Source organism: Callospermophilus lateralis, chromosome X (genome assembly GCF_048772815.1).
Source record: "Callospermophilus lateralis isolate mCalLat2 chromosome X, mCalLat2.hap1, whole genome shotgun sequence".
In the NCBI taxonomy this organism is placed as follows: Eukaryota; Metazoa; Chordata; class Mammalia; order Rodentia; family Sciuridae; genus Callospermophilus; species Callospermophilus lateralis.
In genome coordinates, this window is record NC_135325.1 from 122,913,913 (window position 1) to 123,202,270 (window position 288,358).

Sequence of the window (288,358 nt, forward strand, 5' to 3'; positions counted from 1 at the left end):
GCACTTCATATGTCATCACAGAAATTCAAATTAAAACAATAAGATACCACTGCACACCTATTAGAGTGGCTAAATGCAGATCACCAGCAACACCAAACTCTGGTGAGAATGGGGAACAACAGGAACTCTCATTCATTGCTGGTGGGAATGCAAAATGGTACAGCCACTTTGGAAGGCAGTTTGGCAGTTTTTTACAAAGCTAAATATAGCCTTTACATATGATCAGTAATCACATACCTTGGTATTTTCCCAAATAAATTTAAAAGTTACACCCAGGCAAAAACCATCACACAAATGTTTGACAGTTGGCACATATTTATAGCATAGTTGGCATAATTTGGTAGCAATCAAGATACTCTTCAGTAGGTACGGATAAACAAAACCATGGTCTATCCTGATAATGAAATATTATTAGGCACTAAAAAGAAATGCTCTGTTTTTCTGAAACTTAAAGTTGCTTTTAAAAAGGAATATTAATTTTCAAAAAGGCACCTGAGTTAATTTTGTGCACTTAGTCCAACACCAAGTGTTTAGAGATGACTGTTTTAGACAGTACCTACATATTGGTCAAATTTTATCCTTAGGAAGATGTCATCGAAATTGTCAGTGATCCTGAGTCACATTTGTTTAAAAAGCCTTGTTATATTATTGAGACTTTGGAAAGAAATATGGTTAAAATGTAGAGTTTTCTTTCTTTATGTCTACACCTGTAGAAGCAGTGCTTGAATAGGATCTTACACAGGACATTCAATCATCAAGTGGAATGTGGATTGGAAACACAAAAACACCTTGATTACCTCCATGTGTCTTCCAGTCCTGGAAGTCTATAAGACTCTGTACCAGTTATCAATGTATTGCATTTTTCCAGCACTTGGCTTCTGCAGAGTGTGATTTCTCCAGCTCTCAGTTTCTACAGCATGTAGCAGCCAGCAGTGCATCCTGGCCAGCAGATTCCCCTGACATCTCCTCTGACAGTCTCCAATGGTATGCCACCAGTAAGGCAACTCTCTGTGAATATCCTTCCTCGCCATCCCCAAGGTCAACTTTATTATGAGTTTCAAGAAGAGCACCTCCCTGTGGTTGGCTCTGTTCAGCACATCAGAGGGCAGATTTCCTACGATTCCATCATACAGGTACCTAAGCAACTCACCTTCTAGCAAGCCACAGAATTCCAGCACTTGGGCTTGGGCTGGGAGAAAACTTCTCCTTACTCACTCTATCTCAGCCCCAGGGGTAGCAGCTTCTCCCTATATCTGCTATTGCTCTATTCTTTTGAGTTTTCTTTACTTCTAGTATTCAAACTCTTGTTACTCTAATCTTCTGTTAATACTTCTGATTAAAATGCTGTTCACATGACTATGTAGTTTCTATACCTTTTCTAAAAAATAAGCTGGCATGTACTATTAATACTTATTTATGGAGTACATTATTATCATTCAAAGCATGTATATAATGTGTAATGATCCAATCAGATTAATTAGCATTTCCATCTCCTCAAATATAATTTTTCTGTGTTGCTAGCTTCACTCTCATGTCCACTGGACTCACTGTTCACAATAGCCAAGACATAGAATCAACCAAGATTTCCATCAACAGATGAATGAATAAAAAATGTGGTAAACCTGTACAAAGGTCACCTCAAAATGCATCAAGAAATCACAAACTTAACAACTGTTAGAAGAAAACATAGGGGAAACACTTCAAGATGTAGGTGCAGGAAATGACTTTCTGAATAGGACTCCAAACCACAGGAAATAATAGTAAGAATCAACAAATTGGATTGCATTAAATTAAGAAGCTCTGCACAGCAAAAGTAACAGTGAACAGAGTAAAGAGAGAGCCTGCAGAATGGAGAAATTTTTTTGCCAGCTGCTCTTCTAACAGGATTAACATCCAGAATATATCAAGAACTCAAAAACTTAACGAGAAAAAATAAACAAATATCCCAATCTGTAAATGGGCAAATAATCTGATCAGACACTTCTCAAAAGAAGTACAATTGGCCAATAATTATGTGAAAAAAATGTTCAACATCTTTAGCCAGCAGGAAAATTAAAATTATAAACTACATTATGATTCCATCTCACCCCAGTCGAAATGACAATCGTCATGAATACAAATAACAATTAATGCTGGTGAGGATGAGGGGGGAAAGGAACACTGTTGGTAGGAATGTAAATCAGTACTTTCCCTAAACTTTTGGAAGTCATTTTTTAACTGTCTCTATAGTTTGCATTTTCCAGCATGTCATGTAGTTGGAATTATATAGTATGTATCCTTTTCAGACTGGCTTCTTTCACTTACCAATATGCATGTAAGATTTATCCCTGTGCTTTCATGATAGACAGCTCATTTCATTTTAGTGCCTAATAATATTTCAGTATCAGGATAGACCACAGTTTTGTTTATCCATACCTCCTGAAGAGTATCTTGATTGCTACCAAATTATGCCAACTATGCTATAAACATATGCCAACTGTGGAAATCAGTATGGCGGTTCCTCAAAAACCACAAACAGAATTACCATATGAACTAGCTATACCACTCCTTGGTATTTATCCAAAGGAATTATAGATATATGCATACCTATGTTTATCACACCACAATTCACAATAGCCAAGTTATGAAACCAGCCCAGTTGCCTATCAACAGATGAATGGGTAAAGAAAATATGGTATACATACATGATGGAGTTTTATTCAGCCATAAAAAAACAAAGTTATGTCATTTACAGGACAATAGACAGAACTAGAGAACATCAGGCCAAGCAAAGTGAGCCAGACTCAGAAAGGGAAATATTGTATGTTTCCTCTCATATGTGAAAGCTAGTGGGTAAAAAGGACATCTTGAAAGTAGAAGGGAGACCAGTAAGGTAGAAAAAGAAGACCAGGGAGATGGGGGAGGGGTAGGGAAGGGGAGGCCTTGGGGAATGAAATCAATCAAATTATGTTATATGCATGTACCAAGATGCCACAATAAAACTCAGCATTCTGCATAATAAATATTCACCAACAAAAATGTGGTATATATACATAGTGGGATATTATAGTTCCACAAAATGGATAGAATAGCAATGTCATCTGTGGCGACATGGATGGTACTAGAGGCTATTAAGTGAGATAAGCCAAGCACAGAAAGGATGCATGTTCTCACTCCTCTTTCCCATGATTGAGCCCTGCCTGACAGTCTACTAGGTTTCATAATCATTTTAATCATCTTTTCTTTGTGGAATGTTTGAGAGGAGGAAGTTGTGGTTTGCAGTAGAAACCAATTATCTATTATAGTACCCCATAAAGCACAAAAGAATCAAAGAAAGCTGTGGAACTTGATGAGCATCCATCTCCTGAATTTAAAACATTCCAAAACTGATCATAAATTTTTATAAGATGATTTGTATCTTTGGCACACATGATTAACTGAAAGCTGAATAATAGCATGCTCTCTGTAGAGTCTATATATTAGTTCAGTATCCTGTATCTTAGAACAGGGTTTTTCTTGATTTTGGAAACAAAAGAAACTCTGTAGCTGTGACTTTTACTTCTTTATATATAATCTTCAAAATAATTAAAGAGAAAAATTCTAGGCAACTTACAAACTACAAACAAGATAGCAATAAATGAGTTAATCAGGAAAATGAAAGTAGGAAAGTAAATGAGGTAATCAGCTAGAATCCAGGCTTCAAGATTCTGCAGACTTTACAGCAGTGTGCCATACATTTGTCTCTGAAGCTTTCAGCAAAGCACAGATGATAATGGTTACATAATTCAGTGTTCTCCAAGATACAAATTAAATTGGTGGTTATAAGAAAAACATCTATTCCTGATACCAAAACCAGAGTGGTTTTCTATCATTGATAAGGGTCTTGGTGGGTCTCAAACCAAATCTTCTGGATTTCCTGAAGTTCAATTTCTGTCCAGTTGAAAGCAAGTAATCTGTGTACATCCACTGAATCTAATAAAGTGTCTGGCATATAGTATTTCTTAAATAATATTTAAGTGAATGAATGCATAAGTTTCTATTTCTATTAAATTAAAAATGCTACAGTACTAAAGTTCTCATAAAATAATACTATGTTAATGGCAAGAAATTCAGGGGCTGGGAATGTATCCAAATGGTAGAGCACTTGCTTGAAGCCCTAGGTATGATCCCCAGAACCAGAAAGAGGAGGAGAGAGAGAAAAGAAGGACAAGATGGAAGGAAGAAATTGAAAGAGATAAGAGATCCTGAATTTTGAATTCATTTTTGCAGTTTTATTTCCTTGAATTAGAACTTCCTTAGGACTTCATATTTTTATATTGATATTAGTATTTTCTAGCACTGTATTCAAAATGAGGCCTCTTAATATATGGTAGAAAGAACAAGGAACAAGCTGAGACCTTGGTCGTTGTCCTACTGCCTGACTATAGGTATTTCTCCAATATGTACCTTTCCTTCCTGAGGTGCAGTTCAGCGTTTGAGCCAGATGGTTTTCCAGTTTCATCCAGCTCCAAAAGCCACTGACAACTAATGTCTGTTTTTGATCAAGTTCCCTAGGTACAGAGACTCAGGGACTGAGGACGTGAGATGCACTAAAGGGCTCTCAGGAGAGAAGGAATGAGACAACAGAGGAGCAGAAGAAGGAACTGGCCCAGGACATGGTGGCAGCAGGAGTCCTACTTCAACCTGCTCCTATGAAGAGCTATGGAACTGGAATCTGCCACATGATTGGTTTTGTTTTGAACAGGGTTTTGTTGTTCCTTGTCAGTCACTGGTTGCAAGCTGCCCAAGGTGGAAGAGAGTGGCGGGTATGTGTAACCCTCTAGCAAAATGACTCCCATTTCACAGAGGGCAGTCCTCTAAAGAAGGATTAACAGACAAGACTCACAGCAGCTGGAGGATGGGGAAGAGCTGATACAGTGAATCTACTCAAGGATCCAACATTGTCCACATTCACTTTGGCAAAAGAGGAATCTGAGGCACAGAGAAATCACTTTCCTAAGTACCTTGGGCCTGGAAAGTGGAGCATAATGGAAGTTCTAAAGGAACTACTGTGGCTTAGATTCAGTGCTCTTTGGTGATCTGAAAATGACATATGCTTTTTCCTTGTCTTGCACAGTAATCATCTCCTGGACTTCCATGAGTTTCTGAATGTTCTCACTCCTTTGTAGATGAGTTTTCCTCAGCCCCTCGCTTAAATAATATAGCTACTTAAAGAAGTTTATCTTCAGGGAATTTAGGGAAGTGTTTACTGAGTAAGGCAAGTATATCCTCTGGAGTCTGAGGTTCCTGCACAGCAATTTCTGTGTGCAAGACAGCTTGATGCTGCCTTTGAAGAACACCTGACAGAAGACTGAGGATATGGTTATTTCAGTGTCAAAACAAGATAGCTAGTGGAGATGATGGGTAATGATGGCAATAGCCTCCCAAGCCATCCTTCAACCTTGAAAGTAATTGAACCTCTAGCCAAGAACCTTCCAGAGAACTTCTGAAGGCAAATTTAAGTCATCTATGTTGTTTTCTATGGAGATGATGGAGGCAACATTTTAATAATTCTACTTAATTAGATGTACTTATTTGAAGTATCATTGAGAATTTCAATTCACCAAAGGACCCTCGTATACTGTGATTAGTTAATTTCATATGTCAGTTTGGCTAGGCCATTAGTGCCCAGGTATTTAGCCAAACACCATTCTAGATATTTTTTTGAAGGTATTTTAGATGAGTGTCTTAGTTCACTTGTGCCACTATAATAAAATGCCACAAACTGGGTAATTTATAAAAATTAACAGAAATATATTAGATCATGAGTCTAGAGACCAGAAAATCCAAGATTGAGGGGCCTACATTTGGCAAGAGCCCTTATATTGTGTCATACCATGTCAGAAAGTAGAAGAGAGAGAGAGAGAGAGAGAGAGAGAGAGAGAGAGAGAGAACAAACAAGAGAAAGACAAAAGGGAGATAAACTCACCTTTTTATAAATTTCCACTCATAATAATGACATTAATTTATTTATGAGGGTGGAGCCCTCATAACCTAAGTGTCTCCCATTAGGAATCCATTAAAAGAAAACACAGGTCTGGGGATGTAACTCAGTGGTAGAGCACTTCTCTACCACACCAGAAGCCCTGGGTTCAATCTGTAACACCTTGAAACAAAACAAAACAGAAAAAGAGAAAAGACTAAGGTGTTCAGGAAAAAAAGGAATTCTCCATACTGTGTTCAAACTCACAACTGCAAAATCAACTGCTGCAGATTCCACACAATCAAATGACCCAGTTCTTTAAAAATCCCTCAGTCAATCTCTCTCTCTCTCTCTCTCTCTCTCTCTCTCTCTCTCTCGACTGATCTTAGACTTCCCAGCCTGCAGAACTGTAACAAATAAAGTTATATTACTTATAAATTACCCTTTCTGTGGTATTTTATTACAACAGCACAAACAGACTAAGACAAGGGCCATTCTCAGTGACATCCTCATAAATTTCTAGATCTTTTATGGCAATTTCTTGACATTCAAGGGTTGAGCTCTAACAAAATAGATATATTATGACAATTTTATGACAAAAAGAAGTGAAGTGCTATCTTTTTCTAATGCACACAATGGTTCTATATGGGCTGAGACTTGGGATGGTTTAAACTCAACATGCTTAAAATTAATTCATCTTTTACCCACTTATTTCACTTGCTTACCATCCTGGATTCCTTATATCAGGGACTAATATCTCTCCCTTTTCCCTGTTATCTAAGTCTAAAACCTCAGTGAAAACTTTAACCCATTTTGCCATCTCTCTCCCTCTCCTCTTCATACCTAAAGCCCATTACTTACTGAGGACTGTGCAAAGTCTAGCCTTCTCACATCAGCTCTTCTTTGGATTATAAAAACTTTGTAATGTCAGGCAGGGTGGCATACGCCTGTAATCCCAGCAGCTTGGGAGGCTGAGTCTGGAAGATTGCAAGTTCAAAACCAACATCAGCAAAAGTGAGGCGCTAAACAACTCAGTGAGACCCTGTCTCTAAATAAAATACAAAACAGGGGTGGGGATGTGGCTCAGTGGTGGAGTGCCCTTGAGTTCAATACCTGGTACCACCCCCCCCCAAAAAAGAAAAAGAAAACCAACTTTGTAAGAAGTAACTTCCTACATTTGTCCCTTCCAATTCCTCTTCATCACGCCACCCCAGTTATCTTTCCAAAGTGTATATATGATCAGTTCATCCTCTCCAAGATCTTCTGCAGCTCCTTGTCACCTTCAATAACATTTCTCAAAGTGTGATTCTCAGATTATCCATATCAAAATCACCTGAGTTACTTTATAAAATGTGTATTCTCAGCACCTGCCTCACCAAGCTATTAAATCCTCAGATTCTCTGCAGTGAAACTCATTAATCTGCATATTATTGAGTACCCAACATCATTTTTATGCATTTACTTTTGAAAATGACTGCATTCTACTGTTCATTGCTTAAGCATTCACAAACATGCAATGTGCACTCATAAACATTTCCTGCTTCCCTAGTAGGAACTGCAGAGTGAAAATGGGAGCACAAAGGAGACCTTGACTAGGGCCTCGTGAGCACCAGTGTAAGAATTAATTCCTCACCTTGCCTCCCACCCTACAACTCCAGTTCCAGGTGGACATCTGGGAACCATGTGCCAGTTCCTTTACAGTGACTCCTGGGAATGCAGGGTGATCAACCCAACAACTATGGGTAATCCTCATGTGGACCTTGAAAGGCAGAAGGGAGAGGTGTGGCCCATGTGTGCTGGGAGACAACTCTTCATAAATATCTGACTTCTGCATGGTCGGGTTACTCTGAGTGAATGCATTAAGCAGTCAAGTTAAGAAAGCCAAATTAAGAATCACTAGAGAGAGTGATCCAAGAGGGCAGGCTAGATGGAGGCTGCATTCTGTGTTGCCCCAGGACCTGGCATTCAATTAGTGATAATACTGTTTCTCTGTGATCAGAGGACCCCCAACAGCTGCTCCCTCGCAGGAATCACAGCCTCCATGCTGCACACATCTCCAGGCCCAGCATCATCGCAGGACTCCCAGCCACTCATTTACACAGGTCCTCCAGGTGCCAGAGTAGGACCACCCACATTAGCACCCACGTAAGACTCCTGGCTGCCCACCTGCGCAGGAACTCTGGCTGCCAGTGCCGTGTGGGTCCCCATCTACCAACGTGGGGCTCCTCTGGTTGCCTCCACCTTGGGGCAGTGCAGCCATTGCATCAATCCCCTACACATGGTAGCCTGCACCTGGAGACACTGCACTGGGTCTGGAGACAGCCACCAGCCACAATACTGCACGCCACAGAGCTGCATCTCTGAACATGCCCCTCAATACTACCAACCGGTCCTGCCCAACCTGACCAATCAATCATGTCTCAATAGTAACCCTGAATGTAAATGGCCTAAACTCACCAATCAAAAGACATAGACTGGCAGATTGGATTTTTTAAAAAGACCCAACAATATGCTTCCCTCAAAAGACTCATCTCATAAGAAAAGATTTCCACAGACAGAAGGTGAAAGGTTGGGGAAATAATCCCAATCACATAGACTGCAGAAACAAGCAGGGGTCTCCATCTTCATATCAAATAAAGTAGACTTCAAGCCAAACTTAATCAAAAGGGATAAGGAAGGATATTTCATACTGTTTAAGAGAACCATATATCAAAAAGACATAACAATCATAAATGGGTATGCCCCAAACAATGGGGCATCTATCAAACAAACTCTTCTCATGTTCAAGAGTCAAATAGACCACAACACAATAATTTTAAAAGACCTCTTTCACCACTGGATAGATCTTCCAAACAAAAGCTAAACAAAGAAACTATAGAACTCAATAATACAATCAATAACTTAAACTTAACAGACATATATAGAATATTTCATCCATCAATGAGTGAATACACTTTCTTCTCAGCAGTACATGGATCCTTCTCTAAAATAGACCATATATTATGCCAAAAAGCAATTCTTAGCAAATACAAAAATATAGAGATACTACCCTGCATTCTATCATATCAAAATGTAATGAAATTAGAAATCAATGATAAGATAAAAAACAGAAGCTACTCCAACATCTGGAGACTAAATAATATGCTATTGAATGAACAATGGGTTGCAAAAAGACATCAAAGAGGAGATTAAAAAATCCTTAGAGGTGAATGAGAACACTGATAAAACATATCAAAATCTCTGGGACACTATGAAGGCAGCACTAAGAGTAAAGTTCATTGCATGGAGTTCATTCCTTAAAAGAAGAAAAAGTCAACAAATAAATGATTTAACATCACATCTCAAAGCCCTAGAAAAAGAACAAATCAACACCAAAAGCAGTAGAAGAGAGGAAATAATTGAAATCAGATCTGAAATACAAGGAAACAGTTTAAAAAACTGACAAAACAAAAATTTGGTTCTTCAAAAAATAAAATCGATAATCCCTTAGCCATACTAACAAAGAGAAGGAGAGAGAAAACTCAAATTACTAACATCCATGATGAAAAAGGAAATATCACAACAGACACTACAGAAATACAGAAGATAATTAGAAACTATTTTGAAAATTTATACTCAAATAAAATATAAAATATCAAAGGCATCAACAAATTTCTAGAGTCATATGATTTGCCCAAACTGAATCAGGATGATGTACACAATTTAGACAGACCATTTTTAAGCAATGAAATAGAAGATGCTCTCAGAAGCCTACCAACCAAGAAAAGCCTAGAACCAGATAGATACACAGCTGAGTCCTACAAGACCTTCAAAGAAGAACTAATACCAATACTCCTTAAATTATTTCATGAAATAGAAAAAGAGGGAGCAGGTTCAAAACTCATTCTATAAGGCCAATATCACCCTGAATCCAAAACCAGACAAAGACACATAAAAGAAAGAAAACTTCAGACCAATATCTCTAATGAGCCTAGGTGCAAAAATTCTCAATAAAATTCTGGCAAATAGAATACAAAAACATACCAAAAATATCGTGCACCATGATCTAATGGGGTTCATCCCAGGGATGCAAGGTTGTTTCAACATATGGAAATAAATAAATGTAATTCATCATATCAATAGACTTAAAGACAATAATCATATGATCATCTCAATAGATGCAGAAACACTATTTGACAAAATATAGCATCCCTTCATATTTAAAACACTAGAAAAACAGGAACATACCTCAACATTGTAAAAACTATCTATGCTAAGCCCCAGGCCAACATCATTCTACATGGAGAAAAATTGAAAGCCTTCCCTTTAAAAACTGGAACAAGACAGGGATGCCCTCTTTCACCACTTGTAGTTAACATAGTTCTTGAAACTCTAGCCAGAGCAATTAGACAGATGAAAGAAATTAAAGGGATACAGACAAGAAAACAAGAACACAAATCATTATCATTATTTGCCAACGATATGATTCTATATAAAGAAGATCCAAAAATTTCCACAAGAAAACTTCTAGAACTAATAAATGAATTCAGCAAAGTAGCAGGATATAAAATCATAAATCAAAGTTATTTCTCTACATCAGTGACATCCTCTGAAAGAGAAACTAGGAAAAATACCTCATTTACAAAAGCCTCAAGGAAAAAAAAGTGGGAATCAACTTAATGAAAGAGGTGAAAAACCTTTACAATGAAAATTACAGAAAACAAAAGAAAGAAATTAAAGAAGACCTTAGAAGATGGAAAGATATACCTTGCTCTTGGATAGGCAGAATTAATATTATCAAAATGACCATACTGGGCTGGGGATGTGGCTCAAGTGGTAGCGCGCTCACCTGGCATGCGTGCGGCCCAGGTTCGATCCTCAGCACCACATACAAACAAAGATGTTGTGCCCGCCGAAAACTAAAAAATAAATATTAAAAAAATTCTCTCTAACTCTCTCTCTGTCTCTCACTCTCTCTTTAAAAAAAATGACCATACTACCAAAAGCACTATTCAATGACCATACTACCAAAAGCACAGATTCAATGCAATTCCAATCAAAATCCCATTGAAATTCCTCATAGAAATAGAAAAAAGTCATAAAATTCATCTGGAAAAAAAGAGACCCAGAATAGCCAAAGCAATCCTTATAAAGAAGACTGAAGTAAGTGGCATCACTCTACTAGACCTTAAACTATAGTACAGAGCAATAGTAACAAAAACAGCATGGTATCGGCACCAAAATAGACTGGTAGACCAATGGTACAGAAGAGAGGACACAGAGACAAACCCACATAAAACAATTAGCTTATATTAGACAAAGGTGCCAAAAACATACATTGGAGAAAAGATAGCCTCTTCAACAAATGGTGCTGGGAAAAGTGGAAATCCATATGCAGCAAAATGAAATTAAAATTCTCTCACCATGAACAAAACTCAATTCAAAGTGGATCAAGGACCTCAGAATTACACCAGAGACCCTGCACCTCATAGAGGATAAAGTAGGTCCAAATCTTCATCATGTCAGATTAGGCCCCAACTTCCTTAATAAGACTCCTATAGCATAAGAATTAAAACCAAGAATCAATAAATGGGATGGATTCAAACTAAAAAGCTTCTTCTCAGCAAAAGAAACAATCTTTGAGGTAAATAGAGAGCCTACAGAATGGGAGCAAATTTTTATCACACACACATCAGATACAGCACTAATATCTAGGATATATAAAGCACTCAAAAATCTTAACACACACACACACAAAAACCCACAATAAATGGGCCAAGGAACTGAATAGACACTTCTCAGAAGATGATATACAGTCAATCAACAAATATATGAAAAAATGTTCAATATCTTCAGCAACTAAAGAAATGCAAATCAAAACTACTCTTAAGATTTCATCTCACTCTAGTTAGAATGGCAGCTATTATGCATACAAACAACAAAAAGTGTTGGCGAGGATGTGGAGGAAAAGGCACACTCATATGTTGCCGGTGGGACTGCAAATCGGTGCAACCACTCTAGAAAGCAGTATGGAGATTCCTTGGAAATCTGGGAATGGAACTACCATTTGACCCAGCTATCCCACTCTCATGTTTATACACAAAGGACTTAAAAACAGCATAGTATAGTAACATAGCTACATCAATGTTTATAGCAGCACAATGTACAATAGCTAAATTGTGGAACCAACCTAGATGCCCTTCAATAGATGAATGGGTAAAGAAAATGTGATATAAATTCACAATGGAATATTACTCATTAAAAGAGAATACAATAATAATGACTTGCAGATGAATGGATGGAGTTGGAGAATGTTATGCTAAGTGAAGTAAGCCAATCACAAAAAAATGATGAATGTTTTCTCTGATATGAGGATGCTGATCCATAATGGGGGTGGGGGGAGCATGGGAGGAATGAGGAATTTTGGATAGGGGAAAGGAGAGGGAGGGGAAGGGAGGGGACATGGGGGTAGGAAAGATGGTGGAATGAGATGGACATTACTACCCCAAGTACATGCATGAAGACACAAATGGTGTGACTCTACTTTGTGTTCAACCAGAGACATGAAATATTGTGCTCTGTATGTGTACTATAAATTGAAATGCATTCTGCTGTCATATATAACAAATTATAATAAATAAAATTTTAAAAAAAGAAAGCCAAATTAAGCTGGGCGAGGTGACACATGCCTGTAATCCCAGTGTCTCAGGAGGCTGAGGCAGGATTACAAATTCAAACCCAGCCTCAGCAATTTAGTGAGGCCCTAAGCGATTCAGTGAGACCCTGTTTCTAATAAAATATAAAAAAGTGTTGGGGATGTGGCTCGGTGGGTAAGCACCCCTGGATTCAATCCTCAGTACACACACACACACACACACACACACAAAGCTATTTTAAGAAAGTTCAGGAGGGTTTGGGCTGTAGCTCAGTGGTAAAGCGCTTGCTTTGCATGCATGAGGGGCCTGCTTTCGATCCTCAGCACCACTTAAAAATAAATAAATAAAATAAAGGCATTGTGTCCAGCTACAACTGAAAAATAAATATAAAAAAAAAAAGTTCAAGAGACATTACAAGACAGTAGACTTTATAGCTGTCTCCCTCCCTGAAGTCAGTGCAGGGCAGTAAAGGTAAAGATCTCTTCTTTTCCTCTTCAGAGATTTGGTTACAGTCCAAATTAATGAAAGTATTTGCTGTCTCTGGAAAGGAGAATGGACATCTCACTAACAACACAATACAAGATCACAGTTTCCTAAATCTGTGGTTCCTCTTCTGTGGTGCAGGTATAGATACCATTTGGTTCACTATTAAACAAAAGAGGTTATGGGGCCAGCCTCCATTCAAGAGGATAGAAAATAGATAACACCTCTTGATGTGGGAGTGGCAAAGTTGCATTACAAAAGAGCATGTTACCCTGTGGAAACTGGGGCCTGGAGTGCAGATTCAAGATATTTTCCTGGCTGCATCTTTTCCTGTGAATAATGAACCATCTTTGTTTCTGATTCAGAGATCCTGTGTTTTCTGTCAGAGCATAATGATCAATTACAATTTTAGCTTGCTAGTAGGATAAATCTTGACCCATAAGAGCTTCTGACCTAATAGTGCAGAGCACCTTCTTAGAGAGTGGCTGTGATTTGTGCCTGGATCCCCAGCTGAGTGGGGAAGAGATCTCAGCAAGTGGAAGTTTACTTCTCTGGGCTACAATGTATGTTGCTGCAGAAAACATCCCCCAAATCTAGTAATTGGCTTACAAAACAACTTATATCTCAAAATCTTTGGACTAATTGAATGATTGTCCATCTTCACATAGTGTTGGAAAAGCCACTGGTATAGCTGGAAGCCATGAAATGGCTCCACTCACATGACTGACAGTGTTGGCTGTTAGACATGCTGGAATTCCAGATGAGTTATGGCCTAGTCTTGGAAACTGTACATCATTACCTCTACTCCATTCTCTCCACATTGGAGGAGAAATAGACTCCATCTATTGATGTATCTGAGTGGCAAGGTCACCTTGCAAAAGAGCATGAGGTAATGGGAAGTATTATTGCAGCTAGCTTTGAAAACACAATCTACTCTAGTAGTATTTCTCCAAGTGCAGTGAGCCCTGCATCAGAATCCCTATAACACCTGCTGGAAATGCAGATTGGAGGCGATTCTTGCACAGTAGCATTTGAGAAACCTTCTGCTGAGCTACAGAACAATGCCCAGACTTTTTAGCCTAAAATCTTCCATGGCTTGGCCCTGATGACCTCTCATTGACCACCTCACTTCTCTGAATTTATGCTCCAGCAACAGTAAAGTTCTTGAAGTTCCCTTTCACATAAGGTAATTAACCTACTCCATACTTGTGTCCATAACTGTTCCATCTGCCTGGAATGACTTAACATCACCTGACAAGGACATACTACTCATCTTTTAAGATTCAGCATATGTCACCTTTTCTAGGAAGCCTTCATAATTTCTTCTTTTTTTTTTTTTTTTGAGAGAGAGAGAGAGAGAGAGAGAGAGAGAGAGTTTTTTTGATATTTATTTTTTAGTTTTTTTTTTCTCGGCAGACACAACATCTTTGTTTGTATGTGGTGCTGAGGATCGAACTCCGGGCCGCACGCATGTCAGGAGAGTGCTACCGCTTGAGCCACATCCCCAGCCCCCTAATTTCCTCTTGTTCCATGGATTGGGGTAGGTGTTCCTACAACCCATGTGATTGCCCCCGGCAGAGCACTTACAACTTGAAATACCAGTGTTACTTTATCTCCTTCACTTAACTTAAACTTCATAGTCAGGTATATGTCAGATTCATCTCTGTCCTCTAAATCCAACATGTGGTTAACTAATTTTAAAGGTTGATAGTATCACAGAGAATTCCCCTCTCTGGCCTAACCCTCTTTGTAGTATCTAGTATTTTAAATATCCTTCAAATTTCATTGCATTATTTTTGTTCTGACAAATCTTAGAGAAGCTAGGATATTTGCAACAATTTGTTTAAAAAAACTGTTTTGAAAGTGGGTGTCTTAGTCTGCTCAGGCTGCCACCACAAAATACTGTAGAGCAGGGGGTGGGGAGCTTTAATAATAGACATTTATTTTCTCACAGATCCTGGATCTGAAAAGTCAAAGATCCAGCAGTTTGACTGCTGGTAAGAGCTCTCTTTCTGGCTTGCAGATGGCTGTCTTCCTGCCATGTCCTCACATGACCTTCCCTCACTGTCCTTCCCTATCTTTCTCTTTCTTTCTTTCTTCTGCTGAGGATTGAACCCAGGGCCTTGCAAGCACTGAGCACACACTCTTACCACTGAACTACACCCCAGGCCCTACATGGGTTTCTTGGTGCATATATGTAAAAGCATACTATCAAGCTCTCTAGTGGCCCTTTTACAGTAGCACAAATTCAGTCAGGCCGAGGCAGGGCCCTCAGAATCTAATTACCTTATGAAGACGTCATCTTCACATACCATGATGTTTGTAGTTGTCCCCTCTCAGCACATTCCTGATTTGGGGTGTGAACTTGGGTGGGGGGGCACAAACATTCAATCCCTAACACTAGGTTAAACATTTTGTTTAATGATTTTGGAAAACAAGAATCTTGCAGGACGTGATTTTCCAGTGTGCCAAGATATTTCCCTTATTTCCTCCCAGCCATCCTCAGTCTGTCAACCTTTTACCATAGGTTCACCTGCGCTTTGGTATAAGATGGTTGCTGGGGCTCCAGGCATCACATTCTCAAGACTTAGTTTGAAGTTATTAAGCCAGTGGAACAGAATGAGTCTGGGGTGGGTGTGGGTTACTGTCTGCAGGTCTACCTTTAACAGTAAGGGAAGTGTTCCCTTTATGTGTCCTTGGGCAAATCTAAGGCAGAGGTCTACTCCATACCCAGAGCAATCACAGACAAAAAAGCTCTGGATTCCCATATCTACTACCAACAAAATCAGGGATGTGATGAAAGGGGATAAGCCACTACATATTTGAACCCAAGCAGAATGAGGGTAATAAATGTAGCTAAGAAGCATGCCTAAATCCCTTTATCATCATGATTTTCATAGTGGCGCATTTAAATCAACAGAGCTTAAATGTTACTCTTAACATAAACCATAAACCAAAGGCGGAAGTTCTGAGGGCGGCATTGGAATCACTTGGTTGCCCTACAGATGGCAGGGAGGTGGATTTGTGTGTGGGGGTGGAGTGGGGTGCGGGTAGAGGGAAGAAGGGAGTGGGGAAGAATTGCTAAAATGCATGCAATTACTTATGCTTCAAGACGGCAAAACCAGGTACGGCTCAAGGAGCCTGGACTGTCCCGACCCAAAAACTTCTTTGAGCACCATAAAATTGAGGGAGAAAAGAGTTTTTAACCCTTGAATTTCCCCAAACCTGTTTTTTTTTTTAATATATACCCCGCATCTTGATAGTCAACCGGTTTGATTATTGAGCAAAGCACGTTATACTTAATGCGTTTGAAGATCCCGAATCCCCGCGGATGTGCTCAAGCGGGACGTCCCAGTCTACAGATCTCGGGTTCCTGGGGGCGGGTGCCAGGTGGGGCCTGGGCGGGGTCGGGAACCAGACGCCCGCCCTGCGCACCGCCCTTCCGCCTCGACCCCGCCCCCTCCCCAGCCCCCGCGCGCGCGGCCTTATGGGTAAAGTGGGGCTGCCAGGTGACAGTTAATGGCGACGGCCGCCTGAGGCGGGCGGTAGAGTAGGGCTGCAGGACACGCGTGGCGGAACATTCCGGCCCGCCACTCCTGTCCGACTGCGGCTTCCCGGCGGTTGCAGGGCTCCGCAGGGGCTTGGCTCACTATGGACAGGCCAGTGGCGGCGGCAGCGGCCGCCGCGGCGGTCTGTGAGGGCGCTGGGGGCCCGGGCCCGGGACTGGCGAGCGGCAGGAGGCCCCCTCGGGCCGCTGGGGGCGCCGCTGCCGGCTCCCGGCAACCCAGCGTGGAGACCCTGGACAGGTAAGCGGGACTCGGGCCGCCCTGATTCACTGGGCCCCCTCAGCCTCTCCCGCTCACCGCTCGCCGCCGAGGCGGGGACGGAGGGCCCCTCCACAGTCCCCTCCCTGCCCCGGAAGACCCCTACGCCCCAACCTGGGCCGCACCCTCGGACCTGTCCCAGGCTGTGCACCTGGCCCACTTCCGCCTCGCTAGTCGAGCTCTCCCCTGGTCCTCTGATGGCCTTCGGAGCTGTCACACCGCTTCCCTAGATACCTACTAAGATTCCCTTGACGACCCGTGGTCTGTACCTGCTGGAGCCACGAATCTTCTGGGGCAATTTCACCCGGGCGGGCTGTTCTCTTTTGAGTCACCTTGCCTCCTTTTAAGCCAAATTCTCCTCCTGCTGCTGCTCCTTGGAGTCTTTGATGTTGGAGTTGGGGACTGTGGGACATGATCCCATATGCGTGGGAGCTGGTGCAGATGAAGGCAAAGATACCCTGATTTGAAAAACTGGGATGGAAAACTTCCAAACTGTTCATGCGACAAAAACACAGAATCTTCTTTCAGTTCTTCACACTTCAGAGGGACCCACTCATTGTTTTCTTGAACGCATGAGCTTACTGCTTCTGAGGCAGTTGCAGAACTAAGAGAAATCTGTTACAGGCACACAAAGCCACCCACCATGTCCAACTGGGAAGGGCCATCCCATACTCTGAGGACAAGTGATGGATTATCCTGTGGCCCAGAACATCCAGTTTGCCCACCTTGTAGCCATTTCCCCGATGCTGGAGTGACTTAGGCAACAGACACTGTTGTGATGTAGCTGAGTTTCAGATGTTCATTCCTGCCTGTCTTAGTCATACCAGTATACTGAAGTTTTGGGAGTTTGCAAAGGCACAGGAACAACAGGAAACACTCCCTCACTTTGCTGCTAGCTCAGTGTAATTACAGTGTACTTCAATAAATTAATCACCCAAGAGATCAGCTTCACTGAAAACTAATCACAGCTAACACAGACAGCATTTGGAATGGTGAGGACTTCACTTATCTGCAAATATTCAACAATGTTTGAGGTATCAGCAATTCAGACAATAATACAAGATGTCTTTTGCTCTCTGGCTTACCATTTTGCTGGGAATACAAACAAAGCAACAATTGAAATCAAATGTGATTGAGAGCTCTGCTAGAAGTGAACACACAAGTATACTCAGCATGGGGCCTGTGTCTGAATCATCTAAGAAGCTGAAGGAGCCAGAATGTGTTACCCTAAGATATAATTTATATTCTTGTCCTTCAGGGCTCCCCCCCCCCACCTTTTCCTTTTTGAACCATGGATTAAACCCCAGGGATTTTAACCACTGAGGCACATTCCTAGCCCTTTTTATTTTGAGACAGGATCTTCTGAAGTTACTTAGGGCCTCACTAAGTTTTGGGGGCTAGCCCTGAACTTACAATTCTCTTGCCTCAGCTTCCCAAGTCACTGGGATTACAGGCATATGCCACCACATCTGGCTCCTACAGAGCTTTTTAAGTATTACAATGAACCAGGCCCCATACCTCTCTGAATACTCCTTCAGGATATTTCTGGAAGGCCCAGTAATTAGTATTTTCCAAAAGCTCTATAGACTCAGTAGTGATCCCACTGTACTAAGGGTACATTTTGACAGGTACTTTGGGCTATAAGTGAGGATCTTCCAAGGAAAACTGACACTGGAACTGAATAGTGAAAACTGAGTAGAAGTTAGCTTGGGCACAGAACAGGGAGGGCTTTTTTGGCCATGAGAGCAGAATGTGTAGTCTTGTAGGTAATACTGGGATATGGAGAACTGATAAGCGAGAAGGCCTGCTTCTTGTGGGAAAACAGCCTTCCTAAGGAATTGAGTCATTATCCTGCTATAGGAATCGCTGCGTCAGAATCATCTCAAGTGTAAACACAGATTTTTTGGCCTCATCCTAAATCTAGTCCATTCACTTCTGACTTTGAGCCTGTGTGAGTCACACCGGATATTTTGCTCACAATGGTTCTGGTTTACTAGGTGGGCCAGTATAATTATTAACATCCTTCTTTAACACTCAGTTTTTTCTTGGTTTGAATGAGAAATTATATGGTCATCCTAGCTTTGGGGACCACAAAAGGACTTCCATCAGGTGAGCTATGCAGTGGTGTGGCAGATGGACTGGTGAACTGGTCAGTGGATTATCAAAATGCTTAATCACTCATGCATTTATTCTGCAAATATGAATGCCTACTCTGCATCCAGTAATGCGTTGAGTCTGGCGATAAAGCAAGGAACTAACACAAATCTCTCCTCCCATAGAGTGTATGTTTGTTGGGAGACAAAGACAAAAAGCAAGTAAAATGTGTTCTAGGTTAGATGGTGATAGGTGCTAGGGAAACTAAGTTGAGAAGGGATTAAGAAGTGTTGGGATCTGTGCTTTTGGAAGTGGTTGTAATTTTAGTAGCATGATTAGAAAAGTCCAACTGAGAAAGGTGACATCTGAGCAGTGTCCTGAAACAGGTGGGAGATTCAGCCTTACAAATATCTGGGGAGGTAGCTTTCTAGGCAAAAGCCTGTGCAAAGGAACTGGGGTAGGAGCGTGAGGGAAGTATTTGAGGACTAGCAAGGAGACAGGGAGTCAGTAGTGAGGAGGGGACTCTGGAGGGAACTAAGGGATGAGGTCAGAGAGGCCTCAGGAGTAGCTGGTGGAGAGTCTTAGAGGCCATAGGGAGCTACTGGGGACTTCAGAACAAAGGAGTGACATAATTTATTATGTATTTCAGTAGGCTTTCATGGTGCTATGTGGACAATAGGAAGAGGAGGGAAGGAGCTGAAACAGAGAGGCCAGCAGGTAGGCGACTGTTGTACTAGGCCACATGAGAGGATGACAGCTTAGCCTACGGTGATGGAGTAGAGGAGGGTAGAAGTGGTCTGATTATAGATGTGGTATGAAGAAGACCTGCAGTGTAGAGCCAATAAGGTTTGCTGAAGATTGATTGTTGAGTATTAAAGAAGAATCATGGAGGATTCTAGTGTATTTTGCTGTGGGAAAATGGTATTGCTGAGACAGAGAAGTCTCTAAGCAGACCGGGATTAGGAAAGAGCAGGCTCTCATCTTTGGACATATCAATTAGGAAATGCCAATTATATCCCTGAGAAGATGTCAGAAAGACAATTGGTTTACATGAGCTTGGAATTCAGGGGTGGCACCTGGGCTGGAGACCTAAATTGGTGAGTCATTGGCATCTAGATAGGGCTTCGATTCATGAGGCAGGATGAGAATACAGAATGATGGGGCTCCTGAAAAGGAATAAAGTAGGAATAGGACAGGGTCAATTTTTAAGATACTAACCAGGGAACAGGGACATGACCTGCTGAGCATTCAGCTATGTGAGATTGCTCAGTGAGACCAGGAAAGACCAGGTTGGAGAACCAGAGCCTGCAGCCTACAAGTGGTTGTTGAAGCCAAGAATGTGGAAGACAGTTGCAGACTCAAGGGATGAGAGAGAGGAAGAGGAAACGTGGCCTTTAATCTCAGGTCTGTCATTTCCACAAGCTCCCATTCATGGTTTTCTTTGAAGAGTGACTCCTAGAGTGGAACCTGGCTATATGGGCTTGGCTTGGCCAAACTTCCTGGAACATGGGACCTTCACCCCTCTTCCCAATACTGTACTTGATAACGAAGCTGTGGTCTTGTGAGAGGATGTGGCTTGTTGAAGGTCACAGACTAGCTGGTGACAGAGCATGGCTAGAATCCATGCCTTCTGTCTGCTAGCCCACTATACCACTTTGTGTGTGACTGCACTGGCCAGGACACTTCCTGTTGTAGGTGACAACACAACTCATTACCACAAAGGAGGTATGTTGGCTCACGTAACTGCTCCAGATGGAGAGATAATGCCAATGCATGTAAGTGGGACCAGGGTTGCAACTGTGTTGTCAGGACTGCCCATCTCTTGTTTCTTACTTTTTATCTCTATGTGTTCTTTTAAGGGGTAGAGGTGGGGATTGGCTTCTAGCAGCTTTGGGGCAGATCACAGAGCTCAGAATCCAAGAACAAACTTGGGACTGGCAGGGCCAGAGTAACTCCCCTATAAGCTATAAGTGGGAGCAGGAGGAAGAAGGGATTGGCCCATCCCTTTCCTCTCCCCCATAGAATCCTCTGAAGTGGGAGGCAGGGGTTATAGTTCCTCAAAATAAAGGGAAGTTTCTAATGAGAAGAACTGGGAAAGGGATACTGCGCAAATGGTAGCACCAGGCCACTCATGGTCAATAGTTGGGTTTCTACAGTTTTTTCCCTATACTTGCAATCAGGAATGGGTGCTGATAGAGCAAAAGGCAAAAATGAGAAGAAAAATTGAGTACAAGCAGGCAATAAAGATGGCAGCTTTTAAAGAGGAAACAAAAATCCTTGCTTTCCCCTCACCCCCCCTTAGGAATATGATAAATTCCTGGAATATCATCAGAATTTCTGCCCAATGAGCAAGTATTTTACTTATATTTTCAACCACACAGCTAACCATTGGGCTGTCTTAATCAGAAACTGGAGTTTAGATCACTAGGACAGAACATCATCTTTATTATTTAGCTTATTTTACATATTTTCTGATGATTTCGTGTGTTTCTTTTTTTTAATACATGAGAGTGGATTTAATTAGTCATGCGTTTTTTTAAAGATCTGGAATAGTCAGTGAAAGCTACCTGCACAGTAAACTTTTATAAGCATCTTTTATTCTCTTGCTTAATTTCTTCAGTTTTGACAAATCAGGAGAGGAACCCAATTTTGAGGGGCCATTTGTAATTCTACCACTGCCTAGTCTGTTTTTTGTGGTCCTTTAGAACTTAGCAGTCATATGAGCTTGGACCAAACTAGAGACTAGATTTTTTCATCTATAAAATGGGTCACTTTGAGGCTGGGTAAGAATACATGTGTGGAAATGGCTTTGAACACTGTAGAGCACTGTGAAATTGGAAGATACCATTTTTTCACATTGTTGTATTTTCATATGAGGCAGATGGTTAGCATCTGTGGTACTGGATTTAGCTCATTAAGCTGGTCACTATTGTACCATGTTCTGTAAGGTTGGCTGCTTCCTAACAAAGCATGACACCTCTGTGCCTCCATTTTCTCATCTCAAAAACCAGTTGTGTAGTCCCTGTTCTGCCTTTTCATCATACCATGGTTATGAGGCTCTGGCATAACAACTGGAAGAACATTTTGTAAACTAGCAGAACACTTACAGAAATGTAAGGTATCATTATTACTGTATATAAAATGCTATTTTTCTACTCTGTTTTCTTTAAAATCACAATCAGCTTTCCTCCATTAAGAGTTTCTTTGGTTTACTCAAGATTACACTAGTTTTTAGGTTAAAACTGCCAACATGAAATTAAATTTTTGAAAAATATATGCTAGAAGATAAATATTTTACTTAACAATTAGTTTTCTATAAATGTTACATTAAGAATCATGTTTCCATACAATTGTAATAGGATAAAATTCCATTTAATGTTGGAGAACAGTATGCTTATCACCTAGAATCTTAAAATTTTGAAAAAAAGTTGGTTGATTCATTTAAAACTATCCAAGATTGTAATCTTACTTCCTAGATTTCAGCCAGTATTTATTTATTTATTTATTTGTTTATTTATTTATTGGTACTAGGGATTGAATTCAGGGGCATTTAACCACTGAGCCACATCCCACATCCCCAGCCCTTTTTTTTGTATTTTATTTAGAGACAGGGTCTCATTGAGTTGCCCAGGGCCTCACTAAGTTGCTGAGGCTGGCTTTGAACTTGCGATCTTCCTGCCTTAGCCTCCCAAGCTGCTGGGATTACAGGTGTGCGCCATGGTGCTCGGCCAGTATTTCATTTCTTACAGTAAATGTAGAGGTAACCAAATATTTTAACAAAAATTTATTCCTCTAAATTTGTGTATATATCCCTATTCAGTGCTCTATTACAGAGCCTTTGTTTTAAAATTTTTTAATCATGCTGCTTTTTTTTATTTTTTTAAGTCCTACAGGGTCACATGTTGAATGGTGTAAACAGCTTATAGCTGCTACAATTTCTAGTCAGATTTCAGGTTCAGTGACATCAGAAAATGTATCCAGAGATTATAAGGTAAGCAACATTGAGTGTTTAATTCATTTTCAGTAAACTAAGCAGCAAAGAAGCTTTGTAGTTTTATTTCAAGTGAGCCTTTGACCCCTTGATGATTAACTGTCATTTGCTTGGGAATGGGGACAAAAGTTCTCTATTGTTCAATTGGAAATTTAGAAGAGAAGTTTTACCAGTAGCCAGTATATGTGGTCATATATTTATAACTGAAAGGAAAAACTGTCTTTAGATTATGATCATTCTTTTAAAACTCAAGTTCCATTTTATTATAAGACATGCATATACTTTCTTTGTTAATATTCTTTATTTCAGAAAATGTATATGTACATTATCTCCTTAAGCTGACAATTCATTTTTGTATTTAGGTATTATCTGTGAGTATGCAGCATTAACATGTGTAACTAGAATGTAAAAGCAATTGCAAAATTCAAAAGAATATATGAGCAGCCTCATTTTTTAGTCCTTACTGAAGTGAAAAATTGAATTTATTTTAAATTCTCTTGTTTATTTTAATCTCTTCTGCTTATTCTAGAGTTAAGAGTGATAAGTTCCTTATTAGCAGACACCAGGGCTCCTTTACTCACCACTGGTTTCCCAGCATAATCCTGGAGCATAATAGGTACTGAGTAAATACTTAATGAATCAATTAACAAGCCCCAAATTACTTGCTCCATCTTTGTTCATGATGATCATTATGATCTTGCCCCATCATTTTAATGTCAATAAACTATTAACAGGTACAGTAAGTGAAACCATGTTTACATTTCAATTGTGGTATTTATTTGAATTGAAGTTTCAGTTTACCATGATCATTTTTGTCTGCTAGGAAGATATGATTGATTTTTTATAAGCATGTATAAAGTATATTTAGTATCCTGGACTTGTATTAGTTACAGGCTCTCAAAATCATGATCCTTGCCAGACAGCAAATCTTACAAATAGTTTAAGAACTACAATAAAGATGCTAATTAATTCTTAATTGCCTCAGTTCCTCTTTAGCTCATAACATAACAAGTACAGAAACTAACTCAAAAGGCCATCTAATTGAGATTCAGCTATGTTGCTGTCTCTTGCCTCATCCAAGCCAGCAGATGTTGTTGAGTATGCCTATCAGGGGAAGGCATAGCAGTGGATTGGAGGAAATTGGGTAATCTTCCCACCAGAAGAATGACAGTATATCCCTTAATAGTGTCCCCTGTTACCTGGTTTTTATATTTTCCCAGAAAAGTGTAGTTGGAGCTCCTGATCTTCAAAACTTGACTGGACAAACACAGTGTCCAGTTGGGAGAAGCATTTGCTGTGTCACCAATGCCTGGGTGGCTGGCCACTGAGCAGCTATAGATCAGTTGTCCAATTGCCCCCACTTTACCTGAGAAACTGTCCACTGAAGGAGATGCTCAAGGACCCATATTGGCAGAGGAAAACTCTCTGACTTTGGTGTGATTTTCTTTATGTGCAATTATGAGTTAATTGTAAATTTTTCATTATGGTTGAATAGTTATGTTGTGTGGCTTCTATAAAAGACTGAATGTTGACTGTGTGCATAGTTTTCTAAACTATATATTAGTAGGTCAAACTGAATCTGTACTTTATCATGAAGTAACTTAAGTTTTATTATGTTTAGCCTGTTTACAAATTTTCTGTAACAGAATTAGCTCATGTTATGATGGTTTAACAGATGGTGTTCAAAAAAATAAGACTTAAAAAAATTTCATCCCTGCATCCTACAGTTAAATTCTTTGATGAGTTATTGTAAGAGAGCATGTTTTAAAACTATCTCTGTTATATTTGCCCTGTAGCCAAATCTACAAATTGACATTAAATTTATAATTTGTGAGTTGTTATGCTTCTTCAAGGAAGTTTAGTTTTGTTTTTTGTACCAGGGAATTAACCCAGGGGCACTTGACCACTGAGCCACATCCCCAGCCCTATTTGTATTTTATTTAGAGAGAGGGTCTCACTGAGTTGCTTAGCCTCACTTTGCTAAGGCTGTTTAGGTCGGTGATGGGACAAAGCATTCCTAGTACATTCATACAAACATGAATAATTAACAACTCATGTTAGATGTTGAGAACAGTTACTTATTCTTTACTCATATCTTAAGTTGTTGGTCAGCCCAGGGTCAGATCACCCAAAGTGGTAAGAATATCACTGGTGTCATATGAGATGAGTTTGGATGGTATGTCTTGAACATATTTTAATAGTTTTATAATTATTTTATTATATATTAGAAAAATGAGCACATCAAGCTTATGATTTAATGGATATTATTGCTTAAAGCAAACAAAATATACAAAGGAGTGGATTTTAAATCAATATATGGACAAATATTAATATCAGTGCAAGTGATAAACAGACATAACAAGCCAAACTGGTAGAGTTGGTATTGTGAGTTGACACAGAAATTTGGCAAACATTGTCCCAGCTGAAAGAGTAGACAGCTGTTAGGTCGAACTGTAGGTTAACTAAATTAATAAATGCATGCTTTAATACCAAGTTATCCTGAAGATTAGTCCAATAATTAAGAATATCAGAAGAAATGTAATAAAATATTTTGCTCCCCCCTACTACCAACTCAGTTATTTTTATTTTTATTAAGTTAACAAAGTAAAAAAATGTCTTCCTTGAATTTGTTAAACAATATAAGAATAAGATCTGAATGTAATCTTCCATAGATCAGGTGAAATAATACAGTCAAAGATTGTAATGAAACATTTCTAGGAACTATTAGTAGAAAGGATGCAGTTGATCAAAGCTTCCATTGTTTGGAAAGTAGAACCAGACCAAGAAGAGGGAGCCTAATGGAGGAGTACAAACAGTACTGGTTAGCTTTGTGACTTGCATAATCTCTGAGGATAGTTTCTTTTTTTTTCTTAATTTATTTACTTATTTTAATTAGGTATATATGACAGCAGAATGCATTTTGATTCATTGTACACAATTGCAGCACAACTTTATATTTCTTTGGTTATACATGATGTAGCATCACACCATATGTGCACTCATACATGTACCTAAGGTAATGATGACCATCTCATTCCACCATCTTTCCTGCTGAGGATAGCTTCTTTATCTGTGAGGATTAACAGGTTTAAGTTAGATTATAAGCCTCTAAGTTTCTCTGTTTCTAGAGCATTCTTCAGTTATGCTTTGTCCAGAAAGATTTGATTCTGGTCAGCCTTATGGAAATTAGGACTCTGTAGGTTTAATGTAATTATCTTCTGACTCTATCACTCTCATAACTATTCTTTGGTCCTTTGCCTCTCTCTTTCTCTCCTCCTCACCCATACACACCCAGAAGCTAGGTGTCTTCTCTATAGACATTCTGAAGAAAAAGGAGAAAATGGAAAAGGTGTCCAATACAAAGTTTAATCAGTGAACAAGATAGAACAGTAATTAAATTTTGGATCTTCAACAAAAATTTCCAGAAGGAATTTAGAGGGAAGGGAAAGCAATATATGGGAAATACTTCATTAATCTGATTAATCTGGAGGAAGATCTTGGTTAATATTTCTTTTCTTTTCTTTCTTTCTTTCTTTCTTTCTTTCTTTCTTTCTTTCTTTCTTTCTTTCTTTCTTTCTTCCTTTCTTCCTTTCTTCCTTTCTTCCTTTCTTTCCTTTCTTTCCTTTCTTTCCTTTCTTTCTTTCACTGGGGATTGAACCCAGGGTGCTTAACCATTGAGCCACATCCCATGTCCTTTTTTTTTTTTTTTTTTTTTTTTTTTGATTTTTAAAAAATTTTGAAACAGGGTCTTGCTTAGGTCCTCATTAAGTTGCTGAAGCTGGCTTTGAACTTAGGATCCTCCTGCCTCAGCCTTCTGAGTTGCTGGTATTACAGATGTGCATCACCATGCCCAGCAATATTTCTTAAATTGAGTACTAGTCTCTAAAAAGGGAAGCTTAAACATGATTTTCATAATCTATAACTGTAATCCATTGTCTATAGTCTGGCCTTGTTACATATTAAATCAGAGGTTGCCAACTCAGGTGCCTACATATGACAGTTAACAAGCTGGTCAGACACAGGGGAATATTACAGAGAACTGGATAGTGATCATGCCCCTCTAAAAGAAATTTTTTTTAAATCCTGCTATCGTTTGTCTGAGCAATAGATCTCAAGTTTATGACCACTGTAATAGATGGAAAAGTTTAACTTTTTAAACTTTTAAAACTTTTTAAACTTTTTAACTCCCAGGGTCCTTAGGAGATAGATTTCTTAAAAATGATGACTTGGACTTCTGCTTCTAGAAAGATGGAGCAATGAACTTTCTCTTGTTCTTCATACTAAGTACAACTAAAAGCCCCAGACATTATCTATAAAGTAAACATAAGAACAGTCTGAAAGTCAAAGACATGAAAGCAAACTTGTTAAGGACCTCAGGACTCAAGTCATGATCTTGAATGCCTTGACTTTTGTTTTTGCCACACATAGTCCAAAGGCATTGTGGAAGCAGCCATTGACTCAAAAGTTTATAGGTGCAGACAAGAAAAAACAACTCTGATTAACTAAAGGACCAGGAAAAGTTCAGTTTTGCAAAAAGAAAACTTTATACACTAACCACTGTATTCCAGCCAAACAAAAAATATTGTAACCCCATGCTCACCCCACCAGCAAAGCCAGTTGGGGAGACTTGCCAGGCTGTCAGGATGCACACCACCCTGCAGGAGTAATGTCACAGGAGAGTCAGAATTTTCAATACTGCCCATTGATAAGAAGGTTACCTGCTCCTCTGTGGTATCAGTGAAGGCCACCTGCAGTTCAATAATGAGGCATCCCTTCCTTTCTCAACCAGAAAGTTTTCTATGCAAATCTAGCTGGGAGCTAGAACTATTGCTCCTGTTCAGCAGCAACAAGGAACATTTGTACACTCTGATGATGTCAGTGGAGGTCTGAGTAAGGAACCTGGACTTCTCCCATACTTGGGAATAATAAAACAGTGCACTCCTTCTGCTGGAGTACTGGCAGAGAAAGACAGCTAAAACAGAAGGTTTAAATAAGACTGAGTCTCATGCATAGTACACCAAAATATCCCAATTCCAATTGATAATTGCTTGTCATACCAAGAATGAGGAAGATCACAAATGTAATGAAAAAAAGAGAATCATTGTGGGCTAAGGATGTAACTCAATGGTACACTGCTTGCCTAGCATGCCTAAGGCCCTCGGTTCCATCTCTGGCACCATTAAAAAAAAAAAAAGCTAGAATTAACAGATGTTAAAATGGAAATGACCAAAGTTTTAGAATTATGTGCAAAAGATTTTAAAGAAACCCTAAAATTTCTTCAATTATAAATATGCTCAAAATAATAAAAAATAGAAAGAGGGAAGAAATAGAAACGTTTCAGCAAAAAAACACAAGAGATAAAGAAGAACCAAATAGAAATTTAAAATGGGAAGATACAATAACTAAAATAAACTAAGCAGATGGATTCAACAGCAGAATAAAGAAGACAAAGAATCTGTGAACTTGAAAACAGAATAATAGGAATTAACTAGTCTGAATGAAAGGGAGAAATGAATAGTTCAGGGATCTGTGGGTCTATAACAAAAGATTTACCATTTGTGTCATCAAGGTCCCAAAGGCGAGAAAGGGGTAGGGCTAAAAATTCCTTGAAGAAATAATAACTAAAAATTTACCCAAATGTGGCACTAAGTGAGTATACTCCAAAGAAAACTCCCCCTCAAAAAAAAAATATTCGCACCAAGATATAACATACTCCAACTATTATTGGACAATTAAACATAGTAAAGATGTCACTTTTTCCCAAAGTAATACATAGGTCAGTTCAATTCTTACCAAAATCTTAGAAAGATTTTATTTTAGATGCAGACAGGATTATTCTACAATTTATATGGAAAGTCAAAGTAACTAGAATAGCTACAACAATTTTGAAAAAGAATAAAGCAGAAAAAATAAGTGTACGTGAACTCATGCTGAATGATTCTACACTACGTGTAAAATTTTGATTAGTATTTTAACAACTCAATATATTGGAAGTATTGTTTAAATGAAAAATATAATTATGCTAATAAGATGCTAGAATTAATGGAAAATATGTCAACAGTTATACTTCTACTAGTTGAATTATAAATATGTTTATTTCTTTTGTAAGTGGAAATTGGGATGTCACAGGATGCCTAGTGGAGAGTCAGGATGGAATTGGACAACTCCTTTGCCATGTTTCCAGAAGGGTTTTACGTAGTCTTGTTTTAGTCAGGGTTTGAACAAGGCTATCAGGCAAGGTTCAGGTCAGCTTCTCCCAGAGACTGGGGTTTATTTTGTTGATGATGTTGAAAAGTGCATGGGGAAGATTATTCAGCTAGTTGAGATTTGTTTTGACCATTCCATGGCCTCTGACTCAGGTCAGCTGGTGAACACTCACTTCTGATGGTTGAGGCTTTAACAAATGTGTTCAGTTTTACTCTAGCAAAAAACATCTCCTGACCTAACAGTTCAAACTACGTAACAGGGCAAACCTCTTTTTAAAAATTTCGTTTTGTAGCAATCTGATTGCTAAAGGAATATTATTTTATTCCTGGTATTAAACTGATATTTTTAAGCCAGCTGTGGTGGCAGACACCTATCTATGATCCTAGTGACTTGAGAGGTGAAGGCAGGATGATTGCAAGATTGAGGCCAGCCTCAGCAACTTAGCCAGACTCTGTCTCAAAATGAAAAAATAAAAATGACTGAGGATGTAGCTCAGTGGTAAAGCACCCTTGGGTTCAATCACCACTACAAAAAATGGATTTTTTTGGTCTTAGAAAATTATATGTGGTTAATGCAACAGATGTTAAATTTGGAATCAGAGCACTTTTACCTTGAATCCCAGTCCTGTAACTGACTAGCTGCTTATGAAGTTGCTTAACCTTGTTGAGCCTCAGTGTCCTCATCTGCATAATGGTATTGTAGCAGAAGCTGAGTGTGTTAAATAGTGCAACATACGAATGTTATAATAGTGCAACACATACAAATGCTCATTTACTACATACTACCACTAAAAATTTCTATGTGTAAAAACAAATACAAGAAGAGTATTTTGTCCTTACTGAACATAATCTATTTTAAGAAACATGATGTGAGCATCTGTTCTGGGTTGGGCTACATGGAATTCAGTCAGGCAGAGATGAAGAAAATCATGGTACAAGTTGGACCCATGGTGAGTGTTAAAATAGACATGTAAACAGGTGTGGTGGAAGGAAGGAGGGGGAAAGAGCAGGGCATTCTGGGAGTTAAGACTTGAGGGTCTTTGTCAGCACTCTGCAGAAGGGGAACAGATGTAGGTAAGGGCATGTTGAGGTCAGGAGCATGAGCACTAAAGCCAACTAGCTTGGGTTTGAATCCCTGCTCTGCTGTTGCTGGCTGTATGGCTAGGGACAAGTTGCCTCACCACTCACTGCCTTGGTTTTTGCATTTGTCACATAGGTTGGTGGGAGGATTGACAGAATATATGTAAAGCACTCAGTAGCATAGCTTAAGCTTTCAACAACTGCTCATTACTATTTGTAGTACTAGTACTGGCTGTGTTGAAAGCTTTCTGAGATCCTTTCACGCTCTTGGGGGTCTAAGGGTATCAGCTGTCACTTTATCAAGAATTAAGACAGGAGCCAGATTTAGACCAAAATATCAGCTTTAGTAATTGATGAAAACTGGCTTGGGGGGCCTGGCTTAGGTATGTTGCAGAGTAGGCTGCCTCATTCACCCACCTAAGGTTAAATTAGCTTACCCAAATGCAGTTGTGTCCTCTCTTGGGGCAAGGCCCATACAAGTGAACACCTTGGCCTGGGGGAGAGCGGGCTGTGCCTTCAGGTCTCCCTAGCAGACAGATACTGTAGGGCCAATGTGAAACATGCCAGCTCCACTCCAAAAGCTGTCAAAAATGGATGGTCAATGGAAGTTCTTGTCCATCTGCTGGGAAGTGCCTGGAAGGATGACAAAGGGAACCCAAGGAGAGGAAGGGAGGTTTACCCCTAACAGAAACTTGAATTTGAATTTTGTTACTATTTGAATTTTGTTACTATTTCTTCATTTGCTGGAAGCCATTTAGAGTTGGTATGGGCAGGTAAAACTTAGTTAACCTTTGGATAGTAGGCTAGCTTTATTGAATAGATCGAAATCACTTACTTTTTTATGCCTTCTTAGAGGTTCTTGGCATGTGAGGGAGGGATGTTGGCCACATTGATATAGTTGTGGTCCAGATTAGAGGAGCTGAGACCCATCAACTTAAAGTTACTTATCCTGCCCCATGTACAGTTACCTTAACTGATTTAACCTTCCCAATAATCGTGAGGGAGATGGAGTTAGCGTCATCAATTTAAAGAAGAAACTAAGACTCTGAGGGGTTTATGGCTCATCCAAGGTCTTATAGCCAGTAAGTAAGTGGTGGATTCAGGATTTGACTTGAGTTCACTCTTGTAACCTGAGCCAGTTTGCCTCCCTAAGCCTCAGTTTAGGAGATGTTTTCTGAAAGCTTCTAAGGAGGTTTAGATAATCCCACTCCTGGGATTTTAAACTGGTCAGGACTTTGCAGTCATCCCACAACCTCTTCTCATTTTCTTTGTGTAGAAACTGAGGCCCAGAAGGCAGACATTGGGAGCTTCCCTGGCCTTGATTCAAAAGCACTGCTCTCTCCTCTGACTTCCATCAGAATTGGATTCAAGAAGAAAATGAACTTCTGTGTGTGCCTGAAATGGCTTATTTCAGGCAGAATGAACTAGAGAGAAACACAACTAGTTCAGTCAGATTTTCTGATGCTGTGACCAAAAGACCTAACAAGAACAACATAGAGGATGGAAAAATTATTTGGGGCTCACGATGTCAAGGTCTCAGTCATAGACATCCAACTCCGTTGCTCTAGGTCTAAGGTGAGCCTAAACATCAAGGTGGAAGAGCATGACAACAAGGAATCAGAGAGCTCCACTTGCCAAGAACAAAATATATACCCGAAAGGCATGCCCGTAGTGATCCCTCTGCCCCAGCCACACCATACCTGCTTGTAGTTACTGTCCAGTTAATCCATTCAAGTGGATTAAAACACTAATTAGGTTAAAGCTCTCATAACACAATCATTTCACTCTAAATTTTCTTGAGTTGTTTCACACATGAGATTTTGTAGTAAGCCTTCATTGACCTCCTTCTCATACCAAGAACATTGAGGATTTCACTATAGTAGGTAATGAATGTGAGTTTAAAGCCCAATTATTCTACATCTTTGCAAACTTTCAAGTTAGTGTCTCAAACTAATAGTGAAGGCTTTATTGACAAGGAGCTAGCTGTGTCTTCCATATATGAGGCTCAATTGCACTCCCTGGTTCTGCAGTAGATATTATTTCCATAAAATAATTGTGGATGCTTCTTTTTATTTTTCAACTTTTGCTGTCAATTTACATATGAAATATCAAAAGTTGTAGTTACATAACAAATGGGAAAATAATATATCATGTGGGAGTAGAGGATTGGAGATTGAGAGGGGAAGAGAGGTGGAGAAAAGGATGGTGGTGTTGGTTTCTTCAGCAAACTTAAAGGGAGTTAAGAGCTATCATGTGTACTTTTGAGGGGTCAAAGCAGGGTTTCAGGGCTAATTTTAGAGACTACACCAAGGCAGAAGAACAGTGTTGTTAGGGATACAAATATGGAATTAGACTACCATGATTTAAATAGTAGCTGTGCTAACTTGAACTTGGGCAAATTACTTAACTGTGCCTTGATTTTCTCATTGAAAGAAAGAAAGAGAGAGAGAAAGAAAGAAATTGGTCCAATAATAACTTGTCTTTTGTGTGTGTGTGTGTGTGTGTTTTGACAATGATAGTTTTTATCTCACAAGGTTGTTTTAAGAATACAATAAGTTTATATGTATAAAGTACTTCAAGGAGTGGCTGGAACATAAAAGTCCTGAATGTATTTTTATGATGCAACTGCTGCTGAAGGAAAATGTCAGAAGAAATAAAAATTAAACTTTGAATCAGCAAAGACTAGGAAGAAAAAAGTAGTAGTTTGAGAAAGATTATGTTCTTAATGTTTAAAATGGGAGGTCAATGAATACTGTTTAAAGGTGACAAATTAAGAAACAGAAGTAGAACCATTTTTCGTAGTAATGGAGGAAATAGAAGAATTAAAAATAGGTCGAGTTGAGTGTGGTTGTCTATGGAGAATGAAGCTCTGGGAGGGGAGATTTTCTATTTCAAAGTTTTTATTACCATAAACATGTTATTTTTATTTTTTTTTTTTGCTAGCTTTCTTGAGGTGTAGTTAAGTGATAAACCTCATGTATTTAAAGTATACAGCTTGATGAGTTTTGACATATATACACATTCATGAAACAAACCATCATCACAGTTAAGATAAAGATCTATAACCCTATTTCTCCCCGCCCTAAAAAAGTGCCACATTTAAGCTTCTTTTTTTTTTCTTTCTAATTTGTAGATGGACACAATGCCTTTATTTTATCCATTTATTTTTATGTGGTGTTGTGGATCGAACCCAGTGCCCCACATATGCCAGGCAAGCGCTGTAACACTGAGCTACAACCCCAGCCCACATTTAAGCCTCTTATTCTAAATAGTCTTTATAGGAACTTACGGGTTTTAATACTTTCTAGATACAGTGTCACTTAGCTCAGAATGCCTTTTTGACTTCAATGAGTATTTTAATGATAATATACTGATGTTTTTGAAGTAGTATATTTGTATTCAATTATTTTCTTATCACTTTTGAGTTAAACCATAAAGCTAATAACCAAAATGGTGATTGTCTTTTTTGATGATATGTTTTTAATAGAACACTCACTGTTTAGATGCTAGGATTGCAGCCTTTGGAATGAGATACAGATATAAAGTCTGCCTCAGACTATTACAACTATTTGCTTTTCAAAACTTACATCCATGTGTGGGCCATTTCTTCTGACCAGGGCTTTCCAGATGTGTGTGTTGCATGTTCAATTAAGATACACAGGCCACAGGCAAAGGAATAATGTTGCTGAAATAAGTCTCAGTTGAATAGTGTGGCTTCCCTTCTAAGGTTAGCCACCACCCCTTCCTGCCTGGAAGTTCCCCTTAGCTATCCATGTCTATCAGTGCTGGGGTACAGAGCAGGCACCCTATTCTCAATGGGGTGGCCACATTGAGGAGTTTAATTCCATAGTCCAAAGTATGAATTGGAAATATAATTTCAATAGAAGTCAGGCTAAGCTTTGTGATTACCTCAGTTTTATGGTACTGTTAGTTAATACTATAGCTGAACTGTGCTCTAGGTCCAATGTGGGAGTTTCTGTGGTTTTGTTTTGTTTTGTGGGCTGCTTTGAGAGCATAACTGCCTTTTTATATCATTGCCTCTATGTAGAAAATGCATTCAGTATTCCAAACAGAAACACAAATGGACTTTTCAAACACAGCCTGTTCCCGATAACTTATAATAGCACTTGATAGAAGAGGTTTGTATTTAAGATAATGTAGTTTGTCTTAGCCTAAGTGTGATACATTTCTCCAAATTATACACTTCCTTGGAAATTATAGGACAAATATATTAGTATTGATTTGATATTGAATGAAAATTGGAGGGCAAATGTGTTAGGATTGATTTCACTAGTTTTATCCAGAGGATTATGATGTCTGTCTAGGGAGTGGGCTGTTGAACTTAACCACATCTTTCACAGGTCAATAGTAAGATGTCCATGATGATGATGTTCTGTATTTTAACTAACAGGTTTTCAGGAGGCCTGATATAAGGGTAAGGATACCTGGCTTTCTGCAGATGGGCCTCTTCCTTGTGTGTCTATTTAGTGTTCTTTACCTTCTCACTGGTTTTTATGAGTCACTCAGATCAATTTGCTCTGCTGTGTTATAGCTTTAAGTGTTCACTAGAAACGCTTTATTTGTTACAATGTTTTTATGTGCAGTAAAAGCCACTGTGTGTGAGGGCAGGATGCTAAAATTGTTACCAGTGTGTACTACTGACTTTCCTTGTGCTACATGAATTCTGACCAGATGGATGCTCAGGGCAGGGATTATAAATTTAGGCCTACAGAGACCTCTTTTAACTTTGCTTGCCATATGATTCATGCTAAGGAGTTTAGCACCACCCTCTCCCCAAAAATAAAATGGGTCAGATGTTGTCCATCCAGTCTAAGTAAGGTTTTGAGTCATGTTTGTGTTTGCATGTTGAGTTCAAAAATCAGGAGTGCTAATCTTTAAAAAAAAAAAAAAAGTACTAAAATCAGTCCCAGTTAGTTTTTAAAATAGAGATACAGCAGATTATAGCTTATATTTTCCTCATGATTTTCTTTCCCTTTATTTCAGAATATTCATAAAGCAAGACAAAGATTGGTAATGTGCATGCAATTAACTCAGCATCAGACATTTTAAATTAACCTGTTTCCATTCAATGAAAACAATGTGGATTTGACAGTATATTTAATGACTTTAGCCTAAAATTTTTAATCTTATTGAAGCCAATGAAGTAGTACAAAAGTAATCAGTTGAGTCAAATTCTTCTATTTTGATTGGTTTACCTTTTTAATCTTGTTTTCATCATGTTTTCTTTTGCTTGTGGTAATCATTTCTTTCATTGATTCACATTGTTAAATATTAGTGTTTGCCTTTACACTTGCATGGATTTTGAAATGCAATGGGTTTTTTTGTTTATTCATTTTCTTTTTTTTAATCTAATCAAAGAATAATTCCATTTCTTTGTATTTCAAAAATAGGAATTTCAAAAACCTGGCCACATTTAAATATTACACTGCCTTGAAGTGTAGTTGTACCAACTGTGTACTGAATTCAATCTGATGATAAATTATAAAATGTGATAAGTTTATTGACCAAACTGAAGGTGGGAAATATTGAATTCTTTTAAAGCTTTGCTACTTCTTTACTTTTAAAGAAATATAATCACTGGAACAAAAATTTTATTAAATAAAAATATCTATGCTAAATTTTAATATTTTTAGTCTCTGGAATTTGATACCATTCTTAAAAGGTTTTATAATCTTTTGTCATTTTCAGTATTCACATTCTTTACACTTAACCAACTGAATTAAAAGTTAGGTTTTTAAAGCTTCAAAAATAATTGATTTTGTGAAGAAATTAAACTAAAAACAATGTACCTTTACAGGTATTGGTAAAAAATTGGAGGATATGTGACCTTTTCATTTCTTGAAAGCATGTTGTTGATACTGCAATTAGAAATATCTAATAAGATGTTGATTCATGTGTCATAGTATTTAGCAATAAGAAACAGACACATATATGTACATATGTATATATAAAAATCTCCAGCATGTGATATGTGCATGTGTGCAGTGGAACTGACCCTTGGGCAAAATAATAGTTCTTTTGAGTATACAAGTAAGTATACTCTAAATTGAATACGCACTTAGATGTCTATGAACTGCCTTTGTATTTTGGCCTGACTTTGCCCCTTTACCTGGTTTCTGTGGTTTGCTTTATTTTCTATGAGCACATGATGTGCCTGTTGTTTAGTTTCTTTGCTACATGCTATAGTGTTGCTTGATTTTAAAAAGAGAGTGCGTTCTTTGAAATCCATGTTTGTTTGCTTTACATTTTCTACTCCAATACAAGCAGAATAGATACTCCCATTTTAAGCTGAGGATGCTATATAGATAACCTACATGTTATTTTCTTAACTCCAAGGGGGCAAATGTTGTGATTTGCAAAGTCATGAAAGTTGTGTCAACTTTTACATGCTTACTGTCTCTTCAAAAAAGAAATTCTGTCCTTTCACCTGTCTGTTTGCACGTGTTTCTCTTTCTCTTCTCTGCCTTTTCTTGTCCATGCACCTGGTGCTGTGCAGGAGATACAGGAAGAACACAATGGCTACCCTTCTGAAGCTGAAGCTGATCAGGTGGCAAGTTCTACGTGTTCATCTGTTTGGATCATGTATCTAGAAGCCATTTCATACTAGATTTCTAGACAATAAGCAAAGCTTTCCAAATGTTCTTACCACTATATTAGCATTCTCCTGTCCAAATTTGGTAGATTCCATTATGACATTATTTGCAAAAATTGGTTTATCCAACATTTTGTCAACTAGAAATTTGTTCCTCTGTGCTTCTTGGTTCCTCCAGATAGGGGTTATTGATGAGGTTAGTGACTTCTCCATCATTGTACGATTCTAAAGTATATTTCCAGAAACCTAGAGGGGACAGACACATAATGCTAAGGGGCTCCTTGAGTATGTGGACTTTATTTTATTCAAATTTGCATGGTCTGTGCCCTTTGTGAGTGTTTATGGAATGAGTACTTAATTTTTATATTTACTAATCAGTCTACAAAATCATTCCTATTGGAGTACTTCCTCTTTGCTCAGTGCCTCTAGACCTTCTCTGGAGTCTCAAGGCAGCAGTCCTTTCCTTGTTGCCTTAATGTATGAGACCCATAGGCAAGCAAGCCCCAGGTGCTCAGTTGTTTTTTGTCCTCCACCGCCTAGCCCCACCTTCCATTGGAGACCCTGGGAAAGAGCTCAATTTGAAAACCACTGCTTTGGGCATGCAGCAGCTGCATAAACTGTCCACCTGGAAGCTTAGATTCAGGCTGAGAAGAATAATAGTGGAGAGGCCAGGGTCACCCCTGTGGGCTAGAGCCCTCAAGGGCAAAGTCAGGGAGCTGCAGACCTCATCTGGACCTTCAGGGTCATAAGAAGAGAGTTGAGATGAGATCATCAGAGGGGGTTCCTTATTTGGTGAACACTTTGTGCAAAAGGCACCAAGAGGAATGGGTGTAATTGTGAGGTCAAATTTACTCCATCCTTTGATTGTACAATACATGGGTTGGATAAATCAAGGGTCAAATCATGTCCTGTGCAACCTGGTAGTTGCCGCAAAAGCTTAATATAGCACAAGTGTGAGTCCATTCTCCTAACACCAGCTTCATAAAGGGAATCTACTGTACTTTAAAAAAACAAGCCTTAAAAACTGTTCTCCTCTTGAGTTCCCATGCTAAAGCTTAATGTGTTCCTTTTACAAACAAACTTCCTATGGTGAAATCTGATACAGTGGGGTCATTCCTTTGTTTTATTCTGATAGTTGATTTTTCATCATTTAAAAAGCATGTCCCAGATTTAATTATCACAAGTGAGGATATTATCTGTTTTACTAAAACATCTATGCCTTGTGTAAATGCACAGGTGTTTCCAGCCACACTTGACATGACTATGGGAAAAGAAGAGAAAGGTTTGCTCCTTAGTCTCTATCTTGACAGCATTGTGCATTCCCCAAATAGTCAATCACCACTGTCTCCCACCTGCAATTTTTCATTAGCTAGTCCTGAATTGAGAACTTTACAGTATTCCATGTGGCTTGCTGGAAAGTTTAGCAGGAATCTTATCTTCTCTAATCCCCTTCAGATTCTATTGATCAGAATAGCTTGTTTTTATAAATATATTTCAAATAATCTATCCCCATTTATTTTTAAGTATAAGTTAAGGGATTTACATCTGTATAATATATATTATAATAAGCCTTACCAATTTATTATTTGAAGTAATTGAAAACTATGAAATTGATTAAAGTAGCTTTCTTACTTTGTAACTATTCTATAAAATTAGTCACTGGTTCACATAATAAATTAAGGCAAATTTTCAAATTAAGGTTTCTGTTAAGATATTTTAATATTTCTAAAACCAGGCATTTAAAAGTATACATATTGGCTTATGTTTTGTTGCATAAAAGGTATAGTCCAAATCAGATAGATATGAGCATTAAATCTAAAATGATTCTCCATGTTCCCTTTAATGTGTTAATGCCTTAAAATTTTTTGGCTGAAAATATCTTAACTAATCTGTACTAAAAATTAAACAGAATAAATTGTTTAGAAGTAATTATTGGTCCTAATATATATTATATTAACCATATATCTTTAGATAAGGAGAAAAATGGACCATGTATTTTGTTCCCTTTCAGAAAAAAAGACATACCTCAACCAACTTTTTAGCATCGAATTTGCTATTTATATTTAAACATTTTTCTTTGTTTAAAAAAAAATGAAACTACTCTTTATAGTGTTTCTAACTTGACCTTTAAGTCCCTTTAATGAAAGATTGAAATATTCTTGTAACTATGAAAAATCATTAGTCATTTTTAATTTTCAGTAATTTAGATTAGAATTATAAAGTACATCCATTTTGCTTTACAAAATTATTGCCGAAAACTTGGTGTTGTTCAACCTGTTTTCCACTGAACACTAGTGGCTTCCCGGTGTTGACAGGTATTCCTTGGAAATGCAGCCCCTGTTCAAATAGGTATGAGACATGCATTATTATACTTTAGCGCCCTCTTGCTGCCTTGGTGTACATTAACACACTAAAGACTGTCTCACTAAACAAATAGCTTAACTTGTTTTGTTTAACCCAGCATTTCCCAAACTTTTCTTTTTTTAAAGATCTATTCACATTTCTTGGGAAATTAATGCTCTGTGAAGCACAACTTGGGAATTGCTGGGGTTTTGATCACCTTATTTTTATTTATGACACATTTTGTCATACATGCCAGGGTGAAAATGAGTGGTTTCCTTGGCAACATCTCAGAGAGATGGTGGTGATTTTGAATAGGCCCCAGATTCAGGCTCCAGTTCCTAACACTGTACTCCAAGAGCACTGCTTTCTGACCTCCCCTGAATTATCTGGCACCATCTAACCAAGCTTATAATAAACTGGCTACTGGACTGTAATGCCGGTCTGGTCATTTAAAAATGTGGGCATGAAATGTGCCGGCATGAAATGTACAAGGCATCGTTCTAGTATCTTTGTCACCATACAGGAAACTAGTAAGACATTAGCAGTTTTCTTGGTGTGCTTGAAATTAGCACAAAACTGAATTGGTTTGAGAAATGCCTGATGAGCATATCCTGCTCCACAGTACAGACTAGAATATTGGTTGAGTATCTCTTATCCAAAATGCTTGGAAGCAAAAATGTTTCAGATTTGGGATTTTTTTATTTTGGAATATTTTAATGTACATAACAAAGTATCTTGGGGATAAGACCCAAGTCTAAAATTTATGTTTCATGTATACTTTATACACATAACCTGAAATTTTATACAATATACAATATTTTTAGTTCCCGTGTTTTAACTGTGACCCATCACATGAGATCAAGTGTAGAATTTTCCACTTGTGGCATCATGAAGGTGCTCAAAATATTTTAGACTTTGGAGCATTTCAGATTTCGATTTTTTAATTAGAGATGCTCAACCTGTATTCTTTTCTACTAAATGAGAACGTACTCTCTTGTGGCCTGGATTGGGTAAACTGAAAAATTCCACCCTCCATGTCCCCTGTTAAATACTTGGTGTATATGTGTGTGCACACACACGTGTGGCTGGGTTGCAATACCAGAGCCTAGAACTTTCCTTGGTTATATTCTGAGACCATTCTTTGATTATTTGATTAGGGTTTGGGGTTTCCTAAACTGTCTCATAGGCTGGGTCATTTCTATGGCAAGTCAAGCACCTACATCTAATGTTTTTATTTGTGTTAGTTTCATGCTCAGAAGGTGACCTTTTTTTCTGACCTTATTTCCAAATTCTGGAGGCATCTTATATATTAGCTATATGTGTAGTGATTACAGTATCTATCTGTCATGTCAAGGCCCTTCTGTATTAATGCCTTCTAACTGTGAAATGTAAATATGTTGTAATAATTTGCTAGAATATGCAGCATGATGTCCTGTGATGCTGAGCTTTGAAACTGTCTTTTAAAGGGAGGGGGCATACATTGTGCACGCTTACATAGCCTTGTAGAGAGCACAGAACACCACATTTTTCTCAGGTGTACAGATGTAAAGTAAGATTTACTCCTGTTTGGTTTTTTTTTTTTTTTTTTTGCCAGGCTCTAAGGGATGGAAATAAGTTGGCACAGATGGAAGAAGCACCGCTTTTTCCAGGAGAATCAATTAAGGCTATTGGTAAGTTTAATGCATACATTTTGCTTATAGAGATCCCGAAGATGAAATGGCACTTCATTTGTGAGTACAGGTTTTATATAAGCTGGATATCAGCCAGACCAATTTGGGGACAAATGGACTAGGTCTATTCATTCTTATTACTGTCATCCTGACCTTAAGAGATAGAAAACTGTAGAGGATCCCATTAAGCTGTAATTGAGTATTAGTTGGCATTACCAAGAGAAGAAGGTCCCAGCTTTTCCTGATGAACTGAGAGGTAATTAAACACTTAGTGTAGTGTCAGTTCACTACTTTATTGAAATCTTTCACCATATAGAAAACGTATTGGTAAACAGTCCATATCATATTTTAATAACAGTTTTGAGGACTTTGCAAAGAAATTTTAGTGGCTTATAAGATTCCAAAAAGTATAATTTTAGTGCAAGAAAAGGGCATCATGTGTTACCATCCTGGATTGTAAAGATAATGGCACGAGTGCTCCCATATCCCTCCATGGGTGGCATGTCGTCAGGCATTTTAGGAGGTAGTTGATTGTGCCATGGGTGGATGGGAGGGGCAGCTGAGTGCCAACTTTTCTTTCTTTTTTTATTTGTTCTAATTAGTTATACATGACAATAGAATGTATTTTAACATATCATACATAAATGGAGTATAACTTCTCATTCATCTGGTTGTACATGATGTAGGTTCACACCTACATGTAATGTAATCCTATATGCACAATTCATTTTTCTATCATTCTTACTCTTATTTCCCCTCCCCTCCCTTCACTCCCCTCTGTCTAATCCAAAGTACCTATATTCCCTAGCCATTCCTTATTGTGAGCTAGCATCTGCATATCAGAGAGAACATTTGGCCTTTGGATTTTGGGGATTAGCTGATGTCACTTAGCATGATAGTCTCCAGTTCCATCCATTTACTGGCAGATGCCAAAATTTCATTCTTTCATATGGCTGAGTAATATTGCATCACGTATATCTAGCACATTTTCTTTATCAATTCATCAATAGTAGGGCACCTAGGTTGGTTCCATAGCTTAGCTATCAACAATAAATGTTGGTGAGGATGTGGGGAAAAAGGTACACTTATACATTGCTGGTGGGTGCCACGTTTTTATATCATCAGTTTGTTGGGTTGAACAATCTGCTTTGCGAGGCTGAGCATTTTCTTCTTCCTTCATGGCTGTCTCTCAAAGGTATGTGCTCAGTTTCATAGTATGGTCATCTTATATTAAGAACATTTGAGTAGCTGGGTTCTTCTACCTAACTCTTCAAATAACTCTTCCTGCTGAATATTCCAGTCTGGGCTCTTGGCTTATCCATTTTGGTTTTCCTTGGCTTCTGCAACTTGATTCTTTCTTGGTCTCTGACTGTTTCTTCTTCCAGTCCTGCTCCATGCTGCCTTCTGAATGATCTGTTTAAAACTTGAGCTAAATATGTCTTGCCCTTGCTTTTTCTCCAGACCTTATTAACTATACAGATTGAAAGTGTACAATGTGTAGAGGGGTTTATTTATTTTATCACTGTTCCAAAGTCCACTTAGAAAAGATTAGAACTGATCTAGATGATTGATCACATTGTATGTATAACAGATACACTTTGAATTAGCAAGGAGTGTTATGAAAGCTTGGATTGCAAGTTTATAGTTGTCTTTTTAAGAAGAGAAGACTTCAGTGGATCCAGCTGTAGTTCTTTCTCTCCTGTTGGTTTCTTGTTTCACTCTGGAAATGGAACTCTGGGAGAAGTATGCTCCCTCCTGGCTCCATTCCTCTCCCAACTGTTGGAATATATATGTTAAAGATATCTGCACATCCTTAAGTGATTTAAATATACTTTAATGCCTCCAGTGGCTTTCAGAGGGTAAGTAAATTAACCCCTACTTTTAAATAAAATATATTCCTGGAGGCAAAGTATTAAAATAGATCATTGTAAAGTAAAGTACTCTCCATGGATTATTATTTCAGTTTGTCACTGTCAGAATATGAAGAGTTTTGACACAGTATATGCCCGGGAAGTCATTAACATAGTCAATGTAGTGAATGTATCCATCATTACCATCCAAACCAGAGGTTTCTTTATGTCCCTTTGTTATTCCCTACTTCTGGTATATTCCTCCCTATCTTCAAGTGCTATAAACTAGATTATATTTTCTGGTATGTTTAGAAATTAAATCATTGTATATATTCTTTATTGTCTAGCTTCTTTCAATTTGTACTCATTTTGGTATCCATACTGTGATGTGAGTCGACAGTCATTCCTTGACTGAATTCACTGTTGCTGAATAGTATTTCATTATATGGACACATGACAGCTTGCTTATGTGTTCATCTATTGGTGAATATTTGGGTTGTTTGCTACAAATGTCTGCTACAAATAAAGCTGCTATGAACATTTATATACAAGTCTTTGTATGAGCATATATTTCCTTTTCTCTTCGGTAAATATCCCTAAGGTATGGAGTATCTGGGTCATATGATAGGTGTACAATTAACCATTTACGAAACTACTAAATTATTTTCCAAAGTGATTGAACCAGTATATATTCTCACCAGCAATATATGAGCATTTCAGTTTTTCTTTCCAATCTGAGTGTCTTTTAATTATTTTCCTTCCTTTATTTTTCTTGCTTGAACCTCCAGTATAATGTTAAAGAAAAGAGGTGAGAGCAGACATTCTTGTCTTGTTGCTGGTCTTGGGAAAGTGTTCATACTTTCACTATTAAACATGATATTAGCTGTGTGGGTTTTTTGTTTGTTTGTTTGTTTGTTCTTGTGGATACCTTTTGTCATGTTGAGGAGGTTCCTTTCTATTCCTAGTTTGCTGAGAGTTTTTATCAGTAATGAATGTTAGATGGTGAGGTGCTAAGCAACTCAGTGAGACCCTGTCTCTAAATAAAACAAAATAGGGCAGGGGATATGGCTCAGTGGTTGAGTGCCCCTGAGTTCAACATTCTATCTGTCATATTCTAACAAAGAATATGAATGTTAGATTTTGTCAAGTGCATTTTCTGTATTGATTAATATAATCATTGATTTTTCTTTAGTTTATAATATGGTGGATTATATTACTTAATTTCTGAATGTTTAATCAACCTTGCATTCCCTGGATAAACTCTATTTTCTTATAATGTATTTTGTTGGTTTGATTCATTTAAAATTGCAGAAACTTCACATCAATTTTTATGACATATTGCTCTGTACTTTTCTTGTAATGACTTTGTTGGTTTTTGCATCATAATGCTATTCTTGTAGAGTGAATTAGAAATCATTCTCTTTTCCTCAGTCTTCTGGAAGAGTTTATTTCTTCCTCAAATATTTTGGTACCTGAATCTTTAGTCTTATTTAAAAAAAAAAAAAAAATATATATATATATATATATATATATATATATATATATATATACACACACACACACACACACACACACACACACACACACACACTTTTATTTTATTTGTTTATTTTTATGTGGTGCTGAGGATCAAACCCAGTGCCTCAGGTGTGCTAGGCAAGCACTCTACCAATAAGCCACAACCCCAGTCCTCTTTAGTCTTCTTTATGGGAAGGTTTTAAGTAAAAATTTAATGTCTTTAGTAGTTGTAGGATTACTTGGTTGTATTTTTAAAATTTCCATTCTCTTTTTAAAAACTAATTAATCAATTTATTTTAATTAGTTATATATGACAGCAGAATGCATTTTGATTCATTGTACACAATTGCAGCACAACTTTTTGTTTCCCTTATTGTACACGATATAGAATCGCACCACTTATACAGCCATACACGTAGGGTAATGATGGCCATCTCATTCCACCATCCTTCCTGCCCCCATGCCCCCTCCCCTTCCCTACCCCCCTCCCCTTCCCTATCCCCCTTTGCCCAATCAAAGTTCTTCCAGTTTTCCCATATGCCCCCCCCCACCCCGTATGGATCAACATCCATTTATCAGAGAGAACATTCAGCCTTTGGCTTTTTGGGATTGGCTTACTTCTCTTAGCATGATATTCTCCAGCTCCATTCATTTGTTATGTATGACAGCGAAATGCATTTCAATTCATAGCACACATATAGAACACAGTTTTTCATGTCTCTGGGTGTACACTAGAGTCACACCATTTGTGTCTTCATACATGTACTTGGGATAATGATGTCCATCTCATTCTACCATCTTTCCTACCTCTATGTCTCCTCCCTTCCCCTCCCTCCCCTTTCCCCTATCCAGATTTCCTCCATTCCTCACATGCTCCCCTCAACCCCCATTATGGATCAGCCTCCACATATTAGAGAAAACATTTGGTATATGGCTTGAGATTGGTTTACTTCACTTAGTATAATATTCTCCAACTCCATCTATTTACCTGCAAATGCTGTGATTTTATTCTCTTTTAATGCTGAGTAATATTCTATTGTGTATATATACCACAGTTTCTTTATCCATTCATCTATTGAAGGGCATCTAGGTTGGTTCCACAATTTAGCTATTGTAAATTGTGCTGCTACAAACATTGATGTGGCTGTGTTACTATACTATGCTGTTTTTAAGTCCTTTGTGTATAAACGGGGGTGGGATAGCTGGGTTAAATGGTGGTTCCATTCCCAGTTTTCCAAGGAATCTCCATACTGCTTTCCAGAGTGGTTTCACCAATTTGCAGTCCCACCAGCACTGTATGAGTGTGCCTTTCTCCGCACATCCTTGCCAACACTTATTGTTGTTTATATTCTTGATAACTGCCATTCTGACTGGAGTGAGATGAAATCTTAGAGTAGTTTTGATTTGCATTTCTCTAGTAATTAGACATGTTGAACATTTTTTTCATATATTTTTTGATTGAGTGTATATCTTCTTCTGAGAATTGTCTGTTCAGCTCCTTGGCCCATTTATTGATTGGATTATTTGTTTTTTTGGTGTTAGGTTTTTTGATTTCTTTATATATCCTGGAGATTAGTGCTTTATGTGACGTGCATGTGGCAAAAATTTGCTCCCAAAATGTAGGTTTTCTCTTCACCTCACTGATTGTTTATTTTGCTGAGAAGAAGCTTTTTAGTTTGAGTCCATCCCATTTATTGATTCTTGATTTTATTTCTTGCAATTTAGGAGTCTTTTTAAGGAAGTTGGGGCCTAATCTGACGTGATGAAGATTTGGGCCTACTTTTTCCTCTGTTAGGCATAGGGTCTCTGGTCTAATTCCTAGGTCCTTGATCCACTTTAAGTTGAGTTTTGTGCAGGGTGAGAGAGAGGGGTTTTAGTTTCATTTTGCTGCATATGAATTTCCAGTTCTCCTAGCACCATTTGTTGAAGAGGCTGTCTTTTCTCCAATGTATGTTTTTGATGCCTTTATCTAGTATGAGATACCTGTATTTATGTGGGTTTGTCTCTGTGTCTTCTATTCTGTACCATTGGTCTACAGGTCTATTTTGGTGCCAATACCTTGCCATTTTTGTTACTCTAGCTTTATAATATAATTTAAGGTCTAGTATTGTGATACCTCCTGCTTCTCTCTTCTTGCTAAGGATTGCTTTGGCTATTCTGGACCTCTTATTTTTCCAAATGAATTTCATGATTGCTTTTTCTATTTCTATAAGGAATGACATTGGGATTTTAATTGGAATTGCATTACATCTTTATAGCGTTTTGGGTAGTATGGCCATTTTGACAATATTCATTTTGCTTCTCCAAGAGCATGGGAGATCTTTCCATCTTCTAAGGTCTTCTTCATTTCTTTTTTTAGTGTTCTGTAGTTTTCATTGTAGAGGTCTTTCACCAGTTTTGTTAAGTTGATTCCCAAGTATTTTATTTTTTTGGAAGCTATTGTGAATGGAGTAGTTTTCCTAATATTTCTTTCAGAGGATTCATCACTGATGTTTAGAAATGCAGTTGAACTTGGTTGTATTTTTCCTTCCAAGTAAGCTTTAGTAGTTTATATCTTTCTAGAAATTTGCCCATTTAATCTGAGTTGTCAAATTATTGTCCAGTTGTTTATCACATCCTCTTATTATTCATTTAATATCAATAGGATATGTGGGGACATCACTTTTCTCATTTTTATATTGTATTATGCAGGCTTTCCTTTTTACCACCATTTTCTTTACCTTTTAACAAACAGATACTTTTTTAGAAGTTTCTTAAAAAGTTAAATGTACACCTACTATATGACCTAGACACTCCATTCTTTAGGTATTTGCCACCCCCCCCCCAAAAAAAAAGGAAATACACATCCAAAGACTTGTACGTAAATGTTTTTAGCAGCTTTATTTGTAGAAACAACCCAAATATCTACCAATAGATGAATGGATAAGCAAGCTATCATGTATCTTTACAGGAAAGACTTTTCAGCAATAAAAAGAAGTATGAAAACATGATGGCCATTGCAAGAATACTACAGAGTATATATGTCATACATATAGATGTAAAACTTCTAAAAATTTTAATAAGTCAAATCCAACAATATATAAAAATGATACTACATAATAAGCAAGTAGATTTTATCCTGGGAATTCAAGGTAAATTTAATATTCAGAGATTAATTAATCCCCTAGTTAGAGGTTTATCAATTTTATTGATCTTCTCAAAGAATCAGCTTTTAATTTCATTATTTTGTTTTCTATTTCATTTAGTTCCACTCTGATCCTTAGTGTTTCCTGGATTTAATTCTCTCTTCTTTTCTAGTTTCTTGAGGTAGGAGCTATGGTCATTGATTTGAGGCCTGTCTTCTTTTCTAGTCTAGGTGTTCAGATTTTCTTTCAAGTGCTTCTTTAGAAGTGGTATCTCACCAATTATGATGTTGTGCTTTCACTTTCATTCAATTGAAAATGCTTAAGTTTTCGTTTTGATTTCATTTTTGAACCTTGGGTTATTCTGGAATGTGTTGGTCAATTCCCACATATTTGTGAATTTTTTCCAATTTTGTTTCTTCCATTTGTGTACAGAAAACATCCTTTTAATGCCTTGAATATTTTTATATTAATTAAACCAGAGATTCTGCGTCTAATAGAAGAAAAAGTAGGCCCTAATCTTCATCATGTGGGATTAGGCCCCAACTTCCTTAATAAGACTCCTATAGCACAAGAATTAAAACCAAGAATCAATAAATGGGATGGAATCAAACTAAAAAGTTTCTTCAGCAAAAGAAATAATCTGTGAGGTGAACAGAGAGCCTACATCCTGGGAGCAAATTTTTACCCCACACATATCAGATAGAGTACTAATCTCTAGGATCTATAAAGAACTCAGAAAGCTAAGTACCCCCCAAAAATAACCCAATCAACAAATGGACCAAGGACCTGAACAGACACTTCTCAGAAGACGATGTACAATCAATCAACAAATATATGAAAAAATACTTATCATCTCTAGCAATCAGAGAAATGCAAATCAAAACTACTCTGATATCATCTCACTCCAGTCAGAATGGCAGCTATTATGAAGACAAACAACAATAAGTGTTTGAGAGATGTGGGAAAATGATACACTCATACATTGTTTGTGGGACTGCAAATTGATACATCCAATATGGAAAGCAGTATGGAGATTCCTTGGAAATCCGGGAATGGAACCACCATTTGACCCAGCTATTCCTCTCCTTGGACTATACCCAAAGGACTTAAAAACTGCATACTACACGGACACAGCCACATCAGTGTTATAGCAGCACAATTCACAATAGCTAAACCATGGAGCCAAACTAGATGCCCTTCAGTGGGTGAATGGATAAAAAAAAAATGTGGCATATATATACACAATGGAATTTTACTCAGGAATAAAAGAGAATAAAATCATGGCATTTTCAGGTAAATGGATGGTGTTGGAGAAGATAATGCTAAATGAAGTTAGCCAATCCCAAAAAAACAAATGCCGAATGTATTCTCTGATATAAGGAGACTGACTCATAGTCGGGTAGGGAGGGGGACCATGGGAGGATTAGATGAATTCTAGATAGGGAAGAGGGGTGGGAGGGGAAGGGAGGGGGCAGGGGATTAGCAAGGGTGGTGGAATGTGATGAGCATCATTATCCACAGTACATGTATGAAGACTCAAATTGGGTGTCAACATACTTTATATATAAACAGAGATACAAAAAATTGTGGTATATATGTGTAATAAGAATTGTAATGCAAAAAAGTTCATGTATAAAGGCACGAATTGGCATGAACATACTCTACATACTCTATCTACAAAGATATGAAAAATTGTACTCTGTGTATAATAAGAATTGTAATGAATTCCATTGTCGTGTATTTAAAAAAATAAAATCAATATAACTAAAAAAAAAGACATTTATTATGGTCTTCATAAACAGTTTATATATACTTGAAAAGAATTTGTGTTTTGATGTTTTTTTACTATTTATTTTTTAGTTGTAGATGGACACAATACCTGTATTTTTATTTATTTATATGTGGTGCTGAGGATCAAACCCAGGGCCTCGCACATACTAGGCGAGCACTCTACCACTGAGCCACAACCCCAGCCCTGTTTTAATGTTATTGATTAGTGTTCTATAAATGTTAGGTTAAGTTTGTTGATAGCATTGTTCAAGTCTTCTGTGCCCTTACTCATTTTTCATCTACTTCTCTCAATTATTGAGAGAGGGGTTTTGAAATCTCACTATAATTGTGCATGTGTCTGTTTCTTGTGGCAGTTCTATCAGTTTTGCTGCATCCATTTTTAAGTTCTGTTAATAGGTGCATAAGTGTTTTGTAAGTATGTCCTTCTGATGCATTGACCCTATTATTAATATGACATTACCTTCCTTATTCCTAGTAATAGCTTTTGCTCTGAAATTTACTTTGTCTGATATTTTTATACCCATGGTAGCTTTCTTTTAATTAGTATTATCATGATGTACCTATTTTCATCTGAATTTCAAACTATTTGTATTTTTATATTTCAAGTGATTTTCTTTTCAGTCACATGTAGTTGGGTCTTGCTTTTGTCTTCAGTCTGATAATCTTTGCCTTTTTTAATATTTATTTTTTAGGTGTAGATGGACACAACACAATGCCTTTATTTTTATGTGGTGCTGAGAATCGAACCCGGGTCTCACCTGTGCTAGGTGACTGAGCCACAATCCCAGCCCCAATCTTTGCCTTTTAATTGAGGTGTTTAGGCTACTTATACATTATATAACTATTAATATAAGGTTATTTACGTATTGTATAATTATTAATATAATTAGCTTTAAATGCACAGTCTTGATGTTTGTTTTCTTTTGGTCCCATTTGTTCTGATTCCTTTTCCTTCTTTTATCATCTTTTAATTTAGTTGCGTACTTTTTAAGGTTCTATTTTATCTCATTTGTTTGCATAGTAGCTATAACCCTTTTTGTTATTTTACTGGTTGCTTCACATCTTTAACTTACTATGGATGACTTCAAGTGATTTTAAATACCTCTTCATGGATAAGAACGTTTCATTTGTCCCTTCCCCATCTTTATGCCATGATTGTCCTTTATTTTATTCTTACTTATGTTATAAACACCTCAATACATTGTTTTATTTTTGTTTACCAGGAATTGAACCCAGGGATGCTTTAACACTAGGTGACATCCCTAGCCCTTTTTGTTTTGAGACAGGGTCTTACTTGTTAGATGCAGGACAGGCTGAACTATGTTATCTGAAGGGCAGGCTGAACAAACATCAGCTGCAGGATAGCCCACGCACTCAAACCCCCCTCTGTCTGGTCCTTTATCACCTGTTTGCATCAAAGCTGAACACTAAACCACCCCCCCCTTCAAGGTTGAATACTCAACTCCCACTCAAGGCTGAACATTTAACCCCGCCTGTGCCAACAAGGCAGCTTGCAGAACCAGAGGCCCCATTAGATTTGGGCTATAAAAACCCTCCTGCCGGGCCCCTCTCTCTCTTGCTCTCTTGCTCTCTCTCTCTCTCTCTCTCTCTCTCTCTCTCTCTTGCTCTCTCTTTCTTCTCTTTCTCTCTCTCTCTTTCTGTTTCTTTCTCTTCTCCTTTGTTGCACTGCTGCAGTAAAGATCTCTTGGTTGCTCCTAGTGTTATGGTCACTTTCCTTTCATCACTAAGTTGCTTAGGGCCTTGCTAAATTGATGGAGCTGGATTTGAACTTTTGATCCTCCTGCCTCAACTTCCCTTGTCACCAAGATTAGAGGCATATACCACAGTGCTAGGCTAACTTTAGTACTTTCAATTGTTCCACTCAGTACATGTGTAGATATGTATATTCTTGTCAATCCGTTGGAATGATACTTTTGGTTAAATAATGATATAGGATCTTTATGGTAGATATAGGCTTCTTAACACTCAAAGGAATTAAATAATGTTTTATACTTGATTGATAATAAAAAGAAAATTAAAATTGATAAGGAAGTTGATAAGGATTTTGAAACAGGATTTTTTTTTCTAGCGTCAAGACAGAACAGAACAGGGCCGCATGCATGCTAAGCAAGTGCTGTACCACTGAGCTACACCCCCAGCCCTGAAACAAGTCTTTTTCTACTTCATTGAAGTGGCTGTAGTTTTGTAATTTGTAAAGTAGTTTGCCTTGGAATAGCATTAGGAGTTAGTATTTAACTTCCATTAGTTTTAAGTAGCAATAATTCATGAAAGGAAAGCCAGTGTCTTCAGAGTTTAATATTTTGAATGTGATTAATTTATATCCCAGGAAAAATGTTGACTACCCGGAAAAAATGACAAAATGTAACTTATTGTGAGGCCTTTACTTAAAATGTCATTAATTTACAAATCAGAGTTTTGTTTTAAACAATTGAACTTTATTAGAAGACTCTCCATCTATGACTTTATTTAAATTAATAATTGATATAATTCTAGGAATTTAAAATTCCTAGAAAATTAGAATAATATACCATACATATTTTGGAAACTCATGCTAAGATTTATTGAAGCACAAGTCTATAGTAGTAGTTGCTACTTTCAGCTTTTTCTTTCAGTGAAAGACGTCATGTATATCTGCCCATTTATGGGAGCAGTGACTGGAACCCTGACAGTGACGGACTTTAAGATGTACTTCAAAAATGTAGAGAGGGTGAGTTTTGAATGTTTGTTTGTTTGTTTGTTTACTTATTTATTTTTTGTTGTACTGGGGATTGAACACTGGGCCTCAAACATGGCTAGGCAAGTGCTATACCATTGAGCTCCATCCCTAGTCCAAGAGGGTGAGTTTTTAAAGTGTGTTTTATTTTTAAAAAATAATTCAGAACAATAAAAGAAGAAAATAAGCAGTCTTCTGAAATCCCATCACCCGTAGATAACCAGAGGGTGAGGTACATTTTTTATTTTTTTTTTCATTTCAGAGGGGGAGTTTTAAGATATCACATTTGCAAAAAGACTTTGTATTTTGACCAAAAGGCTGTTAAAATATCACTTAAACCTGGAGGGGAAGTTTCACTGTAGTCTCAGTGGAAACCTCAGAAGGTGTGCTATAAATCAGACTTCAATTTCTTAGCTGGAACAAAGAGTAAATGCAGGATAAACAAACTTGTTTTATAACCCTGCAAAGACTTAAGACATGAAAACTCAGGTGGCTGACCTTGACAGGTATTCATCTTAATTTTTAAATGTAGGATCCACATTTTATCCTTGATGTTCCCCTTGGAGTGATCAGCAGAGTTGAGAAGATTGGTGTGCAGAGTCATGGGGACAATTCTTGTGGTATAGAGATCGTATGCAAGGTAAATTGCAAACACAAGTGAAAACTAAAAGGGGGCAGTTGGCTCACAACTTTTTTCTGACTCAGCCTTTGTGATCTTTGGTTAGTAAGAGTAATTTGCACTGTTAGTTTCCCAGATTTTCAGGGCAGTGATCTCTTCAAATCTTATATCAACAGATTTAAACTATTGTGTAACTCATCAAATTAATCTTTTTCTCTTAAAATATTTGTCTTCCTTTTTATTTTGGTACTGGGCATCAAACGGGTGCTCTATCATCAAGCTACATCACCACCCCTTTTTATTTATTTTGGGACAGGATCTCACTAAGTTGCCTAGGCTAGCCTCCAACTTGAGTCTTCCTGCCTCATCCTCCTGAGTCTCTGGTGTGCACCAGCAAACCAGCCCTGTTGAAGTATTTATAGTTAATGTGACATATAACCTAAGTGCTGACATTATTTGTTACATCTTAGAGAAAGCAAGTGGAAAGCAGAGATCAATACTTTTTTTCCTTATGTTTCTTTCTTTTCTTTCTTTTTTTTTTTTTTTTTTTTGGTACCAAGGACTGAACTGTAAGCTGTTCTCTCTCATTTGTCCTTCAGCCAGGAAAGCCAGGGGTTCAGGACAAGAGGTTCTATTTTTTTTTTTCATAGCATTTTATTTAGAGACAGGGTCTCACTAAGTTACTTAGAACCTCATTAAGTTGCTGAGGCTGGCTTTGAACTCGTGATTCTACTGCCTCTGCCTCCGTAGCCAATGGGATTATAAGCATGCACCACCATGCCTGGCTTGTTCATTGTTTTAAGACTACTCTTCAGAACATTGGATGGACAAAGACTTCCTAAAGAGTCAAAAGTGTTATGTAAATCATCTGATAAAAGTTTTTTTTGGTGATGCTGGAATTTTCACCTTAAATTGTTTATTTTTTATTTATACCCTTCTTCCAATGAATTAAGTAGAATTGTGTGCCCTTAATGAATATGTTTTATTTCTAATGAGTTTACCTCATATAATACTAAAAACCTACCTAACGTACCAAGTGCCTGTAGAATTGTCAAGTTCCCTTCCAAATTATGTGTTTGGATTCCTGTCAATCTCTTTGCTTTGATCAAATTTCTGAGGACAGCTACCCCTGGTTGGCCTTAGACTGCAGTTAAATACGGTTATTCAAAGAGCCTTTTACTTTTCCAAATTGTGGATCTGCTGGCTTACTAGATACACATTAGTGACTACATGGCACATTGCACTTGTCCTTCTTAGACAGGGTTCCACATGTGAACAGTGACAAGCAGCTGCAGAACTTAAGTCAGAGGACTGAACTGGTTCTGCGATTTTGAAACCTGCCATTCCCCTTCTCATAACTCTAGAGTAGCTTCCCATTGTTCACAGGCTAGGGGAAACACCCCTTCTCAAGTCCCCACATGTCTGAATCTGATTCAGTTTCTTCTGCAGCTTCCTCTGGAGCCACCCTCCCTTCATCCTTGCCTCTCAGTCCTCTTGGCTTTCCTTTAGATGCTCATACTTGCCTTGTGCCCATGCGCTTACATATACACCAAGATTGTTTTTGTTTTTTATGGTGCTGAGGACCGATCCCAGGGCTTCACACTTGGTAACATGCACTCTATCACTGAGATACACCCCCAGCCCCACACCAGGAGCATTGCACATGCTCTTTTATAGCTTGGGATACTTTTCTTTCTGAGAACTCCGCAACAGCAAGTCAGCTCAGGTAGCTACCAAGGTGTGTGTGTGTGTGTGTGTGTGTGTGTGGCGCCTCTCCAGTACCTCAGAAATAGGGTGTGTCAGGAAATTATGCTGCTCTGGAAGGTGTCTTGTGACTATTTTACTAAGATATTTTTATGGCTGGGTGGACATTGGCTAACAGCTGATTTAAATGTTTTCTAACCTAAAAGCACTAAGGCCAGGCTCCTAGCCCTCTCAGCTCACATGTAAGGGCCATATAGTGTGGGATTTATTTTTAATACATGGTACTAAATTTAAAAGTACAAAAACTATATAGCAAAAGTAAATCTTTCTCTCCCCAATATCCCTGTTCCACTCCCTGCCAGCACCCAATTTACCAATTCCTAAAGTAATTTTCTTCATAGATACCCTATGCAGCTAAGCATGTATGTCTAGTCTTATTCTTTGAAAATACAAATTGTACTCTATTATATACAGTGTTCTCCTTTCTTTTACCCCTTACCAGTATACGTTGGAACTTCTTTCTATTAGTATATACAGAGTTACTTCTTGATTTTCACAACTCTTTAGTGTCCGGTTAGCTGTTTATAGTTTATTTAACTACAGCCCCTGCTGATGGGTTATTCCCATGCTTTTGGTGTTATAAATAATATTACATAACTTCTTCATTTCCCAAATTGTGATTCCTTTGTTTGTGGTTACATTTATTTTCAAATATAATCTTCGAGAATGAGATTTTTGTGTTTGACATAGTCATAGTTTTAAAAATATTGTGAGGAAATGCCTAAAACATTGTCATGAGAAAAATGACAGCATCAGAGCTGGGCTTGGTAGGATTGTTCCCATTGACTTGTGCTTGGCCTTTGGCCATCAACTGGCATTGTGGGGAGGCATTTCAAGAAACTGTGAGTTGGAGAAATAGCATCATGTTGCTCTAAGTATGTCACTGTCTCTACATGATATTTTTAAAACTTTCTGTAAGTTCATAGGGGAAGCATCTGAGGCATTATTGTTTTATAGATGGTATGAATTCTATAGATTTTTTTTCAGTGGCTTATAATGCACAACTAATTCCATGGCACACCTTATTCAGTAACTTCACAGTACTTGATGGCACAGCTTTTGTATACAAACCTTATTCTGTTACATCTGATGATTCCCTATATAGTACATCCCCTGTGTTATTGTTTCCCTACTTAATTATTTTATCTCATTGGAAGTGCTTTTGTTAAATTTTTCTTGATAGATGTAGAAAGTTAGAAAATAGGAGATGAATAAAATATTTTATTTATCAGTATAGGCATGGTATCTGCTTCATAGAAGTTCAGTAAATATTGAGTAACTTGAGTTCTAATTTTTTTTTTAAAACCAGGATATGAGGAACTTGCGACTTGCTTATAAACAGGAGGAACAGCGTAAACTTGGAATATTTGAAAACCTCAACAAACATGCATTTCCTCTTTCCAATGGGCAGGTAAGTTCACCAAAGGAAACCTTTTCTGCAAGCAATTGTGATGGTCTAATAATTTTGTGCTTAATTATTCTGTTTTCTGGAGGTTTCCTTCATTTCTTTTTTCTTCTATTGATAAATAATATTAGAATATTTGGATGTTGTCAGTTCTCTGTAATGATTGAGACACTACCAATTTGTTAGTTCAAAACTTGAAGTTATAATAGGAGTATTAATACATTGAGCTCATGCCAGAATGAAAACCTTTAATAATGGGTATATGATGTAATAATATATATACTGACATCTGTTTTGTGTTTTTTGTATCTAGGCACTATTTGCATTCAGTTATAAAGAAAAATTTCCAATTAATGGCTGGAAAGTTTATGATCCAGTATCTGAATATAAGAGACAGGTAAAGGATATTGCTTATCAGACTGAAAATAAATAAGTTGAACATCTTTTTCTCTTCTAAAAGGTTAGAAATTGGTAGAGGAAAAGAAACTTTCCAGTAAGTTGTATATAGGCACAACTTCTCTATCTTATGGGTTCTCCATCTCTTGGGGTGCCTCTTCTCCTATGCCAAACTTTATTTTTTTATTGGTTGTTCAAAACATTACAAAGCTCTTGACATATCATATTTCATACATTAGATTCAAGTGGGTTATGAATTCCCATTTTTACCCCAAATACAGATTGCAGAATCACATCGGTTACACATCCACATTTTTACATAATGCCCTATTAGTAACTGTTGTATTCTGCTACCTTTCCTATCCTCTACTATCCCCCCTCCCCTTCCCTCCCATCTTCTCTCTCTACCCCATCTACTGTAATTCATTTCTCTCCTTGTTTATTTTCCCATTCCCCTCACAACCTCTTATATGTAATTTTGTATAACAATGAGGGTCTCCCTCCATTTCCATGCAATTTCCCTTTTCTCTCCCTTTCCCTCCCACCTCATGTCTCTGTTTAATGTTAATCTTTTCTTCCTGCTCTTCCTCCCTGCTCTGTTCTTAGTTGCTCTCATTATATCAAAGAAGACATTTGGTATTTGTTTTTTAGGGATTGGCTAGCTTCACTAAGCATAATCTGCTCTAGTGCCATCCATTTCCCTGCAAATTCCATGATTTTGTCATTTTTTAGTGCTGCGTAATATTCCATGGTGTATAAATGCCACATTTTTTTAATCCATTCATCTATTGAAGGGCATCTGGGTTGGTTCCACAGTCTAGCAATTGTGAATTGTGCTGCTATGAACATCGATGTGGCAGTATCCCTGTAGTACGCTCTTTTAAGGTCTTCAGGGAATAGTCCGAGAAGGGCAATGGCTGGGTCAAATGGTGGTTCCTAGAATTATTGTTTGATTTTTTTAATAATCTCTATCTCCTGATAAAGATGCCTAACTTCTTCTTTTATCTGTTTATGTAATTCATTTTCAATGTGTTCTTTCACTGTTTGAATTTGCTGTCTCGTATCCTCTTTAAGGTTCCATTCCATCTGTCTAAGGTATTCCTTGAGTTCTTTATATGACCATTTTTCTGATGCCTCTAGGTCCTCCTGACTATTTAGGCTGTGCTGCATTGTTTGTACTCCTTTTCTTCCTTGCTTTTTCATGCTGCTCATATTACTTCTTGTTCTGTTTGACTGCTGAGTTACTGTTTATTCTTATAAATTTATTTGATGCTTGGGAGGAAAGATATTAGAAGGGAAGGGAAGAAGTCACTAAAGAGAATGAGAGTAAGCAGGTAGAATTCAAGGAAGGGGGAATAAGAAAATTGAAAAGAAATGAAAAGACAAAAGAAAAAAATAGAAAAGAAAAAAAGAAAAAAAATTTTAAAAAATAATAATAAAAAATGAAAATTAAAATTAAAAAAATAATAATAAAATAAAAAAATTTTTTAAAAATTTTTAAAAAATTTTAAAAAGTTAAAAAACAACAACAAAAAAATGAAAATGGAAAAAAAACCCCAAATTTAAAAAAAAATTAATAAATGCAGTCTTAGAGTTTGATTAACTTCTCTTCCGGTAGGTGGAGCTGTGCCCACTGCGCCAAGCCTCTCCTCTCAATAGGCGGGAACCAATCCCTGTGCAGCAGCTCCTCCTCCCAGACTGGGCGGGTCTCCAATCCTGAGTGCCTAGGGCCTTCTCCTGTGTCTAGTCACTTCCCCACTTTTCCTCAAGCCAGGCCCGGCTCACCGGTGACGCTCACCACAATACTGGCCACACGCCAGGTCTGCTTCTCCTGGGAGCCCTGTTTTCATGAACGCCTGGGCACACTCTCCCTGTTTGCCACTCCCTCAGACCCCAAGTCTGTAGAGCTTGGGGCTGAGAACCCCCAGGGAATTTGCTTGCCCTCCGGCAGCCACGCCCCTGGTTGCTGGTGCAAGAGACCTCAGTTGTCAGCACTGGTGGGAGTGGCAGCCAGGAGTTCCGCGCCACTCCTGCCACTCCTGATTCCCTTGGTCTGGCTATAGCGCTCACGGGAGAGCTGGGAGGGGCCCCCAAGGTTTCCCTGCTGTGTGGAGAGGGAAGGCTAGGGGATTACACACCTGTCACTGCTGGTTTCAATGAAGTTATCTCCTCCGCTGCGTTTTGGTGGCGTCAGTTGTTTGCCATGGTGGTATCCCATGCAAATGGTGACAGTTCGTTCTCTTTGCCAGGTGACCAATGCAATGGGTGGGTCCTGACTGTCTCTCCCAAGCCCCGTTTCAATCCTGTGCTATGCCAAACTTTTGACTCTGTCACTGATTGTTCATCCTTTGCCAGAGGGTGTGTAAGGGATCAAGAATGGAGGTTTATAGACAGTCATCATTACCCTAGTTACATGTATGGTTTCACAAATGGTGTGATCCTACTTTGGGTACAACCAGAGAAGTGAAAAATTCTGCTCCATTTGTGTACATGATAGCATTCTGCTGTCATGTATAACTGATTAGAACAAATAAATAAATAATTTAAAAATTAAAGAAAAAGAATGGGGGTTTAAAAGACAGATCTTCCAGGTGGTTTTTATTAGATGACCTGATAAAGAGTTGATGTCTACAAATCCAAACCACTTAATTAAGTTCAATTTGTGGTGTATGGTAATACTGCATCTGTCTGAGGTGGTGCTACTGAGTTTGGGAGCTCCATAGTACATTGTCAGCTCCAAGTTATTTCCAGTATAATCTTATTTTCATGACATTTTATGTTTGTCTATACCTTTTATTTGATGTAATGTTTTGTATTACTTATTTTCAACATTTATTGTTACGTATATAAGGTACTTTTAGTGTATTTTTAGAAACAACACTAAGCTTATTTTTTTAGAAAACAGGACAAGAAATATATAGAACTGGAATTCTAGTGTATATTTTTATACTTGCAATATTTGTATGATTTGGAAAACCTTATGCTTCATTAGATTTTTAGAATATCTAGGAAATAGGTTATACCAGATTTTATACACACACATGCACACGCACGCGCGTGCACACACACACACACATATATATATATACACACTCATATATATATATATATATATATATAATACATATATATTATACAAGTGTATACATATGTGTATATACACATGTATGAATTTTTAAGTAACAATAAACAAGGTACAAATGATTTTTTGTTGAAAATAAGAAACAGATGTGATTAATGATTAGTAATTTTTCAAAGTGGAAAATTATGTTTTTCCCTTTTTCTTTACACCCTTCAGGGCTTGCCAAATGAGAGTTGGAAAATATCCAAAATAAACAGTAATTATGAGTTCTGTGACACCTACCCTGCCATCATTGTTGTGCCAACTAGTGTAAAAGATGATGACCTTTCAAAAGTGGCAGCCTTTCGAGCAAAAGGCAGAGTCCCTGTAAGTAATGAAGATTGTCATTCAGATGGAAACATACGCTGTGTTAGATCAAATATGGGAAGATGCAAAACAGAAAACAATCTAGGCAAGTGGACAGTAGGTGAAAAAAAGCTTAAAAATGAACATATCTTTGGTTCTCAAGAAATACCTAATGGGGTTGGGGATGTGGCTCAAGTGATAGCGTGCTTGCCTGGCATGTGTGAGGCACTGGGTTCGATCCTCAGCACCACATAAAAATAAAATAAAGATATTGTGTCCACCTTAAAAAAAACTTTTAAAAAAGTAAATAAAAAAAAGAAATACCTAATGATATAAACATTCTTTTTGCTGCATCTCCCCTTTGTATGATTTCCCATTTCTAAGTGCAAGGGTAACTTAAGTTATGTTCTCCAAATGTAGAGGAGAATAATGAAGACACAGCAAGAAAGAACATGATGTTGCATTAACAGTTCACATACCGGTTTCACGAAAATGTCCTGGAAAAGTTACTTTCTTTCTTCATGCTGAGTGTAATGCTGTAGCTGCATGGGAAGAACACTGTTACAGAAACAGTTGCAGCCAGCAGGGAGTAATGGTTTTACCCTGGAGTTTCTATCTGTTATAATTCTGAGTCACTTGGCCATTGAAAGAAAATGGAAGGTTTGGTGGCAGAGTTTAAAATTTTTTAAGAGACTGTTTACTTTGTCTTCACCCTGCCACATATGTTATTGTGGAGATACAATGATTATTTTTTAATTAGGAGAAAAGAGTAAACTAGTCAATTAAATAGGTTTGGGGCTATATTTCAGTAATAGTTAGACTTAGGGTTTTTTTGTTTGTTTGTTTTGTTTTTTTAGAATCATCGAATTTTTGAGGTGAAGGGAGATTTTTAGAGCTCATCTAGTCAGATGAGTTACAACCTGAGCAGAACAGTGGGTCCTTTGGCCACTGTACTGCTCTCTCAGCTCTGATGAGCCAGCCTCCCACCTCCCAAATCCTACTTTCTAGAAGATCTGTTGACTTCCACCTTAAAGAAGTAGCCACCTGCCCTCAGTACCTGAGTATGTTGTGCCTTTGGTACAAGAGTAGCTACCATGTGCTAGGCTGATGTGCATGAGGCTCTGGGGATAGAGGTGGCCAACTGTCTGGCTTAGGAGAAACACATTGAACAAGCTGCTGCACACCCTGCCACGTGGTTATTATCCACTGTGGCATGAAGGAAAATAAAATGTGCTTGGAGAGGAAAATTTTAGGGAGAGATTGTGCTTTTTGTCCCAAGTAATTAGAGAATATATTGCTTTAGGAACTGTACTAATATTTTTGCTTAAAAACACTAGGTATTGTCATGGATTCATCCGGAGAGTCAGGCAACAATTACCCGTTGCAGCCAGCCACTGGTGGGTCCCAATGATAAACGATGCAAAGAGGATGAAAAATACTTGCAAACAATAATGGATGCTAATGCACAGTCCCACAAACTTATTATCTTTGATGCCCGACAAAACAGTGTTGCTGATACCAACAAGGTACATGCTTTGTTTTTTTTAATTTTTAAAAATTATTTTTAGATATACATGAGAGTAGAGTGTATTTTGACATATTATACATACATGGAGTATAACCTATTCTAATTAGGATCCCATTTTTGTGGTTGTACATGATGTGGTGTTTCACTGGTTGTGTATTTATATATGAACATAGGAAAGTTATGTCCAATGCATTCTGTCTTTCCTATTCCCATCTCAACTCCCTTCCCTCCATTCCCCTTTGTCTAATATACTGAACTTCTGTTTTCCCTTCCCCTCCCTTATTGTGTATTAGCATCCACATGTCAGAGAGAATATTTGTTCTTTGTTTTTTTGGGATTGGCTTATTTCATGTATCATGATAGTCTCCAGATCCATCATTTACCAGCACAAATCATAAAGTTATTATTTTTAATGGCTGATTAATGTATCATTGTGTATATATACCACATTGTCTTTATCCATTCATCTCTTAAAGGGCACCTAGGTTGGTTCCATAACTTAGCTATTGTGAATTGAGCTGCTATAAACACTGATTGTGGCTATGTCACTGTAGTATGTTAGTTTTAAATCCTTTGGGTATATACCAAGGAGTGGGATAACTGATTCAAATGGTGGTTCCATTCCAAGTTTTTTGAGGAATCTCCATACTGCTTTCCATAGTGGTTACACCAGTTTGCATTCTCACCAGCAATGTATGAGTGTACCTTTTCCCCCACATCCTTGCCAACATTTATTATTACTTGTATTCTTGATAATTGCAATTCTGACTAGAGTAAGAAAAAATCTCAGTGTAGTTTTAATTTGCATTTCTCTAATTGCTAGAAAGGTTAAATTTTTTTCATATATTTGTTGACCATTCATATTTCTTCTTCTGTGAAGTACCTGTTCAGTTCCTTTGCCCACTTATTGATTGAGTTATTTGGTTTTTTGGTGGTGGTGGTGGTGGTGGTGGTGGTGGTGATGTTAAGTTTTTTGAGTTCTTTATATATCCTGGAGATTAATGCTGTATATGAGGTGTGGGTGGCAAAGATTTTCTCTTTTCTGAACAGGATAGAAGACAATGAAGTGCCTATTAGATATTGAGAAAATCACCTCCATGAAATTAAGAAAACTATCCTATTCACAAAGATTCTGTAGGCTGTCTCTTCACATTCTTTTTTTTCTAATTTTTTTAGTTATATATACATGGACACAATATCTTTATTTTGTTTATTTATTTTTATGTGGTGCAGAGGATCAAACCTAGTGCCTCATGTGTGCAAGATGAGCATTCTGCCACTGAACCCCAACCCCAGCCCCTCTCTTCACATTCTTGATTGATTCCTTTGCTATGAAGAGACTTTTTTAGTTTGATACCATCCCATTTATTGATTCTTGATTTTACTTCTTGCATTTAGGAGTCTTGTTGAGGAAGTTGGCTCCTAAGCAGACATGATAGAGAGTTTGGCCTAAATTTTCTTCTAGTAGACACAGGGTCTCTGGTCTAATTCCTAAGTCCTTGACACACTTTGAGTTGAGTTTTGTGCAGGGTGAGAGAGAGGGGTTTTAGTTTCATTTCGCTGCATATGGATTTCCAGTTCTCCCAGCACCATTTGTTGAAGAGGTTATCTTCTCCAATGTATGTTTTTGATGCCTTTGTCTACTATGAGATAACTGTATTTCTGTGGGTTTATTTCTGTGTCTTCTATTCTTTACCATTGGTCTTCATGTCTGTTTTGGTGCCAATACCATGCTGGTTTTTTTTTTGTTACTGTAGCTTGTAGTAGGGTCTGGCATTTGATGTCTTCTGCTTTGCTTTTCTCACCAAGGATTGCTTTGGGTATTCTGGGCCTCTTATTTTTCTAAATGAATTTTATAACTGCTTTCTCAATTTTTATGGAGAATGTCATTTTGGGGGCTGGGCTTGTAGCTCAGGTGGTACAGCATTTGCCTTGCATGTGTGAGGCACTGGGTTTGATCCTCAGTACCACATAAAAACAATTAAATAAAATAAAGGTACTGTGTCTGTCTACAACTAAAAAAATAATTTTAAAAAAAAGAGTGGATGTTTTTTAAAAAATATGTCATTGGAGTTTTAATAGGAATCGCATTAAACCTGTATAGTGCTTTTTGTAGTATGGCCATTTTAACAATATTAATCCTGCCTATCTGGTAACATGGGAGATCTTTCCATCTTCTAAGGTCTTCTTCGATTTCTTTCTTTAGTGTTCTGAAGTTTTCATTGTAGAAGTTCTTCACCTCTTTTGTTAGATTGATCCCCAAGTATTTTTTAAGGCTATTGTGAATAGAATAGTTTTCTTAATTTCATGGAGGTGATTTTCTCAATATCTAATAGGCACTTCATTGTCTTCTATCCTGTTCAGAAGAAATAAAAGCAGGACACCAAAATGCATGTCTACAATGATTTTAACCATAGCAGTGTATGTGTCTAGGAAACACACAGGATATTCACTTGTTGAAGTCCCCATCAACTCTTCTACATATATGATTATGTCTTATGCAAATAGAGAGTTTGACTATGACTTTTCTGGTATTGTATTTCATAGCTACTTGCCTGATTCCCTATAAAAAAGTCTGTAGCACAATGTTGAATCTCAGGTAAAAGCAGGCAGCCTTGTCTGGTTCCTAAACTTTTTTTATATATAGTTGTAGATGGACAGAATCCCTTTATTTATTTTTATGTGGTGCTAAGGATTGAACCCAGTACCTCACACATGCTAGGCAAGCACTCTGCCACTGAGCCTTAGCCCTGGTTCCTAATCTTAGGGGAAAGTATTCCATTTTTCACCATTAGGTATGATATGAGCTATGGGTTTTCATACATGTCCTTTATCAAAGTAAAGAAAGTTTACCTCCTTTCCTAGATTGTTGAATGTATTTATCTTGAAAGAATGTTTGATTTTGTCAGATCCTTTTTCTGCATTGAGATGTTCATGAAGTTGTTTCCCCCTTCATTCTGTTAATGTGCTGCATTTCATTGATTTTTGTATGTTGAACCCCTCTAATGGATCTAGTAATGCCCCCCAAATTTGTGTCTACCTGGAACCTCAGAATATGAACTTATTTAGAAATTGGGCCTTTGTAGATGTATTCAGTTAGGATGAGGTCTTAACTAATTAGAATAGGCCCTGAATTCAATGACCAGTGTCCCTATAATAAGGTCATATAGAAATAGATGCAGAAAGAGGGAGGATAGCAAAAAGTCTCACCCACCTCCAGTGCCTTCTTCCCAGTAGAGTCAGTGATTCCTCTGTTGTCTGACCCTCTTCATGCTTGGCACTGAGTCCCAGCATGGTCTCTGGTCTCATTGTTCATCATTCTTGCTGCTGCCCTAGATTTCTGTCTGCTGAATTTCTTATGCCCCTCTCAGGAAGCTGTGTCACTGTCAATCTCCATGGCCCCTTAACCTTGGATGTTCTTGCCCATTTCTCACCAAGTTGTGCTTTCTTCCCTCTGGTGGAACAGGCCTGGCCAGTGTTCCTGGTGTCCCCTGGGTTCTCCCAGAGCAGAAGACCTATAGCCCTGTGCTACCCTTGACTCTGTTCTTCCTGGTCCACCCCAGATTTGGGGGACCTGAAAGACCGGAGTCTCTACTTGTTTATCATTGTTGCTCCAGGAATGGGCATTCATATTTACTTGGTAAATGATTGGAAACTGAATGAAGAGTGTGGTCTTTGGGTCACAGACATGTTTACCTTTGTTTATTTTATTGAGCTAAAAAGTCAGATAACATAAAACTTACCATTTTAGCCATTCCATAGTTTACAGTTCAGTGACTCCTAGTACATTCATAGTGTTGTGCAATTAGCACTACTGTCTAACTCCTGATCCTTCTTACCACCCCATATACAAACCCCATCCATTGTAGCAGTCAATTCCCATTCCCTTCTCCCAGCCCCTGGGACCCACTAGTCTTATTCCTATGGGGGTCCCTTTTCTGGACACTTCATATAAATGAAATCATCCAATATTAAATCCCTGTATTCTTTTACTTCGTTTTCAAGGTTCATCCACATTTTAACAGTAGTACCCTATTCCTTTTTATGGCCAAATAAATAATATTCAATTGTATAGATAAACCACATTTTTTTATCCAGCTATCTGATGATGATGGACATCTGGATAGTTTCTCCCTTTTGGCTATTGTGAATAGTACTGTTGTGAAAGTTTTTGTACAAATTTTTCTTTGAATACCTTTTCTGAATTCTGTGGGATATATGTACACAGTGTAATGGCTGGATCATATTGCAATTTTGTTTAACTTCTTGAGTAACCACCAGGAAGTGGGCTATATCCTCCTTTTTTGTTACATTTGTATTTTGTTTTAGTTAAATTGCTTAGATAAATGTTATGGTTTGTCTTTTGATCACCAAATTATTTTATTGCAGAAATTTTATAGCAGTGCAACTTTTTTCTATTCAGATAGATAGCACTAACAGTAGATACCTTTTTAGTTTGTTTTCAGTTTCTTGAAGGAATTTTTTTAATTGGTTCTTTTTAGTTATACATAAAGAATACCTTCTTCTTAAGTAAGAACATACATAAAGAATACCTTCTTCTTAAGTAAGAACCAGTTTTTTATATTTAAAAAATTTTTAATAGATGAAGGATTGTTATGACTTTAATTATATACCTATAAAAAGATATGAAGTCCTAACTCCTAATACATACAAATGTGACCTTATTTCAAAATAGGGTTCTTACATGTATAATTAAGATGAGGTCATATTGTATTGAGGTGGGCCCTAATTTTATACAAAGGGTATTTTTTATAAGAAGAGAGAAGAGGCTAAGATGCAAAGGGGAGAAGGTCAAGTGAAGATGAAAGCAGAGATTAGAGTGATGTCTCTACAAACCAGGAATGCCTGGGGCTTCTGCCAGGAGCTGGACAAGCAAGCCCAAGGAAGGATCCTCCCCAAGAGGCTTTTGAGGGAACCTGACCCTCCCAACACCTTAATTTCAGACTTTCAGCTTTCAGAATTGTGAGATGATACATTTCTCTTATTTTGAGTTACTCAGTTTGTGGTACTTTGTTCTGGCAACTCCAGGACACTCAGATAAGTATATACAAGGTTTATCAATGGATGTGTTTGTTGCTTCTTTAGTGGTCTGTATCTGGTAGCACTAGAAACAATAGAAAAGTTAATTCCAGATAAATGGTATATATCTTTTGTTTTTCACAGGCAAAGGGTGGAGGATATGAAAGTGAAAGTGCTTACCCTAATGCTGAGCTTGTGTTCTTGGAGATACACAATATTCATGTGATGAGAGAGTCACTACGGAAATTAAAAGAGATCGTGTACCCTTCCATTGATGAGGCACGGTGGCTATCCAACGTGGATGGGACACATTGGCTGGAATATATAAGGGTAAAGAGGTCTAGTCTTTGATCTGCTTTCCATTTAAGATTTCACTCCATCAGTGCCATAAATTTCCCCATCTCCAAGTGGGTTTTGGTATCACAAATAAGTGCATCTTTGCTTTGTTTATGAGCTTTCTTGGTTTCCTCAGGCAGCATCCTGACTATGGTCTTTGTAGAGGGCTTTTGTGACAATCAAAAGGGTTAAGGCTTACCTCAAGTCAGGTTGTAAAAGAACTTTGTGACTCTTTAGAAAAGGACCCGAATTACTGCTGTAGTTTTTCTTTGTGTACTTTTTTTTTAATGTTGTTAAAATTTCCTGGTGATTCTTAATTGACTGCATGGCATTCTTCTGTGTATGTATGTGTGTGTGGTTCTGGGGATGGAAGCCAGGGCCTCCTGTATGCTAGGCAAGTGTTCTGCCACTGAGCTCCAGCCTTCAGCCCCTGCATGGCATTCTTGTTTGGTTTATTGACCAGAACTTCCAAAGTTCTCCTTAGAATTATTTTATGCACTAATTGAAATTCAGTGTAGTTTTGTCTGATATATCTCCTTTTCTGAAGATGCTTCTTGCTGGGGCAGTAAGAATTGCTGATAAAATTGAATCTGGGAAAACCTCTGTGGTGGTGCACTGCAGCGATGGTTGGGACCGAACAGCCCAGCTCACATCTTTGGCGATGCTGATGTTGGACAGTTATTACAGGACCATTAAAGGATTCGAAACTCTCATAGAAAAGGAGTGGATAAGCTTCGGACATAGGTTTGCACTGGTAAGTTGAGATGATGAGGTCTGTGGTTGAGTGTTTTGCTTTGTCACATGTATGTACCTGCCATGTGTAGCATATACAGACATGTGTGCACACACTTGCGTGCAGACTTTTACCTCTGTATCAAACCTGAATTGCCATAATAGAATACCATGAACCTCAACATTGTATGGCAGGGCTTTTTTTGTGTACATGTATGCCTTTTTATTAAAAATGAGGTAGAATTCATATAACATAGAATTAATCATTTTTAAGTGCTCCGTTCAGTGTCCTAGATGACCTTCATAATGTTGTGTAACCATCACCTCTGTTTAGTCCCAAACTATTCATTATCCCAAATGGAAACTCTATACATATCTTAAGCATTCAGCTTCCATTTTCCCCTCCCTTCAACTCCTGACAACCATTGCTCTGCTTTCTGTATCTGTGAATTTTCCTATTCTAGGTACCTCATATAAGAGGAATTATACAATATTTACTTTCCCTTAATGGCTTTATTTCACTAAGTATGATGTTTCAAGGTTGATATATATTATAAAAAATATCAAATTTTCTTTTTTATGGTTAATGATATTCCCTTGTATATATATATGCCATGTTTTGTTTTTCCATAATCTGTAGATGAACACTTGGGCTCTGTCCACTTTTTGCTGTGAACATGGATGTACAAGTTTTTGCCATAATGAAGTGCCATGGACTGGGCAACTTAAAACAACAGAAATGTATTTTCTCACAGTTGTAAAGGATGGAACTCCAAAATCAAGTTGCCAGCAGGGCAACTTAGTTTCTCCTGAGCCTCTCTCCTTGGCTTACAGATGGCTGCCCTCTTGCTGCCTCTTCACATGCTCGTACCTATGTGCATGTGTCCCTGGTGTTTCTCTGTGTGTCCAAGTTTTCTCATGTCATAAGGGTACCAGTCATATTGGGTTAGGAGCCACTCTAATGGCCTCATTGTAACTTCATCTCCTTAAAGGTCCTATCTCCAAATCCCATAATATTTGGAGGTACTAGGGGTTAGGACTTCAATTTGCAAAGTACATAACTCACCTCAAAGCAACCTGCTTTCAATTTGGGGAACATATCCCCAGGAGTGAAATTGCTGGGTCACCTGGCATGGCATTTTGTGGCTGCCATTTGTGTTTTTATCCAGTTGGTAGCTAATTCCTAGTCTCTTGATCTCTTGGGGATTTGTCTTCACCATGCATTGGATTGGAAGACTCCAAGATTCCCAGAGAGACTCATTTTGGAATGCAGGATGGGCAGCATGAGGACTTCAGTGGCTTCCATGTAAGAGCACCAAGTGGAGAGCAGAGAGAGGCCCTCACAGCCCTTTAAAATGGTCAGGTCCATAGCCTCCGAATCCTGTGCCCCAGGGGAATTCTTGTCAGATCCTTAGATACATTCCTTCCTTTCTCTTGCTTTGGTTTCCTCTGAAATGGAGTGGTATGGGGGAATGGAGGTTGGGTGTATCAAGTGCTTAGATGTCAGGGTCCCTGCTAAGTGCCAGCCAAATTTAACCTCTTTTGGTTATTTTTAAACACTATCATGAACACCTTTGTTTCTTGCTTCTCATCAAGGGCTAGACTCAATGGGGAGGATAGAGTATAGAATCTTTCTAAATATTTGCAATTTGCCTTCCCTAAGGATTTAGAAATCATTCTCTTCTACCTGTCCTTTCCAAACTGTATGTCTGGAGGGAGGTAAGGCTGGCAAGTGGCCTTTCTCAGATGGGCAGCAGTAATGGCTGTCTATTGAAACAACAGAGATGTCAGCACACAACTGGGCTGACCAGGAGTGCATGTGTCCAGATAGCCCACAATTCTGTGGTCCTGTCCTTCCTTGCTAATGCTGGGGCTGGTCACATCATGGCCACAGAGAAGGTGATGTGACTGTATGATTCATAATGGCCTCAATTTACTGAGTACCACTGTATGTCCAGCACCATCACATGAATCATCTTATTGAATCTTGATAGGCAGGTACTATCATTGACAGGCAGGGAAACTGAGGTTTCAGGAATATGAGTTATCTCCTCTAGGTCATACTGTTAGAATTGAGCCAGCATTTAGGCCATGGTTTCAGGCCTGTAACCACCTACCCACTGGATCCCTGTAATCTACCTTACCTAGAATTTCTGGGAATGAGACACCTGAGCTACTGAGGCCAGTTCCTGCCCTTGTCCACCTGCTTCCATCATCTACCTCATGGACCTTATTATGAAACTGACTGTTCTTCCTTCATCCTGTCCCCATTACTACTCTTTCCTAGATCATTCCCTTTGGTATAGTAACATACTACTATATCCCCCCAAACCCTTTGGCCTCACAGCCCTCTCTAGCTGTCACCCCAGTTATCTGCTCCCCTTTTATAACACTCCTCAAAGTTATTATATATATTTTCTATCACTGCCTGTCTCCTTCCAGCTGTCTTGACATCATGGTCTTCTCATGGTTGTCAGCAACTGCCACTTTGCCAAGTCCTTCTCTTATTTGGCCTGAGTATTAGATGCTGTTGATTCTTCCCCCCTTCTGGAAGCACTTTCTTCACTAGGCTTCTGGACCTCTATAAACTTTTACATTTTCTCTTATTGCTGGGTCCTCTCCTTTTCTCCAACCTTTTAATGTTGATGTACTTCAGGGCTTAGTCCTTAGATGATTTCTCTTCTCTGTTTACTTAATCCCTGAGTGATCTCAGCCAGTCTCATGACTTTGAGTACATGTATCCAAATCTGTTATCTCCTCTCCATTGCTACTGCTGCCCTCTTAATTCAGGTCTCACCAACTCCCTTAGAAAGTCTCCTAAGTAGTCTCTTTTCAACCTGTCCCCTTCCAATCCACCATCCCTACTGTAGCCTGATGGAACATTCCAAAAGACAAATCTGATGCTGGCACTGCCCAGTGTGAATCCCTGAGTGCCCTCCTGTGGTCTTCAGGATTATAGGCAACCTGTCAGCATGGCTCTCAAATCCTTTAGTTTTCTGGCCCTGGCCCACGTCTCCAGCCTCATCTATCAACTTCCTCCCCTTACCTCATCTCCCAAGCCTCAGTAATGCCCAGCTATGTATGACTCCCCTAGCATCCTCCCTCATGTTTCCATTGCTTATAATAAATTCCTGGCCAATAGGAAATAGGCATCTCCCTATTATTCAAAGTTTAAATGAGACCTCAACCATAACTGTAACTTTTATGAGTTTCCCCCATTGTTCCCTCTCTAACCCCATGCTAGGATGGTTTACTTGTTCCTCTGAGCTCACACTGTACCAAATGCACACACAGAAGCCCCTACAATACTTAATTGCCCTTGTTCTTTACAAGTCTTTCTCCTTTGACTAGACCACAAATGAATAGTCATTAAGCACAGGTTTGTCTTGGTATCCTAGGTGGCTAGCCAAAGACTAGAACTCTACTAGATTCCATGAAAATGCCTGAAATTCTGAGGGCCAGACATGATGTCTTGCACACACCATAGGAATTCAGTGACTGTCTATCAAAAGAAAGAATGAATTCTAAAGTTTGAACTGTCAGTGAGGAACAGCTCCCTAGGAACCTTAAATACTGAAGAGCAGGATCTACAAATTATTTTATGTAGGGCAAGTACAGAAATAAGGCAATGCATGCAGCTGCTATGGAACAGTATAGAAGTTCCTAAAAAAATTAAAAATAGAATTGTCATCTGGTCCATCAATTCCATTTTTGAGTATATACCCAAAAGAAGAGAAAGCAGGGACTCAAACAGATATTTGTGCAGCATTGTTCATAGCAGCATTATCAACAATAGCCCAAAGGTGGAAGTAACCTAAATGTTCATTAACAGATGAATGGTAAACAAAATGTGTCTATCCATACAATGGAATATAATAGGAAAGAAATCCTGGTACACTGTACAACATGGATGAACCTTGAAGACATGATGAATGAAAGAAGCCAGTCACAAAGGTATATAGAGTGAACGTTTTCCACTTACATGGCGTGCCTAGAACAGTCAAAATCATAGAAACAGCAGAAGGGTAGTTGCTAGGGACTAAGGGGAGGAGAAATGGGGAGTTGGGGATTAATGGGAACAGAGTTTTAGTTTTGTCAGATAAAAAAGTTCTGGACACACACATGGTGGTGATGGTACTGACAGTATGCATGTGCTTAATGTGACTGGACTACACACTTAAAATGGCCCAAATGATAAAACTTTTATTTCTATTTTACTACAATTAAAAATGAAAATACTCCCCATTCCCATTCCCAGGCAACTACTAACCTGTTTTCTGTCACCCTATGTTTGTTTACATTTTCCAGAATTTTACATAAATATGATCATGAAGTTTCTTCTTTTCTTTGTCTAGCTTCTTTTGTTCAGAATAATTATTTTGAGGTCTAACCATATTGTTTCATGCATCAATACTTCATTCCTTTTTATTGTTGAGAAACATTCCATTGTAGAGATATACAATTATGTACCCATAAAGGGTGGTCAATGACTGACCACCCTTATGATGTGGTCCCATAAGATATTGCCTACTGATGTCATAGCCATATCATTCTAAAAATACTCTATGTCATGTTCACACAATGACAAAATTGCTTAATGACATGTTTCTCAGAACCTATCCCATTGTTAAGCAAAACATGACTGTACCACTATTTATTCATTCATCTCTTGGTGGGCATTTGGGTGTTTCCAGCTTTTGACTATTAAAAATAAAACTGCTATTAATATTTAAAAAAATGAAAAGAAGACAATACACTATTACTCTGAGCTGTTGACATCGACTTGGTTATTTCTTTGTTTTTATGTCTTCCTGATGGCAATTTTATAGAAAGTATTTTTTTTTCTCCCTGTGGTGACCATGTTCTATGTTCCCAGTGTTTTTTTTTTCTTTCTTGTCCTTTTGTTTAGTTATATATTATTTTAAGCTTCTCTCAGAATGCTCACTCTTTAGCTATCTTTTTACTCGTGATGTTTTCAGTGTTTTTGGCAATCATGTTTATGTGGGTGAGAATAAGTATCAATCTTAAAATATAAAAAGATCTGAAACACAATACCAGACTCCTTGAGCAAGGAAGAAGAGTTCTTGAGTGATAGAAAATTGGTTAAAACTATTATTAATCACTATTTTTTAAAAATATTTTTTAGTTATTGATGGGCATTTATTTATTTATTTATATACAGTCCTGAGAATCAAACTCAGTGCCCCATGCATGCTAGGCAAGCACACCACCACTAAGCCACAACCCCAGCCCTATTAATCACTATTTTGATATGCAGACTTCCTTACATTTCTGAAAAATGGGAAAAAATGTTTTATACTTACAGAGAAAATGACATTCATGATGTGCTTTGTGAGCTAATTGGTACTCACTCCCACATTGATAAAATTTGCTTAGTGTGGTAGCTGATCTTCTGTTATTGGTTCTTTTTAGTTTTACATGACAGAAGAATCCATTTTGACATAATTATACAAGCATGGAATAGATCTGATTTTAATTCAGACTCCCGTACCTCTCTTTTCCCTTCCCGTTCCCCAGCCCCTGCTGGTAGCTGATCTTGAACCCATTATTTGAACTGAAAAGTTCACTAGCCACTTGATTATCATTTATTGAAATCAACTATTTTAAAGAGAAATTACAAAACAATCAACATATATAGTAAGCTGAATCTTGGTTTCCTAAAAGAAATGGAAGTCATTTTAATTTTGTAAACATTTTCAAGTGCTGTTTATGTGCCACAAATCCTTTTAGGTCTGATAAGGTATTATTGTATCACGAAAGAAACTTAAAATGACTTTTAGGGAGAGGACTGAAACATACATGAAGATGTTTAACCTTTTGCTTTCTTTGCAGCGAGTGGGCCATGGTGATGACAACCATGCTGATCCTGACCGATCTCCTATATTCCTTCAATTTATTGATTGTGTTTGGCAAATGACAAGACAGGTGAGAGATTTCAAGTATATTTCTGACCTATATAGTGTTTGATTCAAGTATATCTTAAGTTGAAAATTGGATAAATTTCCATTGCTGTTTCATTCAAAATCAATGTTTGTATGTAAAATATGACCCCTTATGTTATTTGGTACAATTTGATTCTTATTCACTTAGAAACATAAGCTGAAAATTAGAAAAAACAAATTTCACACCAAGTTAATTTTCTTCTGCAAGTGGTTGTTGTCAATCTTCTTTTGTACCAGCTGTGCAAACCAAGGCCCTGCTCCTCAAGTCCATTCTGCCTCTAGTGCTCCCTTTTTATCAGGTCCAGGAAACCTGCTTAGTCTCCTGCTGGGCACTTAATCTAACATTTGGCCAGATGTTAGAAATGCAGATATGGGTGTAAATGGGGTCAGACCAGAGAATTTAGGAATCTAGGCATTCTGATCTAGGTCACAGCCCCTCATACCTGAAAGTTACTGAGACTTTGAAGTATGTGTCAAGAACCAAAGGCAGAGAGGAAGCTGTGTAGTAGTTTATCTTCAGCTATCGCTTAGTTTTCAAACCCCAGTACACAGGGTGCTGGTTAGCAAGGAAGCCAGGCATGTATCCTCCTTCCCGTAGGCCCCATGGCTTTCAGTTCAGAGCAGACCATAGGGCACTTGCAGTTTTTTCCCCCTTATCTCCAATTTCCAAGCCTGAGTTTGGTGTCTTAGACTTGGGATAGGAGATAGTGTCGGGGAAATGGACTTGGAATCAGAGAAAGGGAGGAAGGAGGTAAAATGGATTAGTTTTTCCCAGAGCCTACTGTGCAGCCTGGCTGAGGGAGGGGCTGCCAGGAAAAGTAAACTAGGGGACGGAGAACCAGGGCCTGGGTGCTGTCCCTCCTATACACTTGCATGGAGCTCTTGCCTTGGCTCCTTCAGATAAGGGGAAGGGAACCAGCCAGAAAGCTGCTGAAATCCTGCAAGGGATTCCTCCAACAGTCATAAGCTCATCTGTGATACTCCTGGCAACCTTACCACAGTCACCCTTGGAACTTTTTAGAGTACAACCGCCTTCTCACTGTAGAAAGTTGTAAAATGTCAATTGTGTTTCCTGATTGTGAGCTACTGTTACTGATGGGAGCTTGTGTTGGGGCAAAAAGAAGGTGGAGCTCCATTGCACTACCTCTACTGCCCCTGCTGCCCTTTCCCACCTCAGCTGGGACTTCTCCCAGGCACCATTGCCTGGGAGCTTGGGAGCCATGGTAGCTCTCAGGCTTACCAAAGACTAGATGATGCTCTGGGGGTGGAGCTCAGCACTCTGGTTTCACAAGCCTCCAGGCATTGTGGTGTATGCTTAAGTTTGGAACTTTAAATGAAACACATCCCCTGGGGTTCTAGTTGAAATGCAGAATCTGAGTCTGTGGATCTGGGGTAGAGCCAGCAATGCTGCATCTCCCCAAGGTTGTGGGTTCACAGAGCACACTGTGGAAAGGGTCTAGAGAATGTTGACCTATCTTCAGAGTAGCCAAGGACTTCTGAGTAGCCAAGGGAGATCTCACAGAGTACTCAGGTCCTCACTTAGAACTGACTCTTCCTTTTTAAAATGTTTTTATGAGTGCTTTATAGTTATATGTAATATAGGGGATCATTTTGACATAATCATACATGCATGCAATATAATTTGCCCCATTTCAGTCCCCAGTACTTCCACTTTCCCTCACCTCCTCCTTCCCCCTATTCCCATTTCTCTATTCTATTGGTCTTCCATCTGTTTACTTACTGTTTTCTTTTCTTTTTTTTTAAACTTTATTTTATTTATTTATATGTGGTGCTGAGGATTGAACCCATGGCCTTGCATGTGCGAGGCGAGCGCTCTACCGCTGAACCATAACCCCAGCCCCTACTTATTGTTTTCTTAATTGGTGCTTGATAGATATACATAAATGTGGAATTCATTGTGATATATTCATATATACACACACACACACATACACACACACACACACATATACATACTCACACATAGCATAATTTGATCAATTGCTTTTTTTTAAAAAAAAGAATTTAACCTTTATTTTATTAGTTAATTAATTAATTAAGTGGTGCTGAAGATCCAACCCAGTGCCTCACTTGTGCTAGGCAAACCCTCTACCACTGAGCTACAACCCCAGCCCAGTTTGATCATTTCACTCTGCAGTTCCTCCCTTTTCCCACCCTTTCTTTTTCTCTTTCAGTCCCTTTCTTCTTCTCTACTAATCTCCCTTCTATTTTCATAGGATTTCCCCCTCTTTTTAAAATTTACTTCATTTCTCTCTAGTGATTGCATAGGAGAGAAAATATTCAACCCTTGAGTTTCTGAGCCTGGCTTATTTCACTTAGCATGATGTTCTCCAGTTCCATCCATTTACTGGCAAATGCCATAATTCCATTCTTTATGGCGAAGTAAAACTCATATATATATATCACATTTTCTTTATCCATTCATCTGTTGATGGGCACCTAGACCAGTTCCTTAACTTGATTATTGTAAATTGTATTGCTATAAACATTGTTATGCCTGTATCACTATAGGATGCTGAATTTACTTATTTATTTTGATAAATACCAATGAGTGGGACGGCTGGGTCATATACTTTTAGACTTAGCATCAACACACTGATTGGGGTCTCGTGTTTATCTGAGAGCCAGGCCACAGTGGATTAAAAGTAGCCATTTAGAGAGCTGGTGGGGGATAGAATGGTGGCACATAGACTGTACAAGTAACAAGTAACTGCAAAGACAGGCTCAGAAGGCAGGGAGGCTGGCTATAAGTCCTACTGTTATATATGCTTTCTACTTTGTGCTGTTTATATTGATGCTGAGCCATTAACAAAATTAAATGATTTTTAATTTCAGGTTAAGACAAGAAAGTATGAAACATATCCTAGAAAAATTGCATATAAATGTCGTATGAAAAAATAATTCTGATACCACTAATGGGATAAGCATACATTAGCACAGAACATCTATTTTTGTGGATGTAAAGTAGTGTATTCCTCCTGAATGCCTAGAGGATGTATGAACAAACCTCTTCAAACCCCTTCAAACTGATTTTTGTTCTTCATACTGTTTGGTGCCTATTTTCTTGTCTAATCTGTTAGTTTTGTATTGTTTATTGGATTTTTAAATTAGAGCTTTATAGTTATACATAGTAGTTGGATTCATCCCATCAAACTCATTCATGCAAGGAAATAAATTTCAGTTCATGATACCCTCTTTCCCCTCCCCATTTATCCCCTCTCATCCTTCCTCCCCTCCCATGTTCTCCTTCCTCTACTCTGCTTGACTTCTTTTCACTCATCTAACCTCATCATATGAGAGAAAACATTCAATCTTTGAGTTAATGTCTGAGTCCAATTCCATTGTATATATGTACCACAATTTCTTAATCTGTTCAACAATTGATGGGTGTCTGGGTTGATTCCATAATTTAGCTATTGTGAACTATGTTGCTCTTAGCATTGAGGTGGCTATATCGCTGTGCTATGCCAATTTTAGATCTTTTGGGAAAATACCAAGGAGTGGGATGGATAGCTGGGTCATACGGTAGTTTCATCCTTAGTTTTTTGAGGAATCTTCATACTACTTTCCAGAGTAGGTGCAGTAGTCTGCAGTCCCACCAACAGTGTAAAGTGTACCTTTTCCCCCCACAACCTCTCCAGCATTTATCATTGTTCATATTCTTGATCATTGCCATTCTGACTGGATTGAGATGAAATCTTAGTGTAGCTTTGATTTGCATTTCCCTGATTGCTAGAAATGTTGAACATTTTTTCATATATTTATTGGCCATTTGTGTTTCTTCTTTGGAGAAGTTTCACAAAAAGTTATTTTGCCTATTTATTGATTGGGTTATTAATCTTTTTGGTGTTAATTTTTTTAGTTCTTGTATATTCTGAACATTAATCCCCTATTAGATGAGTCACTAGCCAAAATTTTCTCCCATTTTGTAGGCTTTCTCTTTCTGCTCTTAATTGTTTCCTTGGATTTTAAGAAAGAAAATACGGGGTTTGGATCAGAACATTTTGGGTGCCTCCCATAGTTCAAATATTCTGTTCATGAAAGGTGTGTATTGCTAATACATTAGGAGAGATAAATGATTAGTGTTTATCACTTAATTAACAAATGATTGATATAGATGCATCCATGTAACAAGGTTGGCTTATTTTAGGTTGCCCAAAGTTAAATCAACTATGCTAAGTCAGTGTAAAGTTGTTAAAAATCTCAGAATAAAATGAACTAGTCTATATGTTGACAAACTGTTAGAAAAGGAACTAAGGGAAAATAATTGAGGGAATCTTTAGTCTCAGAGATTTTCTATAGTAGTCATAGTTTAATTGCACCTTTACTCTTTTAGATAGGTTTAATAGTTACTAATAAATGTGCATTCCTCAAGAGGTACAGAATTTTATTGTAGATTACTGTGGATATTTTGAAAGTCTACTTTTTGTGGGAATGGTATAGTTACCAAGTGAAGAAATCAAAACATACTGAATGGCAGAGAGTTAATATTTTATTTTTATTGCCCTAGCTGCTACTACTTCCCCAGAGAGTTGTTTTCTTAGTTGAACTTAATGCCACAATACCCTTTGAGTATGAATGGCAATCTTTACCCAATGAACCAAAGTGAGTATAGATAGATGAAGCCTTTGTTTTTTGGTTTTCATAGGTGCCAATAGGGTTGGATTGAACCCTGCCCACTTTGCCCTCCCATACCTGGTATGCAATTGGCCACAAGGCTTGTCTGTGGCACTAAGACATACCTACCCAGACTCCCAAATCTAGCATGCAGGCTTGGGGGAATAAGTAAGAATGCTTGTTGTCTTAGTCTGTTTGGGTTGTTATGACAAAATACTGCAGACCAAGTGGCTTATAAACAACAGAAATTTCTCAACAGTTCTGGAGGTTGAGATGTCTAAAATAAAAGTGCTGGCAGATTCTGTCTGATGAAGGTCTACATCTTGGTTCATCGAGGACACATTTTCACTGTCACTTCAGATGATGGAAGGGACAGGGGAGCACTCTTAGCCTCTTTTGTAAAGATATTAATCCCATTCATGAGGACTCTACCCTTGTGCCTTAATTACCCCCCAGAAATCCTACTTCCTAATTCTATCACCTTGGGGGTTAGGATTTCAGCATAGTTATGGGATGCTGGAAAAATGGACATAGCACACTTGACATTAAAAACAAAAAATAAAAAACAGCCGTTTGGGCTAGATGCAGTGGCACATGCCTGTAATCCCAGCAACTCAAAAGGCTGAGGCAGGAGGATCACAAGTTCCAGGCCAGCCTCAGCAGCTTAGTGAGATCCTGCCTCAAAATAGAAAAAAATAAATGAATAAAAGGTCTGGGACTATGGCTCAGTGGTAGAGTATTCCTGGGTTTACTCCCTCGTATAAAAAAACCAGCCATTTTCAATGTAAGGCCATTGTTAGAGTTGTAGTGAGCAGTCTTAAAAACCCAGGAGAGAATTGACAAGTAGATTTTATTAGTATTTCAGCCAGAGACACCACATTGTTGATTTACTTAACCTGGGGACAAGAATACCAGTAAGAATAATCACCACGGCTGGGTTCCAGAAGTTTCTGAAGAAGCAATGTTATGTTTGGGCTCCTTAAGGAGAGATATTTGTGTTTTTATGAGATCAGTCCCTGAGGAGAGAAAGGCAAATCTTTATTGAAGGTCACTATACTTAATTTTTTAAATCAACTAATGTAATAACTTAGTGAAGAAAATCACAGTTTCAAGTGGAGTCTAGACTGTCATCATTTGACTATTGTTTCTAATAGAAAACCCTATTCCTAATATAGTAAATTAGTAAAGACAAATTAAAAAGTAAACTTGTCTTTCAGTGATCCTCATTGTCACTCTAGAGATATCAGGACTAGTCATAATAGTGTGCAAAACATCACTCTGATTGGAGAATAGGCCTTTTATATAAACTGACTTCAATACAGATACACTAGGTAACTGTATTTGGTTTTGTTCTAGTTGGCTCTGCTTCATTCAGTAGGTGATGAATATTTCACTATGTTTTAAAATTAGAATTCTGGCATACAGTAGATACCCAGTATATGCTGATGCTGAGATCATTATTATCATCTCCAGATAACTCAATGCCAGCTACTAGCTAAAACCTGCTGGCAATGCTAATAGTCTCATTGGAATTCTGCAAAGCCCTATCATCAGTTACCTAAAACAATTGAGATGATTATATAGTTTTTGTTAATATGATGAATTATATAATGGCTTTTGGGGTAACATTAATTTTCAGGTGTTAAACCAGCCTTGCATTCCTAAGACAAACCCTACCATCACCCTCTCACATGCTAGGCAAGTACTTTATCACTAAACTACATCACAGCCCTTTTTGTTTTGAGACAGGATCTTGCTAAGTTGTCCAGGCTATGGATACATTTACAATCTTCCTGCCTCAACCTCCTGAGTATCTGGAATTACAAGTGTGTGCCACCACATCCATCTTGTATTACCCTTTTAATATGCTGCCAGGTTCAATTTGCTCTTCTATCAGTAAGAATCCAGGGATGTATGTTCAGAGGTTGTGTTCGTGGGAAAGTTCTTAGTTACGAGTTGTTTTTTTTTAATGGATAGAAGAGCTATTAATATTTTCTATTTCTTCTTGGTTCACTTTTGGTATATGATGAACCCAGCGTCTCCCTTCCTGCTGTGTGGCCTACAGTGTGCCTCCAAATAGGAAGCTGGAACAATAATAGTGCTCCCCTCACTTATTTGCCTTCTCTCAAGGTCACAGTCTCTTGTTGCCTATTGCCAACATTTTGTTTCATATATTTTATCCAATTTTCTGTTGCTGTCAGAAGGGTGAACCTGAGCTCTGTCCTACATTGTGAGAAGTAGAAACTACATAAAATATTTTAGGCATAGAAAAACAACAAATTTTGTTGTTTCTCAGCCAGACAGATCACCTTGGACTTGAAACTTAGATAGTTAAGACATAGGGTCATTCTGCCTTTTAATCTCGATAAATTCCAAACAGTAATTTAGTTATCTTTCAAAATGAAGTGTTATTACTTTATTTTAGAAATTAGACTTTAAGACAACCTTATTTTTCTCTCCATTTAAGTTTCCTTCAGCATTCGAGTTTAATGAACTATTCTTGATTACAATTTTGGATCACCTTTATAGCTGTCTCTTCGGGACCTTTCTGTGTAACTGTGAACAACAGCGGCTCAAAGAGGTAAGTGTCTTATGTCTCCCATGTTGCCCAGGCACCTATTCCAATTAGGTCTATTATAGAAGGAGGCCTAAATGGAGGGAGGACTTGGCTTCTGGTCCTGCTGCTATCTGTAAGTGTACAGGGAGGTGGGGCTTATACTAGAAGCCCTCACAGGGTTCTAGCAACTCAAGCACATATGTCCAATATGAGCCTCTTACTTTATAGTGGTTGGGACCCAATGAACCCATGACTTTCTTTCTTTCTTTCTTTCTTTCTTTTTTAATTGTAGATGGACACAATCCTTTTATTTATTTATTTTTATGTGGTGCTGAGCCTCGAACCCAGTGCCTCACATGTGCTAAGCAAGTATTCTACCACTGAGCCCCAGCTCCAGCCCATGACTTTCTGAGGAGTAACACAAATCTGTACTCCTCTGCATTCAGTGTGATTGAGCCCTGTTAACTTAAAAGGGAAAAAAAAATAAAGAATAAAGTTTATGGTAATCATCATATCTTAATAAAGTTCTTTAAAACAAAAGGAAACCCAGCAGCAGAAGAGTGAAATTCTATGATTTCATCTATTTTGGTGGAGGGGGGACTGCAAAATTTACTATTAAAAAAAAAAGCCTAGTCTCTTGAGATTTAATTTATATACTATGACATTCACTCATTTAAAGTGTACAATTCAGTGTTTTTAGCATATACACAGATTGAGCAACCATAACCAATATGTAATTTTATAAAATTTTTATCACTTCAAAAATAAACATCACACACCCTAACCTCTGGCAGTCACTAATCTGCTTTCTGTCTCTATGGATTTGATTTCATTTCATATAAATGGAGTCATATGGTAGGTGGACTTTTGTGACTGACTTCCTTCACTTCCTTTTTCAGAACGAAAACATGTTTTCAAGGTTAATCATGTGCCAGTACTTCATTCTTTTTTTGTGAATGAGTAATATTCTATTGTATGAATAGACCACAATTTTAAAAATATTTTTGTTATACATGGACACAGTATCTTTATTTTGTTTATTCATTTTTTATGTGGTGCTGAGGATTGAACCCAGTGCCTCATACATGCGAGGCAAGTGCTCTGCCACTGAGCCACAACCCCAGCCCGAGATGACATTTTTTTATCTATTCATTGGTTCATAGAAATTTATGTTATTTTCACTTGGGGGCTTTTATGAATAATGGTGTATTATAAACATTCATAATTTTTTGTGGACATATACTTTTGTTTCTCTTGGATACAAAAGAATGGAATTGCTATGTCATGCCACAAATATATGTTTAACTTATTTATTGGGGAACCACCAGGTTGTTTTCCAAAGCACTTGCACCATTACGCATTATTACCAGCAATGTCTGAGGGTTCTCATTTCTCTGCATTTCACTAACACTTATTATTTCTTTAAAAAATAATAACCATCGTACTTGGTAATATGACATGTTTTTAATTTTCATTTCCCTTACAATCAATGATGTTGAACATCTTTTTATGTGTTTATTGGTCATGTGGCTATCTTCTGTGGAGAAATGTCTATTCAGGTCTATTGTCCATTTTTAATTAGGTTATTTGTCAGTTTCATTATTGACACATTTTATATATACAAGTCCCTAATAAGATATGATTTGTAGTTTTTTTCTCTCATTCTGTGGGTTATTTTTTTCACTATCTTTATGATGTCCTTGGAAACACACGAGTTTTTAATCCTGATGAAGTCCATTTTTTTTCTTTTGTAACTTATACTTCTGTTACCGTATCTAAGAAATCATAGCTTAAGATCACAAAAATTTGATCCTGTTTTCTTCTAAAAATGTTACAGTTTTAACTTTTAAATTTCAGTATGTGATTCATTTTAAATTAATGTTTGTATATGATATGAGATAAGGGTCCAACTGCATTCTTTTGTATTGGCTATCTAGCACTAGTTGGAGGAAAGACTGTCTTCTGCCATTGAAGTGTCTTGCCACCCTTGCTCTAAATCAGTTGACTATAAATGCAAGAATTCATTTTTATACTTTTTCTCATATTTTAGTGGTCTATTATAATTATACATAATGACAGGATTCATTGTTACATATTTATACATGCACACAATGTAATTTGGCCAGTTTCATTCCCCAGTATACCCTGTATTCTGTCCTGTTAATCTTTATGTTTATCCTTATGACAGCACCACTGGTATTGATTATTGTAGTAAGTTTTGAAAATGGCAAATATGAGTCTTCCTAATTTGTTCTTCCCTTTTGAAAATTACTTTGGCTATTCTGGATCCTTTGAATTATCGGTGGTATTTCTCTTATAAATATAAGAACTTAAATGGTCATAATTGAATGTTCCATTGAGAAGTAAACATTTTTATAAGCAACAGAATAGTAGAACATTTTCTTGACCTATTTTCTTCATTTGAATTTTTCAGTGTTTGATCCATTGTTTAATGCTTATCTGTCTTGTCCCCATCCCTACAAATTTGGGTGTTTTCATTCAGATGAGCAATGCAAATTGTTAATCATTTCTTAATAGTGTACTGTAAAATTGAGGGGAAGATATGCATACTTCTCTATAGGCAACTTTTCCAGTCTGCCATCATGGCACAGTATTCTGCAGATACGTATGGTTTTTCCATTGCAAGGGATCTTAACTGTAAATCCTACCTACGTTTGTCAACATGAACAGTCACAAAAGCAAACCTTAAACCAGAATTTAAAAAATATATTTATTATTGATGAGTCCTATCATCTTGTGGATGTTGGAAAGTTCTCATTCCGCCTCTCCACAGACACACTTACTGGATGTTGCCTAACATCAGCAATATGTTTTTCCAGGACAGCAAGCAGTGCATGTTCCCATGTTGTCCCCAGCATGAGGCCAGACTTGGTGGGAGGATGGGGGTGGGGCCTAGTAACTCTTTGAGTCCTCTTCATTATTCCAGTCATTTTCTTTATGTAATACTCATTCTTGGGATATGAAGAAAAGCTTATTTCAATTATTCCTTTTCTGTTTTTCAGGATATATATACAAAGACTATATCTTTATGGTCTTATATCAATAGCCAGCTAGATGAATTTTCTAATCCCTTCTTTGTGAATTATGAAAACCATGTGTTATATCCTGTTGCTAGTCTGAGTCATTTGGAATTATGGGTGAACTATTATGTACGATGGAATCCACGAATGCGACCACAGGTACCTTTTTGTTTTTATTCTCCTCATAGGATACACGTCTCTTTCCTGGTGAAAATGATGTTATAAAATGTGTGCATGGTGGGTGCTAACGTACTGCAGTTCTTTGCATTCATGTTTCTCTAGGCCAACCCCAAGCTGTTAGAGTTGAAAACCTCCTCCTTCCCACCCTCTGTCCTCTACTGAGGAAGGTATGGAGAGAATCCTGTCTCTGTTTGGCTCTAAGTCTTATAAGTTGCTCGGAAGTCTTATGGGTGGAGTAGTACCTACTCTAGCTAATGTACGTGTGGAGTTGGTAGAAAGGCTGTAGTAGCACAATAGAAAGAAGGCATGGGCTGAGGCACAGAACAGCCTCCCCTCCAGGAAGGGGTAATGTTTGCCTTACCATCCTAGACTGTTTCACAGTAATACTTTCTGAGATGGTAAAAACTGAGAGAACAATACATAGACAGGGCCAGTCAGCCAAGCCTGTGCCTGTACTTTGTGTTCTTTGGTGGCTGAGCTCTGGCTGTGAGCGAGGCCTCCCGTGACCTATTCTGAATGCTCCCCCACTTTGGGGGCTTTGCCATGGGTTTTGACTCATCCCTGCTCCCCACCCCCAATTTTCTGTACATGGGTGGCCAGGCCTGGTGGGGTCTGGGTGTGGAGAAGGATGGAAGGAGACAGCCCTCACCTGTGTGGACAGAGAGCTTTCTGCTGAGGCTTCTTCTTAAGATAACACTCCCAAGGCTTAGCAGACAGTCACCAGGAATATGCTGCCCAGCCATTGTTCACACCACTGTTTTCCCCCATCAGCCAGTGATGAAGCCTGCCTGCTCTCTCTGCATTCCTCCTCAACCATCTGTCCTTCTCATGGTGTCCTCACATGCTCCATCTTAGCCCCAAGCCTCACAGACAGGGGCAAAGTCCAGTTGTTCATTTTACTTTTAGCTGTCTGGCACTGGAACTCCAGAGGGCACCGTCCCTTTCCTAACTCCTGGGGCTAACAGTGCACTTACATGGAGCCTCAGCTGTGGGTTCAGTCTGATGTGCATACTCTGCTGCCCCAGGCAGCTGTGAACCATCTCCTCCCTGGATCCTCTGCTCTGATGCCGCAGCCCACACCAGTCACACTTGCTGCTTGTTTCCCTGATGCTTCACTGTTTCACTCCATTTATTCCATGAGGCTTCAGCCGCGAAAGCCCTTTCCTCCTCTAGATCCTGTGAGTTAATCCCTGCTGCCTTATAACTGCAGGAGCATTTTTCAGTGTTCACTGATCATAGCACTTACATATTCTCTGAGCTAGGCCCTACACTCCCTGTTGCCTTCATCTCTGTTGTTCCCTCTCCTCTTCCCTGGCTGGGGCTGGTGGCTCCAAGTTGCACAAGTGGCACCTCAAAGTTCTGCAGGTGTGGAAGTGCAGGGTGAACTGCCACCCTTTCACTGGAGTCCAGGCTCCAGATCTACTCTGCCTGCCTTTGCTGCTGTACCTAGGAGACCCAGCCTTCACCCACTTCCAGCAGCTTCCTCCTTTGTGTGTTTTGCTGTCACAGGAACTTGGCTGAATTCTTCTTTGCTGGGCAGCTGTAGAGTGGGAAAGTCACACCTTTGTTTTAATTATGTAGAGAGAGCCACTAAATAGTCTATCTAGTGATTCCAGGGACCAACTGTTTGGTACTCTTTTGGTTAGAGGGGTTTCTCAGTTACTGCAGGGCTTAGTAGGTCATAGACTTGAAATGTAAGCAGCATCCCCTTGAAGCACTGTGCTAGCTCCTTCTGCCGGTGCCACAGGCCCAGCTACACACCCTGTTATGCTCATTCTCCATTAGAAACAAGTGAGGGCAGGGAGCAAATCTTTTGTAAGAGATCTATTCTTGATGTTTCCTCATGGAAGAGCGTTCAGTTTCAGCGTGATGATGATCAAGGGAACATGGCTATAGCTGCCTATCTTGAGGTCCTTTAGTGTGCCACTGGGCACTGTGCCTGTGACTTCATGTCAGTCCCACAGTGCAGAGGGTGAAGGGAAGGGTCTGAAAAGCCATAACTCATCCAGGACTTGCCAACTTGTGTGCAGTTGTGGAAGGATATCCCTCACCGGGGCCAAATTGGGTCTCTTTCTGTAACTCAGTCCTGATCTGGAGCAAGGCCTTGAGCCTCACGGCAAGTGCAAGCGTGATACAAATCTATGCCAAGTACCTGCCACAGTGCTGGGGGGGGGTAGAAGGTGGGTGTCCAGTTTTTTGTGTTCTCCCTATGCTGTATCTCCATGGCTACAGCTTTTATACTAAAGGCCACAAACACAACATGCTGGGCACATGGCCTTTTGGGACACTGGTGATATACCATGCTAGGGAGGCAGGTGGGCATTTGCACAAGGCCAGGTGTATGATGGAGAAAGCTTCCTCCCTCTGGCTGCACTGTGGTAGATGGGAAGCAGAAGGCCATGAGGCAGGTTGCCATAGGTGTGTGGTGACTGGAACAGAGTTGTGTGGGGCTGAGAGGAGGAGGGATACAGGAGGAAAGGCAGGGTCCACAAGCCTACTGGGTCTCTTTGCTCTGAGAAGGAGATGGCAGGGTTCGCTTCTGTGAGAGGGGCTCCCTCTTAAAACCTATCAGAGGATGGCTGAGTGGGGCCAAGAGCCAGTGGGCATCCTCCTCCTTTGGGCCTTGGCTTATGCCTCACACATGCTAGCACACCTGAGTCAGACATAGCTAGCCTTTCTCTGGTAAGTTTCTCTAACGCAATACTGCATTTAAGCCTCAGAGTCATCTGTTTTTCAGGCACCCCCTTGCTTAGTGGCAAATAAACTGGTACATGAGAAAATTACAAAAAGCTCCCTGAGGACATAAGGTGATGGTGGCACACTTGGGCAGCCCGGGTCTCATTTCCTGGGTGTGCAAGAGACTGTTCCCCTGCATGCTCTGCTCCAGGAAGCTCATGTGTATGTTAATAATGGTGGTTGATTGCAAAGCATTCCCTCATCTGATTGGAATCAAACAATCCCACAGATGAGCAAAATCCCAGAGAGATCCTAAGGTTAAGAGGAGAACTATTGTCATTGTTAGTGTCCTTTAAGGATCAGCCTTTGCTATAAGACCCTGATGTTGCTGTCCCTTCCTCCTTCTTCCCATGGTCTGACAAAGGAGAGTGTGTTCTTAGCCTCCTTGGTGCTGGTTACTGAGCACCCTGTGATGTTGGAAGCATGCAGACGCCCTATCTTTACTCCTCTTCCTTCTCTTGTTCTTCCCCCCACCTACCAGAAGGGCTGATCACCAGGGCACCATGATGGTGCAGCTTCAAGTCTTTGACCTGGTGAGTGATGAGCTAGAGAAGCAGGCTAGTGCCTGGAGGTCAAGTTCAGGGTGTTACTCTCAGGGCAAGGGGAAGAAGCCACTAGAGGGTATTTACATGGTATGTCACGAGGTCTGCTTGAGGCTTGGAATCCACCTAGTAGCTGTGTGTGCATAGTGGGTATGGGAGGAGAAAAGGATCCAGACCCAGCCCTGTGCCTCTTCACTTCCCTAGTGACCTCCCTGCCTAGTCAACTTTGCTCACAGCCTGTGAAAGTCCAGGTCTTTGATCTCTGGTAGGTGCTGAGGCTATCTTGGTAGTTTGGAGAGTTAGGTGCTATGACTGTAAAATAGTGTGACCTTCTAGTTTCTTTATTGTCCCATTCCAATCTGTGGGTTTAAAAGAAAGATAACTGGGGTGAAGCACTTGAGCAGAAGAACTGAATAGAGAGGCTGGTCCCTTTCCCCTGGCATCACCCCTCTGAGGCCTTATGCTCTACTTCATGCAAATAAACAAAACTCCAAGTTATAGAAAATGCTGATTTAACAGTTGTATTTTTCAGTCAGGGGGACTATTTATAAAAATGCACAAATACAGAGCTCTTGGAGGCAGCAGGGTCTGCATGTGAACACGGCTTAGCTGGGCAGCCCGGAAGCACCATGGGTGTTTGACGGTCTTCAGCAGACTGCTCGGCTGAGTCTGCACTGGGCAGACTCAGGTCTGCGGTCTCACCAGAGCCTGTGAATCTTGTCTTGAGAACTGGGACAAGTTCCCAGCAAGGAGAGCAGAGGGCAAAAAGGCCTGAATGGTGCCCAGTCCAGCCTGGCTCATTGCCAGTAGATGCAGGGTAGTCTGGGTGGCAGCTGAAGCACATGGCTTATGGGGAAGGGATCAGTGTACACTTGGGGAAAGATCAGTAACTGGTCCAGGAGACTTGTAACACAGGAGTCTGGGTGAGGAAATAACCACAAAGCTGAGGACCTAGATGTTGGAACACAGTACTGTAAGAGCAGCCCAATAATGAGACTTTGTCTCTGCTCGCCACCAGATGCCAATTCACCAGAATCTCAAGGAGCTGCTGGCTGTCAGGGCTGAGCTGCAGAAGCGGGTGGAGGATCTGCAGCGGGAGGTGGCCACACGTGCCGTCTCATCCTCGTCTGAGCGGGGCTCCTCGCCCTCCCACTCAGCCACTCCTGTCCATACGTCAGTCTGATGAGCAAGGCCAGTGTCTCGGGCCATCTTGCTGCTCCACCATCTCCCAGGCGGCTCAAGAACCTGGCCATTACTGTTAGGGCTGTAACTTGTGATCTTGTCTCTTAGGATTAGGCCCAGGGACCATCTGTGTGGCTAGGTGGCAGCTCCCACTGTCAGTAAATGCTTTTTGTTTTGTGACCAGCCTGTCACAAACACCCTGTGAACCATCTTCCTCTCCTCCAGACAGTGTGGGGGAAACTCGAGTGGATGCAGCGTAGCACTTAGGCTTAGAACATCTCACACCATTTCTTTCCAAGTTAAACCCTTCATAGAAAAAACATCCTTCACTTGAAAGACCACACTGCCAGGCATGTGGCTTCTTTCAGTTCTTTGCCACAATTTGAAAACTGTTTTTAAATGAAGTGTTTTGGGGAATACAGACAATTGCCATCTAGTCAACAGTTATCTTCCTGCAAGGGGTCTTCCTGCACCAATTACTCTTGTGTACATATAAGGTATTTTTTAAAAAGAGAAACATGCCTTTATTTTCCTATGTCCTTTTTTATGTTTAGAATAGTCACCTGAGAGGGTATCTGCTGGACTATGTGATAAATTCTTTCCAAATGAACTTCATGCTGACTTTGGTGTGGTACATTTGAAATAAGCTTTGGATGTGGTCATTTCAATGGCAATGTGTTATTGGCCTCAACCAAACTCTGTACTTGCCTCCTGAGGTGGCCCAGTCCATTCACAGGGAGCAATGGGTGCCTCAGGACAGCAAGAATTAGGTTATGCTGAGAACTCAGACAGCTGTGCCTAAGTGCTGGCCTCCCAGACAGCTCCTTCAAGAGCAGCGCCTATTGATAATTCCTGGGCTGTTTCTGCAGCCCACCACCTCTCAACAGATGCCCGGCATTTGTATCAAAGCAAGGCTGCTTTCTTGTCCAGTGATTTGCCTGGACAAAATAATATTTGTCATTTTATCATAATCCTTTCACATCAGTTTATTCACAAGACTGCCTGTCCATATTTTCAAGCAACCACTGTGCTATGGCTGAGGTTTGCTAGAGCAGAGCACACTCTTCCCTCGGTTCTTCCTTCTCAGCGCCAGCCTCAATTAGGCAAGCTTCTCTCCATCGTTCTGTACCTTCACTTAATGAATTTAAGCTCTGTGATTCTGTGAGTCCTTGCAAGAATGAATTTATGATCAACTCTTAGCTCCTTCGTGTGGGGTGCCAGCATCCCTCCGCCAAGTGCTGTGCCCATTTCTGCAAATCACCAGACCCCCACCTGCAGCAGGAGGTAAGATTACTCTCTGAAGCTTAGAGGGTCAGCCTTGGAACTGCTGTTTTGCACCCTCTTCTGGTTGGTGTCAAGTTGCTGAATGCCACACAGAGTCCTACATGTTGACCTTACTTTTTAAAATATATTCCTAAAAAAGGTTTTCTATGGTCAAATATATAGATTTTTTTTCAACTTGCAACCTTCTGATTCTTACAGAAAATTATCCTTCCAGAAGATACTAGAAATATTTAGTGAAGATAATTTGATAACCTCAAATTAATTCTCAATTGTTATCATCTGGGGGATTTGTTTCTAAATCATAGCTTAATTAATGTTTACTTTTGATTTATGTTCCCAACACATCCAAAAGCTGATTTATAGATAAACTATTATTCATTGATGCACTGATTTTTTTAAAATGGAGATGTTTCCCATTTTTATTCCCCTGGAAAAATATAATTCCCCAGCCGTACTAGAACTGTTTTTATAGTGGAGTGGATGATGCTTTTGGCAGAACCAGATAAGCCAAGAGTGCTAATTCTTGGTGAGGTGAGCTGGCTGGTATGGGTGGGGTGGGAGCTGCCCCCTGCCAAGCTGCATGCTCCCTCACCTGGGTGGTCTCTGCCAGCCAGATCCCTCGAAACTCCCATTTGATTTTTTTAAAAAAGCACAGCAGAGCATTTCCCTTTGTATGTTCCTAGAACAGAACCGTTTCTAAAACAACTTGAAGTAAAGTTTTATTATGTAAGCATCTTTTTTTGTTGTTGTTTTATTTAAGTGTACTAGAATGTAAAACCTTTATGGTTCAGGTTTTTAAAAACTGGTAGAATATTGTATTTGCCTCATCTGATGCACTGTATTTCAATCTATAATTAAAATTACAATATGTTTGCTCCCTGGTCTTTTTGTTGTCACTCTTTAAGTGTTTTAGTAGGTTTTTCCCTTGGGGAAAATTAGTAATAATAAAGTGACATATATTAAATGTTTACTATATGCCAACCACAAATAATACAAAGTGCCTAAATATTCACTTACAAAATCATACATGCAATTAATTCATCAGGAGTCTTAAGTGTTTGGCTGGAACAGATAAGTACTTTGATTTTAAAATGAGAAATGCCCCTTACCCATAAACTTGAGGAAATGCTGAAGGCAGGAAAACTACTGGAAATACCCAAGAGTCAAGGAATGGGTCCTCCTTGTACAGCGCTAAAACCTAAAATTGGCCTTTCCCCATTTCTAGGGGACTTCACGTTTTTGGAGCCCTGTAAAGGCCTGTGTGAAATCACACTGCCCCATACAGGTCAACCTTCTTATTAGGGCCTGAGATCTCTGACTGTCCGTGAGAAGCACTGCTGAGTGAGGGAACCTAATATTAGGCAGAAGATGCTCAGTGGGACCAATTGCCAGGTAACTATCCCCAGCAGTGACACCAGAGCAAAAGGCTAGGAGGGCCACTGTGCCAGGTCCCCACTAGCCATGTAGAACTTCTGCACAGGGCAGTCACATGGTGAGTTTGAGTTTGAGGATTTGGTGCTGTTTCACTACGAGACTAGTTTAGCAAAATGAAAAAAAAAAAAAAAAACTGCTATCAATGTGAAACAACTCCAATCACTGCACAGGATCTGTGCAGCGTGTTCATGCTGACAATTCCATCCATCTTCTCAGTTTGTAATTCAAGCTGTGAGTTGACAGGTGGTCTGCTGGGACTTGATTCTCAACAATCCACTCTCCAGAGGCAGGTACAAAGGCCCTTTTCTTGCTCAGCTTTCTCTGCCTGAAACAACTCACATGACTAGAAGTTTTGCTAGTGACTGGCTTTCTCTAAGGACAGAGCAGTGGGCTGGGAAGCTGCCAGGCAGTGCAGCCACGTCTGTCCTCCCAAAGGAGTTGATGCTACCGGGCAAGCTTCAGCATCAGGCAGCCCATGAAGCCTGGGTGTGGCCTCTGGAGGCTCTGCTCCTGCATCTGCCCTCCTAGCCCAGGATATTGGGCATATTATACTGCAACTGTTGTATAATGGGAGGCCATCCCCAGAAGCCCTGACACTAGGCTGTTCATGAGGAGGTAACTGCAAGAACTCTCAACTTGGAGAAAACCTACGGCTGGAAATGAAGGGAATGAGCTCAGCTCCATATCAACTCTTGTAGGAAAAGAGAGCCATGTGACAAAAGCACCTCAACACAATCCCAATACAACGTTCCATTTTGTTTAATGCACACACTAGACATTTTACAATTCACACTTGGACACAGCACATACAAAAGGATGTACAGAGGATTCTGAGATCGGTCTCCAGCACTTCTTCCTCAGAGAAATGATACTAACCCCAATCCAAGTGGCTGAGGCAGTGGGCATGCCCCACAGCATGAGGACACTCCTCCCCACCAAGTTCCCTATCTTCTGGCTCCCTTAGCAGTCTTCCATGGAGCTGTGAGCTCACTCGCATATACTCAGAGCTAATACTATAAATGCTAAACTTTTTGTAAGTTCTCCCTGCCAAGCTTGGCTGATAATCAGTGTTCTCAATTGGCCTTTCCAAATCACTCCCTTTTTTCCTACCACCTAGGACCAGACCTGAACTAATGAAGCCTTCATGTAGACAGGAGAGGAGTTCCCGAGGCTTCTGCAGGCCACAGTGCCCAAGCAAGTGTCAAATGCCAGCGGGAAGAAGGAGCCCTTGGAATGATACTCTCTGCAAATGGGAGGCCAAGGACCTCCCAGGCCTGTCCAGGCACTTGAAGTTAGCGCCTGTGGGCCAAGTGATGGGTTTTATGCAGGAGGGCTTTACGCAGAAGGCACCGAGGTAGCTAAGGGAGAGCAGATAGGGCTCTTGTCACTGAAGTCAGTGATACTGAGAAAATGGTTTTACCAAGAGCATTTATTTTACATCATGGCTGCAGGGTTTCAACATCTGTGCCATCAGATGGGCCTCTCCATAAAGGTAAGATGGATAACACCTGAGGTCACCCTATCTAGGTGCCAACAGACCAGAGATACAAAAATTCTTCATAGCCACCTCTAGGTCAGCAATGGCCAGGCTGTGGGGCCATCATCTCTTGATGTCCTTGGTATCAGGGAGGCACAAATCCGATTGATGATATTCTCACCAGCAGTGTGGAAGGTCTTGGAAACATGCAAATCTTGCAAACAATGCCTTCCTGACTAATTAAACTTCCTGAGGCCACATTTCCCTTCCTTCATGTTGCTGCATCCTCAGTGCTCCAGCCTGCCTTTCAGACCCAGTGCTGGTGTGTCTGGGCCAAACAGGACAGGGAACAGCTGGAAGGCTGCAAGCACTCACTGGGAGTGGGCTTACCAGACCACCTAGAGATAGCACCACCTCTGAAGCCCCTCCGCCATGAATAGGCTTTTAAAACAACGGACACACACAGTAGCATGCATTAGATGGTGGGTGGGGTCTGCTTGGATTTCAGTGGTTTCCTTAAGAAATGGGAATGCTTCATCCCAGCTCAGCAAAGGAGCAAATGTGCAGCATGTGGAATGTGTGGGGCCCTGAAGTTTTCTAAATAGAATCTTGCCTGCTGGTGACTTATATTCTGCTTTCAGAATTGCTCTCTGGGAGGCTGGAGGTGTGGCTTAGAAGGGTTGCCCAGCATGAGGCAAAGAAGCAAACAATTGCTTTTTGACATGGCAAACTGATAACCAGTACACAGGGCTCTATGCTGTAGCTCAGTCTCTGACAGCAGAGCTTGCTGGGAGCAAAGGCTAAAGGAATACCATGAAGCCAGCTATGCTCTGGCCCAAACCACGCAACTTGGGCCAGGTTGGGGGCCATTTCTTGGGTTCTCATGTCTAACATATCATCAATGTTCCAAATGCTCTTCATCAGAATCGACAAGGAGGATAACTACAGAGCTACACAGGCAGAAGCAGCTCCTTTTCCTCCTTCCATACATTTCTTTTTCTTTCTTTTCTTCTACTTTGGTACCAGGAATTTAACTGGGATGCTTAACAACTGAGCCACATCCCCAACCTGATTTTTTTTGTGTGTGGTTTTTGTTTGTTTGTTTGTTTGTTTTTGAGATAGGGTCATTTAGGGCCTCACTAAGTTGCTGAGGCTGGTCTCAAACTTGTGATCCTCCTGCCTCAGCCTCCTGAGCTGCTGTGATTACAGGTCTGTACCCTCCCATACATTTCTAAGCAACTTCTATGAGCATGGTTCTGGTTTCAATGCTCGTTCTCCATGCCTGTAGCTCCTGCTACTTAAATGAGCTCATATACAGGGTGGGGTGACCACCCACCACCCAGTAGAAAACATTTCCAAAGCAGAAATGACTCTTAAGAATTTTACCCTGGCCAGCCTAAAGCTACCCTTAGTCCCCTCTGGAATCTGGTAGGAATTAGGGCTGCAAGTCGCAGCCTCCAACTTCTCCAGATTCTTATACTCTCAGGGCAGGATTATCATGAGATGCACATTTGCACTGAAGTAACTGAAAAGTCTCCACTTGTGCCAGCTCTAAAGGCCAGCAATGTAAAATCCAGGATTGGAAAAGAAAAACACTGCCCTGGGTATTACATGTGTGTGGCATTGCTTGGTGTTGATTTGTCTGCCCCATGCAGGGGTTCCAAGTGAACTGGGTGCTAGCAGGACCCAGCCACTTACAGCTCTCAGAGGTCACTGCCAGAGTCAGCCACTCCAGTGTGTAGGGGGATCATACCGTCTTTCGATTTATCACCCAAGCAGAAATGCTCTCCTTCCACGCCGTCCCCAGTGTCCTCTTGCCTGCTCTCATCTTGGTTTCCCCTCCCCATGCTGAGGCTGGGACAAGATGGCTCTGAGGAGCTGGTGACCCAGCAGGATCCGAGGATGATGCTGGTAATCTGCTGGAACTGGGTCTTGAGTCTCAGTACCAAGTCTCTTCAGAGCACCTGGGGCAGGGCAGACACCCCACCCTGCAGGCGGGGCACAGAAACCAAATTCACGAACACTCAAAGCTTGTCAGGAAAACTCACAACAATAAGAAGCCAATGATGTGGAAAGCGTAGCACAGCAGCTGGGGGTCTGCATGAGGGGCTGAAGGGTGGTGGCACCCTTCGTGTGTGTCTGCTGCTGAATGGAGCCTCAGATTGAGGACAGTTCGGGTTGCGAGGGCTCTGCAGACTGTGTTTGCAGTGCTGAGTATTTCACTAGGGAAAGAAGACATGTGTTAGGTGGTCTCACCTGTATCCTGCACAGAAGGCCCTGCTGGGAAAGAATTGTGCTTCCTGTATGTTGGGTCAGGAACTGACCCAAGCCTGTCCCAGACACACTTCCTCTGGGGCCCATTCCCTGCCCTGTGTCGGACATACCTTGGGCCCTGGAACAATGTTCTGGGTGGGTGAAGGGGGAGAAAGGGAAGCCAGCCAGGCTCTGCAGAGCCCAGCCTCCACTTCCTTATCTGGAATCTGGAATGCTCCTCACAGGGTTACTGATTATTTTAAATAAAGCACTCAACACAGCACTTGGCCGGTACAGGTGCTCACTCACTCAATGGAGGCTAGAAGTCTTAAAACTTGTGATAGTGAATGCTACCTCTCATAGAATCCTTTTTTTCCACATTTGGACCCAGGGCTATTTTCATCTATTTGGTATGGCAACACCTTGATGATGACATGAGAACCTTGTTCCCCTTACACAACAGTCCCTCCTGATCTCCTTGGCCCTATCATAATGGCTGTTGCCCTGTGACTCTGGTCACAACACACCTGGGCTCTGCTAGTCTCCCTGTCTATGCCATCCCAGCCTTAGCTGATAGGAAGCTGGCTTGCCTTCTGCTTCCTGAAGCCTTGCCAGGCCTCTCCACTGGCATTCTGGGCCACAGGCTGTATCTTCCTGGAGAAGCTGGCCACTCCAGACCAGTGGCCTGATCTTATGTGGCCTCAAATTGCTTCTAGTTCCTGAAGCCCAAAAGTGCTCACTGAGCAAGGAAGGGAAGGCTGAGACGGTCTGGGTCTTAACCATGTACCTGCCCTGCCTTTGGCAATTTTCAAATCAAAAGGCAATAGATCTAGGTGAAAAGTCTTCCCACAGCTCTATCTAAATGTGTCCAGGACATGTCCCTTTCTGCCAACAGGGAACAGAGGTACCTGGTGCTCCAGCTCAGATCAATCAAGAGCAAGAATAGGAGGAGTGCCCAAAAGTTGCTGACATGGTACCAGATGCTCTGACTGTCAATCCAGAAATGCCAGTCTCCTGAAGCCAAAAGACGCTGGCTGATCAGGCACACCTGGGCATTTGTGGCCTTCTACTCTGGCTGGTCATTCTATGCTTCCCCAGCCCAGTTCTGCTCAGTGCTGGGGCCACCAACTAGGAGACTTTCAGCAAGGAATAGTAACCAAAATGTCCTTACCTTGGGGTTCCTCACATACAACGGCTTCCAGGTTCTCCCCTTTCACGTAGTCTGCATTGAGACCCTCTGGAAAGGGCAGATGGCAGTGTTAGTGATGGGCATGGAAATAAAGGGCCCCCCTGTGATTCAGCACTCCTGACCGAGTCCTCCATTACAGTAGCTGCCCACTTCAGACCCCTGTCCTGGACAACCTGGACATCCTTTATCTCAACTGAAACTGTCCATCTGGAACTGCACTGCTCAGGAGTACTCATCAGTGCCTCAGAGATGAAATATTATGCATCAAAGGCTGATGACACCCTGTCCCTATAGGGCAGCTCTGCTCAGAAGAGGAGGCACCAGACAGCAGGGCTCAGCACCATCCACAGGTCCCATGTGTGGTAAGAGAGCCAAGTGCCACATGAGTGACTGATGGATGCAGCACAGGGAGGGGGCAGATAGCTGAATGGAGTTCACTGTGGAGATGCCAACAAAGCCTCCTGCCAACACATGGCCTTCCTAGCAGCACCTACAAAGAGAAACCAAATGGCTTCTCCTGGCAGCGGGAATAACTGCTGTCCCCACCCAAGCTGGAAGGGCCCAGGACCTACTGGCAGCTGCTCTAGTCTAGTTGGCTAACTGGAATGCAGAGATTCGACAAAGCATCCTCTTCAGTCCAGCAGAGGCTTGTAGTGGACAGCACACCTGCTGCTGCTAAAGGAGAATCCATAGACCTTGTCTCACCTCTTGGTAACCCAGGCCCTGCAGGAAAATTGTGGTTCTAATAGACCAATTGACCAAGCACTGGCACAAGTCACACTATCATCCCAGGCCAAGGGCTCAAGATGGAAGCCAAATGAGCCTTTGAAAAATGCAGTCATTGCTCTTTGGCACAGGTGGCCAGCCCCATGCACAGCCAGGCAGGGGAGGGCCCAGCCCTGATGGGTGGGGGCTGGGAGATTGCCTTCTGCCTGTACTTGCTCCTCAGGGATGGCCACTAGGGGGCATCTCAGTGTTCTCTCTGATCCTGCCCCATCCCTGACCCCCAGCCACACAGGCCTGGAGACAGAGGGTCTGGCAAGTGGCATCCTCACACACATATCAGGTAAAGCTAAAGATGGTTGTGGTTGCAGCCAAGTTGGTGAGTGCCAGAGAAGAGGATGGGGTGGGGAGCATGAGAAAGAGCAAGATGAGGCAAGGGAGGGGGAGGAATGATGAGGTGTCCAAGGACAAAGCACAAGGAACATAAGTAAATCAAAGCACATTGTTACCTTGACCTTCCGCTGCATCTGAAGGCAAGACACGAATCTTAGAACCCTGGAGTAAGAACTCAGCTCCTGGCAACCAAACTCTTGGGCTTTCTGTGAGACACACTGACCACTGGCACTGGAGGCAGACAGGGGAAGCTGACAGTCCCCAAAGCATGGGCTCCTTTGGTAGCAGTAGTGACCAAGAGCACCTGAGGCCCACATAGAAGGTGGAAGCAGGCCCTCCACAGAAACAGTGTTTATGATGTTAGCCACTCTACAAATATCCTCAAGACTGTTTCTGATCCTGGCCTGGACTAGATATCATTAGCACATCAGTACATGAAGCACACACAGTCCCCATGGAATGGACAGTCCAGAGAAATGCAGGGGTGGGGTGTAGTCAGACACAAAACCACTGGCCCTGCAGGTTCTGGCAAAGTCAGCAGGGGGCGTTGTGGCAGCACAAAAAAAAAGTGCAGCCAGTGCAGCCACAGGCTGGTCCTGGGGAAGGATTCCTGAGAGGGAATGCTCTGGGCCAGAGGACAAGAGGAGCTCTCTGGAGACAGAGGCTAGTCAGTCATAAGGCCCTGGGAAGCTTAGGTTTGTGCCACCAGTCTCATAGAAGTCCCAGGGTTCCAGGAGAAGAGTCTGAAACCACTAAGATTCATATTTGGAGTCTACTACTTATTAAGCCTCTCAAGGTGAGATCTTTCTGGATTTAGGATGAAGGCAGAGACTGAGCAACATGGCCACAAGCCAAAGAACATTTGGAACCCCCAGAAACTGTAAGAGGCATGGAAGAATCGTTTCTTAGAGCCTCCAAAAGGATTACGGCCCTGCTGACATCTTGCCCTCAGATTTTCAGCTTCCAAAACTGTGAGAATGAGTGTCAGTTGTTTTAAGCTACTCAGACTGTGGTTCTTTATCCCAACAGCCACAGGATAATGCAACAGTTGTGCAGGTCAAGACTGCTTGTTTGGCAAACCTTGCTCGTGAAACCTGTTGCCTCCCAAGTTAGAGGGCTTCTTGTCTGAGTACCTCCATGGCTAAGGACCAAGCACAGAGTGGCAGTTCCTCTCCTTGCCTCCCCATGTACGTAGGAAGGGAAAAGAGCAGAACAGGACAAAGAGGTATGCCATGTGACACTTCTGAACCTCCTGTAAATGTGCAGACCTCCCACTAGTTTTGGGGTCCACTGTTATGGTTTGGATGTGGATATGGTTTGGATTGCTCAGGTGTGAGACAGTGCAAGAAGGTTCAAAGGAGAAAAGATTGGATTGTGAGAGTCTCAACCCAATCAGTGAATTAATCCCCTGATCGGGATTAACTGTGTGGTAACTGAAGTATAGGGTGAGGCTAGAGGAGGTGAGCATAGAGGGCATGGTTTTAGGTTCATATTTATGTCTAGTGAGTGGAGTCTCTCTCTCTGCTTTCCGATCATCATGTGGGCTGCTTCCCTTTGTCATGCTCTTCTGCCATGATGTTCTGTTTCACCTTGAGCCCCAAGGAATGGAGCCAGCCTTCCAAAGACTAAGACCTCTGAAAATCCTGAGCCCTCAAATAAAATTTTCCTTCTCAACAGTTGTTCTGGTCAGGTCTGTTAGTCACAGCAGCAAAAGATGTGAGGGCAGGAGTGGGTGTGGCCCCATAGTAACCTTTTAGGATCAGAAAGGGGATGTTTTCAGAACCATAAGAGCCCTGGCTTGCCCAATGGCATTTGCTGCTATGTTTAAAATCCCCGAGAAAGTATGGCCTTCTGGTCAGCAGGAGAGGGAGCTGTTGACCTAGAGCCTCTGGTAGCCCCACATCCCCTTGAATTTGATCAGAGGCCATAAAGATATCCCAGGGCCCCTTCCATTCTAGGGAATGAAATGCCACAATGGTCACTGAGCTCTGTCTCCATATAGCCTCCGAGTACTGGGGCCCCTGGAATGTCAAGGTCACCTGGAAAACTCCCATCTGTTGTCACAGACTGGTGTACACTTCAGTTGGACCTCAATTTGTCCCTGTGGATTTTAAAAGGGTACCCCATACCGTGGCCCAGGCAGTACACTTAGAAGCTAGTGTGGGGCAGGATGTAGGAGGGATGTGTCTACACTGACCCCTTCACTGTTCAGGTGCACTTACGCTGAATGCTGAAGCAAAACTTCTTCTGCTGGTAGGAGATGTAGCTGGACACAGCACCAATCAGGGCCATGGCCAGGGCACTGGCTACTCCAGCGATGGTGCCAGTCTCTGCTGACATGCCTGGGCACAAAAGAACAGGGAAAGCTTTTGCAGAGCACCTTGGAGCTTAGCTCAGGAGTGGGCTTCTCTACTTGCCCCGAACTAAGCTGGTCCAGATGCCGTAACCCCCATGTCCATGCAAGAAGGCTAAGCCATGGATGTCCAAGGCATGACAGTGACACAGTGCTCCTTGGATTTGCCAAATACTTTTGGTCTTCTATAAAGACTTGCATTTTGAGGAACTTGAAATGTAGACATGGAAATGGTACTGTCCCTGCTCTTACTAAGGCCCAGCCACAGCTCTGGGTCTTGGGTCAACAGTCCCCCTCATTGGACCACCTCCCCTAGGACCCAGATCTTCATGCTAGTTCCTTTTAAAGACTGCACCCCTCTGCTATTTGCCTTATGGCTCTCTGCTGAAAACATTCAGGGGAAGGGCAGGGTACACCCTGAGACTAGCATGGGACAGCACTATTTTCCTTATGGCTTCCAATGAAACCTTAGGGTACAGATACTCACCAGATCCAGGGTCATCACTGCTGCCATAGCCACCACCACCTGGAGAAAGGACAAAAACACTTAGTGTCTGCTGTGAACTTGTGGCGATGTGGATGGCAGGGCCTGTTTCTTTATGCTCGTCACCTGCAAAGCCCATCATTCAGTTAGCTCCCTAGTTTTTCTCTCTGCTGTCCAATGGGGCAGCTGCACTTAGCACCCTGCCTACAAGGGAAGGAGCAGAGACTGGCAGGCAGCAGAGGTTGAGTACAGGCCAGGCCTGACTGAATGACAACACCATGTGTCCCCCATAGGAATGTTGACAGGGGTTGAGGATAGAGGGGGAGGGATTTGGCTGTGTTTCTAAGTGGGTGACACGGAGAATCCTTGTGATGACAGAACTGTTCATCTCCACCATAGTAATAGTAACATCAGTCAACACCTGTGATACAACTCCACAGAGCTCTACACACACACATACACACACACACACACACACACACACACACAAACACTCCCTGACAAGCAATTGGTACTAATTCAGGACATTACTTAGCCCTGAGTTTGTACTTCTTGTCAACCCTCTTCCTTTTAGGACCAAATGCTCATTGATGGAAGGAGGTGATTTTTTCTGGGCCCAGAGTTCTTAGGGGAATTCAACCTGTGGTGTTGGAAGCTATGGGTTCTGACATTTTCTTTACTAATCGAAGAGTCTTGGGAGGTGTAGGCTAATGGAATGTAAAAAGTGTACCATGGTGGGGGGGTTGGTGAGGGACAGTGGCTATATAGGAACTCCCTGTACTTTGCACTCATTTTGCTGTGAATCTAAAGATGCTCCAAAAAATGAAATCTATTTTAGAAAAAAAGAGTCAAAGGGCAGGAGAAAATGAGATTTGTTATTCTCCCACCTAGGACTGAATCATGGAATCAGATGCATCTTATAAAGACCTCAGATTGGCTATGAACAGCTATGCACAAAACAAATAACACAGCATTTCTAACAAACACACTTGCTATTGTTGGAGAAAGCAGAGTGGGAAGAAGCGTAGGAGTCGCCATATACACTAATGTGTGAGTGGCAACAAGGTCACCAGTGAGTGCTTGCAGAACTACAATGCTGGCCTATCATTGGTCCCCTCTGCTGTTCTAGATGTGGCTATTGCCAAGGATAAAGGCAGATATCCACATAGGCTCCCTCTGTTGACACATTCAAGTGACTAGATTTCCAGGTTTTGAACCCTCTTAGTAATTATTTTTTGAGGGAGGGGGTGAGTACCAGGGATTGAACTCAGGGGCACTTGACCACTGAGCAGCATCCCATCCGTGTTTTGAATTTTATTTAGAGACAGGGTCTCACTGACTTGCTTAGTGCCTAACTATTGCTGAGTCTGGCTTTGAACTTACAATCCTCCTGCCTCAGCCTCCTGAGCTTCTGGGACTACAGGATCCTGCCACTGCGCCCAGCTCTAGGTAATTCTTTTACATAAAGAGAGAATGAAGCTGAGTGTAGTCCCCAGCCTGCTCACTTCCTCATCTCCCCCCAGGGGTGTACAGAGAGACTGGCCAACAGATCCAAATACTTAGGCTCCTGATTATCTAGCTGTGATTATAGGAAACACTGACTTAAGATGATAACCAAATGTATATAACTATATGTAATTCTTTCCTCTCCGAAAAAGGGATCTCATCCTGTGAGAGGAAAAATAGAAAAATAAAGCTCATCAGCCCAAATCCTGTCCAGTTGAGTTGCATGAACCTTGTTACTAGAGTAAGCCATGCCAAGGTCCTGGCTTTGATAGCTTTTTGGCCACTGAGCTCTGGTTACTTTACTCACTGAGCTCTGGTTACTTTACCTGAGCTCAAGCTGAATCCAGCTCCTCTACACAATGCACTCTGCTCAAAAGATGGTCTTGGGACAAGCAAAAAAACCACCGGCATAAAATAAAGTGATACAACTCAGTACCATCCAAGAAAATGAGTTCCCAATAAAAATAAAATGGATGAAGCCATAAAAGCACTAAAAGAAATTTTAGGACAACATTTATATTATCTTAGGGTAAGGAATGACTTTCAAACATGATCATAAAGCAGGAAACACAAAATGGGAAAGAGTGTACCACATGTAAAAACTTTAGTATTAAGAGAACAAGCAACAAAAGGAAAAATAAACTGAATTTTATAAAAATTAAAAACGTTTTGTGTTTCAAAGGACATCATCAAGAAAGTGAAAGATGGCTCATAGAATGGGAGAAAATATTGGTAAATTATATATCTGATAAGGGACTTGTATTGAGAATATATAAAGAATTCCTAACAACTCAAAAATAAGACCAATAATTCAATTTAAAAATAGGCAAAGGCTGGGGCCAGGGTTGTGGCTCAGTGGTAGAGTGCTTGCCTTGCATGTGTGAGGCACTGGGTTTGATTCTCAGCACCACATAAAAATAAATAAAAACAAATGAAATAAAGGTATTGTGTCCATCTACAAATAAAAAATATTTTAATAAAATATAAAAAATAAAAATAGGCAAAGGATTTGATGGCCAAAAAGACACACAAATAGCCAGTAAGCACCTGAAAAATCAGTCCATGTAACTCAGGAATGGCACCCCAAAATCATAATGAAATGCCACAAAAAGGAAGAAAGGAGAGAAAGAAAAGGATGAGGAAAACTGAAATTCTCTTATACATTAGTAAGGACAACTGTTAAACAGTTTGAAAGTACCCCAGGAATCCATGTACTGGAAACTTAATTCCCAAAGTCATATGTCAATGGTATTTGGAGGTGGGATATTCAGGGGGTAATCAAGGTTAGATGAGGTCAGGAGGGTGGGTCCCCATGATGGCATTAGTGGACTGATTAAAAGAAGGCCAGGGAGGGAGGGTGTAGGTTCAGTGGATTAGACAAAGGGGAAGAAAGGGAAGAGGGTGGGATGGGAATGGGAAAGACAGTGGAATGCACTGGACACAACTGTCCTATGCTCATATAATGAATACATGATCAGTGAATCTCCACATCATGTACAAGCCCAAGAATGGGCAGTTCCAGCCTCCAGAACTGTAAGGTAAATAAACATCTTTTCTTTATTAATTACCCATTCCATGTATATACATTATGTCAAAATACACTCCACTGTCATATATAAATAAAAGAACAAAAAATTAAAAAAAAAAAAAAAAAAAGAGGAAGAGGGACCAAGGCTACCATGTTCATTCTGTCCTGCCACATGAAGGCCTCAGCCATGTCATGATCCAGCAAGAAAGCCCTCATCAGATGATGAGCATATGTCAGCATCATGCTGTTAGACTTCCCAGCCTCCAGAACTTGGTACTAAATAAACCTCGATTCTTTTTCATTTGTTATTTTTACTTATGTATGTATGACAGTAGAATGTATTTTGGCATATTACACATACATGGAGGACAACTTATTCTAATTACGATCCTGTTCTTGTGGTTGTTCATGATGTAGAGTTACCCTGGTTGTGTATTCAAATACAAGGCTAGGAAAGTTATGTCCATTTAATTCTGTTGTTCTTCCTATTCCCCTCTCCCCTCCCTACCCATTGTCTAATCCAATGGATTCTATTCTTCTCTTCCCTACCCTTCTTTTTTGTGGTTTAGCATCCACATATCAGAGAGAATAAACAGCCTTTGATAAACCTCTATTCTTAACAAATTACCCAGTCTGTGATCATCAGTCACACCAATAGAAAACAGACCAAGACAGATATATATTCAAGACATACGTCCACATAAAAACTTGTATGCCAATATTCATAACAGCAACATTCATAAAAGCTAAAAAGTAGAAAAAATGCAAAGTTGTTTGAGTGAATAAATGAAATCTTTTTAGAATATATGCAAAAAGGCTTCCTAATCCATAATGTATAATGAACCCTTACCAACCTATGAGAAAATTGGACCAAGACATGGACAGGCAATTCACAAAATATATTGTCCAATAAGACATAAAAAGTTTCACTTCTTTTGAATTAAAAAAATGCAAATTTGAACACGACAGTGTTTTGCTCTGAATGATTTTACAGAGATTACAAAACCATGATGCTGATGGAGGCAAAGGTCTAAGAAAAAAGGTATCTACTTGCTTCCTCATGGTTGAAATGCAAGATGGTACAACCTTAATGGAATATTACTTGGCTGTGCCACGCAAAGTCTCATCTTTAAAAACAGATACCTTCTATGACCTAGCAATTTGACTGTTAGGAATTTAACTGACAGAAACAACTGTGCTTTTGCATATTCAGCATATGACAATGCTCATCTTGACACTGTGTACTATAGCAAAAGCTGGGGGAACCCCTCTGTACAAAAACAAGTAGCTGGTTAAAGACATGATGGTATAACATAATATGTTGTCACTGACAGGGTATTATAGAACACATTTCAACAAAAGACCATGGTTGAATAAAAACTGGTGGTAAAAGAATACAATGATCACAGACACATTTCTTTACAAATGTATATTTGTGCATGGAAAAAGAACTTCCAGTTTATATTCCAAAGTATCATTGGCCCTTCTCCCTAGATGGCACAACAACAAACAACTTTTTTAACATAATTTTTTACATATGTACACCTTTTTTTTACAGAATTCTAGAAAACTTGTAAATATGTAAGCCCCATACGATCTATTTCTCTCCAAGAGGCTATTTCACAAGTCATTGGCAAGATCTTCATTTTCTAATACAGTATATTTTATCCCACCTGCCTTCTGAGTTCATGATTATATACTAAAAGGACTATGGTACTCTTCTGTCACACCAGAAATTTCCATGTACAGTGTACTTCATGCTGCAACTTGCTTTCAGCACAGATGTCTAGGCATATAAATAGTGGCACAGACTGCTATAGCTCTAGGAACCTCTGATCTAACGATAGCCACTGTAGCAACAGTGAGCACCTGCCACATCAGGTCCCAGAGCTACAGGAACCCTGTAGCAACCACCACCACTATGAGGGCAGCTACAGTTATGCTGACCACCATAGTTATAGGGACCCTGTAGAACAGGAGGCACTGGCTCAGTGAGAGAGTTGTATGCAATGGTTTCAATATGGTTTGTCCCCTTGGAAACTAGTGTTGAAATCTGATTGCCACTGGCAGTGCTGGGAGGTGGGGCCTTTAAGACATGATTAGGTCTTGAAAAAGGATTAAGTCTTTTGTCCTGGGGATGGATTAGTTAGCACAAGAGCAGGTTGTTATACTGTGTTTTGACTCATCTGTAGGTGTCTACTTGCACTTCCACTTTTCTGCCCTATTATAATACAACATGGGGCCTTACTAGAGGGGGTTGTCCAATCTCAAGCTTCTAGCCTCCAGAACTATAAGGTAAATCAACATCTTTCCTTTATTAATTACCCATTCTTAATTATTCTGTTACAGCAATAGAAAATGGACTAACACATTGTGAATAAGCCCCATTTTCAAAGTAGGTGTCAGACACCCAGCAGCTCAAATACAAAAACAACAATGTATACATACACAGCCTTGAGTTCTATACATCCACACACCTGGGGAGGCAAGGACACAATGCATGTAGATGCCATTCTCTGATAGCAGCCCAAGCCCTGGCTCATGGTGAGGAATGACACATTCAGTTGCCAAGGACACAGAGAGTCATATAACAGAAGGATAACTGTATATAGAACTGTTAGCGGAAGATGTTCCAGTGTTTAAATACATTTGTGAGTATTCTGGACTTCAATGAGACACAGTTTGGGCTTTCAGATAGTTTATAAATGTATTTTTCATTATCTAAAATTAAATGGCAGAAGTGCAAAATAAAATTAAATTAATAAATGAAGTGTATTGTTTTGGATGTGAGGTGTCCCCCAAAAGCTCACGTGTGAGACAATGCAAAGTTTGGAGGAGAAATGATTGGGTTATGGCCTTAACCTAATCATTGAATTAATCCCTGATGGATTAACTGAGTGGTAATTAACTGAGGCAGGTGGGGTGTAGTGAGAGGAGGTCATTATTGGGGGCATGCCTTTGGGGTATATATTCTGTATCGGGTGAATGGAGTCTCTCTGCTTCCTGATCATGTGAGCTGCCTCCCTCTGCCACACTCTCCTGCCATGATGTTCTGCCAATTGAGAACAGACACAAGGACCAGAGGAAGGTCAAGGTAAGGTAATCACTTTATGAAAAGGCTACAATATACCAGCATCCTTAAGGACAGAGCTTCAGTGTAGTAGGACAGGACTGAGGTCACACAGAAACTTCCTGTTACTTCTGCTACCCCATCTCCCACAAGCACCCTGGAGCTCAACTGGGAGAAAGCTGGATTTACAGGTCAGACACAGAGTTCACCTTCCCTCACACTGCACCCTTACCCACACCTTCTGGGAAGTCCTGGGCTCCCTCACATGTTTCATCCCATGCCATGATGATCCCACCCCTAATGTGGATCACAGGATCAACAGGTTTATATTTTTTACATAGCCCTCATTTCTAAAATTGTTGGGTCACTAGGTAGGTGTATGTTTAGTTTTCTAAGAAATTTTACCAACAATGCATGAGAATTTCAGTTGTCTCACATCCTTATCAACATCTGATATTATCAGTATTTTCTTTTCATTTTAGCTATTCTGATAGGTGAGTTGTAGTATATTATTGTGATTTTAATGTGTATTTCCTTGAAAAACATTGATTTTGAATATAATAATAATCTCCTCTATGAAGAGTCTATTCAAATGTTACACTCAGTTTTAACTGGGCTATTTGTTCATTATTATGCAGTACTTTTAAACAGAGGAGTGCACATGATCAGACTCATGTTCTTGATGGTTCTCTGGAAGCTGTACGGAAGGCAAACTGGATCAAGGAGACCAGATAAGAGGTTAGGGGAAAATCCATGAGAGGAGATGAGGGCCTGAAATTGATGGGAGGTAATGAGAAAGAATATTCCAGTTTCAAAATATATAAGGGGAAAGTACTTCTAACATGAGAGAGTGAGGAGAACACATTCTCTCCTTAGAAACTAGAAACTGCTTTACTTTCAGTCAGAGCAGCTTGAGTCAGAGGCATTTTTGCTCAGGACTGCCTTCATTTTTCCTCCCCCTAGGTCTTTTAACAGATTGTTCCCTGGATACCATAAAACCCAGCAACCATGCTGCAGATGCCAAAGGAGATGGACTTGACTTGGAGCACTGTCAGGTAATATGGAAATCTTGGAGTTAAGTGAATAGGGAGGGCCAGCAGTTTCTTTCACCTGAGCAAGACACCAACCAGTTACCTGGCTAAGATCTAATAGGAAATGGGGAGGTGAAGCAACTGCAGAGAGCTTAAAAAAAATCTTTACATATTCCTAGTCATTCTGAAGCTAAATATAGGCCCAGCAGAGTCTAGTACAGGATGAAGGACAACCATAGAGATACTAGAGCAGAACTAAGATTCTACACATGAACACTTACATTTATGTCAACTGGCTTTCAACCAAGGAGCCAAGATGATTCAAAGGAGAAAAGGATAGCTATACGGATGGCCTTAACCTAAGAAGGGCCTTAGCCTAACACCATTTTAAAATAAAACTACAGTCCCCAGCAGGCACGCCTACAGAGCCCTTCAATATTGTTATTAGGCATAGCCTGATAAAATAAGTCACTTTCCACAACCCTGACAAAACTCAGAGTGAAGTTACTTGTCATTTGCCTTCGCCCTGATAAAGTCAGAGGCAAGAGATCAGGGTGGAAACCACTAGAAACGCAGTAATGGCTGATAGGAATTCAAAGGGTGGGTAGAAGCCCCCAGACTTAGCATAAATAATGGAGCAAATGAACAGACTTTCAGCCAGCTGACACTGATGCCCACATACTGGAGAGCCTGATGAGGACCTGGACTGACACCCCAACTCTTCTCATCATTTGCCTGATCCTCTGAGTTGTCGTCACTGCTGTCAAACTCTACAGCTACATCTTGACCCTGGTGAGAGTCACAACTTCTCCCTAGGACCCTCTCCCCAGCGGGCCATCAGCTCCACCCCAGGAGAAGCCTGCCTTGGTTCCTGATCTGATCACTATGGTCTGAGTGAGTGCACATCTACCTGACTTAAAGCCTAAGGCTTGAGACTTAGATCTGGCACTTGAGCTTAGCATGCAGAGGGAATTGTCATTAGCCTGTCAGGATTAAGTGTGTTTGCAGTGCTTAGAATTAATCTAGAACTGTTTGCTGTGAATTGATTATGTCTGTTGCAGTGCCCAGCATTAAGGATTGTCATTTTCTTGATTAAGAACCTATAGAGTGGGCTGGGGATGTGGCTCAAGTGGTAGCGCGCTCGCCCGGCATGCGTGCGGCCCGGGGTTCGATTCTCAGCACCACATACAAACAAAGATGTTGTGTCCGCCGATAACTAAAAAATAAATATCAAAAAATTCTCTCTCTCTCTCTCTCTCTCTCTCTCTCTCTCTCTCTCTCTCTCCTCTCTCACTCTTTCTTTAAAAAAAAAAAAAAAAAAAAAAAAGAACCTATAGAGTGAAATTTTATTGAGTAATTTGAGTGAATAAAGCACTGAAAAGGGCATTAGTGTGCGGATATTCTTTATTTCTCCCCTTGACTGCATAGTCACACCTTTCTCCATCGCAACAATAGCCTTGTCAACAAACAGTGCTAAGGCAACTGAATATCCACATGTCAAAGAAAAAATCATGTCCTAATCTCACACCATAGATAAATGAACTCAAAATGGAGAAAAGTCCTAAATGTAAGGCTAAAACTGTAAAACTCTTGGAAGACTTAGGGAAAGGTCACCAAAGCATAATCTATAAAAGAAAAAAATGAATGAGTTGAACTTTATAAAATTACTAGTATCTTTATTCTACAAACAACCCTAGAGCGAAAAGGAAAAGACAAACCACAGACTGGGAAAAAATATTTGCAGAATCATATACATAATATTTGTATCCAGATTATATAAAGAGCTCATTAAATGTCAACAATAAAAATGCAAATCACCCAAATTTTAAATTGGGGAAAAATATGAACAAAATTAACAATGGGTTGGGGTGTAATTCAGTGGTGAAACATTTGCCTGGTATGTGTGAGGTTCTGCCTTCCATAAGGGGATGCAAAAGAAAACCACCAGAAACTAATACACACCTATTAGAATGTCTAAATTTAAAAAAAAAAGAAACTGACAATACCAATCACTGACAAAGATGTGAAGCAACAGGAACTTTCATTCATTGCTGGTGGGAATGCACAGTAGTACTGTCACTTTAGAGGACAGCTTGGCAGTTTCTTGCAAAGTTAAACATAGACTTGCCATATGAACCAGCAAGCACACACCTAAGCTATTTATCCAAGTAAGCTGAAAACCTATGCCTGCACAAAAATCTGTAGGGTAAAGCAGCTTGATTCATATTCACCAACAGCTGGAGGCCACCAAGGTATCTTTCAACAGGTGACTGGGTAAATAGTGGTATATCTCTACTATGGGTTGTTATTCAGTACTAAAATGAAACAAGCTATGAAAAGATATGGATGAACTTTACATGCATACTGCTAAGTGAAAGAAGCCAGTCAGAAAAGGCTATATCTTATACAATTGCAATGACACAGCATGTTGGAAAAGAAACAGCTACAGAGATGGTGAACAGATCAGTGGTTACAATAATAGAAGACAGATAAGACTTGAAGGAGGGAGGAATAACTGAGGATTATAGAGGGAATGTGTAGAAGAACTTACAATAGAACAAAACAAAACATGAACTAAGTGGGTGGAGGAATCCCAGGATGGAATGTCAACAGTGACAAATGAATTTAACCCATTATAAACATATGGCAAAACCACACTGAATGCATAGGGGTAGAGGAGATGGTCTAAGTAACTGGGAAACAAAGGGGTATGGGCTGAGAATTCTTATACTGATATACAGGCATAGCTGAACTAAGTAAGAAAGGAACAGGATGACAGATGGTAGAAGTCAGGTTCTCACCATCAGAGAGGCAAGTTACAGATAAGCAAGCAAGCAAGACCAAAATAAGCCTTTTGGCACTAGATTCAAGTAGATGTAAGTATGAAGTAATGTTTAGATTAATATAACTACAGACAATTAAGCCTAAAAATAATCATAGCTATGTGTGCATACTTAGTGCTATGTGTCACGTGTTTGTATACCCCTCACAAATTCATATGCTGAAGTCTTGACATCCACTGTGATGCTGTTAGGAGGTGGGGTCTTTGGATGGTTATTAAGTCCTGAGCATAGACCTCTCATGATGGGGTTAGGGCCTTATAAGAAGACATATGACAGAGCTTGTATCCTCCTTCTGATCTCCATGTGAGGAAACAAAGAGAGGGCAGCCAGCTACAGGCAAAGAACCTAGGTCATACATGACATAAAGCTGAAACCATCAGTATGTCACTAGGAAATACAATGGGAGAAGCTTCTTACATGCCCTCGGATACAAATGACAGGGGAATACCAAAGAAGCTATCGACTGAAATGGGGAAAAATCCCAGTCCAGACTAGGCAGGGAGGGAGTGAAGGGGGAGTGGGAGGGTTCACCCTCTTAGGCAAGGTAAGAGAACCTATTGACAAAAGACTGGCATTTTCACCCAGATGAAATATGGGCCTCCTAAAGGGCCAGGGAACACTAAAGTATAGCTGAATCTATTCCCTAGGACATGAGGCTAGAAATGCATTAACAGATGTTCTCTTTATGCGGAAGTTTATAATTTATTTAAATGTGATGCTTTACCTTTGCTCCCAGCATGAACATGTTTTTGTGTAAAGGACAGTGTCTGTCATAATCATGTCATAATCATGTTTCAGTTTCACACTTGTCCTTTCTGGTGGGACCCCTTGATCTTCTTTTACTGACACCCATAATGACAGAGGATATAACTGAAGCTAACAATTGATTATTCGTTACAAGAGAAGTTCCAATGTGAACCTAATTAAAGAATTTCCTTACACTTCTTCCTTGCTAAAACAAGTACTTTTAATAAGGAAAAGCCCCTGACATACCATTCAGACCTTCCCTCACATGCATGCTTACACATACAACTACTGCCCTCATCTCCCCATCTGGAAATACCATTTGTCACCCAGAAGTAATTGGCTAATTTGCTGGGTTTGCCCTTTAAACGTTCCATGTTCTCCTGACACCTGTGAGTTTCATTTAGAGGCTCTTAGGGGTTTTTCTAGAGATGACACTGTCTGGAAAGGGATTTCCGAGGATAATTCTGAATATAGTACCTGAATCATGAAAGAACAATGCTCCCATATGAAAGACACATTGTTCTTGCAAGAAAGAAGCAAATGTCAGTACCACAGTCAGGACTGTGAGGCATCTCAGGGTAACAGCTACACCCATAACTTTTCACACCCCTAGCCTGTTACTACAATATGCCATCACAATCAGTTATAACCAAAGTGTTACAACCAACTCCACTCACCATCCTAACGTGTGATCACAAGTTACTGCCGCAGCACATTACAACCACAAGTTACAGACATAGCAAGTTACAGCTATAAGTTATAACACTAAGTTGTTTCACCACATTAACAAGTCTGGCTGACACCACCCCCCCATGCTTAGCATCAGATTTGACATAGACTATGATAAAAGGTTTAAATCATTGGTAGTTGTGGGGGGGATGAAAAATATAGTGCCTTGGGGAGGGTGTGACTATTCAGGGATAATATGATGGAACCATTCTGCCTCCTGATTGTGGTGATAGTGACTCAAATATTCACATGATAAAATTTCACAGTTCTACACACACACACATACACATACACATGCACACACAGGAAATCTGAACAAGGTATGTCCATGACTTCACAGTATTGCTCAGATGTCAGTTTCCTGGTTTGGACAATGTTCTTGGGTTCTGTATGACCCTATCCTCAGGGGGGAAAGGGTACAGGGTGCACAAGGAGGGATTCCCCTGAAGTAGTGTTACAACTGCCTGTGAGTCTTAAACTATTTCACTAAAGGTATTTAAAAAGATATGTGACTTGCTAGGAGCCCTTTTTTTAGAAAAAATGCATCAGGATGAGCCTTGGTTCAAGCACAGCAGGAGGGGCAGGCTTTCTCTGGGGAAGGCCATTCTGTACCTGTGTTCTGCCCTTGGTCATTCTACACTCAGCACTGCCTCACAAACAGGCTACTGCTAGCATGGAAGTGTCAGTCCAGGAGGCACCTTGGCTCAAAGGGCAGCAGGAGAAATGTGTAGCTTTTCCAAAGTGACTTTTACAGGCAACTTTGAGTTTCATGGCCCATGTGACTGCAAGGGAACTCCAACTTGCAAGGTGGGGTATCTGGGTACTATCTCTCATTTCCCAGAAGCTGAGTAAGAATGGCTCAATTAGCTGGTTGCTGCATAAGCACCTTTTTAACCAGAATAGGAACACAGTTGAACAAATGAACACTACTACCTTTATTCTTATCAGGTTTGTATTCACCACCTCCTAATATGTCTTCAAGATCCTTGTCTGAAAAACCTAGAAAAAAATAAAATATACATTTCAATGACAAAACACTTTTACCAACAAGAAACTCATATTAGTTAACATTAATTAATATTAATAGAAAATGCTGCCAGTTCCACTTGAGAATGTCCTTGATGGCACTGGGGGCATGGACTAGTGGAATAGTACTTGCCTAGTATGTGCAAGGTCCTGGGTTGAATCCCCAGAACCACACAAAAAGATCCCTTGATGAAGATGGTAGACAAAATTCCAAGAGGGCCCCAAGACTTCCCGCTGCTGGTGTGTACATGCCCTGCATAACAGCCAGTCATTTCAAATGTGAGTGGGACTATGAAGTGGATGGATATCATTCCCTTGATTAGGTCATAGGTCATATTACATTGCAAAGGTAAAGGGATTTTGCAAACATAATTAAGATACAGTAATCAAAAGGAAAATTACACTGGGTGAGCCTGACTTAATCAGGTGACCCCTTAAATGCAGGTTTTATCTTCCCTCAAGTTCAGACATCAGAAGCAAAAATGCAAGTCTTTCTCTTCTCCCTCTCAACCCTCTCTCTCTCTTTCTCCTGCTGGTCCTGAAGAAGCAAATAGCTGAAAGGAAATGTACTGTTAGCAACCACATGAGCTTGGAATTTGAGACCCCAGCCCTGGTCAACACCCTGATTGGAGTTCTATGAAACCCTGAACAGAAAACTCAGCTTCCTAACTGACTAAAGGAAATTTCAAGATGGCAAATGGGCATTATCTTCATTCGCTATTTCTTTTTTTTTTTTAAACTATGTTTCTAAAAATTTGTGATGGGAGTAATATAAAACTAATAAGGAAGCAGAACAGTTATTAATTACATATAGTTCAACCACTGAGTACACCTCTTTGAATATTCCATGATGAAATGGAAAGTATGCTTATGGCATTTCTGTTGCACTTGAAGTGCTATAGTTCTCTCACAAAAGCAGCTGCATGACTGTTCCACTTCTAAGGTCTTAGCTGCTTTGGGTCACAGGAGACCACTTTTATCGGATAGAATGAATGATGGACCAACTATAATTATACCAAGTTGATGTTTTCTTGAAAATCAATGAAATGAGTTCAACAATTCAGGAAGGCCACTGATGGTATTTATTGCCAAGAATATGATTTCAACTAAAACTTAGGATTCTCAAAAACCTATATCCATCACTGTGATTTAATAGCTTCCCAATACTCAAAGACCTTTTCTAATGACATAGGTGGTGATATTAACAAATGTGACTGGGTTTTGCATAATGAAGTGTGGCATTATTTGAAACTGGAAAAATCTTAGAATATTAATGTTTTCCAAGTGACCAATGTGCAATGTCACAAAACCACATATAGGTAAAAGATCCACTAAGAGGGCAAGAGAGTCCCATGGGATTCAATGGAACAGAGGGAGGAAAGCTCACAGATACGTTTCCCACAATGTGCTTAACCTATAAACAACTACTAGTTGAGTTTTGGTATGCTACTGAAGAAGAATGTCCATATTGACATGGAAAAGTCTATAAAGATGTTTTCCTTTTTCCAGCTACCTATCTGTATGAGGCTGGATTTTCTTCATGTATTTCATGCACAACATATCACAACTAAATTGAAATTTACATTTGAGAATCCAGTTGTCTCCTATCAAGCCAGATATTAGAGAAATTTGCAAAAAATGTAAAATAATGCCACTATTCTCATTAAGTGGTGTTTTTTTTCTTGCCAAATATAGTTACTTCTCATTAAAATATGCTATTTATGTTAACGTGTAGGACTCTGTGTTGGTCATGTTCAATTTCAGCTTTAAGGACTCAGATGGTAAATACTGATAGATACGACCTACTGTTCCAGAGTTGGAAACAGGGGCTGGCATATAGTTTCAGTCAGCTGGAACTTACCTCCTCCTGCTACATTTGGTTTCCTGCGGCTATCATCTGGATCATTTCGATCATCCAAGGCATCAGACAAGTCGAAATCATTTACTTCAGGAGGCCCCAAAAGACAAGAATACAGTCTTCTGGTTAAACTATAAGCAGGTCATTTGGACAGTATCCTTGAAGGGGCTCCCTAAGGCCCTCCTTACTGCCCTCCTCAGGGCAGACAGTTACCTGAAGAACCTGCTGGAGCTCTGGTTGTTCCTGGCCTCCTGGTTGTGGTGGTAGTGAGGTGGTCCCATCTCCCTAGAAGGGGGAGGGAGGACAGTAAGGAACACACATTTATACAACTACTCTATACCTTGGGAGAGTCACAACATCAATAGAGTACCCTTGCCTTGGACCTTCAGACCTCCAAACAGTCATTGAGATGAATGCCAAAGAGACGGAAAGTGTTTAGAAATGGTGGATTCTGCTCACTTTTCTTCAGGGGAAGGGGGAACTGGGAGATGAATGTAGTCCCACATCTGACCAGGTGAGTGAGAGAGCTGGGACTTTAGCTCAGATTTGCTGGAGATGACTGCATGACCAGGAAGTTCTAGATTTGAGCATGATCCCTGAGAGCTCCTCACCCTGGTTTCCACCAATGCCACCCAGACCTGAACCAAAGATAACTGCCATGGATGGACCAATGTAACATTCCCTGTGAAGCATGGAAGTGTCTTATTAACTAAAAGTTGTTGCAACATATACATACAATTTTATACAAGTGTGGTTACTACTGAAATATTAGGTCTTTGGATGCACCCAGGTCCTTTAAAAATATGGACTTCTTTCACATCAATTCCACAGCATTGCATTTTCCAACATTCTCTTCTCTTGCACTTTAGAAGAGAAGGCCATAATTGTTCCTGTTATTGAAGGTAATAGTGGAGAAAGGCTCTGACAGAGCCATCCAAAGCAAGCAACCAGAGAGAAATAGCAATGTTTGTGGGGGGAAAAAGCATCAATGAGTTGGCAGATTAAATGTGGTCCTCCGGTGGGTGTGGTGGTACATGCCTACAATTTCAGCTACTCAGGAGGCTGAGACAGGAAAATCCAAGTTTGAGGTCAGTCTGGGCAACTTAGTAAGACCCTTTCTAAATAAATAAATAAAAACCTCAACAAACTTAAAAGTATTAAAGTTATACAGAGAGGTATCTCTGACAATATGAATCCAAACTAGATACAAAGAAGAAAAAGGAAAAAAAAGAGAAGACAATCTATAAATACTGGAAGTTAAACAGCATACTTCTAAATAAAATAAGAGCCAAAAAAATGACTCAAGGAGGAATTTAGAAATACAAAGAACTATGGGAATATGAAAAAACAACATATCAAAATATAGAGGATGCATCTAAAAAATATTCAGAGTGAAGTTTATAGCATTAAATGCTTAAATTAGAGATGAAAATCTAAAATCAATAACCCAAGTTCTTAACCTGAGATACTAGAAAAACAAAAGCAAAGCAAGCAGACAAAAATAGTAAACACAAGAGAAGAAATCAATGAAATTAAAAATAGGAAGCTTATAGAAAGTCATGAACCAAAATGTTGTTCTTTGAAAAAGTAAATTTAAGTGATAAACCTATAGTCTTACTAATAACTATGAGAAGAGAAAACACATCAACCTGAAAAATGAAATAAACTCTGATGACAAACTGTAGCCATTAAAAAGGAAAATGGAATGCTATGAACAAATTTATGCTCATGTATTTGACAATTTGGAAAAATTTACCAATGTCATAAAAACTACCAACTATCAAAACACAATCAAATCCCATATTCATGGATCAGAAAACTAATATTGTTAAAATGACCATACTGCCCAAGATGAGCTATGAATTTAGTGCAATTTCTGTTAAAATTCCAATAGCATTTTTTTTGCAGACAAAGACAAATCCATCCTAAAATCCATATGGAATCTCAAGGAATTCCAAATAGTCAAGAACAGTCTAGAAAAAGGAGAACATAGTTGGTAGAATCACAGTTCCTGATCTCAAAACTCACTACAAAGTTGTAGCTATCAAAACAGCATGGTATAGACATATAAGAACTGTCACAGACCAATGCAAGAGAACAAAGTGCCCCCAAATAAACCCTACCATATATTATTAACATATTTACAACAAGGATGTGAAAACCATTCATTCAATAAGTAAAGGACCGTCTTCAACAAATGGTGCTGGGATTGGACATCACATGCAAAAGAATGAGGAATGAAGTTCCAACATATAGAAAAATTAATTCAAGCTGGACATGGTGGCACACACCTGTAATCCTTGGTACTTGGGAGACTAAGGTAGGAAGATCACAAGTTTGAGGCCAGTCTCAGCAACTTAGCAAAACCCTGCCTCAAAATTAAAAAAAAAAAAAAAAAGAAGAAGAAAAGGAGTAGAGAGGCAGGTCAGTGATAGAGCACCTCTGGGTTTAATCCTCAGCATTGCAAATAATAGTAATAATAATAATTCAAAGGATCAAAGACTAAATATAACAGCTAAAAAAAATCTTACAAGAAAACAAATGGGAAATTTTTCATGACATTAATTTTGGTGATGACTTCCTGAACATGACACTACAAGCAAAAAAAAGTGGGGGGAATTGGTCATCATGAAAAATTTTTTAATTTATCCAAAGGACACTATTCAGACAGTAGAAAGATTACTCACAAGAATGGAAGAAAATATTTACAAATCATACACGTAACAAAGTATTAGTATCCATACTATGTAAGAAACTTCTACAACTCAACAACAACAACAAAAAACAACCAACCTGATTTTAAAAATGGGAAAAGGATTTGACTAGATAGCTCTTTTAAGAAGACATTAAAATGCCTAATAAACACATGAAAAGATGCTCAGCATCAACAGAGATTCCAAAAATGCAAATCAAAATTGCAATGAGGCTGGGCACGATGGCGCACGCCTGTAATCCCAGCAGCTAGCGGGGGCTGAGGCAGGGGAATTGTGAGTTCAAAGCCAGCCTTTGCAACTTAGCAAGACCCTGTCTCTAAATAAAATATAAAAAGAGGTGGGGATGTGGCTCAGTGGATAAGCGCCCCTGGGTTCAATCCCCAGTACCACCAAAAAAAAAAAAAAAAAAAGCAAAGAGATCCCACTTCACATGTATTAAGGTAGCTATTATCAAAATTTTAGAAAATTAAAAATAAAGAATAACAAGTGCTGATGAAGACATGAAGAAATTGGAAACCTAGTATGTTGCTTATGGGAATATAAAATAGTACAGCCAATGTGGAAAACATTTAGGCAGTTCCTTTAAACATGAAAAACAGAATTACCATGTGATCTAGCAATTCAACTTCTAGGTGTACACACAAATGAACTCAAAGTAGAGACTCTAACAGACACTTGCACACTAATGTTCATAGCAGCATTATTTACAACATTTAAAAAGTAGAAAGAATCCAAGTTTATATCAACATATGAATGGTTAAACAAAACATGGCATATACAATGAAATATTATTCAGCCTTAAAAGAATGAAATGCTGATACATGCTATGACAGACAAACCCTGAAAATATTATGTTAAGTGAAGTTAGCTAGGTATCTCACATAAGTAGAATCATACAATATTTGTCCTTTTGCATGTACCTAGAATGGGAAGATGCTTAAAGACAGAAAGTAAAACAGGTTACCAGAGGATCGGGATAAAAGGAATGTGGAATTATTATTTTTTCTTTCTTTCTTTCTTTCTTTTGGGGAGCGGGGAGTGGGAATCAAACTTAAGGCTTTGTGAATGCAAGGCAAATACTTTGCTGCTAAGCTACCTCCCAGTCCATGGATTTTTGTTTGTTTGTTTTTAAATGGGTACAGAGTTCATGTTTGGGGTGATGAAAAATTCTGGAAACATATAGTGATGATGGTTGCACTGAAATATATACTTATAATGGAAGACTTAATGTTATATATGTTTACTACAAGAAAAAAACTCAATGTAGATGAAATACACAACCTGAATATTCCTATAGCTATAGCTGAAACGAAGTTTTCAGAAACAAATCTCTAGGCCTTGGTAGTTTCACTGGAGAATTCTGCCAAATATTAAAAAAAAAAGTCAGCTCTCTTCAAACTGATCTATTAAAATCCAGAAAGATTTTTTACTAGAAATAGACAAAGTTATTCTAAAATATATATAGAAAGGCACAAGCCCTATAATAACTTTTTAAAATCTTGAAAAAGAATGAAGTGAGAAGAATAACTCTACTGAGTCTTAAGACTTATTTTATAGGTACACTAATTGAGACAGTGGTTGAGGGACAGACAGGAATACAGATCAAAAGAACAGAATGGAGAACTCAAGAAGACCTCAACATACACCAGATGATTTTTTATAAACATGCAAAGGCAATCCAGTGTAAAAAAGTCTTCTCAGCAAAAGGTGCTAGAGTAATTAAATATCTGTATGTTAGATATGAGGTATCCCACAAAAGCTCATGTATGAAACAATCCAAGAGAGTTCAGAGGAGAAATCATTAAACGACAGCAAGTAGCTTTTCCAAATGCAATGATAAGGAACTACAAGAAGAAAATTGAAATATTCACCAGCATGTGGAAATTAAACAAGATGGTCCCAAACAACTAATGGGTCAAAGGAAAAATGAAAAGGAAAATCAAGTAATAGAGACGAAGGAATAGAGGGGTACGTCAGTGGTAGAGCACTTGCCTAGGATACATGAAGCCCTGTGTTCCACTCCCAGTGGGAAAGAAAGAAGGAAAGAAGAAAGAGGGAGAGAGGGAGGGAAAAGGAGGAAGGAGAGGGGCGGGAGAGGGAGAGGGAGAGGGAGAGGGAGAGGGAGAGGGAGAGGGAGAGGGAGAGGGAGAGGGAGAGGGAGGGAGAGGGAGAGGGAGGGAGAGGGAGAGGGAGAGGGAGGAAGGAAGGAAGGAAGGAAGGAAGGAAGGAAGGAAGGAAGGAAGGAAGGAAGGGAGGGGACGGGAGAGGAGAGGAGGGGAGGGGGAGGGGAGGGGGAGGGGAGGGGAGGGGAGGGGAGGGGGAGGGGAGGGGAGGGGAGGGGGAGGGGAGGGGGAGGGAGAGAAAGAAAGAAAGCAAAAATTATGAGATGCAACAAAAGAAGCTCTAAGGGGGAATGCTTACCTGGGGGCGGGGGACAAGATCTTAAACAACCTAAATGTATGGCTCAAGGTACTAACAAAACAAATACAAACTAAGCCAAAGTCAGCAGGAAGGAAGAAATTATAAACATCAGAGTAGAAATAAATGAAACATAGATAGCTGAAGGTGTAGTTCACTAGCTTAGTACGCATGAAGCTCTAGGTTTAACACTCCCACCACTACCACAAAAACAAAAAGAAATAGAGACATGAAAAACAAGAGAAAAGATCAGTAGAACTAAGATTTCATAGATTGGGCATAACTCAATGATAGAGCACATGCTTAGCATAGCATGTTCAACACTGTGGGTTCAGTAACCAGCACATACACAAACAAACCTAACAGTTGTTTGAAAAGATAAAACAAGAATGAAAATCCTTTAGCTCCACTAACAAAGAAAGAGAGCTCTCAAAATGATCAAGGAAAAAAGGAGATATTACAACTGATACTATAGAAATATAAAAGATCATAGGAGATTACTATGAACCAAAAATCAGGGAACCTAAAACAATGCATAAATTCCTAGAAACATACAGCTTATCAAGACTGAAACATGAAGAAGCAGAAAATTGGAACAGGCCAACTATAAATAAGAATATTGAATCAATTATCCAAAATCTAACAGCCAGATACGGTGGCACACAGCTGTAATCTCAGCTACTTGGGAGGTTGAAGCAGAAGGATCAAGAGTGTAAAGCAAGTGAGGCAAGCATCACTCTCTTACCAAAGCCAGAAAATACCACAAGAAAAGTACAGGCCAGTATCCCTGCTTAACACAGAAACAAAAATCCTTAATGAAGTCCTAACAAACAGAATTCAATAGCCCATTAAAAATATTATATATCATGATCAAGTTGGATTTATGTGTGGGATATAATGATGGCTCAATACACTTAAATCAATTATATGTGGTACACCACATCAGATGAAGTTGTACCTTCATACAATCATCTCAACAGGCACAGAAAAAGCACATCTGACTAAATCCAACATGCTTTTGATTTTAAAAAAAGTCTTTAAGTACAGAAGGATTGTAACTCATGATAAAGTCTGTGTGTGACAAGCCAAAAGCTAGCATCATACTCTACAGTAAAAAGCTGATCACTTTTCTTAGAAGATCACTTTTCTTACTTTCACCATTTCTATTCAATATAGTACTGGAAATCCTCACCAGAGCAATTAGGCATCCCAGTCTGAAAGGAAGAAGTTCAGTTGTGTCTGTAGATGACAGGATCTTATGTATAGAAATAAAAATCTGAAGACTCCACCCACCAAAAAGCTGTTAAAATAAACAAATTCAGTAAAGTTGCAGCATACAAACTTAACATAAGAAAATCAAACATTTTTATATTTAACAATAAACTCTCAAAAACATCTTAACAAAACAAATCCCACTTACAATAATATAAAAACAACAAATTGGGAATAAATTTAACTCTGGAGTTAAAAGATATTTATACTGAGAACTATAAAACAGTACTCAAAGAAATTGAAGAAGATGCAGTAGTAGAAAGATATGTTCATGGACTAGGAGGATTAACACTGCTAACATGTCCATATTATCCAAAGTGATCTATATATAGATTCAGTGCAATCCCCATACAAATTCCAACAGCATTTTTCACAGAGTTTAGAAAAAATCCTAAAGGCGATGCTTAAAATTTGTATGAAAACACCAAACACTGAATAGCAAAGCAATATTGAGAAAGAAGCCCAGAGTTGGAGCCATCACACAACAGATTTCAATACACTACAGAGCAACAGTAATCAAAACAGCATGGTATTGACATGAAAACAGAAATACAGACCAAAGGGACAGAATAGAAAGCCTGAATAAGTTCACACACTTATGTTCAATTGATCTTGAATTAAATTGCCATGAATTCACAGTGGCAAAAGGATACTCTTATAAAAAATAATGTTTGAAAAAGTGAACATCCACATGCAGGAGAATGAAACTGGACCCTCAACTCATTTGATTCAACACAAAATGAATTAAACATTTAAAATGTAAGAACTGAAACTCTAAAATTGCTATAGAAAAACATGGGTGAAAAGTTTCTAAACATTGCTTTAGGCAAAGAATTTTTGGAATACAACCCAAAAAATTATAGGAAACAAAAGCAAAATACATGAATGGGTTCGTATCCAACTAAGAAATTCTGAAGAGCCATCAAGAATGAAGAGTTAAGCCAGGTGATGCTTAAAGTTGCAGTGTAGACAGCCTGGGAGCAGATACTTGGTCTCAGGTTGGAGTAGGGGATAAGGCTGCATTTCTATGGCATTTTGAAGTTAGAATTTGTTCTGTTCCCTGGATTATGGAATTCACCCTCACCTGATAATAAATCTCTTTAAAAAATCAACTTATATAGCTAGAATAGATCTGTGGTCTGCCCTGAACCCCAATTGACAAAGATGAAAAGAAACATACCTGGCAAATACTGCCCCAAAGGAAGCCAGTGCAGAGAAGGTAATGTTTAACAAAGTCAGGTTCAGGGCCAAAAATAATTATTAGGGACTAAAGGGATGACTGCCTAAGGAGAAAAAATTCATTGAGAAGTGTTAAACATTCTGGTCTTGTGTGCATTTACCTAATAATAGAGTCTCAGATGAATATAAACCCAAAAAAGTAGCAGTAAAAGGAAAACTTCAAAAATTAGCAAACTCCACAATAAATGACTCCACCTTTCACTGGAATTGAAAATTCAAGAAGCCAAAAATGAGTAAGAATATAGAAAAATTGAATAAGCCTGAGTTCATGGACATCCCCAAACTAGAGACTACACATTCTTTTCCAGTTCACCTTAAACTTTTAACAAAACATTTGTCACCATGTTCTAGGCCACAAAACAAGTCTCAACAAACAGAAAAAGAATTGGTATCATACAGTCCATGTTCTTGAGCTGCAATAGAATAAAATCACAAATCAATGACCAAAGTAATATTGTATTCCATATGTTTGGAAATGTTATATACTTATCCATTTGCAGTATAGGGATTAAACCCAGGGCCATGTGCATGCTAAGCCAGAGTTCTGCCACTGAGCTACACCTCCAACCCTGGAAATTTAAGTTTTAAAATGCACTTCTAGCTATGGGTGGTAGCACATGCCTGTAATCCCAGTGACTGGGGAGGCTAAGGCAGGAAGATGGCAAATTCAAAGCCAGTCTCACCACCTTACTGAGACCCTATCTCAAAATCAAAAATAGGAGCTGGTGTTATAGCTCAGTGGTAGAGTGCTTACCTAACATGGGTGAGGCACTGGGTTTGATCCTCAGCACCACATATAAATAAAAAATATATTTTTTTAAAAAATCAAACGTAAAGAGGGTTAGGGATCTAAGTCAGTGGTAAAGCACCCCAGGTTCAAAAGAAAGAAAGAAAGAAAAAGAGAGAGAGAGAGAGAGAGAGAGAGAGAGAGAGAGAGAGAGAGAGAAGAAAGAAAGAAAGAAAGAAAGAAAGAAAGAAAGAAAGAAAGAAAGAAAATGAAGAGATAATGTGCAGAATAGAAGAGTATATTTTCAAAGAATATATCTGATAAGGGGTTAATATTCAAAATGTATAAGGAACTCATGGCTACTCTGGCCAACCACAACCCTAAAATTACTTACAGTATCATCAGTACTGCTCTGTACAAACACTTCTCATGGCAACACGTTACAGAAGAAAAGACCCTCCAGATACAGTCAGAATATCTGGAATCCAGTCCATGTGTCCACTGGCTTGCAGCATGACCTTGAACAAGTCCCTCTCACATGAATAATGAGAGGGAGGACATGAGTACTGAGGTTCTCTCCAATTCTGACACCTAGAGTTCTTCTTTAGTAAAAACAGCTTCAATTTTAAAGTTTAAATTTGTTATAAATATGCACTGTGTGTTAAAAATACATTTTACCAATGACACAGAACTATAAGAAATAACAAAGTCAGCCTTAAGTCTATCCCCAGAGGAGTCTTCTCTGCATGTGTCCCTATGTTCACATCTAATTTTATATGATAGAAATTCATTCATTGTTCTGGGGCTTGCTTTATTTGTGTCAGTTCCAGAAACCTACCTTACTATTCATATTCATAGTACGAATGGTTTAGAATTTATCTATTTCAGTAGTGGGATTTGAGGGTGTTAAATTTGGGTCTGTTACTCAAGTCACAAACATCATTTCAAATGTACCTCTGTGTACATGTATATGTATAAATGTACCTGGAGGGGAAAGCACTTTGAAGTAGAACTGCTCATTCAAAGAGTTTATTAAAAGTGCCCTCCCCAAAGACTGGAAGCATATTACCATCTACAGAAATGAAACTGTACAGGAACAGCTTGGTACAACATCTAAACCAAGCTTCCTGCCTGCCACAACACCAGCATACATGCTCACTGCATGCCAGTACTGACCAGATCACTAACTCAAAGGAAAACATTCTGATACCACATAACTTCATAAAGTCATCCTCTCAAATGACAGTGGCCCCATGGTCCCCCAGGGGGTCTAGGAGGCCAAAAGTATTTTCATAATCACCCTCAAATGTTTGTTGCCCTTTTTACTGGATCAGCATTTACACTGTGATACAAACTAATGCTGAGTAAATTTGCCACCCTTGGCATGCAGCAAGGCCCAAGATGTCATGAGACTCCTCATCACTACACAATGGCAATCCAGAAAGTGTTGAGAGCCACAGCTGAAGGGGCCCCAGCAAACTTTCAGACTGCCAGCTGATGATTGGCTCACAGTGGCCCCAGCAACATCTAGCTGATTGGCTCCTCTGCGGTGAAGCTCATTGGGCTGTTTCCCTGCCCTTTCAGGCCACGGAGCTGCTCATTGGGGGACTTTTTGGCTCCGCCCATGAGACCCAGCCAATCGGTCTCAAGAGGAAGAGGATTGTGGGAGGTGTGGAGGCTGGTGGTTGGGGAGTGTGGCTTGTGGGAAGCTGGTGGTGGCAGTTGGGCTCTGAGGGTTTTTTCCTGAGGAGCTGTTTTGTTTGGCGTGTGTGGTTCTAAAAATAAAGTTAGTCTCTTTTGACAAGTGGCTCCTGAATTGTGCCCAGCCAGACTGCAGCAAGAAAGAATGCCTATTTCACCTAAGAAAGTCCTAGATGAACCTGGTAGGCAGAATTCTCAGATAGCCACGAAGATTCCTACACTCTATATAATTTTCATTCCTTGAGTGTGGGAAGGACCCAGGCCCAGGCTGGATGGCACTGTCATGATGAAGTTTTAACATGGAAGAGGTCAATAGATTTTGCAGTGTGACTTTAGATTACTCAAATGGGAGAATATTCTAGGTAATTTGGACATAATCAGGTGAGCTCTTGAAAAGTGGGCTTAGGCCTTCTCTGAATGATACCACAGACAGCAGAACCTCTCACTCTTGTGCTGATCTTGAAGAAATATGCAACTGTGAGTTTCACAGCTTCATGGAAATGAATTCTGTTAACAATTATGAATCTTTAAACATGTTACCTTACACAAGGAAAGGCGCTTTGCAGATGTGATTAATCTAAGGCCCTTGACACAGGGAGATTATCTGGTCAGGGCCAATGTAATCATAAGGGCCTCTGCAAGGAGAGACAGGAAGGAGAGGCAGAGGAGATGTGATAATGGAAGCAGGAATGGGACTCAGAAAGCTTGATTATGCTACTCAACTGGCCTTGAAGATGGAGGAAGTAGCCACAAGCCAAAGAATACAGGTGGTTGTACACATAGGAAAAGGGAAGGAAACAGATTCTCCCCTAGAGTCTCAAAAGAAATGTAGCTTTGCTAGCTCCTTTAGCATAGTCCAGCATGACCCATTTTGAATTAATAATCTCAATTATTATAAGATAAATTCGAATTGTTTAAAAAGCCGAGTTTATGGTCATTGATTTATAGCAGAAATAGGAAACTGACATGACCTCAGACTTCAGATGACACCCTAGCCTCAGCTGACATCTGGATTGCACCTTTGCACGGGGACACTAAGCAGAGGATCCAGCTAAATAGGTGCCACATTCCTGATCCTAGACAAATGAGAATGAAGTGAATAGAAAATCATTTTAATTCACTAAACTTATGGTAATTGAAGCAGAAAACGTTTATTAGAACTCAACTTTGAATACACATCTTTTTAACATTCCATGTGATGAAATGAGAAGGTGCTTAGAGAACTTCTGTTGAAACCCAAGCATAATAGGTGACTCAAGAAAAGTAAACAATACAAATATAATCAATACAAAAGAAAAAAAGGCTGGGGATATGGCTCAGTGGTTGAGTGCTCCTGAGTTCAATCCCTGGTACCAAAAAGGAAAAGAAAAGGGATGGCATAGCCAAGAAATTAGAAAAAAGGAAAGGTATAACACATTGATAAGAGGATGAACACACCTGGAAGACATAATATTTTTAAATTTGGAAGCACTGAAACACTCAAAATACATGAATCAAAAAGTGGTAGAGGTAAAAGGAGAAATAAACAACGAAAAATAATGACAGAAAAAATTAGGGGAATTTGCAAACATCACTACTGACTAAAATAAATAAAATGATTATAAAAAGGGAATACTATTAACAAAAGTATGCCAATAAGTTGGTAGCCTAAATGAAATGGACAAAATCTTGAAAGATACAAACTACTGAAAATAACTCAGGGAGAAATAGAAAGTCTGAATAGACAAGTAAACAGAACTAGGGGCTGGGGATATGGCTCAATGATAGAGAGCTTGCCTAGTGTTCATTAGACCCTGGGTTCAATCATCAACACCACAAAAAAAAAAAATCAAGTAAATAAAACTAATTATCAAAAACTTTAATGAATAAAAGCCCAGAACCATATGGCTTCACTGGTGAATTGTACAAAACATTTAAAGGACAAATAACAATCTTTCTACAAGTCTTCCAGAAAACAGAAGATATACTTTCAAATTCATTCAATGAGACCAGCATGACTCTAATGCCAAAACCAGACAAAGACATCTTAAGAAAAACTGCAGACCTCTATTATGAATACAGATGCAAAAATTTACAAAAAATACCAGCTCGTCAAATCCAACAAAAAAGAGTTATATTCCATTTAATTTTTTAAAGGATCAAAAGCAGGTCAATGAAGGAATAGTCTTTTAAATAATGGTGTTGGGAATAATTAGAGGTTCATATGCAAAGGAAAAAAAAAACAGAAAATCGATGGAACCTGGGAATAGACAAAGAGTTCTAGTTCTTAGACATGGTATCAAAAGCATAATCCAGGGCTGAGGTTGTGGCTCAGTGGTAGAGCACTTGCCTAGCATGTGTGAGGCACTGGGTTTGAATCTCAGCACCACATGTAAATAAATAAAACATAAAGGTCCATTGACAACTAACAAAATGATTTTAAAAAGTATTATCCATAAAAGGAAAAGCTGATAAGCTGGACATCATCAAAATTTAAAATGTCTGCTCTACAAAAGTCCTTGTTAAAAGATTGAAAAGATAAGCTACAAAATAGGAAAAACATTTGCAAAACACTTCTGACTGAAGACTTGTGTCTAGAATACTTAAAGAGATCTCAAAACTCAATAGTAAGAAAAACAAAAAACTCCAATTTGTGTTATTATGTATGGTTTTTAATGTCATTTACATGGATTGGTTAATAGTTTTTTGTTTTTTTTTTAGTTTAAGTTCTTAGATGATACATATTGATTCATAATGATCCATGTTAACGAAAGCTCTTTAGATCAATAATTAGGCTGGAGTTGTGGCTCAGTGGCAAAGCACTTGCCTAGCATGTGTGAAGCACTGGGTTTGACCCTTAGCACTGCATAAAAATAAACAAAATAAAAAAAGATATGCTATTCATCTACAACTACAAAAAAAAAGTAAAACAAAAAAAAAACAAAAAACAAAGATCAGGGCTGGGGTTATGGCTTAGTGGTAGAGAGCTTGCCTCACATGTGCAAGGCCCTGGGTTCGATCCTCAGCACCACATATAAATAAATAAATAATAAAGATATTGTGTACAAGTACTACATATATATATATATATATATATATATATATATATATAGAGAGAGAGAGAGAGAGAGAGAGAGAGAGAGAGAGAGGGGGAGAAACAAAGATCAATAATTTAGGAAATACTAGGACTAAAATGTTGGGGCATGATTGTATATTAGGGTTCTCTTGGTATTTGAAGTGTCCTAGTTTCACAAGAGGATCACTGGGACACAGGGCAGAATCCTGCATGGAGCTATGCCACAGGTCAGTGGTTCCAACCAGTTAGGACTTACCTCTTCCTCCTGCACTTGGTTTCCTATGGCCATCATCTCGATCACCCAAAGCATCAGACAAATCAAAATCACCTTTCCAAACATAAAGGAAACAAGCAAGTGATTAACAATGGGGTGCAAGACTCCAAAAAAAGCAAAACAACACCCATGGGTTCAACTGATCAGCACTAACAATGAGTTAAGAAAACAGAAACTGAAAATGAAATCTCTGTATACAGACACTGATAATGAAAATACCCACAGGATGGAGCAAGTTCCTGCTTTCTGATTCTGCAGTATACTGATGTTGAAATTAATTTAGATTCTTACAGATGCTTTGCTTTGGCCAGCAGGTGGATCATTTTAATGGTATACTCACTGATTGCAGGTATTAACCAAGATTCAAAACCAGATGTGCAAAGTCCATAAACTGGACAATTAAAAGGGGGGACACAGCCAGGTGTGGTGGTGCACACCTGTAATCCCTGCGGCTCAGGAGGCCGACGCAGAAGGAGCAGGAGTTTACAGCCAGCCTCAGCAGTGAGGCCCTTGTGGCTCAGTGGTTGAGTACCCTGGGTTCAATCCCTTATACCAAAAAAAAAAAAAAAACAAGACCACATGGTCACAAAATACCCCTTTGAATCTGGAATTGTGAAGACATGATGTTAACTCATGCAGTGACTCTCTTAGATCATCGCTGTCTCTTTGAAAGGAAAGTAGCTCTCCACTGAATGGAAGGTATCAGCATGTCTCCTGAAAGTACTGTAAACAAGTTACCCATGGAGGCAGTGACTAAGTCTGTGATCCCCAAAGCCAAGCTTTTCTTTAAATCACTGAAGATGTCCAAATGGCAAAATGGTCCAACTAAAGAAAGGTTCAAACAATTACAGGAAAGAGTCATTACAGAAATACTGAGTTCCAAAATCCTTTCCTAAAAGGTAAGCCCATAAAACAAATCCCATTACAAAATGTTCTCTCTGCCTGAAAAAAAAAAAGTCTGATGGGCTTCATAAAGCCTAACCAATTACAAATACATTTTCTCTGATTTTAGAAAATTAAATGGTTGCATAAGGGAAGAAATACAAATGCATTTTTCTCTTTAAAATTTCCATGGCAGAACTTTTCATAAAACACACAGAAGGCACAATGATCAGCTAGGTATGCACTTTACTAAGTTAAACCCAGTGTTTAGACAAAAGCCTTGGTTGGCTTTGCACACATGGGGAAAAATGTACACTTAGCTTATTTGGGCAGTGCCCCAAGGGGGTACCACCAGGGCCCTAATTACTGCCCTCCTCAGAGCAGCCAGTTACCTGCGGGATATGCTGGAGCTCTGGTTGTTCCTGGCCTCCTGGTTGTAGTAGTGATGAGGTGGTCCCATCTCTCTAGAAGGGGTAGAAAGGACATCAAGGAGAGCATATTTAGTAACCAAACACAACAACTACTCCATGGCTTGCAGTAAGTAACCTTGCATTAGTCCCTGAGAGCACCAAACCTTTGTTCCACACTGTCAACCTGGCACTTTAACCATAGACAATACTGTTCAGGGACAAGCTGGGGTTATGTTCCTAGTGAAATATGGAAGTATTCCATAGATTGAAAGTAGTCAAGGGTTGAGGTTGTAGCTCAGTGGTAAAGCACTTGTCTTGCACTCGTAGGGCCCTGGGTTTGATCCTCAGCACCACATAAAAATAAATATAAAAATAAAGATATTGTGTCCATCTACAAGTAATATATATAATATATATATATATTATATATATATATAATATATATATACATATATATATATATTTTTTAAAGAAAATAGTCAAAATACATGAATGAAATATTTTATTAAGTATGCTTACCATTAGAAATATTAGGACTTTGGGCTCAAGCATATTCCTTTAAAATTATTTATATCATTCACAAGAATTACATGATTTGCATGAATTTTCCAATAATTTCTTTTCACAGAAATCAAAACTATGATGCATGTTTCCCTACTGTCAAAAGAAGAAGAGGAAAAGAAACAATCAGTGAGGTGAATAGAGAGCCTACAGAATGGCAGCAAATTTTTACCACATGCACACACATCAGATAGAGCACTAATCTCTAGAATACATAGAGCTCAAAAATCTGAACACCAAAATAAATAAATAAATAAATAACCCAATCAATAAATGGGCCAAGGAACTGAACAGGCACTTCTCAGAAGATGATATACAGTCAATAAATATATGAAAAATGTTCAACATCTCTAGTAACTAGAGAAATGCAAATCAAAACTAGTCTAAGATTTCATTTCACTCTCGTCAGAATGGCAGCTATTAAGAATACAAACAATAATAAGTGCTGGTGAGGATGTGGAGAGAAAGGCACACTCATACATTGCTGGTGGGACTGCAAATTGATACAACCAATCTGGAAAGCAGTATGGAGATTCCTTGGAAAACTTGGAATAGGACCACCATTTCACCCAGCTATCCCACTCCTCTGTTTATACCCAAAGAACTTAAAAACAGCATACTATAGTGACGCTCAATTCACAGTAGTTCAATTCACAATAGCTAAATTGTGGAATCAACCTAGATACCCCTCAGTATATGAATGGATAAAGAAACTGTGGTATACTATATACACAATGGAATATTACTCAGCATTAAAAGCGAATAAAATCATGGCATTTGCAGGTAAATGGATGCAGCTGGAGAAGATAATGCTAAGTGAAGTTAGCTGATCCCAAAAAACAAATGCTGAATGTTTTCTCTGATATGAGGATGCTGATCCATAGGGGGGTAGGGAGGGGGAGCATGGGAGGAATGGAGGAACTTTGGATAAGTCAATAGGGAGGGAGGGAGGGAGGAGAAGGGAGGGAGGAGAATGGTAGAATGAGATGGACATCATTACCCCAAGTACACATATGAAGGTATGAACCGAGTGACTCTGTGTACAAGCAGAGACATGAAAAATTGTGCTCTATACGTATTCTATGAACTGAAATGCATTCTGCTGTCATATATAACAAATTAGAATAAATAAAAGAATTTTTAAAAAGAAGTAGAGGAAATCAGTGCTCTATCTGATATGCATGTAGTAAAGATGTTCTCCTGGTCTGTGAACTCTCTTTTCACATTGTTTCCTTTGCTGAGATGAAGCTTTTTAGTTTGAATCCATCCCATTTATTGATTCTTGATTTTACTTTTTGTAGTTTAGAAGTCTTGTTAAGGAAGTCAGGACTTAATCCAACATGATGGAGATTTGGACCTACTTTTTCTTGTATTAGGTACAGGGTCTCTGGTCTAAATCCCAGGTCCTTGATCCACTTTGAGTTGAGTTTTGTGCATGGTGAGAGATAGAGGTTTAATTTCATTTTGCTGCATATGGATTTCCAGTTTTGCCAGCACCATTTGTTAAAGAGGCTGTGTTTCCACCAATGTATGTTTTCAGCGCCTTTGAGATAACTGTATTTGTGTGTGTTTGTCTCTGTGTCTTCCATTCTGTACCATTGGTCTATATGTCTAGTTTTATAGTGACACAACCATATCAATGTTTATAGCGGCTCAATTCACAACAGCTAAACTGTGGAAACAATCTAGATGCCTTTCAATCAAAGAATGGATAAAGAAACTGTGATATATATACACAATGAAATATTACTCAGCATTAAAAGAGAATAAAATTATGGTATTTGAGGTAAATGGATGGAATTGGAGAAGATCATGCTAAGCAAAGTAAGCAAATCCTAAAAAAAAGACAAAAACTGAATGTTCTCTCTGGTAAGTGCATGCTGATCCATAATGGGGGGGGTGCATGGGAAGAATGTAGAAACTTTGACTGGGCAATGGGGAGGGGGAAGGGAGGGGGCATGGGGGCAGGAAAGATGGTGGAATAAAATGAACATCAATACCCTAAGTACATGTATGACTGCACATATGGTGCAAATCTACATCGTGTACAACAAGAGAAAGGAAAAGTTGTTCTCCATTTGTGTAAAATGAATCAAAATGCATTCTGCTGTCATGTATAACTGATTAGAACAAAGAAAAGAAAAGGAAAGAAAGAAGTAGAGGAAAAGAAGGCTTAAGTAATGTGAAAGGCAGACACAAAACAAGTTCAGCTTTGTATACAGCAAGTACTCGATGGGTATTATTTACTTAGAAAACAAACAACAAAAATAGAAATAAGTTGTGAGAAAAGAATGGAAAAGGATATATTGCACAAACAATAGTAAGAGAGCTAGTGTAGCTATACTATACCAGATAAAACAGATGTTAAAACAAAAAGTATTTTCAGAGTCAGATTGACATGTGTAGTGATTACAGGGTGAATTCAACAGGGAGATAAAATAATCTTAAATATATATGCACCTAAAATCATCCCAAAATGCATGAAGCAAAATACGATAATACTGAAAGGAAGACTAGATAATTTAACATTAACAGAGATTTCAATACACTCTTTTCAATTATAGAAGAAACAATGAGGTGGAAAAAGAAAATCCTAATTAGAATAAGATATATTCCATCCTTGCATAAGTATATCAAAATGATTATACTGTCATATAACTAAAAATAACCAGTTTTAAGAAAGGACTTGAACAACTGTATAAACTAAATAGACCCTAGCAGTTATCATGAAATAAACCAACTGGGAACAGAACATTGTGTTTATGAAACATTTTCCAAGACCAACCTTATCTAAATGACAAAACAAGCCTCAATAAATTTTTTGTGGTGCTGGGAATCAAACCCAGGGCCTTGCACACGCTAGAAAAGTGCTTTACCACTGAGCTCCATCCCCAGCACTAAGTCTCAATTGAAATCATATGAATTATGGATTGAAATAATATGAATTATGTTCTTCAAACATAATGGAATAAAATTAGAAATCAATAACAGAAGGGCATTTGGGAAATTAATAATTATACGGAAATTAAAGAGCACAGCTCTGAATAACCAAAAATAGGTCCAGGAAAAATTAAAAAGGGAAATTATAAAAATACTTTAAGAACAAAAATGAAAACATACTAAAACTTTTGTGTTTTAGTGAAAGCAGTGCTCAGAAATAAATTTATAAATTTGTTCTCAAACTTCCAAAAAAATACAAGAGAAGGGAATATTCCCTAGGTCATTCTATGAAACCAGCAGTACCACAATACCAAAGTCAGACAAATACACCACAATAAATCTACAGACCTAGAACCCTTATGGATACAAAGGCAAAAATTCTCAACAAAATACAAGTAAACCAAATCCAGTAGTATATTAGGATTACACATGATGACCAAGAGGAATACAGGAACACAAGGGTGCAATAGCATAATAAAATCAGTCAAGGTAATGTTCCATACCGATAGAACTGAAAAAAACACATGATCATCTCACTAGATACGGTAAAGGCATCTGATGAAAGTCAACACTGTTTCATGACAAAACACTCAATAAACTATAAATAAAAGGGGATTCTCTCAATTTGATAAAGGGCATCTATAAAGAATTTATAAATGAATGCATAAGCTAAATGTTAAATACTGAAAGCTTTCCTCCTAGAAACAGTCACAAGACAAGAATGTCCATTCTCATCACTTGTATTCAACATTACAGTAAAAGTTCTAGCCAGGGCCATTAGTTAAGTTTAAAAAAAAAAAGCCCATCATTCATATTGAAAATAACTAACTCCAACTGTTTCTAAAAACAAATGACAATCTTACCTATAGAAAACTGTAAAGAATCTGGGCTGGGGTTGTGGCTCAATGGTAGAGCCTCACCTAGCACGTGTGAAGCACTGGGTTCAATCCTCAGCACCAAGTAAAAGTAAACAAATAAAATAAAGGTATTGTGTCCATCTACAACTAAAAAAATAAAAATAAAAATAAAAATCCAGGGTCTCACACATGTGAGGCAAGCACTCTACCGCTGGGTTCGATCCTCAGCACCACATAAAAAAAATAAACAAGTGAAATAAAGGTGTTGTGTCCAACTACAACTAAAAAATAAATATTTTTTTTAAAAAGGAAAACCCTAAAGAATCTACATAAAAATATGTTAAAATAATTAAGCTAATTAATAAGTGAGTTCAGCAAAGTTGGAAAATACAAATCAATTCATACAATATGCATTAATAAAACAGAAGTTAACACCTCTATTTTTAACTCTTTATGAAAATCTTGCTTCTAATTTTATTTACCTTTTACATGTGAACCTATTATAATCAAAGTAATATTTAGTTTTGCTGCTTTAAAAAAAGTCCTGTTTTACAAATTAGAATAAAAAATAATTTAAAAAGTCCTATTCTGTGAAAGAAAGGGCAAAAAATAAAATTAAAATCAGTTGTATTCCTATACACTAGCAATGATCAATTCAGGAAGGAAAATAAGAACTTAATTCCATTTATAATAAAAATTAAGAAAACTCATAGAAATAACTTTAACCAAGGAAGTATAAAGACATATACACTAAAAGCTATAAAACATCAATAAGAAAAAAATTAAAGATGACCTAAAAATAGAATAAAATACCATAAGAGTCAATGTTGTTAACCTGGCAAAATTTCCCAAATTAACCTGCAGGCCCTTATATCATATATAAAAATTAACTTAAAATGGATCAAAGACCTAAATGTAAGAGCTAAAACCACAAAACACTTAGAAGAAAACACAGGAGTAAATCTTCATGACCTTCAATTAGGCAATGGATACTTTAACAGCCAAAGCATGAGCAACAAATGAGAAAATGAGGTTAGACAACAAGTACAAAGATACAGTTATAGTAAGAATTAGTTCAGGTGTCCTATGGCACAGAAGGGTAACTATAGTCCATGACAAATAACTAGAAGAGACCCAAGTTTCTAATGTACATAAAGATAAATGTTTTAAGCCAGGTGTAGTGATGCATGCCTGTAATCCCAGCAGCTCAGGAGGCTGAGGCAGGAGGATCATGAGTTCAAAGGCACCCTCAGTAACTTACTGAGGCTGTAAGTAACTCAGTGAGACCCTGTCTCTAAATACAATGTTTTTTAAAAGGGCTGGGGATATGGTTCAGTGGTTAAGTGCCCCTGGGTTCAATCCCCAGTACCAAAACAAGATAAATGTTTTAGATGCAAATGCTATTATCCTGATTTGATCACTATAAATTTTATAACATGTACTGATTTATTGTAATATACCCTATAAATATGTATACATAATATGTTAATTCAATTTTTTAAAAACAAAAAAAACAGGTAAATTAAACTTCATCAAAATTAAAAAAAAAACTTCTGTGCATCTAAAGGATATCATCAAGAAAGTTATCAAGAACCTATAAAATGGGAGAAATCTTTACAAATCCTACTTGATCCATGCATGAAGATTCAATCTTCAGTGAAATGCAAACGAAAACCACAAGGCTCCACCTAATGCCATTAAGATGGCTTTAAAAACCTGGGCAGATGATATGCAGCCAGGTGCAGTGACACACACCCCCCATCAGCTCTGGAGGCTGAGGCAGAAGGATCACGAGTTCAAAGCCAGCCTTAGCAAAAGCGAGGTGCTAAGCAACTCAGTGAGACCCTGTCTCTAAATAAAATACAAAATAGGGCTGGGAATGTGGCTCAGTGGTCGAGTGCCCATGAGTTCAATCCCTGGTACAAAAAAAAAATTATATGCACTTGTGAATATGTCAAAATGATCCCCACTGTTATGTATAACTATAATGCGCTAGTAAAAACAATTTTTAGAAAATCAAAAAATAGGGCTGGGATTGTGGCTCAGTGGTAGAACACTCGCCTAGCAAGGGCAGGGCCCGGGTTCGATCCTCAGCACCACATAAAAATAAAGTCATTGTGTTGTGTCCATCTACACCTAAAATATAAATGTTTAAAAAAAGAAAAGAAAGAAAGAAAACCAGGATGTGGAGAAACTGAAACCATCATACATTGCTTATGGGAATGTATAAAGGCTTAGCCAATGTATTAAACACTTTGGCAGTTCCTAAAATAGTTAAGCACAGATGAACCAGCTTTTCCACTCCTAAGTATATTTGCCAAAGGATTTTAATAGGGATTCAAACAAACACATATAAATAGCATGTTGACCATAATATAATTCCTAAACAGCCAAGATGTGGAAACAGCCAAAGATCCATTAAACGATGAATAAACAAATAACGTATATGCACACAATCCATATTACTCAGGCACAAAAAGAAATAAAGTATTGAGTCATCCCTTGGTATCTGTGAGTGACTGGTTTCAGGACCCTCTCCTACCCTTGAATAAAATGGCATAGTATTTGCATGTAACCTACATACCTATTCTTGTATATGTGAAATAATCTCTACATTATTTATAAAACCTAATATAAGGTGAATGTTAAATAAATAGTTGTTTCATCATATTATTTAAGGAATAAAGGCAAGAAAAAGTCTATACCTGTTCAGTAAAAACACTATTTTTCCTTGAGTATTTTGACCATAAGTTACACTGAAACCATGGATGTGTCTCCAAAACATTATGTTACATGGAAGAATTCAGACACAGAAGGTCACACAGATGTGTAGGTTTGATTTAATGAGAATATATCTTGAGAAATGTGTCACTGAACAATTTTGTCATTGTGAAAACATCATAGAGTATACTTACACAAACCTAAATTATACAGCCTCCTACACACCTAGGCAGCCTGGTATTCTGAGGCTACAAACCTAAATGCAGGACGATAACTATTAAAAGTATAGTGAACACATAAACCAACAACATAATTATTTATTATCAAATATCATGTGCTGTACATAATTGTAAGTGCAATGTGTTATGCTATGACATTAAGATATTAGTAAGCAATAGAAATTTTTCAGCTCCCTGAAAATCCTATGAGACTATGAGACTACTGTCATTGTATATGTGGTCTGTGGTTGACCAAAACATCTTTACGTGATACATGACTGTATATGAAATATTCAAAATAGACTGAATTCACAGACACAAAAAGCAAGCGGGTGGTTAGTTTGGACTGGAACAAGGGAGGAATGAGGAGAGTCTGGTTAACAGAACCTTATTTCACTGCATAAGCACTGCCAGCATATTATCATATATTCATGAGTATTCTACTCATCCTAATCTTTCACCAAAGAAAGTATGGTAATAAATGACTTTTAAATAATTCTGGCACAATTTTTAAGAAGTTTCACATAATGGTCACACTCCACTTTTTTGCAAAAATAAAAATGGCATAACATCTGTGACAATTATGCTGTGAAATACATTAAGAGATTTTACTCTGGAATAGAGAAATATTTTGGAACTAGATAGACATAATGATTACACAACATTGTCTATTCTAGAATGCCACTGAATTCTTAACTTTAAAATGCGTATCAAAGGGAAGTACAATGGGGCACACCTGTAACCCGTGCTACTCAGGAGCCTCAAGCAGGACGATCTCAAGTTCAAAGCCAGCCTGGCAACTTGGTTAAATCCTGTCTCAAAATTACAAATTAAAAAAAAATTGAAAGGCTGGGGTTGTAGCTTGATGGCAGAGTGCTTACCTACCATGGGCAGGGCACTGGGTTCAATCTTCACTACCACAAGAAATAAATAAGGTATTGAATTAAATGAAATAGTTAATTTTATTAAAAGAAAAAAGTATCAGATATATAGGATAAACAAGTCTAGAGATCTAATATATAAGATGAGGGCAATAGTTAATAAAATTATACTATATTAGGGATTTTGCTAAGGGAAATTTTGCTAAGTTACCACACCCATCATCTCACAACAAAGCGAGATGATAGATGTGGTAACTTGGCTCACTACAGTAACTATTTTACTATCAGTACACATATTATAATATTGTTGTATAACTCTGCTGGGAGCCATCAGCCAAGTAGGTATGACAATTTCCTTGCCAGCGTACCCCCATGTTTCTTTAGTGGAAGGACTCATGGAAATAGGACATTTTGCAGGACATTGCAAGTAAGGTGACCTTGCTCAAGGACCAGGGCGGATCCGTGTTTAGGGTGTTCCCCCTTTAGAATAGGGCGTATCCTGCTGCTGAGTTCCTCTTGAGTTCTTAGGGTCAGACAGTATATTTTGGGAGACAGAAGCCCAGTGGAGTGGTGGATTTGGGCAGAGAGTGGATTTGGGCAGAGAACGTGGATTCCCCCAGAACGTGTTTGTAGATGGCCGGTGTGAGTTCGGGAATAAAGAATTGCTGTTTGAATCTACAAGCTGTGTGGAGACTCGTGATTTGTGCCCAGCCAGAGACTGCGGCATAACTCACACACAAAAATTATTCAAAAATTAAACAAAATGACTAATTTTTTTTTAAAGAGAGAGAGAGAATTTTTTAATATCTATTTTTTAGTTATCAGCGGACACAACATCTTTGTTTGTATGTGGTGCTGAGGATTGAACCCGGGCCGCACGCATGCCAGGCGAGCGCGCTACTGCTTGAGCCACATCCCCAGCCCGACTAATGTTATTATATGAATTATAACTCAATATTTTTTTGAAAAAGTGGGAATGGTAAAGGAGACCATAGCATAAATGCATGCACCATCTCTCACAGTTCAGCTTTAGTAACAGGCTTATATGGAAGTGGTTGATAACAGAGTTTTCTTAATTTGCTCAAACGTGCATGCTACTCTGCAGGAAGCTTTGTATACCATTCCACATACATCCATGTGAACACTACACTAGTGCATAGATTTTTTCAATATATTTTTTAGTTGTTGATGGAATATTTTTTTATTTATATGTGGTGCTGAGAATTGAACTCAGTGCCTCACACATCCTAGGTGAGCCCTCTACTGCTGAGCCACAACCCTAGCCCACCACATAGATTTTTATGGCAAAAGAACCACATTGATAATCTGTTGCTAGTTTTTATTTCTATGCATATATATTTTATTTATTTGTTCATTTTATACCAGAGATTCAATCCAGGGGTGCTTAACCACTGAGTCACATCCCCAGTGCTTTTTTTGTATTTTATTTAGAGACAGGATCTCGCTAAATTGCTTTGGGACTCACTAAGTTGCTGAGACTTGGTTTGAATTTGCAATCCTCCTGCCTCAGTCCCCTGAGTCCCTGGGATTACAGGCATGCACTATCATGCCCCACTACACATATAATACATGCTCATCATAGATTGAGAGATGACTTTCTAATGTAAAATAAAGAAGTGTAGTTTATCTTTCTTGATGTCTATTTATATTATAGTGATGTGCACAGGTACGAAAGAAGAGTTGCATTATTGAAATCATTATTTGGACAACTTTTAGGAAAGCTATTGTCACTTATGTATATATTAGTTTAAAATTTGAATGACTCAAACAGCTTTTGTGTAAAATTATTGCTTTTTCTGTCTTTAAAAAATCAGCTATCAGTCAACAGATACATAGATAAATAAAATGTAGTACATATCCAAAATGGAGTTTTATTCAGTCATAAAGAAGAATGGAATTATGATATTTGCTGGTAAATGGATGGAACTGGAGAACATCATGCTAAGTGAAATAAGCCAGACTCAGAAACTCAAGGGTCATATGTTTTCTCTCAAATGTGGAAGCCAGAGAGAAAAAAAGGGGGAAATTGGGGGGGGGGGAGTCTCATGAAAGTAAAGGGAGTAAAGTAAGAGATCAGGGACAGGGGAGGAGCTGTAGGAAAGGGAAGATACTGGAGAATGAAATTGATTAATTGCATACAGAAATATGTCATAATGAATCCCACTATTATGTGATAATTATAATACACCAAGAAAATTTTAAAAATCAATTGCACATGAACATTTAATTTTTGGACTCGGAATTGTGTTCCATTTATCTACACTTTGCTAGTACCAAAGTATAATTATGGTAGTTTTGTGGAGTTGTGCCCTGCCAAGCTACAGTCTATAGAAAATTCTTGTTTCTCTGAAGATCTGTAGGTGCCGCTTCAAGAGAGGTTGGTTCTTAAATGCACATGGAACCAGTTTCTCTGTCAGAGTCAGAGCCTGTAATGATGTAGAACATGCACTTGGAATTATGCGCTTTTAAAGAAACTATTAACTACAGATTTTCTGTTGTATATTGTCATGAGTCTTTGAATGGGATTTTTTGTCATCCATAATTAAGAAGAAGAGAGTCTAACTACTCACCAAGAACTCTAAGAATAGTAGGTCAACTTCTTCAAAGCATTAAGGTCCTAAAAATTAAAAAAAAATTTAAAAAAAAACTATTTCTCTGATATCTTTCTCAAAATTAAAGCTTCAAAATTTCTTGGCTGCTCAAGGCAATCCTATCTGGAGTGATTCTCTATAATATGGTGCTGCAACCAATACAGTAAACAAAAATGGTACAATCATCTTGCTGTGGTTTAATGATAGTGCTTGCTATGGTCTGAACTTTTGTGTGTCCCCAAAATTTCATGTTGAAATCTAACCCAAACAGTGATGGTATTAAAAAGTGGGGCTTTTGGGGATTGATTAGGTATGAGGGCTCTGACCTCATAAATGGCACTTGGGCCCTTGTAAAAGAAGCTTGAGGCAGCCAATTTGTCCCTTGTACCACTTGAGGACAACAATAGAAGGCACTATTTATGAAGCAAAGAGAAGACTTCACCGGACATCAAATGTGCTGATGTCTTGAACTTAGACTTCCTAGCCTCCAGAACTGTGATAAGTAAATTTCTGCTTTTAAAATAAATTACCTAGTCCAAGATGTTTTGCTACAATAAACCAAATATACTAAGACAGGGACCATGGCATTCCTAGGAAACAAGGACACTCACAAAAAGTTACATTTTTTACATTTTTATTTTGTTTTGTTGTGTTGTGTTGTATTTTGAGATAGGGATTCACTATGTAGTCCAAACTGACCTTGAACTTCTGGCTCAAGTTATCCTCCCACCTGTTTCCCAAATTGCTGGGACTAAAAGCACAAACCACCGGGCCCACATCATTAAAAGTTTTATTTCTCAAAAGCAGACATGTATTACTCCAGGAGAACTGAAGACTGAGTAGGGTACAAAATTGTGAAAGCAACTCAGATGAACCTTGAAAACATTACACTATGTGAAAGATGCCAGAAATAAAGTCCACAAAAAGAATGATTCCATTAATATCCAGAATAGGGAAATCCACAGAAACACAAAGAGATTAGTGGTTGCTTAAGGGCGAAGGGTGGGAACGGGAAGAATCAGGGGATTGGTGATGACAAGTAAAGGGTTACCATAGGGGCTGGGGCTGTAATTCAGTGGCAAAGTGCTTGCCTCACATGTGTGAGGCACTGGGTTCAATCCTCAGTACCACATAAAGATAAATAATGTGTACCAAGCAGGTACACATTAAGCATTGATGAATGAATAGACAGAGGTCACTGGCAAGGGTACCCCAAACTAGGGGGTTCATGAATTTTTTTAAACAAAAGAAGGAATGCACAATGTACAAATGAGAACATTCTCCATAGGATAAACGATTGGACCAAGGACAACTGAACAGGCTTATATCTTTGAAATCTCAACTTACATGAAATGTAAGGTAAGGTAGAAAACAAAAGGTGGCAGCATAATGTGGTCCTAAGGGCTGTCTTTCAACAACAGACATGACATTTGGTGGCACTAAGAGTTCCAGACACACTGGCTGATGGGTGCCTAAGACTCAGATTAGATAGTCTGGCACATGACTCAGAAGGGGGTATTAGTATTAAAAAGTCCCTGTTAGGGGCTGGGGTGTAACTCAGTGATAGAGCACCTGCCTAGCATGCACAGGCTTGGGTTCAATATCTAGCACCATATAAAAAGGCCCCATTAAAAAATAATAAGTTTATTAATTTGGAGTCTGTTTATACTTATCATTTCTTCTCCTGTTACTTTTAGAAATGTTTAATGATTTCATTAAAATCAACATTGCCAATAAATTATTTATTATCCTGGGAATCAAAGAGGCCACTCACATGCATAAGACTGTGTGCATGCTCAGGAAAGACCTAAGAACACTCTAACCTCTTACCTCACACCACATGCAAACATTAACTTCTAAGAGATATATATTTTTTTAGGTTTATCATCCTTCAGAGTTGATTTTTGTGTGTGGTATAAGGTAAAGGTCCAACTTCATTCTTTTGCATGTGGATAGCCAGTTGTCCCAGCGCCATTTGATGGAGACTGTTCTTTGCCCTTTGAATGATCTTGGCATTTGTTTTACAACAAATTAACTGGCCATAGATGTCAGGGTTTATTTCCAGACTCTCAATTCTAGTCCACAGATCTCTAAATCTGTCTTTTTATCCATACCACAATACTTTGAATATTATACATTTTGCATTAAGTTTTGAAGATTTTGAGTCACCTGAATTTCCATATGAATTTTTGAATCAACTTTTTCATTTCTGCAAAACGTCCAGCTGGCATCTTGGCAGGAACTGTGTTGAGTCTATCAGTTGATTTAGGCAGGTCTGTGTGTTCCTTGGGTATGCTTGCCTAATCACAGTCAGTCACTCCAACCAAGCCAGTCAAAGAACAACAATGGCTAACACTTGTTATTCACCTTGTTCCAAGTACTGTGCTGAATGCTTCACATGGATCATCTCATCTAATCCTTACAATTATCCCAGGAGGCAGGTATTATTATTAGTATTATTATTATTATTATTAGATGAGGAAACTGAGATGCAGAGAAATCACTTGACTTATACAAGGTGACAGTCAGTTAATGGCAGAGGCTGGGTTCAGACCTAGAAAGGGTCTCACTCCAGAGCCCCCAACTTTCTCAACCCAGAATATACAAAGAAATCCTCTAAATTCATTTTGAAAAGATGAGTAGCCAGCAGAAAATGGGGAAAGGATGTGAACAGACAGTTCATCAAAGAGGAAAATGCAACTGGCCAATAAATATGTAATATGATGCTCTACTGTTCTATAATCAGGGGAATGCATAATAAACAATAAGATATTGTTTTGTCTATCATATTTGGAAAATATTGATAAGAAAAATCTAGTGTTGTTGTAGCAGGTCTGAGAAAATAGGTCTTATTGCAACAATATCAGTGGCAGTACATAACAGCACACCCACTTTGGAAAACAATTTGACAAAATTTACTAAGATGTAAAATACACACACACTTTGCCCTAGCAGTTTCATTACACATAGGTACAAAGGACATGGGCAAGAATGTTCACTGTAGCCCTATTTGTTTTTTGATTTTTTGTTTTTTTAAAGAGAGAGTGAGAAAGACAGAGAGGGAGAGAGAGAGAGAATTTCAATATTTATTTATTTTTTAGTTCTTGGTGGACACAACATCTTTGTTTGTATGTGGTGCTGAGGATCGAACCTGGGCCGCACGCATGCCAGGCGAGCGCGCTACCACTTGAGCCACATCCCCAGCCCCCTATTTGTAATTGTGTAAAAAGGGCGAAAAAAACTACATATCTGCCAGTGAATAAATGTCATTATTGGCCATGGCCAAATCCATACTACTGGAATGCTAGTTCTAAGAGGCACCAGTCTGTGCTCTATCTCCCCAGTGCCTAAAACAAGAACTGTCACAGAGGTGGCACTCAGATGTTTGCTGAATGCATACTGTAGCATACGAAGCAGCAGTCAAAAACAAGCTATATATGTACATATGAAAAAGCCCTGCACATGTAATGGAAAACAAAAAATACCAACTAATCTTTAGAAAAAGATTTATAGAATAAATTGACAGAACAGCACAAAAAAACTAACATACTCCACAGCCTACTGTAGTTCCCTCTTGGGGACATTGTTAGATTTTCTCAACAAAGGACTTTACATATTCATATTTTAAAAATAATATAATTTCTAGTCATGCTTAACCTAATCAAGTGTAATATAGACTCCCTATTGTTATTCTTGAGGATATATATATTCTGAGTGGGTAGTCCCTATTAATCACTACTGTTTGGTTTTAATAGTTTGATTTATTACTCACGCTTTACTGAGGAAGTTTCTTTCAGTGCATCCTCCAGATTAAAGTCATCAGAGTCCCCAGATCCTAAAAAGAAAAAGAGAATTTAAAAATTTAACTATCTTTGCATGAAACAAAATAATACTGAAATATTTTCTTGATATAGTAATTTCTCTTTAGAAAATAAAGGGATAAGAAAGATAAGTCTCTACAAATGAAAACCAATAGTGAGAGTAATATGCTTACATTAAACAAAATAGACTTTAAGTCTAATACTATAAAAACAGACAAAGAAGGTGATTATATAATGAAAAATGCTAATTAATCAAGGAGTTACAATGACTCTAATATATATGCAACCAACATTAGAACATCTCAATTTTTATGGGAAATATTAATAGATATGAAGAGGCTGTAATACAAAAATAGGAGACCCCACTTTTGACATTGGACAGATGAAGTAAAATCAATAGGGAAACATTGGACTGAAACTATATTTTAGATCAAATAGATCCAACAATATTATAGAACATTCCATCCAATAGCAAAAAAAAAAAAAATACTTCTTCTCAAATGCACACAGAATTTTCTCCAGGACAGATCATACATTAGGATACTAAACAAGTTCAAACACATCTAAGACTGAAATCATATCAAGTATCTCTTCTGACCACAAGTAAATGAAACTACAAATCAATAATGGTAGCAATCTTGGAGAACTCACAAATAGACGAAAATTAAACAATATGCTCCTAACTAATCAATAGGTCAAAGAAGAAATCAAAAGGAAAATTAAAATATATCTTGAGACAAAGAAAAAAGGAAACACAGCCCATCAAAACTTACGGGGTGAAGAAAAAGCAGTGCAGTTAAGCAACAAAAAGAAATAAAAGGCATTCATATAGGAAATGAAGAACTGATAAATTCAGTAGGATTGTAGGTTACAAAATAAACACAAAAATATCAGTCACATTTCTATATACTCCAAATAAGTTTTTGTTTGTTTGGGGGTGGCAGTTGTACTGGAGATTGAACCCAGAGGTACTTTACCAGTGAGTCATACCCCTGACCTTTTTTTTTTTTTTTTTTTGAGGTGGGGGTTACTGGAGATTGAACTCAGGAGCACTCAACCACTGAGCCACATCCCCAGCCCTATTTTGTATTTTATTTAGAGACAGATCTCACTGAATTGCTTAGCACCTTGCTTTTATATAGGCTGGCTTTGAACTTATGATACTCCTGCCTCAGCTTCCTGAGCTGCTTGTATTACAGGTATGTGCCAGCGCACCTGGCATCCTGGCCTTTTTAATTTTTAGACAGGGTCCTACTACATTGGTTGTGGCCTCACTGATTTGCTGGGAGTGGCCTCAAATTCTAAATCCTCCTGCCTCAGCCTCCCAAGTCAATGGGATTATAAGCATGTGCCACTGCACCTGGCCTAAGTAAGTTTTAAAAAATAGGAAACAATCCTAGTTAACTATCATTAAAAACACTTAAGATGATGGGCATGGTGGCACAAGTCTGTAATTCCAGCTATATGGGAGACTGATGACAGTGAATTGCAAGTTTGAAGTCAACCTGGACAACTTAGTGAGAACTTATTTTAAAATGAAATTTAAAATAGTACTAGGAAGTTCTGTATATGTAGCTTGCTTGGTATATGTGAGGCCCTGGGATATAGCTCAATAGTACATTACTTGCCTAAGTAAGTAAGGCCCTGAGTTCAATTTCAGTACAAAAAAAAAGAAAACTCTTAGGAATAAATTTAACCAAGGAAGTAAAAGATCTATACAATAAAATCTGGAAAAAATGGAATAAATTGAGGGACACATAAATAATTGGAAAGATATTCCATCTTCATGGATAGAACACTTAATATTGGTAAAGTATTCAGACTACTCAAACATTCTACAGATTGAATGACATTCCTATCAAATTCCAATGTCATTTTTCACAAAAACCAAAAAAAAAAAAAAAACCAATCCTGAAATTCGTGTGAAATCACCAAAGACCCTAAATTGCCAAAGTAACCTTGAGGAAAAAGAACAAATATGGAGGCATTATACTCACTGATTTCAAAATACATCATCCCTACCTAAAAATCTGAAATCCAAAATGTTCTAAAATTGTAAGAGTACACTCCTCCAACAAATATTTTGATTGCAGTCCCAGCCATTCCTTTACTGTTTGTCAATATATCCTTCCACATGCCATTAGCTAAGGAGTTAAGAGCAACATAACACAATTTTGTATTATTAATCCTTCAATGACCTTGGATTCAACAGATACAAACCATTTATAGATAAAACCATTCAATCTCAAACTACATTCTGAGCTATGAAGACTTCTTCAAAGCTTTCAAACAGGGGCTGAGGTTGTGGCTCAGCAGCACAGCACTCGCCTAGCACGTGCAAGGCCCTGGGTTTGATCCTCAGCACCACATAAAAATAAATAAAATAAAGGTATTGTTTCCACATCAATGTTTATAGCAGCACAATTCACAATAGCTAAACTGTGGAGCCAACCTAGATGCCCTTCAGTGAATGAATGGATAAAAAAAATGTGGCATATATACACAATGGAATTTTACTCAGCATTAAGAGAGAATAAAATCACGACATTTTCAGGTAAATGGATGGAGTTAGAGGAGATAATGCTAAGTGAAGTTAGCCAATCCCAAAAAAAACAAATGTTGAATGTTTTCTCTGATATAAGGAGGCTGATTCATAGTGGGGTAGGGAGGGAGAACATGGGAGGAATAGACTCTAGATAGGGCAGAGGGGTGGGAGGGAAAGGGAGGAGGCAGGGGATTAACAAGGGTGGTAGAATGTGATGGACATCATTGTCCAAAGTACATGTATGAAGGCTCGAATTATATGTCAACATACTTTATATACAACAGATACATGAAAAATTTTGCTGTATATGTGTAATAAGAATTGTAATGCAGGGCTCCCATTCCTGCTGTATCAATCTACACAAGTCACCCCCCCCACCCCGTTATCTTGCTGCAGCCAGACTGCGGCAGATGGTGGCCCGTTATGGAGAGCCCCGGGACACTCGGGGGTAAGTGACGAAAAAAAGCTGCCCGTCCCTAGATAGGACGGGAGCAAATCTGCTCGTCCCTAGGCAGATAGGGCGAGAGGAAAAATGGCCATTTTGAGAAAATGGAGAAGATTAATACAGTATGTTTGTGTCTTATTTTGTCTCAGTGTATTGTATTGTCTTTGTGATGAAAAAATGGAAGGGGTGAGAAGTAAATTACTAAGGGAAGGAGGCACCCCAGTGGAACCAAGAGCAGTTAGGGCATGTGTTGATGGAAGCCCAGAAACTCTAGTCAGAAAGAAGAAAGTTCAGAAGAAGAAGGATTATCACAATCTGTATATGGGGTAAAAATGGGAGTTCATATCCCACTTGAATCAAAGTGTGAAATATAATATATCAAGAACTATGTAATGTTTTGAACAACCTACAATAAAAATTAATAAAAAAAAAAAGGCTATTACTGAATACTTTTTGTTACCGGAGGATGCGTGAATTGGTGGCGGCTGCCATGTGCACAAGCCTTCATGGCGCAGCAAGGATTTTCCAAGCGGCAGTTGCCGGCTCTTGCTGGCTCTTCCCCGCCCCCCTGCCTGGGGAGCGGAGGCCACTGCGAAAGCCCAAATCTAGACCTGACCTGGAGGCACAGTCTCGCAGGCCCTTGCTCCCTGTGCCCAGAAGCAGTTTGAGTCTGGGACTCTCCCCAGGGCCATCTGGAGCTGCCCGGGACACTACAGCCGCAGAAGATGCTACCTTCGTCCCTGAAGTTTGATCATTTCCAAGGCCAGTAACTACAATAGGTCTCCCACACCTGGAGGCTGATGAGTAATGAGCACTATTAAGGCTTATTTCAAATGTAAAAAACCTTGAGATAATGTACTAAATTGTTCAGAAGGTTGTTTTCTTAGTAGAATGCTACAGGATTTTCTTTAGCCATCCGGAGTTCCTGCCTTCGTCCCAGTGCCCATGAAAACAAAGGTGGAAGAATTTACAGTGTTGCTGAGAACCCGACGAGACTTCAAATCAAGCTAGCTGCCTGCAGAACTTACCTGGACTGTGATTTAAGCTAGCTGCCTGCAGAACTCACCTGGGCTGTGATTTACCTGGACGGTGAGTTAATCTATTGAGACACTGCTTTATCTGGACTGAGACAACAAACTATAATTTACAACAAATTGTAACTTGGTATCTTTGCTAATGGTGTCATTGCTGGTATAATTTTTCCAAAGGCTTCTTGCATGGAGTCATCAATTAGCTTGGTATTATGGCATTTTGTATCCTCCCTTTCTGTTTGTCTCACGTTATTTATGGTGTTTCTGTAAAAACCACTATGGTCATTATTTAAATTAAACAAAAGGGGGAAATGTTAGAATCTGTAAACAAGTCTGGATGGTGCCTGGCAAAATGCCAGAGGGAGTGGTTTGTGAAGTAACGCCAGCGAGCCATTAAGTGTGGAGATTCCTTATTGGTTGACTGATGTATCTATTTTATGCTAATTAAGATAAGCTGTGTGAAATGTATAAATACCCCTCCTGTCCTACAATAAACGGCTCCCATTCCTGCTGTATCAATCTACACAAGTTGTTCGTCACCCCCCACCCCCGTTTGTTTGCTAGCCAGACTGCGGCAAAAAATGTCTTTGTTCTACCCTCCCCCTGGATTAATAATTTCATAGGCTGAGAATCATTTCCTCAGGGGTCTCTGGCTTCCATTCTGGTTATTGAGAAGTCCCTATAACCACTCCCCCTCTCCCATTCCTCAGAAGCCTTTAGAATGGTTTATTGCTACTGTTGTTTTAATATCTCAGCAATCTGCCTTCATGATATTGACCATATTATATTGTGTGCATGTATAAATATGTAACAACAAATCCTATCAATATGTACAACTATAAAGTACCAATAAAAACGAGGAAATAACAAAAAAAAGAATTGTAATGCATTCCGCTGTCATTTATTTTTTTTAAATCAATAAAAAAAGGTATTGTGTCCAACTACAACTAAAAAGTAAATTTTTTTTTAAAAAAAAAGCTTTCAACCAGGGCCGGGGGTGTAGCTCAGTGGTACAGTGTTTGCCTGGCATGTATTAAGCCCTGAGTTCCATCTTACAACCAATCACAGCTGCTAAATCCAAGACAAGAACAAATACTCTTATAAAGATATTATATCTCAATTTTTTTTCAAATAGGTTCATATTCTATAGCCCTTTTGTGCCACCCAAAAGTACTCAGCTTGGGATGGAGACAAGAATCCCACAAGTTCTCTCTTTGGCACCAACATACTTTAAAAAGCAACTGATTCATCCCAGGCTGTTAAAAAACCTCCAATCCCTGTATAAGTAGGTAGTATTCAACTTATCTCATTCCACTTCAGAGGGTCACAAAGAGTTTCTTTTAAATGGAAAAATTACATAGTGAACTGGTGATACCTATCTGGAAATTCTTTTCAAACACAGCAGAACTTTAGAAATGTTCCCCACAGACTTTTATGTGTCCTTGAGAAGACCTATTGAATAAGAAAAGTGCTGGTTCCACCCACAGACACCTCCAGCAGCCAAGGTTTGCCTTCAGAAGATTATGTCCCTTTGGAAGGGAACACAAACTTGACCTCATATTGCAACCTGAACCACCACCACTGGCATCTGAAGCTAAGTGTGCATTTTAATGAAGGCTATAAAACAAGGCACAGCCAGTCCTTATTAGAAAATTGCATCATGACCTGGCAATGAGCCATAACCTGCCAAAGCTTTGATAGAATGTCTGATCCTTGAGAGACACCATCTAATGGGCCCTTAAGTAGCTTTTCATTTAGATTTGATTAATCACTCCCTCCTTTGTTGTTTGCACCCCATTCCAGCTAAGTGTTTACGTGCATCTTCTCCCTAGACCTGCCCTGTTCAACATGGTAGCTACTAGCCACATGTGGCTATTTATAATAAAATTAATTAAAATTCAGTAAATATTTAAAATTTAGCTCCTTACCTGCATTAATCACATTTTAAGTGCTCAATAGCCACATGTGACTGGTGACTACTGGGTTGAACAACACAGAGAACATTTCCACCTTATAGAAAGTTCCATAGGACAGCATTACCTTAGACAGTGAGCTGTTTGGAGCCAGGGCAGGGGCTTGGTAATCTCCATAGCAATGCTAAATACAGACCTGGCAGCAAAGAAGCATCTCTACAGGTCTGTTCGTTTGCATTACCCAAACTCTGGCTCCATTCAGGGACAGGATCTCTGATCTGTTTCTTGGAATTCACAGTACACAGTGCCTGATAATAATTTGTGACAAATCCATACATCTGCATAGGAACGTGTCTGCTGCCTACTGCTGGATGAAAAACTGCAACGATTTCAGGATTCAAGGAGGGAGATTTGCCTCAAGTGGCCAGTGACATCCATCCACCTGCTTTCTAAGGATGGATTCTATTCTACCTTTTCCCTTTATATATGCAAGCAATTTTCATCCAGTTCTTTTGCAAGAGGGCCCAGTATAAATCCTAAATGAATATATATTCACCTGAACTGCTTCAGTTTTCAAGATTTTAAAATCTTGATCCTTTTGCAAGGATATGAATAAGGAAGAATACCAGGGACATCTTAGTCTGGTAAATCACAGATGTGTCATCTCAAATTTTCTATTTGTCTGCTTTACTAGTGGTTCCATAAATACACTATATTTAAGTGTGCCCAGGAAAACCATGAAACTACTCACCTGTCTGTCATCTGGGCTAGCATCTGTGTCTAAACAATTCTAAGGGCATGAAGCTACTTATCAAAAAGGAAACAGACTTGTCAATAGGGAGAACACCAACCAATGCAAAGAAAGTCCATTACAAGAGAGATCAGATTCAAAACCAGATCTGAGGGATAAAATCATGACCCAGAGAAATACAACTGTCACACAAACCTCTTGATCATTTGGTTTCAAGAATAAGAGTAACATTGGCTTCTATTAGCAGATGAAGCCTTGACAGAGGAGTAAGGGACATAGCTTAACTTAACCTGAAATAAGCCATGTAATAAAGATGTTCCACCATGATGGAATAAAGCCCTCGCCTTGTGCGGCTACTTGTAAAGCCAGATTCCCACCCCATCCCCGTTCTCTGGCAGGGGGTACTGGGGCCAAAATTACTAAAAGGAAAGACTAGAGGTCACAGAAACAAGTTCACACCTCCATACCTACCATTTAAACATACCTGAAAATTGCTTTGTGGGAAATCTATGCGACAAAGTGACTGGGAGGCATGGTCAATTTTCCAAAGGTCTCTTTGTGGAAATAATTTCTCTCCCTTAATGCAAAAACTAGGTATCCTCTCTCACCTCTTGCTACCGAGGATGGCGGAGGGGGGGACCAAAAATGCTAGTTCTATTAATTCTCAATTTCTATGGGATTTTGCACCCTTTTAAATTTTGTTGCCTCAGGCTGGGGATATAGCTCAGTTGGTAGCGTGCTTGCCTTGCATGCATAAGGCCCTGGGTTCGATTCCCAGAATGAAAAAAAAAATTGTTGCCTCAATCTAGACTCTAACACACTTGCTCTTGATAAATTTAGACTTTTATACCCCAAAGCATGCTGAGTAATTAATATCCTCTGGCTTAGTTAGGTTGCAGCATCACAAGGTAACATGAAAATCACCTGCGTCTTATTCTGATTACTAAATGGATTTAGCTGTTGCCATCTGCGCTCCAACTAATTTCATGAATAAATTTCAAGCCCTCTCAGAGAAGACAATAATGACACAAAGACAGTTCACAAGAAGACAGGAATCGGCATTTCAGTCCAAAACAGCCACCACCACCAATCCAACTGCAGTGGCCGCTGCAGAGTCAGAGCCAGCAGCTGATTTCAAGTATACACAGAGCTGCCCTCTCCAGTTCCACTGGGGAAAGGGAAACTCAGTAAAGAAAGGATCCTTCAGATGCAGGTACCAGGACTGAAAGTCTTTTTAAAAAAATATTTATTTTTAGTTGTAGTTAGATACAATATTTTTAGTTTATTTTTTTATTTATATGTGGTGCTGAGGATCAAACCCAGGGCCTCACACATTCTAGGCAAGTGCTCTAGCACTGAGCCACAACCCCAGTCCCAGGACTGAAAGTCTTTTTACACGTTTCCAGGAAGTATCTAAGTGTCTTATGTAGCAAGTGGCTTGATCTTCAATGTGGGGAAATTATTTGTTTAGAAATTTTATATAAGTCACTTTGCTGATGAGTTGCAATTAAAAGTATTCCTTTCTACACAGAAACCAACTGTCTGATGGATGCTCACAGAGAAAACTTTAAATGCACTTTGTATGTCTTCAAGGATGACCTTTTCATGGAGAAGTCAGAGCTGAGAACTAGGGGCCTGCTTAGCACAAGAAAAATATAATAGGTGCCAGGGACTTGTGATGAGGAAAATGGAGACTGCTAATGGGTGGCAGAAATGGTCTACAATTAGGTAGTGGTGATGGTTGTAAGACATAGTGAATCTATTAAAAACACTGAATTACAGAAATTGAAATAGTTTTATGTTCTGTGAATTATATCTCAACAGAAAATGGAGTAGCTATCTCCACGTACTTTCACTGGGACCTCAGAAATCAGATGGTCCTTTTACAGGTAGGACACCAGGAGCCAAAGCAATTAATCATTAGGCAGCAGAAATATAAATGACCCCCAAACCAGGAGATGCAAGAATTAGTCGCAGTTTGCCACTCAGTGCCTGAAAGCCCAAGAGCAATCACTTGACCCCAGAGAATAACCTGTTCCCTATATGTGAAATAAAGGTATCATACCTGATTACTCCTCCCCCTTCAGGAAAAGCTGAAGTGGTAATAAAATGGTCATGGACAAATCAGGTGCTGTTGTGATGCTTCAGGAGACTTAATGTCTCATAATAGTCCATGACTAGAGGTGCACTGCTCTCAGGTCTGCAGTTTGTATGAAGGAGTTCAAGTACTAAATGTGCTGAAGGGTGATGCTGCTGCTGTCACATGGAGAACTGGTCCAAGGCTGTGCCAGGAAAACACCTGAGGATATCAGTACTGGTGACTGGCTTTGAAACCAGAGCCTTGATGCAGATCTCAGCTCACTACTCACCAGCAGGGACACTTGGGCAAGGGACTTGATGATTCTAGGCCTCAGTTTCCTTGTCTGTCAACTAGAGATAATATAACTTACTGCAGTGCAATGATGTCAGAATTAGTCATTCTATAAAAAGTGTTTAGTATAGTATCTAAAATATAGGAATCCGTCAAATATTACATATTATTATTACTAATAGATCAACTAGTAAGTAGAAGCTCATCAATCATGGATGAGTAAGTAGATTATAAGTAATTCCTTTTAAAATGTTCAAACACGTTTTTATTGGTGCTTTTTGGTTATATGTGACAGTAGAATCCATTTTGACATAATTACACAAGCATGGGATATATCTTGTTCTAATTCAGACCTTAGTACCTGTCCTTACCCTTTCCTCTCCCCACGTAGTGCTCCCTTCCTTCTATTGATCTTCCTGCCATTTACCCATAGTTATTTGTCAATTACTTTTCTGCAAACACATTCTTTTTAAAATATTTTTTAGTTGTAAATAGATCTTTTATTTATTTATTTATTTATTTATATGTGGTGCTGAGGATCAAACCCAGGGCCTCACACATGCCAGGCAAGTGCTTTACCACTGAGCCACAACTCCAGCCCCTGCAAACACATTCTTATATAAAGCCACCCAGTGTCTGTTGAACCTTTAGATTCTACTGTTGCGCCATAAGCCTGGGAAACCAGGGTATAAGAATATTGGTGCTTTGGATACAGCGGGACCCAAACACTTCTAAGCCACAGTCTGTCAACTAATAACAATATATGCAGCATTCCTTTCCCTGAAGCCAACCTAAACAAGTGGCTTTCTGTGTGTTTTCTTAGATAAGGTAAGAAGTTGTGTCTGGCCACTGCTGCATACATGAATATGTTGAAATCAGAGATTCCTGTGAGTAAACAGAGGGACTGAGGGACCATCCCAGCAGCTGCCAAAGCTCCTTTTACATCAGGAACTCCCGCCTTCACTTCCTGAAAGGTATAGGTTGCTTCATCATGGTCCATACTGAGAAAAAGGAAACTGAACTCAGTAAAGTCATAACACCCTTGGTCATTTGTTGTCTTAGCATGATCCATGCCCTATGCATGCCTCGTCCAGTCACCTGCCATCTGCCACTGTGGACCTCTGGACTGCCCTGATGCTGAATGCCTTTAACTGTCCAGCCCCATGTAATAGAAAACAAGGACTTTGGGTTACTTTCCCCGACTTCACCCTCTTTCAGCAGGAAACAGTTTGGAGATATCATCGCCCATTTTTCCATAGAAATGGAATATAGATATTGACACTGGGGAAATGTAACAGAGGTCTACTTTAGGCTTTGAATATAGTAGCCCCTGCTGCTCTGCCACTGCAATTTATTTTTAAATGGACATGTTTCTTTCACTTCCTCTCTCCAGGCTCCTCCCTAATCTCCCCCTCCCTAATCTCAAGGGAAACAGGATTGCCTTTCTTCCCCATTCTAGGCAGAGTTATTTGTCGTTGAGTGCACACCTACCATAGAAAAGAAGTAATCCAGACTTTGGGTTGGTACCAGAAGATTTCAGAAATGGCTGTCTCCCAAATTAAAAAGTGTATTATTACAACACCAACAGAGAACATGTAGAATCTAGCCTTTGAATCTCCTCTTTAAAAGCTTTCTTGTTCTGGCTGATGGGCAGAATCACAGCCTCTGGGACAGTTGTCCCCTGCATTTCTCCTTTGCTAGCAAATCAGTAAACCTTCTTTTTCCTTTTTATCAAAAGAAAGAAAAAGAAATCAGAGGTAGGCAGAGCAGAGCACAACCTCAAAGATCTCTTACTCCAATCCATTTTTTTCCAAGAAAGCTCATTTTGCAGTGCAGATGCACTAGAATGAAGCCTGGGTTGCACAATGGCCCCAACAGGCTGGCCTGGGTAGAGCTTGATCTAACCCAGACAGCCTGTAAGGCAAAGCAAAGCAATCATGTCACAAGGTCGAGCATTAGCTAGGGGTTTCCCTGTCAAGGGCCAGCTCAGAAGTAGAATCCAAATGTACACTTCCCAAGCCCCATAAAAATTTCAGTGTTGCTGTGTGTGGTGGCGCACAACTATAATGCCAGCAACTTGAGAGACTGAGGCAGAGGGATCGCAAGTTCAAAGTCAGCCTCAGCAACTTAGTGAGGCTCTAAGCAATTCAATGAGACCCTGTCTCTAAATAAGATATTTTTTAAAAAAGGGTTGTGGATGTGGCTTAGTGGTTAAGCACCCCTGGGTTTAATCTCTAGTGCCAAAAAAAAAAAAAAAAAAAAAGATTTCAGTTGTGCTACCCAGCCAGGCCACTACAACAGTAGAAAGGCATTAGCAACACCTCCCATATGTTCCTGAAACAAACCTTTCTTCAGAATTGCAATCCTGCAGGTGCTTTTACCTGCAGGGATATTCTCACAGCTCCTCCAAGAAAGCATGTCCTGAACTGGCTTCTATCTCCCCATCATACTAGTAATCATTGTCCCAGCTCTTTGTCTTCATCACTGTTGTGTCGTACCAAGTTTTGAAATTGGGAAATGGTAGTCCAATAACTTTGTTCTTGTTTTTCAAGTCGGTTTGGCTATTTTAGGTCGCCTGAATTTCCATATGAATTTTAGGATCAGCTTGTCCATTTCTGCAAAAAAGGCAGCTGGGATTTTAATGGGGATTGCATTGCATCTGTAGATCAATTTGGGAAGTATCATCCCATCTATTTTTAAACATGCTCAAATCTCCCATTTTAAGCTAGAAAACCCTCTTTTAACTGTGTATGCCCATCTCAATACTGCTGCCTTCTCTCCCCTTCTTCGTGAGCTAACTTATAAAAATGGCTGTCTATACTCCACTCCCGCCCCTTTGAATCACTTCCCAATGTCTCACAGCCAAATGCCTAAGCTTGCCTCTCTAGCCCAAGTTCCCCATCTGTTTCACTGAATGGCACTGCCACTCAACCCACCATTCAAGCCAGAAACCTGCAAGCCATTCTGGACATATTCTCTCCCACACTCTATAGCCACCCCAAACTATTAATTCTGCTTCCACAACATGCCTGAGGTCCACCTACTTCTCCATGTCTAGCCCATACAGCAAACATCTTTCTTCTGGACCACCACAATAGCCATGTGCCTAGGCCTTCCAGGAGAATGGATAAGGTGTAGAGTCAGTCCCAACCCACTCATCATGCCCACAGGCAGGGAGACACCTTCTTCTTTCTAAGCAAACATCCTAGTATATTACCTACCCTGCTTGAAGCTCTCAAAAACATCCTCCAGTATATTGACTATAAACTGCACATGCCTAACTATGGCCTGCCAGGCCTCCAATCCTGCCTGATGTGGCCCCTACAGGACCCCTTTGTACTAGACCTCTCACTGTTTCATGTAATCATCAACTGAAATGTCATCAACCCTCCTTAGAATGTAACAAACTCATTTCCAATGCAAAATGCAGAGATTATCAACTTGGGGGCAGGATGACCACACTTAGGAATTACTTCTCTCTCAAAATTGTGGTGGAAGCCCAGGCATGTGCATTTGAAAAAGTTCACTCGTTGGAAGAGTCATGTTTTTAGAAACTTTTTTTTTGTGTGTGTGTATTTATCCCATAATATATAAATCCTGTGGTTAACATCACTGGCCACCAGCACTAAGAGATCTTGCTCCTCCCACTTCTTCAACCCTTCTGCCCTTCAGCTTATGCAATTTTCCATACACATAGTGGCTTCAAAGGGTAATTTTATGCTCTTACAGTTCTGGAGGTCAGAAGTCTGAAGTGAGTCACACTAGGCTAAAATCAGGACACTAGCAAGCTGCAACTCTTCCGGAGGCTCTAAGGGATAGTGTGTCTCCTTGACTTTTCCAGATCTGGAGGCTGCCTGCATGACTTGGCTCATGACCCTTTATCTTTAAAGTACATTACTCTAACCTCTGCTTCTGACATCACGTCTTTCTCTGACTCTCCTGACTACCTCTTTGACTTATCGAGCCTCTTGTGATGACAATGGACCAGATGGATAATCCAAGATAATCTTCTAATCTCAATATCCATAACTTAATCTTGTTTGAAAGCCCATTTGCCTTACAAGGCAACATTCGTAAGTTCCAGAGATCTGGATGTGGATATCAGGCAGGGGAGGAGGAGAAGTACTCTGCCCACAATAATCAATAACTACCAGATAGTTTTCTGTTTCAAGCACTTAAATTGTTCACTCCTGCCTGGCTAAAAGAGTGCTTCAGGTCAGTTGCTTTAGCAGTGAAAATCTGCTTTAGGTAGGGCAGTCAGAGGAGTCATCAGTGAGGTGAATTTTCACTAAAAAAGACCAATTTTGCAGGCTCAGTTGGACAAGCACATCTGGTAAAATTGACATTTTTCAAAGATCCCTCTGTTGTGTGGAGAACTGTTTGTGGGAGGTCAATCGGGGAGCCATGGCTGTCAGCCAAACCTATGAGGACAATGGTTTAGCACAGGATGACAACTCACTACCATGGCCCAGACCTCTGGAATTCATTTGGTCACTAGATCTCAGTTGGTTCTTCCCCTCATCTGAGTCCTCATGGGTCCCTCTGCATGGAAACTCTTCTCAACACATCCCTTCATCAAATTTTGCTCCAGTACCTCAGATTCTTTCTTTCTTTAAAATATCTTTATTGAAAGTATAAATTCAATGGAATTCAGTGGTTTTTATTATATTCACAATGGTCTGTAATCATCACACACATCACTTTTTAAAAACATTCCATCACCCCAAAAGGAAACCCTGAACAACTTCTTTTTTTTTTAATATTTTTTAAGTTGCCAATGGACCTTTATTTTATTTATTTATATGTGGTTCTGAGACTTGAACCTCATGCCTCACACATGCCAGGCAAGTGTGCTACCACCAAGCCACAGCCTCAGGCCAACCCTGAACCTCTTAAGTAGCTATTTCTCATTGCCCCTCCCCCCACCTCTTGGAAACCATGAATTTACTTTCTGTCTCCATGGATTTGCCTGTTCTAGATATCTCATATGAATGGAATCTCTTGTAACCACCTTGTTTGTTTGTTGGTTGGTTGGTGCTAGGGATAAAATCCAGGAGCATTTTATCACTGAACCACAGCCGTAGCTGTTTTTTATTTTTTATTTGGAGACAGTGTCTCCTAAATTGCTTAGGGCCTTGTTAAATTGTGAAGGCTGGTTTCAAACTTGTAATCTTCCTGCCTCAGCCTCCAAAGTCACTGGGATTACAGGGATGTGCCAATGGACCTGGTTCACTACTTTGTTTTATTCAGCAACATGTCTTCAAGGTTCATCCATATAGAAGTATGTGTCAGAAATTCATTCCTTTTTATGGCTAAATGATAGCCCATTGAGTGTACAGAACACATTTTATTGGGTCACTTGTATCAATCAGTGACCATGTGGGTTGATTCCACCTTTTGATATTATAAATAGTGTTCTATGAATGTTCATGTACAAGTTTTGGTATGGACATGTTTTCAATTATCTTACATATATATAGAACTACTACTTTTGACAATAAAATACAATAAGCAACCATGAAGTTGATTTTTTTAATTCAATTCATGCTATACTCTTCTGCTGCTTATAACCATCTCCTCCCAACTCTTGGTCTTAAGAATCGTATGTATAGGATCTATATTCTGCCATTTACAGCCACTCTAGGCCATGTCATCCAACCTGAGTCTCCAGATAGAGATGTGTCACATATACACACACTCCAGTAAAAGAGGAATGATACATATCTAGAGTGAGCTGGGGATGCAGCTCAGTGACAGAGCACTTGCCTAGCATGCTCAAGGCCCTAGGTTTGATCCCTAGCACTGAGGAGGGAAGAAAAGGATGATGGCAAGAACTGGAAAAGTTTCACTGACATATATTGAGAAAATCTTTAGGGAAAAAAGCCACTGAACACTGTAACCTGCTTTGACATTCATGCTGTGTGGTGTAGGGCTGCAAAGACCATGCATATTAGAATCAGAACACTGGGGTTAGAGTCGCCTCCACCCTGGCCCTGGCACTTCACTGCTCAGCAAATCAGTTTCTCACCTGGAATATAGGGGTGATAAATCAGTGCCAGAACACAGGGCTCTTGCAAAGGTTCAGCAACAGAACTCAGGTCCTTCCCTTCCCCTCAGACCTTTGAGGGCCTTCAAAGGCCAACATGACCCAATTATTAGTTTACAGTTCTGCAAAGGTAGGCCCAGTCAGAGGGGACTCCTCACAATCACTCAAATAGTTGGGCCTGTTTTAGAGCTGTGATCTCTTTAATGACATGTGATATAAGTACAACAAAAACCCTTTTGAAGGATAACTTCAAAAGGGTGGGCCTTTTCTGTAGTACACATAGCACTGCAAGTCCCACTGAGCTGGAGCAACCTAGAACACTATACTCAACCTGCTAACAACAAACCTAGGCCCTATCCCCAACCTGGCAATCACAGATACTTGCCAAGCCTAGAGATGCACCCGAGAAACATGTGCCTGAGAGACATGCCAGCATAATGTATAAAGTGGGGGAATCCAAGCACCAAATCAATGGCTGACGGGCCAAAAACTTATAGCCCAACAGTCAAGATGTGCCTCCTTGGGGAGCCCTTCCCTACCCCAGACACAGGGTGCAATATCGTCCAAGTTCATCTCTTGCTGTTCCCCCAATAAAAGCCCATGGAAGCAGCAAAGTCCTGTCTCTAGCTGTAAGCTCACAGGTTGCTCCAGGGGGGACACACACTGGGATTCTCAACTTGCAAAACAAGCAGCCCACCAAGCAGTTCTCCCAATACCATGCCACTCTTGAAATAATTTAATCTGAAATTATCTCATCTGTGTTATTTCTCTGTACCCTCTACCCCACTCTGGGTCATTTAATTATTGTCATTAATAATAAGACACCACACTGCCTAGGAATTCCCTGGGTGCAAGCTGAAGAAAAGTGACTTTTTAGTAGCTAATCTATAGAGCGAAATCACTCCTCAGCAAAGACAAAGAGTGACACTTTACACTTTTGTTTGGGCTGAATTATGTACACCCTCATTCATATATTGAAGTCCAGTTCCTCCAAAAGTGACTGCGTTTGGAGATAAGAGTTTAACAGAGGTAACCAAGTTAATATGAAGTCATTAGGGTGGGCCCTAATATAATAGGATTGGTGTCCTCATAATAAGAGAAGATAGGAATGGAGATAAAACTCAGTGGTAGAACAGTTGCCTGGCATACATGAGACCCTGGGTTCAAATTCCAGCACGAAAAAAGAAGAGGAGGAGGGGGAGAAGGAGGAGGAGGAATAGAAGGAGAAAATACATAAAAGATCATGTGAAGATGAAAACAGACTGGAATTACCAGGAGCTAAAGGAAGCAAGGAAGGGTTCTCTTCTACAGGTTTCAGAAGGAATATGCCCTGTCAGCACCTTGATGTCAGATTTCTAGCCTCCAGAAATGTAAGAGTATATTTCTATTGTTTGCAATCACCCAGTTTGTGGTACTTCATCACAACATCCCCAGGAAATTCCAATAGCTACTGGAGTAAAAATGCATATGCCTGACCCACAAGTCACTCCCCAAACTGGCCCCAACCTGCCACTTCTAGATCCTTCCCCATTGCTCCTCACTGAACATACTCTCCTTGAAGGATTCCACTTCCTGGCCCTGGAGTACTCTTTTCTGCCTTCCATCTCCACAGAAAATTATTGCCCATGTCAAGCATCATGTCCTCTAGAAAGCCTGTGCCCACCCCACAAGGCAAAAGAGCTCTTTCTCCTGGCTGTCACTTCATGGGTCAACAAGCAGAATTCTAACTTCTCTGCACAAAGTAGGGCCAAGAGACCCAAGGTGAGGACTCCTGAAGTAGGCCCATTATAGCACAGGCTCCCTGTACACTCAGCATATGTATCAAATGAAATCACCTAACCCAGCATTTTTTTTAACAACAGCAAAACCTTCCATCTGAGGGGGGAAAGGAATGAATGACTGATACAACATGGATGCATCTCAGGAGAATCATGCTGAGTGACAGTCAGACACTCCTACTCTCAAAAAAATATATGCAGCATACTACATAATCCCATTTTTACAAAACTCTAGAAAATGTGAACTTGTGCACAGTGAGAGAAAAAAAAAATCAGTGATTACCATGGTATAGGGAGGAGAGGAGAAAGGGTTATAAGGAAGCTTTTTGGGCCAAGTAAGATGTTGGTGACCTTGACTGCAGTAATGGTCTCACAGTTGCGCACATTTGCCAGAACTGTTCAATTTAAATGTGGGCAGTTCACTGTATGTCCATTACACTTCAATAAAGCAGTTAAAAACAGCGACAAATTATATACCTCTTAGAGAAAGGAAAAAAAAGGCCTAAACCATACAATAGTCTCTGGGGGCCAGCACCATCTACCCCCCACCTTGCTGACCTATTTGAGGTTTTTTCATTTCTTGTTTTCATAAAGCCCGGAATAATACATACCAAAATGTCAGTAGTAGTTGTCCATTTTCTAGGAATATATTATGTTCATATTCAAAATTAAAACTATTTTTAAAAAGCAATGTGACACAGTACAAAAAGTACATTCCTGCTGTAGATGGAATATCTCAAGGATGCTCTCATTCCATCTCCCAACCTTGAATTTGTCACACTATGTAGCAAAAGTGACCGCAAAATGTGACTAAACTAAAGGAGTTTAGATGGGGAGGTTATCCTAGATAATATATGTGAGCCCAAGGTAATCCCAAGGGTCTGTGTAGTGTAAAGAAAGAGGGATGAGACAGGGTCTGAGCTTGTGGGATAAGAGGAAGGAGTCACAACCCCAGGAATGCAGGCAATCTCCAGAGAGTAGAAAAGATAAGGAAACAAATTCACCTCTTGGGACCCCAAAAGGAATTCTTGATTTTAGCCCAGTGAGACCCTTGTCAACCTTTCAATACCCAGAACGTAAAGGAATATACTTTGTGTTGCTTTAAGTCTCTAAGTTCATGACAATTAGTTATGCCAGTAGTAGGTGACTATTTGTTTCTTTCTTCTATGTACTTGTCCATCCAGACACCATCCTAGGCCTGGAGAATAGCATGAACATCACACCCCCTGCCCCAGAGAAGTTTCCAAACTAGTGACATCCAAATGATGTCCAAGCACCCCCCTTTGTTCTTAACAGGTTTGCAGTATTCATTTGTAAACCTTTCTAGATCCTATTCTGCTCTTTAATGTCAGACATTCAACAAGCAATTATCCTTTTTTTCTTAAAAAAAAAGTCCTACTTGCAATTATGTATATTCTAATTGGGCAATATGAGTGACAAAGGCCTTAATTATGGCCCCTAATTCACACCTAGTATATTATTAGGTCTTTGCTACATGTTGGCACTTGTGAACATTATACTATGGCTCTGTCATTTGCACAGCTTCTTTCAATTATTGTACTTATGGGGAACTTGTGTATGGTAAGGTAACAAATGATGGCAGTCTAACCACCAGAGCTTGTATTTACCTAAGCAAAATACATTTTGGTCACTGCCCCCCTCCCCAATCAAACACAGAAAGGGGCTTCCAGGAGGGATAAACTCCATCCACAAGGAATTCAAATTATCACATTATTCACATAAAGATAGGCTTATCACAATCTAATTTTCAGATGAGAGGACTAAATCAGAAAGCAATCAAAGGCAGCAAGTCAAGACAAAAGAATTAGAGGGTTCCTTTTCATTCCTCCATTTGGATCTTGCAACACTGGCTCATCTGTGGGGTATAACACATTCTCAGGGTAGTTTTCTGCATACTTTTGTTTGTTGAAGCAAAATCTGCCTGTCTCATTGTACTATCCCCCCAAAATTCAAGTGCAACCAGAACCTGAAAAATGTGACCTTCTCTGGAAAAGGAGTCTTTACAGCTATAATCAAATTAAGATGCTGAATTAAAGTGGACCCTAACCCAATGAGTAGTGTCCTTCCAAGTGAGAAATTTGGACACAGAAGAAGGAAAGAACTCTATGTGAAGGTGGAGGCACAGTCACTGGAGCAATGAAGCACCAAGTCAAGGATTGCTAGGGACTCATGGCCACCACCAGGAGCTAGGAAGAGGCAAGGAAAGATTCTACCCAGAGTATAAGAGAGCAAAGGAGCATGGCCCTGCTGACACCTTGAATTCTTGAGATTAGTGAGAAAATATTTCAATGTTTTTATTAGTGTATCAGTTATACATACTAGTGGGATTAATTTTGAGAAAATCACAGTTATATGGAATATAATTTGCTCCATTTCAGTCCCCATTACCGCCTCCTGCCTTCTCCCCACCCTGTTTCCCTCCTCTACTCCTCCACTGGCCTTCCCCGGTCTATTTATTGTTTTTATTTTAAGTCATCCAGTTTGTGGCACAATCACTTAACAATAAGTAATGGTTCTGACAAATGTATGTAGGTGATGCTATTTTTGTGTAAGCATCATGGAATGTATTTACACAAACCTAGCTGAGGTAGCCTACTATACACCTTGGCTATGTGATGTATACTGTCAGATATATACCACAGTCAGTCACCAAATGTTGTTATGTGGTCCACTGAATTACTTTATTAGAGCAGCTCTAGTAAAGCCATACAAACACACATTATCTGAAGTGTTAGTAATAATCAAGAGTAAGGAATAGGCATGGTTCATCCAGTAAGGCTTCCTGAAGGCTGGGAGTTTACAAAAAGTTTCTAAAAGCAGGAAGTACACAGCTTGGGAAGGAAGATGAGACGTGACAAATGACATCTTCATTTAATGAAAACATTCAACCTCTCTTGGGACAGGTATCCACATGTACATAAAGCACTATGAATGGCACCACAGATGTTCAATGCTTATCATGGCTGTTTAATGCAAGGAGATACTACTCTATGCCTGTGGAATGGCAAAAATTAGAAAGATGAATAAAGGAGAGATTTGGGAAGGACAGGGGAACATATAAACCTATGGGCCTTGATGGTGGGAGAAAGAACAAGCACAAGTATTCTAGAAACCACCTAGCAACCCTTGGGTAGATTCATATGTATGTCCCATATGTAAGGACTTCACAACAACAGGAATATACATAATCCCATGGAATTATACACTTTTAATTGTTAAGACAGTAAATTTTATGTCATGTGTATTTTACCACAGGAAAAAACATGGAAAAGCCCAGCATAGTGGTGCATGCCTATAATCTCAGTGACTCAGGAGACTGAGGAAGGAGGGTCACCAGTTCAAATCCAGCCTCAGCAACTTAGCAAAGCCCTATGCAATTCTGTGAGACTCTGTTTCTACATAAAATATAAAAAAAGTTGGGAATGTGGTGCAGTGGTTAAGCACCCTTGGGTTCACTCCCTGGAACAAATAACAACCAAAAAAAGTGGGGCTGAGGATGTGCCTCAATTAAGTGCCCAGGGTTGAGTGCCCTGGGTTCAATCCCTGGTACAAAAAATAACATGGAAAAAATAAGAATGGGTGCTTAAGGAAAGAGATGGAAATGGAAGATAAAGGGAAATTTAAACTAATATAAAAGAAAATGAAAGGGAAGTCTCATACAACTTGCCATGGTGACAGCACGCTGGGACCAAGGAGTGATATGGACCCTACTGTCTACACCAAAGAACTGAGAGGGAAAGACTAAGAAGGTAAATGATGCTTCATCCACATGATGGCTGTGCACAGGAGGCCCTGACCTCTACCCCTCCCCAGCAGGATCACAATTTTCCATGAACTATTTGGAAATAGAACCATTAAGTCACCTTGTGCTCCATCAGATGCAACAGTTATAAGAAAAAGAAAATGAATGCAAACAGTATTGAAATTTAATTATTTAAAGAAAAAACATGGGCTGGGAATGTGGCTCAAGCGGTAGCATGCTCGACTGGCATGCGTGCAGCCCGGGTTCGATCCTCAGCACCACATACAAACAGAGATGTTGAGTCCGCGAGAACTAAAAAATAAATATTAAAAAAAAAAATTCTCTCTCCCTCTCTCTCCTCTCTCTCACTCTTTCTTTAAAAAAAAAGAAAAAACATAACTCAGAAGCTGGCTGCAATGGCACATGCCTATAGTTAGCTATCTAGGAGGCTGAAAAGGGAGGATCATTTGAGCCTACAAATTTGAGAGCTGTCTGGGCAACACAGTAAGATCCCATCTCAAACAAAACAAAACAAAGCAAAACAGAAAAACCCTAATACAGGAAATCTTTAACTATCCAAGAAACATAGAACCCCCAAACACAAGGAAATCCAGTATTGGAATTCTTAACCATTCAGCCTGGTAATTCTTAGCTGCAATATGACGAGGCAGGCAGGGGACAGGATCCTGGACAGTGTTTCTGGACATTAGGGGAAAACTAATAAAATCTGAATAAAATATGGGTTTTCATTAATAACAATGTAGCATACTGGTTTATTGATTGTAACAAATGTACTGTACTAATGTAAGATGTCAATAATAGGAGGAACTGAGGAGGTATGTAGGAACTCTGCACTATTTTCACAAATTTTCTGTAAATATGTTGTCAAAGTATTTTTTAAAGACCAGGGAAACCAGGCACAGTGGTACACACCTGTACTCCCAGTGGCTCAGAAGGCTGAGGCTCACGAGTTCAAAGCCAGCCTCAGCAAAGGGCAAGGTGCTCAGCAACTCAGTGAGTCCCTGTCTCTGAATAAAATACAAAATAGGACTGGGGATGTGACTCAGTGGTCTAGTGCTCCTGAGTTCAAATTTAAAAGGCCAGGGCTAGAGTGCTTACCTGATATGTGTGAGGCCTGAGTTCAAGGCCCAGCTTCACACACACACACACACACACACACACACACACACAGATACCAGGTAGCTCCTTGGGCATACTTCATCCTACCACTCAGCCTGGGGTGTGGGTAGTTGAAGACCTCATTCCTTTGAATAGAAGGCATGGAAGTTGTTCTGCAGGTTCTCTTACGGTCAAGGTGAGTGAATGAGGCTCTCCAGGGTAATCAGTTTTTAGGATGATCTGGTCCTGAAGCATTATGGACATTCCTTGTGAAATGCCTCTCTTTGTGGAGTGGGCACCTCTCATCAGCAGGAGGAAACTGTGTATTCTGTATCCAGCTCAGAACTCCTGGGAATGTCACTTCTCAGCACCCACCTCCCACCTGTGCACAGGGAAACCTGTCCAGATTATTGCCATCTAAGAGAAGGATGCTGCATATATTGCTGCTCAAACTGGAAGCTTGGCTATCACCAGTGACACCTCCTTCCCCTCACAACCCACAACCAATCTATCCAAGAGGTCAGTCAATTCAACTGAATCTCTCTCACATTCAGCCATTTCTCTCAAACCCACTGCCAATGCTCTGGGCCTTTGCCTAAATACTGCATGCATCACTTGCTCTCTGCCATTTCATTTGGACCTCCTGTCTGTATGTACTTCTAGTGTCCTCTTCATAGGTGGTATTGTGTCTTCTCCAGCAGATTTCTTCTTGGCCTTCCCAATGTCCTCTACTGATCCAACAGAAAAGACCTTTCAGAGTACACTGAATGTCTGCCAGTCCACGGCCAGTCTACCATGAGACAGCCTATGTTCCTGTCTCTGTTACCAGCCAAGATGTCAGTCAAGTCCTCTCTCTGCCTTCACATTAAAGAAAGAGGAAAAGAATCAGACTCCCTCTTTGAGAACTTTTCTTTCAAAATGACTATTCATATAAACAAATAGATTTAAAAATGATTTCAAATATGTTTGCATCTTTGGCCTTTTGAAAGAAGAGGAGGGAAGGAAGAGGACAGCTGACTGAGAAGGTTGTTCTCATTCCCACCACTGGTGAGGCGTTTCATTTCCTAAGTATTAATCAAAATCACTCTTGATTATAGCAAAAACAACCTTTGCTATCATTTTAATGTAATTAACAAGAATATATGGTAATTCTGAGCAATCTTGCTCTTGAGATTAAAGAACAGCCTGCCAGGAAACATAGGAAAAAAGCTTTAAGATCAAAATTTGCATAATTAGGTTTCTTCCCTACTTTGCCCACCCCCATCCCAGCTTCTATGGCTATGATAAGTTCAGTTGAAAAGGATGTTTAAAGGCAGCAACTCTGGCTGTCCTCCCACATTTGGAATGTCCCTTTCTAAAAGTATATTCATGTTTCTACCACACATCTCAGACAGACTAACAGACTGCCAATGACAGGTAGATGAATTCCTGAGTACAGAGGTTCTGAGCCATGCTTTCAGAAGTGGGGGCAAAAATGTAGCAAGGATTTCTAGCTTCAGAAACTGCTTCCTGAAAGTAGAGCTCCACGCAAACGTGTGCATCCTGCTCTGCAGAGGCACTATAGCTTTCTCAATATCATTTAAGCAAAAATTCAGAGTCCAAAGTGACAGGTTTTGCTTATGAAATATGATTCAGTACCTGGTCACAAAATACATCCTTATCCTAAGGCACTACTGCCACCAGAAAAGCTCCACATGCTACACCCCTCCTTTAACCTGGACCGTGATAGCCAGAGTCTGTGCCTCGCCCCACTGCACCACACCCCCATCCTACCAGCAGGATTATCCCACACCATCTGGGGAAGGCCTACTTTACTCCAGGAAGGAAGAAAATGAATCAAACCGTAATTTTCCTGAAGACATAACAAGCAGGACACACATTCTGGAGAAGACGGAAAAATTCAAGGAGTTACAGTGACCACTTGTACCCATCTGGTATGCTGGTTGGGGGCTGAGCATTCAAGGGAACTAGTGAAACAACTGCCACCTCTCACTTTCCATCCTGTGTCACATGTAAGACTTTTTCCATTTGGTCCACCAAAAGTCTTTAATATTTAAAATAATATAAAATGTCAACAGTCACTTTTCCTCTTATAAGTTATTCTTGGACATGCAGTAAGACTGGGGCTGAAAGGTTAATATCCTTTGATCACAGGCTTGGAGTAAAAAAGGAATCATTATTTTTGTTATTTGCTGCTTTGCAAACAAAATTCAGAAAACAGAAGACAGGAACAGTTGGCCATGTTTGACACAGAACAAGCTATAACTCCATTAGAGACTACTTGGATAACTAAAAAAATGATGTCCTGACTGTGTTTCTCTCAAAACCCTAGAAAAATCTCAGAAAAGCAGTACACAAGTACATTCATGAAAACACTGGACATAGGAGCAAATAGGTAGAGCATTAGTGATCCAAGATTCAGAAGAACTTCCCAAAGACTGAAGATGGATGAAATCAGAATAACAGAAAAATCAAAAGTCAGAGAAGCCATAACACCAAATATTACATAAAATGTGAAAAATCTGGAATTTCCATTTGCTGCTGGTGGGAGTGTAAATGGTACAAGCATTTTGGAAAACTCCAGCAGTTTGTTCTCTCATCTCTCTCTGTCTGTCTCTCCCTCTCTCTCTGTATTTCTTTCCTTCTTTCTTTTTCTTTTTCCAGTACTCGGAATTGAACCCAGAGGTATTTTACCACTAGGATACAACCCAGATCTTTTCTTTTTTTTTCTTTTTAACATTTTCTCTCTCTTTTTTAATTTTTTAGTTTTAGGTGAACACAATATCTTCATTTTACATTTATGTGGTGCTGAGGATCAAATCCAGTGCCTTGTGCATGCTAGGCGAGTGCTCTACGTCTGAGCCACAACCCCATTCCCCCCACCCAGGTCTTTTCATTTTGTTTTTTGATACAAGGTCTCACTAAGTTTCTATGGCTGGCCTCAAACTTGAGATCTTCCTGCCTCAGCCTTTGTTGCTGTGATTACAGGCACACTAAATATATTCATACTCCATGAGTCAGCAACTCCCTTCAGAGTTGCACCCAAGACAATGAGAACATAGAACTATGAAAAACCTCAAACACAAATGTTCAGCTGCTTTATCATAATCACTCTAAACTGAGAACAACCCAAATGTCCATCACCAGGAGAATGGATAAGCCAAATGGAATCTATCCATACAATGGAAAACTGCTCAGCAATAAAAAGAAATGCTGATCCATACCACAACATGGATGAACCTTGAAAACACTATGCTGCATTAAAAAGCCAGTAAATAATATGGTATAGCTTCATTTCCATTAAAAGCCAGGAGTGAGGGCTATGAATGTAGTGGTGGAGCACTTGCCTTGCGTGTACAAGAAAAAAAATCTAGAGTAAAAATCTAGATAGAATATATGTGGTAAAAGTCAGATCACTAATTGCATGGGAGGAGGCAGTGGGGAAGTGATGTAAGGGAGCTTTCTGGGGTGATAAAAATTGGTCTGTCTTGATACACACTCATCAAAGCTGATTGAACCTAACAATCTTAATATCTTATCATGTTACTATATGTGACTTACACCTCAATAAAAGAATATTTTAAATTCATACTAGAACTATGTGACAAAATTTTAACACATTACCAAAGAAGACTACAAAATATCCTAATATTTGAGCATTTTCCTGTATGTAAACTACACTTCAAAAAATGCCTAAGATATGTAACTACAAATCTCTTTATCATGTACAACTATAATGCACCAATAAAAGGCATGAAAAGAAAAAAAATATGCCTAAGACACAAAAGACTTCAACAAATGAAAAGACATGCTAGGTAGAAGATAGGAAGTTCCTGTGATTCTCCCCATTAATTTCTAAATAGGACACTTTTCCAATATAAATAGTACCAAGAAAAGATGGGAAGGAGCCAAATTTAGGTACAATCTCTTCCCAGGAGGCATGCAGGCTGGGTTGGAGGCCTCACCCCTCCTTACAGTGGGCAAGAGGAAAGGGGGAGAGGAAGGGATACCCAGAAGAGTAGCTGAAGAATTGTTCCCCTCACCATCTACACTGCCACTCCATACTGCACCCACTCTCATCTTCCCAGCATGCAGTTCACCTCCCTGCTGGTGGCATTGCAGAATACCACCAAGAACTACCAGACACTGAGGAAGATCAGTAACCACCTTTCATTCATTCAACAACTGTTACCAGTAAACATGATCAGGTGATCAGCCCTGGAAAATATCCTGGAACAAGTTGGCTACAGTTGTTGCCACCATAGAGCACAATTCTCAGCCCTACACAATGAAATATCATTCAGCCATTACTAGGAGTGAAATACTAATCCCTGCTAAAATGCGGGTGTACCCTGAGAACATACTCACTGAGAGTACCAGTCACAAAAGAACACCTACTGTATGATTTCATTTATACAAAATGGTCAGAATAGGCAAATCCATAGAGACAAATCAGATTAGTAGTTACTTGGGGCTAGCAAAAGTTGGGAGATGAAAATGACCATTTCATGGGTGCAATCTCTTTTTTGGGATAATAAAGCTTTTACAACTGGTAAAGGATGTCCATGCTTTTGAATGTATTAAATGCCACTAAATTTTATACTTTAAAATGGTGAACATATGATATGTGAATTATCTCTCATTTTTAAAAGACTTTTTGGTGGGTACTGGTTATTGAACTCAGGGGCACTTTACCACTGAGTCACATCCCCAGCCCTATTTTGTATTTTATTTAGAGACAGGGTCTCACTGAGTTGCTTAGTTCCTTGCTTTTCCTGAGGCTGGCTTTGAACTCACAATCCTCCTGCCTCAGCCTCCAGAGCTGCTGGGATTAAAAAACATTTAAAAGAGAAAACTGCATTTCCAAATTCCTTGTTCATAAAGAAGATTCTACAGATTCTACAGGGAATCTGGCAGAAGTCAGCTAGCTCCCAAGGAAAATCAGGGCTGGCCTGCGTAATAGGAAAAGGGAGGAGACTTGAGAAGCAGCCAAGTGCCCAGAGCATGAGGAGGAAAGGTAGGTCAGATGTCTTGCTCACTATAAATACACCTGGCCTCCAACCAGGGTCTGAGCCTGACAGTGCATGAAACAGGGTGTACTTCCAAGGATCAGCATGCCTAGCTTGAGTGCAACAGAAGCCCCAGCCATGCTGCTATGATTCAAAATTTTGCACATCTGATCCCATTTCCAATGACCTAAAATGTTTTCATTAAAAGGGAATCCTGCTGTGTGTGCTCTCCATAGGATTCTAGAATCAAAAAAGCAAGCATGGGATGATTTAGTCACCAAACACTGAAGCTCATCAGGCACCAGATACTAGGGGAGACAGAAGGAACCTAGACAGGCTCACAAAGAGAAGAAGGAGAGGGTCTTTGGGCAGGAGAATCCTCCAGAGTCAAACCTTAGTACTTCAGAGCACACCATTCTCACAGCCCACAGGGAGCCCAGGTGGGCAGGAAACCAAGTGGGTATGGCTGGACCAGTGTGTGTGGCACAGAATGGCCAGAGAAGAAGAGGAAGGTAGGTGAGGAAGGCCAGGCTGAGGAGGGGCAGGGGGCATAGTTAAGAGGGGCTGCAGTGGTGAGACAGTAATGAGAACGAGCTCCAAGAACGAGCTCCAAGCTCCCTTGGCACATGGATTGAATAGTGACACCATCCACCAAACTGGGAAGCACAACAGAGGCTAGCTTGCAGGAGAAATGCCTCACTCAGGTGTGCACATGGCAGGCATGAGAGCTCATCCTTTTGGCTTCATCCTTCCCTCTACTGGAATTGATAACACTGAGCAAGATTCCTTGAAATACTTTGTCCTGAATCTCCACATTTTCTTTTTCTTTTTTTTTATTTTTCTTTATATATTTTTTTATTTTTTTGGTAGAAGGGATTGAACTCAGGGGCACTCAATCACTGAGACACATCCCCAGCCCTTGTTAATAGTTTATTTAGAGACAGGGTCTCGCTCAGTTGCTTAGTGTCTCACTAAGTTGCTGAAGCTGGCTTTGAACTCATGATCCTCCTGCCTCAGCCTCTGGGAGCTGCTGGGATTACAGGCGTGCACCACCATGCCCAGCCTGAGTCTCCACATTTTCCTCCTTTGTTTATCTCAGTCATCACCAGTTCTCAGTCTCCTTCAATGATAAGACTTTGTCTCCAATTTCAGTGTTCCCCAGAGTGCCTTAAGGTTTAATCCATTGTCCCAAAGGGATTCCACCTGCTCCTATGTTTTCAACTCTCTTTGCTCCCCCACCCTCACAGTGGCTCTGGATCTCTGAACCCAGGGCTTCCTGACAGGCACCGCTCTGTACCTGATCTATTAGCCTGAGATCTTTTTAAATACTGCAATGTTCACAGCCAATAATTTCCTCCCTGGCTTCCCTTTTCTGAGTACATTATTTTGAATTGCCTCTTGCTTGGCTGTTTGATATTAAGTAGAAATCTCCAAGTTTCCTGAGTGACATGTACATCCTTAAGGATATTTTGAACTCAATTTTTCAGATAATGACAGATTTCCATAGAGTTGTAAGAAGCAATACAAAGAAACCCCTTGTACATTTTGCCCAGTTTTCCCCTAAAGGTCTTATTATGCAAAATTAGAGTATACTATCACAATCAGAATGTGGAAATTGATATAACCATACATCTCATTCACATTTCCCCAGTTTCATTTGTACTCATATGTGGGTGTTTAGTAAATTTCATACAATTTTATCACATGTGTAGATTCATGTGATCACCAGCACAGTCAGATTAAAGAACAGTTATGTCACCACAAAGGGTACTTTTTGCTGATCTTATACAAGCACACCCACTTCTCTCCACCTCTCCTCTCCCTATGCCCATGCACCTGTCCCTAACCCAACAACTGCCAATCTGTTCTCTATATCTATAATGATGTTTTGTCAAGAATGTCATGTAAATGGAATTGTTCATTTTGTATTCTTCTTTCATGCACCATAACACATCTGAGATTCATCCAAGTTGTGTGTATTAGTAGTTCCTTTTCCTTGCTGAGTTGTATTTCATGGTATGGGATGTGTTGGCTCATTCCAGTGCTTGAGATCAATTACAAATAAAGCTGCTGTGAATGTTTGGATACAAGAAGTCTTATATTTTTCCTTTGTGTTGTCACTATGAGAATGACAACTTACAGCACACACTGTTCCCCAAGAGACTGTCCCTAATAAAGGATGAAATAAACTGACTTCTTTTCATCTGACAGGTGATTTGCTCCTTCTGCTTAAGTTTCTTTAAAAAAAAATGACAAAAAGAAACCAGTTGCTTCACTAACCTACCCAAGAAAAAGAGTATAAACAAACATGGTTAGGAATAACACAGAATTAACTACTACTTCAAAGGAAATCAAAATAATAAGACAAAATTTTATGTAGCTCTATTCTCATGAATAAAAACAAATCTGACTTTATCAACTGAATCCCTCTTCCATTTGATAGACATTTATAAGCAACTACTACATGCTCTCCTCTCTCTAGGTCCTAGGGATATAGCAAAAAAAAAAAAAACTCATTTCTTTGTAGAGTTCATATTCAACTTGTCTAGATGGATATTAATCTACCAATATATAAATTTTCAAAAATTTGTCAATTACAAAGAGAAAACCTAAATAGAGCAAATGGCATGGGGAAAAATGGATTCATTGTCTGAGAACTGTTGCACTAAAACAATCAAGCAGACTCAATCCACTGGAGAAGTACTTTAATCCTCAAAACACAGATAATTTCTCCACTATTAAATACGCAGAGCAGAGAAATAAGAAAAATTTCCAACTTATTTTCATGATACCTAGAAAAGGTAACACAGAAAAAGTACACTATAGTCTAATTTCACATGATTATTAATATAAAAAGCATAAATAAAACAACACATCTAAACCATAGGGGGCTTTCCCAGGATCACTCAAACACTCTGTAGTTAAAATTTAAAAGATATTAACAGGTTAAAGGGGAGAAGACAAATCTGAAGATACCAAAACACGCTTGATAAAAATTAGTATCTAATTCTGAGTTTTTCAAAAGTCAAATCCTTAGTAAAATAGGAGTAGAGATTTATCCTTAACATGATAAAACTATGTATAACAAGTCAAAGTCAAGAGCAAACAAGGAGGACAGGCATGGTGGTGCATGCCTGAAATGCAGCTACTTGGGAGATTGAGGCAGGAGAATTAAAAGTTTGAAGCCAGCCTAGGCAATTTATGGAGACCTGGTCTCAAATATTTTTAAAATGATTGGGGGGCTGGGGATGTGGCTCAAGCGGTAGTGTGCTTGCCTGGCATGCATGCGGCCCGGGTTCGATCTTCAGCACCACATACAAACAAAGATGTTGTGTCCACCGAAAACTAAAAAATAAACATTAAAATTCTCAAAAAAAAAAATTATTGGGGATGTATCTCCATGGTAGAGCGCTTGCTTAACTTGAGCAAGGCCCTGAGTTCAATCCCTAGTACTGGAAAAAAAAGAACAAGTAAGGAGACCATTAGGACCACTATTACTTTAAAAAAACCATGGATGTGTGCTGGGGCTGTAGCTCAGTGGTAGAGCACTTGCCTAGCATGTGTGAGGCACTGGGTTCAATCCTCAGCACCACATAAAAACAAATAAAGGCATTCTGTCCATCTACAAATACAAAAAAAATTAAATAACAACAACAATAAAAAGCCATGGATGTGCTAACCAGTAGAATAAGGTAAGAAATTTAAAAGGAAGGGAGGGCTAGGGATGTGGCTCAAGTGGTAGCGCACTCACCTGGCATGCGTGCAGCCCGGGTTTGATCCTCAGCACCACATACAAACAAAGAAGTTGTGTCTGCCGAAAACTAAAAAATAAATATTAAAATTCCCTCTCTCTCTCTCTCTCTCTCTCTCTCTCTCTCTCTCTCTCTCCCTCTCCTCAAAAAAGAAAAAGGAAGGGAGAGACAAAAGCATCACTATTTGTTGATGATATGATTATATACCTGGTAATACCCAGAGTATCAAGTAAAAAACTAGAAGAAATTAAAAGATGGTTAGACAGCCAGGTACTGTGGAGCACACCTGTAGTTCCAGCTACTTTGGAGGCTTAGGCAGGAGGATGGCTTAAGCCCAGGAGTTTGAGGCCACTCTGAGCAATACAGACAGACCCCCCATCTTAATAAATAAATAAATAGATAGATAGATAGATAGGTGTAGATAAATAAATAGGATGTTTATGTAAGATGGCTGGTAATTAAAAATGTATGAAAATATCAGTGACTTTCTCAAACATCAACAATGATCATTCAGAAAATGGGGGTGGTGGAAGATCCCATTTACAACAGAAATAGATCAGGAATAGATATTATAAAGCACTTGGACATAAGTCAAAAATCAATGTAAAAAACGAAGATGAACACAATAAAATTCAAAGATGATGGTACTAAATAGACAGCTACCTTGAGTTTGGATGGGAAAACTCAATGCTGTCAAAATAAATAAAAATGTTTAAAAGGTGATTTTCCTAAAAATCAACCTGTATAAAGAAGAAAACTCCAAACAAAATCCCAATGGGGGGCTGGGTATATGATTCAGTGCTAGAATGCTGGTCCAGGATACATGAGGGCCTGGGTTCCATCCTCAATGGAGACACACACACACACACACACACATGCAGAGAGCCATTAGCCAAGTAGGTATGACAATTTCCTTGCCAGCGTACCCCATGTTGCTTACAGGAAGGACTCGTGGTAAAATGGACCTGCCTTGGACATTTTGCAGTGACATTGCATGTAAGGTGACCTTGCTCAAGGACCAGGGCGGATCCGGGTTTAGGGCGGGTCAGGGTTTAAGGCTCTCCTTGGGTTTAGGGCATTCCCGGTTTAGGACAATCCAGGTTTAGGGCGGTTCCAGGTTTAAGATTATTCCTGCTGGGAATAGGGCATATCCTGCTGCCTGAGTTCCCCTTGAGTTCTCCCGGGATTCAGAGAGTATTTTGGGAGGCAGAGGAGGTGGATTTGGGCAGAGAACGTGGATTTCCCCAGAACGTGATTGTAGAGTGTCGGTGTGAGATCGGGAATAAAGAATTGCTGTTTGAATCTACAAGGCTGTGAGTGGCTCGTGATTTTGTGCCCAGCCAGACTGCGGCACACACACACACACACACACACACACACACACAGAGTAAAATCTCAATGGAGTTCACATAAAAGAAAAAAAACTTGAAAATTTAACTCTAAAGTACATGTGGAAGAAATGCAGGGGGAAATTTTAAAAATTCACAAAAATAAGATTAACTGTAGAAAGGCCTATCCTAAAATTTCTACAATTTATTATTAATAAGAGCAATGTCTAAATACATTTTTTAAATTACAGAATACGTATGACCCATCTACATCATTGACTGGGTGTGCAGACAGTGCTTAACCCAAATATTGTATCAAAGGTCCCTGGAGCTGTTTGGATGTCACCAGTGTAGACATCTCCTGCCACCAACTGTAAGTAATGAGTTCTAAGCCTCATTACTTCTTTTGCCTGCTCTATACTAAGGTAATTCAAGAGGCTCCCTGCATATACTCTTCCAAATAACAACTCTAGAGCAAGGAGTGAGAGTTATCCTCTTCCTTCCAATTCTACTCCCCAGAGAGATCACTGGTGTGAATGGTTTGGGACCTACTACTTCAACAATCAACTTTTAAAATTATAGGTTGAGTATCCTTGTCTAAAGTGCTTAGGACCAGAAGTGTGTCAGATTTTAGAGTTTTTCACATTTTGAAATATGTGCATCCAAATTTCAGTTCATTACTAATTTCAGATTATTGTATTAGAAATGTTCAGTCTGTACTTGTATCCTAGTGGCCTTAGAAAAACCTTTCAGTAGACCAATGGGACAAATGACAGAAGCCACAGTCTAGTTTGAGAAATTAAAGGGAGATTTGAAGGACAGAAGTGTGGTATTTAGAGGAGATATGATGCAGGATGAAGGGAAACTTGAGTATGTTGCTAGTAAATGAAAGGAATCATGAAAGTGGGGGCAATTAAAAATATAGAATAGCCAGGCACTGTGGCACATGCCTGTAACCCCCACAGCTCAGGAGATTGAGGCAGAAGGACCACAAATACAAAGCTAGCCTCAGCAACTTAGCAAGGCTCTAAGCATCTCAGTGACACCCTATCTCAAAATAAAACAATAATAAAAAAAGAAATTTCTGGGGATGTTGCTCAGTGGTTAGGCACCCTTTTGGTCAATCCCTAGTACTCACAAAATTTTATATATATCAGAAGTGATGGATTTCATCAGTTTCTTTTCTTGAGCCTCCTCAAGAGGACATACCATTTCATACTATTAAGAATGACAAAGTCACAAAAAATATGAAGGACCCACAGTGAGGCAGAGTTGAACCAGGGCCTACTGATTCCAGTTTCATAATCTCTGCAGTACGTAGATTTTCACTCCAGAAAACATGGTCCAATAATCACAGGAAAGGAGAAGGCTCAACTTCATTAGTTACCAGGGACATATGAATCAAAGTCACAAGGAGCAACCACTTCACATGTACTAAAATGGCAAGAATCAAAAAGGAAAAGAAAGGCCAGGCACGGTGGTGCATGCTTGTCATCCCAGTGGTTCAGGAGGCTGAGACAAGAGGATCCCAAGTTCAAAGCCAGCCTCAGGGCCTTGGGATACAGCTAAATTGGTAGAATGCTTGCCTTGCATGCAGAAGGTCTGGGTTCAATCCCCAGCACCACCACCAAAAAAAAAAAAAAAAAAAAAAAAAGAAAAGAAAAAGCCAGCCTTAGCAACAGTGAGGTGCTTAGTAACTCACTGAGACCCTGTCTCTAAATAAAGGGCTGGGGATGTGCATCAGTAGTTGAGTGTCCCTAAGTTCAATCCCTGGTATTCCCCCCCACAAATTTCCAAGCAGCAGCAACCAGCTCTTCCCCACCCGGGGAGCAGAATGCCACTGTGAAAGCCCAAATCCAAACCTGACCCGGAGGGAGGCACAGTCTCGCAGGCTCTTGCTCCCTGTGCCCAGTGGCAGTTTGAGTCCGGGACACTCCCCAGGGCCATCTGGGGCTGCCCGGGACAGTACAGTACTTCAGTGTCCCTGAAGTTTGATCATTTCCAAGGCCAGTAACTATAATGGTTCTCCCACACCTGGAGGCTAATGAGTAATGAGCACTATTAAGGCTTATTTCAAATGTAAAAAACCTTGAGATAATGTACTAAATTGTTCAGAAGGTTGTTTTCTTAGTGGAATGCTACAGGATTTTCTTTAGGCATCCAGAGTTCCTGCCTTCCTCCCAGTGCTGGTGAAGACGAAGGTGGAAGAATTTCCAGTGTTGCTGAGAACCGGACAAGACTTTGGCTGAGAAACGAACAAGACTTCGGATTAAGATAGCTGTCTGCAGAACTTACCTGGACTGTGATTTAAGTTAGCTGCCTGCAGAACTTACCTGGACTGTGAGTTAATCTATTAAGACACTGCTTTACCTGGACTGAGACAACAAACTGTAATCTACAACAAATTGTAACTTGGTATCTTTGCTAATGGTGTCATTGCTGGTATAATTTTTCCAAGGGCTTCTTGCATGGAGCCATCAATTGGCTTGGTATTGTGGCATTTTGTATCCTCCCCTTCTGCTTGTAGCAGATTATTTATGGTGTTTCTGTAAAAATCACTATGGTCATTATTTAAATTAAACAAAAGGGGGAAATGTTAGAGTCTGTAAACAAGTCAGGATGGCACCTGGCATTTTGCCAGAGGGAGTGGTTTTTTGAAGTAACGCCAGGGAGCCATTAAGTGTGGAGATTCCTTATTGGTTGACTGCTGTATTGAGTTTATGTTAATTAGATAAGCTGTGTGGAATGTATAAATACCTCTGTTGTCCTACAATAAATGGCTCCCACTCCAAAATAAAAAAAAAAAGAGACAGCTAGAAATCCAGAGTGGTGGGAGCCCACACAAACCCACCCACTTGTTCTAAGGACATCTGACAAACCATGACTTTGATTTCAGAAATGTTCCAAGACAGACAAAAGGAATTGAAGTCCACACTTATAGCCACTAAATAAGAAATGGTAATAAAGTTCTTTCCACACTAAACTGGGACCCCAAAGTATTATACCCACGGGGTAAGCATGACTCAGAAACAAACCTGCCCCTCCCAAGTTCATCTCCAAAAGACCGAAAAGAAGGCTTGCCTGGTCCTGATGAAATCAAGGGAAAAGGTAAGAAACCAACTAACAAAACTGAACACAAATCTCTGGAAGATGGTACAATTATTCCAGGCTTCAAAGATTGCCCACATATATATTTCAATGGCAAAGAGCAGTACACAGCCTGAAGAAACAAACGAAAAGAGAACTACAACCAAGAACACAAGAAAATAAAGCAATGTGAGTAGGAGCCAACAGGCAAATGAGCCAGAGACTTGATCAGGCAGTTCACAAAAGAAGTCAAACTGGACAATAAATAGTCATCAGAGGTATGAAAATGAAATCATGATAATATATCACTACAAACCCACCTGGAGGCTAGTATTACAATGCACTCTAACAACACCCAGTATTGGTGAGGTGGTGGCACAACAGCAACTTTGATATTTTGCTGGTGGGAAGATAAATAGGTATTCGATTTGGTGGGCAGTTTGGTACCACTTCATAAAACCAAAGTTACAAATATTGTGAAATCCAGAATCTCCACTCTTAGGTATAACCCAAGAGCAGTGATTTTCAAACTCTTTGCCCTTACACTGAAAAATTTTTGAGGAACTTAAAGAGCTTTGTTTATGTGGGTTATGTCTACTGGTGCTTATCATATTAAAAACTAAAACATATGTATTTTATTTTATTTATTTTATTTATTTATTTTGGGGGGGGGGGTACCAGGGATTGAATCCAGGGCCACTTAACCACTGAGCCAAATCCCCAGCCCTTTTTTGTATTTTATTTAAAGACAGAGTCTCACTGAGTTGCTTAGAGCCTCACTAAGTTGCTGAGGCTGACTTTGAACTCACGATACTCCTGCCTCAGTCTCCAGAGCCACTGGGATTACAGGCGTTTGCCATTGTCCCTGGCTACTAAAACATATTTTTTGTTTAAGTTTTTTTTTTTAAACAACGTAAGTCGAGCATCATCTGTACAGCTGAGGTTGCATGTAAGCATTGGGTGTCATTCTTTTTTTTTTTTTTTTTTTTTAAGAGAGAGAGACAGAATTTTTAATATTTATTTTTTAGTTTTTGGCGGACACAACATCTTTGTTTGCATGTGGTGCTGATGATTGAACCCAGGCTGCACGCATGCCAGGCGAGCGCGCTACCGCTTGAGCCACCTCCCCAGCCCCAAATTATTTTTTTTAAGATTTTTTGGTGAGGAGGTGTAGCAGGGATTAAACCTGGAAGTACTTTACCACTGAGCTAAGTTCCCAGACCTATTTATTTATTTATATATTTATTTTGTGGTGCTGGGGATCGAACCCAGGGACTTGTGCATGCAAGGCAAGTACTCTACTGACTGAGCTATATCCCCAGCCCCTTAAATATGTTTTATTAGTTGTTGATGGACCTTTATTTTATTTATTTATATGCAGTGCCTCACACATGCTAGGCAAGTGCTTTACAATTAAGCCACAACCCCAGCCTCAAAAAACATTTTTAAAGCACAGGACAGCATACATTCCATTAGCCATCAGATCAATTGTGTCACACATCACATAGCCTCTGGAACATTCTGTAGATTCATGAGAGAAGGAGAGTACAAAACACACATGACATCTTAGTGTTACTATGAAAATAGTTAATAGTTGGATCTTGTAGACTCATGAAATGGGACTCCCCACCAGGAAGGTTCCCAGACCACAGTTTGAGAATTTCTGCCCAATAGAAACCTAGGCACATCAGCATAAGAATGCTGGCAGCTCTGCTTGAAATGGTCCCAAACTGGAAACTACCCAAATGTCTATTAATAAAAGAATGTATTTCTATAAACCCCCCAAACTTGGGGCATGTTCAAATAGTGGAATACATAATAATGAAAATGAATGAATACAGCTACACACAACAGAAAATCAACAACACTGGGGGAAAGACACAAAACACAGAAGATTACAGCCAGTGGAATTCCATTTCTATAAAGTCAAAATAAAAGACATGAAAAACTGAGGCTCAGTGTTAGAATGCTTGCCCAGCATGTGCAAGACCATATGTGGGACCATATAGGTTCCACCCCTGGAACCATACACACACACACACACACACACACACCAAAGAAAAGACAGGCAAAACTACATTATTTAGGGCTGTAGACATAGGCAGTAGAAGGATGAGGTAAATCAAGAAAAGGACTGCCCCAAAATCAGGGTAGTAGATACCTCTCAGAGGTGGGAAGACAGGTACTGTGATCAGCAGAGGAATATAGGGGTCACCCAGGTGTTATCAACATTCTGTTTTTCTACCTGGTTGATGGTGATACAGGTTTTCACTTTGTACTTCTCTGTTTCTCTGTAAATATAAGCCTTATACATATTTCTATAGGTTCTACTTCACAACTAGGGAAGAAAGGTGTATATCAGTAACTTGAAAAACATATTTTCTGCATAGAAAAACATTAAAATACTGAATTCCAATGTGGTACCAGGAGTTAGCCCTGGGTTATGGGGTTTGTGTTTTCATTACTCTTTTCTATATTTTCCATGTTTACTACAAAAACTACATATTACCCTTGTAATCATGTAAACATTTGGTATTGTCGGATTTTATTATCATTTTTAGCCTACTGGAGGGCATGTAATTTTATCTTGTTATAGTTTAATTTGCATCTCTCCAATTACTAATGAGGTTGATCATCTTTTCATATGTTTATTGTTCAATTTGATCTCTTTTATGAACTGCCTGAGTAAGTCTTTCGTTCATTTTGCTATTCTTTTTCTCTGACTCTCAAAAAAAATCAAACATATTTTAAAAGACAAGATTGGGGCTGGGGATGTGGCTCAAGCGGTAGTGCGCTCGCCTGGCATGCGTGCGGCCCGGGTTCGATCCTCAACACCACATACAAACAGAGATGTTGTGTCTGCCGAAAAGTAAAAAATAAATGTTAAAATTCTCTCTCTCTCTCTCTCTCTCTCTCTCTCTTTAAAAAAAAAAAGACAAGATTGTCATCTAAAATGGAAACTAATAAGGTTCAACATGAAAAAGATGAGATGAGCCATCTGGGAAAATCTAATCAGAAAAACACTTAACTACCTGAGGAGATTGGTGACAGGCCTAAGCTAAACAGGAAGAATTCAAAGCTCATTGCAGAGTCTAGGGCACATTCCTAGAGTCTGCAGAGCTGATACCAGTCCACAAGGATTGCCTGTGATCTGATTTCCTACAACACATCTATCCTGAGGCAAAGTGATGATGACAGAAAACTTAAGTGACTTATGAAGAATACTGAGAAAAGACAGGGCAAATACAAAGAATAAGGCTGTCTTGGGCTGAAGACAGTGGTCAGTACTTGACTAGCATGCAAGAGGCCCTAGGTTCCATCCCCAACAACTGCAAATACACACACACACACACACACACACACACACACAGAGAGAGAGAGAGAGAGAGAGAGAGAGAGAGAGAGAGAGAGAGAACTATAGTAGTTGTTTACAACCAGGAGACATTTAGCCCTTGAGGACATACTGGACAATATCTGCAGTCATTTCTGGTTGACAAGACAAGGGCAATTTCCTAGCTGGAACCCCAGACACTATAGAGAAGAGACAGGCCATCTCTACTGCATACGTCTGAACTCTCGACCTATGAAATCTATGAACATAGTAAAACAGGTGTTGTTCAAGTCACTAGGTTGCAGAGGTTGATTATGCAGCAGATGAAAACTCAAAGAAAAAGGGAGTCTTCTGTTCAGATACCACTGCAGTAACAGTGGAATTCTCATGTCTCTTAAAACACACATGACAGTTATTATGGACCTTTGCTTTTAGAGCAGTCTGGACTGTAAGCTTTTTGAGTGCAGGTGCATGTTTTAGTCATGTTTCACCCACAGAGTGGTTTAATGACCACTCATCTATGCATTAGCAGATATGTAATGAGCTCTAGGTGTGATTGGCATTAGCTGCGTCAGTGGGTTCTCTGGTCTCCTGACTTCCAGTTTGGTTTAGGTTCCCTCAGTGTCTCAAAGAGTCCTTAGGGCAAAAGAAATACTTAACAGTTCCATCATCCCAGTCTAACTGAAAGAGGAATAAAGTTGGGGTTTTTTTTAAATATCAAAATGAGCCCCAGCTGGTCCTTGGCACTGTTTCAATGGTAATGAATTCCAGACTGCAGCAATACTTTCTGCAGAGGGCATCTCCTCTAATTTGAAAAACAATTCCAAATAGATCCACCTAGCAATGCCAGCCAGATGGCATTGAACAGAGGTTCACTGAATAGAGGCCCCTTACTTGCAGATTCAACTACCACAGTTTTCAAAGCCATTTTATAGCTGTAGAGTCCCCTGCCGTCTTATAAGAAGCAAAGTAGGAAGCTAAAAATACAGCACAAAACTGTTGAAGCTAAGAGGGGTCCAGGTGCACACACTCCTGCCCTGGTCTTCTGCCCTCACCCACCTTGGGAGACAGGGAGTCAGCAAAGGCAGGCAAAAGCCACAACACTGAGACATAGGCAGCCAGAAAGGTGAACACAGTCTTCCTCCTCCTCCTCTTCCTCCTTGGGCAAGCATTGCTCAGACAAATAAAATCTATGGTCTGCTGGCCCTAGACTGCAGGACTCCACTGTACATGGCCTACAGCAAGAGCCACATTCAAATGCAAAATCCATCTCCAGTCTCCTTATAAAGCAGTTCAGAATCAAACTAAGCAATAGAAATCCCCAGGGCCCTCCAAAGTGTTTCCAAACACTTGCTGCTACACCAAGAACATTTATTTCAAAATCCTGAACTTAGACCATACTGGTGATTGATTTACAACAATGTAAGGAAACATCACATACTCATTTTTCAAAGATGAAGAAAATGCTAATACTTAACTCTTAGCTTCTGTTCTTATTTCTGCTTTAACAAAACATAATAAACTTAAAGATTTAAAACAATGCATATTTATCTTTTTTTAATATTTATTTTTTAGTTATAGGTGGGTACAATATCTTTATTTTATTATTATTTTATTTTTATGTGGTGCTGAGGATCAAACACAGTGCCTCACACATGCTAGGCAAGCGTGCTCTACCACTGAACCACAGCCACAGCCCAGCATATTTATCTTAACAGTTCTGGAAGTCAGAGGTCCAATCCGAGTCTCACTAAGCTAAGATTATAGTGTCAGCAGGGATGGTTACTTCTGGAATCTGCAGGGGAGAAACCAATCCTTGCCCTTTCTGGTTTCTAAAGGCCACCTACATTCTGGCTCCTGGACCCTTGAAAGCCAACAATGGTCAGTCAAGTCACTTTCTAATGGCATGACTGACACTGACTCTTCTGCCTCCATCTTCCATATTTAAAGGACCTGTGTGGGGCTGGGGATGTGGCTCAAGCGGTAGCGCGCTCGACTGACATGCGTGCGGCCCGGGTTCGATCCTCAGCACCACAGACAGACAAAGATGTTGTGTCCACCAAGTACTAAAAAATAAATATTAAAAAAATAAATAAATAAATAAAGGACCTGTGTGATCACATTGGGCTCACCTGAATAATCCAGAATAACCTTATTTTAAGGACAGACACCTAGCAACCTTAATTCCCCCTGCTTCCTCAATTCCCCTGCTTCCCTTTTGCATGTAAATTAACACCTACGGGAAAGATTTCGCCATCAGCTCTTCATAACTGTTTATGATGATGTAATGCTTCGACATGCAAGCCACAATTCGCCCATCACTAGACCTCTCAGCAGGCCTCAGGAAGGGCTTGCTCTGGGTTGGAGGTCAGGAACCCCTTGAGCCGGGCCCCTCAGCACCCTAGAGGAGGAATAAGTGCAAAAAGGAAGAGTGCACAAGGGAAGAAAGGCAAAAACACCAGGTAGGGAACAGAACTGGGAACAGGAAAGACAGCATATCTGGAAGGTATCTTTTCTGAACTTACCAGGACCAAGTCCAGATCCTCACCCTCATATCCTTCTGAACAGCCAAAAGGAGAGGCATTATTGTGTCACCTCTGTTGGGAAAACTTCAGGCATTTCCTTGGTGCCTACAGTTGCCCCCCTCTGAACTGAATACCCCTCTGTAATTACAACAAGGATAACTAATTAACTGCCCTTTACATTCCTGTAAAGGAATTTATTTATGCCTGTCTCTACTTGCCAAAGCCTGGAGGGATTTCACAAATTATGCCCTGATATCCTGTGAGCCCTCTGAGGTCTGCTGGGGTTGTTAAGTCATACTATCATTAAGGACTGGGACCGAGAAGTTGCACTCAAGGAGAGCCAACCAATGCCTCACTGAACACTTTGAAGAGACACAAAGCAGGTGTTCAGTGAGGCACGGCTGGCTCTCCTCGAGTGCAACTTCTTTATTTCCATGCAGCAGCTGAGGCTAACTGGCCAGATCCTGGAGCAGACTGCCAATGCAAAAAATCTTATTTTGGACAAAAGATCCAGAAAACTGGGTCCCTACCTTGAAATGAACCTGTTATCTGGTTCAGCATTCTTAATTTAAACAACAACAAAAAAGATCACTAGGTAGCAGTCCTATCTGGATTGTAATCCTGGCTCTATTTCTTCTGAGCTATGTGACCAGAATCCCCTCATCTGTAAGGCAAGGATAATACATAACCTGCAAAATTATTGGGGCAATTAAAAACAAGTTATGTGATATCTGTGCCACACAGCAAGCACTTAGGAGGTAGTAGCTGGTAGCAAGGCTTCAGATCTAAGAGTGACACATTCCTGGTCCCAAGATACCTTTGTGAATTATCAGGCATTATATGGTTGAGCAAACAGGTTTAGAAAACTCATTTTCCCGGGGCTGGGGATGTGGCTCAAGTGGTAGCGCGCTCGCCTGGCATGCATGCGGCCCGAGTTCGATTCTCAGCACCACATACAAACAAAGATGTTGTGTCCGCTGATAACTAAAAAATAAATATTAAAAAATTCTCTCTCTCTCTCTCTCTCTCTCTCTCTCTCTCTCTCTCTCTCTCTCTCCTCTCTCACTCTCTCTTTAAAAAAAAAAAAAAAAAGAAAGAAAACTCATTTTCCCAAAACAACTAAGTGGTAGAAGTGGGACAGCCTCCAGGTATAAAGCCACAATGTCTAGTGCTTAAAGGTTGTGATTGTGGAGTCAGGCAAGCCTGGGATAAAATCTTAACCATGCCAATTAATCTTACTAGATGATCTGAGACAAGTTACTTCACCTTTCTATGCCTCTTTCCTCACTGTAAAATGTTGCACTGGTTCTCAGTCTCCTTCAGCACCTCCTAAATCAATCTCACTGTTTTGAGATATACCTAAATCAATTAGGTATATCTCAAAACAGTGAAAAGCTAACACTCGATCATGTATATTCATCTTTCAAATTCCATGCTATTAGAGGAAAATCAATCAAAGATTATAATACACACCTTATCTATGGTTTCACCTTCTGAGGATTTTCTTTCCTTAGTTTCAGTTATTGGTGGTCAACTGTGGATTGAAAATGTTAAATGGAAAATCCAGAAATAAATGATTCAAGTTTTAAATTGTACTCAGTACCCATTAACAAGTCACTTAGTAGCTTAGTAGGGTTATCAGATCAACTGTGGAAGTATTGTGTTCAAGTAACTCTTATTTCACTTCCTAATGGTACCAAAAGTTGAAGAGTAATGATATGGGCCGACAGTTAATAAATGGGATGGCATCAAATTAAAAGGCTTTTGCATAACAAGGGAAACAATTAGGAATGTGGAAAAAGAATCTACAGAATGGAAGATCTTTGACACAGGGTTAATATCTACAATATATAAACAACTCAAAAAACTTAACACCAGAGAACTGGGGCTGTAGCAGCGGTAGAGTGCTTACCTAGCACGTGTGAGGCCCTAGGTCCAATCCTCAGCACCACACAAAGATAAATAAATAAAAATAAAGGCATTGTGTCCAACTACAACTAAAAATTAAAAAAAAAACAACTTAACACTAGAAAATCAAATAATGCAATTAATAAAGGGACAAATGAATTAAGCAGATACTTCTCAAAAGAAGAAATACAAATGGCCAACAAATATATAGAAAATGTCCAATATCATTAGCAATTAGGAAAATGAAAATCAGCTACACTGATATTTCATCTCACTCCAGTCAGAATAGCAGTCATCAAGAATACAAGTAGTGCCGACCACGCTGAGTGCTGACGACACCAAGTACTGACGACTGTGATTCCACGAGGAGTTGAACCACAAAGTAAAGTGAGCAGAGGCGCAGGAGAGGAGGCCTTGGATCAGGGACCCATCAGAGGAGTAAAGATGATTTTGAGAGTGGGAGGGGTGGACTGGAGGTCAGGGGACACAGGCTGAGATCTGGTCCCACAGGGCAGACCCTGGGTTTGGCACAGGTGAGGAGGACTGTGCCAGGGGCCCCTCCATGCCCTGCATCAGGTGGCAGATCAGGCAGGCTCAGGTGGTGGGCCTGTTTGCAGGCCCCCTGATGAAGGACGTCATAGGTTTCAACACACAGCCTCTGGTGGCAGGGGCTGGCCACAAGGCTGGAGGCCCGAGTCCCACAGGACTCCCCTCAGAGGGAGCAGGAAGTGAGGAGCAGAGGCTCTGCTGGCCCCGGTGTTTTGTGAGGACGCCTGGTGGTAAAAGGGGACATGCGTGTCAGCAGGGACACATGGTCAGAGGCACAGGTGCAAGGTAGGCCCTCCACACAGTGGGGGCAGCAGCGGTGTGTGGCAGCGCTGGCCTCCCACCCATGTCTGGCACCGTCTGGCTGCAGCAGGATTGGCGGGGCCAAGTCCTAGGCCCAGGCTACTGCTGGGGGCAGCACTAGCAGGGTGGTGGCTGCAGTGTGTGGCCCTGGGGAGGTGACTGGCCAGTAAAGAGGAGGGACAGCCAGCGGTAGCTCTTCCTGTTCACTTAAGACCCAGCCATGTAAGGCCTACCCCAACTTCGGGAATGGTATTCAAGTTGTGATGCTACCTGGTTCCTTGTGCCTCTTGCCCAGGTAACAGCAAAGTTCAGGGGAAGCATTAATACACCAATGTAAGAATTTGAATTTTAGGGCTGGGGATGTGGCTCAAGAGGTAGCACGCTCGCCTGGCATGCGTGCGGCCCGGGTTCAATCCTCAGCACCACATACAAACAAAGATGTTATGTCCGCCGAAAACTAAAAAATAAATGTTAAAATTCTCTCTCCCTCTCTCTCTCAAAAAAAAGAATTTGAATTTTAAATCAGAGCCAAGCTAACACAAACTTAATTGTACAGAGAGTTACATATTTTTAGAAAAATCATTTTGCAAGAACTCTCGGCTCTAGCTGTACTCAACCTTATATCTTGAATTTATCAGAAATTCATCCCAATGCCGTCACAACCTATGAAAGGCTCTTAGCAGTTTTGGTAACAGTTGCATCAGTAGAAAAATCTTTCAAAATTAAAAATCACCAACAGTTCCTTGTGATTTTGCATCTGTGAGAGGAGAGGTTGCCTGCGATCCTATCAACAGAAAGTGAAGTTGCTCAAATTCATGAGAAAATGCTCAACCTCAGTATCATCAGGAAAGTGCAGATCAAAACCACAAGGAGAGCATACCAATCGCTGGCGAGGAGGCAGAGACTGAGAATGCTCCTGCCCCGTTGGCGGGAATGTGAATTAGCGCAGCTGATGTGGAGAATGGCGGCATGAAGGCTCCTCAAACCACTAAAAATAGACCTATGGATGAGTCAGAAATCTCACTTTGGGGGTATATCCAAAGGAAACAAAGCCTGTCAAAGAGATACTCACATTCCCATGCTTATTGCTGCACAATTCACAATAGCCAAGAAGTGGGATTAACCCAGATGCCCACAAATGAAAGGATGGCAAAGAAAATGGTATGTATGCACAGTGGAATATTATCCAGCCATAAAAAATGACATTCCATCATTTGCAGAAAATTGGACGGTGCTGAGGACATTATGTCAGAGGCACAGGTGCAAGGTAGGCCCTCCACACTTGAATGTGCCTGAAATGTCAGGCATGGAAGGACAAGTTCTGCTGTGTTTTCATAGGTACAAGGTGAAAAGAGTGTATCAGAATGTAGGACACCAATTCCTAGAGGCTGGGGAAGGAAAGAGGAGGTGGAAGACGATCAGAACTAAAACATGGGACGGGGTGCCAGGTTCTGTGTTCTGCAGGACACTAGGTGACTAGTCTCCATACCTTGCGTATCTTAGGAATAACAGAAGAGGAGCTCCAAGCGCCAAAGCAGGAATTAAGGAGAGGGAAGTATTAATGACCCCGACTTGATCAGAACACATAGTGCCGTGTGTCAGAACTGCCCACCGCAAATGCAGTTACTGTCTTAATCAAAAACAAAGGAATTTAAGGAGATGCTAACTAGCTTGACCTGGTTATTACTAACTTTAAATCTTAGTGTTAGATTATCACACTGAACACCATAAATATATACAATTAAGATAATAGTAAAAAGATGCTTTTTTGTACTAAAAGAGAAAATGAAATTCCTTTAAATTTTGATAACTTAATAAATGAATTTCCAGAAAAGTAATCCAGGAAGATGAAAACAGCAATAAAGATATCCTATTAGTAAAGTAAAAAAAAAAAAAAACAATACAAGTAATAATAAATGTTAGAAAGGATGTGGAGAAAAACTGTTGGTGAAACTGTAAACTAGTACAACCACTATGGAAAACAGTATGGAGGTTCTCAAAAAACTAAGCATGCAACCACCATATGACCCACCTATAGCAATCCTCAGTATTTACCCTGAAGAATTAAAGTAATCACACTACAGTGATACATGCATACCCATGTTTATAGCAGCACAATTCACAGCAGCCAAACTATGGAACCAGCCTAGGTATCTTCAATGGATAGAAGGATAAACAAAATGTGGTATATATATATACACAATGGACTTTTATTCGGCCATGAAGAAAAACGAAAGTATGGCATTTGCAGGAAAATGCATGGAACTAGAGACCATCATGTTAAATGAAATAATCAAACACAGAAGGTTAAGGGTCATATGTTTTCTCTCATTTGTGGAAGCTAGAGAGGAAAAAAGAAAACAAAACTGGGGTGGATCTCATGAAAATCAAAGGAAAATCAGTGGAAGAAATGGACCAAGGGGTGGGAGGAGTGGAGGGAAGGGGTAAATGCTGGGGAGTAAAATTGGTCAAATTATATTGTTATTTTGTGCGCATTTACCAATATGTAACATCAAATCCCATCATTATGTGCAACTATTATGCAGCAATAATAAATGTAGAAAGAGAAAAAAAAAAGACCAGTGATGTAAATGAGGCACCAGGGCATAGGACATGGAAGGACAAATTAACTTCGTACTCCATAGCAATGCTGCCTGGAATACAGTATAAAACATGGTATATACAGGGTTTACTGAACCATGTATATACTATTTATGGTTTGAAGCATCCAATGGGAGTCTTGAAATGTATCTCCCGAGGATAAGAGGGGCACAACTGTATACTTTTCTCCACAAATACATATTAGACAGAATAAATTGTATTCCCAAAGTAGAAAATGAAAGGGAAAATTCTAAAACACTTTATCCCTATAACCTGCTTTATTTTTCTTCATAGCACTAACAATATATTCTATAGAACAGATGTGTGTAGTTGTTTTTTTCCTCCAACATGGAGGTCAGCTTCAGGAAGACAGTCTTAGTTTTGTTCACTTCTATATCATCAGTTCCTAGAACCAAGCCTGACATCTTTGAAGAATGTTGAATGGCTCTTCTTGTATCAAATGCAGGAAGATGACCCACATGAAAACATTTCCGCATCTTTTGCAAACCTACCTTGGCTAGTACTGTCCACTGTTTTCCAGAGTTCCTGATATGTGACATAAATTTTAGTAGAAATTAATACCATGTGAAAGCTTTTCTTTTCTGAGCTCATGTTTTTCACTAGTTGGATTTACCTTCATTTTCATGAAGCTCAGAGCACAATTCAGTGCTCAAATTGCAGAGTTTCCCTTAGACCACTTTTCTGATGTGGAGACGGGATATAAATAAGTGTAAGAAGATTCTGCTGGTACATGTTTAAGACCCTATTTTTAACCACAGATAGCATTTATTCTAAGACAATGCTTCTCAAACTTGAATGTGCCTGTAAATTACCCAGGGACCTAGTTAAAAAGCTAAATAAAACACCAAATCTGACTCAGTGGGTCAGGGACAGGGCATATGATGCTGCATTTCTAGCAATCTCCCTGGTGATGCCAATGCGGTAGGGCCCTGGCCCACACTTTGAGTAGTACAGAGTCTAAGAACCTTACACCCTTGATTCAGCGAAATTTCTCTCTCCTCTTTCTTGGCAAAATATGACCAAAGCTTGAAACCTGAAGCAGATACCAAAAGAATCTAGGGAGCTGGTTATACCTACACGTCGCGCCCTCCACCTCCACCCCCACCCCAGCCCCACTGCAATCCCAACACAAAGGTATAGGAATCCGCCCAGTAAGTTCCCCGGGTGCTTTTGCTGCAGGTGGCCCCCACACACTTTTCGAAAATGACTGCTCTTTTCAAGGTTTTCCCTAAGGTAAACTCGTGAGGACAGCTGTTGTCACCAGTGGTGACACCTGATTGTTCAGGATTTTAGCGGGGGCCAATCTCCTGGTCTGTAGCTCAGCACCAAGAGAGGCCCCATGTTTCCTCTCCAGCTACACTGATCCCGGCATGGTCGCACCCCGCACCTCCGCCCAGCACAGCCTGGTGCCTCAGCCTCAGGCCTGCGAGGCGGGGGCCGGGCCGCTCAAGCACAGAGCGACCCCGGGGGCCCCCAGGGCGGGGTCCACACGCCTCTCCCGCCTGCCTTACCTCTCTGGACCAGGATAGCCAAGAAGAAAGCGAGGGAGACAAGGACCGCGGAGCGCCAGGCCACCATGGCTGGGACAAGGCGGAGGGGCCCCAGAGGAGGACAGCGCGAGAGGACCCGAGGGGCAGGTCGAGGAGGAGCAGGAGGAGGAGCCCTGCTACCACGGCAAGGCCCCGCCCAGAGCCGGTGCGCGCTGCGCGGCCCCGTGAGGGCCGGGGAAGGGGACGCGCGAGTGCTGGCGCCTGCAGGCGACACAGCAGGGGCAAGGCCGGCGGGGCGGGACCAGGCTTGGGTCTCTGTAGCGGGGCCGCAGTCTGAGGGCGGGGGCGATGGGCGTGGCCAATGCCGGGAGGCGGGGCCGCAGGCACCCAGTGGGTGGAGCCGTCTGATTTCTGGGGCGCGGCCCGCACACCCCTTCCCACCTGGTTCCGGCCATTGAAAGCACTTAGGGGCGGGTGGGCAGGGAGTAATAAGTCGCTTGAGGCCGTGAGCCGGAGGCTGCGGGCGTGTGCGGTGACTCCCCCCGGGCCTGAGTGCACTTGTCGGACAGTCTGCCAGCTCGGTGACCTTGGCCAGGACTCTTCCCCTTCTGGCCCTGAAGTTCTCCCCAAGAAAGACTGTTCCCCGGGGACCCCTCCAGCCGCCGCTCCAGAACCGAGCATAAGAGCCGTTTTTTTCGTGTCTGACCGAGGTCAGCAGGCAGCGGCCCCGGGGGTGCCAGGGCGGATGAGAGGAAGCGGGACCGGCCCAGAGGCAGAGCGCCTCCTGCTCGGGAGACTTGGTGTAGGGCCAGGGTCAGCACTCCCTAGGCTTTCTGAATGCATTGAAAGTGCAAGTTCACAACTGCAGAATCGATCTGGAAAACCCCATTACCAACAAACGCGCTGCAGTCCTTTCCCATGAACACCCGCAGATGGAGATCATCTCCCAGATGGAGAGAAATTAAGATTGTGATACCACCACGGACAGCAAGATGCCCCCCTGCAACCTTTCCTTGAAAGCTTTGTAGAAGAGCCCCAGCTGCAAGTGACATTCAAGGACAAAGAGAAAGCGCCACTGCGCTCCGGAGTGGCAGCATTGAGCCTGCCCCTGCCATTATGGTTCACAGAAGGTCCTGGGGCACATCTTTCTTACAGAGCGACTACTGCCACTTTCCCCCAATGCCCATTAGGCAGCCTTCCTGTGCCCTGCCAGACCTGCAGTGGTTCTCCCTACCTCCTCAGCTTCCATTCATTGCTCTGAAACCTGGGGCTGCAAAAAACCAAATGGTGTGTAAGGAGTCAGTCTTCTGATTTTCAAAGCAGTGTTTATTTTGTTACATGAGCTAGAGAATGAACAGAAGTAGCTGCAGTCACTGAACTGGCACTCTACACATGGCACATTTCAGGCATTTACCTTTATATTTTATTACTTACAATGACCTTATGCATCACTGCAATAATTAAGGAGGGTGAATGAGCTAGGCAGTTCCTTGAGGTTGAGGAGGAAACCAGTCCCAGGCCCACAGCATCAAAGGAGGAAGTCCTCCTGCCACCAGCAAAAAAGGAGGAAGCCCAGTCAATAAATGGCTAAGAATTTGTACTTTAGTACCAGATGTGGTACAAATACTGGCTGGACCTGAAAAGTGGGCAGCCTAGCACACAATGATGATGGTAGAATTATTACTTGTTGTAACAGCTGAAGAAATATTGGCTACTGTTGACTGTGGGAGGTTACTGTGTATTCCAGACTGTAGAAATGCCCCCAATTTTTCCACTAAATCTAGATGCCCTGGGCCATTATTTAACTGTCTGACCTCCGTGGTAACTTCTACTAATGGACCACTATACTTCATGGTCTATAGGAGCCCTTCAGACTGTGATGGGTAAATGCTGTGGAAAGTACAACCCCTGAAGTGAGGCCATCTCAGTCAACAGGCAGTGTGACACCCAACCGAAACTCTGCTACATGTGCATCAGAGACAACTGAACCCGCCAGCCAAATGCCTGCCACAGTAATGTGTGATAGGACTGTCTTCTAGCTCAGAGGCAGGTTACACACTGCAATCTGTGGGCCAAATCTGGCTCACCCACTATTTTGTGCAACCACCCAGCTAAGAGTACTTTTTACATTTTAAAATTACTGCCAAAAACTCAAGTATTTTATGAAATAAAACATTAATACAAAATTCAAATTTCAGGGCTATGAAGTTTATGGGAACACAGCCATGGGCATTATTTTCTGTATTTTCTATGGCTATCTTTGTGCTACCACAGCAGAAATGAGTACTTGGAACAGAGACTACAGGGCCCACAATGCCTAAAATATTTGCTATCTAGCCCTTTACAGAAAAAGATTGCTAACCTCCATTCCAGCAAATTGAACAATGGCATGAATTTATATTGAGTGGTGAAGATGTGGAACCTCAAAAGAATGCTTCTCTAGAACATATGATAAGCACACACACACAAAAAATGACCTGCTCTTATACAGGAATAAAAACCAAGAGAAAAGGACAATGGTTATCATGTGCCAAAAGACACTCACTCAAAAAAAAAAAAAAAAAACTCATTCATTAAAATATTGCAAATGCCCAAGATCAGTTATCCTACCAATGAAGCCAGATTCAAAGATAGGTAGTTAGTGTAGTTAGGTAAATCGGGTCTAATACCGAATAAAATACGGAAAATGGAGACCATGATTGAGAATGGAGTCCAGGAAACCAGAGCTTCGCTTGGGGAAATTGAAATGTTAATGTCCCCAAGGCCCAGAACCCATCCTAAGGAACTGTTAAGGAAGTAGCTCCCAGTAAACAGGGAGGTGCTAATCAAACCACCCCAGGCCCTTCCTGCTCAGATTACTCCTTCAGCCCACCTAGCCCTCCTTTTGGCCTTCCCATCTGCATTCTAGCACTGAAAGATGAAGGGAAACAAAGGAAATGAGTGTGGGAAAGCTGAAAGAAGACCTTAGCTGTAAAAAAGGGAAGACCTCTTCTTCCATGGATTCTGCCCCGGGAGAAGTAAAGACTTCTGTCCTTTAATTCTGCTGTCCTTTAATAAAGCCTTCTACTTTCCACTCTACACTTGCCTCTGCGTACTTCTCTGGTGTTATACTTCAGCATTCAGGGAAGCAAGGACTCATCACTGGTAAACAGCGGTAACACCAGATAACTCTCCCTTTGTGTTATGATGTATATGGAACCTAGTTTGTCTCTCTGTGTCTTGTAAATTGGGTTAATATGAGTCTATCTGATGAACGTATGAGGTGGAACTCAATTGTATTGCTGCTACCTTGCTGAATTGCAAGTAAGCATGAAATTTATATACATATAGAAAATTCTACACTTAGAAATCATGATCTGTACCTGCAACACATACACACATACTTCCCATTGTCAATACACCTGAGTTCTGGGACCAACTCATGGCCAAGCCTGACTCCACCATACACCCTCCCCTTGTCCCCACCCTCTTTTCCCCCTCCCCAGGAGCACTTAACCCCTGAGCATCATCCCTTTTTATACTTTAGAGACAGAGTCTCACTGAGTTACTTAGTGCCTTGCAGTCGCTGAGGCTGGCTTTGAACTTCAATCCTCCTGCCTCAGCCTCCTGAGCCATTGGGATTATAGGTGTGTGACACTGTGCCCAGTTCCCACCCTCTTGCTACACCTGAATTTCTCATGCCCTGAAAATTGTCACCAATTGGAAAAACCATTTGGTCCTCCAAGCCCCCCTCCTAAAATGCCTGCCTTTCCCCAGCTCTGGCCCACGCAGAGAAGTGTGGCGTGGACAAATGTCCACCAAGCTATCCTGAGAGCACAGCAGACACACAGATAAGACTGGGAGGTTTACACTAATGTGAGTTCAGTGGGCTCCTGAGGGCCAGCCTGGTATTCCCAAATCTCATCACACACTGTGTTCAAGGGAGGATGTGTTCTAAATTACAAAACAGCTGTTATCTCAGGGTCCCTGAGCCTCTGCAGCCTCCCAGAATAAATAAAATCACAGTGCTATCACTAAAGCAGAGTTCCTGTTCTTGCTCCCAACTGCCTCTAAACCAACCCTCAATACTATATTTCATAGAGTCCCTCAAGGGGGCGTCACTCACTCATGGCCCTCTAGGATCCTAGCTGGGTAAGAGATGGAAAAGAACACTTTGACTTCCACCGTGCTCCTGCTGTGCGAGCCAATTAAGAGACAAAGACTTGTTTGGACAAATGTCCCCCTCCCCCTAAAAAAAAAAAAAAAAAAAAAAAAAAAACACTAGAGTACTGACCTTTATTCTGAAATCGGGAATACAAAAGTCCTTTATTTCCTGCAAAGATCGCAGTGTTTTGTTTAATGTGCTTACTTTGCAAAATAAAAAGTTGGCAACACTACTGTTCCCAAAATTTAAAACGAATAAAATAAAATAAAAAAGAAATTTACTTGGCGAAATTCACAAAGCTGGGAACCACCAGCTATCCTAAAAATATTCAGCCTACTCAGAGCCTTGATATACAGGAATTTTTGGAAGATACCCCATATGTCAGTAGAAGCCTCTCATATTTTTCAAGTTGTAAGGAAATTGTTTCAGGCTTTTCTGCCACTCCCCAGGGTGTCCTCTCCCTGCCTCTTGTCCTGGGGATTGAACCCAGGGGTGCTTAACCACTGAGCTCCATCCCCAGCCCATTTTATTTTTATTTTGAGGCAGGCTCTGGCTAAATTGCTGAGGCTGGCCTTGAACTTGTGATATTCTGCCTCAGCCTCTTGAGTTCCTGGGATTACAGACGTCTCTACAGTGCCCAGTTCCATTCTTAATGTCTCCTCTCTTTGTAGCATGGCAAAGTCAGCTAGAGACTTTAATGCCATGCTAATGAGCAAAGATTTGAACTTGAGAACAGAGGGAAACTACATAAGGGTTTTAAGCAGCATGGGGGGGGGCAGCAAGTGGTACACGGGAATGTGACCCATATCTTCTAGGGGGAGGGGATGGGGCCATGAGACAGTATTCAGGTAGTGGATGGGGTGGAGGTAATGATAGAAGGAAGGGCCTCGATGTATGACCTGACCCTGTTCTCAGGACTGGGAAGACTCCAAGAAGTCTAGCGACTCTGGCGGTTCCCTATAGGAATGGACATAGAAGACGGGCAATTAGAAGTACATGTGATTCAGGCAGTTAGAGACAGAAGCACTGGGAGCTGTTGGGACTCTGGGGCAGACCTTTTTCCAGTGGGAGAATCAGGGTACAGACAATTTAGAGGAAAGGAAATAGTTCCCTGGTCAGATGGGGCTTGTTGTGGTACAAACACTGAGGTGATGGCCCAGAAATGAGTGGCCACATGGAATTTGAGTTGCCTACAACCTGGTCATGCAGTGCTTGTAGACCAGGGTAAATTTAGACTCTCATAGAAGCCAATGTCAACCTCTACATGTTTTAAGTGGGGTGGGGTAGCACTACAGGGTGACAAGATCAGAATATTGGCATTTCATGGTTCTGTTTCTCCAAGGAACTTCAAGACTTTTGTTGTATAGAAATAAGAATCTGCCTTAGAAAATGCTGCTCTAAGTGACAGGAACCATCCAAGAGTAAAAAGCTGAGAAGTGGGGAGAAAGAGTCCCAAGAATCCTACAACCCTTCTCAGGAGAGGTGCAAGCCAGCATGGGAAAGGGAGTTAGAGAGACACAGCCAAGATTGGCTGGGCAGGAGCAGCAGCTTCATTCTCAGTGCGCTGACTTCCCTCTCCAATTTTCTGCAGAATTCCCTGCCCCTTGTCGCTCCTGTCTTACATGCTGCAGAGTCATTTATCCCAAGAAAGGGGCCCTTTATGCAGAGATCAGAATCATCTCATCCTTTTTTTTTCCTTTTTAGATATTCATGACAGTGTCATCTCATCCTGAATCCCTGTGAGGATTCCCATTTGGGATTTGAAGGGCTTAACACCCCAAGGACAACATGGTGGTGATCAATGCAGTGCTGGCCACTGTGACAACAGACCAGAAGAAACACTAGGAGGTGTAACAGGGTCACAATTTCATTTCAAGGCTCATTATTATGGGAAGCAGCCCTCTTCTTTTGAAATCTCTATGCAGAACAGCTAGTGTCTTCAGGAGGCCTGTGTGTGGAGTCATGCAGGGCACAACCTCATACCTGCGTGTTTTTCTAATGCAAAGACTGTTCTGTATATTTCTTTTTAATTCTCAGTTGAGTTCATATGGAATTTGCATAAGCACTTGGCAAGAAATAAATTATGTCTCTGTAATATTTCCCAGACAGCATTTTCTACTCTGAATCCTGACCTCACTAGGAACAGGACTTAACATTTGCCTCCCAAATGTGGAGTAGGAATTTATTTAGCTTACCCAGTGAAGTCTCCCTCAAGCACTTGAGAGACTTTAAACCACACAAACCAACATTTGTTCTCTTTACGTTGCGTTCTAGTCATTAAGCAGCCTGAGAAATTTCCCAGAAAAAGTTACAGAACACCAATGTGGAATACAACATAAAGTGATAACACTTTATTCAAAAGTGACTTTTTAGAGACACTGCAATGTCTAAAACACAACTGTCCCCCCTTTCCCCCAAATCACTCTGCTCCTCCCCTAGACCCAGGAGGCAGCCTTCAACCCTCTCCATCCATTCTTTCATGTGTGCCCCATCCCTGCCTTGGAAAGCTGCTGGGTGCCTCCTTCAGCCCATTTTCCACCCAGCAGCTAGAGGGTGCCCCTTTAAAAGGATCTGGGATCCAGCTATCCCACTCCTTGGTCTATACCCAAAGGACTTAAAAACAGCATACTACAGGGACACAGACACATCAATGTTTATAGCAGCACAAGTCACAACAGCTGAACTGTGGAACCAACCTACATGTTCTTCAATAGATGAATGGGTAAAGAAACTGTGGTATATACACAATGGAATATTACTCAGTATTAAAAGAGAATAAAATCATGGCATTTGCAGGTAAATGGATGGAGCTGGAGAGTATAATGCTAAGTGGAGTTAGCCAACCCCCCAAAACTAAATGCTGAATGTTTTATCTGATATAAGGAGGATGATTCATAACAGGGTTGGGGGGCATGGGAGGAATAGATGAACTCTAGATAGGGCAAAGGGGAGGGAGGGGAAGGAGAGGGCATGGGGGTAGGAAAGACTGTGGAATGAGATGGACCTTGTAAGATCAGGCAAGGTGGGCAGCGACCAAAGGAGGCAGATTTAAAAAGCCCACTGAATGAGGCTTTATTTGAGAAATCATTCCTGGGTGGAACTCATCAGACTGACAGAGTGGACATGAGAAGGTCATGAAGAGAAACCGCGTAGGAGCTTGACCAGACTGGGGTTTTATGGGGCTAAGGCAGGGGGGAAGGGCTTGGGACAGGAAAAGTTATTTTTAGAGTCCCTTGTCCCGCTGGAGTTGGTTGGGAGAACTGGCTGAACTCCAAGATTGGCCAGAGGGCCTGCTGATTGACAGGCGTTGGTCAGGAGATCCCGCTGATTGACAGGCGTTTCCATAGGCGCCTGATTGATGTTTCTTTCCCATGCAGGCTGCTTTGTTCTAAGTCACCACCACTGACCTGACAGACATCATTACCCCAAGTACATGTATGAAGATATGAATAGTGTGATCCTACTTTATATACAACAAGAGATATGAAAAATTGTGTATACAGGTAACACTGATTGGAACTAGGAGTTGAAAAGAGGAGGTGGGATTAGAAAGATCAATAAAAGCTTCAAGGAGCCAAAGAAGCATAGAAACCTGGAGCCCTGTGTCACTGTCTGACACTGCTAGGATTCTGAACTACCTGCCAATCATCCATCTCTGGATCCTTTCCATGCAGACTCACTAGGATGAGCAGCGCCCCCCACACACACACACACACTCCAGGACCTGGCATGGCACAGCCTCCTGAAGGACAAGTCCAGGGCCATCCTAGCTCTGGAGGACCTGCCCATAGAGCTCTTCCCACCACTCTTCATGGAGGCCTTCAGCGGGGGACACATTGAGATCCTAAAGAAAATGGTGCAGGCCTGGCCCTTCATCCGCCTGCCCCTGGGGGCCCTGATGAGGAAGCCACAGCTGGAGATGATCCGAGTGGCACTGGATGGACTGGACACGCTGGCTGCCCAGCAGGATTGCCTTAGGTGAGGGGGACCCTGGAAGGGAGCGCACTGGGCATCCAGGGAAGTGATAGCTGTGAGCAGGGAGAGTAGGTGCTGAAGTGTGCGCCACAGGCTTCTTGTTCTGCCATCAAGGAGGGTTGGAGAGGCCTTGGCCATGCTGAGCCCCATCTGGGAGGGGCTTCCTGATGTGGAGGGTGCTTGTGGCAGCTGCCCTGACCCTTGAAGGAGGTTTTGCCTGCCCCTCCCTCGGTTGGTACAAGTGGAGGCAGCAGGCTGGATTGGAGGGGAAAGGAGTAGAGAAAAGTGAGACAGAATAAAGAAGTGAAGCGGGGAGCAGCAGCTGAAGGTGAAGGAAGCGGCCTCAGGGCTGAGACTCTGCTGTGGTCCCCGCAGAAGGTGGAAACTGCAGGTGCTGGATTTGCGGAAGGTTCATGGGAACTTCTGGAGGATGTGGTCTGGAGCTGTGGTCAATGCCTGGTCACCAGAGGACATGAAGGAGAGGCAAACAGTGACAGCCCCTCCAGAGACAGGGCCCACTCTACCCTTGAAGGTGTCAGTAAGCCTGTGCTTTCAACAAAGACCCCTGAATGCATTCCTCTCCTTCCTCTTTCAGTGAGTAGTTGAGAGGAAGGGTCTGCTACAGCTGTGCTGTAAGAAGCTGCAGATGTGCCCTTTGCCCGTCCATAGCATCAAGAGGATCTTGGAGAGGTTGGATCTGGACTTTATCCAGCAAGTGGAAGTGCAGTGTTCCTGGAGACTGTCCACCTTGTCTACTTTTGCTACCTATTGAGGCCAGATGAGCAACCTGAGGAAGCTCTTTTTCTCCCACGTCTATGTGTCTGCCTATGCTTCCCAGGAGGAGAAAGATCAGTTGATGGATGATATTACCTCACAGTTTGCCAAGATGGACAGCCTCCAGAGGCTGTACCTGGATGGTATCTTCCGCCTAGGCGGTCGTCTGTGCCAGATTCTCAGGCTCCTGAAGACCCCACCTGGAGACCCTCTCAATAACCAACTGCCAGCTTTCAGATCCAGACTGGAATGATCTGTCTATGTATCCAAACTTCAATCAGCTAATACACCTGACGCTGTGGGGCATCAAATTGACCAGTTTCAGTCCTGAGCCTCTCATAATTCTGCTAGAGAACGCTGCAGCCACCCTTGAGACCCTAAACTCGCAGGACTGTGGGATCACCGACTCCCAGCTCCAGGCCATCCTACCTGCCCAGAGCTGCTGCTCCCAGCTCAGGGTCTTGAGCTTCCATGGGAATGACATCTCCATGTCAGTCCTGAGCAACTGCTTCACACTTCCAGGCTGAGCCAGTTGAGCCTAGAGAGGTATCCTGCCCCTCTGGAGAGCTATGATGCCCAGGGTGCCATCCACCCAGGGAGATTTCTCCAACTCTATCATGAGCTGATGGAGATACTGAGGGATGTGAGAGAGCCAAAGGATGTCCTTTTCCATACTAAACCCTGCCATAGATGTGGCAACTGGTTTGTCTATAACCTGCCCTCCAGTCCGTGTTGCTGTTGGCTGCCTGCCTAGTGGGATGCATATATCAGAAATGCTCTCCTGTGCACTTGAAAATAAAAGGTAAGACATGAAAAAAAATTGTGTATATGTGTAATATGAATGGTGTAATATAAATTACACAACCAGAAATATGAAAAATTGTGTATATGTGGGCTGGGATTGTGGCTCAGTGGTAGAGCGCTCCCTTAGCATGTGCGAGGCCATAAGTTCGATCCTCAGCACCACATAAAAATAAATAAAATAAAGATATTAAAAAAAAAAAAAAGAAAAATTGTGTATATGTGTAATATGAATTGTAATGCATTCTGCTGTCATATATAACAAATTAGAATATAAAATTTTAAAAAGGAGCTGGGATCATGTCATTCCCTTGCTCAAACCTTATCAATCTCAGGTAGAGGGGTGGCTCTCCATCTGACTCAGATGAAGACTGAATTCTTTTTTTTTATATTTTTTTTAGTTGTTGATAGATCTTTTATTTTATTTATTTATATGTGGTGCTGAGAATCGAACCCAGTGCCTCATGTATGTCAGGCAAGTGCGCTGCCACTGAGCCAAAGTCCCAGCCCCAAGACTGAATTCTTATCTGTGGTCTGAAAAGTCCTATATGATTGGATGTAGTCCCTCCTTCCTGTGCAACTCCCCAGCTCATTCCTCACCTACAGCTTCCCTCTGCCCAGTCCCATCTCTTTCTTACCCAGCCATTTCACCTGTCTGGAGGGACTTTTTGCCTTGCCTTTAACTGGTGGTTTCAGTCTATCCCTCAGGCTGTACTAGAACATACTGTAAACTGCCATTCCCAGATGGAATCCTTTATTTGATTCTACCTTAACACCCAGCTGTGAGTTCAGCTTCAGGTTCAACTTGCTTGGAAATTTGCTCTTTCCATTGGCCCCATTTCTCAACCCTACCAGCATGATCAAATCATCAGTGAAATTGTGTTTTTACATTGAGGTAACATTCACATGAAAAATTAACACTTTAAAAGTGATGTGCAGGGGCTCGGATTGTGGCTCAGCAGTACAGCACTCACCTAGCACATACGAGGCCCTGGGTTCAATCCTAAGCTCCACATAAAAATAAATAAACAGAATAAAGGTATTATGTACAACTAAAAAATAAATATTTTAAAAAATTGATGTGCAACTATCACCTCTACTTCCAGAACATTTTCATCACCCCAAAACAAAACCCTCTGCTCACTAGGCATTCCTCTTTCCCCCTCCACCAGCCTCTGGCAACCACTGATCACCTTTCTGTCTGAGTTGCCTAATTCTAAATATTTCACATAAAAATGAATCATATACCATGTGGCCTTACTGTGTGTGGCTATTTTCAGTGAGCAAGGTTTTGAGGCTCACTCATGCTCTACCACCTATTTGTTTCCATCGCTAGGACAAAATATCTAAGGCTAGATAATTTATAAAGAAAATAAGTTCATTTAGCTCACAGTGTTGGAGGTTAAAAGTCCAAGATTAGTTGTCCTCATCATTTCAATCACTGGTGAGGACCTTATGACTGCTGGCATCACAATGGCAGAAACACATATGGCAGAGATCACATGGTAAGACAGAAAGCCAGAGAGATTCAGGAGTCAGTCTTGCTCTTTTATAGCAATCCACTGCCATGGAAACTAACTAGGGTCCCATGAGAACTACATTATTCTCTTCCAAGAGAAGTGCCCTAATGACCTAATTACCTTGCACTAAGTTCCACCTCTTAAAAGTTCTAACACCTCCCACCATTGCTGCACTGGGAACCAAGCTTCCTGTACAAGAACCTTTGAGGACCCTCTCAAATCTCATCTACCACATCATTCCATGTATCTGAATTTCATTTCTTTTTATGGCTGAAGTATTTGCTTATATAATATGCCATATTTTACTTATCCAATCATCAGTAGAAGGGCATTTGGGTTGTTTCCAATTTGGGACTATTGTGAATGATGCTCCTAGGAACATCCATGTATATAAGTTTTTTTTTTTTTTTAGGTTTTGCTTTTTTATTTTTTGTAGTTGTAGATGGACACAATAGCTTCATTTTATTTGTATATATTTTTATGTGGTGCTGAGTATTGAACCCAGTGCCTCACACATGCTAGGCAAGTGCTCTACCACTGAGCTACAGCCCCAGCCCTAGTTTTTTGCTTTGTGTGTGCATGTGTGTGTGTGGACACATCTTTTTCATTTCTCTTGTTTATATACATGAGCCACTTGGTATCAAGGAAGCTATTAAAATCACCCCTTTCAGGGTTGTACTTCCTTAGTTTTCAATGTACTTGGCCTGAGACCATGGCGGGGCAAACTAAGGCTAGTGAGTCAAGTCCTGTCCACTGTTTTCACATGGCCTTCAAACTATTCAAAGAATAGTTGAGAAAAATTGTAAATGAGAATATGTGCTGGATGTGCTCTGTGTTATGGTTGTGGGCAGCTGTGAATGGTACCTGAGATGAGAATAATAATAATTTCTTGAAAAGCCTTGGGCAATGTGCCTGGTGTTATGATAACCACTTGACAAGTCTCATATTTAATAATTTTGATACTCCCATGAGGGAGCATATTAGTTTCTCGTGGCTGCCATAACAAATTACTGCATGCCTGGAGGCTTAAAACAACAAAAATCCATTGTCTCACAGTTCTACAGGCCACAGTTCAAAATCAAGGAGGTAGCAGGGCTGTGCTCCCTGCAGGCTTTAATGGAAAACCCTTTCTTACAACTTCCAGCTCTGGGTGGCTGTCAGGAAATCCTAGACTTCCCTTTCCTGTAGGTACACAACTCCAATCTCCACCTCTGCCTTGGCATGGCCTTCATATAAGGACATCAGGGATTGGATTTAGGGCCCATGCTAATCTGATATGACCTTATTTTGAGATACTTAATTACATCTGCAAAGACTGTATTTCCAAGTAAGTCACTTTCTGGGGTTCCTGGTGGACATGCATTTTAGGAAATACTATTCAACTCACTACAGGGGGTATTTACCAGAGTATACATACAGAAAATAATGGAAAGTAGGGACTTGAACAGATATTTGTGCATATATGTCCATAGCAGCATTATTCACAAAAGCCAGAAGATGTTTACAACCCAATTGTCCACTGAACAATAAATGGATAAACAAAATGTGGCATATGCACACAAGGGTATACTATTCAGCCATAAAAAGGAATGAATGCTGATGTAAGCAACAACTTAGATGGCTCTCGAAAGCATTATGCTGAGCCAGAAATCAAAACATTGATATTGCATGATTCCACTTATATAAAGTATCTTGATGGACAAATTCTTAGAGACAGAAAGTACATAAGGAAATACCATGGGCCAGGTGCAGTGGCACACATCGGTAATTCCAGCAACAGGGAGGCAGAGGCAAGAGCTTCACAAAGTTGAGGCTAGCCTCAGCAACTAAGTGAGATTCTGTCTCAAAATAAAAAAATAAAGAGGGCTAGGGATGTAGCTCAGCGGTAGAATGCCCCTGGGTTCATTCCTAGCACCAAAAGACAAAACAAAAATTACCATGAAGTGGGAGACAGGGGACAGAGAGGAATTATTTACTGAGTATAAAGTTCAAGTTGGGGATGATGAAAAAATGTCCAGTGTAGATAGTGGTTACGAGTACACAACATTTTGAATATAACGCCAGCAAATTGTGCATTTATAGATAGCTAAAATGATAGGTATTGTGTTATATATATTTTACCACAATTAAAAAAAAAAACTTAAAAATGTGAGCGTGTAATCCCAGCAGCTTGGGAGGGTAAGCCAGGAGGTTCACATGTTCAAGGCCAGCCTCAGCAATTTAGCCAGGCCCTAAGCCAATTAGGAAGACCCTGTCTCAAAACCAAAAAATAAAAAGGTCAAGGGATGTGGCTCAGTGGTTAAGTGCTACTGAATTCAATCTCCAGTACCAAAAAAAAATATACATAGATAGATAGATATAATATCTGAGTCATTAAGGAACTCATTTATAAGAAAATAGAAAGATGGTCTCCAGAAGTGCAGGGCATCCAGCACTACTCTTACGCCCTACTACCCGCTCAGCACACAGCACACCTCCTACCTCCTCACCTTGCCTCTGGTGAGTGTCCCTGGAATGTACTAAGATGGTTTGGCAGGGCAGCCCACTGGCAACAGGCTTTCTAGAGCCTGTCTCCACAGTGTCTCCTGAAATCTGGTTCTCTCCCCTTCCTTTCTGCTTAGGCAGAGTCCTGAAGAGAAAGAGGTCTTCACACACCTGCATCTCCTTCTTGCTCTGACATTCTTGATATCCAGCTCATTTGTGATCACAGGTATCTGCTTCCTGCTCCCTCATTTTGGTCCCTGCCCAGGGACAGGGTCCTGGGGGTGACATTTGCCATCCTGTACCTCTGTGCACTCTGCCTATTTCCATGTTGGTCCCCAGAAAGCAGGTTGATTTCCCCTCCTGACTGAGTGGTAGCTTGTGTCCCAAAGTGTCCACAACCAAAACCATATCTTCCTTTACATACAATGTCCCCTGGCTCCCCATTGTCTATAGGATCAGGCCACATGCCTTGACCTGGCATTTAATGCTCAGCCTCCCCTGCCTTAGTTCAGCTGGCACAATGCGTGACTTTACTATCCCCTGAATGGACTTTCTGCTTGCCTGCCTCCTTGTCTTTACTTAATATGACTTCTGCGGCCTGTTGAACCTTCTCTTAGCCTTTCCATCCTTTTATTCAAATGATAATGTCCCTCAAGCCCCAGGTTAACATGTACTTTTTTATCAAAGCTTTCAAAGGGCAAACATCCATCTGTTTAGCAAGGTATCCTGTGTGACAGACTTGGTTGGGCATTTCCCTTATTTATTTTTAACTATACCCTATGTACATTTTATCAAGAAGGAAAGCTTCTGGAAGCCTAGGGTGCAGCTTCCATTGTGTTTCTCTAGTGGAATTGAACATGGGATTGTTGTGGAGTAGACATTGGTGGAGTTGGGTCAGTGAAGAGGAGGGGCATATCTAAATCTGTTTCTGGAACTCTTTCCTCTGCAACTTCCACTCTTCCCATCAAACTCCAGCATGAGGGTGGTCCCAGGCTCAGAATAGGACCTTGTCTCCCCAGATCTTTTCTCATCTTGGGGCTTAGCTCCAGTATAAAGCCAATAAGTACTCTCCAAAGGAAGCAGTTAGTCCAAGGTGAGATCCTACTTCACCCCACTACAGAGGGTATAATCAAAAAAGCAGATAATGACAAGTATTGATGAAGATTGAGAGAAATCAGAGCTGTGGGAATATAAAATGGTATAGCTTGGGAGTTCTTCAACAAGTGAACTGTGGAGTTACTCTATAGCCCAGCAATGCAAAGTACTCCTAGGTATATACCCAAGAGAATTGAAAGAGCATGTCCAGGTTGGGGGTATAGCTCTGTAGTAGAAACTTTGTGCAGCATGTGTGAGGCCCTGGGTTTAATCCTCAGCTGAATCCCCAACACTGGAAAAAAATACTCATACCCAAATGCTCATGGCAGATTTGTTTATAATAGTCAAAGTGGAAACGAGTCAAATGTCCCTGATGAATAGGAAAAGAAAATGTTGTTTATCCATATAATAGAATAGCATTAGACAGTAAAAAAGAATTAAATATGGATGCACACTACAAAATATATGAACTTTGAAAACATGATGCTAAGTGAAAGAAGCTGACACAAAAGACCATACTGTGATTATGTTTATACAAAATGTCTGGAGTGGCCAAATTCATAGAGACAGAGAGCAGGTTAATGGTTGTGCAGGGCTGGTTCAGGGAAAGGAGGGCTGGGAGGTGATGTCATAGGATGCCAGGGTTTCTTTTGGAGTCATGAAAATGTTCTGCCATTATATAATGGTGATGGGTGCACAACCATATAAATGTGTTAAAACACACACAAGCACATGTTGAATTATATACTGAATTATGTGGTATATGGATTATATCTGAACAAAGCTCCCATAAAAAGAAAGAACCAACTAGCAAGTGTATTTTTTTTAAAGAGAGAGAGAGAGAATTTTAATATTTATTTTTTAGTTTTTTTTTTTTTTTTTTTTTTGGTGGATACAACATCTCTGTTTGTATGTGGTGCTAAGGATCGAACCCGGGCTGCACGCATGCCAGGTGAGCGTGCTACCGCTTGAGCCACATCCCCAGCCCCTGACAAGTGTATTTTGAGTACTGTTTCTATACTAGACATTGAGCAAATGTTTTAAAGGCTCCAAGATTCTCATCAAAACCCTATCAGACAGTGTGAGAAGATACATGTCTGTGTCCCCCCAAAATTCATAGGATGAAGCCCTCCTCTCCCCATGTTATATGAGAATATGAGACCTTTGAAAGGTAATTGAGTCATAAAAAGAGATACAGAATACTGTCTCTGCCATTTGAGAACATAGCAAGAAGACAACCATCTACAAGTCCCAAAAGGGCTCTCATAGATAACCACATTGCTAGCAGCTTGATCTTGACCTTCCCAGCCTCAAAACATATGAGAAATAAACCTCTGTTGCTTAAATCACCCAATCTATAGTATTTTGTTAAAGCAGCCTGGCCTAAATAATACAGATAGGTACTATTTTTTCACCATTTTTAAAAATATTTTTATTTTTCAGATATCGGCGGACACAACATTTTTGTTTGTATGTGGTGCTGAGGATTGAACCTAGGCCGCACACATGCCAGGTGAGTGCACTACCACTTGAGGCATATCCCCAGCCCCCTATTTTTTCACCATTTTATAACTGAGGAAACTGAGGCACAGTAAAACAGCTTGCTCAGGGTCACACAGCATGAAGTGAAACCACCAGGACCTGAACCTACAGATTCTGGCTTGAAAAACTCTCCACTTAGCTGCCTCTTGGGTAGGCATATGTGTTATAGAGTTTGGGACAATTGGTTTTTCATTAGCACTGCTTCAGAAGAAGAGTTTGAGGGGTCCTTAGGCCCCAATAGTTACATTGTTCTGAGGAATTCTGCCAAAAGTGTCTCCAAAATTAGTGGCTAGGTCTCTACAATATCTGTAGATAGGCAAGATAGGCCAACTCCCTGGGAACATTTTAACAAAGGCCAGGTTAAGTGGGAAGAAGGTTCACTGCATTCATCCAGAGGAGTTTTACAGGGTGGGCTGCTGCTGCCCTCTGTCCTGCCTAAGCCTTGAAATTAGGACTGACACACCAAGCCAAGCCAGCAGGAGTGCTTATTGTCCTAAAGCTACAGTCAGGAGGACTGGGAAAGAGCCAGAGTGGTCATCCTGGCCTTTAGTTTTTCTGATGGTTCTGTACATGTTTCACAGGCCCAAGGCACAGGGAAGAGATTCCTGAAGCCAATACTGGGACCTGGCATTGCTTTTTGCTAGTGGGAGATGTCAGTTCTCAGTGAATGGAGGATGGCATTCGGCTTTAGAGGTTGAGAGCATGGACTCTGCAGTCAGCCAGGCTGAGTAACCTTATACAAATCACCTTGCCTTCCTGAATCTCAGCATTCTGATGTACAAAATGGGTAGAGTAATAGCACTTACATCTTAGGACCCTTGTGTAAAGGAAACATACTAACACACATGGAAACTGCACAGAGGAAGCACTTCACAAATGATAACTTTAAAATTTTATTTGAACTGGTAAAATTTTGATGTAGGTGGGTAGGGAAGGAGGCATAAGTAGTAAGCTAACCATCTGAGTTGTAGATTCTTCTAGAATTACATCAGAAAAATGTGGATATCTTTTATCCCTACATGCTCTGAAGAACTTGTTGTACTCTAGGAAAGGGGAGGTGATGTCCTGTGCCTTCCTGGTCAGCCTACAGTGCCTGGATATGTGCCCTGTTTGGGGTATCAGTAGCCCTTCTAGAGACATTAACAACCTAGACATGCTTCAAGAACTGGTGATGAGAATGTCAAAGGGAGCTCAGAATTGTCATACAGGGAATAAGCTTGGGAATGTTTAGACAGGAAAACAAGATGATTTTAAGGGATAAAAGGGACAGGGTTGATGAGCAAGAATCCTAGGGGATCTCCTGGGGGATTTAATCTGTTGCATGTGGCTGAACTTGTGAAAACAAGAATAAAGGGGACAAGTTATGGGTAATGTCTTCTAGAACTTTCTGAGTGGCAGAACTATCTCAAGATGGAGGAGCTGCCTCTGCGGGGAAGGGATTTCAGCTTAGCTGGCTGGCCTTTGGGGATACTTGGGCCTGGTTCTCTAGACTTCCTTTGAAGCCCCTTCCAACCTGTAGGTCCTCTAACTCACTCATGTCCCCCCTCCCCCCCACAGCTTAGAGCCAGGATGCTATGAAAAGCTTGGTTTCTAAAACTGCTGTAGAAAAGCCAAAGGAAGGTTTCCTTCCTTTATTACAAGCCTAAATTTCAGACACATCTTTGAGGCTCTTACACATCTTGAATTAATCCACCCTGGCCGGGTGCAGTGGCACACACCTGTAATCCCAGCCACTTGGGAGGCTAAGGCAGGAGGATCATGAGTTAAAAGCCAGAATCAGCAAAAGCAAGGCACTAAGCAACTCAGTAAGACCCTGTCTCTAAATAAAATACAAAATAGGGCTGGGGGTGTGCCCCTGAGTTCAATCCCCAGTACCAAAAATAAATAAATAAATTTCTGCTTGCTGAGAGCCATAGCCAAATAGGAATGATGCATGGCAATTTTGGTTGAAAGGTGACACCAGCAAGCCATTGAGATGATAATGATTATGTTAAGATGTGCATTCAATTGGAGATTAGACCCCTGCTGTCAGTCTCTCAGCCTGCTAGTTTGGAGCTCTCAAGGGACTCCAGCAGAGTTCCCAATGGTTGGGGAAGGCAGTAGGAGGGAATTCCAGAGGAGGGATTTCCTGTTGGTGTAGTGTGTCCCAAGAGAACACCACGTGCATGGTTCGCGGGAGAATTCCCGGGGAGCGTGTGTGGAGTGTGCTGGTGGAGTTCAGAAATAAAGTTTGTTCCTGCTTCAGTGGCTCATGATTTGTGCCCAGCCAGACTGCGGCATTTGGCGGCCTGTGAGGGGAACGCCTGAAGCTCGGAGGTAAGTGAAATTGCTCGCCCCTGAGGGAAGGCGAGAGAATGGGTGACCATTTCAAAAAACAATGTGTTCTTGTTTTGATTTATTTTGTTTTTGCTTCAAGCTGCCTATCCCTAGAACTTTCTCAGGCAAACTGGGAAAAATGGTTGGCTCAAGGTTTGAAGTTTTCGGCCTTGAGGAAGAGAAAATTGGTACAACGATTTTTTGTTCCATTTTTGTTTCATTCTGTTTCGGTTTTGTTTTGTTGTATCTTATTGGGTTGCGTTACCTTTATAGTAGATTAGAAATTAGTAAAAAACAAACCGAAAGAGTGTTAAGTAAATTGTTAGAGGTTCAGACCATGGAGAAAGACATTTTAGATCAAGCAAAAGAGAAGGTCTCTCGAGCTAGTCAGACAGAGGAAGAAAATTTAAAGGAAAAGGGGCTATTAGGGAAAAACTACAACAGGAGGCTGCTACTAACACCGTTCTATCACCAGAGTGCGTAATTCAACCAAAAGCTCCACCTATAGAGACAGCTGAGTGGCCCTCAACCCCCGTAGTTGATAAATGGGATCCTGAGACAGGACCTCAAAGATTAGCATGCCCTGTACTTGAGCAGGCAGGAGGGCAGCAAATTCACCATGCTTTAGATTTCAAAACAGTGAAGCAGTTAAAGGAGGCTGTAACAACCTATGGTCCCCAAGCACCCTTCACTGTAAGCATGGTCGAATCCATTACCAACTTGGACATGACGCCAGCAGATTGGGCTAGCATGTGTAAATCTGTGCTAAATGGAGGACAATATTTGTTATGGAAGGTTGCCAATGAGGAATTTTGCGTGGAGTCAGCTAGGCGAAATGCAGCAGCCGGTTACCCTCAAAGAAATCTAGATATGTTGTTAGGAAAAGGACCTTATGAGGGTCAGCGGCAACAAATTGAATATGATCCTGGCATATACGCACAAATTGCTGCAGATGCAGTTAGGGCATGGAAGACTTTACAAGGACATGGAGATTTACAAGGTCAGCTATCTAAGGTAATACAGAGAGCTAATGAACCTTACGCTGAATTTGTAGATAGGCTTATTCAAACAGCTGCCAGAGTTTTTGGGGATGCCAAACAAGCAATTCCATTAATAAAACAACTGGCTTTTGAGCAAGCAAATTGTTGCTGCAGAGAGGTCATTAGACCATGGAAACATGGAGATTTAAACACATATATCAAATTATGTAGAGACAATAATGAACAAGGGCAAGTCTTGGCAGCTGCAGTACAACAGGCTTTAGATGACAGGCCAAAAACATGCTACAATTGTGAACAAACAGGACATTTTAAAAGGAGTTGCCCCATAGGAGGAGGGTTTAACAAAGCTAGGTATCAAAGGAGTAGAATACCGGGTATTTGCCCACAATGCCGTAGAGGGAGACATTGGGCTAATGTATGCCGTTCTCAAACCACCATAGAGCGTACTCCATTATCAAAAAACGGACAAGGACCAGGTGTTTACCCACAATATCGTGGAGAAAGGCATCAGGCTCCATTGCCAAAAACCGGACTGGGAGGCCCAATGCTCTGGGGCCCACAAGCACAAATATACGGGGCAATGGAGGAACCCAGCAACACCATCACGGTAGTGCCCAGGACACATTGTCCATCAGATCCCTCATCAGACAAACCAGAGGGAGTGCAGGGTTGGACATCTGCACCTCCGCCAGAGCAGTACTAACTCCAGAGATGGGAGTTCAAATCATTCCCACAGGAGTAAAAGGACCTCTTCCCCAAGGAACAGTAGGCTTATTATTGGGATGCAGTTCTTCTACACTAAAAGGACTTATGATAAGTCCTGGGGTAATTGATCCCCATTATGAAGGTGAAATAAAAATTATAGCTAGTTCTCCAAGAGGTATATCAGTAATTTCACCTGGAGATAGAATACCACAGTTATTAATAATACACAGCCTACATGATAAATTTTTCAGTCGTACTGTAGAAAGAGGTTCCAGGGGATTAGGCTCCACAGGTGTAGATTGGGCTATGCTGTCTTTAAATTTAGATTCTCGCCCAATGCTAAAACTAAATATTCAAGGACATGAATTTAATGGGCTACTGGACACAGATGCAGACCTTAGCATCATATCTCATCAAGAATGGCCAAAACATTGGCCATTACAACAAGCCACTCAAACGCTTCGAGGCCTAGGAGTGACAACTAATCCCCATAGAAGTTCAATGGTATTAGATTGGAAGGATCCTGAAGGATGTGAAGAACTATACAGCCATATGTATTGGATCATCTTCCTATAAATTTATGGAGACGAGATGTCCTAGATCAATTAGGTTTGACTTTAACAAATAACATTAATCCAAATGTGCCCACTATTAGGGCTAGACAAGGTTTTAGGGGAAAAAAAATTAGGAGAACAAGAACAAGGTTTAGCAGCACCAATTCAAATAGATCAAGGAATAAATAGACATGGATTGGGTTTTCAGAAGGGGCCACTGAGACAATCAAAATTACTTGGAAATCAGAAAGACCAGTATGGGTTCCTCAGTGGCCCCTGACTAAAGAAAAGATACAAGCAGCCCATTACCTGGTCAAACAACAATTAGCAGAGGGACATATACAACCTTCCGTATCTCCCCATAATACTCCCATTTTTGTCATCAAAAAGAAATCTGGTTGGGGCTGGGGATGTGGCTCAAGGGGTAGCGCGACTGTCTGGCATGCGTGCGGCCCGGGTTCGATCCTCAGCACCACATACAAACAAAGATGTTGTGTCTGCCAAAAACTAAGAAATAAAATATTAAAATTCTCAAAAAAAAAAAAGAAAAAAAAAAGAAATCTGGTAAATGGAGATTATTGAAAGATTTAAGAGCCATAAATAATGAGATGGTTATTATGGGACCTGCTCAATCAGGGATTCCTCAATTGTCTGCTTTGCCAAAAACCTGATATGTTTTAGCTATAGATATTAAAGAATGTTTTTTTTCAATTCCAATTCATCCTGAGGATAGTCCACGTTTTGCATTTACTATCCCTGCACTGAATCATGAAGGTCCTGATCAGAGATATGAATGGAAAGTACTCCCTCAAGGGATGGCTAACAGCCCAACTATGTGTCAAATTTATGTTAACAAAGCAATCCAGCCACTTAGAAATCAAAATCCTGAACTACAAATATTTCACTATATGGATGATGTATTATTAGCACACAAAGATAAAAACACATTGCTAGAAATGTTATGCCACACTTGCAAATTTATTAAAAAATTATAATCTAGAGATAGCAATAGATAAAGTACAATTAAATTTTCCAATTAATTATTTAGGAGTTCTATTATCCTCAACCATGGTCCGTCCACCAAAAATTCAAATACGAGTAGATCAACTCAAATCACTTAACGACTTGCAAAAGTTATTGGGAGACATAAATTGGATAAGGCCTTATCTAGGCATACCAACAGGAGAGTTGGGACCTTTATTTGATATCCTAAAAGGTCCATCAGATCCAAATTCATCCCACATGTTATCGCCTGAAGCAAGAAAGGCATTAAAAATTATTGAAACATATATGGAAAATATGCATTTGGATAGAATTGATATAAGTTTGCCTTTATTATTTATTGTACTACCAACAAAAAATATTCCTACAGGAGTATTTTGGCAAGAAGGTCCATTATTGTGGATACATTTATCTTATTCTCCTAACACTATTCTTACTAGGTATCCTGAGGTTGTAGGACAATTAATACTCAAAGGAATAAAAGCAGCAAAGGGAGTGTTTGGAATTTCTCCCAATAAAATTATTACTCCATACACTATGGATCAAATTGATGAGTTAGCTAATGAGTTAAATACTTGGGCAATAATCATGTGTAAATCTAATGTTTCATTTGATAACCACTTACCATCTAATCCTTTGTTGTCTTTGGTCTAAGCATTCTGTAGTTTTTCCAAAAATGACAAGAAAAACCCCTATCATGAATGCTCCAAATATATTCACTGATGGGTCAAATAATGGTACAGCAGCAGTAGTTACCCCTGATCAAACTTTTACATTTTTAGTACCCAAACAATCAGCTCAAAAGGTAGAGCTTAATGCAGTATTACAAGCTTTTGTGATGTTTAAAGATTCTGTATTTAATTAACTTTCTGATAGTCAGTATATAGTTAATGCTATAGTATCCCTTGAAGATGCTGGTAGGATTTCCCCTTCCTCTACTGTTTTCTCTTTGTTTTCCACTATACAAAGTCTAATCTGGGACAGAAAAGATCCATTCTTTATAGGACATATCAGGGCACATACAGGATTGCCCCCTTAGTTTGGGCAATTATTTAGCAAATAAATCTACACATGGCATACATATTTTCTCCACAATAGAAGAAGCTATAAATTTTCATAAAAGTTTCCATGTCAATGCTAATACTTTACAAAAGTGCTTTAAAATAACTAAGGAACAAGCCAGACATATAATAAAACAATGTCAAAATTGTGTGACCTTTTTAATCACAAGTTAATCTTGGAGTCAATCCTAGAGGATTGATACCTAACCATATTTGGCAGATGGATGTCACTCACTTGCCAGAACTTGGAAAATTAAAATATTTGCATGTTACAGTTGATACTTCTTCCAGATTTTTGATGGGCTCCCTTCATGCCGGAGAAAAAACTAATGATATTATAGCTCATTGCTTACAAAATTTTGCCACTGTGCGTGTTCCAAAACAGTTAAAAACCGATAATGGTCCTGGCTATACCTCTACCTCTTTTAAACAATTTTGCTCATCATTTGGCATTACTCACATAACAGGAATCCCATACAATCCACAGGGACAAGGCATAGTTGAAAGAGCTCATCAAACTATTAAAATGTACTTATTAAAGCAAAAAGAGGGAATTGGAAAGGGGTATATATCCCCCAAAGATAAACTTAAAATAACGGATTTTACTCTAAACTTTTAAAATTTGGATTCATCAGGGCTTAGTGCTGCGGAAAGGCATATGTGTCCAAAAAATGTACATAAGCCTAAGGTACTTAGGAAGGATATTCTAACAGGACAATGGAAAGGTCCTGACCCAGTGATTGTCTGGAGTCGGGGTTCTGTTTGTGTGTTTCCACAAGGAGAATAGCAGCCGATTTGGATTCCAGAGAGACTAACCAAAGTGATTTCTACAGATTAAAAAGAAGATGATTTGACTCAAATCCATAACAGCTGATATCCAGAGCTCCAGCTTGGCTATTCTTACATCTGTGACAGTGATTAACCAGGATGCTTTTTTCAATATCTATTTTATTATTGTATTTTTCCACATCATAAAGTTCTATTTTATTTTTTGAGCTCAAACTGACCTAGGTTAATGTTTTTCTGATCAGTTTTATTTTTTGATTGTGAAGTTTTTAAACATTGCCATGGAGATTTCACCTGTGTAAGCTACAAGGCCTTTACTGTTGTCTTATGAGTTGTATGTTATGTGTGCACACTTGTGTTTTGTGTTGTATGTCTGTGTGTGCATATGTCCATATATCATATATGAGGAGCGCTCATGAAAAAATGGATCCGAATTTTTTTTTTATTCACGTGATTTTAATGGTTTAATTTAAATTGGGTAAACAGCTGTTGAGTATTGTTTCAATATGTGTACAAATAAGGAGCTTAACAGATCTGTTTGCTTACTTTCACCTTTCATTTTCATTATATTTAATAATTCTGTTCAGGATAATGTAAATTGTTCAGAAAATTGTTTTCTTAGTACCTGTTGGAATGTTACATATATTTTTTTAGCCATCATTGCCAGAATTCCTATCTTCATCCCAGTGCCGGTGAAGACAAAGATAAAACCAAACTACAGCTTCTTCGATAGCTATCACAGTAAACTGTATAAACTGATGCATGAATGAATAATAACTCAACAAGTAATGCTCAATCAAGGAGTTGATTTACTTTGGGAGGAAATGGATATATTGATAGATTCCTGCACTTTGAACTGCTTGCAGAACTTGCCTGGGCTATGTATCACTTGTATACATCGTGAATTGTCTGTTGGTACAGCAAATTGTGGTAGTGCTGGTGAATCTTTGCTGATGGTGTCACCAGTGATACAATTTTTCCAAAGGAGCTGTCAATTGGCTTGGTGTCGTGGCATTTCTATATCCTCCTCCCTTCTACTAGTGATGGTCTAAAATTTGGGGGCCAATAGAGGTGAGGCAAAGAACCTCACCCCCCCACTGGCACCAAGGCCAAATTTGGGGGCCAACAGAGGTGAGGCAAAGAACCTCACCCCCCCACACACACACTGGTGCAAAGGCCTATCCACAAGTATGGCTGTATGCTGGACCAGTAGTCAGTGACGGGTATGATCCAATTGCAGTGGTATCAACCTAAGACAGGAGGCTGACGCCTAGAGGTCAGCTCATCCGATGAAGGGTAAGAACCATAAGTTGTATTGGACAACCTAACAGGCAGGGTCTCTAAGCCACATTGCTTGTTGTTTAATTAAACAGAAGGAGGGAGATGCTGAGAGTCATAGCCAAGTAGGAGTGATGCATAGCAGTTTTGGTTGAAAGGTGACCCCTGCAAGCCATTGAGATGATAATGATTATGTTAAGATGTGCATTCAATTGGAGATTAGACCCCTGCTGTCAGTCTCTCAGCCTGCTAGTTTGGAGCTCTCAAGGGACTCCAGCAGAGTTCCCATTAGTTGGGGAAGTGCGGTAGGAGGGAATTCCGGAGGAGGGATTTCCTGTTGGTGTAGTGTGTCCCAAGAGAACACCACATGCGTGGTTCGAGGGAGAATTCCTGGGGAGCGTGTGTGGAGTGTGCTGGTGGAGTTCAGAAATAAAGTTTGTTCCTGCTTCAGTGGCTCGTGATTTGTGCCCAGCCAGACTGCGGCATCTGTCCACGTTTCCACACTCACCCTGTGCTCTGGAGCTGAGAGGCTATGGGATAGATTCTGTTGGGAGCTTATAATTGTCAAGAGAAGGTACATGGTATCTTTAGACACAGGATGAGTGGGTGAATGAGGAAGCGACTCCTAGGATTCTCTACAGATCCAAGCCAGGGTCTAGTTGCTGAACCACAGCCCAGTTTATCCTTTCTAGGTGACACAGTTCTAAAAGTGCCTTTCTCAATGCACCTGTTATCTCTTGAAAATGAAATACTGCCATTTCAATGTCATTCATGCCCTTGCATAGTTCCTTATTCAGATCTGTGATGAAAGGTGCATGGGAGCTTTGCCAAGCACTGCACAGTAAAGCTCAACTTTCATTCAGTGTCATGTGCTCCACAGGAGGGACCAGCCACTGACCCAGCAAATAAACAACTTGACTTTCCAATCAAGTCCAGCATTTGAAGGTGTGATAACTTCCTGTTTGAATGTTAGTAAGTTAACATTTGTAATTTACAAGTGATGTTCTTTTCTTGTCAAGGGTCCCATTTTATATGGGCTAATTGGGAATGTAAATGATTATCAAAGGATTTGTGCTGATCTGGGGTTTTCACTTACCCATTTGGTTAGAGGGAAAGAAGTGTGGCAAGTGAACTGAGTCTAATTCTGCTGTGCCCCATGACAAGCCTACCCTGGTTGATATACACCTGTGGTTTGGGAATCAATGCTGGTTGTGAACACAGAACAGAATGAACGAACCCATACCATTTAGCTTGCTGGATATTCTCTATATCTCACTACCTCTTTAAGCACAAACTTGAGGAGGGTTTCAAGGGGTAAATATGGTGAAAATGAAGACATCATTTTGGATTGTACTTGGAAAGAGTTGAAATGATGTTGATATATCTTGATCTGTGAGTGGCATGTCTTCAAAGAGATTTACTTGAATGGATTAGGTTGAGGATCGGTCAGTAACAAAAGTTATTTGCACATGAATGTTTATAGCAGCATCATTATGAGTAGCCTAGGTGGAAACAACCCAAAGTCCACCAAGGGAGGGGTCAATAAACACAATGTGGTGTCTCTATACAGTGCAATATTATTCAGCCTCAGAAAGGAAAGGTGCACCAGCACACCCTGCAACATGGAGGGACCTTGAAGACACTATACTAAGTGACAGAAGGCAGATATACAAGTTCAAAGGTGTATGATTTTAATGTTCTGAAATTGGAGCTGAGGGTGTAGCTCAGTGATAGGAATACTGATTGACCTTCACCTGCACATGCTCAAATTGAAACAACAGCCTTAGGAAATGAGACTTTAAGCCCAGCAAAATATAAATCAAAGCAGCATCCTTTTTTTTTTTTTAAAAAAAAAGAGGGGGGGGGGAGAGAGAGAGAGAGAGAGAGAATTTTTTAATGTTTATTTTTCAGTTCTCGGCAGACACAACATCTTTGTTTGTATGTGGCGCTGAGGACCAAACCCAGGCCGCACGCATGCCAGGTGAGCGTGTTACCGCTTGAGCCACATCCCCAGCCCCAAAGCAGCATCCTTGTCATTAACTGAAAATGGATCAAAGGCTGACAGGTGTGGTGGTGTACACCTGTAATCCCAGCAGCTCAGGAGGCTGAGGCAGGAGGATCACTAGTTCAAAGCCAGCCTCAGCAATGATGAGGCATTAAGCAATGCAGTGAGACCCTGTCTCTAAATAAAATACAAAAATACAGCTGGGGATGTGGCTCAGTGGTTGAGTGCCCCTGAGTTCAATCCCTGGTACCAAGAAAAAAAAATGGATCAAAGGCTTACATATGAAAGCTAAAATACAAAAGTATTGCAAGAAAACAAGGGTAAATCTTCATAACTGCAGCAAAATTTTACTCCATATGACAACAAAAACACAAAGAAAAAAATCAACTAGATTTCATCAAAATTAAAAACATACATGCCATATGTACTTGTGCATGTCTGCATTCCCAGCTACTTAGGAGGCTGAGACAGGAGGATCACTTGAGCCCATGAATTTGACAGCAACTTGGGCAACACATCAAGATTGTCTCAAAAAGTATGTTTTTTTCCTTTTCTTCAAAGGAAATGTTCTGAAAGGATACTTCTTTTCTATTATACCATCTTGAGAGCCCTGGATTAAAAAATTGCATGGACCTGGTTTTAGTGGCACACCCTTGTAATCTGAGCTGCTTAGAAGGCTGAGACAGATGGATCACAAGTTCAAGGCCAGTCTGGTGAATTTAGCAAGGTCTTGTCTTAAAATTTAAAAAAATTAAAAGGACTGGGAATGTAGCTCTGTGGTAGGGTGCTTGCCTCATATATGTAAGGCCCACTATTCAATCCACAGTACTTCAAGTAAATTGTCTGGCATGGTTCTGGCATAAGTATTGGCATGTACACTGTTAGAAATATTGGGGTGCCTCAAGAAATCAGGCATATGCTCAAAAGTTATTCAGCAAGGCAAACTTTACTTCTACAGAAGGGTGTGCTACTGAACTAAGTCTGCCAAGCAAGTGGTCCATTTTATGTTTTGAATATAGCCCTTGCTGCTCTGCCATAGTAACTGATTTTTTAAATGGACATGTTTCTCTTTCTCTCCCAGCTCTTCCCTAATCTCTCCCCCTCTCCAATCTCAAAGGAAGCAGAAATTCCTTTCTTCCCCATCCTAGGCAGAGTTATCTGTCCTTGAGTACACACCACCATAGGAAGGAAGTCATCCAGACTTTGGGGATGGCACCAGAAAAGACTGAAAAGACTAGTTCCCAAATTAACAAGTGCATTACAATGCCAACAGAGAAAACAAGGAATGTAGCCTTTGAATCCCCTCTTTAAAAGCCTTCTATTCCAGCTGATGGGCAGAATCACAGCCTCTGGGACAGGAGTCCCCTATGTTTCTCCTTTGCTAGCAAAGCAATGAAACTTCTTTTTCCTTTTTCTCCAAACTGTGTCCTCATTATTGGATTGGCATTGGGGACAAGGACTGAGCTTTTAGTAACACAAACACACTGGGTGGACAGACAGTCACCTTTTTAAATCCCAAACACAGCACTGCCAATTGCTCTGATAGGAGGAGCTTGGGAATATAATCTACATAATTGGTTGACTTTAAAATTGGTGAGGGCAACATACAACGAGGGAGGGGAGAATAGAAATTCAGTGGATTAGACAATAGGGAATAAAGGGAAGGGAGGAGGGATGGGAAAAGGAAAGACAGTGGAATGAATCAGACATGACTTTCCTATGCTGATACATGAATAAACGACAGTGAATCTCACCATAGTGTGCAACCACAAGACTAGGGTCCTATTTAGAATAAGGTATATTCGATGTTTGTATAAACATGTCAAATATTTAGATATACTGTCATGTATATCTAAAGAGAACAAACAAAAAATAATATAAAAATAAAATATTCCAGCAAGCAAACAAACAATTGGGGAGGGCAAAGGAAGGGCTATAGTTAAAAATGGTACAATTGGATCCTACATCCCAATTTTACATTTAAGACTAAATACTATATTGTGAAAATGGAACACCAGGCTTTCTATTTCTCACATAGACCAATGGAATCGAATCGATATTCAGAAATAAACCCTCACATTTAAGGTTAATTGATTTGTTTTTAAAGAGAGAGAGAGAGAATTTTTTTAATATTTATTTTTTTAGTTTTTAGCAGACACAACATCTTTGTTTGTATGTGGTGCTGAGGATCGAACCTGGGCCGCACGCATGCCAGGCAAGCACGCTACCGCTTTGAGCCACATCCCTAGCCCGGTTAATTGATTTTCAACAAGTTGGAAAAGTCTTCAAAAATGGTGCTCAACATGGGAAGATTGGATTAATTCTAGATAAGGAAGAGGGGTGGAAGGGAAGGGAGGGAGAAGGGGATTAACAAGGATGGTGGAATGTGATGATCATCCTTATACAAAATACATATATGAAGATTTGAATTTGGGACCAACATACCTTATATACAGAGATATGAAAAATGGTGGTATATATGTGTATTAAGAATTGTAATGCAAAAAAGAGTACATGTATAATGGCATAAGTTGGTGTGAACATACTGTATGTAAAGAGATAAGAAAAATAGTGCTGTACATGTATAATAAGGAATGTAATGAAAAAAAATAAAATGGTGCTCAAAATCTGGAGTTGGACCCCCTACCTCACACCATATGAAATGTTAACTCAAGATGGATCAGAAAGCAAAGTGTTAAGGGCTAAAGCTATATAATCCTCAGAAGAAAACATAGATATTTATATTTGTGGCTTTGAATTAGGAAATGGTTTCTTAGGTAGAATACCAAAGGTACAAGTAAATGTGATGGTTAATTTTATGCTTGAACTTAAATTGGCTAAGGGATGCTTAGATATCTGTTAAAACATTATTTCTCTGTGTGCCTGTGAATGTGTTTTAGAAAAAGATTAGCATCTGAATAGGTAAACTGAGCAACAAAATTTGGCTCTCATTGAATTTGAGAGAACCCTAATATAAGGGAAAAAATAAAGGGTGATTCCCCTCTCTGTGCTTCAGCTAAAACACCCATCTTCTGCCTCAGACATGGGTGCTTCTGGTTCTTGAGCCTTTGGACCAAGGCTGAATTAGACTTATTGTCGTGATGGGCAAAACGTGTGACTTATGAAATCGAGGGGGAGAAATAAAGAATGTCCATGCACTTCTGCCCTTTTCAATGCTTTATTTACTCAAATCACTCAATACAATTTCACTCTATAGGCTCTTTTATTAATATTTATTTTTTAGTTTTCGGTGGACACAACATCTTTATTTTATTTTTATGTGGTGCTGAGGATCGAACCCAGAGCCCCGCACATGCCAGGTGAGCGCTCTACCGCTGAGCCACAATCCCAGCCCCAACTCTATAGGTTCTTAATCAAGAAAATGACAATCCTTAATGCTGGGCACTGCAACAGACATAATCAATTCACAGCAAACAGTTCTAGATTAATTCTAAGCACTGCAAACACACTTAATCCTGACAGGCTAATGACAATTCCCTCTGCATGCTAAGCTCAAGTGCCAGATCTAAGTCTCAAGCCTTAGGCTTTAAGTCAGGTAGATGTGCACTCACTCAGACCATAGTGATCAGATCAGGAACCAAGGCAGGCTTCTCCTGGGGTGGAGCTGATGGCCCGCTGGGGAGAGGGTCCTAGGGAGAAGTTGTGACTCTCACCAGGGTCAAGATGTAGCTGTAGAGTTTGACAGCAGTGACGACAACTCAAGAGGATCAGGCAAATGATGAGAAGAGTTGGGGTGTCAGTCCAGGTCCTCATCAGGCTCTCCAGTATGTGGGCATCAGTGTCAGCTGGCTGAAAGTCTGTTCATTTGCTCCATTATTTATACCAAATTTGGGGGCTTTTGACACTCCCCCTTTCAATCCCTATCAGCTGCTATCAGATTTCTCAGTGATGTCATTTGTTCTGAGGTTAAAGCATCTGGTCAGGTGGTACCCACCCTGATTTTCTTCCTTCTTGCTCTTATCAGGGCAAGGACCACAGGCCAGAGAGTTCACTCTGAGTTTGTTAGGGTGGGGATAAGTGACATGTTTTTGCCTGAGGGCCATACTGGAAGGCTCCGAAGGTGTGCCAGTGAGACTGCAGGTTTCAAAGGAGTTTTAAAATGGAGTTGCTTAGGTTAAGGCCTAAGGCCATCCTTACACTTTCCTGGTTCTCTGGCCCCACACAGATCAAGGAACTTCTCAGCCTCTGTAATCATGTGAGTCAATTCTTATCAGATAGATATGTAGGTAGGTAGGTAGAGCACAACTAAATAGGAAGTGCTGGTATAATTCTGGTTGTGGTGTGGTTGTTATTCTCAAGAAGATTAGAAAATACTCAAGTGCATTATATTGTGTCTTCAAGCCTCTTTAGTGGTATCAAGGAGAGATGAAGTTTGAACCACCCCCCCATGTCCCCAAGATCTGAGCAGTAAAAATAAGAGGAATAAAAGCATGTTATAGGCAGAAGGTTTGGCTCAAATAGGGGAGAATTTTCTACAGAGGTTTACCAGGGGCAGTGGGCTACTTTAAGAGGTAGTAAAGAACAGCTTCTTGGGAGGCTGAGGCAGGTGGATGGAAAGTTCAAGGCGAAACTGGGCAACTTAGTGAGAACCTGTCTCAAAATAAAAAAAAAAATTAAAAGGGTTGAGGACATAGTTCAGTGGTAGAGTAACCCCAAGTTCAATCCCCAGTTCTGAGAAGGAGATTTAGTGAGCAGTCTGACACCAGTAGGCTCTTGTGGTGGGTCTGATGCCCATCCTGATCTAGGCCAGACAATCTCTCAGCCTCCAACCTTGAGAAGTTTGGGTTTTATGGATTACACAATGAGTTGGGTGATGACTCTGTGGGGAGGCTGCCAATGTTCTCTGTGATGCTCCTGTGAACTGGAGAAAAGCCAAGTTTGCTTCCACAAGAAGGAAAATGAATGTGAGTTGTGTAAGGAGGTGAAGGAGGGACTCTTTGTCAGGCTGGCTGTATCTGTATACCTCTCTCAGTGTCCAAATGAAGACAGGGCTCCCTTTAGCCTCCTGAGAACCAGAGGGAAAACTCTTCCCTGGCTTTTTGGACTACAGCCCCAGGAAAGATAGAAAGGCACATGAAAGGTAGTCCCCTTGGGCCCTCCTCCCAGGGGAGAGACTGGGAGTCTGTGGGGTGGTCCAAACCTAGCAGGACTCTCAGAAGCTGGCTCTTCAGTCCTTTGGCAAATTTCCTTTTATAAGCTGACCAGTGAAACCCACATATCATATGATTTCATTCAAATAAAAGTCCACACTAGGGAAATCGATATAGACTGAAAAGAGATTAGTGGTTGTTAGGGCTGGGGGGAGGAGGCAGCAAGAGGATAATAGCTTAAAGGGTAGGAGGTTTCTTTTAGAGGTGACAAAAATATTCTAAAATTGGTGATGGTTGTGAATGTACCAAAGACTCTTAAAATGTACACCTTAAATGGATGAACTGTATAGTATGATAATTACACATTAACAAAGCAGCTTTAAAAAAAAACAAAAGAAAGCTAATCACTGGGCAATCCTTCCTTAGCTGACCTGTATCTCTTTCAATTTCCAAGAAACCCCAGAAGAAGGTGTGTGTGGCATGAAGCCTTCTGCATCTTGGGGCTATTGTTACTGGTGCTGGGCACTGCTCTGTTGGGCTGGGTACCTTATTGTGATTACAGATGGCTGGCCAAATGCACCGCGTGTATTCAGCAATGAGAACTATCTGGAAGGCATTTAATATAGTGACTCACAGGGTCATGCTTGGAAAATTAATTCAAATTGGCTTGGCATCAAGCCAAGGAAAACTGTCTGAAGAGGCTGTAAACAGAAGGTAATGGATTGAGTTGAAGGAGGGCTAGAGGGAAGGCAGCAGGGGGAGGCTCAGCCACACAGCTCCCAGGCAGCTGACAGGAAGGGGCTCTCATGGTCACTGGCACTCTCCGTTCTTGTTCAGGGGTGGTTCCTCTCCCCATTCCAGGGAGCCTGTGGTATCTAGTCTGTTCCTTCTGGCAGCACTGATCCCCATCACTCCCCAGAATCCCTGACATTCCAGATATTTCTGCTGGCACCATATCTCCCTCCCTACTGTGAGCTCCTGAAAGCAGGGGCAGCTGTGGACAAATGATAGCTGCACGTTGAAAGGGGAGTTGCTAGTGGGCTACCCAAGAGACTCACATTTTTAAGTTACCACCTCACCAAAAAAAAATATTTTTTTGCATGTGTATGCTGTGCTGGGAATGAAACCAACCCAGGGCCTTGTACATATTAGGCAAATACTCTAACACTGAACCCCATTTCTGCTGGATAAATATAGGTTTTTTAATGGGTTTTCCAGACAGATGTTACAATGCCTTTTTAAAAACAGATTTATTAGGTTATAATGTAGAGAACATAAATTGTAGGTATACATACAACTCAGATTTTTAGGAAATTTATAGAGTACTGCAACATCAGCACAATCTCTTTTTAGAACATCTCAATCACAAAAAGTACTGTTTAAATGGTACATTGCCACACATTTTTATATACCCAAGGATACAACATGTCCCCTTTCTTCCCTCCCTGGCTCTGGGAAAGGAAAATTTTTGTGACCTGGAGCCCAGCTCTCTGGGATATCAATCCAGTTCTTTGCGTGGTCATGAGACCTCAGGCAAGTCTTTTCCCCTTTTGGGGCCCTGTTTACCTTGATGAAAAGTGAGGAAGTTGGGGCTGGACTAGTGGGAGAAAACTCAGCTCTACAGCTCAGACATTGTATCAGCATCCCTACCCTGGCAGGAGCATAGGACAAAGACCACTGGCAAGGAGATCTGGGACCTTGCAGTTCTAAAACCAAAACCTGGGCCCAGCTGGCACTTGCACCACTGCGGGGGAATATAGCTCAAAAGTCCCAAATGGGTATCAGAAGAATCTGTTCCCCTGCTTTTCCACCTTCTAGAAATTGCCTACATCCCTAGGCTTGTGGCCATACCAGTCCACCTCTGTTTCTGTCATCACATTTCCTTCTCTGACTCTGATTTTCCTGCCTCCTTCTTACAAAGAGAGACCTTTTGTGATTATCCAGGAAAAGTTTCCCATTCAAGATCCTTAACTTAATTGCATCCGCTAAGTCTCTTTTGCCTTGTAAGCTAACAAATTTAAATATTTTGGGGACTAGGACATGGACATCTTTGGGGAGACAGAGGCAGGAGGACTTTGGACAAAATTCTGAATGTCAAAAAACAATTACTGAGCTGGGTGTAGTGGCACATACCTGTAATCCCAGTGACAAAGGAGGCTGAGGAAGGAGGATCACAAGTTCAAGGCCAGCCTTAGCAATTTAGTGAGGCCCTAAGAACTTATTCAGACCTTGTTTCAAAATAAAAACAAAATAGGGCTAGGGATGTGGCTCAATGGTTAAACAACCCTAGTTCAATCTCTGGCAACAAAAAGTAAAATAAAAATTACTGTCTTTGTAAGAAAAACAAAATCCAAACAGAAACAATGTTTGGCATCATCATCATTATCAACTTTGTGTGTGTGTGTGTGTGTGTGTGTGTGTGTGCGCGCGCGTGTGTGTTGCTGGCAATGGAACTCAGATCTCTACACATGTCAGGCAAGCACTCTGCCACTCAGCTACATCCCCAGCCAACAACAATAACAACTTTCTTTTTCCTTGTTTCCTTTCTGGTCCTGGATCCAATCCTAGACCATATGTTGCGTATACTTGTCATTCAATCTGGAATGGTTTCTCAGTCTTGCCTTGTTTTTTATGACCTCATTTTTTTTTTGTGGTTCTGGGTATCAAAACCAGGGCCTTGTGCATGTGAGGCAAGCACTGTACCAACTGAGCTATATCCCCAGACCTGACTTCAATATTTTTAAAAAGCACAGTCCGGTTGTTTTGTAGAATGTCCCTCAAGTTGGGTTTGGTCAATGTTTCCGCAGGAGCACTTTGGGAGTGATATTGTTACTGCTGTTTACAGGTGACAGGTGACAAATCCTTGCTTTCCTGAATGCTGACATGTAACACACCAAGGCAAGTGTAGAGTGCAAAGTGGAAGCTTTTATTAAAGGAGAGCAGAAAAGACTTCTCCCCGAGGAAGAAGGGGACCCTAAAGGCAAAGTTGGAATCCATGGAAGAAGAGGTCTTCCCTTTTTTACAGCTAAGGTCTTCTTTCAGCTTTCCCACACTCATTTCCTTTGTTTCCCTTCATCTTTCAGTGCTAGAATGCAGATGGGAAGGCCAAAAGGAGGGCTAGGTGGGCTGAAGGAGTAATCTGAGCAGGAAGGGCCTGGGGTGGTTTTTTGATTAGCACCTCCCTCTTTACTGGGAGCTACTTCATTAAGAGTACCTTTGGATGGGTTCTGGGCCTGAGAGAGAATTTTTTTTTTAATTTTTTTTTTATTTTTTTAAGAGAGAATTTTTTAATATTTATTTTTTAGTTTTTGGTGGACACAACATCTTTGTTTGTATGTGGTGCTGAGGATCAAACCTGGGCCGCACGCATGCCAGGCGAGCCCGCTACCACTTGAGCCACATCCCCAGCCCCCTTAGGGACATTAACATTTCAATTTCCCCAAGTGAAGCTCTGGTTTCCTGGACGCCATTCTCAATCATGGTCTCCATTTTCTTTACTCAATATTAGACCCAGATTTACCTAACTACACTAACTACGTATATGTAAATCTGGCTCCAATTTGTCCTCAGTATACCTTATTGCTACTGAGCATGGGCCGACTGTGCTATGCACATTCAGGGCAATACAATGGCAAAAGACAAGCCTATGCAGAAAGAAAGAGCTTTATCCACAGGTGGCCTGCTCAAAGCTGGCTCCCTGAGAGCAAGGGGTATAGCTCAAGGGTAGAATACTTGCCTCACATGTATGAGGCCCTGGGTTCCCCAACCATAGAGCCTGGGTAAACAGTCTGTCTCCTGATTGATCAAAAAGGAATATAAATGGCACAGAACACAGAGAATTAGAGGGATGATTGTTTGCATCCAGGGGTCTTGGTGGAATAGTCTGCACCTGGGGAGCCTGACCAAGGGGAACTTGTGGTCTCTGTACTACTCTGACCTGCTCGTTCTGCAGCCGTTGCCAGCTTGCTGCACTTCTAACCTAGGTCTTTAAAATTCTTCAGGTTCCGCACACCGGTGACTGTTGGTTCTGCCAGGCTCTGAAGGTCTGTACTGACCTCCTGAAAAACTGCTTTACAGAAACAGGAAAGCTACTGTTTTCGACTTCAATATTAGGAAGTATAGGGTATTGATTTGTCCCATTACTGATTATAACATTAACTTTGATCCCTTGATAAAAGTGTTGCTTTCCAGGTTTATCTACCAGGAAGGCTTTAAAAAATATTTATTCTAATTTGTTATATATGACAGCAGAATGCATTTTAATTCATATTTCACATGTAGAGCATAATTTTTCATGACTCTGGTCGTACACAGAGTCACACCATTTGTATCTTCATACATGTACTTAGCATAATGATGTCCATCTCATTCCACTGTCTTTCCTATGTCCCTGCTCCCTCCCTTCCCCTCCCTCCCCTTTGCCCTATCCAAAGTTCCTCCATTCCTCCAATGTTTTTCCCCCATCCTCATTATAAATCAGCATCCTCATATCAGAGAAAACATTTGGCATTTGTTTTTTTGGGATTGACTAACTTCACTTAGCATTATATTCTCAAACTCCATCCATTTACCTGCAAATGCCATGATTTTATTCTCTTTTATTGCTGAGCAGTATTCCATTGTGTATATATGCCACATTTTCTTTATCCATTCATCTATTGAAAGGTATCTGGGTTGGTTCCACAGCTTAGCTATTGTGAATTGTGGTGCTATAAACATTGATGTGGCTGTGTCCCTGTAGTATGCTGGGTTTTTTAATATGTATTTTTTTAGTTGTACTTGGACACAATACCTTTATTTCACTTATTTATTTTTATGTGGTGCTGAGGATCCAACTCAGGGTCTCACATGTGTGAGATGAATGCTCTACCACTGAGCTACAACCCAGCCCCGTAGTATGTTGTTTTTAAGTCCTTTGGGTATAGATCGAGGAGTGGGATATCTGGGTTAAATAGCAATTCCATTCCCAGTTTTCCAATGAATCTCCATACTGCTTTCCAGATTGGCTGCACCAATGTGCAGTCCTAGCACCAGGAAGGCTTTTGTACTTATGAATTTATAAGTAATTAGTACATATTTGGGGGAGAAACTTTGAATGATATTCCTCATTCAACTTTTATATGCCAGTTTTAGCATCTATTGATATTCCTTTCTTGAATAAAGTATTACTATGATAGTTCCCAAATGATTTTCTAATGTTGTTCTTCCTTCCACATTTGTTTATTGGTGTTCTGTTATGGGGAGAGTTTGTTCTTTTCTCCAGTTTCTTGGTTTATATAGGCATAGGTGATGAATTCCTATTTTGTTCCATGGATATATACATATAATTCACTACTAATATTATCTACTTATTTTGGTGCTGGGGATGGAGTGCAGGATCTTACACATTCTAAAGATATGCTCAACCAGTGAACCACACCACGAGCCCTTCTGTATTTATTTTGATGTTCATATTGTTCCAGACTTGAACAGTGGGAGCCCTTTCAGCATGGCTTCTGTATCCTTTCTGAATGACCTCACGGTTGTTTGAGCACATCTTTACTTTCTTGGTGGTGACATGTCCCAGGCTTATCTTGCAATTCACTGTCCCCCCAAATCAACCATTTATTACAGGAACCCTGGATCCTTTTAGTGGACAATATTATTTGAAAACTATAATCTGTGTGCAGGGTGTGTTCATTGCTACCAGAATTTCATTGTTTCTAGGCCCTCTTCATGGGAAAAACTTCGAAAGAGTTCTACATATAATCATGCACACACACACACACACACACACACACACACACACGTATACACATGTTATGCTCGAATTCAGGACCCCCAAAGACCATCAGAGACCCAAGATTGATGTAAGCAGCAAAGAGGTGTTTGTTGCGAGCTAGCTCGGTCCTCCGCGCACACACACAGCAACTGGTGATGCTGAGAGGCCCCGAGCCCAGGGTTTGCAGCATTTTTATACATTCTTTGGAGAGGGCAGGGACTTCACATACATCATAGCATCCCTTAGCAAATCATCACACACCGCGGGAAAATCAAATAACAACTCTAAAACATGATTAGCACATTCACTGGCGGGAACAAGTCGGGTAGGGGTGATTGTGTAAGGGTCCGGCGAACATCGGAGGAAGAGACCACCAAGTGACCAACTCATGCAATAGCAAAAGGGGTTTATTGAGGATCCAATTCAGCGCGCTGGGGCTCCGTGCTCACTCAAGAAGGGAGAGCAGCCCAGAGCCCTGAGTAGGGCTTGAGCAGTGTTTAAGTACACTTTTTGGGGAGGGCGGGGGCTTTGCATACATCACAGTCTCCTTTAACAAATCATCATACACCGCAGGAAAATCAAACAACAATTCTTAGACATGATTAGTACATTCATTGGCAGGAACAGGTTGGGTGGGGGTGATTGGTCACTCCTAAGCAGGGTACACATTCATTCAAACTGATTGGTTTTGGGCCCTGAATGCCTACGTGCCAGGCTACACAGGGTCCTAGGTTATTAAACAACCAGAGGGTCAGGGGGAATATTTACTGGGCAGTTCGGGTATTGTCCTAACAGCTACAGGAATTTCAGGTTTTGGGGGTAGCAGAGGAACTTAACAATACCTGGTCCTTTACTTTTTAACTCAGGCCTTGCAGCTTAGAAACTTTACAATGCCCGGTCTTTTACACTTTAACTTTTACACTTTAACTTCAATTTCTTTTACCCTTACAATTGGTCAGTACAAAAGGGGTATTCGTTTGAACTGATTGGTTTGAGCCAAGAGGGGTGTATGTGCTAAACTACATGGTTTCCCAACTTGTTATCAACCACCATAAACCACTGGCATCCCAGGTATTTCCCTGTCTCATGCTGATTGGTGGCTGCTAGGGGGCTGCTATGGGTCCCCACCTAGCCTGACTGAGTCAGGGACACCTGGCGCAGCAGATCTCTCCTGTTATTTATAGATAAACCACTTAGCAGGGTGGGAATGTGCCTAGGAGTGCTCTGTGGGTCTTTCCAAGGACTAAGGTCATGTCCCTTCCTTGGACAGGCTTTGCTCTGAGATAGAGGCTGGTTTTTCACACACACTGATAGAGAATGTTTGTTTCCCCCCCCCCCCAAAATTCCTATGTTTCAATCCTCACCCTACAGTGATGATGCTAGGAGGTGGGGCCTTCGGAAGGTGATCAGACCATCAGGGTGGAGCCTCATGAATGGGATTAGTGCCCTTGGTTCCAAATAACTCCCTTACCTCTTCTGCACGGCAAAGAAACAGTGGTCCATGTAAAGCCATGAATTCACACCAATTGCTGCCATTGAAGTCCAGTAGCCAGAGTTCATCTTGCCCTCCACGTTTCCAGATGTGTTCCTCCCTTTTCCCAGGGTAAGAAACCTGCTTCTTCTAATGCTCCATGTACTTTACACTTTTTTGCTCACTTTCTCCCTATGCTACTACTCTCCTGGCCACAAAGACAGTCTCAGCTCTGGCCCCACTGAACCTGTCAGCTGTACCGGCTGGAGCACCCTCCTCTGACACTGCTTAAGAATGGCTGTGCCACCCAGTTTGCCTGAACATGACATCAACATGTGGAGACTCTGCTCAGCTCCTTGTCTGATCCAGGAAGGGATGGCAGGGAAAAATTTGTGTCTCTTCTGCATGTGGCTAGTGCTTAAGGCAAAGATGGCAAATGCTAGGGGTTCCCTTTCCCAGCACAGAGTGAGGAGTTTGCACAGACTCAAACTGTATGGAGATGGGGGATGGCAACTGACTACAGGGAGGTGGCAGACCCTAGAGGACTGAGGGATCTGGATGGGGCTTTCTGGAGAGGTCTCCCTGGGGTGGATGGGTTACTAAAGGGCTTGAGCTAGAGGAATATCTTTTTTTTTTTTTGGTACCGGGGATTGAACTCAGGGACACTCAACCACTGAGCCACATCCCCAGCCCTATTTTGTGTTTTATTTAGAGACAGGGTCTCACTGAGTTGCTAAGGGCCTCGCTTTTACTGAGGCTGGATTTGAACTTGTGATCCTCTTGTCTCAGCCTCCTGAGCCACTAGGATTACAGGCATGTGCCACCTCACTTGGCTGAAGATAATTTTCTTTAAAGGCTGTGACAGTTGAATGGTGGGGAGTAGGGAGTGAGGGACAGAGTGGAGGTAGACCACAGATAGAAGGTTGATGCAGGATGTCATGTGGCAGAATGTGAGTAGGAACTGAGGTAGTACCAGGGTTGAAAGAGGGGATGAGCTACACTGGTGGTCAAGGTCAGGGAAACCCTCTACATGTTATGGCGCTTAGGTACCAAGTGGAAGTCAGGATGAAAAGGCCACAGTCAGAGACTGAGTGACTGGGAAGGACAACTTCTAGGGTAGGAGCGGGGGGGGGGGGGAAGAGAGGGAAGGGCTTCTTTTCATCTGGAGGTGATAGTAGGACCTCAAAAAGAAGTCTCTGTACCAGGAAAATGAAGGTACAAACTTCAGAAGAAGCACTCTATAGGGGAAAAGTCATCAGGCCACAAGAAGGAGGTGAGAAACCAGCCTCTATCTCAGAGCAAAGCCTGCCCAAGGAAGGGACATGACCCTTGTCCATGGAAAGACCCACAGAGCACTCCTAGGCACATTCCCACCCTGCTGAGTGGTTTATCTATAAATAACAGGAGAGATCTGCTGCCCCAGGTGTCCCTGACTCAGTCAGGCTAGGTGGGGACCCATAGCAGCCCCCTAGCAGCCACCAATCAGCATGAGACAGGGAAATACCTGGGATGCCAGATGACCCTCCAGTAGTTTATGGTGGTCGATAATGTGTTGGGAAACTGTGTAGTTCAGCACGAACACCCCTCTTGGCTTAAACCAATCAGTTCAAACGAATCCCCCTCTTGTAATCAATCACCCCTACCCAACTTGTTCCTGCCAGTGAATGTGCTAATCATGTTTTAGAGTTGTTTGATTTTTCCCGTGGTGTGTGATGATTTGCTAAGAGATGCTATGAGGTATGTGGGGTCCCTGCCTTCCCCAAAGAGTGTATAAAACTGCTGCAAACCCTGGGCTCAGGGCCTCTCAGCGTCACCAGTTGCTGTGTGCATGCGGAGGACGGAGCTAGCTCGCAATAAACACCTCTTTGCTGCTTACATGGATCTTGGTCTCTGGTGGTCTTTTGGGGGTCCCGAATTCGAGCATAACAGAGGCAGCTCCCCCAGGTGCAGAGAATGGAAGTCCCAAGGCCCAAACCCAAAGATTGGGCTGTCAGAGTGGTGGTAATGTGGGGTAAGACAAGAAGAGCCAGGGCAGGAGACCAGAGAGAGGGGAGGAGAGAAAGGCAAGACTACCTAGGCAGTGGTTTCTGGCCCTGACTGTGTCACCTCCCCTTTGAAGTCCTGGCCTGAGACCCTTTATGAGGAAGTCCATCCATGTCATCTTGAATCTCTAGAGCAACACTCGTCTTTAAGCTGTAATGAATATTCAAGTCATCTGGCAGACCCTCCAGCATGAAGACGCCTGTAAGGGTAAAATTTCTAAGCTGATTCTAAACTGCAAAGCCTGAGTTAAAGTGTAAAAGACCGGGCATTGTAAAGCTTCCAGGCCTGGGTTAAAAAGTAAAAGACCAAGTATTGTTAAAGTTCCCCTGGTACCCCCAAAACCTGTAATCCCTGTAGCTGTTAGGACAATACCCGAACTGCTCAGTAAATGTTCTCACTGACTCCCGGGTTGTCTAATAACTTGGGATTCTGTGTAATATGTCACGTAGGCATCGCAGGACCTAAAACCAATCAGTTTGAATGTGTACCCCGCTTAGAAGTGACCAATCACCCCTGCCCAATCTGTTCCCGCCAATGAATGTACTAATCATGTCTCAGAGTTGTTGTTCAATTTTCCCGCACCTCATGATGATTTGTTCTGATGTATGCAAAGCCCCCGCCCTCCCCAAAAAGTGTACTTAAGCACTGCTTGACCTCTGCTCTGGGCTCTGGGCTGCTCTATCTTCCTGAGTGAGCCTGGAGATCAATAAAACCCCTTCTGCCAATTGCATGAAGCCAGTCTCTTGTGGTTTCTCCCTTGGACACTTCCCTGGACCCTTACACTCCCAGCTTCTCCCACTTGAAGGAAGCCTGAGCCAGTTCATCCACATGGTCCCCATTCAGCCCTGTGGATTCTGAAAACAGTCTTATCCAGGCAGGTAACTTTGGTTTTCATGTGGCTTCAAGGATTCAGACATTTCCGAAGGGTAATTTTTAAGTACAGTCTGAAACCTTCCTTTCCCCCATTAACAGTTTCAATAAGAGTACGTCCCTTGGGCATTACTTAGTTCAATGGTGAGCATCTCAGTTTTCCTAAAGGGGGGCACCCTAAAGTGCTTTGGAAGCAATTATTAATGATGGAGCTCTTTTCTTTTTTTTCCTAATGCGTGCAGAAAGGGTCCTGTCTTAATTCCTGCCTAGGCAGGATAAGATACAGCCGTCCTGGCCTGAGGATATAGCTCCGTTGGTTGAGTGTTTGCTTTCCTTGCACAAGGCCCTGGGTTCAACTCCCAGCAGTACCAAAAAAAAAAAAAAAAAGCAAGATATGGTTATCCCAGAAACAATGCAATAGTGTACATCAACAACTGAGAGTGGTCATATCACCCAGTAGCACAGGTGACAGTACTCTTTGGTATCTTTTTTTTTCTTTCTTTCTTTTTATGTGGTGCTGAGGATCAAACCTAGTACCTCACGTGTGGCAGGTGGGCACTATACCACTGAGCCACAACTCCAGCCTGTCTTTGGTGCCACTGTAATAGTGGTCCACCTCATGCTTTGAATATAGCCCTTGCAGTTCTGCCACTGAGGTTTATTTTAGAATGGACTTGTTTTCTTTTCCCCTTTCCCACTCCCCCTCCCTAACCTCAGGGGAAACAGGACTACCTTTTTCTTGTCCTAGGCTATAGAATTCTGTCTTTAAGCACACACCCACCACAGGAACCACGAAATTCAGACTTCAGGGAATGCACAGAATATCTAAAGAATCTCTATCTCCCAAATTAACATGTGAATCACAACCGCCCCCCCCCCCACAGGGAATGTCTGGAATGGATCACTTCTTTAAAAATCCTTTGTTCTCCTGGATGGGCAAAATGGAAGCCTCTGGGACAGGAGTTCTCTGGGTTTGTTAACAAATAAAACTTTTTTTTTCCTTTTTATCAAAACCTGTCCTTTGCCCTCCTTATTGAGGACATCAGGGACAAAGGCCAAGCTATCAGTAACACCATGGGGATACACTTCTTACCCCATTCTTTCCTGTGTAGAGCCCAGAGCCCAGGGCCCAGCCCCTAATTCCTCTGTCCCTATCCTCCTGGAAAGGTCCAGAACTCTCTTAGAGGTCACCTTGCCCACCTCATGATATCAGTGGCTGGCCACAAGAGCTGCCTGCAGTGTGGCCTTATCCTCCAACTGCTCATCACAAGCACAAAGTGCTTGGACATCTGCATAGGCCAGTGTCTTAAGCAACAAGCACCTTGGGTTCTGTTGGATTAATCCAGCTTCTCCATGGTGTGTGCTCTATACAGTGTTAGCAGCCAGGGATTATTTGTTGCTAACTTTGAAAGCTGTATCATAACCCTCTGAGCTGACTTTGGACAGTCGATTCATTGATCTGCCAGCCTGGAGCTTAGGGGGCTCCAAGGCTCGGAGGAAAATATCAGGAGCTGGCCCAGCAGACAGGGCCAACGCTCACTGTGCAGCCAGGAGTAATTATCATCAATTCAATTCAGCCCACATTGCCTGGCAGGCCCCCAGTGAGATGCCCTGGGCAGGTGCCGAGGGGATACAAGGTGAAGCGGCAGCCATGGCCCCTGACCTCTTTGGCTCTGGTCTTCTCGGGGCCAGGTGAGGGGCCAAGCGGGCTTGCAACCCAGAGGCATAAAGCCCATGGGCCCACAGTTTTTGCAGAGGCACACTTTGCATATGGCTGGGGGCAGATTCCCATGCAGCAGAGGCTAGGCAGCCACCCCTGTGCTTCCTTCTCCCCCAACACTGGTAGTTCTCACACTCACATGCATTTCCTCCTGTTCCCCACCTCACGCACCCGCCAACTGCACACTTTCTTATGCCTTCCCTCCTGCACACATGCTCCCCCAGGCATGCACACACACAATCACACACACACTTGCACACATACTCTTATAAACCCTCACACATATTTGCACACTGCACACACACAAGCCCTCACTCACACAACATCACACTCAATGGTCACACATACCGTCATTCACACGTGCACAAACCCACATACACCCATACACAAGGTGTGCTCTCACACAGGTACTATCAGGTCACATACACCCAGATATCCTCCCGCTCTCTCATCCCAGTTATCATTCTCTCCACAATCACTTGGAGGCATTTGCGAATCCAGCAGGTCCAGAGGTCTGGGAGAAATACAGTTTTCCCAAAATCATGAAGAAGGAAGTTTGGTCTAAGGTTGAAAGGGGAATGGGAGGAAGTTATTTTTTTTTAATATCTCAAGCAGCAGGAGAATGCTTTCATTCATTCAGTCAGTCAGGCAATCAGGCACTCAAATATTGACTGAGTACGCACTAAGCAGCCTGTGTTAAGATGCATACAACCACTGGGTGCTTTGGCATATTCCTGTAAGCCCAACAGCTCCAGAGGCTAAAGCAGGAGGATTACAAGTTGGAGGCCAGCCTCAGCAACTTAATGATGCCCTATGCAAGTTAGCGAGACCCTGTCTCAAAAAAAATAATAATAATAAAATAAAAAAGACTGGGGATGTGGCTCAGTGGTTAAGGACCCCTGAGATCAACCCCCCCTCCCCCGTACCAAAAAAAAAAAAAAAAGAAGGCATACCACCTTGAACAAAAAGACATAATCTCTGCACTGGCTGTGGGCTGTGGGCAAGACATGCTGTCCAGAACAACAATGTGGAACAGATGCACTTGGTGCCCACATGAAGAAAGAAGGTACTCAGTAGCCAAGGGTGACCCTGGGTAGCAGTAGTTCCTGCCTGCTCTCTGGAGGGGAAGGGAGCCACAAATAAATAAGAAACCCTGGTTTCCAATCTCCAGGAGACCACCAAGTTTTTGATTAGGACCTATAATTTATGTCACATTGCCTCCAAAAAGATCTCAAAACAGCTTCTAATAAAGTGATGTACACTGATGAGGGGGAAAGGCAAATGCTGCTGTGTAAATGTGCACACTGTTAGGCTGTCATAACAGCACACCTCAGATGCAGGGGCTTATACCACCTCAGTTCCAGAGGCAGGGATGTATAAAACCAAGCTGCTGGCCAATTCAGTTCCTGCTGAGGGTTCTCTTCCTCACTTGCAGATGGCCATCTTCTCGCTGTGTCCTCATGTGGTGGAGAAAGATATCTCTGTGTGTCTTCCTCTTACAAGGGCACTGACCTATTCAGTTATGAACAGATCTACACTTTCGACCTCAAATCTCTTTTATCTCCTCCTCACTGGCACTATCTTCAAATACAGTTACCTTAGGGCTTTAATATATGAATTTGAGCAGAGGTCAGATTCCACTCTGAGCTTCCTGGTGAGCAATGCTGAACTGGGTTGCTGATGAGAGATGGCTTCAGGGACCTGAACTCCCACTATTAGGATTGGTTCTTTGACTTCAGACTTAATCACCCATTCACAGGCAAGTGTCCCTGGGAAGGGTAATCTACCCATGAAACCTCTGCATCTTTTATGCTCAAGCATGATTTGAACCCCAGGTGGAGGTAGTGGGCAGAACCAGGAGCTGTGTTACAGGAAATCCCGAACCCAACCTGGGGAAGAGTCTGCTGCAGGTTTCTTAGGTGTTAAAAGCATGTGGAGGGTTGAGGGTATAGATGAATGGTAGAGCCCTTGCTTAGCCTATCATGTGTGAGACTCTGGGTCCCATCCCCTCTACTGCACAAACAAATAAAAATAAAGCAGATGGTGTCCTCTCAGAATCTCTCTGGTCCCAGGATAACATTTTGGTATGGTGGGAGAGGTGACTTATCCCTCTGGTGTGGAATCGATCAGTTTAACATACTGGGTACTCCTCAGGGACAGAGTCTGGGCCTTGTTCTTATAGCTTCTGTAGCAAACTAATACAAAAAGACAAATATTGATGATGACCACAGTCTCTTCTGGAGGCTGCAGGCTGGACTCCTTCATCAACTCTTGAGCTTCTGGTGGCTTCTGGTATTCCCTGGTTTGTGACTGCATCACTCCAATCTCTCCCTGTCTTCACGTGGCCTCCTCTTCTGTGTGTGTCACAAAAATCTCCCTCTTCTAGGGATACATGGAATTCATTTGCTGCCTACCTGGATAATCCAGGGCAATCTCCCCATCTCAAGGTCCTTAACCACAACTGCAAAATCCCTTTTGCTACATAAAGTAGCATTCATAAATTCCAGGCTTTAGGACCTAGGTATCTTCAGGAGCTATTATTCCTTCATTTAGTAGCTAGTCTGGGGACTGGCTCAAAGAGGTATTCAAAATGATGTTTGTAGGCTGCCTGAAATAATTATAATTTGAACTCAAAGCTTTAAAAACTCTGTAGAAAGAAGTTATAATCAGTTGTGGATGGCAAGGGTACAGATAGAAGAGTTCAAGACCAAGAGTAAGCACTGTTGCAGCTATTATTACAGACATGAGAATAAAAGAGGGAGAAAAGGACAACACTCGATGCAGAGGACCACAATTCTAGTTGTGGAGTGTAGGTATGTGGAAAGCCTGCAGAAGTGTCTCAAAGCCTGTGGGCTCCTCTAGGAGGTAGGAGTACTTCAAAACTCACCTGCCACCCTGTTTACTGAAGCTGGAGTTGGAGTTGCCTGAGTACCTTCTGGAGCCCTGATCTCACCTTCCCTCTACTTTGCCCTAATGTGTCTGCAGAATCCCAGAAAGCCATGCCAATCCCTCATGGTTTAGAGATAGAGAAGGTTTGGCTAAGGAGCCCAGGCATCTAACTCCTAGGCCAAGACTCCTTTCTCAGACGCTGAGCATACCAGTAAAAGAGTGGGTTCTGGAGAAGAAATACCACAGACAGAAGTTGTCAGATAGTTTTGTAAAATGATATGGAGATGGGCTCTTGACAACTCATGGAATTCCTTTTTTCATTTTTCTTACTCACCTTGCCCTCCAGCAGAGGACCAGAATGCACTGAGCAGTCTAAGCCAGCCTCTTGTCTGCTCCTGGGTTAAATTCTGGCCTCTGCCCACCCCCTATGGCTGTTTGCTCTCAGGAATCCTTACCCACCAGCCTGTTTCTCAGGCTTTTCTCCAATACCTGCTCCCTTCTTGCAAACCAAGGTAGAAGAAATATGCAGGAATGTTAGTGCCCAGTTGAGTTGTATGGACTTTGCAAAGACCAGTCAGGTTTCACTGGCTTTCCTATTCCCATTGGGGACAGAACAGTGTGCTCGTGTGGCAGTATATGCAATGCCAGAAGCCTTGAGCAGAGAGGCATTTAAGTCATTAAGGAGTACACAGGTAGCATACTGTCTCAGGCTCCCATTACACCAGTTCCCTGTGGTTTTTCCCATGAAGTGAGCATGGTGTCTGGAATGGCTTGGTTTTCCAGGTTCCCGGGGTGATTCATCAATTTCCTTTGGGCCTTGTAGGTTTTCTTTATATGCAATTGCTAGTAGTAAGTGGTGTGTATTGGGGGAAAGCACCAACTCCAGGTGTTGGGGACTGCTAGGCCCCTGGAGATCATCTGGAGTAGCCAAGAATGAGAGATGGGAAATAATGAGGGCAAGCAGGCTGGAAAGGTGCGGAGGAGTGGGAAAGGGGGAGGGGAAACAGAAGTGGGAAGGATACTGGTAGGAGAGGGGCAAGGAGAAGAAAAATGAGGAGGAAGGGTCCAGGGAAGAGAGGGGACCCTTCCACTATTTGATGCAAGAGACTCAGAAGGAAAAAAAAAGTCCTCTGCTGGAGGGTTGGAGCTAAGGGTTCTAGACTCCACTCAATTACTGGCCAGCTCTGGGACTTTGGGCAAGTCACTTCCCCCAATGGAGCCTTGCTTGCCTCATCTGACACATGAAAGAGAGGACTTGACTCATTTGGGGTGTACAATTTCTGAGTCTATGTCCAGTTCTTTTGGTATACACCAGGCATGGATTGCTGGGTCCTAAGTAATTCTGTTTAACTTTTGGAGGATCCAAACTTTTCCACAGCAGCTGGACCATTTGATATTCCTGTGACAGCATAGGAGGCTCCAGTATCTCCTTATCTTGTCTTTCATTTGTAAGGGATAGGGTAAGGAGGATGAATCTGAAGGTGACAAGGAGTCATAGTCAGGGAGTGTGGAGGAAAGCCTGGCACCAGGAGGTGGCAAGTAGTCAAGTGGCAGCAGAACCTAACAGGATGACTGACAGTGCCCTCTGCTGGGGAGAGCTGTCAGAGGACTGTTTCTGGGGCAGGGGCCAAGGCAAGGGTCAGTCCAGGCACTTGAGCCATGTTGGGAGATGAAGAAGTGGGATGGGTCAGTGTGGTGCAGGTGGGGGGCACATGAGATATAAAGGAGTGCTCTTGTCAGAGCTGGGAGACTTTCATGATGTAATTTGAGTCTCACTCCTCACGTTGGCTGGGGAACAACAATGCCTTCCATGATTGCTAGGGGTTTCATGGTGGGTGGAGCACAAGCTGAAGAGCCAAGGTCCTCTGGTCTGACAACTTGTTGCATGAGATACTGTCCAGAGCCAGTTGAGGGAAATCTGTGGAAGTAGTACTGGGGAATCCAGGGAAGACAGGATTTGGGGAAAGTCAGGAAAGCTGCTGGAATCATGCCAACTGTTGAAATGAGGACTTTGTGTCTGGCTTCATGGGAAACTATGGGTTCCCTGTGGGCAGGCATCCTGAAAGCCCCCATGCCCAGCTTAGAGCCTGGCTGATAGCAGGGACTCAATCAAAGCATATGGATGAATGAATGAATGAATGAATGAATGAATGAATGACAGGCGTATTGTACAGGCTCCCAGGACTCCATTTGCATGAGTCCTTATGAACTCAGGGGCAGGTGGTGTGGCAGCTGCTGGGGTACTGCCAGGCCAAGTGGCTTAAGGTCATGCTGGGCCACATCATCCAGCCCCTTCTCCTTGGCCTGCTTCCCACTATTTGATGCAAGAGACTCAGAAGGACCCAAAGCAAGAGTAAAGTCCCAAAGAAGCCCTCCAGCCATGGCCAAATGCCAAGACCTGAGCCCAGCTGGCAATGCACTTGCCTGACTCCATTCTGTGGCCCCACAGCCAGTGGGCTGGGTACAGCTGGGTGTCCAGTGTGCTCAGCAAGTGGTGCAAGGTTACCTTGGCATGATACAGGCATCCCAGGATGCTGGAGTCTCCGAATGTCCTGTCAATCTCCCCAGCTTGGCAGATGCTTTGCTGTTAACCAGGAAGTCTGGACATCAGAACTGAGAGTAAGAATGGAAGGTAGGGGTGGTTAGAGACAGAAGGGACATGGGCGTCAGGATATCAGGACTATTTCACTTTTTTTTTTTCCAGAAAGCATATCACTGTTTGTAAACCCTTTTCCATCTACTATCCCTCTCACAGAGGTGCCTAAGCTGAGTACTTAATGTGTCTGTGTCACCAGGGGCTCTCCCACTGCACCCAGCCTTGCTGCCTCCTTTCAAACACTCTGGGAAAGTTAGGTCATTCCCTCTCTGAGGCTATTCAATTTCCCTCCCCTCTGTTTGCCTCCCTCTCTTCCCTGGACCCTTCCTCCTCATTTTTCCTCTCCTTGCCCCTCTCCTGCCAGCATCCTTCCCACTTTTGTTCCCCCTCCCGCTCTATGTGCTTCCTTGACTAGTCCCAGGCTTCCTCTATCCTTCCTTCTAGGGCAAACTTTCCTCCTGCTTTCCTCTTTGCTCCCTACCCAACCCCCCCCCCAGGTGAACTGGGCAGCTGCACAAGGCTTGCTCCCCCATTCTCTGCTGCCTGTTTAGAGAATATGCTCTCTCCCCTGCCAAATGGAGGAGGAGGCCATGAGATCCTAAGGTGGGGCCTGCCTGCATGAGAAGGGACCTCCTGTCCTGGTCTCAGGAAGCCTAGAGTCAGCTGGGATGGACTCTTCCAATGGTATCCCATCCCCGTCCATATCTCCCAGTCTACCACCCCTTGCTTCCTTCTGGCACACACATAGTGGTCTCCAGGGTTGCTCCAGAGTGCCCAAGAAGGAAGGAATGAGTGGTGGCTAGGCTCCTGGTCCACTTGGGTGCTTTCTAGGTACTGCTTGGCTTCATTCTGCTGGACAAGCCATGATAATGGTTGTGCTGGTGGGAAATGCTCTAAGGAGATTGTCATGGAGGTCCATTGGCTGTTCCAAAGTACATGTCCCTTAGGAAAATGGGAGAGGGGGGTGTGAAAAGTACACTGGCCAAGCAGTCTAAACTCGGCCATCATTTAATTGGATGAACTCTCTTTGGGCCTCATTTTCCTCTTCTATCAAAGATTATGTCATTCATGTTCCCTTGTGTACCTTTCATCATAGGCATTCAGTGATTACAATCCTTTCTCCTGCCTTCTCCATACTTTCTGGTGTGCTTGGTTAATGATAGGCCTCAGTGGTTTCTATTTCTGCTGAGCATTATCATGCTGGCATCCCCTGCCAACCCCAGGGTGGCCCTCCAGGTGTGGTCCCTGGGCATGCAGCATTAGCATCATCCAGAATTTATCAGAAATGCATATCTTTGCCTGTCCCAGATTTGCTGTATCAGAAACTCAAGGTGGCACCCAGGAATCTGAGTTTAAATAAGCTCTCTGTGTGATTCTAGTGCATACTAAAGTCTGAGAACCACTGTGCTGAACTGTTTATATTAGCAGGGGGAGCAGGGAAGCAGTTAATCCCACAGTGTGGCTAAGGGACCCATCCCTGGGGGTGACCTTCACTTAGAGGTACATGCTCATGTGTAGCCCACATTGTACTCTAGCACAATACAGTCTCTCTCTCTCTCTCTCTCTCTCTCTCTCTCTCTCTCTCTCTCTCACACACACACACACACACACACACACACACACATACACACACACACACCCCACTAGTCTACTCCTCTCTGTTGACAGCCTCAAATTGGCTAGATTTGATTATAGCACAATTAAGGATTTCCTTTCTGGAAGAACAGCATAGATAGAGTTAAGAGATAGATGACAGATGGGAAGGAGATATTTGCTGCTTAAAACTGACAAGAGATTAATGGGGAAAATATACAAGAAAATTCTGCAAACCAACAAGAAAAAGACCCAAGGGGAAGATGAGCAAAGCATATGAATAGGCAGTTACCAGAAGGAGAACCCAAAAGGCTAGCAAGTAAGTGTGTGAGGAGGGACTCAGGCTCCAGATTCTCTAGGAAGCAGAGAAATGAATGAAAACAATGAGATACGATGCACACATGTCAGATTGGCAAAACTCAGCTGTGTGATGCCAAGCTGCCTAGGATAAGGAGAAAGAGGACCCATTGTGTGGGACTGATGGCAGTCCAGCAAGCTGGATGCAGCTGCTTTGGAAAGCCACTTGGCAGCATTTAGCTAGATCAAAGGTCTGTGCCCACACTTCCCAGGCAAGCCCACTCCTGAATATACCCCCTGTCTCCTGCAGGCCCTCAGAGGGACTATGAGTTTCCTGTGGCTGCTGTAACAAATCATCACTGTTATTTGGGTAGCTTCAAATAACAGAGACATAACCTCTCACAGTTCTGGAGACCAGAAGTCCAAAATCAATATCACTGACTGAAACCAAGGTGCCAGCAAGGCCATGCTCTCAGGATGCTCCAGGGGAGAATCCATTGCTTGTTTCTTCCAGCTCCTGCTGGCTACCAGCCTTCCTTGAGTTGTGGTTGTGTTACTATTGTTCAAACCTGTTTCTGTTCCATTTTCACTTTGCCTTCTCTCTCTCTCTCCTCCCTCTTCTCTCTCTGAAATCTACCTCTACTTCCCTTTTATAAGAATGCAAACATACTGGGTTGAATAGCGTCCCCTAAAATTCATGTTTGGGTAGAACCTTAGAAAGTAATCTTTTTGGAAATAGGGTCTTTGTAGGTATAATTAGTTAAGATGAGGTCACACTGGATAAGCAGGAGCCCTTAATTCAATGACCAGTGCTCTTATAAGAGGGGAAAAAGGACACACAGAGATACAGAGAAAGCCTTCAGATGTGAAGATGGAAGCAGAGTTTGGAGTGATTCTGCCTCAAGCCAAGGAATTCATGGGGCCATTAGAATCTGGAAGTGACAAGGAAGGATCTACTCTAGAGGCTCTGGAAAGAGTGAGGCCCTGCTGACACCTTGACTTCAGATTTCTGGCTTCCAGAACTGTCAGGATAGATTTCTGAGGTTTTTTTTTTTTTTCTGAGGTTTTAAGCCACCAAATTTGTGGGTAGATATGGCAGCCACAGACAACTAATAATGCATGTGAGCCTGTTTTGAGCCCAACCTGATAATCCAGGATAATCTTTCAATCTCAAAATCCTTAACATAATCACGTTTGCAAAGCTCCTTTTTCCATATAAGATAACATTGACAGTTCTAGGGCCTATTACCTGATTGCTTTGAAGGCCATTATTCAGCTTGTTCCAGGGACCTGCACCAGAATCATTGCACATTGCTTGTGCTAACAAAGGACTGGAGGCAACCCAGGTATTCACCACTGGGGAAAAGCAGAAATAATTGAGTTGTTATAAGTATCCAATTTAGGGACACAGAGTGAAATGGAGAGTTAACACACCTGCAGGCGAGTGGGAAGGCAACCAGCAAGAAACCCACCATGTTCTCCAGGGCAATACTTCTTCTGTTTATGGAAAATGTACATGTGCACATACACAAAGTACACAGACACTACTCTATCCACTTTGCCTGAGCACATAGTCAAGTGGTTGCTACTGAGGGGAGAGGATTGGAGAAGAGAGCAGTGATGTCCAGGACTTGATAGATGGATAGATTAACTCAGCTGGAGAGGATCCTCACAGACCAGTGATGTTGGGGATGCTATTAAGTGAGGTCCATTGCCTGAAGACCACAATAAAACAAGGAAGAGAAAAAGTCTGTGAGAGGTCCTCCCTGGGGAAGGCTGGCCCACCTGGAAGTTCCTGGTATATTTTGTGTAAAAATACATTGTCCCATTAGTTGCTGCAGGGGGTGGCAGCCAGTGAGCTAGCTACATTCTTCCCCTTTGTAAAGGGAGGAACCATGGGTCCTCCAGAGTAGAGGGAGGACACCCTCCTTAGCAATACCAAGGAACAAAGAAAGCTACACTGATGCCATTTGCTGTGGCTTGACAGTTGTTTTCCATCTGCTGTGCTGAGTGTTCCCTCCCAGCAGACTTGAGCGGGCAGCTGATATTGGCTCACCCGCTCGCCTTGGTGCAGGCTTCCCATTGTTTTGTTCATTCTCGAAACACACCCTTGCCTCCCTTTTGCCAGATGCAACATTTCTCCCAATGCCACTTTGACAAGTGTCAGGGATGCAAAGTAGAATGGAGTCAGTGGCCCGGATAGGCATATAAATCATCATGAATTCAGAATCAATTTGGCAAATGGTCAGCCATTTTAATCCCCGGGGAGAGGGCTTTGCACTTGTTCGTTTAATTTCCTATTGGGTTCCTCTCTGTTCCTTGTAAAATTCCCTTTGAAAATACCATCCCATGTTGACCGTGCTTGGGGAGGAAAGAGAACCCAACTTTTTAATGTTGTGTCTGTTAGTAGCAAGGCCAGAGGGAAAAGGGGAATAATATTTTATTGCAACCTTTTCTTTATCCTCCACAAAGGCCTCTTGGCAGAACTGACCTTCAATACTTTTAAATCTAACAGCAACAAGAAAAATCTGAGTGTGTCATTCAGCTGTGTTCTTGTCTGGGCTCTCCTTGATCTACTTAAGGATTGGTATTTTGGGGTACACCAGCAGCTGCTTAATTCTGCTCTTCATTCTTGCCAACCTCCTTACTCCCATAGTTAGAGTCTGACCCAGGAGTCAAAACATCCAAATACAGGTGAGGAATCAAGCAGTGCCTTTTCATCTCGAAAGATGCTTTAACAGTCTGCTCAAGGTCTGAGCTCTTTGTGAGCAAATATTTCATTTGAGCCTTACCTATTTGGCACAGTTGGCAGTCCTTGTTTTGAAGGTGCTAAAAACGACATTAATCTAGAGATGCCAATATCTTCTTGGTCGTTTTCTTGGGAGAGTAGGATTTAGTCAAGCCAGGCAAGGGAAGATTAGAGAGTAGGCAGAAGTAACATGCCTTGTTTCTTTCTAGAAAATGTGCCTTATTGCTCACCAAGAGAAGCCTTTAGGCAGTTGCTCAGCCCTCACAGCCTCAACTCACTCATTTGTATAATGAGGTGGTTGAACCAGATGAATGTTTTCACCTTCTGTTGGTGGAAGTTTCTACAATGTGCTTCAGGAGCCACCATGGAGATGGAGACCTGACAGAGGACACTTACCCTCTTTTTTTAAATATATTCTTTAGTTGTACATGGACACAATATCTTTATTCCATTTTTTATATGGTGCTGAGGATTGAACCCAGTACCTTCCACATGCAAGGTGAGCACTCTCCCACTGAGCTACATCCCCAGCCCTGACCCTCTTTTTTTTTAAATTGAATTAATTTAAAATTTGTTCTTTTTAGTTATACATGACAGTAGAGTCTACTTTGACATATTTTTACAAACATGGAGTATATTTTATTCTAATTAGGATCCCATGTACATGTGGATGTACAAGATGCTGACCCTCAAATTTCTTTGACTATGTCCCTTCCACTTTGATCTGTTTTACCTATAGGCAATGATTTTGCTTGAAAAAGTTATTGATTTTGCTGCTATAGATGTATGGAAATGATTAGACTAAGATAACTCCAAGGATCTGGTGTTAATTTCCTGGGGTTGCCATAACAAAGAACCACAAACTGGGGGCTCTGACCAATAAGAATTTAGTGTCTCAAAGTTCTGGAAGCTAAAAGTCTGAAATCAATATTGCTGGGCTCAAACCAAGGTGCTGGCAGGGCCTACTCCTCCTCAGAGAATCTATTCCTTATTTCTTCTGGTTTATGGTGGCTGCCTATATTCCCTGGCTTGTGGCTGTGTCACTCCAGTCTGTAAGACTAGCATCTTTAGTATCTGTGTACTCCAACTTCACATTCTATTTTGTGTTATTGTGACAAAATACCTGAGGCTTTTTTCCTTTTCTTTTTTTTAAAGAGGGGGAGAGAGAGAGAGAGAGAGAGAGAGAGAGAGAGAGAGAGAGAGAGAGAAAGGAGAGGGAGAGAACTTTAATATTCGTTTCTCAGTTATTGGCGGACACAACATCTCTGTTTGTATGTGGTGCTGAGGATCGAACCCGGGCCGCATCATGCCAGGCGAGCGTGCTACCCCTTGAGCCACATCCCCAGCCTGGCTTTGTTTCTTTATAAAGAAAATAATCTTAGCTGGGCAGCTTGGGAGGCTGAGGCAGGAGGATGGCAAGTTTGAAGTCAGTGTTAGTAACTTAAAAATACCTGTCCCCCCAAAATAAAAAGGGCTGGGGGTATAGCTCAATAGTAAAGCTTCCCTGGGTTCAATCCCTGGTACCAGGAAGGAAGAAAGGAAGGGAAAAAAGAAGGAAGACCATTTTGTTTGGCTCATGATTCTGGTACTTGGAAAGTCCTGACAACATAGTGCCAGAATCTGGCTTTGTCACATGGGTGACTTCACTTTATAACAACTCACTCTCCATAGAACTGACCTAGTACTTTGAGAACTACATTAATCCCTTCTGAGGATGCTCATGACCTAATCATCTCTCACCAGACCCTGTCTCTTAAAGATCCTACTACCTTTTGATACTGTTACTCTGGGGACCAGGCCTTCACACATGATCCTTTGAGAGACAAACCTTAGCAGTCCCCACCTCAACATCCTAAACTTTATCGTTTCTGCATAAACATTTTATGTTTTTTACTACAAAAGTTAACATTCACAGATTCTGGTGATTGGGATGTGGATATTTGTTCAGGAAGTATGTTTCAGCCTATTATAGGCCCTTTCAACAATAAGGTTCCAAGATCCCCTCTCCCCAAAAAATTCCCATCATAAAATTTTCTCTACGTTCCCATGTCTCAAGGCATGTGTAAAATAACAGCATTGTTTTTCATCCAACTCAGGAATAAGGAACCTACATTTCATTCCTCCAGCATTAAAGATTGTCAATTTGAGAGCTCACCTGAGGAGCTCTGCTGTTATTCTATAAAAGTCAAATGGGAGGGCTGAGGTTATGGTTCAGTGGTGGAGCATTTGCCTAGCACGCATGAGGCACTTGGTTAAATCCCCAGCACAACATAAAAATAAATAAGTAAAATAAAGGTATTGTGTCCATCTACAACTAAAATACACACACAGACACACACATATATATAGTCAAATGGGAGTTATGAATTGGTTTTGCTTTGATTGACCTTGGTGCCAGAAGATGGGGTGTGCCTTCATGAGCACAGGGAAATGTAAAGAGGAAGAGCAAGTGCTGCCCTTAGAGCACAGCTTAGGACCACAAGTCCCACTACCTGACTCCCAGCTTGGGCTCTTTCCAGTGTCAACATTCTGGCATGCTAAGAGCTGATTTAAAAACCCACTATAAAGCCTGGACTTTTGACCTCTGTACCCACCATATGCCCCTGGTACAATTTTGTATTTAAGGTTTTTCAAGACAGCCTGACAGTAAGCCTGTATGGTCAAAAGGATGTGTCCTCACCAGGAGTTATTTACATTGCTTTGTTCCAGGCCTCATTGTGCAAGGCTATGGCATTCTTCTGAGTTTCTGGAGGTTGCAGTTTGTGGGGAACCCATATGGCTGCAAGATGATCAAAGGCCTTGTGAAAAGGAAGACTGAGTAGGGCTGAGGAATCTCTCCCCACTTCCACCCATTTGGGATGGAAGGGTAGAGTGGTATATCTCAAGGGTTATTCCTCACACCCAGGACAATGGGAATGCTACCACTGTGGAGTAGTTTTGCTAGAGAAGGGCAGGTAGGATGGTAAAAGGTCACATGTATTTGTCTTACCCTTCAGTGAATTATCTCACCATCTCTGTCCAGTTCTTACACTTCCATCCCCAGAGAATTATGTGCCTCCCTTTCCTCTGATGCAGGATAAACATGGCCCACATCCATTTTCAAAGTTTCAGAAGCTCTATAGTCCACAGTTTGTTGAGGAAGGAAAGGCAGTGTGGTACAATGAGAAGAGCCCTGGGAAGTGAGCCAGGAGCCCTGGGTTTAAAATCCAGCTCTGCCACTATAACGCATATTACCTTGATTCAGCTCCTGGCTCTCTCTGGGACTGAGTTCCTGATGTGGAAGAGAATCAATTCACACTGGATGCTAAAGGTTCTCCCATCTGTAATGTTGTAGGATTTATAAGGTGTCAATACTCTGGCATTCTAAGAGGTGATTTGAAAACCCACCATAAATATTTAAATTAGCTAGCAACATATGCTGGCTCATCACATAATCAGGAGCTGTGTTAGTGGAACAAGATTCTTGAACAGGAAGGGTGATGCCTATTTTGTTAAGTCTTCCCTCTGAATCCCCAAACAAGTGTACCAGAAGCTGGGCTTCAGTATGATCCCTCATCATCATTATCGTCACCCAGGTTTTAAGATGAAAGGCAGGAAGCTAGTGGGAGGCACTTCCCAGAGGCCACAGCAGTAGCAGTGATTTTTGTCTCTCATCATCCTTTTTTCCCCCAGAGCTTTTAGGTTGCTGCATTTATTACTAAACAATGCTGTCCCTCATTGCTGAACACCAGCAAGCTAATTCAAGTGTGTTCCAATTTTACTCTGAGTTTCTAGTGAGGACCAAGTAGTCCATTTTGTGCTGCTATAACAGCCTACCTCAGACTTGAGCATTTATAATGAATAGAAATTTATTTGACTCATGGTTTTGGAGGCTGCGGAGTTCAAGGTTGAGGGGCTATATCTGGTGAAGGCCTTCTTGCTGCCTTATAACATGACAGAAGGCAGCACATGGGTGAGAAGGAGACATTCAAGTCATTTTATAATCAGCATGAATCCATTCATAGGGTAGGGTCCTCATGACCTAAGCACCTTCTAACACTTTTGCATGGGAAAGTTTCCACCATGTGCTTCTTGGAGATAAATTCAAACCATAGCATGTTTGTAGAATATTGGGCATTCTAGAGAGTTCTGGGAGGTGGTTTCTATCCTCTGGGCACTCCAGGGACTCTACAGAAGGAAGATAGGTACAGAACCACTTGAAGCATCTCTTGAAACACCCAACTTTCCTGGCTCTGGGGATACTACAGAGCTGCCAATCAAGTGCTGTGTCCACTGTGATGGTTTATTTTTTTCTAAGTTGAGAACTGGCATCCAGGGAGCCTCAGAAGGAAGGTGTTATTTGAGATTGAAAAGTAAGCAGGATCTTCATAGAGCTAAAGGGAAAAAGGAAGTTCACCTGTCAGTAATAATGTGAGCAAAATACTTGAAGGCAGAGAAGTGCTAAGATGAATCTGTGTATTGATGTGTGTGTGTGTTGGGGGGCGGGTGGCAGGAACCTGACTGGAACGAAATCACGAAGGATCTTTCAGGGCCTTTATCTCAAGCTTATGGGAAGTTACGAAAGGTTTTAAACTGTATAGAAAAGTGTTCATTTATACAAGATCCCTCCAGTTGCTGAGTGGAGAACAGGTGAAATGAGAGGGCTGAGCAGGGAGACAGTGGAGGGATATTGTAGCCATCCCCAGGGAGATGATCACTCTGGGTAGTGGAAAGAAGGGAGAAGAAGCTGGATTCAGGGCATGTTTAGCAGATTCAATCAACAGTATTTAGCAATCACATGGATTTGGGAGATGCAGGAGGGAGGGGAGCCAGGCAAGATGCTAGATGGATGAAGGTGCCATTTTCTGAACATGGATATGGGAACAGGGGCTGAATTTGGGGAGCGTGGTTTGGAACATACTAGGATTAGATATTGGCAGATTACTTGTCTGATGACTTCAGCAATTACCTCAGGCCTTTTGACCTTTGTTGCTCTTCTCTCTGCAGGCCAGAGAGTCCAGGATGGTCATTGACACTGGAAATGCCCTCTGTGCATTCAAGTCCTCATTTGTTTGCTCTCTGAACATAACCAGGCAGGAAGGCCTGTTAAAAAGACTGAGGGAGCTGGGTGCAGTGGCACACACCTCTAATCCCAGTAGCTTGGGAGGCTTAGACAGGAGGATTGAGAGTTAAAAGCCAGCCTCAGCAATAGCGAGGCCCTAAGCAACTCAGTGAGACCCTGAGTTGTCTCTAATTAAAATACAGAAATAGGGCTGGGGATATGACTCAGGGGTTAAGTGCCCCTGAGTTTAATCACCAGTACCAAAAATAAATAAATAAATAAATAAATAAAGACCATGGGGCAGAAAAGACATTAATTCTAGTCCCTATTCCCAGTAGTTTAGTAGTGATGGTCTGTTCTAGTACCTTTGGGAAAAATACTTGCCTTCTCTGGACTTTAGTTTTTTTTTCCCCAAAATATATCAAAGCATCTCACTTGACCATTGCTGGACACAGCTGAGATGACAGCTAGGCAAACACCTCGCTTAGGAACAAAATGCAAGGAGCATTGTTCTCATCATTAGCATTCCTATCAAGTTCTATGCTTGGACTGGGCCATTTGTAGTTTTGCATTACAGTTCTTCACCCTTATCACTTGATCTGATCACCCTTTTCTCTGATAACCAGTGGATCATGCAGGACAGGTGCAAATAGAAGTAAAAGTAGAAAAGTTTAGATGATTTTTTGTTGTGGTGCTGGGGGTTGAACCCAGGGCCTTGTGCATGCAAGGCAAGCACTCTACCAACTGAGCTATATCCCCAGCCCAAGTTGAGATGACAATCTAGATAAATCATGTTTAAAGGAAAGGATTTTACTTGAAACATCTCAAGGCAGGCTGACTCAAGAGGTGTATCATATGGATTCTTTGAGATAGGGTCTTCCTGTGCTGTCCAAGATGGCTTGGAAATTCAGATCCTTCTGTCTCCCTCTTCTAAGCATGTACCTAACTCCTTAAGTGGGGCCTATGATCTATCTCACTTTGTTCCTTCCTTTGTTCCTTCCCTCCTTCTGTTCTGTCCTTCTCTCTCTCTCTCTCTCTGTGTGTGTGTGTTTTTCCCTCTCTCTTTCTTGTTTAATATTCAAAATACTTTTATTATAATTCTTAATTCCTTTCCATTCTTATAAACATCACAAAGTGAAAGTGTTATTACAAATTTATCTGTTAGTTTTGATTCTTAGCTTGCTGTTGCTTCCATCCTGTACATCGTGGCCTCTCTCACATACACCTAAGGAAAGCATTTTTATCATTTTCTTCATTTCACAGGTTTATAATTGTAGATAAGAAAACGTAAATAACTTTCCCAAAGATGTGCACCTAGTGACACACAGCTGTGGTGTGTCTTGCATGGTCCTATGCTCTGAACAACCATACACTTACTCCCCTGTAACACATCTTTGCCTGGGTTGGTGTGATAAAACCCTCACATCAGAATTCCCCACCTGCTATGGAGACCAGTTGGTAATACATGTCTTACTAGCCTGCCATCCTCCAGTCATTCATCGTGTCACACAATCTGACTTCTCTCTTCATTTGTCTAATGCAGCACCTAACCCCAATGCTGCCCTGAGAACTTTCCCAGATGAAACTCTTCGTTCATTCATTCATCCTGGACTCTCCCACCTGTGCTTTCTAGAGCCCTCTACATAACTCCAGCACATAACTGAAGTCCTTCATATTCTTGGGCATATTTTTTTCTCTTACTATTCTTTTTTTTTAAAATTCTAATTTGTTAAGTATGACAGCAGAATGGATTTCTCTGTTTTTGGAACAGTCTTACTATGTTGCTTAGGCTGCTCTCAAACTCTTAGGCTCAAGCAATCCTCCTGCCTCAGGCTCCCAAATAGCTGGGATGACAGGTACCGAACACAAACATGGGACCCAGTCACACCATATTTTTAATGGGGCTGGGGTTGCAATTTAGTGGTGGATGTGCAAGGCCCTGACTTCAATCTCCAGCACCACTAAAACAAAAAAACAAATAAAAAACCATTCTTTTCATTAGAAAACATTATCAAATAGAGGAGATATACTTGTGAATACAAATACACTTCCCTATTTCACCAGAAGACCATCATAGGACCATGCAATTTAAGCATCTTCATTCATTCATTCAGCAAATATTCATTGGATATATATAATATGCTGTCTTTTAGGCATCTGGGAAACATCATGGTGAAAAGAAAACAACAATAACAACAAAACCCTGCCCTCAGAGGAGTTTATCCTCCAGTGGATGTTAGTATTTAGTGCAAGTGGCTGATGGTATTGAAGGGGAATCTGAGGATCAGCAAGGCTCGTGGATTTTCCAAGGCCCCTGGAAGCTGTGAAAGAGCAGACAGCAGAGCCTCATCCTATGGTTTCTAGGTTACTAGCTTTGGTTTTGGCAGAACTGAGCTATTTGCCCGGTATTTCATGGAGTGATTTCGCCTGTTTGGCCCGAACACAAGGACACAAATGTGTGGTTGGTCTTCACCAATTACTAAGTGTCCATTTCCCAAATGCACATCAGTTTTACTGGAGGTGAAACTCCCCCTTATAGAAAACACTGACTGAACTTCTGCTTGGTGCCAGGTCTTGAGCTGGGTACTCTGAAGGGAGAGCCATCGAAAGGATAGGATTCTGTCCCTGCCTTGGAGAAGATGCCAGTGGGCCCTGGTAATTATGGTGTCATCGCCTATGTGCCCATCCCTACCCCTCAGCAGGACAAGGTACACAGAACCAGGCCCTCACCAGGTGTTAGAGGTAGTGCTAGTGCTGGAGCATGTCTGTGTGTATATGTATGTGTGCATTCAGATGCCTCAGGTCACATTGTCTTGCTATTATAGTTCAGGTCACAGGTAGCCCAGAGATAGGTGATTAGCTAGGGAAGACAGGACTCCCAGCAGGGGCAATCCTTTCTCAGTTGTAGGAGAACACGGGTCAACTTTGTGACAGCATGGATTGGATTACCTTCCAGCTGCTGATCTTCTGCATCATCTGAAGAATTAAGAGTGAAATCAAAGATGACTCCTTTGCCTCAGCAAACCTTTCTTGAACATGCATTTTGTGCCAGGCATTGCTCTAAGTGTTTAAGATTGCACTGATTTATTTAATCCCCACAACAATTTATGAGGTAGGTCCTATCACTAGGTCCACTTTGCAAGCCAAAGCCTTACTTAGCACTGTAAATAAACCGCAGGTTCTAGGGCTCAGAACAAAGAGCAAGAATGTTTCTGGTACTCACTGGCTCTTTCTCCAGTTCCATGGCTCTGTCCTGTGTAGCCTCTAGGATCCAGGTGGATACAGTGAATCCCCTGCCTGATTGAAACAATTCCTTTATGGAGTTGGCATTTGTCCTCTCCCTAGTCAGGTCTTCTTTTGTTTGGGTAAAAGAGACCATAAGTGTCATGTATATCTAAAAAAACAAAACAAACAAACAAACAAAACCACAAGAAGACCACAAAGTTCAGGGATAGGGCTACCTGCCTCCTTCTGAGGGCATGCCCTCCATACCTAGCATCCAATAACACAGCTGTCCTTTACTTGCTGTGGCCTTTGTTCATTTCTCAAATACTTTTCATTGGCTCTGGGCCCCAGGCACTGTGCCACTTGCAGGAGAGGCCAGATGACACTGACATTCAATAATCAATCACCCAAACAGAGGCTGGATGACAGTTCTAAGAAGTACCATAAAGGAAACCAGAGGGAGCAAGGAAAATGCGGGCCTGGGAAATCAGGGAACCTTTGGGGGGAGGTGGTGGCAAGTGGGCCAAGGTCTCCAGGCTGGGTAGTACTTGTTTAGGGTACAGCAAGTGCACACTCCTAGTGAGGGAAAGGAGAGAAGGCAGAGTTAGCATTGAGACTGCAGGGAGGCCACTAGAAGAGATTGCAGATAGGCATGGCAATGTCTGGGGTCTGGAGAAGGGGGACACCTCACTGACATAAGAGGAGAAACCCTTGGAGGACTGACCACTATTAAGGGGAGAATGGCTGGGGGCAAGTGGGGCACAAATTCAGCTACTTCTCCCAACCCACACTGCCAATATCCCAAATCCAAGTCCAAGCCAGCTTTGGCCTGCAATCTCTCCTAAGGGATCTCTCTGTCTCTGCCCCCTCACCCACTCTTGCCCATCCCCCCACAGCAGCAGGGACAACTTTTTCAAATAGAGCTATGATTGGGTAATTCCCCTGTTCAAAATCCTGCAGTGTCTCCCTATTGCCTGCTAGAGAGAACTTGCAGATAACAATCTCTGCCATGAACAGCCTTTGGTATGTCAAACTTGTGCCTTACCTCTGTGTCCCTGGAGCAGCTGTTTCACACTGTGTAAGGGTCTGCTTTCTCTTCAGCCTAAGGTCATTGGTTACTTCTCTGCCCATGGAAACCTCACTAACCCTCTATATCCATCTCAAACTGGCTTCCTTGTCCATAAAGTCTTCTTCTCAATTTTTCTTATTCTATTTTCTATTCTATTTGCTTCTTCTCAATTTTTCTTATTCTATTTCACATTTATTTCATCTACACTTCATTTAGAGCTGGTGGTGTGTCAAGTTTGTCTGGATTGTAAAATTCTTGAGCCTGGGGATTTTGCTTTGAGAATGTTTGGAAGCTCTCTTGCCCTCAGACCTACCTAGATCATGGCTGGGGAATGGTCAAGATCAAAGGGAAACTGATTTGTTTATTCAACTTTTTTTTTTTTATACTAGGCATCAACCCAGGGGCGTTTAACCACTGAGATATATCTCCAGCTTTTAATTTTTTATTTTGATACAGGATCTAGCTAAGTTGCTGAGGATAGCTTGAACTCACAATCCTCCAGCCTCAGCCTCCCAAGCTGCTGGGATTACAGGCATGTGCCATCAAGCCCAGCACCATTGAATGAATTTTAATGGATTGCTTGCTTTGTGCCACATACTAGGGAGATAGTGGAGAAGAGAACACACTGAGGTCCCTGTCTTTACAAGGCTAACTGTGTGGTGGTAGGGGGACCGGAGGGGTCAGTCAATCAGTAAGATAAATGTTGTAAAGGTGTTAAGTGCACGTAGGAAAAGAAAGCAGGGGGAGGGGCACAGGCAAGGATGAGTGCTCAGGGAAGAGACCTACCAGAGGTCAGAGTGAGAGCAGATTCATGGGAGAAAAGTATTCCAGGCAGTGGGAAGAACAAGTGCCATGATCCTGAGGTGGCTCTTAATGAGGGAGGTGGGGCAGAATAAGGAGAGAATTGAGAGCTGCAATTAGAGGTGTATGTGGCACGGATGACTTACATCACCCTTTCAGAGCCTCTGTGAGGTCTGGGGCTTTGCTCTGAGGAGCAAGGAAGCTCTAAGAGGGTCCAGAGCAGAGGAGAAACATGTTCTGACTGAGCAGGGACCCTCTGACCACTTTGCTCAGAACAGACTGAAGGCAAGAAGGGGTGCACATGGTTGGTAGAATGCTGTCGTTTCCACACTCACACTTTCATCATCCACCACCCGCCCGTGTCTAAAGTCCTCTTACAGTGTGCTGGTACAGGCAGAGGGCCTTTGCAAGGCCACCTCTCAGTTTTGTTTGTATTGATTTGCAGGATTTGGGGAAGGGAGGGTGTATGGAGATAGGAAGACAGTGTTTGAAGTCTCTTTGTGGAGCCCTCCTGGCAATCCTAAGTATGCTAATGCTCTAAGAAAACCACTGTGGCTTCTCCTTTCAAAGAGGAGAAACAGAACCAGGAAGAGGGAGGAGGGGAATTTACTTGTTTTTGTTTGTTTTCAGGCTTGTTAGGCTAGCTCTGTTACTGGGCTATACCCCCAGCCCCAGGAGCACATTTTCTTTCTGAGCTACATCCCCAGCCCTATTTTGTATTTTATTTAGATACAGGATCTCACTGAGTTGCTTAGGGCCTTGCTAAGTTGCTGAGCCTGGGTTTGAATTCAAGATCTCCTGTCTCAGCCTCCCTAGTTGCTGGAATTACAGGTATACGCCAATGCACCAGGGCCCAGGAGCACTTTTTAAAGAGCTGCTCCAAACCCACATAGAGACTGGCCTGTCCTCAGCCCCCCACCCACACTGCAGGAATCCCTTTGGTTCAGGTAAAGACAGACAGCTTGTACCTGTTCCCTAAGAGGGAGATGCTGGCTCATTAGCTGCTCAGTGAGTCAGAGCCCTGGACACAGAAGGGCCACCACTCCAAAACTCAGCGCAAGATGGCAGACCTACTGTAAGTGTGCATTCTCTGGATGGGATGGGGGTTAAGGGTTAGGTAGTCTCCACTGGGTTGGTTACCCAGCAACATGGTGAAGATGGCAAGGTTTTTCAGAGCAGGGCTCTTCCTTCTCTTTCCCCAAGGAAGGGTCCTTGAACTCTCCCAGGACACGGTGCCTGGCAGGGACAAAATGGTAAAATGCAGGCAATCCTTCCTGAGCTCACCCACTTCCTGCTTTTCAGTCTGCCTGAAAGCAACCTAAGAAGAGCCCTTGTGTGGTACTTGTAGGCCTGTGTCAGGCTAAATGACCCTGGCTTCCAAACTCCTTTTTGAATAGGTGCCGCAGTCTCTGGCTGGGCACAAATCACGAGTCTCCACACAGCTTGTAGATTCAAACAGCAATTCTTTATTCCCGATCTCACACCGGCCGTCTACAAACACGTTCTGGGGGAATCCACGTTCTCTGCCCAAATCCACTCTCTCCCAAATCCACTCTCTGCCCAAATCCACTCTCTGCCCAAATCCACTCCGCATGGGCTTCTGTCTCCCAAAATATACTGTCTGACCCTAAGAACTCAAGAGGAACTCAGCAGCAGGATACGCCCTATTCTAAAGGGGGAACACCCTAATCTCCTATTATGCTAAACCGCCCTATTCTAAAGGGGGAACACCCTAAACACGGATCCTACCCTGGTCCTTGAGCAAGGTCACCTTTCAGAAGTCCTTCCACTAGACAGCATGGGAGTAAGCTGGCAAGGAATTTGTCATACCTACTTGGCTGATGGCTCCCAGCAAATAGGTACTGAGAGAGGTAGCTCATCCTATCCCAGGGCAAGATCAATGCTGTGGGAAGGAGCTGCCCCCAGCTGCCTCCAAATATGAGGGCCCAGCCACCTCTGTGCAGACCAGCATCATATTCAGACCCCAGGGCTCAAGTCTTGATCAGGAATCAAGGCTCAATCAAGGTTCTAGGCCATGGAGTCTCAGGATGCCTGAGGAATCTGTACAGTGGGGTGTGGTGGGAAAGGAGGTGCAGGCCTGCCCCATCCACCAGGTTTCCTGTGGACCTATCTAGGGCCATTGTTGGAAACTGGAAACCTCTTCTCAAGGGTGCTATTTATTGATTTATTGTAGCTGTAGATGGACAGAATGCCTTTGTTTATTTTTATGTGATGCTCAGGATCGAACTAGTGCCTCACACATGCTAGGCAAGCACTCTACTGCTGAGCTACAGCCCTAGCCCCTCAAGGGTGCTATTTTAAATGATTCAACAATCCCATACCAATACACCCCTGCCCCACCCCCTACACTTCCACTGATTGTTGGTGTGTGTGTGTGTGTGTGTGTGTGTGTGTGTGTGAATGTATATGTTGCTGGGATTGAATCTAGGGCATTGAGCATGCCAGGCTGAGCCACATACTCAGCCCTACATTGATTATTAAACAGGAGTTGGCCTGGCTTGGTTTCTGGAAAGTCTCCTTTAAGTGCTGGGAACCCAAGTGAGGACTTAGAAGCCTGTGCATGGAGGCCGGAGAAGGTTGCACCAGGGGATCAGGGATTCATCTTTGTTGAATGATAAGAATTTCTCTTAATCTTTTGGGGGCCTTCAACTGACAGGAACTGAAAACCTCTTTAAATAACATTTGCCACACTTCGTCCTATTTCTTATTTACTTTCAATGTTTTAATAACTTCTCTAGGCAGCTGAGCAGCTTAAGGGATTCTGGTTTGAGATTCTCCTTTGTGGATAGGCTTTGCTTGGTACTGGGCCTCAGAGTTGAGTGACAGGGTTAAAGTGCTTTCTCCAGAGGCCAGGGTAGAGGCCTAAAGCACCCTCCTTCACCCCATCAGTTGCTTAACTGGTCTGGGCTCCTATGTAAGTTACCCCCAAGACAGTACATACTAATTGACTTCTCTGCTGCACAGAGGTGGCGACCTGCCTTGAGGTCCCTAAGCCCAGACTGGGCCCAGACACCTCTCACTTTGTTACTTTCTTGTCTTCCAGACTGATTGTTAGCCCTGCCCTGGGCAGCTTTAGACTAGTGACAACCAGACCACCCTCACTCACAGCCTCCCCTCCCTTACCATGAGACTGAGAAATGCTCTAAGTGGAGAAGATAGGTTGAATTGGTTTGACAAAGGATGCTGAGGCTGGAAGGGGTGAGGTAACATGTCAAAGAGTATACCAGGAAGTCATCAACACAGCCCAAGTGGTCACAGCCTTGTCCCTTCCAGCCCTACCCTTCCATACCATCTCCTTTCTTTTATTCATTAAAAGACATTCAATACATGTACATGGAATTAAATTATGAGAGATTTGGTGAGGTAGGAATCACCTAGGCCACATAGAAGAAAACCGAGCTGTTAAGAACTCTAAATGGGGACTCAGGGAAGAGTTGGAGAAAACAACAAGGTTGGAAATGAAGAAGACATGTGTTTGTTGGGGAGGGGGTGGAAGCAGGGAACCATGGCACCTTCAGATCTCAAAGACTCTAAGCTATGTCATAGTCACCTAAGGTTCTGATCATTGCAACCACAGTTGGAAGCTTCAGACCAAGTGCTTCAGCTCCTCCCATAAGGAGGAGCTTTCTCTAGAGCAGAGATGGAAACACCTCCCTCGAAGAGTAGGAGCAACCCTTTTCACTTTAGAAGTATGTGTACAGAAAGAGGAGAGTGGGTGGGGCTGTGGAGGGGGGTGGAGGTTGGGGGTGGGGGTGGGGAAGCAGGGGTCTGGGTAATTTGGAGATGCTCTTATCTTTCTGGTTTGCCTTCAAGCTGCTGTGTCTGCTAATGCTAAGTGTTGCTAGCTACCTAGTATGGCTAGGATGCAGGGCAACAGCTGGCCTACCGAGAGACCCTGTGCTAAGACTTCAGCCCAAATATCTGGCCTGGGAAGGCTCAACAACCTTGAGAGGTCAATGTGCTCTGGCAGAAGGGAGATCAGATCAATGGGGAGACTGTTCGCTGGGCTAGGCAGAGATGGGGGGCTCAGGAAAAGAAGACAGCTGTAGCCTGGGCAGGTTGGGTACTGAGAATTTGGTTATAGAAGCTGGAACTGTCTGCCTGGAGAAAAGTCCTAGCCTGCCATGACTCTCTGAAGGGTGAGGGATTGGATTATGTGTGGGATGGCGATCTCCAAGGTTCAGAGATGGTTAGAGATGGAAGGGACATCCAAGAAGGGAGGTGGCAAGCTCTCTATAATTGGAGGTAGTCAAGAAGGTAAGCAACCATTCAGTGAGTTCTAATGGGGCTGAGAGTCAGATGAGGTGCCCTAAGATCTGAACTCCTGGTAGTCTGTAGATTGGAGATTTGGGATAGTGGCTTGATACCTGTCAGCTCTTGTCAAAAGCTGCACTATTATTGTCTTTTGGTCTGGATTGGATGCTTAGGTGTTCCAGCTTTAAGGGCTCAGAGGATGTCTTGGCAAGGGCTGGGGATACAGGTACTGTGTGAGGCTAGCTCCTTTGCACACTTCAAACTCAGTCACATTCTTTGGAAAACATCTGAAAAACTAATCTTACAGTGAGTCTCCTTTCCAATTATGTGAATCAAAAATAGCTGGATCTCTTGGCCTTTGGAAAGAGAACATCACATGGGGGAGATGAACTCATGTTTCCACCTTTGTATTGTTTTCTCCAAATTTCAATCCTTAAAATGTTTTAATTTTTCTCACCCTTCCTTTTTCATCCTTTCTAGGAAGTTTGTGCTACCTCAAAGAGATAAGAGCTCTTAGGTGTTTTTCAAACAGGATTGATATTGGTATTTGGAGTGAAACACTTAGTGATGGCCCTGCTCAGTGTATGACATTTAACATCCTGAAAATCCCTTTTTCTTATTGAATTCCAGCAACACTTGTCAGTCTTCTTTTTTGGGGGATTTTACTGGGGATTGAACTCAGGATCATTCAGTCACTGAGTCACATCCCCAGCCCTATTTTGTATTTTATTTAGAGTCAGGATCTCACTGAGTTGCTTAGGGCCTCCTAGTTGCTGAGACTGGCTTTGAAGTTGTGATCCTCTTGTTTCAGCCTCCTGAGCTGCTGTGAGACAGTCTTCTTGGTAACCAAAAATGTACACAAATTTCCAAACATCCATTAGAGAAGTGACATTAGTCATCTCACACTTTGAAAACCATTGACTGATTCCCCCCAAGAGTGCCTTGCTAAAGGCTATACATCAGGTAGTGACAAAGTGAAGACCAAGTCAAATCTCATTCATTCTTTCATTCCTAGCACTTTGATTCTTCACTAGGGGGTGTGTCCAAAGAGGAGATAAAGCCTGTCTGAAAAGAGGCCGTGAAGAGGGGCCAGTTTCACTCTTAACTCCCTGATCACGAAACTACAATTTCTCAAAAATTTTCTGCTCTTATCAAACTCCGTTTTGGTGTTCCAGTCCGCCGTTTCCAAAATTGCAGGCGCAAATATAGACTTTGTGGCAATTAGTGCAAAGAGCCTAGTGGAACAGGATCTGCAAGGGCGGAGTCAGATTCCTTTCAAGTGGGCAGCGGGATCCAAGGGCCGAAACATCCTAATCTCTAAGAGGATGCAGCGGCTCTCAGCGGGGCATGGAGGAGGGAACTATACCCAGGCCCCTGCCGCTGTGTTGCCGCGGAACTGGGTAGAGGTGGAGGACCGTCGGTCCTCGTAGGTTGGCCCAGGGAGGTTTCCCCAGGCAGTGGAACGGACTAAGGGCCAGGGGCCAGGACCGGGGGCTCCAGGCCGCGGCGCGGCGGGAGCAGAGGGCAAGGCAGCTGGGCTCGACCTCGCCTTCCCACGCCAGAGGCCGAGGCCTCTGGGAATCGAGGGGCCATTTCTGCAAAGTCCTTCGAGATCGCAGCTCAGTTCAGAGAGGACGGTGCGGGAGGGATGGGCAAGAGAGGATATTATTATTCTGTTTTGCCTCCGCAGCCGGCGCCGGCGGGTTGTTCTGTTTGAATGAATGATCCCAGCGGCCGCGCCCAATGGGCGCGGGCGCCTACTTAATATGCATGAGGCCAGCAGCCAATGGCCAGGCGAGGAGGCTGTTTTAAACGGCGGAGCCCGCTGGCCAATCAGGCGGCTCTCGTGGAGGCAGCTAGCGCGAGGCTGGGGAGCGCTGAGCCGCGCGTCGTGCCCTGCGCTGCCCAGACTAGCGAACAATACAGGTACGTTTCGCACTGCCCGCGCCCGCCGCCACCGCCGCCGCCACCGCCGCCGCCGCCGCCGCCGCAGCAGCAGCTCCCGCACAACTTTCCGGCCCGCGCCACCGCAAGCGCGCCTGCCACCGCTTCCCCCCTGCCTCTCCTTCTGCGCCCTTCCCGCCCCTTCGCCTTCCCTCTTGCTAGGTGGCCGGGAAGGAAGACGCGATTCAGGTGTTTCAACTTTTCAAATGCTTTTGCCCCAGCTCCCCGCTTTCAGGGCTTGGCACCCTCCGCGGAACCAAGCTCAGCAGTCGCCCCCAGGGGCGGCCGAGGGGCCAGGGCTCCCAGGCCAGATGTTCCTGCAGCTGCGGTGGCGCGGCGGGGCGAGCTGAGGGGCGGCTGCGGGTTGCGGGCACTGGCGGCGCGCGTCCCGGCGCCAGGCGGGCGGCGGCAGCGTGAAGGGGACCCGGTACACCCCAGCCCGAGAGGGACTCAGCGGGGAGCGGGCAGCTGGTGCCCACCGAGGGCTGCGGCGCCGGCAAACTTCGCTCCAGGGCTTGGCTGGGCGCCCTGCGGGCCCGCGGGCTGCGCTGCGGGCTCTGCATTAACATGGCCGTCGCGGAGCGCCGGGCGGCCCGGGGGAGGGGGGGCTCGAGCCGGCTGCCCCCCGCTCGACTCCAGCTCACCGGGCTCCGCCGCTGGGGTTAATATGGCTGGCGCGGTGCGGGACTCCAGTAAGAGGTGGAGAGGCGGGCGGAACGAGCGGCGGGAGCTCGTGGAGGGTTCTGGCCTCCGCCAGGGTGCCCGCAGCCCCGGGCGGGAGGCGTGAAGGGCTGGGGGCGCCGCCGCGGGCCCCGGCGCGGCCGAGCGTCATGGCTGCATGGGCGCCTTTGTTATCCCGAGGAGTGCGCCCCTCGCCGGGGGGCGGGGAGGTCCGGCCAGTGGCCCCTGCGCCCCGGGCGACCCCGGCGGGGCGGGGCGGGGTGGGGGCCTGCCAGCGGGTGGCGGCGACGGTGGCGGGGCCCGGGCCGCTTTGTTCGCCGCCGCCGCCGTCGCCGCCTGCGCCGGCCGCGCGCGGATCAGCCATTTTAGCGAGCTGGGCTAAGGAGGCGCGGCGGGCGCCACAGCCACTGCCGCGGCTGCTGCCGGCCCGGCCCCACACCCCCCGCGGACGCCTGCCGCCGCGGCCCCGGGTTCCACACGCCCCCCGAGGGTGGCAGCATCGGATTTGAGGGGCACTTTCTTTCATCAAGAGGCTTTTGACAAAATGGAAGGTGAATTATGGGTGTCCGGGGGACCGGGCACCGGGGCGAGTCGGACTGCAGGATGGGGGTCCCCCGCTCCGGGTCCCGCCCCACCAGCGTTGCCACTGCGGGGCTGTAATGCAGCCCTGGGGGGCGGTCGCTGCCAAGGGGAGTGCTTTATTTTTACATGATGACCTTGGGTGTGGGAAAAGGAAAAGATGGCGGGAAGCTGGGGGGTGGGACAGGGACGATGACATGCCACAGCTGCATTTTTATTTGGAAACTTTAGAGAAAGTATTCCTGGCTGGACCTCCATTCTGCGTTACACATGGACAAGACTTGCCTTTTCGATATCTCCTACCCCTTTAGATAGTGACGGATTTGAACTACTAGTACAAGGGATACCTGCTCACTTTCCAGATTACCAGTGTTTTAAAAGCCATTTTCATAAACCAAAATGCCTTGTCCGGTAGTGACATTTCAAATGTTCCCTATTTACGTTTTTTTCCCCCTTTGATGTTGTTCAGTAGCGAGATGACAATATTTTGTAAACGTATACCCAGCCAGCTTTAAATCATTTTCTTCAAGCTTATGTTATATACTCCCTACAAATGTTTCCTCTCTGTGCTCTTCCCACTTTGTGTTGTAGTTTATAAAACGTAGTGCTTCAGTAATGTAGCACTGAGCACCCCACTTAGGTCAGCTCCATTTGGAGAACTTGATCGCTCTGGAGAAGTAACTCGCAAACCAGCGCGCTTCATGCTGGCCAAAAGTTAAATGACAAGCGACAGTGAAGCTGTTTTCCTTCCTATTCTGCCTTCTTGCCAGTGATGTCAAGTGTTGGGTGAAGGGGGCTTTCTAACAACTAACTTAATTTTGCTCTTCCTTTGGTATTTCTCGTTTTCATTCCTTGTTTTTGTTCTTCTTTCTATCTATCACAGTCAGGATGGCTAAAGGTGACCCCAAGAAACCAAAGGGCAAGATGTCTGCTTATGCCTTCTTTGTGCAGACTTGCAGAGAAGAACATAAGAAGAAAAATCCAGAAGTCCCTGTCAATTTTGCAGAATTTTCCAAGAAGTGCTCTGAGAGGTGGAAGGTATTTTTCTTTTGCATCCTCATAGTAGGCTTAGTTGTACTTCATATTTTGGGGTTACTTTCCTAGAAAGTCACCCCGTATGGCTCTTTTATTTCTAACTTAGACATTATCTTGCTTGTCTTTTTAATTTTGCGTGTGTACCTTTGTTAAAGCTCTGTAATGGTTTAAATTCTTCATTCCTCTTTTGCAAGTGGTTCTTTAGATGTCACTTTATTTAATTACAGAACAATTGGGCAAGTATGTGCTCACTGCATTAAAGAATTTAACAGGTCCTGTTCTTTGCAGACAATGTCTGGGAAAGAGAAATCTAAATTTGATGAAATGGCAAAGGCAGATAAAGTACGCTATGATCGGGAAATGAAGGACTATGGACCAGCTAAGGGAGGCAAGAAGAAAAAGGACCCTAATGCCCCCAAAAGACCACCGTAAGTGGCTATACACTTGAAATAACGAGAGCTTTCTTCCTGCTTTGAATATTTTTTTAAAAAGATATTTTAGTTAAGAAATGAGACGCCTCTGCAAAACATTCTATACTTTTCAGCTTTAAAATGCAATACCGGTATTGTCCATAGTTAGGGCTGATGTGTTTATTGGCTCTCCGTGTGTGTGTATCATGTATAAGTGCATGTGCACCAGTTGCCTGTTGGCCCTTCCACTGAGAAAGATGCACCCTAGTTCTGGGAGCCAGTGTCTTAAATATGTTCTTTACCCTTTAGCCAGTAACGGTAATAAAGAACCATACATTTTGGAAGCATCTTAACCATTCTAGAGTCTATAGCTCTATAGCATTGAATGTAGTATGACAGGGAGAACTTGTGCTGAGAGGTATGTGAGCTCAGGAACATGGGAATTAAATCTAAGCTCATGTTTTTGTGCTTTCTCTAAGTTATATATTTCTCTCCTCCAAGGTCTGGATTCTTCTTGTTCTGTTCAGAATTCCGCCCCAAGATCAAGTCCACAAATCCTGGTATCTCCATTGGAGATGTGGCAAAAAAGCTGGGTGAGATGTGGAATAACTTAAGTGACAGTGAAAAGCAGCCATACATCACTAAGGCTGCAAAGCTGAAGGAGAAATATGAGAAGGTAAGGTGGACTGGAATCTGCCATAGTATTGGTGGGTTGTGGGGTATGTGGCTGCTTTGCTGGGCCAAGTACTTGGTACAGCATGCAGCAGCCCATTTCCCAAGATCAGCCCTGTGTGTTGGTGTTGATACTTAACGGCAGATTTTTGTCTTGGGCATAATTTTTTGTAGTGCTGAGGATCAAATCTAGGGCTTCATATCATGCTGTCTACCACTGAGCTGTATCTTCAGCCCCAGTTTTTAAGTGCAGTGCTGGGGATGCGCGTAGCTCAGCAGTACATTGCTTGCCTATCAGTGCAAGATCCTTGACTTCATCCCCAGCACTACAAAAAAATTGAAAACGAAAATTGATGGGGCTGTTAATATGACTTAAAAGATACTTGTGTGTCCTTTAACTTTAGAATTTGAATGGCCAAGAAACAATTGTGTATATGGAAACAAATACTTTGAATATAATAGTAACCCTATCTCCTGTCTTATTCACTTGTTTGCAATTCCTGATTTCTTACCTGAGGTGAGGGCTGCATGCTTCTACATTTTGCTTGAGATCTCGGACACTCATTCAGAATGTGTCCCTGTTCCTTCCAGGATGTTGCTGACTATAAGTCTAAAGGAAAGTTTGATGGCACAAAGGGTCCTGCTAAAGTTGCCCGGAAAAAAGTGGAAGAGGAAGATGAAGAGGAGGAGGAGGAAGAAGAGGAGGAGGAGGAGGAGGAGGATGAATAAAAAACTGTTTATCTGTCTTCTTGTGAATACCTTAGAGTAGGGGAGCGCCATGATTGACACATCTTATTTGAGATGTGTCTGTTACTCTCATTAGGTTTAATTTCAGAATTTGATCACGATCATATTGTAGTCTCTCAAAATGCTCTAGAAATTGTCAGTGGTTTACATGAAGTGGCCCTGGGTGTCCAGAGCACCCTAAAACTGTATCAAAGTTGTACATATTTCCAAACATTTTTAAAATGAAAAGGCACTCTCGTGTTCTCCTCACTCTGTGCACTTTGCTGTTGGTGTGACAAGGCATTTGAAGATGTTTCTGGCATTTTTTTTAATTTGTAAGGTGGTATTAACTATATGGTTATTGGCTAGAAATCCTCAGTTATCAACTGTACATATCTATAGTCTGTAAAAAGAACAAAACAACCGAGACAAACTCTTGATGCTCCTTGCTTGGCGTTGAGGCTGTGGGGGGAAGATGCCTTTTGGAGGGGCCGTAGCTCAGGGCGTGCACTGTGAGGCTGGACCTGTTGACACTGCGGTGGGCATCCATTTAGCTTCAGGTTGTCTTGTTTTTGTATATAGTGATATAGCATTCTGCTGCCTTTCTTAGTTGTGGAAAAGGGGGGTCAGCTGGCATGAGAAGTGTTTGAATTTTTTTTTAGTTAAGTACGGTAGATTTTAAACTTTGTTTTCAAACAAACTGTAGAACTCTTCATTGTCAGCAAAGCGAAGAGCTACTGCATCAATGAAAGTTCAAGAACCTTCTGTACCTAAATGCAATTTGCAACGTTATGTTATTTTTTGTATGTTTAGAATGCTGAAATGTTTTTGAAGTTAAATAAACAGTATTACATTTTTAAAACTGTTCCTCCCTATAAATCTGGTAACTTCTATTTTACTCACTTGGTCAGCTTAGGACTGAGATGAAGGAGGGGGCTACTTGAAGTTACTGCATGATGTGTTGTATCTGAATGGCATTAAGCTGAAGTGTAGACCAGTGAATGTAGTGACATAGGCAAGGGCCAGCATCCTTCAGTAGTGTTCAGGAAGGCAGTCAGGTGGGATGGGGGCCAGCTAACTCCAGATTTTACTTTTTACCTTTAGCTTCTACATCCTCTTTTGGTGTCAAATGCATTTCTAAACAGTAAGAATGTCTTCCAGAGTGTATAGGGTGTAAAACTTCATACCTTATTTATTCTCACTCCTCTCTGACTCCTGCACATGTAATGGGATGCATAGTTATTTCTTGTGCTCAACATTTGAGGAGGCCTTAAATTGCTGCTTGTCTCCTAGACCCCAGTGAGGGGGGATGGGGTGGAGTAGGGGACATTATCCATATTTTGGCCCTGTTTTCCTCATTCAAAAAATCAGACATTCCAAGAAAGTTTCTTAAGTTCCATTTTGGGTCACTTAAGCAGGCCGATAGGATCAACATTTCTAAGTAGTAAATGTATCATGAAATAGAGAGTGGCCTACCTGTGGTTTGAGCTTATTTACCAGAAATGTAGATTGTTGTTCAATGTTCTTAAACTGAAAGAAGCTTGGTTTGTGTTTCAGTGGTTGTATTCGTAAATGGTGTTAACATTTTGCCCAGGTTAGGATGGGGTGGTTACTACAGTGGCAAATGGTGATACTAAATATCAATGGATGGCTTATTTGTAGTTCACTGAAGTAACAAATGATAATACTGTTGTGGGTGAGTGTCAGCATTGCCTAGCATTAACACTTGGATATAGAAATTTTTTTTTCTTTTTTTCCCATTTCTTTTTTTTGTGTGTATGGTATTTTACAAGAAAGCAGCTTTTTCTTAAAAGTACACTCTTCGAACCTTGCTTGTCTAAGGAGCTGTCTTCTCTACTGTGTCAGGTCCTAGATGAGTGCAAGTCATGGTCACAGCTGATTTTCATTCATAACCATTCCCTCTCCATCAGAACTGTTTTGTCCTAAATATGTTTTTTAGTTCTTCCACTAATTTAAAAACCCTTGGTCATTAGGTTTGCCCAGAGGCACTTGTTCCAGGATTGTTCATCCTGCTTTAGCCATGCCCTTGTCACTTGGCATTCTAAACTGAAACTGCTACTACTGCACAATGGACAATGTACAGGCCAACCTCATCAGATATGGAAGAGATGCTCAACTGGTAATCCCAAGGAAGTAGTTTTCTAACTATGGGAGGGGGTGGATTTTATGCTCCCTCAGTAGCCAGATAGAAGTAGGGGGTAGGTATTTAGATAAATGATGTTTGATTAAGCAGACTTTTGGTTATGGAGAGACTCCAGTTGCTTGTTACAAGACCACTACTCTTAAGGTTTACACACTGCCACTAGATGCCCCAGTGGAATGTTGTTCTCTAGCTTCTCTGAGATGCTTTAAGTGGCATGATGTTACCACAAAAGGTTAGGCTTAGCTTGATTTCTGGACCAATCCTCTTGCAATGACAACCTGTTATTAATTCAAAAGGACAGTACTTTTTTCTCAAATACTCTCTTCCAACCCCCTTACCCTGTTCTTGAGTAATGTTTTATCTTTTGGAAAGAACAAGGCTGTAATGTAGCAACTATTGTCTGTGTCTCCCTTGTGTCTGTTCTTGTCACAAATGTGCTTGGGGACGTTGGATGCATTCATTTTCTGTAATAAAGTTTCTTAATCAGTCTTCCCAAAAAGTAATCAGTGGGCTGTCTGTAACCTGTTTGAGCTATTGGGCCTCTGTGGTTTTGGTTGGTGAGAATCGGTATTTTAGAAAGTACCAACACTATTGTTTGTAACCATTGATCTGAACTATTATTAACATTTAGTGGAATGATATCCTAAATGCCAAGTGTGAAGGACTCCAAGACCCCTAGATTAACCTTTTAGCCTGGGGAGTAAGGGGGAGTTGGCTCTGGAGCTCAGTGCCTGGATAAATATGCAATTTGCAGGATGCTAACAGGCTGCTGTTTGATAAAGTGGCTGGGTACTTGTAATCAGCCAGCCCTGCCAACCAGGGCTCCCTGAGGCTGAGGGTCCGGGCTTAGTTGGCTGACAGAGCCAGGCCCAACAAGGAGTTCTGGATAAGAGCCATGGGGGCTGCTTTGCTGTTCTTGGCTCCCTGCTTAGTTTTCTGTGGAGCTCAAGGCTACCTGGGAGGGAAAGGACAGTGAGCCAGCTTGGCAGCCCCAGTCCTCCCTGCCTGCACCATAGCAGTTCCCCCACCCTGTTTTATATATTGGGCATTCATCCTTCTAGGATTTCAGCTTAAAAAAAAAAACCTGGGACACCATATTGATGGAAAAACAAGCATGATTATCTTTTTTTAATAACTTTTTTTATTTGGTGCTGAGGATCAAACCCCATGTGCAAGTGCTCTACCACTGAGCTATAGCCCCAGCCCCCAAGCATGATTATCTTAATAGGCACATAAAGTAATTTGATAAAATCCAATGATCTTTAGTTATTTAAAAAAAAAACCACCACCAACAAAACAGAAAACTAGGAGGAAAAGGGAATTACTCAACCAAATAAAGGGCACTTGGGAAACCTCACAGGTAACAATCTGGATGAAGGGCTACAGGCTTTCCCCTGTCAAGGAATAAGACGAGAACACCAATTTTTGCCACTTTCATTCATTACTGTGTTAGAAATTTGAGCGAGGGTATTAAAAGGAAAACAGGAAATGAAAGAAGTGTATTCCAGATGACATGATGTTTTTATATAGGAAATCCTGCAAGGTGCTGTGGTGTACAAGTGTAATCCCAGCAGCTCAGGAGGCTGAGGCAGGAGGATGGAGAGTTCAAAGAGCCTCAACAACTTAGCAAGACCCTGTCTCAAAAAACAACACATGCATACACAAAAACCCTTGGATGTGGTTTAGTGGTTAAGCACCCCCGAGTTCTATCACAACCCCACCCCCCCAAAAAAACCCTAAGGAATTAGAAAATAAAAGTGTTAGGACAAATGAGTTCAGCAAGGTTGTAGTATGAAGATGAATATACAAAAATTAGCTCATGGCACTTGGGTTTGATCCCCAGCATTGCAAAATTTTTAAAAAATAATGTTATTTCCAAACACCAGCAGTGAACAATCTGAAAATTAATAACATTTCATTTATGTTTAACATAAAAAACTGTTTAGGAATAAACTTAGTAAAAAGTGAAAAACTTATGTGGGGGAAATGACAGCTGGATTCTTTGTAGAAATTGAAAAGATGACCAGGATAGCAGGCCAATCTTGAAAAAGATTGTTGGAGGGTCCCCATGTCTTGATGTCTACAAAGCTACAATAATCAAGATAGTCTGCTACTGGTATAAGGACAAATGTAGGTGTATGAAATAAAACCGTCCAGAAATAAACCCAGACATCTGTGGCCAATTGATTTTCAACAAGGGTACAAATACCATTCAGTGGGGGAAATAATCTTTTCAACAAATGTTGGAATAACTGGATATCCACATGCAAAGGAATTTTCTCCCTTACCTTGTGCCACATTAAAAAAAAAAAGATCCAAAGTAGGAGCTCAAACCATAAAATTTGCAGTAGGAAACATATGTATAAGTCTTCATGGCCTTGAAGTTGGCAATGGTTTCACCAAAAGCATAAGCAACTAAAGGAAACAACAGATAAATTGAGCTTCATCAAAAATTTTAAAAAGCCAAACAACTTTTGTGCTTCAACAACACCAGCACAGAAGTGAAAAGATATCTATAGAAGAGGAGGAAATGCTTTCAAATCACTTATTTGATAAGGATCTAGTCTCCAAAATATAGAGAATTATTACAGGTCAACAATAAAGACAACTACCCCAATTAAAAATGGTCAAAATATCTGGATAGACAGTTCTTCACAGAAGATGCATAAATAGTGAATAAACATGAAAAGATATTTGGCATCATTATCTATTAGCATATATAAATCAGAGCCATAATAAGATACCACCTTACACCCATTAGGATGGCTTTAATAATAATAGTAATAATTAAGGAGAATAACAAATTGGTGAGGATTAGGAGAAACTGGAAACATGGTAGGAATGTAAAATGATACAGTTGTTATGGAAAACAGTTTAGAGATTCCTGAATAAGTTAAGCATAGAATTGCCATATGACCATCAATTCCACTCCTAGGTGTACACCTAGATAAAGAGGGCAAGATGTGCTGGCACATGCCTGTAATCCTAGCATCTTGAGAGGCTGAGGCAGGAGGATCACAAATTCAAGGCCAGCCTAAGCACCTTAGTGAGACCCTAATTCAGGAAATAAAAAGAGCTGGGGATGCTCAGTGGTAAAGTGCCCCTGGGTTTAATCCCCAGTACCAGAAAAAAAAAATTGAAAAAGGTATTAAAACAAATTCTTGTATGTTAATATTCATGCACATTATTCTTAATAGCTCCAAAGTGGAAACAACCCAAATGCCTATCAAGTGATGAATATAGTATATGCACATGATGGAATACTATTAAGCTGTGAAAAGGAATGAAGTTTTAATACATTCTATCACAAAGGCGAACTTTAAATCAATATGATAAGGGAAAGGAGCCAGTCACGGAAGATCACATATTGTATGATTCAATTCATATGAGTTATTCAGAATAGGCAAATCTACAGAAAGTAAATTAATGGTTACCTAGGGCTGTGAGTTATTAGGAGAAAATGAAGAAGTGATTGCTAATAAATACAGAATTTGGGGGGGGGGCATAATGAAAATTAGTGGTTATTATTGTACAACTCTGAATTTCAAAAAATTGTATATTTTAAGTGGAATGTGAATTATATCTCAGTAAAACTGTTGAAAATAAATGATGGAATGTATTATACACTAAAACGTCATATTTTTTGTGATGCTGGGGTTCAAATCCAGGGCCTTGGACACACATGGCAACATCATGTTGTTTTGGTTATTAGATAGTTTTATTTGTTAATTTTAAAAATCTGACAAATTTTGTAAAGCAGGGATTGATCACCAAACTTTGCCCACAGGGTAAATAATGTACTCCCTTGTTTTTGTAAATAAAGTTTTATTGGCGTTCAAAAATAAATAATGGAAATTTTTCAGTATAAAGGGGAAACATTATAGCACACAAGGGAGCAAGTTCAACTGATATGTGAAGGACCCCTGAGTGGAGAGAGGAGATGGATCCAGAGTATATTTCTAGGAATTGGCTTTTTATATTTGGCAAAACAGTAGAGTGGGGCCAGGATTGTGGCTCTGTGGTAGAGTGCTTGCTTCAAACGCGAGAGGCCCTGGATTCGATCCTCAGTACCACATAAAAATAAACAAAATAAAGGTATTGTGTCCCTCTACAACTAAAACTAAAAATAAAACATTAGCAACAAGAAAAAAATAGTAGAGTGGTTGGTGGGCAGTGATGGTGTTCCCATCTGGCAATTTTTTTCCTTGTGCAGTTGATGGGGAGGGGAGCAGAGAGAAAGGGTGCCATTTGAAAGCTACCCAGCTAGGGAAGTATCATGAAGGCCAAGGGGAATGGATTTTGAGGAGAGAGGAGGCAGTGTAGTCATATTCTGATGAGAGATACAACAATATGGTGAAGGAAAGCAGCACAGGAAGCCTAGTTCAGGAGAATGATAGGGATGGAGACCCAATTCTAAGTGTGAGAGGGTTGGAACACAGGGTAAGGAGCAGAATTCAGGGTTCTTTTTGTTTTTAAGATGGGAGCAACTTCACAATTTGTGATCAATGAGGATGTTACACGTACATTTTCAGGTCAGGACTCTTCCCAGGGCTTGAGACTTGTAGCTCCAATTGCCTCTGTGACACAACATCTTCCTTCAAATATGGTTTTTACCCTCACCTGTAAATTGGAACTCCACCCAGGTACTTCTTTGCTCACCCTTTGCAGCCAATCAGTTCCAAAATCCTGCTAATAATTCTAAAATATCTAAGCTCTATCCTTCTCATACATGTTGGCAGTGTAGGTGGGTCTCTCGTCTCCATATTCTCCCCCTGCCTTCTTAGGCATTTTCAGACTTGTGCTTGTCAGTTTCAAGGAAATCTTGAAAACTTGTGCTTGTCGAGGAAATCTCCAACTCAAATGCTCTGGTTGTTTCTGTTATGGTACTATCTTATGAGGATATCAGAGTTAGAGACACTGTAGCTCCAACTCTGGTAAGTCCTTATTATCTTTTGTCTAAATGTAACAGATTCCCAAGTGATTTCTTAGTTTACCCTCTTACCACTATTCTCTCCCAACATCTAGTATAGCTACTGATAGATAGTTGGTGCTCAATAAATATCCATTGAATAAGTAATGGTCAAGTGAATGAATGAATAGGGTCAGATCAGGGGAAAATTCATCAGGGGTGTACCATGCAGGGCCTTATAGACCATCTTCAAATTTGGATTCAATGGAGAACATTTGACAATTTTCATCTGTAGGGAATTTGGGGATGATCAATGTTGATATAATCATATACGTATTGTAATTTAATTACTCTACAGCTGCAAGAATATGTCAGAAGCCATTAGGGACAAAAATGGAAGCAGGATGTCAGGATAAACCTGCTACACAAATAGCAAGCCTCATTTTTAGTGACTTAACACAAAGGGTTACTTCTTACTGGCATTATAGTAGTCCAATCAGATGTTTTCCACATTGTGATTCACAGATCTTGGCTCCTTCCATTTTGTGGCACTACCATGTTTAGACCGTGACCTTCCTGCTATTGTAGAAAGGGTTTTGGGGTCATCCCTGGAAATGGCATTATATTGCTCTTGGCCTTATTCCGTGGTTCCCAACTGAACTGGGAGTTGACATATAGTTAATCTATTTGCTTTGGGAGAAAATGAAATGGGTTTGTGAATACAGGGCATTGAGTCTGATATTCAGGGACATGGAATGAGGTGGTTCTGGGAATCTGTCTAGATGAGAGATGCTGGAGACTTTTTATAAGGATGGCAGAAGTGGAGGTACAGAAAAACAAGTGGATTAAAAATATTTAGGTTTATCTTTCCTACATAACTCACTTGGTACATTTACACCTATATCTCTGCATTCTTCTGCTCCCCCCAGCCTTTAGTAACCATTATTTATTTTCTTTCTGTGTATTGAATATTTTATGCTCCATGTATGAGTGAGATGATGTGGTATTTGTCTTTCTGTATCTGGTTTGGTTCACTTGGTGTAATGTACTCTAATTTCATACATGTTTAATGAATGACAGCATTTTCTTCTTTTGTAAGACAGAATAGTATTCCTATGTGTGTGTGTGTGTGTGTGTGTGTGTGTGTGTGTGTATACACACACACACAGTGGTACTTTTATGTGTGTTGTGCTGGGGATTCAACCATCACATTTTGTTTATTTCATCAGTTGTTATTGTTTAGATGTGATGTCCCTCAAAAGCTCACATGTGAGACAATACAAGGTTTGGAGGAGAAATTATTGGGTTATAGCCTTAACCCAATCAGTGAATTAATCCCTGATGGAATTAACTTGGTGGTAACTGGAGGCAGGTGGGGTGTGGCTGGAGGAGATGGGTATTGCGGGCATGGCTATGGGGTATATATTTTGTATCTGGAGAGTAGAGTCTCTCTGCTTTCTGATCACCCTGTAAGCTGCTTCTCTCTGCCACACTCTTCTGCCATGATGTTCAATCTCACCTCCAGCCCCTGAGGAATAGATTCATCCTTCTATTGACTAAGGCCTCTGAAACTGTGAGCCCTTAAATAAACTTTTTCTTCTCTATAGTTGTGTTCAGGTCATTTAGTCACAGCAGTGAAAAGGCTGACTAAAACATCAGTGGACGGACACTTTCGTAGTTTCCATTTCTCTTTATTATGAATAGTACTGCAATGAACATGGGAGTGTGGATGTCTCTTTGACATCCTGATTTCATTTCCTTTGGCTATGCACCCAGTAGTGGAATAGATGGATCACATGGTGACTCTGTTTCTGTTTTTGTGAGGGACTAACTACCATATTGTTTTGTGTAATGGCTGTACTTATTTATATTCCCACTACAAAGGGTTGTACAAAGGCTTCCATTCTTCTGTGTCCTCACCAGGACTTGGTATCTTTAGTCTTTTGATAATAGCCATCCTAACAGGTAAGGTGATAATTAAAAGGGTACAGAGTTGCAGTAATGTAGGCTGGATAGAGATCTAATGTACAGCAAAGGACTAGAGTTATTAATATAAAATTGCCTAATGGAAATTTGCCAAAAGTAGATTTTAGGGCCCTTTACCACATAAAAGGTAACTATATGGATATATTCATTGGGCTCGCTGTAGAGATCACTTCACTATGAATATCAAAATGTTTCACACCTTAAATATATACAATAAAATAAAATAAAAATTCAAGTTCTTCATGTAGCCAAAAAAGGAGAGAATTCAGGAAGTAGGATTACTGGAACTTGGTAGAAGATTGAATATGCTAGATGAGGAAGTGGAATGAATTGAAAAAGGTGTTAATTTTCTCACTTGAGACACAAGAGAAATGGTAGAGTCAAAAACACAGAAGCTCAAGGAGAAGCAGGTTTGAGAGGGAATCATCTTCAGGCTGAGCAGTGTTCAGAAAGAGTATCAGGTCCAAGTTCACACTTCCCCACAGGGAAAAGTTGGTAACAGGGAATCACATACCATGTGTGCTGTCAGCCTAAGCAGAGCTCCCCCTTCTCTCCTGGGACCAGACTTAAATTTGCATTTCTCAGCCTTTTCCCCATCAATTTTCCTCTAGGGAAATCTCCTGTTCTGACACCCTAGTAGAATTTGTCTGCTATGGTTTAATCTTAGGAGGGTGTCAGAGCTAGGAATTTCCCTAGAGGGAAACTAAATCCCTTGGGCTAGAAGGGTGCTTCCCCCTTTCCACACTCACACTTCTAAATCTGTTGCTAAACTGGGAGCATCTGAGGAAAAGCTCAAAGAACCTTCCTGTTGCTGGCCTCTGGCCACAGTTGGATTTTTCAATCCACATAGGAAATCTGAGATGCACATTTTCCTAGACTGTGTATTTTGTTCCAGGCCTGTGGTGGGTTTTTGTTTTAAAAGACTTTTGGAAGCTTGTCAGCGGTGATACTGTGGCAATGTTGATTGCAAAATTTGACAGTTCTCATTGCAAGATGTGTAGAACATATGATGCTTTTGTCCTCTGTCCAAACCCTTACTAGTTTACATGGAAAAGGGCTGATATTTCAGTGAGGAAACATTAGCAGAAGGCTGAAATATGTCACTTAAAAATATTGGGCTAGCCATGCTTAAAAAAAAAAACAAAAAAGACCCAAAAAACCCTTGTGCTTGAGCAGCTTTTAACTTCCACCAAGAACTCTCTTTTGCATATATTCAATTTATCAGACAAAAGCTGCTGATTGAGAAGCATAATCCCCAAAGTTTCTACCTAGATTTAGATATTGAAGACTAATTATTAAGACTAAGTCCACATGGTGCTGCTCTCCTACCCAAGGGCCAGGAAGGAATAGGTCTGGATTTTAGGGAGGGTAAGTGATTTGTCTAAAGCTACCCAAATACCTAAGGGGTGGAGCTAGGATTCAAGTTGATAGCTGCTGAGCCCAAAGCCTGTGCTGTTACCCACTATGACTATATAGAGCACATACTGGGTGCCAAGTCTGCCATAGCAGCTGAGCCTGTGCAAATTGTTGCCTTTTGTCATGATCCTGGCCCTCAAGGAGTTCAGAGGCTTAGGTAAACAGACAGTGAAAATACAGCATGATATCTGTATTATCTACTAATTATCTGTAGTAGATTATCTGTAGTAGTAGAGGGTTTGTAAGGAAAAGGAGGGGGAGTAACTTATGCCTTATCCAGTTAGGGAAGTCTTCCTGGAGGAGGAGGTGCTTGAACTCTTAAAGGTAGCCAGAGAGAGGGGAAGCAGCATGGTGTAGCTTGGGAAATGGAGAGCAGTTTCCTTTCATGGGAAGTGTATTAGGTATTTATTGTTGCATGAAAAATTACCCTAAACTTTAGTTCCTTAAACTAACTATCTCACAACTCTATGTGCCAGGAATCCAGACCACTTAGCTGGATCCTCTGGTTCAAGGTCTTCAAAAGGCTGCACCCGAGGGATTAGACATGGCTATAGTCATCTTCAGACTCAGCTGGAGGATAGCTTCCTAGCTCATTCACATGACTCTAGGCAGTGTTTAGTTCATTGCTGTGTATTGATTGGATGCTGTCCTCCGTCCCTTGTCACATGGGCCCTTCCACAGTCCAGCTTGCAACATGGCAGTAGGATTCCTCCAGAACGATCAAGTGAGATGATCTAGAGCATGAGCAAGATGGGAGTCATGATGTTTTGGGGAACTTAATCTCAAAAGGGGAATCCCATCACATTTCCATATTGTATTCGTTAGAAGCAAGTTACTAGGGTCTAATCATCACAGCATGGTAATAGATTCCATAAGGCCATAGATGGGGATCATCAGGAACCATGTTAGAAGCTTCCTACAACAGCCTGCCATCTGCTTCTGAGTGATTCATGTCTCTTCCACAAACTCAGGTCTCCAACAATTTCATCCCATTATAACATTAGAAGTCCACGATTTCATTATCTAAACCAGGCCCAGGTGTGGATGAAGCACTTTGGGTGTAGCTTCTAGGTACAGCAACATGAGTACAATTCTTCTCCAACTGGGCTGGGATGTGTCTCAGTGGCAGAATTCTTGCCTATCATGTGTGAGACTCTGGGATCAATCCCCAGTACTTAGGAAACAAAAAACAAAATGTGGACACAATGAAGGTATGGAGGATTATTCCCAGGTCTTGAAAACAATCAAGGAACTTTCAATATTTACTGGACTGGGCTTTTATTTCTATATCTATATATAAACATATAGATATATTTTAAGTTGTTGATGGACCTTTATTTTATTTATTTACTTATATGTGGTGCTGAGGATCGAATCCAGTGCCTCACACATGCCAGGCAAGTGCTCTACCACTGAGTTACAGCCCCAGCCCCTGGACTGGGCTTTTTAATTGCTGTGAATCAGTGAATTCTTTGGGCCTCCATTTTCTCCCTTTCTGAACAAGACTGTCTATGGTCCTATCCCACAGTGAAGCCAAGCATGGTGGCACACACATGTAATCCCAGCGACTCAGAGGCTGAGGCAGGAGGATCTCAAGTTCAAGGCCAGCCTCAGCAACTTAGCAAGGCCCTAAACAACTTACTGAGACCATGTCTCTAAATAAAAAATAAAATGGGGTGGGGATGTAGCTCAGTGATTAAGTGCCCCTGGGATCAATCCCCAGTACCAAGAATAAATAATTTAAAAAAAAACTATAATGAATATCACTACAGACTCACCAGAATGGCTAAAATCATTTAAAAAAAAGACAACACACTGCTAGTGACAGTATAAATTGATGGATTCATTTTGAAAGACTGTTCAGTAGTATTTATTTATTTTTGGTACTGGGGATTGAACCTAGGGGTGCTTTGCCAATGAACTATATCCACAGCCTTTTAATTTATTTATTTTTAATTTTTGAGACACTGTCTTGCTAAGTTGCTGAGGATCTCTCACTGAGTTGCTAAGGCTGGCCTTAAACTTGCAATCCTTCTGCCTCAGCATCCTGAGTCACTGGAATTATAGGTGTGGCGCACCATGCTGGCTCTGGTAGTATTTATTAAAACAAAACATTTCCATATCCTACAATGCAGTGATTTCATTAACACATATAAAAGAAATGGGTATACCCACATGACATGACCAAGATGTTCATAACAGCACCATTTACAATAGGCCTAAACTACGAACAATACAAATGCTCATCAAATGTGGAAAGGGTAAATAAAAATTGTGCTGTCTTCATACAGTAGAATACTGTGCAACAATAGAAGATTGTGAAATATAGGTATATACAACAACTTGGGTGAATCTTACAGGCATATTGTTGATCTAAAAGAAGCCAGACACAAAAGAGTCCATATTCTGTGGTTCCATTTGTATGAAGCTCAAAACAGACAAAAGTCATGGATAGAAACTGGTTATTCCTAACATTGGGATACTTCCTGGGAAGGGGAATGAGGAACTCTTTGGGGTGCTAGAAGTATTCTTTGTCTTGATCTGAATGATGTCTATATGGGTGTGTATTTATAAAGATGCATTTGGGTATACAGTTTGGATCAGTAGATTTTATACATTTAATTGTATGTCATCCCTTAAGTTTTTAAAAGTGATTTTTTTTAGATGAAAGGATGTGCATGTTCTGGACTTTCATTTCCAATAATGACAAACTGGATGACTTGGAGCAAACTTCCATTGAAAAAACTGTAGGGAAAAAAAAGTCATCTTAAAAGCACTAGTAAGCTGGGTGCAGTGGCACACACCTGTAAGCCCAGCAACTTGGGAGACTGAGGCAGGATGATCACAAGTTCAAAGCCAGCCTCAGCAACTTAGTGAGGCCCTAAGCAACTTTGTGAGACCCTGTCTCAAAATAGAAAATAAAAGGGCTGGGGATATAGCTCAATGGTAAAGCATCCCTGGGTTCAATCCCTGGAACCAAAATAAATAAATAATTAGAAAAATGAACCCATAAAAAAGCACTGTTGAGCTAACCACACAGTGATAATAAAATACTGAGCTAAGATCCAAGAGACAGGGTAATTCTGAGATATGAGCCTGGTCCTGGGGTGTAGGATTTTCTGACTTGGAAGAAGTAGCTGAGAGGCTGAGCCTTACTTGTTTGTGGCTGTGTCCAGAGGTTAGTACAAAGAGACACAGTCCAGAGTCCACCAAAAGTATGCACAGATACTTGATATGATAACTGTGTTACTATGCTAGGACAAATGTGTAACAGAGCTAGGACAATTAGCCATATGAAAAGATAGAATTTAAACCCTGGCTGGAACTACACACAAAAAAACAATTGTGGGTGGATTACAGACCTAAGGCAAAAGACAAACAAATAACACTTCTAGAAGATAATGTTGGAGGATGGCTTCATAGAATAGGATAGGAAGGACTTTGTGATTAAAACAGACACAAAAAGCTATGGACAACATTCAAATTAACAACTTCTGTTTATTAGAGAGTGAATAGGTGAGCTGAAGTGGAGAAGATATTTGCAAAACAGTAGCAAAGGGCTTGCATATACAATATATAAAGAACTTCTACAAATCAATAAGGAAAAGTCAAACAACCCTATGGAAAAATGGGCCAAAGATTTGAATAATTACTTCACAGGGAGGATATTTAATGGCCAATATGTATATGAAACTGGGTGTCCTGTCACATGCTTGTTAATCCCAGTGACTTGGGAGGTTGAGGCAGGATGATCACAAGTTTGAGGCCAGCCTCAGCAATTTAGCAAAATCCTAAGCAACTTAGAGAGACCCTGCCTCAAAATAGAAAATAAAAAGTGCTGGGGATGTAGCTCAGTGGTAAAGTATCCCTGGGTTCAATCCCTAGAACCAAAAAAATTTCAATAATGATAAAAATAAAATCAATAAAATGCCTTCAGATACTTATCATATTGACCAGAATAAATGAACAAGCTTGAGAATTCTTGTTTTCTTTTTTTGTCCCAGGGATTAAAACCAGCAGTGCTTAACCATTTAGACATGTCCTCAGTGCTTTTTATTTAATTCTTTTGAGATAGGGTCTCACTATGTTAGCTTAGAGCCTCACTAAGTTGCTGGGGCTGGCCTTGACCTTGCAATTCTCCTGTTTCAGCCTTCCAAGCTGCTAGGATTATAGGTGTGTTGGCAAGTGAGAGAAGCCAGATGATTTTCCATATATTCTATATTTGCCTATTCATAAACAGGCAAAACTAAGCTCTGTTGTTCAGAGATGTACACAGAGATGGTTCAACTATTAATAAAACAAGTGGTGTTACTCTAAAAGTGAAAAAAGTTTAATCTCGGCATGGTATGAAGAAGATGGTTACCATGAGGAGCATTATGAGCTGGGTCATGTTCCCCAAATTCATATGTTGGAATCCTAACTCCTAGTACCTTAGAATGGGACCATACTTGGAGACAGAGTGTTTAAAGCAATGATTAAAGTTAAAATAAGGTTATCATTGTGGTCCCTGATCCAATCTGACCCGTGTCTTTATAAGAAGAGGAGATTAAGGCACAGTCATACCCACAAGGGAAGACCATATGAAGGCCTAGGTACAAGACGGCCATTTTCAAGCAAAGGAGAGAGGCCTCAGAAGGAACCAATTCTGCTCACAGTTTGATCCTGCATTTCAGCCTCCAGAACTGTGAGAAAATACATTTTTGTTGTTCAAGCCACCTTGTCTGTGGTAGTTTATGGCAGCCAGAGCAAGCTAATACACGGGGGCATTTGGAGGGCTCCTGGTGCTTCCAATTTTGTATTTCTTGATTAGGATAGTATTGCACAGAAATGTGTTTTGACATAAATTGTTAAATTGTACATTTTTGCTTCATCCACTTTTTTGTATAAGTGTTAAATTTCATGAAACAGCAAACTAGAAAGGGATGGCATGGCTTGGCCTGGGGAGGGAGAAAAGAGTTTGCTCTCACTGAACCTTTGAGAAAGATCAGGAAAAAGCTATTTTCTTTTTGTGAACAGATTATTGAGATAATTCACATATTGTGCAATTTATCCATTTAAAATGTACAAGTCAATGGTTTTTAGTATATGCACAGTTGTGTAGCATAATTTGCCATAGTTAATCCTAGGATGTTTTCATCACTTCAAGAAGGAAGTCCAGGACCTTAGCTATGGCCCTCACATAACCCCCATTCACCATGCCCCTGGTAACCACACACTGACTCTTTTAAGACCTATTCTCATCATTTCAAATAAATCAAATCATCTAGTATGTGTTTTTTAAGATCTGGATTCTTTTACTTAGAATATTTTCAAGGTTCATCCATGTAGTACCTCATTCCTTTCTAAGACTGTATGGCTAGACCACATCATATTTATCCATTCATCAGTAGAGGCACATTTGACCTAGTGCCATGTTTTGGCTATTATGAATAATGCTACTATGAGCATTTGTGTACAGGTGTTTTGTGTGGACATGCATTTTCAATTGTCTTGAACATATACCTAGGAGTAGAATTGCTGAGTCTAATGGTAACTCTGTAATTAATTTATTAGGGATCCACCAAAATCTTTTTCACAGTAGCTGTGCTATTTTACTTCCCATTAACAATATATGAGGGTTTCAATTTCTCCACAGTCTTGCCAATCTTTGCTGTTGCTTGCTTTTAAAATTCTAGCCATCCTTAGTAGGTATGAGATGGCATCTCATTGTGACTTTGATTTTGTATATCCCTAATGGCTAATGATGAAGAACATTTTATTGGCAAGGATTGTCAACTCCATTTTACAGAAGAGAGAACCAAGTCTCAGTGAGGTTAACTGGCTTGTCCCACACCACACAGCCAAGGCTCCTTTTTACTTTGAATGAATGTCTACCTCCACAGAAGGAAGAATTGTCTGAGCAGATTAAGCACAAAGGTCTGTGCATTAGTTTTTGGCGCCAATGTCTGGGCTCCTTGGGTATCTGCCCTGGTCCCTCCCTGGGGCTTTTGCTTTGACTTAGGTCAGTTTCTGTTACTGTCAACAAGCCCCTAAAGTCTCACTGGCATCACCTCACAGCACCTGTCTCTGCCTGTTCCAGCTCAGCAAACAGAGAATCCCAGAATGTCAGGATGGGCAGGGTCCTATGAGAGCATGAAGTCCAAACCCTTTCATTCAGAGAGGGAAACAGGTTGAGAGAAGGCCAGGAGCTTTCGTAGTCTCACAGAATGTTAGTGATGGAGCTGAGGGTGGGGCAAAGCTCCTCCTGTTGTGCCCATGCTGGAAACCATAGAATATTCTTCCCTCTATGCTCTTATAAAAGGGAACACATGGTAAGGGCTATCTTGAGGGGAAAGGGTAAATACCCACCTGTCAAAGAAGGCCTCAGCAGGGTTCCAGGTATGAGTGGGGTGTCAGTGGGCAAACAGGCTCTCACCACCAAAAACTGGATTCTACTGCCTATTGCAGGTGACCCTAATCAAGCAGAGCATGGTCTTCTGCCCTGGTGACAGGTTAACCACAGTCACTTGATAGAGGTAAAGATAAATGGATTTCTTCTCCAGACCTTTTGACCTCTGGGAACCAGCTGCAAAGCCAGCTTGAGCCCTAGAGGAGTTGCTGGGGAAGAAGGGAGGTCTTTTTTTTTTTTTTTTTTTTTTTTCATGTTTACAAGCTTTGACCTTCAGCCAGTCCACTTGTTACTTCTCAGTATATCAAGTTAGAAGGAAAGCCAGTTTCCATGGGGCCCCCTGTGATGTTGTTTTTCTACTTACAAGATTGACCAGTTGGGACTAAGCTCCAAGCTTGGGGTCAGAGTTCTGTGAAAATCATCTCTGTTCATAGAATGTCAGTACTTCTCCTTTAGCCCTGTGGTTGCTGCCTTTTTTTGTTTCCACTAGCTTACTACATCAGTAGGCGTACATATTTTTTTGAGCCTCAGTTTTCTCATCTGTCAAATGGAGTGGAGAATAACCCTATCATACCTTCCTCGTGAAGGTAAAATTAGATTATACATCTTGCTGTATTTTTTTGTAGTATCTTTTTAAATTGCTTTTATTTTTTAAATACATGACAGTGGAATGTATTACATTTCTTATTACACATATACAGCACAATTTTTCATATCTCTGGTTGTATATAAGGTATGTTCACACCAATTCATGTCTTCATACACGTACTTTGGATAATGATGTCCATCACATTCCACCACCCTTGCTAATCCCCTGCCTGCTCCCTTCCCCTCCCACCCCTCTTCCCTATCTAGAGTTCATCTATTCCTCCCATGCTCCCCCTCCCTATCCCACTATGAGTCACATCTTGCTGTACTTTTAAAGTCCTGAATAGACAGATAGCTAGGAAGTATCCTTAATTTAAAAAGCCACTAAGAACAATATGAAAAAGATAAGCCCTACAATTGCAAGTGAGGAAAGTTACTAAAAGAAAGTTCTGAAGGCCTGGAGATGTAGCAGAGTGGTACAGTCCTTGCCGGAGCACATGGCAGGTCCTGGGTTCCATCCCCAATACAGTACGAAAGTAAAAAAGATAAGAAATAAGAAAGTTCACAAAAATAAGGAAGACAAATGGCCCTAAATATATGAAAGATTTCAACCTACTATTCAAAGAAAATCAAACTGAGATAAAACAAAAAAATATTTTTGCTTATGGGGGTAGCACAAATTAAGAATGAATATTGTTGACAATGATGTGAGAGATTAAATTATGATAATGTGTCTGGAGGACAATTTAGCTATTTTTACAAAATTCATAAAAAGGTGCATACACTTTACTCAGTTTGTGTCTTTAAAAAGCGGTTGAGGGGCTGGGGCTGTGGTTCACTGGTGGAGCACTTGCCTTGTATTTGTGGGGCCCTGGGTTTGATTCTCAGCACCATATTAAAAAAATAGATAAATGAAGGTATTATGTCCATCTACAGCTAAAAAAAATTTAAAAAGCAGTTGAGATACATGTAAAAATATAAGTGTATGCCATTTTATGAATTCTTTAAAAGTTCTAAAAAATAATTCAAGTGGAGTAGCTGGGGCTGTGGCTCAGCGGTAGAGTGCTTGCCTAGCATGTGTGAGGTACTGGGTTTTATTCTCAGCACCACATATAAATAAGTAAATCAAAGATCATTGACAACTGAAAAAAAATTAGAAATAATTCAAGTGGTGATTTTTATTAAAAAATGTAAACTTCCATAGTGCTTTTAAAATATAACCAATTTGGGTCAGGCATGGTGGTACACTCCTGTAATCCCAGTTATGTGGAGGGGCGGAGAGCTAAGGCAAAAGGATCTCAAGTTGGAGGCCAGCCTGAACAACTTATGGAGACCCTATCTCAAAATAAATTAGAGCTGGGTGTGGTACCACAGGAGGATCACAAATTCAAGGCCAGCTTGGGCAATTTAGCAAAGCCCTAAGCAATTAGCGAGACCCGGTCTCAAAAGAAAAAAAAAATAAAATGGGCTGTGGATGTTGCTCAGTGGTTAAGCACCCCTGGGTTCAGCCCCTTGTATCATCAACAACAACAAAAACAAAAACAAAAATTGAAAAGGACTGGGAGTGGAGCGAGTGGTAGAGTACTTGCTTAGCATGTGTGAAGCCCTGTGTTCTATATGAAACCAATTAATAAACATGTTTATATTAATGTAATTTTTTCTTTCTAATTTTTCTTCTACTTATCTAAGTCAAAAATTTCAGGAAATTGACATGTTTTTCATTTTATATTAGTTTACTGCCCAATCTAGAAATATTAGAATTTTATATTAAATATGTTTAAGTTGCAGAAACTGACACCTTTATTAGGGAATAACTAACTACATTTGTCTTATATCCTACAGATGTAGCCTACAATTGCAAATGAAATGTAAGATGACACAACTTTAAACCTGGTACATCTACTCGATTTTGTTCTTTTTGTGTATATGGAATATTTCACAATATAATTTTAAAAAACAAGTTGCATTAAAATTGGAGAAATTATTAAACAAGGATGATTACCATGGCTCTGCCTATAGCAGTATAAAATTTAAAAGAATTCAGGTGGAGCAGATCATTATGATAATGTTCCCAGTGAATTATACCACCCTAGGGCCACCCTGCTTTGCAATGTAACATTGTTGTTCCTTCTATGAAGAGACAGAATGGATTTTTCTCCCTTTTTGACTCTGGACTAGCCTTGTGACTTGCTTTGGCTACTGGACTGCTTTAGGAATGATACTGTGCAGCCAGGCACAGAGGCAGAATCCTGTGATCCAGCAACTCTGGAGGCTAAGCCAAGAGGATTGCAAGTTTGAGGCCAACCAGAGCAACTTAGTGAGACCCTGTCTTAAAATATAATTTACAAAGCATTGTGAATGCAGTTCCATGGTTTAACACTTGCCTAATATGTGTGAGGGCCTGGGTTCATTCACTTTTTTAAGGGGATAATGTGTGACTTCCAAGATTAGGCCTTAAAAATCCTTACAGTTTCCATTTTCAGCCTCTTGGATTCCCCAGACTGCTGTGCTGTGAGGAAACCTAATGCTAGATGATAAGAGATGTTTAGTAAAGGGTTAATTTAGCAGCTTTGGGCTGGGGATGTGGCTCAAGCGGTAGCACGCTTGCCTGGCACGCATGCGGCCTGGGTTCGATCCTCAGCACCACAAACAAACAAAGATGTTGTGTCTGCCGAAAATTAAAAAATAAATATTGAAAATTCTCTCTCTCTCTCTCTCAAAATAATAATAATAATAATAATAATAATAATAATAATAATAATAATAATTTAGCAGCTTGGGTTGCATAAAAGCTTCACACTCCGGAGAGAAGTGGCTGGCCTTTGCCTGGTTCTCAGGAGACAACTTCTGAATTGTGGAAATAGTCTGCTTGAGAGTATTTATGCTTGCCTGAGGCCCAGGCCTGTAGTATGAGTTTGATGGGGGTGGGGGGTGGGGGCAAGAGGAGGCTGGGTGGGGGGACTGGGGTTTGTGTAGCTGAGGTCAGTCACCTGGGTATTGTGTGCTTTCCATATGAAGCCCTAGTAAAAATCATGGACACCATTGTTGAGGTGAGATTCCTTGGTTGGCAACACTTTACATGCATTATCTCACATCATTACTGAGAGAATAAGTGTGTCCCCATGAGATTCCACTAAAGAGATACCTGGAAGCTTGGGATTATTTCTCTTGGACTTTTCCCTTTGCTCACTTGGATAAGAATCCATTCACTATTGTAAACTCTAACCATGAGGATAACAGCTTTTCTGAGTCCTGTGAGTCTTTCTAGTGAATCATCAAGCCTGAGGTACTCACCTCAGGTAAACACCTGACACTGAGGCACGTACAGAAGAACAGATGAGCCCTAGGCAAGAGCCAGCACAAACTGGCATCCACCTGAGTGAGAATATCTGGATCCCTTGAACCCTTGTTCAGCTATTGGATGTTTACAGTTGTATGAAGGAAAACCCAGCAGAAAGCTTACCAGCCAAAGTGCAAAACCATAACATATACTACATCATTGTAATTTGAAGGCACTAAGGTTTGGGGTGGATTGTTAGCACCTATAGGTGGCTGAAATAATAATAATAATCAAAAGTAGGCAAATAGTTTTTATTTATCTATAACTGGAATACTAAGATGTCATTAAAATTCTGATGTAGAATCTCTATATATTAACATAGAACACTGTTTGGTATGTATTTCAAATAATAGTTATAAATATGAATAAATTCTTCTATCTTGAAAAAATATTTAATATATTATGCATATTTAAATGTCTAATTAGGATGAGTAATAGTCAACCATTTTTGACCTACCAAAACAAATATTTCCTGTGACTCAAATACTACTAATTTATATCATCTAGGCTGGAAGTCTCCAAAACAAAATGTTAAGTGTTTGGCTGGTGAGGAAAAAGCATTTTTGGGGTTGTTGTTCATTTATATATTTTTTTGGTGCTAGAAATGGAACCCAGGGCCTTGCACATAGTTCGCCAGTACTGTACCACTGAGCTATATCCCTCGTCATCATCCATATTCTCTAAATCTTATCCATCTGATATGTATTCCTTATTGTACTACTAAGGAAAAAAAAATACAAGGAAATAATAGCTATAATTTATATAAGGTGCTAAATAAACTTTGGAAGCAGTGATGAACTATGAGAAGAGTGGATATGGAGAAGGGCTACTTGGACGTGAAGCCTGACTTCCCATTAGCCTGGGATTCAGACTCACCATTTGTGGTTCAGAGCAAGTTCCCATAAGCTGGGCAAAGCAAATGGAGGCTGAGGCCCAGGGTGGAAGCTTCTAGATGGGATGTCAGAGTGCACAGCTAGCTTCTATTTGGGTCTGCTTGTTCAGAGCATTGGTAATCATTGCCTTTTCTCCAGATGCCTCAGGAAGGGAGCAAGCCAGAAAGGCCAGCCTGCCCTGAAGGCGGCCTCGGCAAGTGTGGGAGACACAGTCTAGGCCTGGCCTCAAATACAATGGAACCTGTTGCTGAAGTGACCAGCTTGCTCAGGTGGTTGCCTCTCTCTTTGAACTGGAGCAGAGGAGCATATCTGAGGCAAGGAGGGGACATTGTAACTCTGGAGGTAGCCTTAGAAATCATCTGGTGACATCCCTGCAGGGTGCAAAACTCCTCCAGCAGGTGCTCCCTCCACCTGCCCCCACCAAAGGCTACCATCCTCTGCCCATCTCCCAACAATCCTACAATGATGGCGAGCTCACTATTCTCATTGGCACCCACCCCAAGCAGCGGCAAAAGTCCATCCTTACTTGTTGGGATGGTTAATTGTGTGTGTCAACTTGGCTGAGATAAGGGATGCTCAGGTAGCTGGTAAAACATTTCTGAGGGTATCTATTAGGGTGTTTCTGGAAGAGATTAACATTTGAATTGATGGACTAAGTGAAGCAGATGGCCCTTCCCAGTATGGGTGGGCACGAGGTCTCTAATCCATGGAAGGAAGGCCTAGTGGAGAAGAAAAAGGCAGAGGATGGAGGAATCCCCTTTGTGCCTGCCCCAGCTGCCCTCAGACTGGAACTGACACCATTGCTGCCCCTGGCTCTCAGACTGGGATTTACACCAGTAGCTTCTGAAGTCTCCAGCATGCAGGTGGTAGATGTTGGTACTTGGCTGCCTCCATAGTCATGTAAGTCAATTCCCTAGGATAAATCTCACTTCATAGATGTTATTTCCAAGAATTTCCTATTGGTTCTGTTCCTGTGGTAAATCTAACTGATATACTTGGAATCCCAAAACAGCCTCAATCTTCCTCCTTTCCCCCAGAATCTTTCCTTTCCCTTTGGCCCCATTTGCTTCCTCTGTGCATGCAGCCTTTTGCAGCCACTGAGTTTTCTTTGAATAAAATGCCCCCTTCAAAAATACATATGTTGAAATATCATACTGTACCTCACCAAGATGTATAAATAGTATGTCTCAATTAA

At 41.1% G+C, this 288,358-nt stretch overlaps 3 protein-coding genes across 10 annotated transcripts; 2 read left to right on the forward strand and 1 right to left on the reverse strand.

Moving 5' to 3' along the window:
* The first annotated feature begins 16,575 nt into the window (after positions 1-16,575).
* On the forward strand, positions 16,576-90,142 carry Mtmr1 (myotubularin related protein 1). 5 transcript variants are annotated; one of them, XM_077107431.1, is made up of 18 exons: positions 16,576-16,865; positions 22,863-22,968; positions 34,666-34,689; positions 35,259-35,285; positions 36,772-36,822; positions 40,805-40,880; positions 51,798-51,892; positions 52,431-52,538; positions 55,591-55,692; positions 56,000-56,083; positions 59,381-59,530; positions 60,847-61,035; positions 66,222-66,407; positions 66,961-67,167; positions 72,999-73,091; positions 80,214-80,327; positions 83,327-83,503; positions 87,821-90,142. In XM_077107431.1, the coding sequence occupies exons 1-18, from the start codon at positions 16,711-16,713 to the stop codon at positions 87,983-87,985; spliced, it is 2,109 nt and encodes a 702-aa protein (XP_076963546.1). In that variant the 5' UTR covers positions 16,576-16,710; the 3' UTR covers positions 87,986-90,142. The 5 variants fall into 5 exon arrangements, with proteins under 5 accessions (XP_076963546.1, XP_076963547.1, XP_076963548.1 ...); XM_077107432.1 differs by lacking the exon at positions 36,772-36,822; XM_077107433.1 differs by lacking the exons at positions 35,259-35,285; positions 36,772-36,822.
* A 1,295-nt stretch (positions 90,143-91,437) lies between these two features.
* Cd99l2 (CD99 molecule like 2) lies at positions 91,438-192,731 on the reverse strand. Its single transcript, XM_077106527.1, has 12 exons — positions 192,693-192,731; positions 190,900-191,674; positions 143,167-143,229; positions 128,587-128,658; positions 127,295-127,366; positions 114,126-114,197; positions 113,916-113,999; positions 111,962-112,027; positions 99,578-99,616; positions 98,960-99,079; positions 95,604-95,669; positions 91,438-94,401 (listed from the first exon to the last, which is right to left on the reverse strand). The coding sequence occupies exons 1-12, from the start codon at positions 192,729-192,731 to the stop codon at positions 94,337-94,339; spliced, it is 1,533 nt and encodes a 510-aa protein (XP_076962642.1). The 3' UTR covers positions 91,438-94,336.
* Positions 192,732-254,251: 61,520 nt separating this feature from the next.
* Hmgb3 (high mobility group box 3) lies at positions 254,252-266,341 on the forward strand. 4 transcript variants are annotated; one of them, XM_077106599.1, is made up of 5 exons: positions 254,252-254,310; positions 263,520-263,674; positions 263,960-264,099; positions 264,583-264,757; positions 265,345-266,341. In XM_077106599.1, exons 2-5 carry the CDS (start codon positions 263,525-263,527, stop codon positions 265,480-265,482), a joined length of 603 nt encoding a protein of 200 aa, XP_076962714.1. In that variant the 5' UTR covers positions 254,252-254,310; positions 263,520-263,524; the 3' UTR covers positions 265,483-266,341. The 4 variants fall into 4 exon arrangements, with proteins under 4 accessions (XP_076962714.1, XP_076962713.1, XP_076962715.1 ...); XM_077106598.1 differs by lacking the exon at positions 254,252-254,310 and adding an exon at positions 261,283-261,358; XM_077106600.1 differs by lacking the exon at positions 254,252-254,310 and adding an exon at positions 261,394-261,565.
* Positions 266,342-288,358: the final 22,017 nt, after the last annotated feature.

Bases quoted from the DNA above. Each gene is read 5' to 3' on its own strand.
- Mtmr1 (XM_077107431.1), top strand. From the start codon at position 16,711: ATGGACAGGCCAGTGGCGGCGGCAGCGGCCGCCGCGGCGGTCTGTGAG. The intron at 34,690-35,258 runs GTAAGGATACCT...CCTTTATTTCAG, and splicing joins TCAGGAGGCCTGATATAAGG to AATATTCATAAAGCAAGACA. The intron at 51,893-52,430 runs GTGAGTTTTGAA...TTTTAAATGTAG, and splicing joins ACTTCAAAAATGTAGAGAGG to GATCCACATTTTATCCTTGA.
- Cd99l2 (XM_077106527.1), bottom strand. From the start codon at position 192,731: ATGAAGTATAGTGGTCCATTAGTAGAAGTTACCACGGAG. The intron at 191,675-192,692 runs GTCAGACAGTTA...CCCTACACCAAG, and splicing joins TAGTAGAAGTTACCACGGAG to TCTCCCGAGCAGGAGGCGCT. The intron at 143,230-190,899 runs GTAAGGCAGGCG...TTTTCTTTTTAG, and splicing joins GGCTATCCTGGTCCAGAGAG to GATCTGGGGACTCTGATGAC.
- Hmgb3 (XM_077106601.1), top strand. The intron at 264,100-264,582 runs GTAAGTGGCTAT...CTCTCCTCCAAG, and splicing joins AATGCCCCCAAAAGACCACC to GTCTGGATTCTTCTTGTTCT. The intron at 264,758-265,344 runs GTAAGGTGGACT...TGTTCCTTCCAG, and splicing joins TGAAGGAGAAATATGAGAAG to GATGTTGCTGACTATAAGTC.